Source organism: Perissodus microlepis, chromosome 14 (assembly GCF_051167445.1).
Source record: "Perissodus microlepis isolate ML-2025 ecotype Zambia chromosome 14, ASM5116744v1, whole genome shotgun sequence".
Taxonomy (NCBI): Eukaryota; Metazoa; Chordata; class Actinopteri; order Cichliformes; family Cichlidae; genus Perissodus; species Perissodus microlepis.
The window spans coordinates 22,498,398-22,705,751 of NC_140474.1; the positions used below are offsets into that span (position 1 = coordinate 22,498,398).

Sequence of the window (207,354 nt, forward strand, 5' to 3'; positions counted from 1 at the left end):
AAAATGTTTAACCCTCTGGGGTCCAGGGTATAATTGGCCATTTTTAACTACTTTTAATGTTTCCTCTACATTTCACCTTTAAAAACTATTTACTTTGCCTTGTTTGGCATCATTGTTTTCAGCACAACCTCACGTGTCTGAATTTACTGTTATATTTCCATTTTGACATACTGTATTAACACAATTGATCTAAAATCAGACAAAAACTAAAATTTGAGTAAAAAAAAAGTTATATTTTTTACTGTAACAACCACAAATATGTTTAATGAATCCTATTTCATAACTTTAAATGCAAATATAAATTGTCAATTTTAAAATCATATGCACAAGTTTTGCAAACAACAAAGTTATTTGCAGCCATTTACCTTTTACCCTTTTTAAAATAACCATTTCAAACTATTTACAGAACAATCAGCTGTTCTGCATTCAATAAGATGCTACACAAATTATTTGTGCCACTCCAAATATTTCTGTCCACTATAAAGGAGAACATCACAGCCTGATACCTGCAGGTCTGACAGCAGGTGTATCACTCCTGTTTTCTACCTGGAGACAGCAGTCGCCTCATTGTTCTGAAACACAACACAAAACTATCCACAACACTACACATTAACTACACAAGACAACACATTAACTACACACTCCAAACACGCTAAATGTCACAAATCTCAAAACTCTCTCTCTCTCTAAAATGTCATGTTGCCATATCACTTTTGATTGGTCAACATGGTACATTTTTCCACCAACACGAAAAGGCTGATTTTTTTTTTTTTGGTCATAAGCAGAGAGTGCTTCCTAGCGCTGGCCTTAGACCAGGGGTCGACAACCTTTCTGATGATGAGTGCCATCTAAAATTTCCTCAGAAGTCAATGTGCCATATGATTGCATTAGCAATAAATTTAATAACGCTCTATATTAACAGTTACACACTATATAGAACAACTTCATAGAATTATATTTGTTCGCAGATGTTGGCAGCTATCAGCGAATAGTTATCAGCTATTTTGAAACCAAAAGACACTTTTTATCCATAACAAGAACTCCATAACAGCAAATGAACAACAGAAAATGCAAATGCTATTTATGGTCTCCTCACAACAATGATAAGAAAAATAAACTGGGCCAATATGGCATGTTTGTTAATACAGGGATACACATGTTAATGTGATCTGTGGTCTCCCACTCAGACACACATGTCTCTGAGTGTCCAGCATTCAGACGGCTACCTGAGGACACTCTTCGTGGGAGAGAAAATCTGCTCACACAGATATGTAGAGCCAAATACTGTCAATAAGGCCTCTACAATGTTCTGAAGACAGTTAAACTTGTCAGGTAGTGATGTCCAGCTGGTGAAAATTCAAGCTCCATGAACACGCACAGCTGTGGATTCTAGCTGCGTTCTAGTTCTGCAAACTTTGACCCCCACAGAGTCGAGCTTTTCAGTTCAATCAGCTGCATGTCGATGTCCTCTGTGTCCAACCAGTTAATGCGAGACAAACCCAGCTGCTCATTAAAGCTTTTTGATTTGATTAGAAAAATAAACATAGGTCCAAAGTCCCGAAAACGCATTCTGTCTCGAGTCTTCGGATGTATCTGTGTATTTCCGCGGTGCTGATGCTGCGTTGAGCGGACAGCTCCTGAAGCATTTGAAGTGTTGGAATGTGGAAATTTCAATATCACTTGAAAAAACTGCCACCTAGCAATGTCCCTCTCACCAGTAGGTTAAGTTATTTTTAGCCAATAACAAGTTGAATCTGGTAGTTGGGGTTGTTAGCTAAGATACCGTCATTAAGATGCGGCACAACTATGCGAGCTAATTTGCGATATGCACCGCTGGCCCAGCCATTAATTTTTAACGCAACTTCTCAGATTAATTTACTGTGTGTCGTGCCCAGGGCTGGACTGGGACAAAAAATTGGCCCGGGCATTTTGACTAGAGACCGGCCCACCAGGTATTAAAGCCATAAAGCCTTTGAATGAAATTATGCTGTTGTGACAGTGATGCACACTGTCTTGTTGGCATATGTATGCATCTGGCCAATCCACCACCTTTCATTGTTTATACCGTTACTAAAAAAAAAAAAAAAAACCCATCGGCCCAAAAAAACGAAAAACCGCATCGGCCCATTGGGCAGTCCCGCTATGGTCGTGCCATCAGTTAACCCTTCACGTGCCAGCTGTGGTTACTGGGGTTACTGACCCCTGCCTTAGACAGTAAATGTGACGAAACTATTCAGGAAAAAATATATTGTATATATTGTTTATCATGACTCTGGTTTTACGTGGCCTATCAACACAATTAAAAGCTGGTATATATCACCTTGTTGATTTGTCATCTTCAAATGGTCATGTGATTGGCTTAACACGACTACTTTACTCTTCCTCAGCCAAACAGCAGCACTCATGCGATTGTTGCCCACCTGAGCTCCAGGTGTTGTGCCAAAAAGTGATTGCTGCCAGCGGGAGTGTGCACAGCTGCTTAAAGCTGTAGCGCCCAGATTACTTACAGCTACTTCCGTGCAACTGATATACAGTGCGGTAAGCTGAAGACAGATTCAACCGTCTGTTTGTTGAAAAATAGTAACGCGACCGCACCGCATTTTCTTGTTAGTAACGGTAACGGCGTTGTAACAATTGAAATAGTAATTAGTTAGATTACTCGTTACTGAAAAAGGCGTTACTGTCCATGACTGATAATGTTTTATTGTTTTTTTGTTTTTGTTTTTTCCCAAATGCATTGGTTATGTGCCTTTGCCACAGATAGTCAGTGCAATTTCTTCTTGTTTCCCTTACTTAGAATTATAAAATTGCTTATAGTCTGGGTTCACAGATTTTGAATTCTGCCAAAGAGTTGTCAGTTGCCCAAATCAGAAATATAACAACTCTGTAATTATAATTTCTCATCTTTGTAATAAAAGCATCTCATGCAGCAATTAAAGTGCAAGCATTGTTTCTTCACAACTACCATCCACCTCTGTAAAAGAAATCTATCTCAGGTTTTTGTTGTCAAAATTAGTCGAATTAGATTAATGTCTTTAATGTGTTTTTAAAGAAAGTTGCATGTGCTGTCCAAAGACTTCGGATTGAAAGCACCAAAATCTTAGTTTTTGCCCTTATACCCCTGCCATTGCCCAATGCCATAATACTTGATATGATTAACTTAGCTTGAGGTAAAAATTTAATTCATTTTTGCACAAAATGGCTGAAATGATGAACATTGGTGGTACTGACAACGTGAATGCAACTAAATGTAAAAACATGATGTTCTGGCAGTACGCAATCTTGAAAAAGAAAATTGGCTCCAAGGAAAAGCTTTTTGGGACAGCTTTTTTTAAAGGTACTGATTGGCAGAGATCCCCCTATTTCCATACAAATGTATTACGTTGTTAATATTATTTGACACATATATCCAACATATATCCAAATGTTTTCATGATGAAAACAAATCTCACTCACTTGTGGCCATTGATTAAAATTTAAGGCTACGAGTTAAATGAATCATGGAATTAAACAGAGATGTAGTGACACAATTAAATCCTTCACTATCTTTATGTTTATGCTTCATAGGCAACAGAGTGAGACAGCACGTGCTACTGGACTGGATAGTGAGCGTGACCCCCTCCTATGTGCAGCAGCCCCTGAACAGCGTGCGATGTTGTCTGGTTATCACAGATTGCCAGGATGGCCGGTGTTTTGAATTGTTTGGACTGCCATAAAGAACGCCTTCTTGACAGCAACTAAAACCATTTCTGATGAGGCTTCAGTGAACAGTTGTTGGGTTAACTGAAAGGTCAGATGCACCTTGTAGGTCCTGTGTCAGGTCTTTGCTGATTTTTTCCCTCTGTCTTAAGGACACGACTTTCAGATACTCATCAGTCACTTTTCTTTTATCCTCCGCTACATTATATATTATTTGAGATATGCCAAGTTCATAGCTAATATTCCTTTGGGAATCACCTTGTTGGTACAAAAATGCTATTTTATGTCAGTCAAACTGTCTAAACATCCTATTTTGCATATTCACGCAGCGAAACAGGAAAAAATGATGTGGTTTGTGACAGGCTGCTAACAAATTGCCTAAAAATCCAATTTAAAATAGGTTCTTTACTAAGTTGTCTGTTCTGTGTAAACAAAAACACTGGTTCATGCCTTGAGATAGGTGCCTTTTTTATGCTTGAATGATCATAGGTCAGTGTTAAGTGGCTGAACAGGCAACAAAAGAAAAAGTATTACTCTATAAATTGTCAGATACAAGGAGTACTGTGTGTTCCTAATTTGGGTAGGCTAAGTTATTCACTCGGGCTGAAAGTGTTTCTTGCCCGTGTGTGTTTTAAGTCTGAAGCAGCGAGAGCCTCACCTACGCCTTTGCCAAACAGCTGTTCTGACACGGACATGCACAGTATAGGGTATACAGGGAGTGCAGAATTATTAGGCAAGTTGTATTTTTGAGGAATAATTTTATTATTGAACAACAACCATGTTCTCAATGAACCCAAAAAACTCATTAATATCAAAGCTGAATGTTTTTGGAAGTAGTTTTTAGTTTGTTTTTAGTTTTAGCTATTTTAGGGGGATATCTGTGTGTGCAGGTGACTATTACTGTGCATAATTATTAGGCAACTTAACAAAAAACAAATATATACCCATTTCAATGATTTATTTTTACCAGTGAAACCAATATAACATCTCCACATTCACAAATATACATTTCTGACATTCAAAAACAAAACAAAAACAAATCAGCGACCAATATAGCCACCTTTCTTTGCAAGGACACTCAAAAGCCTGCCATCCACGGATTCTGTCAGTGTTTTGATCTGTTCACCATCAACATTGCGTGCAGCAGCAACCACAGCCTCCCAGACACTGTTCAGAGAGGTGTACTGTTTTCCCTCCTTGTAAATCTCACATTTGATGATGGACCACAGGTTCTCAATGGGGTTCAGATCAGGTGAACAAGGAGGCCATGTCATTAGTTTTTTTTCTTTTATACCCTTTCTTGCCAGCCACGCTGTGGAGTACTTGGACGCGTGTGATGGAGCATTGTCCTGCATGAAAATCATGTTTTTCTTGAAGGATGCAGACTTCTTCCTGTACCACTGCTTGAAGAAGGTGTCTTCCAGAAGCTGGCAGTAGGACTGGGAGTTGAGCTTGACTCCATCCTCAACCCGAAAAGGCCCCACAAGCTCATCTTTGATGATACCAGCCCAAACCAGTACTCCACCTCCACCTTGCTGGCGTCTGAGTCGGACTGGAGCTCTCTGCCCTTTACCAATCCAGCCACGGGCCCATCCATCTGGCCCATCAAGACTCACTCTCATTTCATCAGTCCATAAAACCTTAGAAAAACCAGTCTTGAGATATTTCTTGGCCCAGTCTTGACGTTTCAGCTTGTGTGTCTTGTTCAGTGGTGGTCGTCTTTCAGCCTTTCTTACCTTGGCCATGTCTCTGAGTATTGCACACCTTGTGCTTTTGGGCACTCCAGTGATGTTGCAGCTCTGAAATATGGCCAAACTGGTGGCAAGTGGCATCTTGGCAGCTGCACGCTTGACTTTTCTCAGTTCATGGGCAGTTATTTTGCGCCTTGGTTTTTCCACACGCTTCTTGCGACCCTGTTGACTATTTTGAATGAAACGCTTGATTGTTCAATGATCACGCTTCAGAAGCTTTGCAATTTTGAGACTGCTGCATCCCTCTGCAAGATATCTCACTATTTTTGACTTTTCTGAGCCTGTCAAGTCCTTCTTTTGACCCATTTTGCCAAAGGAAAGGACATTGCCTAATAATTATGCACACCTGATATAGGGTGTTGATGTCATTAGACCACACCCCTTCTCATTACAGAGATGCACATCACCTAATATGCTTAATTGGTAGTAGGCTTTCGAGCCTATACAGCTTGGAGTAGGACAACATGCATGAAGAGGATGATGTGGACAAAATACTCATTTGCCTAATAATTCTGCACTCCCTGTAGTAGGTGAGCCGTGCTCCATTAGCCGCCCCAGCATTGCCATGCCTGAGACAATTTCTGGTGCAATTCTTGCTTTGAATTCTGTGCAGCTCAGGAGACAAACAGCCTCTGAGAGTGTATATTTTATTCCACAATTGATTATTCATTTTCACAACTGAATGGCGTCCTTGTCATTTAAATTGCACACTATTTAGAGCTATGCCACTTTATAACAAACAGGGCATCAGAGGAATTGGGTTTTGACATGTATGTAAATGCTGTGGATTTAAAAAAATTAATCAGATAGAAAAAAATGTAAAAAGGACATTTCAAAGTGCTTAAATTGGAAAAGAAAAGTATCACTTTGGACCTTTTAGGCCCATTCAGGAATGCCATTATTAAGCTCTATTGTGTGTTTCTACTGGAAGAAAATGACGTTATTGTTGGGCCTCACACGGTTTCACCTTTTGTTGCTTTCAGAAGGCATTTGAAGTCGCTCCCTTCTCGCCCACCTGTAGAAAGAGATCAGCGGGAAATTTATTGGTGCTTAAAAACAGCAGTAGGCAGGTCAGTGTGCTCCCTTTGATGTGCAGATATTTCACCTGCTCATACTCTGGCTTTCTGTGAGTGTGTGTGTGTATTTGTGTGTTAGGACCCACTACAGGCTGTCACCAGAGGCTGTGCCTCAGACACTGTTGTCATGGTAACACCATTCTCCAATTCGATGACAAGCATGAAAGGCATGTTAAGAGACTGAACGTTTCTGTGAGGGCAGAGACACACTTATAGGTTTCGCCCCAATTGTGAGGCAAATAGATGTCTCTCTGTTTATCTGTCTCTTAGTCTGTGTGTGTTTTGTCAAATGCAGTGAGTTAATGTTTATTTCATATTTGTAAGATAACGTATCCCTGTTTCTTTGCTAGAGAAATCCCCACGAGGTTGTGACTGGGGCTTTCCACAAATTCAGACATCTGTAGTTCTGTGTAAATGACAGGGGTGTAGGTCATTTAGGAAAACGTATGCAGTCTTTTTTTTTTTTTTAACTGTTTGCATGATGTGTTTACAATGTGGCTCATCCAAGTTTCAACCTACTGGCAGCTGTGATCAGATCTGATTTCCCGCTAAGGAAAAGGTGAGTGAATAATGCATTCTTTCTGTATTTTCGTTGACCTTTTAAGTCAGCATGTGAATTCACATCCAGAAATTATTAAATTGTGGTCCACAGCCAACAAACATCAGGCTTGTAGCCCACAGCTGACTCAGAGGTTATTACCTTATCTTAAAATTTGGTATGCAGGGGATAAGTCCACTTTAGTATTTATCTAAAACATGAGAACACAAGCCTGATCTATTGTTATACACACACACACACACACACACACACACACACACACACACACACATGCCTCTAAAAGTCTGTTTTTTTCTTCTGTAATGGTACCTTTTTACGTAATTATGGATTATACAACCACTAAATCTTCTGTGTAAAAACACACCTATGCTCACCAGAAACACTGGCCTTCAGAGTACTCTCTCATGCAGATCCGGGCAGGTTGATTATACTGGAGGAGCCAGAAGAGAAGTGAAATTTTTCCTACTCATTTTATTTGCGTGTTTGTTAACTAAGGTGATGTAATTGTATGTGATTTGTGAAAATCATTCAAAAAATTCAATAGAGACATCAGGGGCAGACAAACTACTTACAGCTCTTGTAAGGAACAAGAGCAAAATAATCAGTCCATAAACAGATCACAGGATCCTCAGGTGCCAAGAGACTACAAAAAGGAATGAACAAAAAAGGTAAGTTAATAAACCCTTTGTCAATGGCAATGAGCCAGGAGGGAAGGAAAACTAAACACAAAACACAAGAGCCAAAGCACTACCAAAGTAAAACGGAAAATAAATAACAATCCCAATGAAACACGGACCCGAAAACTTAACAGAAGAGGAAACTAAGAGGGGGCTATTAAACTCCACAGTGTAAAAAGCAGCTAGATTGAAAATATAACAACAAGGCTCATAATACAAAATTAACACCTAATATTACACAAGAAATCAAAATCAGAAAACTGGGACCACGCTGGGATCAAGACACTACAATATGATATGGCATTGTGATATATTCAAATTAAGTTTAACATTTCACACAGGAGAAAAAAAATCTTGCTTTTTAATTTTTTTTTTTTTTTAATCCTGTCCTGTCTGGTAGATTTTACAATCAGAATCATGATCTGAATGAGCTGTTGTGTCAAACACATTTTGCTTTTCCGAGATAAACTCTTTATATGCTCCTCTTGTTCAGGTGTTTCTTGTATCTGTTTTATTTATTCTTTTCTATTTGTGTTATTTCAGTTATTACATTATATGTCGTATACAGTATGACAATGTCTAAGTCAGGACAGGCAGTGAAAAAAAGGGAAGGAGGAAGGAAATAGAGGGAAATATAATAAAAGGATAGAGTACAAATAGAAATGCACAATGTATCGCCAACTGCTGCACCTGTAAGAAAAAAACCAAACATACAGCACCTGGGACACAGAAATATGAAAATGCACGGGTACATAAATCAACAGTCTTCTTGCAGTGTGTGTGTGTGTGTGTGTGTGTGTGTGTGTGTGTGTGTGTGTGTGTGAGATAGAGAGAGAGAGTCTCTGTATATGTGTCTTTGTCCTAAAAAGTACTTGAAAATGAGGGTGGAAAGTCGCAATAACACAACCCAGGAGCCAGAAGCAGTTAGAGATGGATCCAGGAGAACCAGGGAATCCGCAGCCCCCCAAGAGTACCGAAGACCTGAGGCTACACATCTCGACAACATCTGCGCTTTCATCTCAACAGGAGAAGGAGGGAGGCCCCAGATGTGGTGCCCACGACCAAGGGGTGAGAGTCCCAGTGGACCAGAGGTGATGGGCAGCCAACCCTGTCAGAAGTCAGCCACTCCTGGTAAAAATCCCAGGAGTTTTAGAAATTATTTAAAACAAATGTATTTTTTTTCACAATAAAGCTTTTCCAGACATTTTTTTAAATAATAATGTAATATTATGAACTTAGTTAAAGCTTTACCTGCTTAGGTCTTTTCAAGTACCTTGCTGTTGCTGAATGATTCTCACACACAGACTTCACATTTAACTTTTCAGTTCTTGTAAAGTTCAATATGCTGCTGTCTTTGCTCTCGCCTAGCTCGTTAGCTGGTAACCATTACTGTTTGGACCAACTCTGCAGTGATGAGGGGGAGTCAGAGAGAGCAAGCATCGTAGTGCACCATGACAATAACCTTTATGTCCTTTCTCAGAGGGAAGTGAACATGGTGCACAACTTAACGCTGAAATTGGAATATCCAGATGCTTTATGGTTGATCACAGTAGGCTGCTAACATTGCTTCTCACACACCAGGGCTGCTCACATCCACAACACTGCTTATAACACACACAGGTTACACCTAAGTCTGTGTACTTTCGAAAACAAAAGCTCAGCTGGTGCAAGAATATCAGTTCGACCCAGGTTTTAACATCATTCATTAGTCAAATACAAATGCAGCAGATGTTGTAATGTAGATAAATAACAGTGCTCAAATTCAAAGAGTTCTTAACTTTAATTGATGGTTGCTGTTAAGCTATAATATAACACAGTAATTAATACACCTTTTCTTTACACTGTGAAATCTGTTGAGAGTCTATGTAGAAAAAAGAACTGCATGTGTGTGTGAATCACTTCATAACCAAAATATATTAGCGTACAAGGTCACCTGAATGAATCTTGACAACCTGTGAATAATATTCATGTTCATTAAAGCTGAGTCACTATATATTTGCATTTCAGAGTGCCTTTGAGTAGCTCATAAACCTGAACCGATTTTAATAAGGACAGATGAATAAAAACTGAAAGCAGAAAGAAGGAGATGATGATATATATATCTTTTTAAACTTCTTTTCCCCCATGCTTCACCAACTTCGTGTTCTTCTTTTCTTGATGCGAAAGTAAGGACAAGACTCACCCAGACAACAGAAAGTACAGGAGTTAGGAAGAGCATCTGCTCAGCTTAAATATATGAAAAAATCCCTCACTGTGATGTTTGAGAAGACTTCAGTAATGAAGCAAGGTGTTTCCCCCCTTCTGTTCTCCCCCTTTAGTGCACATATTAATTCACTCTGAAGGAGGCAGAAGAGCTGCTTTGAAAAAAAAAGGAAATCTAAAAGATCAACACCTTTAGCACACTATTTGAATTTGGTAATCGTTTTGGCGGAAAGGAAGTTAGGACACTGGAGTTTTTTGGTGTCTCTGGTGAGCAATATGACTCGCATGGGAATCCAAATGGGTATAAATATTCAAACCAGCTATGTTTGCATGTGCATTTCTAAAGCTGCTCTATAGAGAAGCTGAAAGAACGGCTCTCAGCCAACGACCCTGCATCAGTGTGGAAGGGCCTGCAGGTTTGAGATGGATAGACTCACACCCCTAACCCAACCCTCTCACCCCCCTATCCTCCCGCCTGGAACTCAGAATATACATTCAGGATGAGAGCCGACTGTTTCAGAAACAGTATTGGTGCCCCTCAAGGATGTGTCCTCTCACCACTATTACTCTCCCTCTACACCAATGACTGCACCTCCAAGAACTCGGCTGTTAAACTCCTGAAGTTTGCAGATCACACCACCGTCATTGGCCTCATTCAGGATGGTGGTGAGTCTGCATACCGGCAGTAAGTTGAGCGGCTGGTACTCTGGTGCAGTCAGCATAACCTGCAGCTGAACATGCTTAAGACTGCAGAGATGACAGTGGACTTCAGGAAACATCCCTCAACACTGCTCTCCCTCACCATATCACACAGCCCTGTGTCGACTGTGGAGATCTTCAAGTTCCTGAGTACCACCATCTCCCAGGACTTGAAGAGGGAGACCAACATCAGAATAGATCATGATGTATATATATATATATATATGTATATATATATATACATATATATGTATATATGTGTGTATATATATATATATATATATACATATATATATATATATACATATACACATAGCAGGGACCACTCCCTTGGTAACGATGAGCAATGAGGGATGAGGAAGTGTGATTAGTGCTGCGGTTTGGGGAAGGCCTTGAAGGGGACTGGCGACGGCTCTCGGGCCAGGCAGAACCCCCTGTACTACGAGAAATAAAGGGAGGAAAGGAAGAGAGGAGAGGACAGGAGAAGAGAAGATAGAAAAAAAAGGGGGGGGGCAGGGGGGGGCATGAAAATGAGAACAGCGGGTATTGGAGAAGGGGGGCTTTTATAGGCTGAGGCCAGAGGGGCATGAAGGAGGAGTGGTCCCGCTCCTGAAATTCAGATGATATCTCCACATATATATATATATATGTGTGTGTATACTGTGTCGTTTACATATTGTTGTGTTTTACATTGTTGTGCTTGAGAGACACCATCAACAACCAAATTCCTTGTATGTGTTTGCGCATATACTTGGCCAATAAATGTGATTCTGATTCCGATATGAAGTATCTATAACTTTAGAGAAATTTGAGGTTCAACTGGGTTTTAAAATGTCAGGGCACAGCCTGTTTATATCCCAATTATTCATGTTTGCTCATAAAGATGCATCTCACATCACTGCATTTCATAGGAAGCAGCTAAATCACAGGCCATGACTCAAGCACTTTATGTGTGTGTGTGTGCGCGCCTGCATACATGTCTGTACTCACAAGCACAGGGCCGACTGAGCCCCTGAATTCACATTCTGACAAGAGCCCTGCAGAAATCGACAGGAGTGGGAATCTGAGGCAGCCTTCTTTCTGTATCAGGGTTCATTTGAGGCACTAGAATTGCAGCGTTGATTAAAGTTGCATGCAAATCAAACCCAGTCTGCTGAAATAAGTGTTCTTTAGAGGCACACTGTTATGCCCTGTGTCAAACTCAACTAAAAGGAGGTCATTCTCAACCAATAATTACTTCACATGGCTCAGGGACCTCTGGATTGTGAAGACAGAACATAAAGGACCTTTGGTCTTCATGCCTTTATAACAAATGTACATTCTGATGAAATTGTAGCCTTGAAAATCATCCTGTTGTATTTCACGTGGTTTTTTGAGATCTTGTGAGACCTTGTGAGGGCATTTACATCCACAGTTGGGGTATTTTACAAAAGATACTTAATGTAAAATATTATACAGTGCATTAGAGCATGTACGTTTTATCAAAGTAAGAAATATAATAGGTGCGCTGTTCAGTAAGGAATTTTATTCTGGCTGACACCAGTGAGAGTTAATGTCTTCTGGGAAGAATAACAAACCTTGCCGGATTTAGATTTTGCAAAGGCATTAATGGAGATAGAAATTACACTCATGCTTTAAGGAATGAACTTGTAATTAGGTTTTAGTGGAGCAACTTTATTGATCTCTTCTGTTTCTCAGTAGCAAACAGTTGAAGGCTGTATTTGTACTCTACAGTCTGCAAACACTGAGACGGTACGTCTGTATAAGATCTCAAAGGTAAGTGGGTGTTTTTTTGTAATTATATACGTCATTTTCTGCTTCTCATAGTATTTGACATGTATTAGTAAATATCATTAAAAAATGAGTTTTAGTTTGTCTCAGTTTGACATGTAAGTAAGTAAGTAAGTAAAATTTTATTTATATAGCACATTTCTAGATAGAAATCACAAAGTGCTTTACAAGATATAACAGATTATAAAAAGAAAAAAAAACAAACAAGATACAAACAAAGCTAGCAAAAAGCAATTTTAAAAAGATGTGTTTTTAGCTGTTTTTTAAAAGTAATCAATGAATCAGCGGATCGTAAGTCCTGAGGAAGGGAATTCCACAGTCTGGCGGCCACAGTAGCAAAAGCTCTATCACCCCTAGTGTGGCATGATTACCGATGGCCGATGCAAGCTTTTCACTTTTTTGTGCCATTGACAAAGACAATAAATGAAATCAATTAACACAAATTAAAGGCTTAGATTTAATTTGTTTTGGCATTTCATGTTCATTCTGGTGGTGTGGCTTGAGGTTTTTAGATCAGAGAATATTGCTCAGAATCTATACCACCTGTTATTCTGTCATCATAATCCAGCCTATGTAGGCTACACTTAGATCCATCAGTCATGCTCTCAAGAGTTATCTCTGATAAGGAGGGTTTTTATGCTTACCTTGGCAAGAAGCACAGCTTTGAAAAAGATGACTATTTAGTCTCATGGTAATATATTTCCATTGCCAAACAGTAGTACTCCTTGTTGAACATGCACCATATTTTTATATTATCCCATCAAAAGGGGATCTTATAAGCAGAGTGGATCTGTGATGGATGACGCATTTAGCACTTCATCTATCAAACATGAGAAGCAGGTCTCCTCCTGGGCTTCATTCCCTGAAGACGGCATGTCTGTAGTGCATACAGGGCTCTTCTATCACCGGATCCACTTTCAGAGTGTTTTCACGAACAGTACAAAAGAAGGTTGCATTCATTATATTAAAAACATCACAATAAACTGAAGGCATAATAATAAAAGCACATATCAATGCTAATTATTTTTACCCTCTAAAGCTTTGTGTGAACCTCAGGCAACAAACTATGATATCCCTTTTAATGTGGGCTGCTGTACTGCTGTGTAACGGCACAGGATTACGGTTTTTTGCTGCCATACACAGATCTAAAGCTGGAACAGTGAATCATATATCAGTGTCTGACCTCAGTGAGCCTGGCCACAGACAGACATAGTGATATATAGTGCCTATCTGATGTTCCTCCCCCTTAGCTTTAAGAGTTTAAAGCGTTTAGTCGCGTTGTCTCTCATTTTCCCTACAAACACGTGCATATTTTGCTGCCTTCATAGGTCACCATCGCTGCTATTTCTTTAGCACTGAATCCTTAATATAGTTCTAGCAAATGTGGCATCTAATTAACTGTCACAACTTTCCCAGAGAGAAATGATGGATAATGTGGAAGGGTTGCATTAATAAAACTCAGCCAAGCAGTGTAAAGCATAGACTTGGGAACAGGGACGCCTGGGCTCTGGGGTACTATTGCATGCAGTCGGGCTTTGCAGATGGAGGCGTGTGTGTTTCAAGTTTAAATCAAGTCAGAAGCTGTGCGAAAGGGTACTCCCTCACTCCTGGGGAGCAGCAATCGGGGAAGAGTTTTTAACAGTGGTGTGCAGTCACTGTCATGCTGCAGAGTCATCTGTGATTTACAGTGTAATTGATGCATAATTTGCCAGCTGGTACATGTTTAATTTAATAAATTATATTTCCAACACAAGAAATGAGAGGGGAATCAAATATTTATTTATTATTTCTTTTTTTTTCCCCATCTCTCTATGTTGCCCTTGACTTTACAGGAGCTCCATGAGGTGGTTGGTTAACTCACAGGGATATTTGCAGGTCTCCGCTTTTGATATTGGAAAGCTCTGTAATGGGGCAAGATTGGACTCTGTTGTTGGCCTTGAGTCTTTCTCTGGTGTGTATTCATGCTTATCTCTGCCTGCGGCTATAGTTGAAGGTCAGAAAGATGGGCTGTAGGCAAAAGTTTAGAAAGTGCCAATTTGCATATGAATGAAGTAAGGAACAGAATATTTGGTAACATGAACTGTAAAAAGACTCGTGGTTGTCCTGTTCTCAGCAGGGTGGTTAGCACAGTTGCCTCACAGCAAGAAGGCTCTGGGATTGGATCTGCCATCAGGCTGCGGTCTTGATGTGTGGACTTTGGATGTAGTCTGCATGTTTTCTTGACTTCTCTCCAGGAACTATGGCTTCATCTCACAGTCCAAAGACATGCAGTTAGTAGGGTTTGGTTATTTAGTGATGCTGTTTGGTGAATGTGAGTGTGAATGGTTGACTGTCTCTCTGTGTTAGCACTGAGGCAGACTGGTGACCTGCCAAGGGTGTACCCTGCCTCTTGCCCTGTGGCAGCTGGGATAGGCTCCAGTATCCCTGCAACCCTGAAGTGGATAAGCAGAAGATAATGGATGGATATAAATACATATGCCCTTTTTGACTTTAATATTCCATCCTTTCCAGCCGCATTGGCTACATAGCTGTAGTTTGAATAGCAACTCTATTCTTACTAGAAGTCCAAGCAGTGCTATGATAACAGCTAAGCAATAAATCAGTTTCAGTTCAGGTGATTCATCTGGCTGTGGCACAAAACAACAGCATGGGTGTGTTATACCACTGTAAGGTTGACTGCAGAGCTATTTGTGAGCACCAGGCTCAGCTGCAAACACCCAAGTACAAAGTCACGTCACAATACAGTAGCAACACATTTCAGCACCTCGGCTGGAGACAACTTTTACTGGGAACAAAATCTTTGGCAACAAGCTAACAAGTTTTAAAAGGAGCGGTGAGAGGATGTGGCACTGGTTTCTTACATGGATGCTCGTGTGTGTCTGCGTGTGTGCGAGTGTCGCCTCTGAGGGGAAATGGATGCAGCTGCGCTTGATAAGAGTGCAATCCGTGCCCGTGGTGCTGTCACAGGCCCCACTTTCATTTAACATGCCCTTTCCTATGTGAATCAGTCTGTCTCATGTCACCAAGCTTGACACCCACATATCTTCTCGCCCTTTTTTCCCATTTCGTGGGTCTTGCTTCTCTTCACTCTCCGTCCCTCTCTGTGAGGTCCCCCCTCCCCCCGTCCACCATCCATGCCGCCACCAAGTCTGATTCACTGTCAGGTCCATCTGCCTTTTCCTCGTCAACTTCGCAGCATCCTTTCACTCAACAGTACATTGAGGATAGCAGTTACGGATTGTCTAAATTACTGTGAAAGCCAAGGAAAACTGGGAAGCTGGAAAGAAGATCCACACATCGACTCATCAAACCTGAGAAAAGCATTAAGTGAAATTATTTGCTGGTTTTCTTTTTAAAGCTGGTTTTCGGTGCAGCAGTGCTCTGTTGGTACTAATGCAACCATTCACATGTCAGCCTGTCAAATATTCTGTAAGGAGTGGGCACAAAGTATGACAAAGATGTAAAGTTAAATGTAGCATATTGTACAGTAACCCACTGAAAGGCGAGGCAGGTAGGACAAGTCACGATACAATGATTCACATTAAAGATCATGTCATTTGTCCTCGGGGGAAATCCATTTCCATGAAAGATCTGTAAATGTCTACTTCTTTTTCAATTTTGGAACCTCCTTTATATAATTCATCACTTGTAAAACATGCTTCAGAGTAATTGACAACTATGACATGCACATGCTTGCTCTATATCTTTGTCAGTTTGAATGAATTTCAGTTTCTTGCTATCCTTTTAGAGTGTAGACAGTTCCCCTTTTGATTCCTTCACAGGAAAGAAGAACACATGCAAACAGCTAGTGGAGTCATCACAGACTCTACGTTTCCATCTTTAGTTTATCGTCCATGTTTCTGTGCAAATGTCTGATTATATTTACTTTGTGTCTGCACCAGCTTACGCTGTTGTATGTGGGGATCCATTAATTGGTTTTCCTTCCTGCGCTGTACTTAGTCCCTAAGGACACCAAAGCGCTTTACACTACATTTAGTCATTCACCCATTCACACACTGGTGATGGCAAGCTACATTGTAGCCACAGCTGCCCAACGGGCGCCACCACCAGTAGGCAGACATGGGGTTAGTATCTTGCCCAAGGATATTTGGCATGCAGCTAGGAGGTAGCCTGGGATCGAACCACCGACCTTCTGATTAGTGGCTGACCTGCTCTGCCACCTGAGCTACAACCACCTGTGATGTGATGTTAGCAGCTGCAGATGTGTCCTGTCTTAATATTGTCAAAATATCAAATTAGTAATTCTCTACCTCAGGATCTTGGAGGTAGGCCCACATGATTGTTCTCCATGCCAATTTGCTGACATGATTTCTGGCTTTTGTGGCTATGCCACAGCATGTTGCCTTAATTACACAATAATAGGAAATTGTAGTAATCTCATAATAATGTACTACTTTTTTGGTTGTTTGTTTGTTATTTCAGTGCACTAAATTCAAGAATAGAATCAAATGACATTCACTTTTTGCTTCCATTTTCAGGCTGGGCTAAAACACAAGGATACAAGTTATACTAGCTCCACTTTTATGATTGAGCTTAAAACTTTCCTGGGGGCTTCCCCTGATGCACCAAGCTTTTTTTTTTTTATCATAACTTCAGTTTTTTTTTCTTAATATAGCACCAAATCACAATAACAGTCATCTCAAGGTGCACTCTTCTGTTTTCATTCTCCATGTTTATGTGACTGCAAATCCCTGACGTTATGATTATACACCGCCATTGCATTTAATTGTTAGTTAGTATTGACTTATCTCCTTTAGTGTTCCTTTTCTTCTGTCTTCCTCCCCTCATCCCCTACTACAAGCAGTAGAAGGCTGCCTTTCCCAGATGTGTCTGGTTCTGCTGAAAGTTTCTTCCTCTTAAAATGAAGTTTTCTCTTCCCACTGTTCCCAACTTATTGCTTAGAGGGTGTCATGAATTTGGGGGTTTCTTTCTAATACTGTAGGATCTTTAACTTACAACATGTAGTGGTTTTAGGTGAGTTATGGGTGCTATATAAATAAAACTGAACTGAATTGAAGTTCAGCAGTTTATCACAAAACAACAGGAGCGTTCAAGAACAGGGAATGAATGAAATCCAATCAGAGGAAAATGACAGATGTGGAGAGATCTACAGATCTAAAGCACAAAGAAAAAGAAGACAGATAATCCCAACGAAAGGGAAAACCTACCTTGTCTATGGAAGTGTTGACTTTTCTTCTTTCCTACTTACCAGCAGTATTTAACCATGGCTCTCCACTCCATTGATTGCCACTATGGTAGTAATACCCAGGGCACTCACTTTCTTTTGTGGATTTTCTGTTTGTTTAAGAAGAAACTCTCTTCAGTACTTACTTTCTGTGTCTCTCCTTCATCGCAGAAAACCTCTTAGAACGCTCGCCAGTTCACCCTCCGGAAAAACCTGCCTGACGCACTTTCACACTGGAAACACTGCTATGCAGAAGCCTCAAAGAAACTGGAAACAGGCTCTGTAGAAAAGGAAACCAAGGAACTAAGGAACTAAGAAAATTTAGTAAAGTATTACTAAATTCTAAGTTGTTGATTTCTAAGTTTATTCATTAAAATCTGTTAAACCTTTGCCCGTGTATCGTACTACTGAGAATTTAATTATTTTTTTAGAGAAAGAGTAATAACAATAATAATAATAATAACTGCATGGAAGAAGTCTCAAATGTCACATGATGTCTGGTCAGCTGTTGTTTCCCCCCCTCCCCCTTCCTTTGAGCCATATGTGTGGTATCACCAGAGCAGGGATAAAACCTCTGGATTTTACAGTATTAAACCTGTTTTATCTCAGCTTTGCTGGGAGATTATGCTTCACAGAAGAAACCCACCATCTGTCTGCTGGGCCAGAAAATAAAAGACATTTCGCTCCCTGTTTATGGATGAAAGGATATATTTTGCAGAACTACCACAGAGCTAAACCAAGCTATGCTTCACGGGTCAGAGAGTGCAATATCGGCGGAATAACAGTCGCCTTTATGTACTCGGGCAACATACTGTACTGAAGCCATACAACGCCCAGTTCGCTTTTGTGACATACACTGGGTTGGAGGGCAAAAGAGAATCTGAGGGTTTTGATTTGATTTTCCACACTTAACCCCATCTCATCATCATTCTTTGTTTTCTTCAGTCACTTGAAACGTCCTGCCATAGAGAAGGGCACAAGTGTAAGAAAAAAAGGAATTTTAACCTTTATACTCTGTCCTCTGACTAGTGCTGTTTTGCAAAAAAGTGACAAACACTGCTGAATAAAATCCATAGAACCTGCTCAACTTTCATTCTGCTGCGCTTGTAGAAATATAATCCCAACTTGCAACTTTGCAAAAAAAAAAAAAAAAAAAGATGGTGTAGCCAAAAAGGTAACTGATTAAATATTCATCCTGTTCCCTGTCTTGCACTACTCCAACAAAAACAATGCCAGTGAGCTGAAAAAGTATCCTTGATATGTCCTTCACAGCACTCAATACAACGCCTTGACCAAATCATTCTCATTTCACATTATGATGTTACCTTATTTTCACATTTCAGCAGAGTAATAGAAAGGTTTTCACTCAAGCTTTTTCCATTCATCACACAGCAGTAATTGAGCTAAACAAGAGGGCAGCATAGGTTCCATTCTCAGCGTATTCATTTGGAAGATGTCATTGTCTATGGATGCAAGGGTGAAGAGACGATCAAGCAGCAAATGAGTCAGATTTTTCTTTCTTTATTTTATGTCTTCAGTGTACTGTATGAATGAATTTCTTTCATCCTTGGCCATCATCTTCTGGGAACAATGAGAGCTGGGACGTCACGGACAGGTCGGAGTATGTGACCAGGATTATTGGTGTCATCTATCAGTCCGCAGTCTATAAATACAGCACTTTGTGATGTGTAGCTTTGCTAGAAGACAGGTTGCATGAAGAAATTCTTACCAAAGAGTAGTGCCGCTAAACATTTCAAAAGGCTAGTGAGACCATTTAACGTTTTTTCAAGACACAAAAAACGATTAAGTCTGCATAAAAAGTTTACATTTTCAAATTTGGGGCTGATTTTTGTTTTTGTTTGTTTTAACCTGACAAAATGTTCTCCTAACAGACCAGCTGGTCCACTAGAGGACAACATGTGAATCTATTACACGCTTTGTTGTGACACTGTGTTGAGAATTTCTGAGGGTTTCTTCATAAACTAGATTTCATTGTTAATTTTTTTTAATTAACACTGAAAATTCAATATTTTAATCTAAATTTTCAGTGTTAAAATGAAATAAGTAGGGTTACAGTCTAGCCAGTTACCACATAATTTCCCTAATCTTGAGAACAGGTTAGCACTTTTCTACAACTTACCTATATTTAACGACCATGCTTAATGTTATGCATTATTAAGAGTGTGGTGGCCCTTTTGAGTGGCACATGAGTGTCAACACAGGCTGCTATATCCAGTAGCTGCCTGCTTGGCATCTCCTCGGCTTACCAAGTTGCTAATATAGGCATTTTGACTGTGTTTATAGTGTTGACGCCTTTTGGGGTATTTTTCATGCAATGATGTTACAAAGTGCATAGGTGTCTATACAGTTAATTCTACCAAAAGAGACAAAACTATTTTACCTACACTGTACTTTTGACTTTCCTGTCCACCCACAGCGCCTTGTAGTCTATTAATGCAACTCACTTGCCAAGCATGAAACGATATCTTAGCATGCTTCACTCTTCTGTAATTATGTTCACTTGTGGCTACAAAAACCAAGATGGCGAGGGCCGATATACTTAACCTTAGGCTTCAAAGAGTAGTGCACAAACAAGTGAGTGATGTTGTGCTGGCTGTGTTCACATTTATATGGAAAAAGGGATAACTCAGAAATATTTGTAGCAACTTTAGTGTCAGAGAGGCAGAGTGGGAGTGTTCTTGTGTGTTTATGTTTGCCATCTGACTAACTCCGAACTCAGTAGTTCTCTTTGATATTCCTCTCCACTTCTTTTCCCTCCCATTTCTGTGTGTGCGTTTATTAAGTAGAAAGCTCAGGCTCACACATTTTTGTATCACCCAATTTCAAAGATTTTACACTAATGATTCAGCTTAGTGTGAATTTGGAGTGCATCTAATTGCATCTTGCTAACACAGAAAATACCAATAGGGCTCTTTTTTTTTGTAAAGCTTGTCATGATGTTTGTCTATCTCAGAGTGCTTTGCTCTAACTTAAAGTGCCTAGCAACAGCCATCTGGGATCCTCAGGGTGCTCCAAGAGGTGATTGACTTCATCTTCAAGAGCAGATGGCAACCCTTAAGGCAAGGTTGCCCTAACGTCATATCCCTAGTTTTCTCTTTATCAAATCAAGAGATGGTGGTCTGTCTGAGGGGTAAAATGTAAACAAACAGCAAGAATCAATCAAAAATAAAACAAAGAGAGGGGTTAAACACTGTACAGAGGCGCCAAAAAGAATGGTTGCATTTTATTGATTGTGTCACTGTCAGCTGCATGCTGGGATATGGTTCTGGCACATGATCTTTTTTTTGCAATCGGGATACAGAGTGCAGGAAGAGCTCAGTCTCCTCCTGCACAATATGATCTTTTTTATAAACTTCAAGTAATACTGAATAGCATAACTTAGGCTGGACTTTTTAATAAGTATCACTTTTATGACTTCATATTTATTATATAACAACATGTTCTGTTAAAGTAGACCAAAAGCCCTGAAGCTTGCTTCTACTGTTTTCTTTTACAGAATACAGATGAGCTGTACTCTAGCTCTATCACCACTATCAGGATGTCTTTTTGTGGGATGTGTGTAAATCTTACTTGCAAAGGAGGGGACTTATCTGGTGGGGTGCAGAAATTAAACATCTTGAACTCGGGCGTTTTTGAATGAGATGCTCAAAATTGAATCTTCGCCTGTTTCTTCCTGCTTTCAAATGCGAGCACTGAAGTCATGACGTGAGCCCCTCAGAAACATGCAAATTAGACTGCACAGGCTCATATAATCTGATAAACATCCTCTATTGAATACCAAGTGCCTAAACGCAATTTCTGCAGGAAATTATAGTGCTGATGAGCAGGCGATACGTCGTTATAAATGGCGCCATAAAAGCCCGTCAGGGATTTGCAGTCACAGTCTTATTGTCTTTGAAAAATGTGCTTATTGTGGCACGTCCCCCTGTTGTGGAATTACGCAAAAAACTATCTTACCCTCTAATTAGCCAAATATTCTGACCCAGATATGATCGACTGGATTTGGAAATAGAAGTCGATACGCTTGCAGGCAGCATGTCTCCGAGGGCTATCTTATCTGTGAGCACAGAATCCCAATAGAGGCGACCCACAATCAGCTCTCTCTCCTCCCCAGACGGATCATAACCAAACTGTGCTGTCTGCTGAAATCCAACCACCAAAGTCCTTGAAAGCATAGCAAGGACCAGCAAAAAGAATTAAAGCCTAAATTTAGCTTCGGCTGTCTGCGTCACTTGATGCAGTGGTAAGTTAAAGATGGGTTTATGGGTTTAGTAGAAAATGTCTATTTTTAAAACAAGGCAGTGAGTAAATTGTTTGATTTAAAATCAAGCATCAACATTTTGTACCTAGACCAACAGGCCCTCTACTTTTTTTAAATCTCTTTAACTTTGAAAGTGATAATGAGGATTTGTTCTTTGGAGTATCGATCTGGTCAGAGATGCGGATCACATTTTGAAGGAGTGGCTGTTTGGATAAGACTGCGGGGCTGATAAGTGTGACTGTCGGCTGACATTGGCTGAGAGGACGGTAGCTGAACTCATTAGACTAATGAATTTGGGGGAAGGGAGGGGAGTGAATGATGCGTTTGAAGGAGAGGAGAGGGCAGGAATAGACTGACCTTTTTGAAGACTGAAGAAAGTGAGATATGAGAGACTCAGGTTAGCTGTGTCAGCATTTTCTAGAAAGCTAGAGTGTGTAGCCCGAGGGCGGATGTGTTTCAAATTATCAGGCTGTAAGAACACTTTCCCAAACGAGATTATTTAATGAGCAACTCCGTGCATACATGAGCTACACGTCCATATTTTCTTTACAGCTTCACTATTCACAGGTTTTGACAGAACAGGACCAAATCTCACGAGTTCTATAAAACCATGTCATTATATTTCATGCCTTGGATGAAGGTTGTAATTTGCTCTTAGTTATAACCCTGAAGAAGGTCAGGAGAATAAAGAGATCATATAATATCCAGGATTCCCTGTAAGCTGCTTTCAGCTATGCCCTTATTCATAAGGGGTTGCCAAAGCAGGTAGTGCCAAATTTAATTTAGCAGGTTTTTACACCAGACACCTGTATTTGTGTCTCGCCACAGAATCAAACCAGGGATATTTTATTTGTTAGGCAAATGCATAAATGTGTAAATCACTAGACTATAAAAAACTGGATGAAGATGGTGAATAAAAAGAACATAGCGTGGCCTACAAACCACAGGACCTCTGAAACAATGTCCTTTGGATGGACATGTTTGGTGCCATGTTTGGGGAAAACCAAACAAAGCATATCAACACAAACACATCATACTAACTTTCTACTAACTAACTTTTTGTCGTGTTTTGCAACCACAGGACCTGGACATTTTGCCCTATTGACAGTGAACTCCTTTTTAAACCAAAGTATTCTAAAGTAAAATGTGAAGTCATCTTTGTAACAACTAAAGCAAACCCATAAACCCAAATTATGTCATGCAGAAGGCCAACAATGCCAAGCACACCAGCAAATCTCCAACAGAATGGATGAAAAAGAAAAGACTCAATGTCCCATACATCACTGTATGTAAGTACAGTATATGGTCTATTGCATGATGTCCACTAATGGAAGTACCAACTGAAACACAACTGAGACACAGTAAATACTACAGCCGGCAGGGAATTAGCTTACTGACAGAAAAACAGTAAACAAACAAATAAAACTAGAATGTTCAGAGTATTAAATAAGCAGGAATTTAAAAGTCCTCTGTGGGAAGACACATATTGTATAAAACCACACACTGCATAAAGGCACTGAGGGTTTGAACAAAGGTGAGGTAAAGGAGACCTGGGAGGATTAACTGACTGTCATGCCAGAGGCGTGCATGGGAAATATCTTCCACAGGGGGGAAATGACAATGAGTCTCCTAGTAAAAACGCACACTCTGCTGGGGAAAATGCAGCACAGGCCGAAGGAGAAATGAGGGTCAATGAAAACATCCCATGGGCTGATATGTTCTGGATCAGCAACAAAACTGCACTCCACCAATAATTTTATGTGAAAATGCTCAGCACTGAAGCGCTCCTCATTATTGTTATACTTTTAAGTTCTTCTTGGAGCAGGAATTTTTCCACCAGTAGTAACCACCCTCAAAGTATAACCATTCACACTCGTGCCTATATGCATTAGTTTTGTAATCATCGCTGCTTCCACTACTGCTAGTGTCAGAGCCTGGTTTTGTTGTTTTTTTCTTGTTAACTATTACATTCCCCTGAGTACACAAGACAATCCTCTGGTCTAAGCTGCAACTTGGAAAAATGTACATGAATGATTAATAAACTGCAGGTTAAAGGTAAAAGTTAAAGTAAACACAAGTCCTGTGCACAAAGCCAACAGCACAATACTCTCTTCAAAAATTCATAAAACAAGAGAGGGGAGTTTTATACAGAGGAAATTGCCTCTCGAGGCAAAATTTGCAACCTCTTTACAGACAGACAATGACACAGAAAATCATTTGTCTCCTCTGTAAAGCCAGTAATATCCCTCAAGCCTTTTGAAGTATAAATATCCTGCAGTCTGTGCGGTATTTTCTAAACAAACTATATTTATCCAGTGAAAGCCTTTACCCAGCAGTATCTCCTGGGTGCACAAGGCCCGCACAATATGATCTTCATGGGACATTTTACTTTATTGCAGCAGCTGCCTGAATACAAGCGAATGCCTTGCTTAGTAACGAGGTCAAATATATTCTATATGGTGGGAAGGCTACTTGTTATTTGTTGATCACAAATAAGGTAAGACTAACTTATCTAAGGGCAAATCCTTATTAAACAAATGTATTCAGTGCATGGGAGACAAAAAATACTGCAGTGTATGAGGAGTTGCAGTGACTATGTTTTACAAAGGAGTGAATGCGTTCCTGTGCTGCATCATTTCTAGAAGACCTGTCAGTAATAAATATTGCAGTGCGACAAAAAGTCCATGTATAAACAAATGGATTCCTCACTGACTGTCAAAGTTTTAAATTGCAAACTTGAAAAAGTGTAAAAAGTCAGATTTTTGCCAACATGAAAGCCAGTTCTCCATCCCATTTAAGTTTTATCCAATACCAGTACCAAACCGGTACTTTTGAAACGGTGCCGGTGCTCGAACCGGTGCTGAAAGAATGGAGAACACAAACTTTGTCCAAAAACCTCTCATGTTTAGCTGTTTTCCACTTTTTCTTTGGTCATTTTAGCTTTTTGCCAGGGTGAAGGGAGTATCTGCCATCAAACAAGAAGACATGTAACTACGACGGTGTTTGCTAGTTCACCTTACATGCATTAATGTAATAACGTGGTTAGCCTACTCAACGTAAATTACACACCAACAACATGAAGCTACTGACCCAGAGAAGAACGGCTGCTGCTGCCATCATCATCCGTCATCATTTCTGCTACACTGGCAGGGCTAGGGGCCAGGACTCTACTCTTCGGGTTCTTGGGGGATGTTGCTAACAGGCAACCCACCGCAGTAGATGTGCACAGTGTGAGGTCTTGCAGCAAGCTATCAAATACGGTGCATTTCTCAGCTTTTAAAAAAACGCTATGCGTCGTCAGGTGTTTCATCAGATTTGAGGTGTTACCTCCTTTGACAGTATCACAGTATCACCTTAAAGCACTTGTTGCAGGCTGCTGAGTTTGCATCTTTTCCTGTGAAGTACAGCCAGACTTTTGACCGCTTCGCCTTGGGCACTTTTAATCTGTAGCTCTGCTCTAAAAGAACGTACGTACCAGGGCCCGCCTACTACGCTTGCAAAGGTAAAATGATTGGCTGGAATCCAAAGTGTATGACATCTCAGGAAAAAAAAAGCACCAAAATAAAGCACCGCAATGTGCGCTGCTTTTCGGTCTGGTTACTAACGTTTATGTCAGTACCGGTACCCATCCCTACTTAGGAGATGTGAATATGTAATGGGTGCTGCTCGGCTAGATGATTGGAGTTTTGTTTTGCAGCTGTGCAGGTGCTTCAGGTGACTGGCAAAGCCTTTGACACTTTTCACCCGTACTTAGGACTTGATCAGTGGCGACCAAAGAAGCAGAAAAATCAATGGAGCAATAACACCCGCTTCACTCCAGGACCAAGTCAATATTAGCCTGAGATGGTTTTTCTTTCCACGGTTTATTGAAGCAATTCACCCCCTTACTGCTGAGGAAATGTGGTTTGTCCTCAAGCTCTATTTATCACAAGGTGTGCACTTAGCTCTCCTGTATGTCAGTTCCACAAAATCCCCACCGCCAGGACAGTTTTTTTTGTCCTTTTTAATCACAAATATGATGAGGTAATCCAGGAACAGGAGGACAATGATTATATATTTTTTATGGTTCATGGGCTGGTTTGACAGTTTGCATGAATCATACAGGGGGCACTATAGTGTTTTTGTTACACTCTGCTTCTTGTCACAGTCGCTTTTTTCTTGCCTCTCACACTGAAGTCTGGTGTATTATACTGTAGACAAAAAATGCTGCAAACATCCATGTAGTGTGAATAAATAAAGAGTTGGACACAGCTGCATGTTGATTTGTTTATCTGGACAGCAGAGCTTTTCGGTGCTGACTTGGCACCGCTGGGGTTTTGAATGCACATTCACACAAACTGTCTCGCACACATACCATAAGCCTATTTATACATCAAGCAAAATTATTTTTTGGGAGACGCTAAAACAGAAAATACTCGGTTATGACAAGACGTGTGTGATAAAAGCAACATTTTGGATGTAAACCCAGAAGCATTCCCTTGAACTGAATGCATTACAGGCCACAAATGCTGTTATGTACACTTTTCTCAGCTTTTGCTATTATCTTTACATCAGCGTAAAAATCTCTTTACAAAAAGACCAGCATTAAAAATCCTACGGAAAAGCACCCAAGTATTGTCAGCAAAAAAAGTGTTTGTAAAGAAAAAGCATTAAAGGAAAATGGCATGACATTTAAACTATTCAAAACAAATCTGCGGAAGAATTCTGTAATGCCATTGCTAATAAGGGTGTTTGTTACTTACCGTGTATCACACTTTTCATAATATAAATTAGCATAGCATTAGCAGCGCTTTAGACGGATGAGCCAGCAATGATGATTATGGTAGCACTCGACTTTGTCATTGTACTGGGTCATTTGACCCACTGTTTCTATGTTCTGGATGATACTGTTTATTTTCAATATTCTATGTTGACTTCTAGGTTCATTGCTGCATTTCTCTTTGTCTTAAGAGCATTTAGGTTGACCTGCTCCTAGTTCTGTTTGTTTTCCCCCTTCAGGTCAACATGTCTCTTCATCTGCAGTCATATTGTCAATCCCTCTTGTTTTAGTCCTGGCCTCTGTGTTTGTTACTTCCTGTTTTTTGGGGGGTTTTTGATAGTCTCCTGTCTCTGTGTATTATGTTCAGTTTTGATTCCCCTGTTCAGTGTTGGGTGATCCATTTAGCGGTGTGTGTGTTTCTTGGGACTATTTAGTTCCTGGCTTCAACTGAATCTGAGTTTTGTTCAGAATAAAGCTGCCTTTCGCTTTCACTCATGTTGTCCAAGTCCTGCGTTTGGGTCCTAACTTGCCTGCCACACAGTGAACAGATTATAACAGACTGAGTCACAAATAAGACACATTTTGTTGTACAACCATTCTTCTGTGTAGTAGAAGAATATCCTGGGGAGAGAAACGTCTTTAAAGCCTTACTTTGAGGTGAATTTATCAAAAATTTAAGGGAAAAAGCTAAAAATCCATCTTTTAAAGTAATCCCTGAAATTAAAATTATGGTCCTCTCCTAATTTGTTCAGATTACGGGTTGGCGTTAACCTGCAGAAGCTGCCCAGAGCTGTTCCAAATGTTGCAAGTGCAAAAGACCTGCTTTTAAAAGGTAGAAAAGCCAAATGGCTGCTCTCTGGGACTCTAACTAGAAGGAATTTCCTTAAAGTATCATGAGTAAAAGTACTGCTTTCTGCTGTATTGCAGATCAGAACAGCAAGTTTCAACTTAGTGCTCAGGCACAACACAAATGTGAGTTTTAAGATTCGTTATTATAAAGAAATAAAAAACTAAGTTTAGATTTATTTTTGAACTGGTCTCAATTATTTGTGGAATGCAAGAAATGTTTAATATTTCTTTGGACTTCAGTTAATCATGAAACTATGTAAGCAGCTAAGAGGTTAAATGTGCCTTTAGTTTACCTGATTAAACTTCTGAAATATTGCAAGGTCCTTCTTTTACCTACAAGGTTAAAATGGGCCAGAGCGATCGAGAAAGGCATTCCTGCACCTTCAGCTAATGTGTAATTCAAACAGATGGGCAATGTAATACTAAATACTATCTAGTCAGATGACTTTTTCTTCTCTGTTAAGTATGCACATGGCCCTGACAGCACACATCCATTCTTGCTTCTCATTGCTGTCCTGTGTTCATGCTGCCAAAGTCCATAAAGTTGAATTTGCATGCTTCAGCATCGAGCTAGCAACTGAAGAGGAGCAAGCATAAATGGAGAAACATTTTTTAAAAGTGGCAGGTAATTTGAAATAGCTTTATAAATATCATCAAATACACAAACTGTTTCTTTGTAATTGGGCACTGAATCTGTTTGCTAACTAAAGATGCATTTGCTACATTTTCCAGCGAGAAAAATAAAAGTTGATGAGTGATACTCCTAACTAAACTGTAAATGTCAATTTTCTTTTCATAGTAGCCTGAGCAGTACAGTAATCACACTGTAAAAAAAAAAATCCTAAAAAAACAGTAATATTCCAGCAGCTGGGGCGCCAAAATAATACCGTAAAGTAACAGAAAATAACTTTCTCATGAAAAAATGGTTATTTTCAGTAATGACAATACAGTTTGTTGCCCTAATTTTACATGGGATTTTGCCTTTTTCAAGTGCTTTTAAACATTAAATTAGGAACATTTTAATGTGATTAAACAATGAAATTACCTATAAACAAGGTCAATAAATGCGGCAATATGAATAATAATACTTAAATGTACAGAAATATGCAGTTAACAGTTGGTTTAAATGATAATAATAATAATGGATTGCATTTTTATAGCACTTTATGAGACCCTCAAAGCGCTTTACAGTTCCACTATTCATTCACTCTCACATTCACACATTGGTGGAGGCAAGCTACAGTTGTAGCCACAGCTGCCCTGACAGACAGACAGACGCGAGGCTGCCATATCGCGCCATCGGCCCCTCTGGCCATCACCAGTAGGCAGTAGGTGAAGTGTCTTGCCCAAGGACGCAACAGCTGAGACTGTCCGAGCCGGGGCTCGAACCGGCAACCTTCCGATTACAACTGTTGAGCCACAATCGCCCTAAATAACATTATTTGATGTAAAAAAAGTTTATAAGAATCATTTTATATATTTTTCCATAGTACTACATTTGAATATAACAGTTCAATCTGTCAAATAACGGACAAATATTTGTGAAATTATGATACATTTGTGAATGTGTTTTAACAATCTAAATATGCATATGTACAGACAAATACATTTAAAAACAAGAAAATTATGTTTTATTACATTTACAGTGATTTTATGTTATTTTACATTTGAAATGTAAAATCACAGTCTATTTATGTAAATTTAATGATATTCTAGAAAAACTGTACAAAACTGTAAAATACACAGTAAAATACTTTTATATTACAATTTTTTTTTACAGTGCAGTCAGTAATACAGTATATGATGTGCTACAGGAGGTATGCGAAAAAAGTGTATTTGAATTACATTAAAAGTGTTTTACAGGTCAGAGAGTGCTGGGTAAACTAGGTTAGACTGGTAAAAGTATAACATCAGCATAAAAAGTTTTATTTAAGGCCTTATTTGTGCTGGGAATTGTTTTGAACATAATTAAAAAGTGCTCATATGTGTTTCAGTATAGCTGTTAAGTAACAGGGCTTGTTTCTATAAGGACTTCATTAGGAGTCATTAATTTTAGCTGATGATATTATTTAATAACACTTGCCAAATTCCACCTTGATATTAGGTTTATACTGGAGAGGGATTGGAAAGTAGTCATAATGGCTCGCACAACATCTGCTTTTAAATCCACAAGAGCAATAAACCAGCAGCGGCACAGGTCAGCTGATCATGGTCGGTATGCAAAGAAAGCAAATCTACTCGTACAGCCAAAATCAAAAAAGGCCGGAGGCTACATTAATAGCCATACTGATTTATTCAAACTTGCAAACATAAATGGAAATGTGGTCTATAAGCTAGAAACAGAGTTTATCCAATTCTAACAAGTTTGAAAGTCAACATTTGATGACCAACATGGCTTTCAGATACTATTAATCTGCTGTAGATATCTTTTTTAGGCCTGCAACGTCCTCTTATGTCCTCCAGTTGCCCAGTTTAAGTTTTTAGGGATACACTACACATTGTGCTGACATATGCCAGGTAGGGATGGGTATCGTTTAGGTTTTAACCGATACCGGTGCCAAACCGGTACTTTTGAAATGGTGCCGGTGCTTAAACGGTGCTCAAACCGGTGCTTAAAGAATGGAAAACACAAAATTGGTCCAAAAACCTCTCATGTTCAGCTGTTTTTTTGTAAAAAGATAACAATGTTAGCCTTTTCTGCAGCTATGGGGCATATATGGTATCATTCTTGGCTGGAAGCAGTGCTTAAACAATGGAAAAAACACAAACTTTGTCCAAAAACCTCTCATGTTTAACTGTTTTCCACTTTTTCTTTGGTCATTTTAGCCTTTTTGGCCAGGGTGAAGGGAGTATCTGCCATCAAACAAGAAGACAGCCGCATGTAGCTATGATGATGTTTGCTAGTTCACCTTACTTGCATTAATGTAATAACGTGGTTAGCCCACTCAACGTAAATTACACACGAACAACATTAAGCTACTCACGCAGAGAAGAACGGCTGCTGCTGCTGCCATCATCATCATCCTCATCATTTCTGCTACACTGGCAGGGCTGGGGGCCAGGACTCTACTCTTCGGGTTCTTGGGGGATGTTGCTAACTCCGGGTCCGATAACAGGCACCACACCCGCAGTAGATGTGCACGGTGTGAGGTCTCGCAGCAAGCTATCAAATACGGCGCATTTTTCGGCTTTTAAAAGAAACGCTATGCATCGCCAGGTGTTTCATCGGATTTGAGGTGTTACCTCCTTTGACAGTATCACAGTATCAGCTTAAAGCACTTGTTGCAGGCTGCTGAGTTTGCATCTTTTGCTGTGAAGTACAGCCAGACTTTTGACCGCTTCGCCTTGGGCATTTTTAATCTGTAGCTCTGCTCTAAAAGAACGTACGTACCTGGACCCGCCTACTATCCTCGGAAACGTAAAATGATTGGCTAGAATCTAAAGTGTATCACATCTCAGGAAAATAAAAGCACCGAAATAAAGCACCGAAATGTGCGCTGCTTTTCAGTCTGGTTACTACCGTTTATGACAGAACCGGTGCCATGATGGCACCGGATACCAGTGCCCATCCCTAATGCCAGATTTTCTGGCTAATATCTCTTTGGAAATCACCTTTTGGTACAAAAATGCCATTTTATGCCCGTCAAACTGTTATCTTTGACACCTTTTGTAAGTTCGACTGAAGAAAAGTGAACAAATGATGCAAAGTAGTAAGCTGTCTGATACGTTGAAACAACACTGATCCATCCCGTGAGTTAAGCAAAGTTAAGGAAAGTGAAACATTGCACAGTAAAAGTCTTGAGTGAAACTCAAAATACAGTACAGTACTCAAAAGCCAGTAAGCATGCACTACTGTGATTTAATGAGCAGGTAAGGCACTTAAAAGAAGTCATATGATGAAATATGGCATCATGTAAAATGTTCCAGGCAGTGGGTAAACTGGGAAACCTTCTTCTGTTTCTCCCACAAACATATTTTGCACAGCATAACTGCTCGACCTATAAGCAGCTTGTAGTTCAATACTGTAATAATGAAAGAAAACGTAAGAAGCTTTGTGTTTGTGTTGGCCTCTCAGGGGATGCTGCTGCTTAAGGCAGTGTTAGTGCCCCACTGACATCAAACTGCTGTCTCTTTGAAAGAATAAATGTACAACTGGCTGATGGGTAAAATCTCAAATAAAACCAGCATTATCTAAAAGCAGAGAGAGTCGAGGATTGACCCACACTACACTTAGAGGTCATAGTGTAAAACTGGGCTCGTTATCACACAGTAACACATTTAAATTCGTGAAGCTCCCTCATGTACTTCTGAGTTGCCCTTGATCAAGACACAAAACACCCCTTTTGCTCCAGTCGAGCAGTCGGTTGCGCCGAGCAATCCCCAGACATGTTGTTCCCCTCAGTACTTGTAATCTTGTGAATATGAAGCAGGAAAGTGCAGGCAAAAGAGCACGTATGATCATGTGATTTGGATAAAGGCCGGTGTTATGAAATGCATTTTTCAAAAGCCTCTTTATATTTAATTCCTTTTCCAATATGCGTTAAATACAGACTAGACCCTGTCCACCAACAGACTACGTTATGTGAAACTTGGCCTGGTGTCAATAATGTACGTTATTTAATGCGCAGACAGAAGCATCATTTATTTAAGTGCTGAAACATGACCATGTATATAGAACAATTGATCCTCACGTCAATAAAGTGGATTGAGCTACCCATTTAACCTTGCCTTCAATTAACCTAGAATAAAAGGAGCTCGCTAGTGCACACTGATTCACATTTGCATCTTTATGTCTTAACAGCACAGTCTTGCACTGAGTTGTGAGAACGGTCTGAGTCCCCCTCTCTTGTGGTTGAATGTTGCAATGTTTCTAGGGAGTACTTCAGTGTGTGCTGTGATGTAATCTGTCATCCTAAAAGCCACAAGATAAAATAGTGTCTGTAACTCCATAGTCGGCTTCTGTTAAAGCTGAGAAAATAGCAGCGCACTACCAACGTCATTACGCAATATTACAAATAACAAAATCCCAAACTATTCCGGGACAGTGGGGGATTAAAGCGTCGAGATTTGGACGGGAAATCTCAGTTTTCTAATCAGACCACCGGTGCATGCAATTCCCCATCTGTCTGCAGTACGTTTCTGTTAGACGCGTTTATTAAGCATCTCCAGTGAGTCGAGCTTTGATCTCGAAATGCATGCGCTTGGCAAAGTTATTGTTTTCAAATTTTTATTAGTGTGTCCGTGTTCGGTTGATGGAAGAGAAAAGCCTTTGTTTGCTGGAAGCCAATGCTTTATTGATTATCTCACCGGTTTTAAGGTAGCTGAGAATTTCCCCTTTCCTGCATGTTCACGCTGTGCTTTCTTTGGGCCTCTGAGTGCACTTCAGTAACCTCATCCATAAATTTGAAACAAACTTGCCATGCAAGCAAATCATGGGCTGGGAGGCAAAACTGCAAACGCCATTCAAATACAGAGGGGCGGGGGATGTCATTTTTTATGCTGCTGTTGCTCTCAGCAGTAATGAAAAATAAACATTCAAATACTGTATGTACTCTACATACAGTAGTGCTTGCTCATCTTTTTGGATATTTTAAAATATTCAGTCACTGGAACAACTAAACCCAGATATCTTCATTTATTAACATCCGCAGAACAATTAAAAAAAGGAATACCCATGTACCCAAGTACAGATTGAATACTGAAGTGTAAAAATGCACAAAGTCACAAATGGAAAATTGCACATTTTAAAGAAAATATGAGTCAAAATTAGGATATAATTAGCTTCCCAGTACAGTCAGCCATCAGATGCACTGCCGCGGGGACACAGCTGTCGATGTGCTGTGTTGTTAATTATTTATTTGAGTGCATAGAGAGGATTCTCTCTTTGGGATCATTTCTCCATACCTGCAAATTCCCAGAGCTCTCAAAACCTATGCATGAAACAAAAAATGAACCCTTTTCTGGTGGCAAAGGGCTGCCTTGGATTCCATCTATTAGGGAGGGAGGCTGTAATGCAGTGAAAAATTGACACTAAAGAGACATTGCTTTCCCAAGTCAGAATGATCTGTGTTGGTTTTTTTTTTGACACTTTGATAGCAGGCCCAGGGTCACTGAATATATCAACAGATATATGCAGCAGGTACGTCGCCGAGTTCAGTTTTTGCCAGGCGTAGATGATCATATTTTTGCTGGACCCTAACATTTGCCGATGCATACTGATGAAACTGCTCCTTATTGCGTCCTTTATCACCACCCGAAATTGCACCTTTCAGCACCTGAACTCTAAAACACAAAGCGGTATTTTCGTAGAGAAATGAACGCCAACGGCGGCGTCCAAATAGAGGCGGGCAAACACAGTTGCAAGTAAACACCTATTTGTGCAGTGATGCATAATTCCAGGAAGTGCAGTGTGTGGAGCTGTCACGAGATGAATGTGTTTCCCTCCTTATTCATGAAGTGGTGTGAAAAAACACGGAGTGCACGGGGTTCATGTGTAATGGGAGTTAAAGCAGAAAACAAATGTATTGGAGGGAAAAAAAATGCCTGAAAAAAATTCACGTCATTTAAACAAAATCTCCAATTTCTTTTTGAATCAGTGTTGACTCACTACTGCGAATACTTGGTACAGCACCAGCAAGGAGAACCTGGTCGATCGTTGTTCTAAATCCTGTTCTACCTTGATTTTAACAGCAGTGAAATCAGTCGTGGTAACCCAACGGGAAATATTGTTTGTCGGTTCGAACACATGAGGTTACAGACACATGGTGAATGAGTCACATTGTCTGCTTTTATCGTGGATAATATTAGACCAGTGTGAGAAAAAAATCCTGCTAGGAAAAAAAAGAAGGCTTAAATAAGTTGTTAGTGAGTTTCTGTCACAGTTTTAATGGTTTATTGTGATTCTAGACATAAAACAAAATAATTTGCAAATCTCACTCTTGTATGTCCAAGGCTGGAAACGAGAACTTAACAGTATGGTATGTACCAGCTCTTTTGAATAAAATCCAATTTGTTTTTCTAGGTCGCATACCTTTGGCAACACAGAGTTGTCTGCATTGAATTGCTTGTGAGCTGTTAATCTAAGTTGAATCTAACATCTTAAAACTTATTGCAGATTTTAAATTGGCACTTTTTCAGAACCTTCTTTGAGATTGTAAAGTCAATCTGACGAGAAAAAAGAAACTGACATTACAACATTGGATCAATCTAATCACTATTTGCTTTTTATAATATCTGCAGCTACTTTGGCGTTACAATCAAAAGTACTTTAAATGGGAAATGCGCTATCAAGTATTAGAGCTGGAAATCACCCCACAATACAGCTATACTTGTGATACAATGTTATTGAGATTTGTAACATTTTTCGATTAATAACATATATTGCAATGATTCACTTATTTTTCTGCAACTGCAAATCACATCTTAAAATTTAAACTTTAAGACTGACATAACTTTAAAGATTACATTTGTTTTTTCATATCAACACTGCCACTAAAATCTGCCATAAACCAAAGTCAGTCTGCTGTCAGTCTGTGACTGACTATAGCAAAGTTGGCAAATAGATGTATGTTTCTGATAATACAGCAATTAACTGTGATAAACTGTCAAAATCACACATCTGTTACTGTTACCAAAGTTTACATTTAACAGAAATTCACATTTATCAATTACATTTTCATCCACCAACCTTCCTGTTCTACAATAATATAACCAGAATACATTCAGCAGGCAGACAGTTGAGTTGAGTCCTCTCAACAAAGACTCATTCAGTCTAAAGCCAACATGCTGGAAATATGTCTGCATTTTTAAATTAGGCAGCAGTTATTTACAAACCTTCAGCAATTTTTTTTCACAGTGACTGCAGTCAGTCCAAGTCACACTGCAACTGTTTGCAGAAAGGTCGCCTCTGCAATCATCTTGTGATCAGAATTTATGGTTCACAGAAATTGTGAAAAAATTCAGTAAAATCGCCACAGCCACAGTTTTTTGTAGATTTAAGGAGGTTGTCCTGTTTTTACTCGTGTGACTGAACCGTTAGCTTGCTATGAAATAGCAGGTAGCTTTATCAAGCTAAGTGTGTCCATTAAGTGAGGGTTTTAAACACGTTGGAGCAGATTTGATATAAGTATTTGAATTTATTTAATAAAATATCCATAACTGGTGTCCCTGTATTGATACTATGTTGCATTGATTTGTCTTCCCCTAGCCTAGTAAGCATCTGGGTTTTTGAAGAGACACAAGCTGTTATTTTTTTCTTTTCTTTCTGTGAAACTCTTTTTAACATTAGTGTTAACTTTGAAAATAGTTTTTTTTTGTTGTCTCATCTGTATGTAAAGTGAAATGATATTTTTCCTTTAAAAATTATCTCAGTGAGTCATGTAAGCTTTTGATTCCCGTGCAAATTTGACACTTTATCTCAAAAGTGACTGCAGTGAAGTAAAAAAAAATGTGGTTTTCACAAACGTGGGATAAAATAAGCAGAATTTGTCATCAGCCATCAAGTGCTGATATTTTTAGCTTTTCTGTTTCCCCACTGAATGGAATAAGAGCTAATATCTGTTTTCAGCAATATCAGACCCAGCACTGCAAATTTGTTTAAGAGAAGGATTTGCATTGTTCACAAACTTATTGTATTCCACAAAATGAAAATAATTTTTGTTCTGATAAATTAAACATATGCATATTAAACCAAAATCAACCTATTCTCAACTGTATGTTTTCTGTTACTGTAATTAATACCACCAAAAAAGTAGAACGCACAGGTCAGTCAAAGCCTGTCTGCATTTGTAGAGCTTACAAAACACAATCACTCATGGTGAACAGCTTGTTGGATGAAATAATGTTAATTGTAAAGGCGAGAAGAAGGTTGTTTATTGCGGCTAAACTGTGATATCCAGACTGGTGTAAGTACAGTGAGGGGTTAAGTGGTTCAGTGTGGGAGAAAGAAGACATGCAGCATTTTTATCCAGTCCACTGACTGTCAGAAGCTCAGCAGTGGTGGCAGTCTGTGATTTGTAGCTGTCTAAGGATTTGCCCTTGAATCAAAGGCGTCAGACATCTGTTTGTTGATGGCTCTGAGTCGTGTGTATGCCGAAGACCCCGTCCAACTGATGGCCTTATTCAGTGTAAATACGGTGCCTTCTTAGCCTACCTGCTGTTGCCAGCGACAGCTGTGCATCGGGCAGACTTGGCGTCCTGCCACTCTCCCCCTGAGCTTTTGAAAGCACTGTAAATGACATTTTTCCCATGAATGCAAGAATTAAAGAGTGATTCTGAAGTAGTTTTCTACATCTGTCTCCCTGTCTGCGTTTGTGGAGAAACTCATATTTATGTGAGAACATGAACTGCTATTTAAAACCTTACTGTTGTTTTAATATTTAAGTGACATACTACATTTTGGGAGTTTGTGATTCACCCACAAATGACCATGTATGCAGCCTGAGCTAATGCTGCCAGAGACAACCAAAAAGTGCACACCCGTCTGACATCATTTCATACATAATGATGAGGTAAACAGGATGACCACAAATGGCCATGGGTGAAGTGTGTTGCCCAAGGACACAACAACCGAGACTGTCCAAGCCGGGGATCGAACCGGCAACCTTCCGATTAAAAAAGGCAACCTCCCAACTCTTGAGCCACAATCACCCACAAATGGATGCCGCCTGTTTGTACATTGGGGATCCAATGAAGTCATTCCCAGGACCAAATGTAACTTTTAATTTTCCGTTTTTATTTGCCGCGACTGATAAACCTTTTCACAATTTAGCCGTTGGGGGAGCAATATACTTTTTTTATCGACTACAAAAATAATTTAGTCACGAGGTTTACTTTCATTTCCACAGCTGCTCTCTAATTTTGGTTCCAGGAAGGCCACTCATTTGTTATCGGAAAATGGGGCCAGCACACCTTCGCGATATATCAGTCTCCGGGACTACCGGTGGGGGTCACCTAGCAACCCCCTCCCCCTTCAAGTAACGATACAGCTCAAGGCCGTAGACACAGGGAAGCTATAAATGAGGCTGTTATGAGGCCGGCCACCTGCCCGTGGATCAGCTTAATGTTTTTTATAATCATCAGATACGTGCAGGTGCCATTCATCCACACCAGAGACAGTTTACTATAGAGATATCTGAGACACCTGTGACTCAGACATTTTACAAAACAATGACAGGCTGCCACAGTCTGTCTGTACTCCCTGTTTTATTGGTCATAAACATGCATATCTGTACCCTCTCTTGTATGCAGCTCGGAAAAAATAGCATAATTGTGTCTGACACAGCCCTGACACTACCCTTTTCCATTCTCACTCAGTCGTCTCTCTTCCCTGTACGCGTGTGCCTCTAGGCCATCCTGCAAGCCATAAAAAAACCACAATTGCGTGAAAGTGTTGTTCACCGTGGACTGAATTCCAAAAGCAGTCGACAACTAAACGTTTCCTAAAAAGAAACTCTTAGAGAGATGGCACTGCAATTCTTTGGACACTGCAGGGAGCAGTTACCTTTCTTGTACTGAAAAATGAGGCACTTCAGAGACATTTAATCCATATATTGGGAGGTTTTGCAGGATTTACTTTGCTTTGCACTTGTACGCAAGCAGCAGCAAAACGGCATAAATAGAAGATTGTTTCTAGCATTCGCTGCCACATTTTGCACAATATATGTGGGCTGTTGTTGTAGTGTTAACATGTATCATCTCTGACAAGTGGCTGTTTTTGTCCATGCAAATAGAAAAGCCTTTTCAAAGGATGCTGAGTAAGACACTATTTAGAATAATGTAGCAGCAGAGCAAAAAGGAGCACCTCCCTTAAAAAAAAAATATTGCTCAATCTTTATACATTTTTGTGTAGATGGAATAGGAGGTGATAGTAGGTCTGTTTAGGCTGCGCTACAGCACCTTTTAAAAAGATGTGTACTTTATTTCAGTGAGAAAGGCTAATGAATACTTTCATAACAAATGTGGTGTTCTGTAGTTTGCAATAAAAGAAGACTTACACTTACCATCCACCAAAGAAGGGCATTTGTGCAACAACTCCCAGACTGGTTTCACTTTGCCAAGCAAAGTAGAACGACATTGTCTGCATTCAAACATGCACTTCAAAGTCTGTCAGAACATTAGATATCAATGGAGCCCCAATGAGGCCAATGGGGCCTGCCCACCGGGCCTGGCTCCAGCACTGGCAACATATCGGGGCCTCTTCCATCTGTTGCCCTCGTGCCTGCGTGCTTGTGTGTGTTTGCGTGTGCGTAAGTGAGTGTGTGTGTGTGCGCGCACGCTAGCCTACTCAACTCCCATCTCTATCATCTGCTGAACTCCGGTCCCTCTCTGTCCTCTTATTAGACTTGAAAAGATACACCAGATGGCTTGTGGGAAAAAAAAAATCATAAATCGCCAACAAGGAAAGAGGCGCCACCCACAGCCATGGCAGAGCTCTCAAAGATTTAAGGCATACATGACATACTTTGAACACACAAATGTAGACACACGAGCCCACGCCAGTTCATGTTTGACATGCGGAAATGGCACGTGTTGGAGAAAAAAAAAGACAGAGCGCAGCAAATAAATCACAAGATCAAACCTTATTATTGATTTCTGATGTGTTCAGTCAACATACGCTGCCTTGACTTTGTGACTACGAGTTATGCCAGTGCGGGCACTGCCTGCACAGTCATATTCTGCTTGCAAACCGAGTGGTCGGGTTTATATATAGCCCTGCAGAAAAGCAGGTTTCAGAGGGTTCATGTATCAAACGCACTCAGGCTCACATTCACAATGATGCCTTCAGACATTCCAGTGCACCAGTGCAAAGTAAAACCGAAACTTAGTTCCCAAACCCTCTTGTTGCACAACACTAAGGAAGGACAAAAAAGCCTATATAAATATTAAAAGTGTTCATAAAACTATAAGAAGCTTATTATTGTTGCTGTTGCAGAAAACAAAGCTGGTTGCTTTTATTTACTTTTCTGTCTTGTGGTAACTTACTGCTGACTGCAGTCTTACCAGGAAGGCATGAAAGTAGTAGAAACTCTTTAATGTAACTCACAGGATGAAGGGAAACTCAGGCCACACTGCTGAACTATTTCTGTAAGTTGACCTTCAGCTGATATAAGATCAGAAGCTCTTTGGAGGTCAGCTGTGGTCTTTTGTTCTGGCATATCATAAAAAGTCCAGATAAACAATTTCACTGAAGGACAACACACCATAGGATAAGTGCCTTTGTATCCACTTTGAAAAGAGTATAAACATTCAAGTCTTCAGAGAATCCCGTGAAGAAGAAGAAGTGCTAGAGGTTTCATAATAACAATAATAGCAGCTCACTTCTACTTTGGTCTGAATCATCTTACAGGCAATACCCCTGATTCTGATTTGATCATATGTGATTCTAACCACTCTGTGGACCCTGTGCAACCTCCTTTTAATTTTTCTTTGCAGTACTGGAGTGCTCATCCTTGCCAATAAATTGCTCTGCCCAACGCCTGTATAACACTCTCGTGTTTTGTTTTATTTTTGCTTTGGGCAGCTCAAGTCATGAGAGTTGGAGCCGACCGACGGGCTAAAGCTCAAAATACTGCATGGCACTTTGCAGCAAAATGTGGCATAGAGTCGCAAGATCTTCTGCGGGGTTTTTTCTTCGGGTTATTCAGGCTTACAGATGAGCACAACATCGTGTTAGTGGCTGCTTGCATAGCAGTAATTCAGCGATTTGAATTCCATCTTGGCTGCTGCCTTGAGAGATGCAAAGTAGTCTGTGAGTTTTAATATAGTGAAAGGAATTAAAAGCACATGCGTAGAGATGTCTTTGTACGCATGTGTTATAATCAGAGAAAATTATGTCTTTCTTTCTCTCTCTGCTAATTTTTCCAGGTATGACATCCACCACTTGAACAAGGCCACCTCGCCTGTTCCAGCATCCCTTAGCAGAGCCAGCTCTGGTCCCAGCTCAGAGGAGGTGAACTGGCTCAAGTGGCGTTTCTGATCCTCGCACCAGACGCTGTCTCACCTCCATCACAGACAGGCTCTTTATTCAGTGACGCCTGAAATTAGATGGTGCACATTTAAGGCGAATGGAAATGTTGGTGGTGAAATTGGCACTGGGGTGTTTGTTGCCAGTCACTGAGGCTATGGCAGCGTGAAGAGAAGCACACTGTGGACTTTCTAATAATTCAGAACCAAATGGCTCTTTTGAGAGTACAAAATTTTCTTCATTCAACCCAGTTTCCCGCAATAAGTTTCTGCGTGTGTGCCGCCGTGCAGCCAGTCGTGCGTGAGGCAATCCTTTGTCTGTGAGTGAATTCACCATCGCCAAAACCAACATATGCTCTTGCATACAGCGATGCTCCTCGTGACCAAGCTGTTGTCTCATCAGAGATAAGGGATCTGTAAAGAAGAGTGGCACTGAGGAGTGGAGGTTGTGCGGTCTGCCTCTTACTCAGGGTAAGTAAAGTGGCAAACAAGACTCATCAGTGTACTTTTTCCCACTTTTTTTATTTTGCTCAGCATCTTTTTCCCTCCTGTTTCACTATTGCCCTTTTCCTCCTGCTTCTGAGCAGCTCCTCGTTTCCTTCTTTCCTCACCCCCCTCTCGTGCTCCTTTCATTGCTGCAGCCCACCCTGCTCCGAGCTTTAATGGTACATGCCATTAGAAAGCCCGTCTCTGGAAGGGAGGAGGGGGGAGGGTGGTCTCAGCCTCAGCTAAGAGGCTACTTTAGTCTCCCAACATAAGCACATTCACAGATGTCCCTGAATGGACAGAGTCTCCTCACCCATCACGACAGAGCAGCCCGCTCCTGTGTGAAGCGACGAGCCGTGGACAGAGAGGAACGCAGAGGGATAAAAAGCGAGGTAGTGAGAACGAGGGCGGGAGGGAGAGCAGGAGAAAGAAGAGGTGAAGAGCCACGGAGCAAAAAGAAATACATCGCTGTCACTCTGACGTCTCCCCCCCGTGCTCCCTGTTTTGGTGTGAATGCAAGAAGAGGAGAAGGGGGAAAAGGGGGAGGGAAATAAATCCCGGGAGCTTGAGTCGACTCTTTGCTTTATATTCCCATCTTTTTTTTCCTTTCTTTCTTTTTTTTTTTTCTATCTCCATCATCCAAGGCATGACGGCGAGTTTCAGCTGGCACTGCAGAATATAAGAAAGGGATGCTTTTTGAATGCTGCTTCTCTTCTGACAAGGGACAAGGAAGAGCGAAAGAGGGACAATAAACAGGATTTCTAGATTGATTGGGAGTCCCTATGCCGTATGCACTGGAATAGCAGGGTTGCTCTGAAGTCTTTCAATGAGGTAAAAAAAAATAATAAAAATAAGATTATCTTTCTGTTTTCTGTGCGCCCGATTGGCTGTCATGGTCAGATATACATCTGAGAGGCACTTGAAAGCATGCACGTAGAAGCTTGACAGAGATAAACCCATTTCCATGCCGATCAGGTCTGGAACAGCAGTAGGGAGATTGCCATCTTTGTCCCTGGGTCGCCGTGAACAGCAGCACGCTGGAAGTGAGAGGGAGAATCTATTCGTGTTGCATGCCGCAGAGAGGCAGTGTGAGCAGGCTTTCTCTCTCAGGAGAAGAGTCTCGGTCGCCCTGATGAAAGGAATTGCTGATAATCCTCATGATGAGCATCTGAGTGCTGAGAGAGCAGAAGGGCAAGGAGAGATTTTCTCTCAACCAGAAGTGCCGCCACACACGGTCTGACTGGAATTTAGAGTCAGCTGGCAAATGGAAACATAAATTTACTGTGTGTATATATATATCTATATATATATAGATAGATATATATAGATATACATGTTAAAAGGTCTAGTGAACAATATACATCCCCCATGAAGAGTATAAAAGAAGAGTTGGTAATGGAACAAGATGCTGTTTTCAAAAAAGCAAAGTCCAAGCACTTTCACTTGTTACCCTGGGGAGCTATACACTCCCTTCTAGACAGAAAATAACAACTTGTCCACACCACTGAACAAAAAAAGAGCATTGGCTTGAGAAAAGGGAAGCTTGAGTTAACTGGGCTGTATGTTCTTTTTTGTGACACCCAGCCAGGAAACTCCCAGCTCTCTGAGAAAAGATGTAACACTTGCTCTCTCGGCCAGCACAGGTGCTCGACAAACATGTGCATGCAGAGAATAACTGTACTGTATGTATGCTGTTATTATATATTGTGGGTTTGGGTGACGATTGTGATTATTAGATGTTTGTGTGTGTACATAATTTGAAAGGTGCAGAAAATAGTGCTCCATCATGGGGAAGAGGGAAAGAGAGTGCAAATTTGGAGTGTGTATTGGTAATATCAATATTGCAGGGTTCAGTGCTTACTTACATGTGTTTGCTGCAGGTTAGCTGGGAGTTCTTAGCCTACTAACAGAAGTGGAAAATCTTGCGCCATGTGGTTACAGGTCTGGGCTGTAGTCCTGAGTCCTTAGTCATGTGTCAAGACACATCAAGTTGTCTGTCCCTGGAAGTTCTGACTGGTACATTCACAGCATGCTGACACCCATCATGACATCATTCATATTGGGCAAATATGCTTTCTCTCAGGCTCATATTAAAAACAAAAAACAAAAAAGTGACAGATTCGAAGAAATAAACAGTCCAAAATAAGATGTCACACTTTGCTCCCTGTCTGATTTGGTGGAGTAATTTTTATAGTCTTTTATTCAGCTAAGTGGTGTATTTATGTGCATTTGTAACATTAAATGAGAAATGAACCCAAAGCTGTGGTCACTCAAAGGACAGTGTTTCTATTAGCCATGCTTAGACATACAGTTACAACACGCAAATACAGGCAAATGTCTAGCTGTGTTTCTCCACTTAATCTGTGTCACTGTCTGCATACATGACTGCAGCAACACCTGGTGCCTCTTTTTCCATTTTGTACAGTACGGTGGGCTAATGCTCACATACAGTGAACCTGTGCATATTTGCTCCCAGCTGTTTCTCACGCGGGTGTCGGGATGCTCGTGTAGCGCACATCTCCCTGACTGTGTATATATGAAGTCTCAGCTCAGTCTGGCAATGTCAGCAAATAGCATCCATATCTCATTTATGGAAGCGGACGGCTTGTCATTTCGGTCTGTGTTCAAGGTTGCCCCCTCTTTGGCCACACAATACACAAAGCGCTCAGAGGCCAGAAATAAACACAAACACAGCCACCTTCCACCTGCCACCATAGCTCATGGTTTACAGGACAGAGCAGAACAGAGTCAGATAGGTATTACAAATCTACTCCTCTGGATTTATTTCCTATTTTTTTATAAAAACCTTTTACCACAATTACATATAAATAAAAATTATTTTTGTTCTGCGACGCTATAAAGCCAAAATTTTAATATTTTCCCTGACTATCCGGTTTCCTTTATAGCAGTAATAGAAAGGCCTGAAAGCCTCTTTTTCTCACCGTCTTCCAGAAGGTTGTAAAACCTTCTATGTAGAGTGCTAATTGGTAATGTAAGCACTCAAATTTCTTTATTAGTAAACCTTTTCACTGGATAATAAACCTTGAAATGTTCAGAAATAAATGTCAGGAGCTCAGAAACAAAGGTTTTGAAATCCATATCACCACACTTAGCCATCTCCACACAATGGCCCTCATTTACTAACAGTGCATATGCACAAATCTGTGCGTAAATGGTGCGTACAAACATTTCCATGCAGACATTAGCAAATGATTACAGCAGCATATTGACTATGTGCACGTTAGCATATGCTACTTCCGGTGCAGAAACTCCTGTGGGGAGCTTTGTTTCCGGTGTCCTATTCGCGCCTGGTTTACGGTCCAAAACAAGTTAAGCAAATGAATGAATCAAGCGGCGATTTACATTTCTATAGATGTCTTGGGCATTTACCCAATATATCTGTAAATGATGTTCATTGACTTGTCGATATTTTTTCCCTGCGCCTCAGAGCAAAAGAGAAAAGGGATTCAAATGTTATATTTCTCAGCTGTCCCTCGTTTATCGCGGGTGTTATGTTCTAAAAATAACCAGCGATAGGTGAAATCAAGTAGCCAATTTTACTTTTTGACGGTGCAAAACGTTTCGTGGACATACAGTACTGCACTTCAGAGTCACACTGCTAGCGATCGATGCAGCGATTCTGTACTGTACAGGAGAGCCGTCACGGAGGAGATCGTCTGCAGCGATCAGGACGCAGGACACAATGTGACGTAAAAAAAAAAAGCATGCAAACTTGCACTAAAAAATCCGCGAAACAGCGAGGTGAAAGGTGAACCGCGTTATAGCGAGGGACCGAAGGTAAGTCACAACATACCCTTCGTAAATACTAATGTATAGAAACCTTTACCAGCAATCATTCATTTTGTGTGTGGCTTTTTTCACGGTTTGTTAACATGCTGTGTAGGTGTGTACTTGACTAGCTGATATCAACATAACGGGGAAACATCTGGTTTGACTATTCTCCACCTGTAGTTTGAATGCTGAACATTTGCCTGTTTAAATCATAAGACCAGTCATTATACAGAGATGTGCTTCTGAATGTGGACGATGTGTCTTCTGCATGCAGTAATGCAGTTCTGCTTGTGTTGAGTGATGTAAACAACTGATCGATCTAAACGCTTTAAACGTCAAAATTGATCATTAGATTTTTTTATGACACAACAGCGGTGAGTGTTCCCACCTTCTGCTCTTTGTAACTTAACGCAATCTTTCCGTTTTCGAGTTTTGGACATGATTTTGGAGTATATCTTCGCAGTAGTGATTGACCGCAAAGTAAAGCTACCGGAAATGCACAACCCCACATCCGGTCTCAAACCAGGAAGTTAGCATTGTCTCGTGCACATAGTCAATTATCACATTTTTAACAGCACTGCTTTAATGTAAAGCGGCAGCAGATTTTTTTAAACAGTGAGGACTTCAGAATAAAAGTCACTATAATTAACATATAATACACTATAGCGCCACTGCTATCCACAATCTTAAAGAGGTGCAGGTGTTGAATGTCCATGTGGAATACACATGTTCATCAGCGGCAGCTCAGCAGCATTTCACGCCTCATTGCGCGGCGTAATAATATGTACGAAACCTGACAAGACGGAGGGATTAGACTTTGAACAAATGTTTTGAGAGCTATTGAGACGAAACCGCGGAGGTTCAGAAACAGAGAGTACCACGTGGGTGGATGCCAAGCAAGTCTACCTACACTGAGAGCTTGCAGATAAAGGTTTTGGAGCTGGACAACTTTCATTTATGTTTGATGTCTGTTCGGAGTGTGTTGTAGGTTTCTCTTTGAAGGTAACTAAGCTCCTCTGAAGATTCAGTCATGGAGCTGCCCAGCCTTGGGCAACGGAGGGGTAAAGCAGTACGTGACGGTACATTGTCTTTATCACAAAGGACAGTGTATATGGCTTAACAAAGACTAAAGCAGCCAGTATGTGTTTGTACAGAGTAGTATACTGTTCCCCATAAATCTCAATGATCATGAAAATAAAATAGATGAAAAAAATCAGACTTTTTGCCAGAAGGCTTTGTCACCTCTGCTTGCAAATATCACACACTGTCGTGAGCAAATACAACACCAAAATGTGTGCCTGTATTTCACATTTACATTGAAAAATGAAACTGCCTCAAAGTACTAGTATTACACCAGAAAGCGATGTTTATTACTTATGAATGGTGAAGAAGAAACTGACTTTCTGCCTATTTTTATGAAAAACACCTGTTAATTCCTTTCATTCATTTTGTGCCCCCCTGCATCAACACCAATTATCCACTTTATTAAAACATTATTTTGCACCAGGAACAGAGAGTGTGTGGATTTTTTTAAAAAATCTATCTTTATCTTCCACCTCTGTCTGTAACTGTTCATGGTGCGAAGGCTGGGTAAGGATGAATGGAAGACAGATGAGATTTAGACTTGATTCGAGGTTCTTTGTTATATAAATATTTGTTTCTTAGCACTGTATGTAAAAGGTCATTCTGGGCAACAGTGTCAAAAGCTGAACTTTTAATTGTATGAAAACAAATGATGGCACGGTCTGAATATGGCCCAAGGCAGTAGGTGGGGAGGGCGGGCTAAAAAACATGCCCTTTGTAATGAACAGGCGTAGAAGCGAAGTAAAAGCAAAATGACAACTAAAAACAATCTGTTGGGCCTTGCAGCAGTGTTGTTGTACCTCAGCGGATTACACTCCATGGGGCACTTAAAATCTGTCTGGCTGCCCATTAAGACAGCCACTATCCTGGCTCATTAATGTCCTGCAGAGGAATTAGAATAAACGGTGCTCTACAGACTCACGTTGGCAGAGGCTCCCTGCCTTCTCTCCAGCAGCTTTTCTCCCTCCAGGGACAGCAGTTGTTTGCCCGCGGTACACCAGAGTAGCTTGGAGTGACCAGCAACACCAAATAATTAGATGCTCCACTCCTCCAAATGGCTGTAGCTGTTGAATTCATCCTGACTTGTTACAGCTATTTCAGGGACGATGCCAAATATAATCACTGTGTAGGATACCAACACTCACTTCAATGGGAAAATTGGGTTTGAAAAGCAAAGATTATAAGAAGAGGTTGGGATGCTATCTTGAAAGTAGCGAGCGATGACGCTCATAATCAAGTGCATTAAAGTCAAAGGAAAAGAGTGCCTGAAGGGGGACTAGATTAAGTTCTTCTTGTTTTTTGTTTTTTGAGCAAGTTTTAGCATTTTTTAACAAGTGTTTAAATGTCCTGAAAGGTTATTGCTTCATAGTTGGCGCTTTTTCTTACTTTTAAATTGCAGTTATGAACAAAAAAGGGGAAAAAATATATTGGATATCATAATTTGTTGGGTGGAAACCATTGCATCCTGTCAAATAGATCACTATTCCTCAGGCCAAGGGAGGAGAGCCTCAGCTTTGGTTGTTCTTTTTGTTGCTGCTGCCATGTTCTTGCGTTATAAATGCATCCCGCCACTAGATGCCTCGTTCACTAAATCAATGTCAAATGAAAATAAATCAGTTTTTTTTTTCTTCTTCTTCTTTTTCATTTTAAACCAACAAAAGAAATCAATGTGTCAGTTCAATAAACTACACAAGTATGTTTCTCTTCTTGCCTTATTGCTGCGGGGAAATGAATTAAAATTTTCAACAACAAAAAAAAGAAAGAAAGAAATGTGACATTTTACCAGCTTCAGCTAACGTGTTTATTTCGCATACGCTGAACAAGTTGGTCTGATCATTAATCAAATGAGCAACGGGGATTTGCTGCTTTGGCTTGTAATGCTGTTTACTGGTTTAATCAGTAATGCTGCACGATTCAAATAAGTTTACCCTTTTTCTTAATTATTTTGTTCTTGTATAATCTCATTATGTGTATTTGTGGCTAACCATAGTCCCTGGGGGAAGTTCTGCTGTTTTAGAAAAAAAAGAAGGGAGAGAAGGTATTAGAGACAGCTGGCAGTGTGGTATCAGTTGTGTTCACATTCATTGGGCATGCTGTAGATTAGGAGCAGAGATGCTACCGGAGGCATATCGTATGTGCAGTCGCATACTCTATGCACAGGCACACAAAGCCACACACAGTCTACAATATCTGCAAGCACAAACAATAAAGCTTTCCCTCCCCCTATTGTCGAATCCTATTCTGCTTAATAGTGACCAAGAATAGGGTGGAAAACACTTTTTTTTTTTATCCCTTTTCTTCTCTGTCTCAACCCATCTTAATATACTTTCATTGGGTGCATAAGCGAGGAGGGAGAGCCTCTTTCTGTCCTTCATGGCAAAATGAGCTTAACCTATAATCAGCGTGGTGGAGATGGCACAGCTCGAGTATCGCGGGGAGCGTTCGGCCCAGAGGTGGGAGCTTTTGCATGAAGCCAGCTGTGAGGCTATAGTATAGTTCCCTGCCTTAACAGTAGGTGTCTGAGATCAGGGGGGGCTGAGATGATCATTTCACATGATGACAGGGGTTTTCCCTTATCACGAACATGTCCACACAATGATAATGTGACCTGACAGTGCTGGTGATCACTGTGGGCGAGGTCTGTTGGTGCTGGTTAGAATGGAGTATTTCCGAGGGTCTACGCAGGCATCACACAAACACACACACACACATAACATGTAGTTTTGAATATTTTATGCGTGTGCCAACTAGGAGATCATTCCTGATGTTTTTTGTGTTTTTTTAGTAAGGAGTCTGTTCACAGCTATCAACACCAAATATAAATGTCTGACTGAGTCTTCTTTGGCTTTTTTTGTGCGTTTGTTTCTTTGTTGTTGTTGTTTTTTTCTTTATCCGCCTGATAAAAATCCAGCTCCTACTTGTGGTTGCAGCTGATTATACTTACAAATTAAGCAACAGTGATGGCGAGCACACAGCACAATAACATATTCCCAGGCACAAACGAGCTCTCTCAATTACCCTCTCGAGAAAATTCTAGAGGCTTTGACGTAAATCCCTCAGCTTTAACTACAATAAGCATCCGTCCACCTCTCCAGGGGGAGAGGATCACCTTTTGAACATGCTGAGAGATTATTGCAGCGAACACATGGACACATTTATGAACCTCAGCCAGCTGCAGCCAACAAATGCAATACAATGAAAAGAAGTGGTCTACCCATGAAAAAGAGATTGTGCTATTTCTCAGAAGCAGTATGAATAAAGAATGTGCTTCATATAATCAATATTGGTATTTATAGAACGACGTCTATTCAGCATAAAACTTCTAATTGACTACTAATTGACATAATGGATGGGTAATAATAGGAGTAAAGCTGACAGCTGAGACATGGCATAGACTAATTTGCTTTCTGCTTAACCCTGATTAACTGCTCACCTCAAAGCGGGCTTACACCAAAAAAGAAAAGGCATCTTTCTAAGCTGATTAGGATGTATTTTGACCTCTTACATGTTACATTGTTAAACACGCCTTGCAGGTAAACTGACATTTTGATGGAGGTTTTTCTCTGATTCTCTGAGTTTTCCACTGATCTTTACTTTGTAATGCAAAAAAAGTTTGTTTTCAACAAGTCAGCAACTTTGGTTATTCTTGTTTTTGTTGTAGGTGGATTCTATACTCAGTCTGTGTTCCCATCTGTGGCCAGATCTGTGATCTTTGAAGGTGTTCATCTTCATCCAGAATAACTCCTGATATCTCACCTTTGTTACCAGCTATACAGGAGCCAAGACTAGCATCTTGCACTTTTCCTCTTTCGTGGTGCATTGTGTAAATATTGAGATGCTATGCACTCAACAAAAAATAAATAAATTGCTTTGCTAAGCAGGTCCTTGATGTGTTTTGAGAAATCATTGTTAGAATTAACGATGGTGCCAGACGTGAGAATTCATCAGCAGGCTGCATCTCATTTGTGCTGAGCTCCATTCATAATGTTATTAACAAACTGGATGTTTGACAGACAGAGACTGTGTTTCTCTGTCATGTTATTGACTCACCTGAGACCAGTCGCAGCAGATGGTTGCCTGTCTCTGAGCCTGGTTCTACTGAAGGTTTCTTCCTGTTAAAAGGGTGTTTTTCCTTCCCACTGTTGCCAGGTACTTGCCCATATTTGGTCATCTGATTGCTGAGGCTTTCTTACCATCACTGTGGGCTCTTTACCTTACAATATAATGCACCTTCGAGTGACTATTGTTGCTATGTGACTATTTGGTGCTATGTAAATAAAAGTGAATTCAACTGACTTGACATGTTGCCAGTGAAATTAATTAGCTACACCACCTATTTTTACAGGCACTTTTTGGCCCCTGTCCCAACTTTTTTGAGACGGACCGCTGCCATCAAACTTAAAAATGGCCTTATCGTTTTCTTAACAAAATAAATTCTCTCAGCTTAAACATTTAAATTCAAAAATTCAAATTCAAATTTTATTTGTCACACACACAACCATACACAGTATGACATGAGGTGAAATGCTTGTAGCTGTGCAATGCTATGCCCGACCATTAAATGACAGTGGTTTTACAGTATTTACAATTTACAGGTTATACAAAATTTACAGATTTAACTTAGAAATTTACAGTAAAAAAATGTGCAAATAGCAGAAAGAGATCATAAATTATAGGAAGAGATTATAAATTATAGGAAGTATGTATTTAATATGTTTTATGAGTTTCATTGTAAGTGAAATATAGGCTTTATGAGATTTGCAAATGTCAAACTGTGTTTTTGGAATTGGGCTTGAAAATATAAACACTTAACATTCACTAAGTAAAAAATAAAATAAAATAAATCTTTGAGTCACACTGTTGTGATTGGCAAATACGTTCCTTAAACTACACCCCTGCAGATTCTGTTCACAGAAGGCGGCCATATTAACACCTGCCAAAGCAGAGCTACAGTTCCTGCCACAGTACAGCACGATCTGATATCCTCGTGTTGGTGTTGTTCCCAGATCATCATACTAAATGTTGTTCCAGGATCAACATTGCAAGTGACCAATCAGAATGTTGTGACGTCATACTTTTGCGACTTCGGGAAAAACCAGCGTAAAACAAAAAACTGTACTTAAGCTGCGTGAAACCGCCTCTGTCCGCCGATCAACGGACCCTGACCCTAACCCTAACCCTTTAATAAACGGTAAGCAGAATTGATATTGTCCTTGCAACATTGGAATTTCATAAATGCACGAATGGCTTGGCGCGCAAAAGAATAACGTCACAACAATGTGATTGGTCACTTGCAATGTTGAACCTGGAACAACATTTTCATGATGGTCTGGGAACAACACCAACACGAGGATATCAGATCATCCGTACATGGAGCTGGTCTCCAGGACCACATTTTGCAATGACACACACACAGACAGACTTACAAGGTGAGAACAATGCCAGCTTCACTACTGCAGTTCATAATAAACTGACTGACCCTTTGAGGGCGTGCATGAGATTCTGTCTCTCTGTCACAGTTCACAGTGTAAGCTGCAGTTGTGGACCTTTGCAGCCAGCTTAGTGTGAAATAAGAAGAAATGCCAGGCTATTAGTGCGTCGATTTTCTAAATGATTTTCTAAATGATTTTCTAGATCTGAGACCAATCGGATTTACTAATCTATCCCATGAAAACACTATTTAAAACCATGACATTCTTGTGTTTTTTGTATTTTTTACCTTTTATTTTTTTCATTTTATCCACCAGTGCTGGATGTGCTGAACTCATTTTCTGCCATGGCGCAATCATCCTCGTCACACAGTATGAAATAGGATTGGCACAGTGAGGCCTGTCTGGTTTTCCTATTCAGAGTTACTCGAGCTAATGTATGCAGCAGTTGTGACTGTTTTGACTTAGTGAGATGGATAAACACTCCTTTACAACAGGGAATTGCTCTAGATTAAATATTAATGAATGTTTCTTCCGTGTGTGAGAAATTTACATATGAAGACCAGCAATATCAAGCAAGATGGACCAAAAGTGATTAAATTTATCGTTTTTGATTTCACTGTTAAATTAGCTTTGTTATGATGGACCTTTAGAGGAACTAATTGAAAATATGCCCACTTTAAGACGTCCCGGTGACATGAGTGAGAGGAAGAAGGATTTCATGTTCCAAAAAAACACTTCCTTATGCATAACGAGGAGTGAGACATGACAGGCCTCAACTAGCCTGTTGTTATTGATCTTGTTGACGTGACTGCGTGGCATTTCATGTGCAGTGGGTGCCAATTACATCCCACTGGCAATCAATGCAAAGTGTCCCCCATTGCCGCTGATATACTATTAAAATGTGGGTTTGAACCACTTTAGTAAGTTTACTTTGCGTATGAAATATCGTCTCTGTTGTTGCTTTTGGCGTCTGAGGATGAGAGGCCCGCTTTGAGGTGACGTGCTTTTTGCGACTAATTGTTACAATCAAGTTAAAGTCCAAATTTGAAAAGGACGAGCTGACCCATTGGAGCGTCTTTTCGTTTATCACCTTCTCTGCTCTGGGCTTCAATTTTTGAGCTTAATAAGAGCAGGGAGCAGCAAGTCTGACCGGCGTTAATTTGCTAAGCTTCTCAGCTATAAGAGTTAATTACCGTGAACAAACTGTGAAATACAGATACAAAATAAAGAGCTTAAACTGTTCATGCTTGTAATCATTTCCATAATCATTTCATAAGTGTTAAGTCTCTCTGCCAAAGAAGACTGGCACATTATGAAACGCGTGGACTTTAACGACAGCAGGCTTTCAAGGTCTATATTTCAGAACATGGAGAACGTCGACAGATGCCCAGTCTAATTTCTCTGTACTTAATGCTAACTAAGTTGTAGTTTTTATTTGCAGTCCTGAGGGCTGCTGCGTGATGCCCCTTAGGCTACAGCTACGGAGCTTGTCCGTACCATCTGACTGCAGATATGATGGCCATGAATATTATCATTATCACTTAAAACATATCCAGAAATTACTAGAGCAGAAACTGAGCAATGACTTGTGCAGTCATGGTGCACAATTTGCACTTTATTTCAGCATTGGCATTCATGGCACTTCATAGCATGGCCTTGATGTTCATTTTACTGTAAGGTCAGCATTTAAAAGGCACAATCTGTAATATAACTATGGGAACCACTTATAACGCATTTTCATGCTGCTTTTGGATGATCACTAAAAGCAGCTGGGCTTTGAGACATTATAATCACAGACAATGTGAAAAAAAGTGGACTGAAAGGGTAGCTGGAAATAATGTCATATATGGATAGTTACAATTTTCAGTAGAAAATGAGGGTCTATTGAAAAATAAACATATCCTAATGCATCTTTGTCACTGACCTGACCTGAGAGTAATGCATTGTAGGGTGGAACACACTGTCATCTACTTCAAGTTTAGCCGTCTCCCTGTAAGGCAGGTGATTTCTGAATGACTTATCCAGTTGTGTTCTTAACAGATCAATAGAGCAGTGCACTGAGGGACCTATTATACTGTTTCCTCTTTAGATTCCAGCGCAGTTTGAGAGGATCTCAATGAGAATGAATCAGCATTGTAGTCCTTTTTGTTCCCGTGAGAGACTCTGAGAAATATCTTATTCATGTCTACCTCATCTTTGCAAAAGTACAGGGGGAATGGAGCAAAAGAATGCTAGACAAGCTTTCTGTAAATTGTTACTGTGTAGATAAAGTGGTAGTTGCATTAAATGCCATGTAGGTATCTCTGACAGCGTAATAATTGTTTGTGCTGCCTGATGACGCACCCGTGTGAATGTGCGGTGTGTCCAAAATGCTGCGTGCTGATCAAAGTGGCTGTGTGAACATTTTCAAACGTGGAACTTGATGCCCAGCCTCAGGCGGAGCCCAGCTGGAACCCGCCTCAGCTATGTGGTGTCCAGTAATCTCGCATCTGTTCTCCTGATACGATTTATGTATACAAATCTATATGGGAATGTCTGTTTCAACTATTCATATATGTTAAATTAGCAGTAAACTGTGGTATAATGTGCTCTCATTAAGCATAGCAAATTTAATTTTAGCTCAGTGTCTTTGTTATTGAATGAAAACAACACTAGGCAACATGAAAGCTCATCATTGCAGCAATACAAATGCACCCGCAGCGAGCACCTTATCAGTTAAAGTGAGTCTGTGTGTATGCATATCCTTTGTTTTTTACTTCCATAGACACAAATTCTGTAATTTGAATGAATGCCAATAGGCTGTGCGCGGCTACAAGCTGCTCAGTTTAGCATTATTGCTAGGCGCAACTGAACAGAACAATGTTCACACTGATGGAAGGAGTCGAGTTATAATACGCAGTGGGTTGGAGGCCCGAAACAAATGCCCTTGTGTGATTGATTATGCGCTACAAGCTAATGAGATAAACAGAGCCTGAATCGATTCAGCCGAGGTGGAATCATGCCAGAGGGGCATATGCAGCCATGTGCAATGACTCTATTGACACGCTCATATTCAAAGGATCGGTGAAAGAAACCAAGCTCCGGTTTCAGCTGAGAAGAGAGCTGTGTCCTCTTCCACTGCACGGAGCTGCTTTATACCCAGCACTTCAATAAGGGTTATTGTGGTCAATTCAAACACTCACGATGAGATCTGACAAGCTAGATACTTACTGCTAAACAACCACTGTTAAGAAAACCTTTTTTCAAAGACAGACAACAAAATGGCATTGTAACAGGCCACCTAGAATTAGCAAATGGCAGAGAATCTTCTACTTTAGATGGTGACAAAGCCAAACAGCAGTTTACAAGTGTGAACAACCATCAGCATGGGAACTATTTTCTGTAGCTGCTGCAGTTTTGGCTCATTGGCCAGTGACAGATATTCCAACTACTGTGGTTGACCAATTAAAGCTTTATGTTTCAACAAGGCAACTATGAGAGGATAAAAATGGCTGGGCTGGGCACCTGTGAGTGCCTTTCCAGGAGCTAAATGCTGAGCATGTTTAAGGCGGTGAATTAGAAACATTGAGTCCAGAGACAAACTACTCTTGCAGTTTACAAAATAACAATAATCCGCTCTGGTTCTTCATATAATTGTGGTCACACGTGAGATACTTGTAAGGTTCAAAAGAAGCTAAATACTTGTTTGTCCCACTCCCTGGGGCTTGACCTTACACACCAAAATCCAACATGAGTTGTATTTTTCCATGTTGCATCTTAATTTCTATCAGCACGGACAGCGTTTGAAACACAGATCGAGCATGGTGGATATTAAGCCTTTTCACGCTCTCCGATAAGCACGACTGCAGGGAAATACGACCAAACTCCTAGAAGGGCATTCACAGGGGGCGTGTTCACTTGACTGCTTTACGATTGTGTCACTCAAAGTCTTGTCTGCACACTAGAGGACACGAGGGGGAGATTCATCAGTCACCGAAAATAGGGAGTGGAAGATAAAGTACAGTAGAGTATGGCATTATTAACTTTTTTTTGCAGAGGACAAAGGGGACGGGTGTGCCAGTGTCTATGTGCTTCCAAAGGCTTAGAGGGAAAACACAAAATTTCATCAGTGTCCAAGTGCATAAAAATTAATTTGTTGTAGTGTCTGATGATAAGCCTTTAGGCAGGAAGGCAGCAGAGTGGCAGGGTTGTTACAATTCCTACACAGATGAACAGTTCAAAGAGAGAGGCTTTTTCATTTGCGTCCAGACTTTCCCCATGAGACTGACATGTCCTTTTGCCGCAAAAGATCATCTGTGTGTTTGTGTTTGGAGGTGCATTATCGTTAAAGGCTTAACATATATGTTTATGTGGCCTGTACAGTACACTTTAGAAAGGCAGGATCTCCTACATTAAACGAGGCTTAATCATTAAAAGTTAAATATGTGAAAGTGTTAAGTAGCTTAAGCATCATCACAAATGATCCTCGTTTTTTTTTTTTTTTTGCTCAGTCCTACATTTAAAACAGTGAACTCATATAGTAACTGTAAAGTATAATACTGTTTAAACCGTAATCCTGCAGCAAGCTCTTCATTCAATTTCAAAGAAGTGTTTTTATGTTAAGTCTAGAAGGCAAAGCTTAAATCTACGAGTTATGTAAGAAGCCCAAGCTTCAGCTAAAGGAATCACGTGTTCTTTGTACTTTAGAAAAATGATGTAGTACACATCTCCTTCAAAAGACGCTAAACTGGCTGATTCCACGGTTCAGTGGTTGTACGGTGCAGCAGCAACAGTGATGCTAATCACCACATGACTCATGGTGATTGGCAATGTTCGAGTGAGGCCTCGATGATGCTAAATTTGAGTATAGCAAAAATAAACAGGCTTCTGCACTACATTCAAAACTGGGAAATCAATATGGTTTCAGCCACGCCACACTGTAAATGAAAAGCATGCATGCCATGATAATGGATATGGATTCCTGCTTGTGTGGCTCATATTTCAGCACCAAAATCTTCATATTTAGCACTAAAGAAGATGGTTGATGGTTGTGCACAGGAGAGGAAGTGAATTTTTTTCTGGTGTGACCTCTTTTAGAATTACTGCCTAAAGAGCAGAGGAATAGTCACTTTGTGTGTCTGCAATATTCTTTTTGAGTAGACCTTTCCTTTAAACTATAACTGCTTAGCATATAGTACTGTGGGTGGGTTTAAAAGGCCACTGCCAGATCTGCCTGCCGCTGCTCTTATAATTAGTAGCGGTCAGAGGCCAGCACAGCAAACACCGAGTGGAGATGAACTTTTAGACGGCGGGTAAAATGCAGCAAGGTAGGCAAACATTACTGTATGCAGAAGAGACAGTGAGGAATCAAGGCAGAAAGAGCTACATTAGAATACGTATCCTGCTGAGAGAAGTTCCATCGCTGTCTTGGGATGTCTCTCATTGTTTGTAACTACTAAGACACCTTGTCTGCATCAGGCGTCCTGGTGTGTCTTTCTGTTTGTGAGCCTTTCATGATGGTGTGTTTGTGTGTCTCTCAGGGTCACAGCGTTGTATTCCGGATATATTTGCTTCGTGAACAAGTTGTGGGTTTTTCTGTGGCTCTCAAGGATGATGTTACCAAGGTGATTCTGTGGTTGTCACGGGAAATATTGTCCAGCCAAGATGAATCTGGTCATAAAGAAGATACAATTTTTATTTTTTTATATATTTCACTGGGAATTATCGGATCATCTAGGATCATGTTTTCATGGCTTTATCAACTCTTATGATTTCGATCAAAGCATATTGGCTCCTTGATGTTAATGGGACGTGGGTGACTATAAACATAAGCCATCCTCACTTATATTTAACTGGCTTTAATTTAGATATGTTTTCACATTCAGATTTTAATTTAAACATTTGGTTGAATACTTTCTTTATATTGTCTGCATATTCTCAGAGATTATCACTGAAAAACAGTGTCTGTGTTGATGGACATTAAAAGGGTTACATGGCAAGCCTAGTTAGCCTGTGATGTTAGCTTGCATAAGCAGACTACACAGCTGTGACTAGAGCCCGGCTGATAAAGGATTTTGGAGACAAAAATCCAATATTCCGATATTTCTCTGACACCATTAGCCATTTATTTTATTTGCTCTACTCCACTGCTCGGATTAGCTGATTGTTGTTTGCCGCACTCCGAACACGTGTTGCAGAGTGCCCTCTGATGGACAAACCATGCAACATCAACACTCCTAACATGTCTGAAGGGTGTTTCTCCCATTTCTTCTGCACTTTTTTATTTTCATTTATGGGCCTTTACAAAATGCAGATGATAGATTGAGAAATAACTAATATTAGCAGATAATGTCGGGCTGCTGACAATTGTGTTGGGCCCCATGACATGACTCAGACAGAGTTGTATGGATGATAACAGTCAAAATCACACTCAAATCAGTCAAGCAATAAAATTAACTCCATCCAGAGGCCTTTGTCACAATTCATTTTCTCTAAGATGTCCAAAAGCTGTAATATCACCCCTTGAATATTCTGCTTAATAGTTGCTGTAAAATTATAGCTTAGAAGCAGATATTCATATTCATTCACAGTCATTCTGATATGTATGAATTGTGGCTGAATATGCTGGTTTAACCTGGTCATCTCTTACTCTTACCTATTTATAATAATAATAATAATAATGCAAACATTGTCCTATACACTGTGCTGATAGGAATCAAACACATTCAGACACTGTTCTATAGTCAAATCTATGTTTAACAAAGACAAATCCACTATTTTACACATTTCATCCTTGTTTCTTTTTGGACCAAAAATTACAGCGGTGAAGTTCCACTTTCAAAATCTCATCAGCGCTCACTTCAGTGTAATTACATTTTTCCTCCATTTGTTAAGCTCTCTCAAACAAGAACAACACGCAAGAATGCTTTATCCCACTTTAGTTCATCGATTTCCGTTTTGAGTTAAACATCAGTGTGTTTTGTTTTGTTTTGTTTTGTGTTAGTTTAAAGAAAATCTATGCAGATGCAAAGTTTTAGTTTTCCTGCAGAGAATCTTATTAAAACAGGGGATCAGTGCTACTAAAGAATAAAAAAACAATTGAATAATAAAACTGCAAGCTTTATGTCAAAAGCAAATAGCTTAACAGATTAAATAAACAGGCAATGGCTTCATGGGGATCTAAAAAATATGGTTCGAAATAGACAGGCTTTGAGTGTGGTCTAAGGCAATGATTACTTCAGCATCCAGATCGATGAAAATTGTCCAGATCACCAAAGTCATTTCCTGAACCAAGCAAAGGGGATGACAATTTGTTTTTTAGACCACACACGAGCAGATTTTTGTTAGTTTGTTTCGTTACTTGTTTGTGCCTGTCTTTCATCCTGAGCTTGTGTAATGAGTGATTAGGGAGGCCAAAAGGGCTAAATGTAAGAGGGTTTAACCCAGTGAAAAAAAGAAGAAAGGGTATCCTGCAAAGCCGCGTTAAGCTTCAGTTATCTGATAAACGCAGTGTGCCCAAAGTAGCTTCAAAAACCAGCTCTTCACTCGATTAAGAACAATATAGTACTGTCCTGGCTCCATAAGGAAGGAACAACAATAACAAACCAATCTTAGGAATACCTTGTGATTGCTGAAGTTTTATCGATTGGGTGTTAACCACTCAATCGATAAAACTCGCTCACACTTTCCTCCATTGTTGGCGGGTAGAAATAATTAGGAGTGTTAGGATCCAAACAAAATACATTTTTTCAGCAACACTGTAGCCTTGGTAAACAGCCGCAAAGTGTCTAATAAATGCCACACGCCTAGAGTGTGTTCACGTCTTAAAATATCAGGGGTTGTTCATGTCCACACAGAGTTTTATTTTTATTTATTTTTTCGGAGTTTTGATTTTCAAGTAGAAATTCAACACACAAATGACTTGGTTTAAATAATTTCCATCCTGACATTATTCTCTCTCTCGTTTAAACATAATTGCACCATCATGAATCACTTATACCTACAAAGAGCGATCAAAATATAACTAATAATAAAACTGAAGTAGCTGGGAAATGTACACCTACATCTCAATCAAGGCAATAAAATTTAATAAGCCTTTGAAACCGCAAACTGTGGTTGAATCCAAACATATTGTACAAACATGGCAAGAGATTTCGTTAATCAAAATCCCCTGATGTCAAAAGGAAGAGGGGGTGAAGAAAAAAAAATAAAAAGACAAAGACTGAAGATTTTCCTCTGGCTCAGATTAGCACACACAACACGTAGGCCTACAGAGATACCAACACTGAGTTTTCTCACAACTGAATACTGACAGGAAATGTTAACTCAAACCTGTTTGCCCCAGGAAACATCTCAAGGTTAAGAGAAGCCATGCATGAGGTCTGTATTCTCTGAAAGAAGACCTGCGCCCTTAGACCACCTGAGCCATTTCTTTTTCTCTCCGAGGTACCAAAATACATCTCCATCCAGCTTTCCAATGTAACCAGTAGCCTCAATCTGTCTGCTTGGACCTCTCTTTTGCCTAAAGGCACTGAAGTTGATTAAAGAGACGGTGTCAGATATGAAGCACCTCTCGCAGACCGTTACCAGTTGGAGGCCAGAGTGCTCGCGCGGGTGTTTTTTCACTTGGAATCACCTTGACACAGCACCTCTGATATCACTGAGGTGCTGGTGAGACTGACTATGGTGAGACTGAACCATAGTATGGTGTTAGATGAAGCAGGCAATAAGCTGTGAGGATGAACGGACAAAAAGCAATAAACTCAAACTCTATTACTGTTAATTGAACTGGAAAGGAAGAGGGATATGTTAGAAAGACAGGCAACAGGGAGAGAAAGAGATAGATAGTACATGGGGGTAATATACAGAGAGAACCTCCAGTAATAGCAATCTTATCTCTAGGTGAACTTAAGGTATGCAAGAGGTTAATTCAGTGTCGCATCGGAGAGACGGGTCCATTACACAGTCTCATCTGAGATATAGAGGCATGATGGTATCGCTACCTATCTGGGAATAAAAGCCAATTTGTGTAGGGATTTAGAGCTAATTGTAGATGCATGAAATCCAAAACGACTTCTTGTGCGTTACCAGCTGAAAACAAATGTGCTTCAGAAGTTTCGGACTCACAAGCTGATGAAAATTAATCAATTTTTTCTCTTTGCTGTTTTATTAGGAGATTGTCATGCTTGCTGTCTATAGATTATGCATTAATCCAAATCCCATTTACAGTACAGGCATTAATTTCCCAAAGGTGTCAGACACAAGTAACATTTTGCTCAGCAGCTCTGAAAGAGGAAGAGGAGACGGGACCGTCATTTGCTCTTCTCTGTTCCTGTGAGCGCAGACGTCTGATGGGTTGGGAATTCTGCAACAGCTGGGGCCACAAACACACAGGATATATTCTGTTCAGTCAAAGCTACCTGCGGCATGCGAGACTAAAGGACTCTGCTCAGTTTTAAAAACCTGAGCATCTACAGGTTCTGTAAATACGTTATCTCAGAGCTCGTATTGCCTTTGTTGGTATTTTGAGCAACATTTCCTTGAGATCATTCCACTCAACATCTGATGTGTTTAGAGCTGCTCAAGGCTGAGCGAAGAAACAAAATAATTTCACATTCAAGTGGCATGTTCTGATAAGCACCTGACAGAATTTTAAAAACCCCCAAACTAAACTGTCCACCATGATTGTTTTGCTGTTTTGTGATTTACAAATCACATTCCATTATTCCTAAGCTGCGGGCTTCTTCTGGATTCCGCTATCCAACAACTGGAGACTGTCTCACTACGATGTCCAAGAGATGAGTCATCAGTGACATCAGCAAATGTATTACATTTAGGAATGAAAACGGGGTACTATGTATGAAAATGGCTACAACTGCTGTAAACAGTACTTCTGTTACATCCTGTGAATTAAAGCTAACAGTGTGCACTTCAGCCACATCCTGATTGTTTGACAAAAATCCACTGTGGTTGGGTGGAGAGGCAAAAATTACAAAAAGCATTTTAGCACTGCCCAAATGGAGACACAAGTGTATATGCTGCTGTTGTTGTTTTTTTCAGACATACAATCAAACTCTCTGCAAAATGTGCAAAAAGACACCAGCATGCATGTTGTTGAAGAAGAACCTGCATACCCTGCTGCAGTTGTATGTCATCATCAATAATATACACTGGCTCTATTCTTACCAGAACCCAACATAATTCTATGAAGACAGTCTGATCAGACTGGGAGTCAAATCCTTTGCTACATGAGTCTTCCAGACAAAAGTTGTCTGTCTTTAATGTTCCGCATCCAAAGAAGCTGGTGAATGGCAGCTTAAGGACAAATGCCCTTGCTCATTCATCAAAACCAGACAACCACTTCGTGCCCGGTGGCCCCAGTGACAGATGAAGACCAAAACATCTTCTGGGGGGCAATAGCTTTGGCTATTTTTTATATTTTTTTAAATCCATATGTGCTTCCCCTGGCTGCTCCCTACGCTACGGGATTATAGAAAGCCTCTCTACATTTTGTCTTGAGCAATGAACTGCATGACAAATTGCTCTTTGCACTTTAAGCTGAGTTCAGTAGGGTCCCAAATTGGCATTTAAAAGTGTGCAGCGAGAATGAGACAGATGTGGCTGAAGCGGGCTGTGAAGACGCGTGGAGACGTAAATCACATTTTGTATTTGGAGGCGCGGGGAGGCAGCCATCAGGGAGAAGTGATTATATTTGAAGGCCGGTATCAACTGGAGTCTTCGCTGCATATTGTTAGAAGTCGGCTGAAATGGGAGGAGAGTGCGCTGGTTGGAAAGGAGAAAAGAAATTAACTCACATAGAAATATGGGATTCCACGTTTCTTTCAAAGCTCTGAAAAAGCCTTTGAAGAATGACTGCCTTTCTAAACAACCTAATTCACCTAGGCGCAGATAGATCTGAATTTTTACACTATCACTCAAAAGTATATATATTTATGCCCACAGAAAACAGCAAACTATATTGATTTGAGAGCTGAACCTAAAACGGTCTATTCTTACAGCTTCACAGAGCACATAAAGACACTCTGGCAAAAAGGAGAGTTTACAGCTTTCTTTAATGCTGCATAAATGTGGGACTGTCCAGAAATTAGATAGCAGCAGCAGTTGTGGTGATACACTCTTTGTAACAACAGCACTCCCTTAGTGCTCCACTCTGCAGAGGGCTGTCTAGCACATCAACATGGGTGGTGAGACCATAAAGACTGAATTCTATAATGTACAGTTTAGACAGCTGCTGTCATTATTAGGTCTGACTAACCAGTCTTTGCACAACAAACACAACAATAACAAGTTTGCAAATAGCTAAAATCTCCAACATGGTTAGCTTTAAATTAACATTAGCATCAGTAATTAGCTTTACATTTTGAACATCAATACAACTTGTATTGATGTTGGGGAAAAGCCTTAAACATAATTCTACCTGAAGTTCAGAAGACGGTGATAGCCGGAGCTAAAAAAAAACAAAACAAAACAAAAAAAAAGACTTCAGATCTTATAGAAGTCTATAAAAAATGTCTTTCTGCCCTGACCCTTTTTTAAACAAGACCAATGGATGATGTCTGTAGCAGTCCCTCAGACCAAGGAAGAAATAGAGAGAGCCTCGACGGGTGCAGTAATTTTTACTTTGAGATTCATTCAGAATCTAACAGTGCTGAGGTGCGCCAATGCACCATGAAAACTAAACAGAAACACAAAATACATTTTCTTAGACGCTTATTACAAATATGAACTCAAATAAAGCAGAAAATACAACAAAATATCAATTAAGCAAACAAATACAACTTAAAACATGTACCTCGCTCCGCATTCCAAGGGCTGCAAATTGTTAATTTCGCTAGAGTCCGGTATCACGCTGCTTCACGCTTCATTGAGAGCTGCCTACTGGGACATGTGCGCCACAAAAACCGGTCTGAGCTGGAAGTGCAGCTTGCCGCTAACTAAACAACAGAGCCCTCTACTGGACACTACGCGTAGCTGTTCAGGCTTAGATCAATAAACAAAACTGGACCTTTACACTCCCACCAAATCATGTATAACAAACAACATTCTTTACATGATTTCCAGCTTTAACATATGGACATTACTACAAGAACGAACACAATTTCAAATACATCATCAATAAACTTTCGCAAAATACGCCTGATGTGACAGTATTGATTGAAACATCAATTAGTTATTTTCTAATAGAACTACAAGCTTTTGAACAGGTCGCTCAACTACGTGAGGTTTGTGTGCTGTTCCCTGCTTCTTTATTAAGCCTCGATCGCCAACTTGAAGCTTGACTCTGCGGACCAAACCGTCATCTTCTTCTGGTGCTTCAACCACTCGAGCCAGTTGCCACTGATTTCTGGGAAGCATGTCTTCTTTGATAATGACTATGTCATTGACTTTAAGATTTCGACGTGGTACGTGCCATTTCTGTCTCGTAGATATGTTCAGAAGGTACTCTATTTTCCATCTACTCCAAAACTGCTCAGTGAGATACTGGACTCTGCGCCAACGTTTCCTTGCATATAAGTCCTCTTTCACAAACTTTCCTGGTGGAGGCAGTGCAACCTTTGATTTCATCAATATTAGGTGATTTGGAGTTAGAGGTTCAGGAGATTTAGGGTCATTGATTCCATCGACGCTCAGTGGTCGGCCATTAACGATAAACATCGCCTCATAGAATAGAGTTCTTAGAGAGCTGTCATCCAGCCTGCCTTGGCATTGAGCAGTGGTGGCATTGAGCACATTGCGGATGGTTCGAATCTGTCGTTCCCACACACCTCCGGCATGGCTAGCAGATGGGGCATTGAAGACGAGCTCACACTGTTTATTGGCAAGGAATGCTTCTAAGGCATCTGTGTCACATTGTTTAAGAGACTCTCTTAGCTCATTTTTGGCTCCAATAAAGTTTGTACCCTGGTCACTGTACAACTTACAAACAGCTCCTCTTAAGCTGATGAAACATCTCAGAGCGTTGATGAAAGAGTCAGTAGAAAGATCCTCAAGCATCTCCATGTGGACTGCACGTGAGGAAAGACATGTAAAGAGGAGTCCGTATCTTTTATGCTCTTTGCGACCTTGTTTTGTGACAAATGGTCCGAAACAGTCCATTCCACAATACACGAAAGGATCTGAGATTTCAACTCGTTCCTTTGGAAGTTCAGACATGCGTTGTTCTTCTGGTGAACGTCTTAGTTTTCGACATTGAACACATTTGCTTATTAGTTTTGCAACTTCCTTGCTCCCACCAATCACCCAAAATCCGTTCGATCTGATTTCCATGAGAGTTTGGCTTCTACCTTGATGACAAATCTGTGCATGAAAATGAGCAATGATCAACTTTGTAATGTGATGGTCTTTCGGGAGGATGATGGGGTGCTTAAGTCCCTGACAGAGTGTTGACTTCTTCAGTCTTCCTCCAACACGGAGAAGTCCTTGATCTAGTACTGGATCTACTCTAAAGAGGGGACTTGAACTCGGAAGGTTATCTCCCACCTTCAACACTTCCATCTCTTGAGAAAAGGCCTGCTGCTGAAGGAGCTTTATTATTGTGTCAGCAGCTGTTTTCCGTTCATCTACTGTTACAAAGTTTCCATACTGGGCTTTGCTGGATCTCAATCTTTTTATCCTTGCAACCACTTTAAGGAGCATTGACCAACTTGAAAACCTTGACAAATGGCTGAGGATATTGTCTTGTTCACTTGTTTGAGTTGTGAGAGCTTTGACTGCTTTGACTTCTGGATCCCCTACTAACAACACAGCTGAGGGGCTGGGTGCATATGAAATGTCATGTTCCCACAGAAACTTTGGACCAGACAACCAACATGTTGACATGATTTCTGATGCACTGAGCCCTCTAGAGGCGTAATCTGCAGGATTCTGAGATGTGTCAATGTAGTGCCACTGTTTGGGATCTGTAGTTTGCCTAATTAACTGAACACGGTTGGCAACGAAGACGTGGAACCGTCGTGCCTCATTGTTAATATAGGCTAAGACTACTTGGGAGTCAGTCCAAAAGAACTCTTCATTAATGCACATCTGAAGCTCTGCTTTTAGCATGCTGCTCATTCTGGCTGATGTGACTGCGGCTGAGAGTTCTAATCGTGAGATACTTGTGACCTTGGTAGGTGCGACTCTTGCCTTAGCCATAACAAGACTACAGTGGACCTTCTCGTTGCTGAGGTACCTAATATAGGAGCATGCACCATATCCTAAATCACTAGCATCACAAAAGTGGTGCAGTTCCACCTTTACAATGTCTGTTAGTTCTGGTGGGTGGTAACATCTAGGCACTGCAACCGATTTTAGTCTTTCCAACCCATCTTTCCAGTCCTCCCACCGTGAACGTAAGTTGTCAGGAAGGAGGTCATCCCATTCAGTGCCTCTGCGACACAGTTCCTGTAGGATACCTTTGCCTCTTAAGGTGAAGGGAGCTACGAACCCTAGTGGGTCGTACAGGGATGAGATCACTATGAGATCACTGACAGTATGCTCCGGCGAGTAGGAGGTTGGTCCTTAGTGTTTATTTTGAAACTGAAAGTGTCATTTTTGATTGACCACTGGATGCCGAGCACATGGCCTTCAGCTGTTGTGTCAGGTTTGAGATCGAGCGGTTCTGTGGTGTCTGCTCTGTCTGAGGGTTCCAGCTGGGAAAGTGCATCACTTTGGTTTGAGTTGAACTTGTGCAGATGTAGACCGCCAAGTCTACAAAGTGCTTGTGTTTCGGTGATGAGTTCTTGTGCCTCTTTAACTGATGGGACACTAGTTAGACCATCGTCTACATAAAAGTTCTGTTCAACAAACTCTGAGGCCTTAGGATAGTCTGCTCTGTACTGTTGTGCTAAATATTTCAGGCCGAAATTAGCACATCCAGGGGATGAACTGGCACCGAATAGATGTACAGCCATTCTGTACTCTCTGGGTTCTTTGTCTAATTGTCCATCCTGCCACCACAGAAATCTCAGATAGTTGCGCATGTCTGGACAAACAGAGAACTGGTGGAACATTCTCTCAATATCACAGATTATGGCTACATTTTCCTTTCTGAAACGACAGAGTACCCCCACCAATGAGTTGATCATATCTGGACCTGTGAGAAGAGTGTCGTTTAATGAGACACCGAGAAATTTTGCTGAACAGTCAAAGACGACTCTTAGCTTGGCTGGTTTTTTCGGGTGATATACCCCATGGTGTGGGATGTACCATGCAGTCTTGTCTTCAGACAAAGGAGGGGCTAATTCTGCATCACCACTGCTGATAATGTCTCTCATAAAGGAACAGTAATGTTCATGATACTGTTTATCAGCCTTTAGCCTTTTCTTCAGGTGTTGCAGTCGGACTGTGGCTAGCTTCTTATTGTTGGGAAGCGCTGGTGGATCATTGCCCTTGAAGGGAAGCGGCATCTCATAGTGCCCATCTGGTCTTTGTTTTATTGTATCACTGAGGATTTGTATGAAGTGAACATCATCCTGTGATACATACTTATCCTCATAGTTTCTCTCATTAAAGTCAGTCTCTAGGACTTTGAGTACATCTGTGGCTGATGTTATGGGCATTTCTTTGACTGTGATCCTGTGCACGTAACTCTGGTTACCTTCTCTGTCTAGGTGAGGATTACCAGAACCAATAATACTCCATCCTAGTAGGGTTCTTTGTGCGAAAGGTTCGTTTATTTTGCCTGTGACGATCTCTAGGGGGGCTAGTGCTGATGGGCAGTCATAACCAATCAATAGACCTACTTCACAGTTCTGCAATGGCTGTAACTTGTTAGCTAAGCCTTCAAGGTGTGGCCACTGAAGTGCAGTTTCCTTGGTAGGGATATGAGACTTGTCAACTGGGATAAAGTCACGAGAGTAGACTTGTTCTATTCAGACACGAGTCTCAGAATCAAACCCACGCACCTGTAAGTTGTTGGCAAGTTTACTTGCAACGACTGTGTCGATGGAAGTCATGGTGCTAAGCTTTAACTGCACTGGTTGGGCGTCTACATTTAGTTCTGAGGCCAAATCCTCTAAAATAAAGGATGAGTCACTCTGGGTGTCAAGCAGGGCATATATAAGTATTTCTTTCTCAGGCTCAGATGCAACTGACACAAATACTGGTACTATGCTGGATGTGGAAGATGGTTTCCTTGTTAGTACATGAGTCATAACATTATGCACTTCCTTGTTTGCACCTTCATCTGGGGATTTAGAATCCTCAGTTTTCCTTTCTTTAGGTTCATTCACTCTTTCTGTGTGTAGACAGGTGGGGTGACGCCGACCACACTTACTACAGGAGTGACGTCCTCTGCATTCTTTGGTTACATGACCCCTTCTCAAACACCCAAAGCAGAGACGATTTTCTTGAATGAAAACTTTCTTGTCATCACTAGTTTTCACTGCAAAAGCAGGACACTTAGCTATGCCGTGCGATTCTTCTTTGCAAAACAAACATGGGGTTTAGGTCTAGAAGTAGATACTGGGATTGGTGGAGACTTTGGTTGGATGGTAGTACTGAGTGCCTTCGCTCTTTTAACGTGCCGCTCTTCTGATGCCCTTTCGTTTATTAGGAATGGTGAGGCAACAGGATTGCAAACTACTTTAGCTTCATTTTGTATGAACTTTGTAAAGCGAGCGAAGTTGGGGTAGTCTTGGCTTTTGTCTAGCTCCTCCACCACAATGCGGCTCCATCTCTGCACTATCCACTCAGGCAGTTTTCTTAGAAGCTTGTGATTTTCCTCACAATCATTAAGGATCTCTAGGCCTTTGACTTGAGGGATAGCCTCTGCACAGCTTTGGAGAAAATCTGCAAACTCCCTCGTGCTTTAGGATCATTGGCAGCTATTTTAGGCCATTTTGTGAGTTTAGCCCTAAAGGCTCTTTGGATAACAAATGGGCTGCCATACCTTTCCTCTACAACGCTCCAAATGCCTGCGTATGCCTGCTCACTGTTGCGGAAGAAATATCCCTCTACTGCCTTTCGTGCTTCACCTGCAAGATAGCTCTTTAGATACAACATTTTCTCACACACAGGTAAAGGGTTGTCACCAATTAGTGCCATAAAGGATACCTTCCAATCCATAAACTTTAGGGGGTCGCCACTAAAGATGGTGGGCTCAGGTACAGGAAGCCTGTTTAGGGTAAGAGAGCTGGCAAGGGCTTGAACTAAGCTAAGTTCTTCACGTTCTGGAGTAGTATTGTGAGGTCTAAATGTCGGTGCTCGTGGATTTAAAGAGAGCCGTGGTGCGCTGTTGGGGAGATTCGCGGAATTTTCTAAGTTGTAGCAGGACACTTGATCATGGCTTTCAATGTCATTTTGAGCGCTAAGGGCTCTTACTCGTGCAGCTGCTACTTTCACTTCACTGTCTGCCTTTAACTGTTGAAGTTTAGTCTTTTCCTCCTCCAACTGTGCCTTTGATTCCCCTTCCTTTATTTTCCACTCATTTTCCATTTGGCTGATCTTGGTTTCCTGTGCCAATATTTCTTGTGTGGCCTTTCCTTGTTCCACTTTGGCTGCAAGTTCAGCTTCTGCTTCCACCTCATGACTGCCAGTAGAATCTGCCTTTGAGCGTGCAACTGAACCCTCTGGGAACGACGTTTCAGTTTTTGTATCACCAAACACAGAACCATAGTCCCTTTTGTTTAACATCACTCGTACTCTTTCCTTTTCAAGGCGATCGTTACAGAGCTGATCGATATTTTCCTGTCGTTTAGCAACAACTTCACAAATGTCAGTTGTAAGCACTGCACAAGCATCCATTCGCTTAACAATGTCTGGCGTCATGGATTGGCTGCGGCGAATGGGTTCATAATGCTGTTGTACTACAGCGTGCTTGTCTCTTATGTCATGACTGGCATTGTTTAGCTCTTCAGGTGAGGAGAAAGTTTTCAGCTTTGTTCTGATTTCTTTAGCTGCCTTCTTCCAAGTGTCATAAGCTTTGTTAAATGCCTTCTCATTTTTCTTTGCCTCATATTCCTGCATTTCTTTACCTTTTTCAGTTAAATGCCTTTCACGATTGCTGGATCTTACTCCTTGTTGCTCTGAGTCGTCGGCTTCGTCAGCAGCGTTCAACATTTTGTTACTGTAATGTGTATGTTGCTCTATGCGATAACGTCTGTACTTAAACTTACGTGAGTGTTACTTTTGGAAATAATGCTCACATCAGACGTTTACATCACATAAATAAACAGATTAGCACCCACATATTAGACAAAATGTAACTGTAAATACTGTAAATGTAATTACTCAGTGCAATGCAGTATACCTTTAAGGCTGTAACCACAAAAATATTTAAGGCAAGTAACTCTGAATTAGTGTGCAGACATTTTAACTTTGTTATCAGCAAAGTCCTTAATGGGCATAATACCTGCACCTTTGTAAAGTGACCATCAGAGTTCAAAGTGGAGGTAGGCGACGAAGCAAAGATGATCTTGACTGGTGTAGAAATCTCTCACAGCTGACACACGGACCCACCTCGTGGCACGGGCTGCCCTCATCTGGCATGGGAGCTAGCAAGTAGCCTTCACTCAGCGATCGAGTTTTCACTGTAGCAGTCCCTCGGACCAAGGAAGAAATAGAGAGAGCCTCGACGGGTGCAGTAATTTTTACTTTGAGATTCATTCAGAATCTAACAGTGCTGAGGTGCGCCAATGCACCGTGAAAACTAAACAGAAACACAAAATACATTTTCTTAGACGCTTATTACAAATATGAACTCAAATAAAGCAGAAAATACAACAAAATATCAATTAAGCAAACAAATACAACTTAAAACATGTACCTCGCTCCGCATTCCAAGGGCTGCAAATTGTTAATTTCGCTAGAGTCCGCTGCTTCACGCTTCATTGAGAGCTGCCTACTGGGACATGTGCGCCACAAAAACCGGTCTGAGCTGGAAGTGCAGCTTGCCGCTAACTAAACAACAGAGCCCTCTACTGGACACTACGCGTAGCTGTTCAGGCTTGGATCAATAAACAAAACTGGACCTTTACAATGTCACAGTAGGTATGTCCATCTGTCACATCATCTGTCTGCACTGTCTTGCCAGGCACATTTATAAATAAAGCAGCTTGATTACCTAAGCCTATGAAGACATAGAATCAAGAGCTGACAGAGTTGAAATAGTAAAACCTAATAACAAGTAAATTTAAATTTTACATAATTTATCAACACTGTTAGTTAGCTAATTAGCTAACCAACCTGCACTTATGATACCCATTTCTAGGGAGACTTTGTCACTTGTTAGTCTGTATGGGCTCAAAATGTGGTCATAAATATTTTGTACTTGTAAAAAAGATTTGTATGTGTAAAAAGAATTTGTGTGTGCGTAAAAAAGATTTGTATGCGTAAAAAAGATTTGTATGCGTAAAAAAGATTTGTGTGTGTGTAAAAAAGATTTGTATGTGCAAAAAAGATTTGTGTGTGCGTAAAAAAGATTTGTGTGTGCATAAAAAAGATTTGTGTGTGTAAAAAAGATTTGTATGTGTAAAAAAGATTTGTGTGTGTAAAAAAGATTTGTATGCGTAAAAAAGATTTGTGTGTGTAAAAAAGATTTGTATGCGTAAAAAAGATTTGTGTGTGCGTAAAAAAGATTTGTGTGTGTGTAAAAAAGATTTGTATGTGTAAAAAAGATTTGTGTGTGCGTAAAAAAGATTTGTGTGTGCGTAAAAAAGATTTGTATGTGTAAAAAAGATTTGTATGTGTAAAAAAGATTTGTGTGTGCGTAAAAAAGATTTGTGTGTGGACTTAGCCCAAAAAAACCCCCTGCAAGTTACAAGTACGAATTTTGACCCTATTTTTCTTCCTTTCATCTGATTGGTCAATGTCATGTCAATCACAAATGTAACAATCCAATCAGAGAACAGATGGGTTTGGCTGTCGGAGGGGCGCTTTTTTTGAACTGCAGGTCTTTGAAGGGAATAAAAGTCCTTTTACATGCCAACCCAGCGTTTTCCTTCATCACTACGAAGGAAAACAGTCTGTGATCGTCTGAGTTTGGTGATTTTTGTGTCACAGGTCTACGTGTTTAATATAGGGACTTCCACAGCCTTTTCAACAGCGCTGCGGACCGCGGGGTGGGGGTGGGCAGTGTTTTGGAAATGACAGTCTTCATTACAAAGCTTTCTTCGTTATGAATTAGCATACATGTTTTTATTGAACATTTGAAGAACCAGCAAAAAAAATAGAAACTCTTGTAGAGGACATAAAGTCAGAGATAGAAAAGACAAGGAGCAGGTTCATCTAGTACAGGTAGAGCTGCTGCAAAAACCCACAGAGCCCAGCAGCCAGCACAACAAATTCTGGATCCTTTGCTTTTAGTTAGCAGTTAGCATTAGCAGCACATCCTGCGTCCGATGTGAAAGGACTTTTATGCTGCGCACTGTGACTCACAGCAATGGTCCCGGGTCAGCCCTGACTTTGTGTTAAACTAATCCTAAAGTAATAATGGTATTTCTAACCACTGATATAGCACAACTTTATCCTTTCAACAGCTGCTGAAAGCTAGGGGACCTAGCTGCTATCAGATATTTATATAGAGATCCTCCAGCTTCAAACTGTATTACCCTTCAAGGACCTGCAGTTCAAAAAAGCGCCCCTCCGACAGCCAAACCCATCTGTTCTCTGATTGGATTGTTACATTTGTGATTGACATGACATTGACCAATTAGATGAAAGGAAGAAAAATAGGGTCAAAATTTGTACTTGTAACTTGCAGGGGTTTTTTTGGGCTAAGTCCACACACAAATCTTTTTTACACATACAAATCTTTTTTACGCACACACAAATTCTTTTTACACATACAAATCATTTTTACGCACACACAAATTCTTTTTACACATACAAATCTTTTTTACGCACACACAAATCTTTTTTACACATACAAATCTTTTTTACGCACACACAAATCTTTTTTACACATACAAATCTTTTTTACAAGTACAAAATATTTATGACCACATTTTGAGCCCATACGTCTGCCCTATAGGATCATGTTGCAGCCGTGCAGTAGCATAGCTACACAAGCCAGGCTTGTAAAACAGTTACTTTAATACTAGTATTTTGCAGTTCTTTTCCCAGTTACCTGAAGGCTTACAGCGGGTGAATTGCTGAGACTCAGTCACACAATGAGTTAAGAGTCAAAAAAAAAGAGGCTAAAAACCTTCAGAGCGGCTGGCTTATAGTCTAATTCCCAGTTACTCTGGCACTATGGGTGACCCATTCACATTACTTGGTCATTTTATTCAGTGTCAGTATTAAAGCTTCTGATTGATGCGGGTTTAAATTCAAATATGAGGGCTAAAACTGCCTATTTTCTCTGGTTTCTCAAAGCCTGTGCTGATCAGCGTCCATTTAAATGTCAAGACAGCGGAGATGTGCATGAGCTATCTCTCCCGCTGACTCCTTCACACACAAGGACCAAGGCAATCATGGGCTTACACACACATGCACACACTTTGTATTAGCTTAATTATGAACTGACTTTGACTCTGACTTTCATTTTGCAGCTTAAACCGCCCAAGCCCCCAAATGCAAAGGAATCCATAAAACCCTTAAACTTCCCCGGATAATTCTTATCATCAGTGGCTCTGTGAAGTGTCTCGGTGTACTTTAGAGGATTTTTTTTTCGGCCTCTGCATTTGTTTTATGAAGGCTGAGTTGCAAACTGTGTTTGGTTTGATGTTTGCATATGTTATTGATTTTTTTTCTGAGTGCTCAGGGTGGTAAATAATCACAGTGGATATATTGCTGCGCACGCAAGTTTAGCTTTGTTTACAGAGACAGAGCTGTTTAATTGCACTTTGTGCTTAGTGCTCAAAGCAGCTTGATATGGAAATTTATTGGATTTTCGAAATTTGTTCAGTATAATTGAATTTATTACTTGGCTGTCTCTTGTTTAAAAGAGATTCTCAAGAAACTGCATTGCACTATGCAACGTATATATCTGCCTATTAGGTAAAACTTCTTAACTTTTAACTGATGTTAAAGCAGCAGTGATTATGACTCAGCCTGGAATCAGCTTAACGCTTTATAACATACAGCATTCATATTTTAAAGGGCTGTTTTGGAAACAAAACTATTCTACGACCACTTTTCACTTTGATTGAACTTAACTGAAAAATATAGCTAAAGAAATCTTTCTGATCCCACTGTTTCCTTTCTCTCAAAGCAAATTGTCATCTTGGTTTATTCGCCTTAACTTCCTGCAGACCTTCTCATTTTGACTGCTGTTGTCTTTGCAGTACCTCCTCTATGCTTTTGTTTTGTCTCTACATTTCACTCGCGCTCGGTCTGAAGACATTTTACAGACACAGGTTTAAAAATCAAAACTAACAATGTCTCCCTTACGGCTGCAGCAAGCAAATTGTGAAGCAGAAGGATGCTTCAGAAAAACAAATACATCGTGTTAGGAGATGGGCTTTCCTTACCTGCTCATATGGGTTTCTGTTATGTGGAGCAGGCACAAAAATGTCAAAAAAAATACACCAGTTTTCCCCTCTGAGGTCAGATAATAGATTAAGCTTGAGACCTCCACGCCCCCAACTTCAATGTCAGTCACTCCCACTGAGCCCAGCTTTTCGGTAGTAAGGAATTCTAAGTCTCTTACACACATTGCTGCAGTACATGCTACCAATCATTTCATGAAGCCACTTTTTTTTCTTCCTCTTCTTCCTTTTTGCCTTAAGCAAGCGTTACACATGGTTGAGCATCTACAGGGAGCTGCGGTGAACCTGCCGTCTCAGTATGACTGGTTGGTTTCCAAATAGAGATAATTCCCACAACCACTGAAGACATAACTGCATATATTTGCATGAATAAAGCAAACCTATAGATCTGTATGTACTATATGTGCACATATTGTGTGTAATATGCAGCAATCCTCTCACACACTGAAGGTAAGACGCTTAGCAGAAAGGTAATTGGATTCTGTGAGATTATCAGAACGGGCATCTCTCCCACCATTAATCCGCACAGTGAAATATGCAGATGAGAGTTTTTTATCTTTGCTAACATCTACAGTTTGTAAACAGATTCTTTACCTCTGAATTACATCAAACAAGCTCTTAACCCTTTAAGACCTACCATAGAACCAATCCCGCCAGAGCTTACTTTATATTTTTATATGCTGTAGTGCCATTTTTGGGAGCATTTCAAGTTGCTATACATCAATACAACTGTTATAGCCCATATTTTAATAATATGTATGCATTAAGTCCATAGTAACTACATTAATTGCAAAAAAGTGCAATAGACTACAAAAAAATTGAAAATCGTTTTTGGTTTTTTTTACATATATTTCTACTTGGAGAAATTTAAGAGGCTTATCCCTCAAAACTTTAAATACAAAAAAGTTGCAAAAAATAGTTTACAACAACAGGAAATTTATTTTGAGTGTCTTCATAGTTTTATTTTTGAGATACACCAATTTTTATATACTGCAGGAAAAACGAAAAACAATCCTATGATGCAAATTTGCAAAGAAAACAGCATGTGCATCAAAATAAACTATTTCCAGCAGTGCACTTCGAGTTCTAAGCATCCCAGCAACTATTCAGAAAAGCATAAAGTCAAACATGACTTATAAAAACACCAGTATATGCTCTTAAGGCCTACAAGTAAAAAACTACATTTTCCGCGAAAATGACGTCACTTCCGGTTTCGGGCAGGAAATGGTGGACATGCCATCGTTCGGGCTGACGTCTGTTTCAATGTGGGAAGTGTTACAAACAGCTGATCAGATCGGCAAAGCGTGTTTCTGGAATATTATGTTTTTGTTCCTGCAAGGGCTTTTTATGCAATTTTTGCAAAGCTTTATGTGGAAGGAAACCGTGACTTAGGACAAGCTGATGGCATAAGATGTAAGTACAACTCCTCCGGTTTCATATGCAAAAAAAATTATTGCGCTAGCTTATGCAGTTGCAGTGCTACCGGGATTTAAAAATAGTTACGCAAAAAAGAGCGTGCCCGCTCCGACTGGCTTCAAAGGGTTAAAAAAAGTCAGTCAGCAATTACACCACAATTCCTCCGATGTCTGCAACGTGATCTGCCGTGTCAGCATATCCAACTCTTTGTTAGGACACTTGCAATTAGAAGAAGAACTTCTTAATGGTGAGAAATCCCATATTGCAAGCGAGATGGTCTCAGTGTCTTCGAGTCAACCAAACTGACAGCGTGACAGCAATTAAGTGAAAAGAACAGAGAAACTAATACAGAGCCATTCTCCCATGTAGGGTCCCCAGGAACCTGGCAGAGGGAAGGTGTTTTCATGACCAAGTAATGGGCTGTCTGATAGGTTTGATCTGTCTGAGCTTGTCTCTAATGGCACACAGTCCAGCGCATGATGAGAGTGAATCAAATTAATTCACAGGAATCTGCAATTGCAATAGGTTATGGGGTTTTTTTATGACTTGTTCAAAGATTATAGAGAGTTGGTTTGTTTTGAAATAACACAATGCGACTGACTGATGTTTGCCACAGATGTCTTTGAAAGACTTTCCATAAACAGAGCCTGAGGGGAACATAAAATGTGCTGGACTCTGCATTTTAAAAAGTTTCGGGGGTGAAACAGGCACAGGAGCCTCTCGCAGTCCTGTCGAATCAGCTCTCGGATAAATGAACTACCGTGACTCCCAATCTATCACTATAGATTGGGCCACATCCTTTCTGCAGAGTATGATGTTTGCTCTGCTGCCCGGTCAATGGATTGAAAATGCATCCTTCGCCAAGTGGCCACATCGCCGTATCAAATCGAGATGAAATGTCACTGTAGCTCAGAGCAGTGTCAACTCACGACACCCTCTGGAGTCACCAGCGATGTCTTCGCGTTGTTGTGACTGAACGGGAAGCATTGTGTTATAGGAATGCAGAGGTCAAAATTCCCTGATCAAATGTGAAGTGCTGCCTGAGAGAGAGGAGTGTAGCAGACAGCGCTCTGTCAGTCCTGCTGACGGCAGACGGGGTGGATGCCTCGTCATTCCTGTGTTCTGATCTGACCTGTCAGTAGAGATTCGTGCAGTGAAAATCTTCTCTTGCCAGAAGTGCCTCCTCCCCCTTCTGACTCAAAGCTTGACCCAAATTAATAAGATGGATGGTTATAAATTGTTCTAAAACGCTTGAACCTGCCCATTAATGAGTTTGTGATGCTGCTCAGCTCCCACTGTTTGTCAGATGATGCAGTGAAGGAACTAAACGTTTTTATTATGGCGGGCAGTCTCTCTGGTTAATATTATGTAGCGGTACCGATCCAGCCAGTGTTCATGTTCTCCTTAATGCATGCCCTCTTACTTAAGCTCCCAGTTCAATGTGTACCGAAGCTCTTCAATTTCCCCAAGCCCTTGCAATTATGCAGACAAAAGAGTATGAGCCATGTGATTGTGTTCTACTGCAGAAGGTATATTACCTTTTTAAGGTGTCAATGAGAGTTCCTGAGGGAGAATATAATTGCAGCTTGGGCAGGATTCAATTGTTAGAGCATGTAAGAGGGATTTTCCTGGTGTTTGCCTGACTGCACCAGTGGCCACATTTGACTTCAGACTGTCAGTGCAGTTGTGGAGTGAAATATGTAGGTAACCCGATACATCGTCAGAGGTCAGCGCTGCTGCAGAAGAATTCACAGGCCGAAGCAGACTCACTCTGCCCTGCCTTTTCATCTGGGACCATTATTGGGAAGAAATTTTGACTCGCTGCACACGCAAATTAAAATGTGAGTGTGCTTTTGTTACACTCTGATTCTGAAATCCAGCAACGAAAAAAAAACAAACAAAAAAACAAACAAAAACTGCATAAAGGCATTCAGTGGCATCTTCACTGTCATTCTCACCAGTTAGAATAACAGATGTCACCTCCAGCAGATTACGTCAGCTCTTGCTATTTTACCTCTACTGTGTGGTAAGCCAATAATTAAATGATGAAAACTCTTGTCTGAGGGAATAAGCACTTTTCTGAGCCAGTTTTTTCTGTAGCTCCTTCTCCTGTCAGGGAAAAACAGATTGCATTGTGTAATTTTATGATGATTCATTCTTTGGATCAAGTTGGTTAGCATGCAAATGTTTTATCAAAAGTCAGATCACAGATATACAGATTAAAGCTGAACCAATCAGTCATTCATTTATGGGCTTCCATTTTCTACAGGTGATTTTGGCTTATTTTTGTCATCTCTCATTCTTCTCGAGCCAAATAAAAGCGCTACAAGTCACCAACACCACATGCACGGGTGAGAAGTCCAGTTCAGTGGCTCATATTAGCTGAGGTTAAGCCTAGCAAACTGCTAGTAGCTACAGCTTCCTGTGCTGCCAGCCAGCTGTCACTGTAATAGGCCCATTACACCCGCCGTCATCGCCCTCGCAAATTGCATTGAACACCAAAAGTGACGTCACATCCACCGCCGCAAGCCACGCGTTCACTATGCGGTTTCTGTCGTGCACCTCTCAATCAGTCAAGTGACACAGCTGAAAGCAACAGTGTATGAGCTTGCTGGGTTTCACTGCCATGATTTTATACAGAGGGAGATGTTGCAACAGTTTGAAAAGATGAAACTTTCTTGAAAAAAACAACTCCAATTTCTCTCCTTCCCATTTTGATTTCTTCTGCTCCTCTTATGGATGTTTTGCCTGAGTACTGACGCCTATTGTTCAAGACAATACTGCAGTGAGTACTGGTATAAATGGTGGCAGCATCACTGTTCAGCACAATAATTGTCCCATAAGTGCACATGTCCATCATGTATAACTCTAAGCCCTGATTATTAAGCTAAAGATCATCCCTGTATATTTGTCATATAGTAAACCTGTTCATTTCTGCTCAGTAGTCTAGCATATTAACATGTCACTTTATTGGAATTGACCCACTTTCAGAGCCAAACCAAAGCAGCTTTAAAATTGCAGGTTTATTTGCACTTTTTAGCCCCCGCAAGTTGCTGCCCACATATTAACTCAACATAAAATATGTATTACATGTACATAACCTACCTGTTATGTATCAAAAGATTTACTAAGGATAGTTGGTTTCATTTTCAGTTTGTAAGATAAGTGTGCGTAGGGTATTTGATTGGTTTTTATGAGAAGCATCACTGTGATGCAACATCTTAACATTTGGCTCAAACCACTGAGATACCACCAAAGCTGTTAGCATGTTCCAGAGCTTTTGTGGATATGGGGCAAGTTATCTGAAAATTAAATATACATTAACTTAAAAACTCTAACAATGCTCTCTGAAGCGCTGAAGAGAGCAGAGGTGTTTTTTCCTTCACAGTAGTCACATGGAGTATGATACTGTGAAGGAACAAACTAAAGGAAAGAGAGTGATGAATATTTCAGGCGTCAGGCTTTTTGGCTTTCTGAAGTGACTGCGACAGCTATGATAAGAGAGCTCATAAACATTCAGCACGGGAGGGTGACTAAACTTAAAGCCATGGAGCATGTCATCGCCTTCAAAGTTTTCCAATGACCATTTACAATCTCACCTTTTTGTCAGTGCAATGCACGCAAGCAAAGATGATAGGCAAGGCTGCGGGGACACGCAATACAGTTACACAAGAGGGAAACTGAATCACTCCTTGACTGTTTCTTGAACCCTCACAGAAGTTGGAAATGACCCAGAAGGTTGAGTGACAAATGTGCAGATGAAAGCCATCTAGAGAAAGATAGAGCCGGCTTCACTTTTGGGAGTGAATGTGCTATTTACTGTAACGGTACTGCACATGTGAGCACATGGCATATAATTCCCTCCAAGGGTAAAAGTCTAAAGGGATGAAGTACACAGCAGATTTGAGACTGGGGTCAAACAAAACATATTTATTTATTTACTGTCACTGAAATAGCTCTCATCAGTATTTGAAACATTATATTAAGGTCAGTGCTGCTTTCGAACAGAGGCTTTTATCTATTTATACCACAGAGGCCAAGTGAGATTGTGGCTGTTACACCTGGCAGCACCTTAAGCCTGCTGGTTATTCCTGCACAGCTTCACGGCTCTGCCTCTGGCTGGACACTCTTCACAGGGATCAGTGTATTCCAGAAATGGTGTGTGTGTGTGTGTGTGTGTGTGTGTGTGTGTGTGTGTGTGTGTGTGTGTGTGTGTGGCAGAGGGGAAGCAAGGTGTAATATTACCAGGGGATTGCCTATAAATCCTTAACCTTCTACTGCCCTCTGGCTCTGAAGTCCTCTGTGGGTGGTGGTGGGTTTGGGGTCAGTGGGAACATAGTGTCAAGAGAACATTTAGGCTGGAAATTTAAAAAAAACTTTGGTGATTTTGTTTTCTTTCTGTTTAATAAATTTTAATACATTTTCTAAAGGCAGGTTAAGTGTTTTGGGACCTCACTACCGAATTTATCTCATATCCTGGCAAAGGCCCTGACAAAGTTGTCATTGACTTCAGCACTGAAAGTTCAGTGTTGCCTGCTTTTGTTGCAGCCATATATCTGGGCAGATTTAACACCTCTGGCTCTAAGCCAGGAAATGGAGGAGTTATGAATGGATGCAGTTATAACATTAGTGGTCAGAGGGCTGCAGTGAGGCCTGATACTTTCCAAGAAACAGCTGCTACAGGAATTATATGTCATTTCTTGGGTATATATATTATTACTATTTACAAAACTAGATAGACTGTATATAAAAGATGGACAAAAATTGATATGAAGCCTAAATGTCAGCAATTTTCCCACCACAAACTGGCCAGATGTAGACAAAAGGACAGAGTTTTCACTAAAGTTGGAAAGCTTTGTTATACGGTATAGTTGCTCTATCTGTGTTCTGAGCTGACACTGGAACCTGATCCCTAGACATATAAAATACTTGAATTTTGAACATCAAAACCAGAGCACAGACGTCTTGGATGTGCCAGTGCGGTTAGCCAAACAGGAAGCAATGCAAATATGTCAGCTAATTCATAAAAAAGGCTCATGATTGAGAGGTCCAAATCACAGGAATTACCTGTGTCCGCACCAACCTGCCAGTCTCAAAGCAGCCATAACAAGACCCTACATTTGAAGCCCCTGTTCACATATGGAGTGATCAGTTGCTTTCTTCACTCCTATTAATAGTCACTTAAAGTGCTCACCTTGAAGCTGAGAACACTTGTGGATTGAAATTCCATTGACAGCTCTGCTCGTCTCCTCCTGTTTATGCCCTTCAAGCCTTAACAAAGACAAGCTATGAAAAAGAAACAAACAAAACAAAACAAAAACACCAGATATAGCAATTTTAATTGGGTAGAGACCAAAGCACCATCTGTAACGACCTCTAATCATGTTGTGGTTGTGAAATCAGCCTCAAGTGGTTAGTCAAGGAATTGCATGGCTGTGTTTCATTATACTCTGTTGTTTTACTTTTTAAAAATACTTTTTATGTTTTAGCTGTGAAGCATCTGTTGCATAGTCTATTGGAATCAAGCCTTTCAAATGCATGCATTTTGAAGGATAAATTTAAATATAGTAATAATAATTCTGATAAAAGAGGAATATATTAAATAGTTTTTTTTTTAAAGGAGGAAGATTGAGAGAATTCCTTCTTGTGGATGTGCATATTAGCTTTTGAACAAGAGACTCCTTTAAAGCTCAGTCGCTGTTCTTTTGGTGTTTCAGTAGGTGTACTGGCCAGCAGGTTCCACACAGAGTCACCAGTCTTCTCTTAACACAGCACGAAGCACAAAGTCTGACCGTGATAAGGGTAAGACAACAGCGCGAGGCAAATAAATAGTTCTTTTGATTTAACCTGTGCCAAGCTTTTCTAACGCGCCATCAGTCCCAGCTGCCTTGTGTTGCCATGGCAACTGATGGTCAGGCTGAGCTCAGCACAGTACAGTTTTGGTCTTGAGAAAACCATAAACAGGAGAACAAACAAAGACTGCTCTCCAAAGCTGTGATGAGAAGAAAAAATAAAAACACACACACACACAGGGTTATGTTGATACCAGCCTGTGTACTGTCACAAGCATGCAAATTATCTCACTTGAGTGAAGCCTCTGCTACATCCATCATTCACAACTCGTGCTATTTCATTGTGTCAGTGCACACAGCGTGCAATTAAACTGTATACCTCGCAGAATGCACGCAGGGTGTCGGGAGATTATTGCTGTAAAATCTGCAAATAAATCACCTCCAAGATAATTACATCACATCTTTGCTATTGGGCCTGTGGCATTTCCCTTTTCTTTTTTTCTTTAATGTGTGTATAATGAAAGGCTTACATTAAATTCAGCGTGCATCTACCCGGTTGATAATCGGCTAAATGGGTAATTATGATTTAACTGGATGATTGCGAGTTCTGAGGGCTCGGGGGCGACCTGCACACTTGACGATTGTTCTTGTAAAAGGACATCCTGTGCTCTGTGGCTCGGCCTTCATTGAGCTGTCAGGAGCTGTGGGGGACGCAGCTCTGTCAGCATGCCTTCCCACCTCTGCCATCCATTGGATCGATCACGCCGCTGCCACCTCCTAGAGAAACCCAACCACCGCAGCTCCTCCAATTACTGCTGATGGGCCACATCTTTCTATCAGACTGGGTGTCAGAGCCATACGGCGCCTTTCAGAGACAGGGACAGAAAGAGGAGGGAAAGGATAGAATAGCGAGCTTGAAGTGGAAAGAAGAGGAAGAGAGAGGAAGAAGGGACGTGGTGACAGGCGTGCACAGCTGGTGAAACTGTCCATGTTAGACTTTGCCAAGACGGATGTTAAACTTAGACCCGCGTGTGCATTATTAATATTGACTACGTACACGAGAATAAAGAAGCATTTACTCACTAACTGACACGTCTGAATTAATCATAGAGGCACACTCAAAAGGCACGATCAATTCTCTTTCATGATAAACCTGGCAGCTTCCTCTTAAATGACAGACATCGTCAAGAATTTTTTTTTTAAAGAGCCAACAGCTCAGTCATTATCTCAGGCATGACCTGACATGCCATCAAAAATTCATTAGAGGACCTAATGTTGTTTTTATTTAGCTTTTTTGTTTTTTCATCATTATTGATGTCTTTAGAATCCAGTATTTCTATCAAAAAATGTGTACTAGTGATGAACAAGGGTGATTGTTGGATTGGTTGGTAGAGTTTCTGCAGTGGAGTCCAGCAAAGGCCCCACCCTCTGTTGACGCAGAGATATAAAACAGTTTCCATAGTGAATCTTGCTGAAAATAAGCATCCACTTCTGCTTTCCCATAGCGTACTGATTGCCTTTTTAGCCTTGGGCAAGTAAATCTTTGTGGATACAATATATTGTTGGGGGTCTATATACTTTAAGTGTGCATGTATGTGTGTGTGCTACATGATGTGGTACTCACATGGCTCCCGGTGGGTCTTTCAGGTTGAGACTGAACTGGGAAGAATTGAACCTGCAGGGCTGTTGAAGCTTCTCTTTCAGACTCCGGGCTTAGAAAATGGTGCAGCAGTGAGTGTACATACAGAAACACGAATCCCAAACACAATCAAGGGAGGAATATCTGCAGGTGCACTTTTGTTTTTACGTTAATTGCTTCTTTGTCTGCAAGTCAGGCTTTGTTCGTGTAAGACAACTTCTGGGTTATGAATTATCGCTCCTTAATGATCGCGCGTGCAAAAAATAGCATGTGTGAAAGCAAGTGCACCCCTGCCTGTGTTCTGATGGGCTACATTAGTATGTTTGAAGTCAATCAATACCAACGCTAGCCTGTCTCTGATTCCTCTCCTTGCTCCGAGAATCCAATCCTACATTTTCAGGTTTTTGGCTCTTCATCCGTCACTGTCAGATGCACAGATTGACGTGGTCACAGCGGTCATTTCGCATTAGAGCCCTCTGCGCAGTGGTGAGATTGTCTGAAAAGTGTGTCTCCCTCAATGTGTGTGTGTGTGTGTGACAGAGAGACAGAGAGAGAGGGTGTGTTTTTAAGTGTTTGCTGTCTGGTCATGGAGCAGAACATGACAGAACAGTGTTAGAGGCAGCTGCTGGAGTATGGAGTTGGTGCTTGAATGAGTTTTCAAGTAATTTGGACATTTTAATACCACATCAAATGCATCACTCTGTTGTTTTAAGACTTGTAGTTGTAGTTAGATGCTGTACTTAAAAATGGCAGTAGTCCTTTATCACTGTTTCCCTTTTTATTTTTTAACTGTTCGAAGAGTCGATGCAGGACTGCTTCTAGCTGTGATGAGCACAAAGACATTATGCTGCCATGTAGATGTGGAGTTGTGGTTCAAGAAGTCATTGTCTTGGTCAGTGGAGGCCTGGTAAACAGTGCTGCCAGCCAATCACAGATGTAGCTCAACAATTCCGCATGTGGAAATGTAGAGATGTTGGAGGGTAAATAATAAAATGCAACAATCTCCGGCAAACATCTAAAGCACTCCAACGTCAGCATCAGTGCCATTATTTGTGATGTGTTTTACCTTGAACCCCTGATGACCTACAGCACAGCTTGAGATTCTTCCTTTGGTCACCCAACTGCATAACCTGAACATTATTGCTGTTTGTGTCTACTGGGTAACGAGGTCCCTTTGAATACTTTTTAAAAAATATTTTTCCTTTAGTTTTCCAGGTTCACTGGCCCTGACAGCTGTCTGTTCACATCACATTATTATTTTTTTTGGTGTGTGTGTTTTTTAATTTCCCATGCTATTTTAATCATATATCTCTAAAACATTTTTTTTAGAAGTCCGATATTGCTGTGGCTCTGGGAATATGACACTTCACAACCAACTCAATGAAAATAAAGTAGCATTGGTAGCACAATGATATATTGTTCCCTGTTGTGCAAGAGGAGCAGGTTTGCAGTCTTTCATCTCTGTCATGTCAAAGCACAATACAACATTGTGTGATGGAGACAGAGGGCGCGTGTTTGTGAGTGATGTTGTAGGTACCAGGAGAATACATATGAATTTACCTTAGGGTTCTTTTTGCTTTGCCGATAGATGGATAGTTTGAATGTGGAAAAAATAAAAATAGTATAGTCTACAATAAATAAACAACAAAGTCAGAGTAAAAGGTCCTCATACTGTGAGATAAAAAATATACACGTACAACAGCGATATAAAAAAACAGAATGAATAAAAAAAAATGAAGACTGAAATTGCATAAGAGAGTAGTGGAAATTGCATTAATAAATAATATAAACACTATAAATCTAAGAAAACGTGACAAGAAGGTATAATACAGAAATACTGAAGTAGTGTAATGTGCAGGTCATCCTCAATGTGGGGGATATTCATCTCTGACGTCTTTCAGGCTGTCTTTGTACTAGCTGATTCTTCCACCTCAATTACAGTAGCTTCATGGCTTCCTTTTTAGTTGTTCCCATTTTATGCTGCCGAGCGTGCTTCACATTCTTGTGCTCGGGATGAGTCCAACAGAAGGGGCATTTCCCGTGTTTTTGAGATAATTGCATGCTCCCCTTATAAACAGCCCCTGTTGAATTTAAATTAAGCCAATAACAAGCCTGCAGCATAGCATGCCCTCTGGATTGCACCCTGTCAATAGGCTGTTAACGTGTCCGACCCTTGTCTTATTTTGCCTCGTGTGGCATCAGCTGTTCCCCTTGTACATCCGCAGCGGCTGCCCACAGGCGTGTACAACCAACACAGTGGCAGATGAGGACGCCAGAGGAAGTCTCATCAATAATGGAGAGCGGTAGAGGACGAGGAGGGGAGGAGGCATGTAGAGGAATTGTGGTAGAGTGAGTGAGAAGTGCAGCTGGTGTGTTTCTTTCATTTCTTCCAAATGGACATTTTGAAATGATGCTCCCCAGAGGCCACGCATAAGAGGAAGGCAGCTATTAATAGCTGATGGGTTGAACAAGTTGTTAAAGTGCTTTTTTGTGATTCATTTTTTCCCCAGGGAGCAAAACAAAATAAAATAATAATTTTTCTTGGAGGCCATGCAGGTGCCTGACTTACAGCTTGACCAAAACACAGACTAGCAGATTGCGCTCCATGAGACACACCCCTTGAGTTAAAAAACTATTTCTTGTCTGTCAAGCAGCATGCAGCTTAAGCTGGGAACAGACACACACACACAATGATTATCTTCCCTGACAGCTGTCCAGATGCAAACAGAAAATCTGTCACACGGCCACCGAGAATGACCGCGTGGCTCTCGTAGTGTGGCAGCTCCTCCGCCCAGCAACCATCCTGCTCGTTCCCTTCCCTCAATGCCCCTCATTGTATTAGCAAGAGGAGGACCATTCTTACTCACATCTCTCGTGCTCTTGTTTCCCCAGGGGCCAGCCCAGAGGAAGTGGAACTGTTGCAGGAGTTCGGATGTCACCCCCGTGTCACGGCTTCCACTCAGCTTGACCAGCTACACCCACACACAAACATATCTCTGCTCCCCGAAGGACGCCAATTAACGGCAGGCCTGAGACAAAGAGCAAGGAAGAAGGGAATACGCTCTAGGAGGCGCCTGTACCTGCAGTGGAAGGGGACAGCACTGCTTGTGAGTATCGCATTGTTCTCGTGGTGCTCGGGTGAACACATTTTCGCACAACTGATCATGTGATGCTACCTATTTCATATGTTTTTCATAGCAAAACAGAAAGAAATTGAGTTCATAAACATAATGAACAATATGAGATAGATAAGATATTGACTTTCTTGTTAGGTGCAATGCAAATGTAGCTAGAAGTGTTTTTCCAATATATCACAATAGATTTTATCTGTGTGTATCTCTTAGAAACAGCTGGGCTAAACCTGGCAATCTTGCTTTGTTCTCTTTTTTTCCTGTTACTTACACAGCAGCTTTATTTATCTATTTTTCTACAGGAGAGCTAAATTTAACACTCAAAGGATGTGGTTAAATCTTTCTTACTCTCAGCCTCACTCTATCACGGCTGTCTTTCTTCTTTATGTCTTGTTTCCTGTCCAATAGAAGTTACATTTCCCAGAAAATCCAGCCGAGGAATTAGGTAGACGACAGGGGCAAAATGATCTGGCAGATCCACTTACCTGCTCTGTCTATGATCCCCCTGGCCTCTGATATTATTAGAGGTTGATATATATGTAGAGAACAGCAGCGGGAGAAGGCTGGGTAGGGGAGTAAGATGGGGAAGGCAAGGTGCGAGAGCTCAAAGACCCAGGGCTGCTGATGACAAAGCCGAGGCAATAATCTAAAGGTGTAAAAGCTGCAAATGATTAGACGGTGAGGGGAGAACAACAACTGGAAAAGATTTCAATGTTAAATCACTCGCAGACTCAGATTTCTCCTCCTTACAGCTCTCAAAGAAAATATAGATATAAATATAGATATGATGGCTCTAAGCTTTTTACTGTCATAAAACATGAACAAAATAAAACATGTTAGCACTAGGATATCACGGATGTGCATGTAATGCACACGCAGGTCAACCAAGTCCATTTCACACTTTGCCTCTCTAAAGCGTGAAATGGACACAAAGTTGTAGTACCAGCAGGGGGAGACAATATGTTTGAAGCCAAGAAATCGGTAGTGAACAAGGAAGGTATGAAGTACATTCCAGTCCCTCTATGGCACAGGTGTCGAACTCCAGGCCTCGACAGCCAGTGTCCTGGAGGTTTTAGATGTGTCCTTGATCCAACACAGCTGATTTAAATGGCTAAATGACCTCCTCAACATGTCTTGAAGTTCTCCAGAGGCCTGCTAATGAACTAATCATTTGATTCAGGTGTGTTGACCCAGGGTGAGATCTAAAACCTGCAGGACACCGGGCCTCAAGGCCTGGAGTTCAACACCCCTGCTCTATGGCTATGGCTAGGTGGCTAATATTTACATGTAAATGTGTTCAAAATGTCTCTTTAAACACTTTTTTGTAATTATTTTCAAGTTAGCTTGAAATAAAATATCGCAAGTTACTACATCGCCGTACTACTGCATATATGTAACCCACTGCTACCGCTTTGCAGTATAACTGGGTTGGATATATAGGTCTTAGATAAATTATGGACCATTAACTAAGATCAAAACACCAACTAATTAAACATGCCTGATATTTAGGGTTTAAGGGTTTAATTCATAAAGCGAAATCCGGTAGAAACAAAAATTCACTGAAAAAAGTGGTTTAATAGAAATTCATGCTTTTGTAAAAAGGTAGACTATAAATACAGCTCTTAGATGTCCTTTTACTACAAGCAGCTATTTTCTTAGTGTGCTACTAGGTTTTTGTTTGGACAGTCGAGGTTAACAGGCCTACCATTACTTTTGATTTGGCAAAGACACAAGTTTGACATATTTTTTGTTAATTTCGAGAGCACAAACCATCAAGGCTGTTCACGCTCTAGGTGTTATTTACTTTCACTGATGTAGTATTTGTTTTTTCTGTACAGTCATTTGGCTTCCTTTATCCTTTTTTAATGTACTTTAAGGTGTACCTTGGATGATGTAAGCCAAATTTTAATTGATTGCTAACATGACCCCACTCTACACCCCTACAAAGTTTTATCAGTATTCATTCAAAGCTATGGTGATTACAGTCACACAAAACATAACCTCCTTCGGGAAGGTGACAACAACAGATTAGTGCTGGATGGTCTTCCACAAACTTCTGCAGAGACATTCTTAGTTTAGATCACTGCTGACTTTCGTGAACTCTTCACTAGGGATGGGTATCGTTTAGGTTTTATCCGATACCGGTGCCAAACCGGTACTTTTGAAACGGTGCCGGTGCTTAAACGGTGCTCAAACCGGTGCTTAAAGAATAGAGAACACAAAATTGGTCCAAAAACCTCTCATGTTCAGCTGTTTTTTTTGTAAAAAGATAACAATGTTAGCCTTTTCTGCAGCTAGAGGGCATATATGGTATCACTTTTGGCTGGCAGCAGTGCTTAAACAATGGAAAAAACACAAACTTTGTCCAAAAACCTCTCATGTTTAGCTGTTTTCCACTTTTTCTTTGGTCATTTTAGCCTTTTTGGCCAGGGTGAAGGGAGTATCTGCCATCAAACAAGAAGACAGCCTCATGTAACTACGACGGTGTTTGCTAGTTCACCTTACATGCATTAATTCAATAACGTGGTTAGCCTACTCAACATAAATTACACACGAACAACATTAAGCTACTCACGCAGAGAAGAACGGCTGCTGCTGCCATCATCATCCATCATCATTTCTGCTACACTGGCAGGGCTAGGGGCCAGGACTCTCCTCTTCGTGTTTTTGGGGGATGTTGCTAACTCCGGGTCCGATAACAGGCACCACACCCGCAGTAGATGTGCTCGGTGTGAGGTCTCGCAGCAAGCTATCAAATACGGCGCATTTCTCAGCTTTAAAAAAAAACGCTATGCGTCGCCAGGTGTTTCATCAGATTTGAGGTGTTACCTCCTTTGACAGTATCACAGTATCAGCTTAAAGCACTTGTTGCAGGCTGCTGAGTTTGCATATTTTGCTGTGAAGTACAGCCAGACTTTGACCGCTTCTCCTTGGGCATTTTTAATCTGTAGCTCTGCTCTAAAAGAACGTACGTACCTGGCCCCGCCTACTATCCTCGGAAACGTAAAATGATTGGCTAGAATCTAAAGTGTATCACAGCTCAGGAAAAAAAGCACCGAAACAAAGCACCGAAATGTGCGCTGCTTTTCGGTCTGCTTACTACCGTTTATGTCAGAACCGGTGCCATCATGGCACCGGATACCGGTACCCATCCCTACTCTTCACTTTTCATAATCGGAAATTCTTCAACAATTATTGACTGTATTCTCATGAGGTTCCCCTCAGAAACCTTTATAAATAAATTCGTGAAACTTATTTGATTCATAAGCTGCGCGATACCTTGACTTGACCCTGCAGCTCACCATGATTAGGCATCTCCTGTTTGCATTTGTGGATGCTCCAAGGCCTGTCAGGACAAGATCTTGCTGCTCCTTTTTTGTGACTAAAGGGGAAAAATTTGTGCTCACCTTATCTGGAAGAGATTAGGCTAGTGAAAAAAATCATAAACTCGTCCTAATACGCTCCGTAAATGTGTGTAGTCCCCTCTGTTTTCATCTGCACCAATTTGCAGTGAATCACCCTGCATATCACAACTGGGTCTACTAAGTGGTAATACCACATGAGTGAAAACCTCTCAGGATTTCTCCAACACAATTTAACACATAAAAAGACTGCATTATATTACAAAATCATTGCATTTATTCAGCAACAGGGTTGTGTAAGCACACTGACTTCAGCATTTAGCCACAGAATCCACACAGGATCTCCTCTGCACACTGTCCACAACCATTAATTAGCGGATATCTGCGCAAGTACATGGAGATCATGGATGCAGATAAATGCCAAATGTGCCTGCTCTTGAGTATAAAGCCAAATGTGATATTCTTCTGTCTTAAATGTAAATGTTTTGGCAGAAAAGAAAATGACTGACTTCAGGGTAACAGACCAAAAAGCCAAACAACAAACAAGGAGCTGTGTCAAATGCACATACAGGTCCATGCATCAGCTGTAATGATGTAATTGCAGAGGTCTGTAAGTGCACTTACATATCTGCACGGTCTGTGCCGAGACTGATCATCAAAAAGCATTTAGCAGACTCTAAGAGCAAGGCCTTACAATATTCAACACAACAACCTTGCACTATGCACTACATGTTTAAACGACAGGAGTTAACTTTCTTGGACTTTTTAAAGAATACTGCCACTGTCGGTGTCCTTAAAGGCAAACTGCCTCCTCTAACATGTAAAAAAAAAAAAAAGGTGGCACAACACTATAACACTTCATGATCATAGCTTTATTTACAGTCTCTCCACCAAGCTTAGAGCAAATAGCTTATGTTGTGTAATAATTTAGATAGCACTCCAAACCCCTTTAATTAGCGCCGACTAATCAACATAGCAGCTTCTCATCATAGATTTATGGACAGCCATGATTGCTGCCAGGGTGAAATTAACTCTTTCCATCTGCAGGGAACTGCTGAAAGATGCTTGGCTCAAACACACTCCTCCTTCTCACACACAGACATGAGCTTAAGCAGGCAAACACGCACACATAAACATACACATGCATATATGCAGATGAGACTTGTCTCTTCCTTCTGGCTGTCTCTGTAGAGCTGTCACACATGCTGCGTTGCGTCTTGGAGCACCAGGAGGCCGGGGTTGACTTGAATTAAACTGAGAGGATGTCCTTTCCAGATCTGCAGACGGCCACACAGAAACACCCCAGTGCAACCCCCCCACCCCCAGCTCCTCATCCACCCACAAGAAAAAGACAGTCAGAAAAAGACAGAAGAAGAAAGAGCATAAGGGAGATAAATGAAAGAAAGGAGGGGAAAGAAGTGAGGCTAGAGACGGGGTGGAGAAGAGGAGAGAGTTAATAAATAAGAGGCAGGGAGAAATTGCCTGTGAGAGAAAGGGTTGGGAGATGAGGTGGAGTTGGAGGAGGACAGGAGAGTAAGAAGAAGGGAAGGAAGATGAAATTATGTGCATGTGTGTGTTCATGATAGAGTTTGGCAGAGAAAGAAGAGAGGAGTTGAGACAGTAAGCCTGGAGAAGCTCATGCCACCGGGGGGCATATTGAATATACAGAAGCTCCTTCTCCTTTGCCTGGTTAGTAATAAAAAAAATACACACACCAGTGGTTTATAAAAATAGCTACAACATAAAGCATGCTTTTCAGGCAATATGTCATCAAAGCAACAGCCAGCCAGTATATTTTCAGACATGGCAGTCTACTAGTATTTAAAGAAAGAAACATTAGTCAGGCAACTAAGAAGTTTCCATCTTTTTTCAAACGTGGGATTTTGATACTGTCCCTGTCACAACACTGCTGTGGTTTTCAGCTCAAGACAAGACATTTTATGACCGCACCATTAACTATTGTAACAGATTCACTGGGCAGATGATCCGAATGCTGGACATGGGCGGCAGAGATAAAATCCAAAATCGAAATCTGTAATCGACTATCTTGAGGTCACACAGGCGCTCAGGCAGAGTCTGAGTCTGAACAATGATCCATAAACAAATGCAAATCAGAAACAAAAGAAAACATGGAAAATATAGCTCTGAAAGCGACAGGAAAGCTTGGCTGTGAAGAATGACAAGACAATCTGGAGAGAGTGATTCATAACTACTGGCAGGTGGCGTTTAAAAAAAGCAGGGAAACAAAACCAAGATTAGAAGTAAAACTACTGAAACTCAAGTGAGTGATTTCAAATTAAATCAGGAAGTAACTAAACAGAAACCCAAAATAATGACAACAGTAAATAACTGCGATGCACATTTTGCTTTTATACGATGAATAAATGACTCAATCAGCGACTCAGTCAACTCTGAAAGTAAACATTAATTCATAAAGATGAACTCCAGTAGTCTGTGAAACACAAGCAGGGGTGAAATAGCATTACACAAAACTGAATTAAGTCTATAAAAAGATTATTTTACATTTTTCTTTTTTGTCTGTGTTTCATTTCTAAACAAGGTTGATGTTAGAAGCAGGGAAAATGGGCAAGCGTAAGGATTTGAGTGAGTTTGATGACAAGGGCCAAGTCGTGGTGGCTGGGTCAGAGCATTAGGATGCACTGTGGGAAGAAGGCAAGCCTAGAGGCAGTGTGATGCTTTGGACAACGTTCTGTTGGGAAAGCTTGGGTCCTGCCATCCAGTATTCTGTGATGCCTGAGGCCTCTTTCAGCAGGATAATGCACTCTGCCATAAAGCAAAAATTATTCAGGAATGGTTTGACGAGCACAACAATGAGTTTGAGGTGTTGATTTGGCCCCCAAATAACCCCAGATCTCAATCCAATCGAGCATTTCTGAGATGTGGTGGACAAACAATTCCAATCCATTGAGGCCCGACATCAAAACTTGCTAACATCTTGGTGCCAGATACCACAGCACACCTTCAGAAGTCTAGTGGAGTCTATGTCTCTATGGGTCAGGGCTGTTCTTGCAGCAAAAGGCGGAGCAACACAATGTTAGGCAGGTGGTCATAATGTTGTGCCTGATTGGTGTATGATGTAAGGCTGATGATGCTTTATGTTGCTGCTCCACTGGACTCCTGTGCTATACAATTACAGCTTAAGCACATAGCTGTTCATGTGTTTATGGAGCCTGTCAGACAGTGTAATAGTGGAGTATAGGGACTCGGGTAATGAACACTTCAGTCATCAATCACAGGTAACACCATGCGCAAAACACGTGCCTTAATGTGCCTCGGTCTTTAGTCTGAATGCTGAAGCTGTGATAATCTCCTGCATTGAGGTAGACAATGCAGCAGTGTCTGTGTATCCTGGCCCCAAGCTGCACAACATATTTACAATAGGCAATCTTTTTGTGTATCCCACCTCCAAACATTGTTATTAACAGTAAGTGCTTTTGCTATTCTGTTCTAGCATACTGCGTCTCTCCTGTGCCCTGGATGATGAACACATTAGAGACCGAATTTGTGTGTGTGTGTGTGTGTGTGTGTGTGTTGAGCAAGAAATTGGAACATAAATTATTAAGTGAGAATGCACCTTTAAAATATAGAAAAGAAAAAAAAGCACCCACTGTATTTTCTACTTGTGCCTGCAAAGTAGGCGATCCTTGAATTTCCTGCCTAAGATGATGCAGGATGAGCTTGTTACCCTTAATACAGCAAAGGCTTTGCTCATCATTGTTGCTCTAAATCTACTGTAAGCCTTTCGCAGCATTTCTTCTGCCCTTTGTGGCACAAGCTTTGTTCTGTAATGACACTAAGCAGAAATTCGGCGGTCTGCGTTTTCTCTCATTTCAATTTAGGGCATTAGCTGCTGAATCATTCTCAGATTGATGATGCAGTTCCAGCCATGACACACTATCATTGTACGTGATTACTTACACGCAAGGGAAATGGCACTTCAAAGATAATAACACATATTTGGTGGTTTTCGGAAGCCCTTAAATGCATCAATATTGACTTGGATTCCCCACCCTGTTCTGCAATTACATTTGTGCCCCTGGCATTTTTTTGTAGAGCTAATTCTTACAAACCAAGCAAGCATACAAATGACTGACCTAAAAAAATGTGTTGAAAAAGCATCTCCTATGAAAATGCTTTGTGAATGAGTTATTGTTTAGTCATTTCTACATGGTTTTCAGACCTTCTGAGAGACCTTCTGCACCACCTACTAACTGCTGGCTGGTTTTACGACACGCAAGCAGAAAATATGCGCAAAAATATTCAAATGTGATCTTTTCCGAAATGCTAAAAGGCCTGTGTGCAACAGTAGCTTGCAGCAGTTCTTAATGGGGATGCAAAATGTAACGCACATGTATACAGAGCAGATTCTTCAGACGTGTATGATATCGTGTTGTAAGGTTAAAAGGAGTGAAATGTTGTGCTATGATGCAACCGCTTGCAATTTCATTGTTGTGATGAGAAATGTCTCCTATTGTTACCCTCTTAAACACTGAATTATTCAGTGCACACCAACCTAGTTTTCTGCGTAAACCAGTCGAATAAGAGATAAGATAGCATTATTGTAACAAATACACAATTCGTGCTGACAGGATGCCAAATCGTGATTAAAAACACATGTTTTCTGCACAGAAAAACAGGTCTAAATGGATGCAGCAGATCAATGAAAATTCAGCATTTGGATAACTCCATTCCACCTTGATCAACATGACCCAAATAACAGCAGTCTCCTCGGCATGTTGGGATATATCCAGAAAGCCAGCTGAATGTAGCGCTGTATGGTACCTGCACACAGTGAGCTCCTGCAAGATTAGATAACTAGAACTGCTTCAAGACTCAGCGAGGTCTTGGGGAATTGTGAAAGTTGGTATTGAGCTGTGTGATGAAACCCACACACGTATAGACAACATGAGGCCATCTGCGGCAGGCACAAATACAAATGTATCGACTTGTGCACTTGGACAAACCTGGAGATCATGAAGGCTTTTAAAGAACTTAAATCACCCCCAAAGCCCATCAGACCACATCAGTGTGTGGTCTGTTATTAGGCAGTCAGTGGCCAGCCCAGCTACCACAACTTAATACAGCAACAGCCTCAGGTGGGAGGCAAAAAAGGAATACAGCAACATCGTCTCGCTCTGCAGCTTTACAGCCCAAAACAACCCTTCCAAAAGAGCCTTTTTGTTCAGTTTTCAAGCTTAACATATGGACACTGTGTGTGTTATTTTCAAATGGGCAGCCAATTGCATTCGGAAATAGATTTTTCGAAGTTAAAGTAAAACAGGGGCTGTCAGCAACCTGGTGGAAATCTGCAGACTAAACAACATTATTATTAGTTGTCTTGCCTTAACTGTTGCAGTCCTGACGGTTGAGTTAGCCAAGAGTACTGAACACTGCCACATTAAGAGGACACGGTGTCTTTCTGCTCCTGCACTGCCACATGTCAAGATTATAAGATGCCTTCTTGGGAGATTTGTACTTTATAGTATCACCAAGAAATCAAAAATTTTCTGTTGAAGTTGGAGCTGAGCCATACTGATGTTGTGGCCAGCTGTGTTTTTAGCATGGAAAGTCGTTATTTACCCAGAATTCGCAGAAAACCTGACCAAAACTAGCCCCCTTGTGCCATTTTGTGTCTGCAGTGGGATTGCCCCCCTTTTGGGATAAATGGCTGTCATTTTGAAAATATTCCTACACTATTTTTTTTCAGCTTTCAACAAATTCATATTTTAGAAGATGCAGATTGTGTGTGGATGCACAGGCAAGCAAACAAACAAATGGATATGATGATTAATAGCTGTACTCGGTTGCATTCAAGGCAGCGAGGTTGATAATGAACGGCGACATTTAAATGTTCTGAGCTCGCCAAGCATGACAAAACAAACACGCGGTAGTTCGTGGAGTGTTTAAGTTATAGACAAACTCACACACACACACACACACTCACACACACACACACACACACACACACACACACAGAACAAAAGCAATTTAAGAAAAGTGTGTGAAGCTGCCTTGTCATATACGAATATTTTTATTATTAGGCCTGTGCTGCATGTGTTTTAAATTTTAAGTTCTGCTTGGGCCAAGATCCGCATCGAAATCTATAAACATAGATTTGGGGAAAAGAGGCTAATCAATAGTGGGCCGATGGAAAAAACAATCCTCTCCAATGTTCAATCAGAAGTTATTTGATAATGCAACACCACTACAGGGAGAAAGGGTCATTTCTCCTCTTGCTGGCACATACACTGCTCATGACACAGCACGAGAGAGGCGAGGAGAGAACGCCAGCCACTCAGAATCACATTAACGCACCGCCCTTCAAATTCTCCAAAGAGAGTGTGATACTTTTTGTTCAAACACTGGTTTATTCCTAGAATGATTATCCCATTTTCTTCCCTGCAAGCAAATGAATGTTAAGACATTTTGCGACAAAGACTGATAACGTGTGAGGAGTGGCAATGAAACTATGCAGGAAAATAATGAGAGCGTACACAGTCAGAAAATGAAAGCGTCCTCCATAGTTCACTGAAATGGAAAATCTTTCAAAAGAACAGTGACAACTATGAAAAAGCACATAATTCATATAAACATTTGACATTATTGTATGATTACAGAGAGATGAATGATTGTGTTAAGCAGGCGAGCTTTCTACCTGCTTAATGGTTATGCTCAATCCACCCAAGCAGAAATCATTTTTTAAAGGTCAGAGGGCTTTAGAGGTCAGTCAGAATTTAGCAGATACATTCATCAAAGTCATGATAATATCTAATGTTCTTATGGTTCTTATTTTAAAACTGTGATAGTAATAATATTACTGGCCTTTAGCATTACACTTTATAATGTGGATTTATAGGTCTTTAACCTAGAATGATTTGGTGTGGAGAGAAAGAAATCCAGGCCCTGATTCGTTTAATCTGCAGTAAAATGCATGCTCACAGTGACTGAATAGAGCTTAGGTAACACCTGATTGTACTCCAGTCCCATCCATATCATCCCCTCCAACTTTGTTATTGTCCAGCCCTCTCATCCTGGAGGCTTTACAGCTGGATGGCCTAATTGGAACCATTTCCACATATAATATGGCAGCCCCACGGGGGCTCATTATGCAGTAGATACTGGTTAGACTGACCTCGGCTATTCTTCAGCCTCTGCCTCTTCGCAGTCCTGTGGTTTAGTCCGGTGATACAGTATGGTTTCCTTCATCCTACAGGCCATTGATTACCATTTGGAGGAAAAAATTCATGCTGGCTGTGTGATCATACAGTCTATGTGTGTGACTGCGTTAGCGTGTAAGTTTTTGTGTCGCTACGGGCACGATGCTGGGCACTGCAGAAATGACTCACCTCTCATGTGTCAAAACTCAAAAGAAATCAATGGCTGCTGCAAAGATATACACGCTACAGCTCCAGTTTGAGTAACTTCGTGTAAAAATTGGGAAATCTGCTTGATTTATAACAGCAACGTTTATAAATAGCAGTTTAAATGGGTAGTTTGCTGTTTTGAGAAATGTATGGCTAGAGGAGAAGACTGATTCTACTGTCACGTCTGTCTGCTAAATACAAGGCCACAGCAAGCAACCAATTAGCTTAGCACAGACATAGTAAACAAGTGGAAGCTGCTAGCTTACCTCTGTGTGAAGGTAGCAAAATCCATCTACCAACACTCTAATTGGCACTGTGTCTTTTTTAAACTGAGACTTTTAGACTGAAGTGAAAAGCAAAAAATTGGAGCCCTGTGGTGAATTGATTCTGGCCTCTTTGCTAAGATTAGAGTTTTAGGTGCTTTTTTCACTGTTTTTCCTCACCTAGCTTAAAGTGAATTGACATCTTTCCAGAAAGAAATCCCCTTTTTTCAACTTTGTTACTGTCAGTAGTAATACGCAAGGACAAAAGTGCTGGGCCACCCACACAGTACACCTTTAGAACATGCTCAGCCATGGAAACTCACCCCATGAAGCTGCAGCTGACAGAGGAGGTTTGGAGCGCTGCACAGTGTTAGCGACCTTCACACTCTACCTCTGCGCTTGGCGACCCCACCCAATAACATTATGTGGTCTGCCATTTTGTGGCTAAGTTGCTGTGGTTCCACTTTACAATAATACCACTTACTGATCATAGAATATCTTAAAGAGAAGAAATTTCATGAATTGACTGTTGCATCAGTGCCGTCCTTTTAGAGCACCACATTCAAATTAATTGAGTTCTTTAGAACAACCCATTCTTTCAATTCTATAGATATTTCAATAATGACTTGTACTTTTGTGGTAAATCTATGCCATAGGTACATCATAGCCAGCACTGTAAACGTTTACCTTCAGGTTTAAATACACATCACAGTCATGTAGCCCCCAACTGGCCATCAATATCTCGATTTCTTTTATGCATATCGGCCTACGTTTTGGACAGTTTTTCTCAGGATAAGTGCAAGAATAATAATCATCACGTCAATATTAGCAATAACAACTAAACCTGCAATATAAGGATTCACAGATCTCAACAAATTCCGAGATGGAGATTGCTGAAACTACTGAAACGGATATGAGGACAAAGATGTGGAAAAAGTTGAAGGTACAAATGTGTTTGCCTCTGAATAAGAGGATTTTTTTAAAAAGGGCGACAAAGGAGGAAAAAAATTGCGACCAGTGCTTTTGTCGGCCACTTGCATAGATTACATCGCAGAATCTATAAAGACTCTATGCAGCAGTCTTAATCATATGTAAATCAACCATTAGTTGTTGTAACCTGTAAAACCTCACAGATGAAGAAACAGTATACTTTATGTGATCCTGCTCACAAGAGCAGAAAACCAGTTCAGATTACTTAATTACAGACAAAAGTTTAAAAAGAAGCAATAGAGCATGTTTTCTTCAATGACTATGATGAATCCAAACTTCGCTTCAGGTCCCAAATTTAAAAAAACACTGCGGCATCACAAAAACTGTCTAAATTCTTTCATCTTTAATAAAGTGACCAGTGTGGCTGCTCTACCAGGTGTAACAATGAATTTTAACATTCAGCCATCTATGAGAAACATGATTTAGTTCATAGTTAGCAGACAGTTAGCTCACTAGTGACAGAGGGATTTCTGAAAAATTAAAACGTACAGCTCTGCTATCACTTCCGACATAAATGAGGACAGAAAACTCAACAGCAGCTGGGGCATGAACGCTAACTTTTTTTCTACTCAATAAAAGTTGACGCGAGGATTCCTGATGGTTACGGACAAATGCAATCGCATGGCAGGATGCTGTGAACGGACCAAACTTCGGTCAGGAGAACAACTGAGATAATCCATCCACAGCATTAAAACATGTTTTTAAAAAAGCCTTAATAAACGAAGAGTAGTTTGGACCCAGGGTTCATACGTCATCACTTAAGAACCGAATACTCTGGTTACTGCTTTGCCATTTATTTATTTCCTAAGATCCTGTACATCTTGCCTTACTACTACTAATATATAGAAAAATTTCATGCATATATCCTAGATTCTTTTATATTTAATACCTTTAGAATAATGCATTAATCCATATTGTACAGTCCTATGGCAAGTAAACGCACAGACATTTTGTTCTGATGCGCACTAACTCGTAGATCTTCTGAATGGCAATAAAAGCTGTAGACTCCACCTGGACAAGAATTTGATTATTGTCCTTCTGAGGACAATCACAAAGATCCTCCTGAAGTAAAAAGCCCATATTTTCTTTTATCAGAAAGAATTGGTTCTGTGTCAAATTGTTTTACCATGTGATAGATTTAAACATCTGGCAAGTAGAATTTAAGTGTGTGTTTTATTTTTTGTTTTTTTCAGTTACATGTTTATTGCACCACTTTACATAATGTCCTGCACTGAACAGGAGTCCTTGGCAGATACATGTCAACAAGGTGGTAGTAGGGATTTATAGCCGAGAAAAACTCTTGAGAAATACCTTGCTTACATTATAGCCTGGAACGTTTGTGTTTTAGGGTCAGAGCATGTCTGGTTTCTTCCCAGATGCTTGCAAAGAGCTTTCATTAAACTGAAAATTGCCTTTGGATTTGGTGATGGCGTTGTCAGTGGCGACATCTTGTCAGTCACCACCTTTCTGTTTATCGCTGCAAAGTCATTGCTCTGTTGAGTCAGTGACACCTCTATAATGTAGCATCAGCAGACACGCAGTCGGTGTGTCAACACTGTGATGACGGTGTCATCTTTCTGTGCCCGAAGTTCTCTTTTAAATGCTGCCGCATAGCTGAATCGAGGACGAGTGGAAGGATAAATAATACAAATAAGACATAACCGATAATTTAAGAGGCCAGCAGATCATGCAGGCTTGAGTTGAAATGTCAAAGGTGCCTTGCTTTTTCTTTTATTAAGATGAACACTACTAAGCTGGAAGCCTTACTTGACCTGTTACTTTTCTATGCATGCATTCAGTGTCATTGCTTATTTGACATTTTACTGCATATCTTTAAATGCCAATGCTTTTCTACTGGTATTCAAGAGACTTGTGTGAAAGGTGAGTACACATGCTACACTGTTTCTAATGCAGGTTTGAAAATAATCACGCTGAACTGTGTTAAAACTACAATATCATATTAGTCCATTTTTATATGCCATTTTAACTTTTTTTTTAAAGATCAGTACACCTGCAAGTACATCATCTAGGAGATCACTGCATTCATTAAATCCAGTGCATAAAGAAAATAACAATTGGATTGATTCATGTGCAGTAACTATGAGAAATAATGGTGATAATGATGTATGTACTCATTACCAGGGTTACTGAATGCATCTCCACTAATTAGGGGCGTTTCACTGGCAGGTTCAAAGCTAATGACAGCATGTCAAAGGGAATCACATGCACTGATTCTCTGATTAATTATGTACTCTGAAGAAAAAAAACAAGATGGACATAATATACTGTAATTGATATGTGGCAAGCCAATATAGTCGACATGGCTCTATATTCACATCACCGTGCAGCACATCTGCCTCATGCACCTCTGCACAGGACACCTTAGAAATCAAGACACCAAGCCTCCAAGCTAATGTCTGGTGGTCTATTTTTTTTATCCTGCTGTTGTTCTTACCCCTTAAATCTGAGTTTTTCTTCTTAGTGGCTCATCCAGAAAAACAAAAACTACTTCTCGCCAACAGGGATTCATTGTGATGTCAAACAAGCGGTTAGCGAGACTTTTTCACATGCAGTTCTTCACCTGTCTCTTAAATTCTCTTCACTCTATACACCAATTATCTTTGAGTCCAAACAACTTTCAGCTACAGTCCCTGCACTGGATCAAATTCCCTCAGGTTTAATTAACGATGATCAGCTTAATAATTTTATATATTTTCCCCCCACAGGCGCATATAATTGGGCGATTTTGACGCTGGGGAACCTTCCATCAGAGAAATCTATGGTCTAGCCCTCATTAAGGAACTCGGAGCTCAGCAGGCTTCTCGTGCTGAAGTCTTAGAGTAAGAAGGTGCTGCAGAGAGCTCAACACCTAAAACTCCCACTTAGGAAACCAGCTTTAATTAGCTAATGAATCTGGGAGCTCCTTCTGCCAACCTTCGACCTTATGCTGAGACACAGAAAGCCCGTTTACTATGTTAGACTTATCACATGCAATTAAAATCAATGTCTTGTGCCCTGTACAGCAAAACCACTTTTTAATTAGATAATTGCTCTGCTGTCTCTGTTATTGTTGGTAACTCATGAATCATTCCTGAAACTCCAAAGGGTGCAATGTATTGATTTACTGCCAACAAAATCCGGCTTCATGATTGATGTTGTCACGCTGACAGCACACAAAGGCCCAGTAACATTTTCCAACCAAGTTTACCAAATCTATAAGCATAAGAAATTATCTTTGGTAGCCAAGACTAGAATATTTCTTTTCTTGTACATTAAATCACAATAAATAATGTTAAGCTGTGATGACCCCATATATCATCGCTGTTCAAGTTTAAGTTCCCGGTTATTTATTTTAAGTACTTCAAAGTCACTTTTAAGGGGAATCCTTTTTGGCAAATGTGGGTTTTTTTTGTTACTAAAATGAAAATTGAATTAGATCCTCAATTGCAATAGTATCAACATCAGCACCACTGCAGACAGACAGGCACATGGCTCCATTTCTCTCTGTTGAAGTAGTTAACATTCATAACACTGAACAACACTTTTGGAGGAATTTAAAGAGGTCAGTAAAGCTCCCATTTTATAAATATTGAAGGATTAAACCGTTATCATAAATGTTAACCTGGCAAGCGCACACATTTACATTAGCCTTTTACCCATTAGCAATAATCTGTTAGCCACATTACCCACCTGTTATCATTAACATAGCAGCTAGCGGACTAAAGTTAGATAAAAGATGAGCAGAAAATCCAGAGTTTGGAGAAATAATAAAGAGCAAAAAAGAGTGATTAATCAGACAGTTTCAGGCCTGACCAGCAGAGCTGAAGAAGTGAAGAGCTACGGACTGAGGCAGAGCAGTGAACAGTGGACGAGAGAGAGGCTGCAGACAAATGTAGACAAGATGACAAACTTGAATTTTTCTACATTTAAGAAAATTTATTATTTATTGTATTACATTTATTGTTTAGTTGTAGCTACCTGTAAGATCAGCTTTAAAATGCAGGCAGTGACTAGTTGACTAGTGATTAATTGAAAAGCCTTCAATTAATCCAAAATGCTGCAGCAAGAGTCCTGACAGGGACTAGAAAGAGAGAGCATATTTCTCCTGTTTTGGCTTCCCTTCATTGGCTTCCTGTTAAATCCAGAATTGAATTCAAAATCCTGCTCCTCACATACATGTTAAATAATCAGGCCCCATCTTATCTTAATGACCTTGTAGTACCATATCACCCTATTAGAGCACTTCGCTCTCGCACTGCAGGCCTACTTGTTGTTCCTAGAGTATTTAAAAGTAGAATGGGAGGGAGAGCCTTCAGTTTTCAGGCCCCTCTTCTGTGGAACCAGCTTCCAGTTTGGATTCAGGAAACAGAAACTATCTCTACTTTTAAGGTTAGGCTTAAAACTTTCCTTTTTGCTAAAGCATATAGTTAGGGCTGGACCAGGTGACCCTGAATCCTCCCTTAGTTTTGCTGCAATAGACGTAGGGTGCTGGGGGATTCCCATGATGCATTGAGTTTTTTCTTTCCAGTCACCTTTCTCACTCACTATGTGTTAATAGACCTCTCTGCATTGAATCGTACCTGCTATTAATCTCTGTCTCTCTTCCACAGCATGTCTTTATCCTGTTTTCCTTCTCTAACCCCAACCGGTCGCAGCAGATGGCCCCGCCCCTCGCTGAGCCTGGTTCTACTGGAGGTTTCTTCCTGTTAAAAGGGAGTTCTTCCTTCCCACTGTCGCCAAAGTGCTTGCTCATAGGGGGCCGTGTGATTGTTGGGTTTTTCTCTGTATCTATTATTCTACGATCTACTGTACAATATAAAGCGGCTTCAGGCGACTGTTGTTGTGATTTGGCGCTATATAAATAAAATTGAAATGAATTGAATTGAATAGTTCAATCTTACACAGTCATTGCAAGTGTTGGTCAAGTTACTTGAAAATAGTAATTGGTTACTAATTACTGATTACTTCTCAAAGAAAGTAATCCCATTACTTTATTGTTTACTTATTTTCAAAAGTAATTAGTTACTTTCTCACTTAGTTACTTTTTAAAAACATGTCATTGTCATGAGACACTCTCACAAACAAAATCACAGTTTAGTAATGCAGTAATGCAGCATGCTTACGGGAAAGTAACAGTAATCTAATTACTTTTTGTAATAGTAATCCCTTACTTTATTCATTACATGAAAAAAGTAATTGGATTACAGTAACGCATTACTTGTAACGCATTACTTGTAACGCATTACTGCCCAACTCTGGTGAGTGCTGTTTTTTATACCTCCTTTATTTCAGCGTAACTAATACCACGCTTTATCCAAAGTTCATTTTTAACTTTTCCATAATGCTCTCCTTCTAGAATAATTTCATTATTCTTTGTTTATTAGTGAGTTTGTAAATGTATTTTGACAATCTGTAATAAAAAATCTGTAATAAAAAATTGTCTAAATAATTTGTAAAAAATGTATAATAAAACTATTACTTAATCTGAAATATTTAATTTGTTAACTGTAAGTTATAAATGAGGAAAATTAGATGAGTCAAAATTTACTGAAATGGTGCTGAAAACAGTATCAAGTATGTTCCCGGGTATTGGTATTAAATATGAAATTCTAGTATCGTGTCAACCCTAATACGAATACATCTCAGTAACTAGTTAGCTTAACACAAACTGCATCCCAAGATAACACAGTCAGCATCTTTACAGTGATTTGTGTGACTCTTCTTGAACCAGTTTTAAGATATTTCTTAAGAAATACGCTCTTAAGCAAGAAACTGTTGGGTCTGCACAGGAAGGAAAATTACTCTTCTTCTTGAACAGGCATAATAGGATGTGTTAATAGTGAGGTTCCTGCACCTTTTTGTTTTTAACACAGAGCTGATTGTTTTCATCGTTTGACATGCAGGAAAACAATATTCTCGTGGAACTTTATCGAGAAAACAAACAAACTGTTGGTTATTACACAGGATCTATGTGTTAGCAATTGGATTATATGAAATTGTAGACAATATGTGCTTTAATTCACAAACAACTACAATTGTTTTTTCCTGATTAATACTCAGGAACAGTCCCGTGTATTAAGTGAAACTATCAGGCAGAGCTATCATTACTCCTGTCGCTCCCTGTGTTCTCCCTAAGATGACTCCCTTTGACTTCATTCTGATCAGAGCCAAGCCATACTGGCCCAGAATGGCAGGCACAGGTCTCAGTGGCAGCCTCTGGAGTCCTGGCGGAGCTCCTTTAGTCTCTTCAGCCAGCTGTGAGAGGCTGCAGCGTGCTCTGAAGTCTAGCATTGGAAATGTGCCCTGAGCGAGCCACACTATAAATTAGTCAGGATAAGTTAAGGGCAGCATGCGTTAGGCTATCCCCCGTGGTTATCAGCAGAGAAGAACCTGCCTGAAGGTTGGCGCTCTTAAATCTTTTACCACTGCTGCTGAGGCAGCCCAATCCACACATGGACTGGAGCCATCAGTCAGGGCCAATGCTCGCAGCTAATGGGTTATTCAAGTTTTCCAGAATATAAAACAGCCATGCTTATCTAAATCAAGCATGAGAAACAGCACTTGCTGCTACAGTCTCTAGTTAATTTCTGTACAAGAAAAGCGTTTACAGTGACTGGCTAACTGGGGAGAAAATGTGGTTGAATTCAGGCTGATGGTGTATACCTCTTAATCAGCCTTTACAAATTTTGACGGGTGTGAATAGCATTGATGGGACAAGTAACTCAAAAGTAATGTGACAGTGACCTTTCATTGAACCCAAACCTTGAATAAGAATGGTAGCATTCAAGACAGACAAGACAGATCTAAAAAAAAAAAAAGCAGATAAAGTACTAGTCCTGGTTTATTTTAAGCTTGTTTTAATTCCAAAAGACAGACTTACAGTGTTAACCTTCTGAGAATAACTGCTAACTCTACTTGAAATGTAAATATATTACAGTAAGAGTGATTTTATACTTGGCCTGTTTCAGGTCTACGAAAGAACTCAAAATGAGCTGTGAGCATTTTTCCCCATATGCAAATACAGCTAAAATGAGAAGCTTCTGATATTTATTTTTTCTGTTCTTGGACAACAAATTTCTCAAAGTAAAGTTTAAAATCAATTAATTAGTTAATTAATTAAAAACAAAAGCTCAGACTCCATTTGAGTTCTTGCATTTTGCTCAACCTGTGCATTTTTGGGGGTTTTGACACTGCAATATAGCTTTCTGCCACATAGCACATACAATATGAAGACCATTCAAATGTGTCATGCTTGGATCAGACACCAGCTGACTACTGTAGCAGAGTCCATGCTCACTATCTGCGGTACAAGAAGCTTAAAACAACAGTCAATAGCAGAATAAAGTATTTGGCACGTTTTCACAATATATTTTGGCTATATCATGATACACGATATATATCACAATATATTTAAATAACCTCCAAAAACAAATGTTATTTTCAACCATACAGTGCTAAACTTGCACTGGTATAGTTATTCAATATTTTTATTCTACTTTGGATACAAGAAATCTGAATCAAAGGAAAAAACATTTTAGCCATCAGCTGCACACAGAGGTTTTTCACAAATGATAATATTGTGACAGTAAGCCTCTTTCTGTGATTAATACTAGACCTTTAACAAACAAAAGATAAAATAAAACAACTGAAATTTAAAAGGTGCTCTTCTGTGCTTATAAGATATAAAAATAGTAAATTAAAAACTGTGATGACCTCAAATTACAGAAACAAAAGTCCAGATAGTGACAAAAAAAACAAAACAAAAAAAAACACTGATTAAGACCAGTCACCAGTATCACAGCTGGTTTATGGGTGTAGGGAGGTAGTGGTAGGTGTAGTGTAGGGTGTTATCAGAGATGTGGCTCTTATCGTCTTTGTAGTTTGCTCTGGGCCTCTTATTTGACCTGTCAAAGTAGGTTTGGTCTGGCTTGCTGAGATAGCCACTGGTTGCGCAAGATGGACCCGTTGAATAATGGCATTTGTTCTGGTCATGATGTGACCTTTCGTGTTGATATGATATTTTTCTGCTTGCGTTTTTCCAATCAGTCATTTTTCTTTTAAGCTCTGGCCCACCCATATCCTTTATATCTTCTTCAAGACGCTTTCTTTTAAACTGTGATTTGATTGTAAATGTCTCAGCATTTTTCTAGTGATTGGGCCTGATGAATTGGGGGGAGGGGAAGTTCTGTTGGGCAGGTTGTCTGGTGTCAGAGGGGGGTTGGTGCAGAGACCCACACACTTCTGTCCCGCTATCTGATGTCGCTGTCTTCTTTGTAATAAAACATTTATGTGCTCATAGCAGGACTTATTTGCATAATCCTGATGCTCAGTGATCTGAAAAGTGAAGAAAGCAACAAAGGTCAACTAAAGAGACTTATTTGAGTGTGTCATGTTCTCCATAGAAACATGTTCTTTTTTTGCCAACTAAATGGTCAAAAAGTATACTTACATAGAAGAGGTCATCCAGAGAACTTTATTTCTCTTGTCTCCATGAACCAAACCTCAGACACTTGGAAATATTGCTCAAGTGTCTGAAAAGACGGGGAACTTGTTAGCACATTGGATAAATGGGCACAACAAAATTTATATTTTACAATACATTAAAATCAAGGGTTAGAAAATAAGTAAAATGCTAATAGGTTTAAAGATAGGATTAACCAGAGCAGTGGTGAAGTGGTGGGTGCAGGAATTTAACTCTCTGCAGAAAAGATGGGCAGTGTTTTGCCCACAGTCTAACTTTTTCTCCCGGGGTTGCCCTTGGGTCTCCATTATGTAACTCAGATGTACCCAGAGACCATACATCTATGACTTCTGCCCTAGAATAATCTCTGGAGACCTGATGGAGGGCAAAAAGAAATCATTGTTACATTTTTTGTTAATACTGACCATTTGGATAAGTATGAGTTATACTACAGTTGAGAAACGCTTACATAAAGCACAAACACTGAAGTGTGTGTGACTGTGAGGAAGAGATTAAATTTGATTCCAGCTACTTACTGGTAAGGACGGGTCTTTGGCAGCTGAGGTTTCACAGGCCGGGCCGAAGTCAATTACTTTAATTCAGTGTGGCACATGTTGATGTTTCAGGTCTGTGTGTATTGTTCCAGTGGAGTTGAGGTGACTAAGAGCTCTTGCGATCGGAAAGTTATCAAAGAATATGTCATGTTATGATAAAATTTTATCAGTGTCCATTTTCAAAACATTTAGGGAGTTAAACATACCTGCATGATGATGGGACGAATTGCCTTTAAACTAAGCGGTTTGAAATTTATTTATTTCTTCCACTTTTTTCAAGATATTCAAACTTGCACATTAAACTATACTTTGGGGTGGCTGTAGCTCAGGTGGTAGAGCAGATCATCTACTGATCGCAAGGTTGGTGGTTCGATTCCTGGCTTCCCCTAGTCTGCATGCCAAATATCCTTGGGCAAGATATTAACCCCAGATTGCTCTCCGATGCATCCATCGGAGTATGAATGTGTGTGAATGCTACTTAGAACAATGTGCTTGTGTGAATGGGTGAATGCACAAGCGGTGTAAAGTGCTTTGAGTGCTCAGAAGAGTAGAAAAGCGCTATATAAGAACCAGTCCATTTACCATACTGTGTTTGATGGACTTATAGGCATTAAGTCTTCTCAGGGCAGTGAGCTAGAAACATAGGTTACAGATGGTTTTTACATTAGTTTTACAGAAATAAACATTTTACAGGCATTTCATCACAGTCCTTACATCCACTGCACACATCTTTCTAACTGAAATTCTAGGGAGCAATATTTACCTCTTGGTTTTCTAACAGGTCTTTTGGGTTCTCATGTTTCATTATTTTAATGGCTACAGTCTTTTTGTCAGCTATTCTGACACATTTTGCAACTGTGCCATAAGACCCTTCTCCAAGGAGTTACAATTTGGTACTTGGATCTGGAGGTGAGCCAGCCTCCGGGAACTAACTTGTCCTGGACATATTTGTTGGAGGACTTGTCTGATGCCACCACAGGGATAAACACTAAATGTTAGAAGACAGAAGCAGATTTCAACTTGAAAAATTACAATGAAATACATTGATGGTAAATTCTAATAAGAACAGCAGAGGCTGTTAGAAGCCAAAATATTAGAAAAGTATTGTGTGTGTAAACATATATTATCTACCTAGATAGATAGATAGATAGATAGATAGATAGATAGATAGATAGATAGATTTACTTAAAAAGTAATATTACACCATTACAGCATCAGAATTAAGTGCTTACAGCTAACCAATTTTTGATAGCTGATTTACACATTAACTCTTACCGGACCGGTTTCCTCTGTTGTTTTTCACTGGTAGCCGTTAGCCACTGTAGCTTCTGATAATGGCGACGCATTGCCCATTTATTTTGGGCATGTCATTTTCAAGCAGGAAGCTCAGAAAGCCCTTTGGGTAGGAACAGGTTAAAGCTCTTATTTACCACATTTACAAGTTACAGCTTCTCTATTATCACATGAGTATAATTTAAGAGTTCAGATTGTTGCTATACACTATGTCCTGCATCTCCCTGTGCCCACACATGATTTTAATTAGGTTGAGAAAAACGGACAGGAAAGATTTGCACAAGCCTCAGCACACCTTGCTCTTTAAAGCACCAGATTGTTCTTGACTACTCCAACAGGGCATCCACTAATTGGTTTCCATTTAGTATATTTTACAGTTCCTCTCTTTGAGTCAGAATAGATGATTTGAGTCCATGGATTGAATTAGAGCTGATACAAAGTACACTAAGTGCTAGTTTATGATGTATTTTCTTAGTGCCATCTCTCTGCAAGAATTTAAGTCTAGAAAAATGTGAATAAGAGCCGTAAAGCAGCAGTGACAGTATTATTTAAACATGCAAATATAAATATATATTGGACAACAATGATATAAGACATAGATTTTTAATTCTCTTGTAGATTTGTTGCTGTGTTTGAGATCGTTGTCCTTTGAGCTGTTGGACAAATGGGCTCACGTTTCACTCTAGAATGCTTTGGTATACCGAGAAGTGCGTGGCTGACTCAATGATTGCAAGGTGCCAAGATCCTGTGCCTACAAAACAAGCTCAATGGTCATCCATAAACCACCGTGCCTCACAGCTGGCATAATGTAGTTCGATTTTGTTTTTTGTTTTTTACAGGCTTACGAAATCTTTCTTTTGCTCGGGATCATTAAAATCTTAAAATTCATTCCAAAAATACCTGAAAACCAAAAAAGATCATCATTTCAATCCCAAGAGGAAACAGAAACCCAATGTTACAGCTAGTGTCTAAAAAAGAACTGCCAAAAACCTTTGTAACTTTATAAGCTGTCAGTTTGCATAAAATATTATCAACAAATACAAACCTGGTGATGTTCTATACAAGATTATATAATAAAGGAAATATCAGAGAAAGACAGATCATCTCCTCCTGGCAAAATGTCCTTCAAAAGCAATTAAGCGTGTTTGAATCTATGCCCATGCATAAAAATTAATATTTAATGGCAGCTCAAAGCAACGCTGTTTTTTATGGCTATGACAGTAACATCAATATTGATCTACTGCAGCGGCATGTCTTCGAAGATTCCTCAGATTTTCCTGAAAACTCCTCTGAGCATTGCCAAATTGGTTAGAGGCCAATGAATTCATAAAGGAAAGCGAGCAGTTGGACATATTAGGGCACGCTGTCTCCAGAGAGCCTGACTTCCCCACTGCCTCAAGAGTAAATGAAAATGATGCTACAGCAAAGCAAGCAAACAGAGGAGGGTGTTATTATTGGTTTTCAAAAATGGCATATGATCAGGGGTTAAAGGAGAATGTAACAACCCAAAACAGAGTCCCGAGACACGCAGACCAGATGATCCTGTCTACACACACCCTTTACCCACCTCATGCCTGTGCTGTGTTCGTGGTTCAGATGTGAAGATGTTTTTGGCACTTCTGCACCCAAGTTAACACTACAGAAATTAAATGAGCATAATCTGAGCAATTTTTTAAAAGGTAATTTCAAATTCAGCGTTTCAAACAGCTCAGCAGACATGACACACAAACTCATCTCTGTTCTCCTTCTTAGAGGTCAACACAGAGTCTGAGATGGGGAATGATGTAAGAAAGAGAGAACGTGAGAGGAAGCTGAGAGATTGATTTTGAAGGTAAAGACTGCTCAGCAAGTGTGATTTGATAAACTAGAAATGTACATTAGGGCTGGGTATCGTCACTGATTTCTAGAATCGATTCGATTCCGATTCACAAGGTCCCAAATCAAATCGTGGATTGAATCGATTCGATTCGATTTGGGGAAATTTTGCCTCAGACAGTCAGAAATATTATAATTCAGATCATGCATCAGTACATTTCCATATTTTTATATCTATAAAAAGAAAGTTGACACTTGCGAGACTTTATCAAAGGTGTGAGCCTCACAGCAGATGCCTTTGTGTCAAAGTAACTGAGGATAAAACAGAAAAACATGAAGGTGATTTTCCTGGCCTGGGATTTTATAAAAATATTCTGCAGTAGATCAAAAATGAAAGAAAACCATTAATCAACATATGAACATTACCTGATGCTGCTGAAGTGAAGCAGAGCAAAGTTACAGAGGTTTTAGAGACAAAGCTGAGCGTTTTGCAATTTTGCATAATTTTAAAAAGTTTACATTTTTTCAGAAGCCTATTGAACAGCAGAAATTAGGTTTTCTTTTCGGAAGTAAGTAAAAGGAAAAAAACAGTGGCCGACAGTGCTGTAAACAACGGTAGACTTGTGCGTAACAAGCAAGCGAATGATGCAGAAAACAGAGATTTTTAGACGGGAAACTGTTCTTGAAGTATACTGAGAAAGAGAGAGAGCTGTGCATGAAGTGTGATTTTATCGTGGTCGAAGCAAAACAGCAAAAGTAAGAGGGAATTCATGACGATGTTTATGTGAAGCTCAGTTTGGATCTTCTTTTGCTGCTGGTTCGGTCAATAATGTTTGGAGAGAGATAAAACCCGCAGCTTCAGAATCAGCGCAAAAAGGGCGTAAACACAAAGCGCGGACCCGCCGACGGATCAGAATCAGCAAGCTGTCGGCTTTCAGCCCCGACCGTGTCCGTGCCGCTGGGTGATAAAGGCGACATCTCACTGATTCTGATCCGTCGGCGGGTCCGCGCTTTGTGTTTACGTCTTTGTGCACAATCCGTGTACCTGCTCTCATTTACTGTTTTAGCTGTTTGGTGGTTGTTGAAATTTAGTGAGTTTAACCTGAGATTCTGCCGTTTCGGGCAAAATAAATTTATATTAAAAAATCGATTCACGATTTTAATGAATCGATATCACGTTATCCAAGCTAGAACCGATTTTAATCGATAATCAAAACCCACCCCTAATGTACATGTCATGTTTGGGTTTTTTTAAATCAGGTATTTGGATCTGTACATAATGTTTTTTGAAAGCAAATTAAATGATAATAATTCAATTTGTATCCGGAGTTTATATTAGATACTTCAAAGTGGGTAGTTTGAAGTGTTGTGGTTCAATTTACGGTGATAAACTATGTTAGAAGGGTGCAGGGCAGAACTCTGGTATCGCTGCTAGATTAGGTCCTGGGTAGCATCAGAGACATAACAGGAGGACACGGCACTTGATTCTGCAAAAATAAACATAAGTTGCACAACAAAGATAAAAAATATACATTTTAGATAGTCACATACAACATGGCAACGATTGTGCCACTTTGAGCTTATCAGCCAGAGCTGAGGGGCTCCTAACCCTGAACTGTCAGGCTGTCCATCAGTATATGTCAGAGCCAAGAAGCGCTTTACATGTCATATGAAAACCAAGTTTTCACAGGGCTCTGTGCAGTCCTTGACATACTTGACATCCTCGTTTTAGAGAGAAGGGGCGTCATGTTTATGGCTTTAAAGCTTCAAAACTTTCTTTTTCACATGATGTTGAAATGTGATCAGTAAAATAATCAAATCCATTCCAAAACTGCCTGATAACCAAAACAAAGCAGTGTCCTTGTTTACAGAATGTCATAAAGTCTTTTACATAGGATTCACGATCTTTGTAGTCTTGCATTGACTACATAGATATACTGTATACAGTGTTATGCAGTACAGTCTGCACTTTATTGGTTCCTGTTTAGTTTTTTATGAAGCATTAAACAGCATTAAAACTTGTCACCTTGTAAGCTGTTAGTTTGCAAAAAAATATTAACATGTACTAACCTGGTGAAGCACCTTGAAGGCGACTGCTGTTGGGACTGAATTGAATTGACGTGCTATACAAGACTCCGTAAGAAACAAAGTATCAGAGATAGACAGATCACCTACTTCTGGCATAATGCCCTTCAAAAGCAATTAAGTCTGTTTGAATCAATGCCCACACATAAAAATTAATATTTAATTTAATAGCACCTCAAGGCAATGCTGTTTTTTGTGGCTATGACAGTAACATCAATATTGATCTACTACAGCGGCATGTCTTCGAGATTCCCTAGATATCCTTGAAAACTGTTCTGGGCTTTACCAAGTTGGTCAGAGACCAATGAATTCATAAAGGAAAGCGAGCAGTTGGACATACTAGGACACACTGTCTCCAGAGAGCCTCTTTTCCCCACCGCCTGGAGAGTACATCAACACGATGCTACAGCGAAGCAAGCAAACAGAGAAGGGTGTTATTATTGGTCTTCGAGAAATAGGATATGTTCAAGGCCAAGGGAGCTCAGAATTCAGAGGCAGACTGATTACAAACTTGGAAACATGCCCCTGCTTCATCTTTGAAGATGGGATTTTATAAATCTAAGACACAGAGCAAGGAGGGAGAAGTGTGAGCAAGTAGTGGCAAGATAGGTGATAGACTATCGGCATAAACATACAGAACATACATATGCAAATAAAAATAAGTAAGGAAGCTACATTATTCTGGAACTTCACTAAAGTAGCTTTGCATTATTCACAATTCAGGGTTATTGCCTTTTTTTGTTAAAGGTTCTCTACAATCACTCTATTTCTACTGACATCCCTTATCTGGCTTGTGGCTTTTTAAGAAACTTAAGAGTTCCTGTTCAGATTATCTACAATAAGTTTTAGGAGGCAGAGATCCCTGTCCGATGTGTTTGTCCCATACACCGCACTATTACGGGAACACTGGTTTCATTAACATTTGAACAACAACGCTGACTGGGAGCCATTAATCACTACAGGAGTCTCAGTCATGGTGGCCTATTAATACTCCATTCTTTGCAACACAAACACTGCAAACAACATTATGCACACGAGTCCAAGTCTAAACACCGTGCAGCCGAAATAATAATAATCAAAAAACACTGAATAAAATATGTGAGATTAAGATTAACAGCAAGTGTTTGTATTACAAAAATCAAGTATGCACAACCACACTCCTCAGTAAGTAACTCACTATAAGTGTTTACATTATTATAAATGAAGTTTAATTATTTTTAATTAATTAAATTATTTGTAATAATGTGAGATAAATTACCCATTAGTTTTAAAGTCAATGAGCATTAAACACATTTAAAATGGCAAAACATTTGAGGATGGGTTTGGGTTTTTTTGGACACACGTGAGTCCTTTACAGAATAATCTGCTGTTTCACCTCCTTGTTCCACCTTTTGGGGCTAATGTTGTTAGTTCAACAATCAGTACAGCAATTTTCACACATGGCATTGTTGCTGTAATTCTTTATTAATCAGTGGCAGGTGTTCCCTTCACAGCTGGTTAACTCGAGCTGATGTGAAAGGCTGTCAGGCTTCATTGTCTGCCATTGGCTGTTCCAGTCAGCGGCATGGAGCTGACTTTCTGTATTCTTGCTCCATCACATAGTTACACCGAAGCTAACCGGCCACCTGCATGCTTTTGGGCTACAGAGGCCTCATTATGGCCCCCATTTACGCAGTTACAGTATCTGTTGGGGTTGCCTGTTTGTTGCTGTTGTCTTGTCTGTTGTCCGGACATGAAAGACACTTTAAAATAGAATATGTGAGAGATGTAACACTTGTTTATACGTGCATTAGGGTTGTGTATTATCCAGATGAACAATATGATCACACAATTTTGACAAGAGGGTCGATATTTGTGCTCAGTCTAATTATAATAGTCTGACTTAAACTGGTGGATCAGTCAACATGATGGCATACATTAATGAATAGTTTAAGAGTAACAACTGTATGGGTGTATGATGCTTGTGCTGGTTGCACTGGCTGTGTGTTAATATGGTGTGCTAGTATCACATATCGCATAGATAACTCCTGATTAAAACAGTGGTACAGCAAAACATATCCAATGACATGCACTCAACAACCACTTCAACTCCTTTTTGATGCAAATACCTAATCAGCTAATTACATGGCAGCAATCCAATGCATTTAGCCATGTAGACATGGGCTGGTCTGAGTATTTCAGAAACTGCTGATCCGCTGGGATTTTTCCACACAACCAACCCTGGGGTTTACAGAGAATGGTCCAAAAACGAGAAATTGTCCAGTGAGTGGCAGAGGGAAAGTGTGCTGAGCAAAAAATGTCTTATTGATATCAGAGGTCAGAGGAGAATGGCTAGACTGCTTCAATCTTGATAGGAAGGGAGCAGTAATTCAAATAACCGCTTGTTACAACCAGAGTATCTCTGAATTCACAACAACCTTGAAGCAGATGGGCAGCACCAGTAGAAGACCACACTGGCGCCGCTCCTATCAGCTAAGAACAGGAAAACGAGGCTATAATTTATACAGGCTCACCAAATTTTGACAATAGGGAATTAGAAAAACATTTTCTCCTGTGACATCTAGATTGTAGGGTCAAAATTTGACATAAACACCATAAATGCATGGATCCAGTCTGCACCAACTAAGTGCAATGTTGTGGTGATGTAATGTTGTGGGGGATATTTACTCTGCACCCTTTAGGACCTTAAAACCAATTGAGTGTCATTTAAATGCCACAGCCTACTGCTGCTGCTGACCATGTCTATTCCTTTATGACCACAGTGTACTCATCTTCTGATGGCTGCTTTCAGCAGGATGAAATGTTATGTCAGAAAGTTCGTATAATCTCAAACTATTTTTTTAAAACATCACAAATGAGTTCAATTCAATTCAATTTTATTTATATAGTGCCAAATCACAACAATGATCGCCTCAAGGCGCTTTATATTGTACAGTAGATCATACAATAATAGATACAGAGAAAAACCCAACAATCATATGACCCCCTATGAACAAGCTCTTTGGCGAAAGTGGGAAGGAAAAACTCCCTTTTAACAGGAAGAAACCTCCAGCAGAACCAGGCTCAGGGAGGGGCGGCCATCTGCTGCGAGTTCACTGTACTCAAATGGCCTACACAATCAACAGATCTCAGTCCAATAGAGCACCCAATGGACCCAAAAGTGGGTCCAATTTGGTATCAGGAAGTCATAACTAATAAAGTGGCCCATGATTGTATGCTGCTAAAGTCCAACCAACAACCATAGCATCTGTGCTACACTGCAAGACTTTAAAATTGAAATATGTGCAATAAAACCCCGTCATCTGCAAGACTTTTCTCTTGGCGGTGTATTATAAGTGGACACAACCAACTTACCAACTGCTCATGTGGATCAAAAGCAAAGCAAAATCATCCAGAAAAACAAATTCACCACTTTCAGCCTTAAGGGGTTCTGTATTTAGCACTGCTCAAAATGTAACTTGATCATTTCAAGTTAAACATTTCTTGCCTGTGGCTCAAATCAGCTCAAATGTGTAAACAACTCTGCGGCAAAAAAGAAATCAAGGTTTTTAATGAATGCCATTATATCGCTAAACACCCATTTTCAGTACTGCATGTTCTATACACAATCGCATTATTAGTTTGAGCTCCCTTCAGCAGACAGCGTATGCCAGCGTATTTTTGTTTTTCCAAACCTCACTTTTCAAAATGTTAAACTCTGAGAAAACACAACGGCCCGCGGAATGGTCGGAGATTCTGGCAGGTTGTTTTAACTCGACTGTGTTTCAATCTGTTTATAGCTTCATTGCAGTGAGGAAGGCGAGTGTGTTGTACAGAAATCACAACGACAACACTGTCATTGGGAGCTTGTACGCATGACGGTACCTGGCAGCAACTCTAAAGCTTTACTGGTGAAGCTGTTTATTTTGTCACAACAGTACTTGCTCGTTGCTGTCAGGAAACACAAATACTGCACAATCTGCACCAACGCATGAAGAACATATAGTCCTCTTTCCACACGATGATGTCAGCCCCCTCACCCCGTCAGATACATTTCAGTTTGAGAAACTTCACAAAACAAGGCTACCTGAAAATAGGTTGTTTCTGAAATGTTGTGCACATCAAGCACACACTCTTCTTTTCTGCTTTACTGGGTCACAGGTAATTTGCCTTTTCACAGAACAGTGTGGCTTCGTAAAATGATTCCGGCACTCCCGCTGCTCATTCCCCAAAACCTACATATTTTGCAGCTTATATGATTTTCTATCACAAAGCACTAAAAATACAGTCTTCAGCCATCAAGTTGTGGTGCTGATGCAGCACGCAGGCATCGCTGGCTGTGTGAAGCACAAGCCTCCATGGAGGCAGCGTTCCCTCAGATGTATTTGAATAAGACATGCCAGTTTATTTTTGTAACATTCCCCACCCCAGACTGTTGGCAGGCAATGGAGTTGTGACTAAACCATCTTCCAGTTTCCATATCAGGCGAAAATAAATAAAATACAGAGTCTGTGTCACTGCAATTTAGTTCGAAATGAATCGAGTAAATCACATACCAATATACAGAGCATTAAGCAGAACGCTGCATTGTGAAGCACAGCAGTGGTGTACCACCGGGGGATGGATTCGTGGACGATGCACATCCAAACTAGAGTTCGCTGTATTATACTGGCACACTTTCCCTCTGCAGCAATTTCAGCCCCGGCTCTTGGATGTTAAATTATGAATACATGTCACGAAGCAGAGTGCTCACTGAGGGTGTCTTTGGTAAAGCATTTCTGTAAGGCTTTTGACTCTTAGACTCTGTCCAAACTGCTTTAAACCTGGGTGACTGTCACTGAGTGTCACTGGTGTCAGTGGAAGAAGTATGGTGAAACCACAAAGAGGGAAGAAAATGTGGCATTGCTGTAGCATATTAAACAAAGTGATCTCGTCTTCCAGGTGTGCACTTGCTGTTTCCTGACTCTGTGAGTGGACAAGACAGAGGAAGAGGAACAGGAAAAGGAAATGGTCGGCTGATGTGTCATGGAGGATGTCAATGCTAGGTAGCCCGTCTAGTCTCCAGTGTGGCTTTCCCAGCCGCGCAATGATCCAGTTCTAACTGTGGGTGAGCTCACTTTTTTCATTTGTTACACACTGCTCAAAAAATTACAGGAGCACTTTTTAAATCTGAGTATAGCATCAAGCCAATTAAACGTCTGGGATACTGATCTAGTCAGATCTAGTCAAGTAGCAGAGAGGGTTGTTAATCGGTTTCAGCTTTTTTGGTGTTAATGACATTAACCCTGAAAACTATACATTTCACACCTGAGCCTCAACTCTCGCGGCCCAGTACCAAACGACTCAGGCCAATGACATTTTTTCCCTCCTTATCTTTTTGAACTGTTTTTTTACTAGTTTTGCATCTAGCTAACGTCAGTGTCCCTACTGCTAGCATGAGGCGATATCTGGACCCTAAAGAGGTTACACAGATAGTCCAACTCCTCCAAGACGGCACATCAATGTGTACCATCGCAAGAGGGTTTGCTGTCTCTTCTAGTAAGATCTCAAGAGAATGGAGGAGATTCCAGGAGACAGGCAGCTACTGGATAGTTACTGGATAGGGCTGTAGAAGGTCCATAAGCCATCAGTAAGACCAGTATCTGCTCCTGAGGGTTTGACATCCTCTAGTGGACCCTGTGCTCACTGCCCAGCACTGTGATTGACATTTGCCACGGAATACCAGAACCAGTTTGGTGGTGGTTCGGTGATCAGTCTGCGGAGGGACGCACAGACCTCCATAGCTTGGCTAAAGCACCCTGTGTGCCATTAGGTATCGGGATAAAACCCTTGGACCTATCGTCAAACCCTGCAGTGGTTCAGTGGTTCCTCCTGGGCACAACTAGTGGAAATAGTATGCAGGCAGCCCCTGGAGGATTAAGGAATTGATACCATTGACTGCCCCCCACAGTCGCCTGACCAGTACCAATAGAAGACCTCTGGGGCATTATGTTTCAGTCTTTTCCAATGCTCACAATCTGTGAGCATTGGAACCTCAGACTGTTCAGGAGCTCAGTCATGCCCTGGTCCAGATCTGGGACAAGATTCGTCATGATACCATCTGTGGTCTCAAATAAGGGCATGGCATTTGCAATGACATTTTGGCTAAATGGACTAGCCTGCTACAATATTTGTTTCTTTTTGATTCCCAGGGTGTCCTTGAATTCAGCCCACTGCAGGTTGAAAATGTTCATTTACATCAAGTCCTGTGAAATACTTTTGTTCCTAACACATTACCCAGACCATAACAGCATAGGTACCAGCACTGATGTATTTTTTTCCATTGATATCTGATGTGTTTTAAAAGTGTTCCTTTAAATTTTTTTTGAGCAGTGTAGTTGTATTAGCCATCAGACTCCTGGCAACAATATTTTTAAAGGCCTACCCAAATTTTTTGATCCTGGTCAATTTTCTAAAATAAGCACTATTTCTGAACCTGTAAAAAGAGATCATTAATGTTTTCTGTGGCTCTGGAGGAGCTTTGTTAAGTTGGAGAAAATCAGGCTGATGATGTTATACAGTACAATTAGGGACTGTGTTACAAAAGATGTGCTGTAAAAAAAAAAAGGAGGAAAAAAAAGAAATGATGGATAATTTCCAGGCAAAAATTGGCTCTAAGAAAAGATATTAAAGTCTGGGTCTAACGTTCGATCAGAGCCTCACACTTGAATTGAAGGTGAGCTGTGATGAATGTTGCTGTTGTCAACTTGTAACACTGCTCTACAATCACAGTTTTTGTGTAGTTCCAAAAATAGACGGGCCTTTGTTCCATGGAATGATTTGATAGCCATCATTGTAAATCCGACATAGACAGAGACACTAAAATTTTGGAGGGCATCTAAGCAAGGCCAAGAAATCCATTCGACTTAAACGTAAACAGTAGCAATAATGTTTGACTATTAGATGTCTTATACTGAGAAAGGATTTACATGATGAGTTTAATCACAAGCTTTTTCCTCTAGAGCAGAGATGTCAAACTCATTTTACATGGAGGGCTACTTACAGCCCATTTTGATTTTTTGTGGGCCAGACCAGTGAAACTCCCTTTTCTGTCAGTGTAGATAAATTTAACTACACATTTAATCAATGAGATTTTCATTTAAGAAAAAACTAGTGCAATCTTAACAATACGTCTCATTTCTTCTACATGATAAAGAAATGCTGTTGTAATGAACGTCAGAAATCTGTCTGCACAACTCTGTGGGCTTAAATTATACGAATTAAAGATGCAAAATTACAGAAATCTGTCATTTAATTACATTGGTGTTGTATGAGTGGCTATGGGGAAGGAACTGATGTGATACCAAGTAACCACAGGGCCAGTATTGCCAATGCTAACACTGATGCTTATAACATATAAAGGCAGCTGTAGGAGAGAGCAGTGTGTCATGATTTATGAGATGAGTCATCAATTTGCAATTAAATTTGTTTTAATGACCACTAAATTCCTGTGAGTTTACTTTTCACAATAACGAGTTAACTCATTAAAATGCAGCTTTCAGCTTTTCGTGTATTTTGAAACAGTTTTTTTTTTTTTTTCAGATCTGTAAATGTGGTTGACTGTTAAGGACTTTGGATCAGTTACTTTTGTTTAAATGTTCTATAGGATATAAATAAAACCGTAGTAACAGTCAACTTTAAAAGGCTCAGACATTTTTATAGACGATAGAAACATGTATCTAGTATCTAGATCCTAGTACCTAGTATCTATCTGATGCCAATACCAGTGTTGGTATCAATGTCATCGCTATTGAGCTTGATCCGCCTCCCTCTTCTTACTGTTCTTTCAGTATTTCTTAGTAATTTTCCTTTCTACTTAAAAAGAAATAAGTACATACAGATTATATCAGTAAGGAAGCTGATTAAATATTGACCGATAACTTATGGCAAAGGGATGGGATTAAATAAGTGTGTACTTCTTCTCACTCCTTTTCAATATGTAACTGAATCAGAACAGGTGAAGCAATATTGAAATGTATTTGGCTTTATTTTTATAGCATTTTTTCTTCTTTTCTTTGTTAAATGGACTTTGTATATTGTTTACATGATTGAAATAAATTAACAAACAAACATACAGACAGCTTTGCAGCGCACAATTCTTTACCTGGCTAAAGAGCATGAGTAGAGTCTGTGTCAAAAGCGTTTATACCTAAGGCTTGGCCATTAATAGTGTATTTATTTACAAAGCAAATGAACATAATTGGCATATACAATTACATTAAGCCACAATATTCTGCCACCGTCCCCAGCAGTGGGAGTAGGATCGCTCTGGGAAATGCGATGACTTGTTCTCTGTTGTGTAAAGCTAAAATGAATGCGCTGAACACCTGTGCCCACATTATGGCTGTTTTAGTCTTTGTTTAATTGAGCAGATCACTTAATATCTGCATTTCCCACTTAGGGCTCAGCATAATACCACAAGCATTTTAAGTATAAGAGACAGACCCTGGGAGAGATGGGCAGGACTGCTGACCTTAAATTCAATGGAAATGGTCAATGAAGAACAGTAATAATAGAGGTATGAAATATAATGATGGAATGCAAAACAGAAAGACTAAATAAAACTTTACATTTATGAAACATGACTTTATTTTTGTGGAGAAAATATTGATTCAATTAAGCGTTCATTCAGCACTTCTACACAAAATTCCTGTAAGACTTCGGACAAGCTGCTGAACAAAAATATAGCTGGAGGGAAGGAAATTGGTGTCATTCATGAATCACGATTGTTGTGCTTAAAATATTAATTGGGAAAATTATGTTTAAATGGTAGACGGTACTAACTACACAATGGTTTAATTGATCGTGTACTTACATTTGAGTTTGATTGGCTATACCCTGTGATGAAGAGCAACTATCCAATCAGACGTTAGGAACCGTAACTAGGCACTTGTTTCATTGCACTGAAACCACAACCTTTAGCTTTATGGCCCAAATTTGGTAGATGCCAGAAGTTATTTATTAATTTGTATTTAGTTTTATTTTTCTTTATTCTTTCTTTCTTTCTTTCTTTCTTTCTTTCTTTCTTTCTGTTTTAGAAGTTATTTAGATAAACAAAAGCATACATTTTCATCTAACGTGGCTAATTTGGTTTCTAATCATCATCAACTATGAGTAAATCATACACAGAAACACATACACATGCATAGATATGTACTAGTTAATATAAATGACATACTAATAAAAAAACGTCCACTGGTATGACTACTCACCAAAACTAGAGCAAGGGCTTCTTTGTCTGGTAAACTTAACCACACAGAAAGTCAGATAATTGCATTCAAATTGCTTCAAAACACACCAACAGTACAAACCAGGTTGAAGCGCCCAATTTAGGGACTCAATTTATCCTTAGACAAATGATTACATGCTACAGACTCCTGTGCAACCATCCATATGTCAGTCATTAGTCAACCCCCTAATAATGTAAGCTTTAACTTCCTAAGACCTGAACTCTTCCATGGCATGCATTTTTAATTTCCCTTTGATATTTGGGCTGATTGGGGCCTGATGAATGTTAAAACAACGAATTACCAGATTATTTTTTTTTTTACCTAATTTTTGTTTCTAAGAAAAATAAGAGCCACATATGAGGATATTCATTTAAAATTTGGATAGAACAGTAGCAGTATAATGTCCTCGTAAGTGGATATCAGGCCCTTGTAGAGCAAAACGGAGTATTTTGGTCTAAATAACCCAAAATGTGATGTCCACATAAGTGGACGCCAGGTCCTAGGAGGTTAAGTCTTGATAAAATTTGAAAGACTTTTTCCCCCTAATATTAATATTGTATTTTAAATGGAGAAGGGAAAAACAGCCCAACTAGCAACAATGTCCACTGGAACCCTGATACAGCGTTAAAGCTTGTATAATGATAAAATATACGTAGGTGTAAATATAAAAATTTAAGACAGAAGAAATGACAAAACCAAACACAGCATACTAATTAACACCATTCAAAAACAGCAGTACAGGATCTCTCAAATAGGTTGGCAAATGTGTTGCATCTGAGTCTCTCCAGATGCAACACATCTGCCATTTCTCCCATCCAAAGCTCAAATATAGTCTCATTTTCACTGCTGTAGCGTGAACATTTTTGCAGTAACAGTTTGTTCCTACTTTTTTGATTTCAGACTTTTAACTTGAGCCTGAAGTTCAAAGTAATTAATAGAGGAACTTCAGAATAATAGCCACTGTTTCAGTTAATGTCTGATTCCTTCCATGCTACCATTGAAACTTTCAAAGAGATACAAGTCTGAACCAATGTTCTGGACTCAGAGGGAAAGGCACATTTGCAAAACAGTCATCCCACAGTCTGGTTACATCGCTTCCTGCCATTTGGCCTGTGAATACTTTCAGCACTGGGCATGAAGTCACCACCGTGTCTGCAGTGATAGCGCTGATGAGCTCACTGGGTTAGCAGGGGGCACAAGCTGTCAATGCATTGCCTCCTCCAATGGATTTGACATTCCCTTTGTTGGTTACTGCTTAAAATCAGGCCCTATTTTTTTCTTTTAAATTCTATGTAGGTAATACAGTAATCATGTTCTCTTTCACTTGAAAACTGTGAGACCGTTATGCATTTGTGGCAAAATAGAATTCAAGATTTTTTTTTAAGATATTTTATATGTAATTTAAACTGTTTCCTCTCTGTTTTATATTTGTAGCACTTTGGTCAACATTGTTGGATGTAAAGTGCGTTATAAATAAAGATGCTATGCTAAGATTGAACAACAGTAAGTAAGCTATTACTCAGTTTTAGTCACTGAAGGTTTTGTTTTGCAGAGAGCCAGTCAGGTCCATAAAGACAAAGTCCTTGAGTGTCTTAAATGCTATTTAAAAGCCAGTCAACAATAATAAAGGTCCTGCAAGTGTGATTTCCTTTTCTTCAAATAACTGAGATTAATCAAAAACAAATATGTTAGCTTGCTCTGGTGACGGTTATAAGTCTAAGTTGGCTGGCTGACTTTTAATATCTGTTTGGGTTTTTTCTTTTCATGGTTCCCTCCAGGTAATGCCGAGCCAAATAACCAATCCTGGAGATGCCGAAGAGAAGAGATATTCTTGCCATCGTGTTGATCGTGTTACCCTGGACTCTGCTCATCACCGTTTGGCACCAAAACGCTATTGCTCCACTCCTCGCCATCCGAAAGGGTACGCAGCACGCTGCACTCCACTGACGATCTCGAACTTGAAGTGGGCCCTCGAACTTAACACCGTACTTCAAGTTTAGACAACAGGCTGTTCACACAGAGACACTTGAAAGCCATGACCATCAGCTTCATCGGAACTGAAAAGCACTTGTCCGGTCACTGTAAACCTCATCAGTCAGGGATGATTTTGCAGTGACGGATGAGTTGCATACCCACTCCATTTGGGAGTTATATTTATTCCATATACTCAGTCTGTCAGAATAAAACTGCTAAGCTGCAATTTTTCGTTTTTTGTTAGTAATAACTTGAACAGAGTTGCATATTATAAAACTAAATCCTTCTGCAGCTTATCCATTCACATAGCTTAGAACATCAATCCATATCTTCTCGGTGTAACACACAGTATCCAGTATAGAGTTTGTGTCAATCAAGCATTTGAGCCAAACCTTTGTCTGTTATAATTGGCTCAGTGTCATTGCAAATTAATTTCAGACACTGTTGGCAATTAAAAAGCATAAATGTGTCCTATTGATTAACTTCACCAGTGTCTGGTGCCTTCTCTGCAAACCAGAAAACCAACAGTTTCAAATGTCAAGATTCCTGCAGAATAAACACACCCAAATTAAAGCAACAGCAAATCAATAGAGCAATCTGCTCTGTTCCTGTAATCTCAGAAATGCACAAAGAGGGGTTAACAAGGAAAACAGGCTTATTCAAATGAGCTATGGGAGTCTGTACTGAACTTACACATGATTTGACTCAGCGTGTTTCTGCAGGTTCTTCAAACCCTCTGAATAGAGTCTGATTAGCTCCTTAATGACTAAGGTAAATTAAAAAATAAAAAGTTCCCACCCAAAAAAATTGTACATAGTTAAGTAATTTTAATTTCTCATGGAATACACTAAAGATATAATAACTTTTTTTAAATGACAATCTAACCAAGCTCTGTCCACAGGCTTCCTTTTGTGTTCCTTTAAAAGAGAAAAGCTAGAGATTTATTGGCAGCATGCTCACTGGCAGCCTCTGTTGAACATCTGGCCATCAGAAGATTGTGTTAATCTTTGTGCTGCAGAAAAAAATCCCCTTTTATGCCGGAGGTGCGACTAGAGCTCAAGAAGAAAAGTGAAAGATTGCCATGAGCTGTGGCACAATAGGAAGAAATGAGCAACCTTAATGACTCTGTAATCACATTCTGTCCATCATGACCAAACTATTCAGGCCAAAATATCACAGCCTTCACAGAGGGAGTCTACTCAAAATGCGTCAGCTGACTGATTCGCTGCGTTTTGTGCATTTCTAAAGAAGGTCAGAATTTTGAAAATGAGCCTCACCTTCCCACACATAAAATGGAAAATGATGTACTGCATTGACACAAGCTATAGACTTAGCACACAAACCTCAGTTTCTGCACTGATACGCGATGTAACACCTTAAGCACCATTCCAATTTTAGGTTGTGTTAGCTAAAACATGCCCTAAAACCCACACAGGGTGTCTTATGAAAGCGTTTCCATGAGAAACCTTCACTTTGCTATTCTGTCTGTCTGACATACAGTATGCGTATGTGCAGCTCATGGATGCAAAGAAGATGCCGACAAAGTTACAACAAAAGCAACAGATTTTCAGTAGAGAAGACCTTGCAGATTTCTTGATGGCTTGATACAAGAGTTTGCACCTATGGCCTTTAACGAGAAATGGCAGAATCCAACATTATGTCATTGCTGTTTGACTCAAAAGCTTACAAACCTCACTGTAATAGCACACATGTGGATGTGGATGTTTAGGCCTCTCTGAAGTCAAATACATTTGAACTGTGAACACTGGGTCTAGAGCAGGGATATCAAACTCAATTGATGGGCCACATACAACCCACTGTGATCTAAAGTGGGCCAGACCAGTCTTAGTGTAAAAAAGTTTAACTACCACTTAAACCCTGAGATATTTTAATATAAGTAGAAGAAGAGCAATTTCAACAATACAGGGGGTGAGAGAGTCTGTGGTGGAAAAGGCATGTCTACCGCATTTACATACATGCCTTTTTTTCTTCCTTTAAAAAGAAAAGCCCAAAGGCAACACCGGGGGAATAGCAGGGCTCATCCCTCCCTCGTCTTGCACTGTCTCTCTGTCCATCAGCTGTGTTATCCTCTCACGGTGCCTGCTTTCGCTTTTTGCAGCCTGTCACCATCTAGTAAAAGAGATCTTTATCATTCCAGAGAGGCTTGCAGTCCGCCACCACCGGCTCTCAGGTACACTTTACCCCCATTGGGTTTAAGTCACCTGAGGCAAATATAGAAAAAGCAGCTCAAGGTTACACTAATGCCTTACATGTCTTCTTATCCCCACATCTACAGATGATGGCGTCGAGGGCAAGAGGGAGGCAGGTGGCCAGGCGCAGGACTCCAAGGAATACTGTGCCTCAGATAAGGACATTGTGGAGGTGGTGAGGACAGAGTATGTGTACACTCGGCCTCCGCCCTGGTCGGATGTGCTGCCCACAATCCACATCATCACCCCCACATATAGCCGGCCCGTCCAGAAAGCTGAGCTGACACGGCTAGCAAACACCTTCCTCCATGTCCCCAACCTGCACTGGATCTTGGTGGAGGATTCCCAAAGGAGAACGCCTCTTGTCACACGACTCCTCCGAGAAACAGGACTAAACTACACCCATCTCAATGTAGAGACACCCAGGAACTATAAGCTGCGAGGTGACACTCGGGATCCCAGAATTCCAAGAGGGACTATGCAGCGGAATCTGGCCTTGCGGTGGTTGAGGGAGACGTTCAACGCCAACAACAGCCAGCCGGGAATCGTCTACTTTGCTGATGATGATAACACATACAGCCTGGAGCTGTTTGAGGAGGTCAGTGGCTGAATTGTAATAAACATAACAAAGTTGAGGACACATTCATGTTGTTTGTGGGCAGGAATCAGAAAGCGTACAGCCCACACCCCCAGTATGAACACGAAGAGAACTTATAGTTTGAAAGCTAAGCAGAAACGCCAATCCAGCTTTAACTGTGTCCAAACTGCTGGTTGTCTCTGTGTACTCTGGCTTCCACCCACAGTCCAAACACATATACAGTGGAACCCCGACTTACGAAATTAATTCATTCCCGAGGATCTTTCGTAAGTCGAAATTTTTCGCAAGTCGAAGCACCCATCGCGCCTTTTGAGTGAACAATAGGCTATAGGCTAATGGCTAACTGCAACAACAATACGTCGTTTAAGTGGAACAGCGAAACGCAAGTAGAAAAGCCAAGGGGGTTGTCAGATGATTCGGAAGGCATTGTGGGCATTGTAGGCATTCTGGGCTCAGCCAATCAGAGCCAGCGGATTTCATATACCGGGCATTTTGTCGTAACACGGGCAGAAATATTGCCGCTAAGTGCCTTCGTAACTTGAATTTTTCGTTAAATGGGGTATTCGTAAGTCGGGGTTCCACTGTAGTTAGTTCATGAATCTGAACTGTCCAAGAGTGTGAATGATTGCCTGTCTCTCTGTTTTTACTCCAAGACAGATTGGTGACCTGTCCAGGGTGTATCCCTGCCTCTCTCCATGAGATAGGCTTCATGATAACTCCATGAAGCTAACTGAGTAATTGTTCTTAAAAATATCAGTGCAAGTACATTTGCAGATGTAGGTTTTTGTTCAAACATACACTATGCATGTACTCAGATCAAAATGTGATATCATTTTAAAAGCGTCCCTAATATTCATGTTTGGTGGGGCAGTCGCAGCACTTTCACCAACTTGGCAAATATGCTGCCAGCTCTTATCTAGTTATAAAAAAATCTGTTACTCTCAAGCTCCATTAATCTTTCAGATGCTCCACTTAAGTTTCTGAAACACTAACCACGTGCAGAGTTGATGATGGGTATTTCTGGGGGAATAAGAAAGGCCTTAAAGCTCAGAAGCCATTCAGCTATCAGAGGAATGACTGGAATTCTTAACAATGTATTAAAATAATTTTATGCACTGCATTAAAAATAACGGATTGCACCTTTAAATAGTTATGTGAGCAATATATTGTGTCTGTGCTTTTTGGCATACAATGTGTATTCTTTAGAGAAAAAGGACACTGGACATTTTTAAGTTCTATATAAAATAATTCTTGATATACTGCATGGAGTGCCATATATTATCTATCTGTGTTGTATATACTCACCGTTAGAGGAGAGGTGGTGAGGCGTGGGTGGATTTGAACCATAAATTCTTAGTTGAAGTACTTTAAACTCCTAACAAGCACAGTTGGTATCTGAAGCCAGTTGGGAGAAGTTTGGGCATGTAATTAGTACATCTCAGGCCATCCATCTTGACATCAGTTGAATTACCTGAGTGGACACGGTCTAGGTCCTCTGAGTATGTGCCTCAAGTCTTGTTAGTAGTGCCGACAGGGGCCGTAGTAAATGGAGCGCTGGTATTGACGGGGGCCTGTCATTACCTTTCCCTGGGAATCAGCCAAAGCGCTTGGTCTCGCTCAAAGGCTCTCCATCACCTCCAACGGGCCTATTTATGGTCCAGAGTAATGGCCCCAAGGGGCACGGAGAGAGTCATGGAGAGGGAAAGGCAACACAGAAAAGAATGAACAAAAAAAAGAGGTGACAGTAAGATAGACAGGGCATGGAGAGTTGGCTATTACTGCAGTAAAGATGGCAAATGTTATTAAACAGGGACTCAACAGGTAGACACATGGGTGACCCCTTCACCATGAAAAAATCGAAAAAGCAGTGAATCATTTGCATTTACTAATTGGCAGCACAATACTGCAATACACAAGTTGTACTTTGAAATATCATGAAAACCCAAGTTCTCCTGTCTTTTGCAAACTAATATTGTTAATGTCACTGAGATTTAGACTAACCAGACACTTTATTAGGTACACATTGCTGGTACTGGGTTACACCTCATTTTGCCCTAATTGTTCATGGCATAGATTCAATACTGGAAGCTTCCTCAGAGATTTTGTCATTTTCAACTGCACATCCACTTTTTGATGATCCATGCTTGCACCGGTCAATGTTTTTCCAATCTTCTAATCTTCTATTGTTCAACTGTAGTCAGACCATATGACCTGTGACACTCGGTGTGGTCTTTTGCTGCTAATAACTGTTTGCTTGAAGGTTTTGATGTGTTGTGCATTCAGAAATGCTTTTCTGCACACCTGGATTGCGTGACATCTGGTATATGTGGTATGGTATGTAAGTGGATATTTGAGTTAATGTTGTCTTCCTATCAGCTTGAAACACTCTGGCTATTTTTCTCTGACCTTTGGCATCAACAAGACATTTTCAACACTGGTGTATTTTCTATTCTATGGACCATTTGCACTTTTGGAAAAGTTTGGAAAAATCCCAGCAGAACAACAGTTTGTAAAATACCCCAACCAACCTGTGTGTCACCAACAACTATGCCACGTTAATAGTCACTTAAATCACCTTTCTTCCCCATTCTGATGCTCAGTTTGGTCTACATGCCTACATGTACTGAGTTTCTACTGTGTAATTGGATGATTAGACCTTTTAGTCTACATTTAAATGCGGTGTTTCAAATATTAGTCAAACATACAAAAACAAGACACTAACCCAAAAAGCAGCTAGCATCCAAAAAGACTACATCACAAAAGACTACATCACAGATGACTGCCAAAAACGCTTGCATGCAGTTCTTTTAAAGCAGCAGGGAAAATCAATATCAACAAGCAGCAGCAGTTCACCTCAGCAAGCTCAGACTGACACAGACACGGTACACTTCAGACACAATGCTCTGTGGCAGCAGGGTAAAGTCATTGTCATCAGCTGCTATAGAGGACACTGCCATTACTGCCACCGACACATAGCCAGTATCTGAATTCAATCTCAGTCTTTCATTCCAGCAGCAGTTACTTTGGCAGACTTTGGTGCATACAGACTGTTATTAAGAGCCTAGTTTTTAGGTCAAGGCTTAATGAAAACTTTATCAAAAATTCATGTACCACAGTAAAGACCTACATACAGTATATTATTGAGGCCTCATGAGATGTGCTTTATTCCCAAGCTCCAAAAAAAGAGAAACCTATTTACTGTTTATCATGCTATTGTTAAGACTTCTCCAATTTAGCTGTCAGGCAGGCTGTTGGCCACTTAAATCCAAGAGAAAGGAGCAAACCAGCAGTTTAACAGAGCTGGATGATATTGACAAAAATATAGGATCCAGACACATCAGTCTTATCATTATATTTGACTACTGGGGATTTGAAAAATGCATTTATTCTCACAACAAACAACCCAAATAATAAAGACATACTGAAAAAATCTCTACGTTAGCATTTGAAGATCAGATAGAATGGTTGCTTATGCAAGCCAATGTGTCGCTTTGATTTTCTTTATTGTTGGTTGTGTAATTTGAATCCTATAATGAGGATAGATTTTCTAATGAAATGAACAGGATTCCAAAACCCAACCATGTACTATGTAGATTTAAGTATGCACATTTCTATTGTTTGGATCAAAGAAAGAAACAAAAAACAAAAGAACTTAATCCACAGACACTACCAGCTGCAGCAGTGGATGACCCTTCTGTTTCTGTTATCTTCTCTGCACCCTTAAGGATTGATTAATGCATCTGGATGCTTGCCTTCTTTTCTCTTCTAGAGTTTGGGGCTCTTGTTTTTTTTGGTTTTTTTTTCCCTGCTGTCAACAATTCTGCACTCAAACACGAAGCTTAAATGCACACATTGGCATCCAGTCACAAACTAAAACATCACTGAAGAGAAAAAAGAAAAGAAAAGCTGTATAGATACATCATATTCACCAGAATGAGGCGGGGTGGGGGTGAGTTGGGGGTGGGGGGGGTGGAGGGGGACTTGGTTGCATTTTCATTTGCTTGGCTGCCGGCTAAAGAGGGATTTGTGCTACTTTACTCCAGCTGATATTCCCAACAGAAGCAGCAGGCGTTCTCATTTTCACATGGTCTGTGTAGATGGGGAAAGTGACAAACCTCTTCACGCTGCCTGTAAAGAGCCTGATTCATTGCTTGTTTCCTATTGTTTTGAGTTATACTGTTAGGAAAGGGACGCAGGCAGGTATTTTTTGGGCAAGATGATGGATAACTTTACTTGTGGCCGGACTGTAAAAGTGTGAAAAAACAAGCAAAAGTTGAGACTATCTTCAGGACAAAACAGCAGCTTTTAAGACTCAAACTCAGATGTTTATTAAGGAACAGCCTATTCTCACTCCTAAATCTTCACCCTGACCAGCTGATTAAATATAAAACGTGATAATGGTGCGCAGTAGGCGGTAGGCACGGTGGTGGTGGCATCGATCACAGGACTACCATCATGGAAACAGTGGATTACATCCTTCCTGTAGTGTTGCGGTAGTTCAAGATAATACTGTTGTTCACAGCATTAACCATGTAATCGAAAGAACACTCTTTGCAGCTGCAACAAGCTTCCTCAACTGCATCTGAAGCACTACATATAGCATCTACAATAGTGACATCAGCTCGCTACATTTAACAACAGTTTCATGGTGCTGTAGTGAGGCTGAGAAGAGTCAGGCTGGGATGTGTTAAGAATAAGTCCTGTCTCAGTCACTTATGGATGCTTATGGATGCTTGTGGATGCTGGGGGGGTGGGGGGTGGTCCTCAGCCTCTTAAGCGTAGCAAAGAATGCAACTCTCTGATACACAACAAGCTACAAAAATATACAGCCCCTCCCTATAAATTATCACTATCATATACGTACATGCATGTAAGCTTTTAATTTACAGAGCTAATTAAGATAGTACAGACAGCCCAAGCTTATCTGGGTGAGTCGAACAGTCGTTTCCCCCGAAGCTCAAATCCAATCATTCCCATAAGCCCCCGGGCTGCTTCATGCTGTTCAACCACTTCTCTCTGATCACCCAAGCTCTTCGCGCAGCAGCCCATCAGATCACACACCAACCTAACGCAGCAACTCATGCGCACTGCGATATTTGCATGTGATTTGCACAAAATCGCAATCTACAAATACACATTTAGACAAGTAAGCTTGGGTGGATATTTCAGCTCAATTGTGTTAATATAGTGCAATGTCGCAACAGCAGTCATTTCAGCGCCTGAGACATAAAGATCGTACAGCATTATAGAGGAAAGCCCACTGTTCCCGTGTGAGCAAGCGCTTGCTTGGGAGTGGAGAAGAGGGGGTCTTTATAACAAGAACAAACTTCAAGCAGAACCAGAGTCAGAGAGAGCAGCCATCTGCCAAACCCAAATTGGAAGCTTGTTCCTCAGGAGACGAGCCTGAGAGCTGAAGGCTCTACTTCCCATTCCACTTTTGACAACTATAGGAGCCACAAGCACGTCTGCACCCTGTATAAGAGTGAAGTGCTCTGTCGGGGTAATAATGCACTATATAAAGTCATTAAGATATGATGGGCTTGGTCCTTATGTAGAGACATATTTCATGTTCAGTTCTGACGGGGAGCATATGGTTATGGATATTGCCTCCATGTGTTCTCCTATCATCTATGCACGGAGGCGCTCTCTCTTACAGACACACACACACCTTTACTTTAAATTTGGCCTTCCTATGGAGAGGCACCGGCATCATTATTTCTGCTGCATTGAGTTTGATTAAATGACTTTGCTGTTTCTAAACCTTCCTCTTCCCTCATTATAAAAACGTACCTTTTATGGCTGCAGCAGCTCTTTCTAGAATAGCGAAGACTCGCTGAGCAGCAGACAAAGAAGAGGGCGGCAAAATCGTTTGATGCTGGAAGATTAAAGGATGGGGGGGTTAAAGAAAAAAAGAAGAAGAAGAAGAAAATGGTGGCTCTGCGCCTTAAAGAATTTCCTCAGCCATCCAGCTACCAGGGCCACTTGCTCTAATGGCTCTGCTACTTCAAGCCCTCTTGGCACTGCCCCACGCTTACTCGCTTTAGATGCCTAATTATCTCATTGTAGGGCAGCTGTTGAACAGTGTGTGTGATCTGCCTTCATCTGACAGCATGTCAGCTTCACAGGCCACAATAGCTCGGTCAATATTCTTTCAGAATGAATAGCAGCAGCAGCTCTAAAAAGCTTCTGTCCGTGCTCTGCTGTAAAGCCAGCGGCTGATGCTCAAATACTGTTTCGCTGTCATGTATGGTTTTTCAGTTGACTAATTTGCTGTCTTCCCTTGTCTGTTTCTTCCCCCCTCTCTCCTCTTGCTAGATGAGATCGACTCGGAAGGTTTCTGTGTGGCCTGTGGCCTTTGTGGGTGGCTTGAGGTACGAATCCCCCAAGGTCAATGCAGCCGGTAAGGTCTACGGCTGGAAGACGGTGTTTGACCCCCATCGGCCCTTTGCCATCGACATGGCTGGCTTTGCCATCAACCTGAGGCTCATCCTCTTCAAGCCACAGGCGTATTTTAAGCTTCGCGGGGTGAAGGGAGGTTACCAGGAGAGCAGCTTGCTCCGGGAGCTTGTCACACTCAACGACCTGGAGCCGAAAGCAGCCAATTGCACTAAGGTAATTTCCTTGTTTTTTGGGGTTAGTTTTTCACATGTTTACTGATGTTAAGCAGCTTGCCTTGAGCGGTTTGTATTTCAGGGATTTGCTTCACTGTTTGCTTCAAACAGTGAAGGCTCTCTGTCTTGTAGAATTAAAATCCTACAAGAGAGAGAGCCTTAAACACCACTCTGCTTTTTTTTTTTCCATGTAAAGGGTCACAAGCTTTACAGGCTCGGAACCACATGATTTGAAATGTTGTGGAATAATGGTGTAACATAAAAAGCGAAATGGAAAAAACTCATGTAAAGGACCACAAACCTGTTATGATGTAAATGTACTTATCACAACTTACCAGAACATTATAAAATAACGACACTAACGCTAAGCTGGCTTCATACTCTGTTTCTGAGTCTAATGGGGACAGCATAGTACAAAATATATTTGGTATCCAGTTTTCAAGACTATAAAGTATCATGTGGCAGGGCGTGGTCTGTAGCGCCGCTGCTGGGAGGCTAACACACCAGAGCTGCCTCAGCTCATCACGCCTCCCCTGCATTTAAGTCTGTACTGGGTCTTGAGTTGTTGTTATGTGTGCGTGTGCGGCTGGAGCTGAAAAGCTGGAGCCAAGGAATGTTACTGAGAACAGTAACCGAGAATAAAAGTGTAACAAAGTGAACCATGTGGTCAGGTCTGCCGTGCATCGTTTGCATACCAATCATGCAGTATTGTGCTTCCAAGGAGCTTTACATAGTGGGGGTTTTCTTCTTTTTTTATAGCTATTGGTCAAGTGGTCATCACCAATAGTTCCCCAGGACTTCTGAACACTTTTAAAAGTTTTTCTTTTTTGTTTTGTTTTTTGTTCATTTTCAATCCTAATGATTTTCTTCAAGATTCAAGATTCTTTATTTGTCACATGCATAGTTATACGAGTACAACAGTGAAATGTAGCCTGACACACTCCTCAACTGTGCAAAAAGAGAGAACATATACAGGAGGACATTATGTGCAGTAAGTAGCATTATATGCAGCAAGTAAGTGAATTATGTACATTAAGTGAGTTAAGTAAATAGGACAGTCTGGAAATTTTAAATTGAAAATCTGAAAAATGTACGTTGTGCGGGTGGGTGTTAAAGTGTCTAGTGCTGTAGTGAGGCTGAGAAGAGTCAGGCTGGGATGTGTTAAGAATAAGTCCTGTCTCAGTCACTTATGGATGCTTATGGATGCTTGTGGATGCTGGTGGGGTGGGGGGTGGTCCTCAGTTGTCAAAGGTGGTAAAGGCGCTGCCTAGCCTTGTTTTGGACTGGACCAGGTTTATGGCATTTGTGTGTCCGCTTGACTTCTATAGATTCAATACATTTTTTTATATATTGCTAACTCACAAAAATGGTTACTGCAAGGCACTTTAAATTGTAAGGTAAAGATGCTACATTATTATGGAGAAAATCCCAACAATCAGACAACCCCTATGAGAAAGCCATTGGTGACAGCAGGGAGGAAAAACTCCCTTTTAGCAGCGTCCAGGAGAACCAGGCTGAGGGGAGAAGGGAGGAAGCAATGAGAGAAGACACACTGTGGAAGAGAGACAAATTTTAATAATATTTAATGATTAAATGCAAAGCGGTGTATAAACACAGACTGAAAAGAGGTGAGTGAAGAAACACTCATCAGTGCATCACAGGAATCCCCGCTCCATAGAACCATTATGCCTGTGCATAACCCGCCTTGACAAGTTTATATGTTTTTAAGTGCTGAATCATCCCACTACATGAATTTCACCAATCATTTAGACTGAGAAGAAAGAGCGGAAAGAAATCCACAATATGTTTTCTCGCAGCGTTAAAATCAAGCCCCCTGCTGAGCACCACGGTCGGCAACAAAGAGAATTATTATTAGTTTTCACAAGTTATGTAATAGTCATTTTTTCCCTCTCTTTTTGCTGCTTAACACTATTGGAGCCAAACTGTTGTGATTATGCAGAAAAAATAAAAGCATTAGCAATGAGAGTGTGACTTTCTATAAATAATCGAGATCGTCAGAGAAGCTGTTCGTAACAACAAAACACAGAAAGTCTCCTTCATAAGAGAGGTCTTATTAATTATTAAAGAAAAAGTTTGACATTTTAGTGCACATGCTTACTTATCAGAATCAGAATCAGAATACTTTATTGATCCCTGGGGGAAATACATTTTTTTTGTTACAGTGCTCCATTATAAACCAACATAAACCAACATTAAGACAAGACAGACAATACGCTAACTAAGAATAGTACAATATATATATATATATATACATACATACATAAGTCACTCATTAATAAATAGCTGGAAAAGAAACGTGTAGTTGTAGCAGTAACCAGTGTGTTAAGTGGATGCGTTGTACAGGGAGATGGCCACAGGCAGGAAAGATTTCCTGTGTCGTTCAGTGGTGCTTTTCGGTAATCTCAGTCTCTCACTGAACGAGCTCCTGTGACTGACCAGCATGTCATGGAGTGGGTGGGAGGTGTTATCCAACATTGTCTTTATCTTGGACAGCATCCGCCTCTCCGACACCACCTTGAGGGAGTCCAGCTCCATCCCCACAACATTACTGGCCTTACGGATTAGTTTATTAAGTCTGTTGGCATCTGCGACCCTCAGCCTGCTCCCCCAGCATTCAACAGCATAGAGGATCGCACTGGCCACAACAGACTCAGAAAATCTTGAGCATTTTCTGGCAGATGTTGAAGGACCTCAGTCGCCTCAAAAAATAGAGACGACTCTGGCCCTTCCTGTAAAGTGCTGTGGTGTTTTTAGCCCAGTCCAGTTTATTGTCAATGTGTACTCCAAGGTATTTATAGTCCTCCACAATGTCAACACTGACCCCCTGGATTGAAACAGGGGTCAAGTGTTTCCTGGTCTTCCTGAAGTCCACGATCAGTTCCTTATATATGACATTTTAGAGCTGCTGTTTCTTTCCTTCCAGCCTTTGAGCTAAAGATAAGCCAACTGGCTCCTGGCTTTTGGATTTAGAATAAACAAACTTAATTGACTGAGCCCTCACCCCCAATCCCTCTCTCTGGGGAAAATAAAAAAAATCCTAGTCCTCTTTGAGAGTCAGAAGGTGATGTATTTCATGAAAAAACTTGATGGTTTTCTAATGGTCAGAGTGTCTATAAGTTTAAGGCTGTTGCAAAAAAGTTGGAAATCATTGATTATATTTCCCAGGCTGCCCTCGTGCTCTCTTGCACATCCACACACACACTTGAGTCAGTAGCTTGAGGCTAACAGCAGCAGCAACAACACAATTTTTTCTCAGTACCCGTTCCACCATTCCTGCTTATGGCCAGTGGTCTGGGTCACTTCACTCTCTCAGGGCAATGGGGAGTCAGCCAGAGGGCTTGAGCTAGCCAATATCCACACCACAACCACCCCCACAAACAAATAGACGCACACACACAAATACAGATACATGTAGAGAGAGCGAAAGAAGAGAAAGGAAGGGCCAGTTTTCTCCCCTGTTTTTCTCTGCCATTCAGAGGGCCAAATGAAAAGAGGGAATTCAGAGGAGGGCCGAGAGAACGGAATTGGAGTCGATGGAGAAGCGAGGACGTTGGGGTGTCACGCTGATTACAGATGAGTGCAGGGACAGACTGAAGGGCGGGAGCGAAAGGGTTAGGGGGAGACAAAAAAAGATGGAAATTCGTGCTCAGGCATCTCTCTTCCTCATAATCTACCACTTCAGATGCAGGTTTGATAATTAACCCCCCCTGCGCACACATACAGACACACACACACACACCTGAGCAAAGTGGGAGTGGACTCCTGGCGTATTGCACACGAGCCCAATGCATAATTCATGACCAACGCTGCGGCAAGATGAAAGGAGGAAGGGTTCCAGCACAGTGGAGAGGAGAGGAGAGGAGGGGGGAGAACATGAGCTTGACACTTACAGTTTCTTCTCTCTCCCTGTTTTTCTTTTGCCGTCCTTTTCCTGGATGTTTGTATGCTCTCTGTGGGCCAAAACCAAGCCAGTGTAAAGGCTCGATAGCAACAATAGTACACCCGGAGGAAGTGTGCAGAGAGCTGCACCACAAAAGGCAAGGAGCTTACACAAACTGTGGTGTGAAAACATTTTTTAAAACTAGGCTGTCATTCGGTGGTAGCCATTAACCCCATGGCAAGGAGAGAACTCTTTTACACAAGCTAAACTCAGAGGGCTTCATCATATTTTTAAGATAAAGCACTCCTGTGATCTCCTGTTACTCCCTTCTAATGCAGGGTTCACACTCAAGTAGCTCTTTGCACATAGGTGGGGGGGCTGGAGCTATAAGGGAAATTGAATGTTTTTGAAGAAGATGAGGCGGAGTGGGAGCTGACCGGGGAGCAGACTGAATGGGTGCATTAAGGGAGCGGCATGTCACTAATGTTCCTGCTTGTTTATCTCCATGCTGTTTTTTTTCTCACCAGATACTCGTTTGGCACACGAGAACAGAGAAACCCGTCCTTGTAAACGAGGGAAAAAAGGGATTCACGGACCCCAATGTGGAGATCTGACTGCGTTCCCGCCACAGTAAGTCTGCGCTTACTGAGCCAAGAGTTGTTACTGAGCGCAACCTTTTGTTCACTGGCAAGCTTCATTTACAAATAAGGTGAATTTAGGAGGTTAGCATCACCTGATCTCGCCTGGTTAGCCTGTAAAAGGAGCATTTATCATTAATGTTTCCTGATACGCCATTCAGTCATTTTCAGTGCCCCTCTATTAAAGTCCAATTAGCTGCTGTCCATTATTAAATGTCGCCAAGGAAATAAACAGGTTTACTGAGATTAAATTAAACCTTGGTGATCTTTTTTCAACCCGTCTTAATCCTTTCCATTGCAGGTGGCTGGCCTCTGAGCTGAGAAGGGAGAAAACGGCTAAGCTTCTCGATAAGTGCTCACATCTTAATCACGAGGAAAATGAAAAAAAGGAGGTGGGGGGCATTTAAAGAGGGACTTAATCCTCTTGACTCAATCTGACATTTTTTGTTTAAAAATATGGACCAAAACAGTACATAATGTATTGTATTAAAGCACAGATTATAGCAAAAAGGCAGCAGATATTTGTCAGGTCTGCCACCGATGTGCAGAGGAGACAACAGCAAAGGAGGCCTCGCAGGGTTGGTGGGGTGGCAGGGGGGTCGGTGGTGAACAATGGCCCGCTGAGGACAGCCTAACAAAAGAGACAGCACAATACGAAGAAGAAAAAAAAGCATACAGACAGCGGATTCAGCCGAACAAGTGTTTTAAGAAATATCCACCTCAAATTTAAAAGAACAAAAAAAGAGGAAATAAAAGACAAATGGGGCTGGATCTGCACATCGTATCCCCCCCTGAGAAATTCCTCATGGATTTAAGGACACGGCCCGCATCATCCGCCTGGATAAAAAAAAACACACAAGAAAAAAACACCACTCCGAGGACAAAGACGTCTGATGTGGATTTTTCCTTTTTGAGCGAACGCAAACATAGACAGGGAAGGAAACTTCTTCATTTTGGTTTGCTTTAAGTTCATTTAACTGGTTTAGGCGTTTCACATGCACTTGACTTGCTAGTTCAATACTATTGACTCTTGCCTACATTTACTCTGTCCATTTTATAGTCATCCATCATAACTCGTACACTTGAAGAGAGACTGCTGTTGCACACGTACCCCTCTGTGCTTCGAAGCTGTACTGTACAAGTAAGCATCAGAAACCTAACACTCTCCCTAGCACTTAAAAACACACAAATGTTCCTCTGTGACGACATGTATAAATACTAATTGAATATGAGAAGAGTCAGAGGAGGGGTTTGACAGATGCATTGTAATTACTGTATTTCTATGTAAAGAAGAAGAAGAAGAAAGAGTCCCTTTCCCTGGTAAATTCCTTAGAACGACACACAACAAGGCACAGGTTCACTCTGGGTTCAACACATGGAAAGAGTAATAGCACATCAGCATCATTAACGTGGCAGATTTACAACCGCTGCCCTGACACCCCCTCCAAATCTACCCTTGACTTCATCTGCTGTAACTTTGTGAGTTTTTTGCAATGCAGAAAAACTCAATGATTTAATATTTCCCCTTATCTGTGCACAAGCACACGCACATCTGCCCCGGTCGTCATAAGTCTGCTGTGTATAGTCCCCCCCAAAAAAGAAGAAGGATGATGCGGCATCAGAGCCTACACAGTTGGTTTTCACAAAGCCTGTCACTTCCTGTTAGCGCTAAAGAACTCCCACCCCCACCCGAAAACATAGAGAATTATTATTATTATTTATGGTCTCCACATATGAAATCAAATATTAAACCCGAGCCTAAAGTAACAGTGGGCTACAAGAAGAAAAGCACAATGAAATCAGTGGTATTTTTGCTAAAGATCTGGCAGTAAGGTGATGTTTTCTTTGTGTGTTAGCATCCATGGATGTCAAGAAAGGGAGTCTCTGCTCCTCTGAACATTAGACATCAGTAGGTACGACGCTGCGCTGCTGAAAGTTATTCTGCATCTCGTATAATAGAGTCTCTCCTCTGCTTGATAAATCATCCATCTTAGACACAGTGGTGGCTCTCTTATCTGACGCTGGCCAGCAGAAGTAGCTGGAGATAATTCAAGAAAGAACTGAGCCTCTGTGCTGTTGCTAGATTATCTATGTCCTCCCCCCACCTCCTAAAAAGAAAAGAAAAAAACAAAACAAAACACCCAAACCATCCTCCATAACCCAGCACACACAGCCAACTCAAAATACCCTACTGCCCCCATGAATACGTACAAGCCGCAGAACCCGTGTTATTGCAGATTTCACTTTGGATGCGATAAGATACACACGCAGACAAAGGCTGTTTGGTATCTCTAAAATAACACAGGCCGTTTCCACTGACTGCATGATATTACACCGCAGCCACGGAGAGATCGCTATCCTCCCATTATTTATTCAAAATCAAATTTAATATATTTATTTATATATTTATTTCAAGCTTGGATGTGCAATTCAGTCATGCCAGAGTTTTGCCCTTTAATCTGTATTTTCCAGTAAACAGCATGCACACATACACTACACTGTACACAGGGACGATTACACAGATCAATAACAGGTCGAAGGTGCCAGGAGGACCGTAGCACTGCTGCTGGCTGAGCTCTACTTGAGATGTGTTAAAAGTCAATGACAGAATCCATCTGAAAAGTTTGCTTTTTACGAGTGAAACAAAAAGTTCCTAATGCTGCGTTTGTGCAGGCAAACAAATGCGATGTGGTGTACAGACGAGGCAGTGGTGAGTTCAGAACAATGATGCTGCGATGTCAGGACAGTTTAAATCAGGGGTGTCAAATATAAGGCCCAGGGACCAGAATTGACCTGCAAAGACTCCAGTCAGGAAAATGTGAATGACTGTATAGATTTTCATAGGTTTTGTGGCTTTTCCTGTTAATGAAGACCCCCCCAAATTTGTAGTATGCTAAAGTTAAGTAATAAATAAACAATTCATTGACAGAAATTTCCCATTTTTTCAGTATCTACTATATAAATTTGTCATCTAATAAAATATGTTTTGAATTAAAACTTTATATTTTATAATTACAGGCCAGTCTGGGCAATGAATTGTCAGAACTTTTCCAGTAATTATTAATATTTAGCATGTCATTTCACTGCTCCAGCCCATTTAAGATCAAAGTAGCTTCTTTGTGGCCCACGATGTAAAATGAATTTGACATCCCTGGTTTAAAAAGGCTTCAACGTCAGAGTGATGCTGTTTCAACTTTGCCCTTCATCTGATCCCAGCTGATGACGCATCAAGCAGTATGTGATACAGCATTAGTCTGTTATAAAGTAACCTTCCTGCAATGTGCAGCAACATCAGCACTGAAAGTCATTTAAAGAACATAACCCCTCTGAGGGCGTTTAAAAGGCACAATACACTTTACACACACGCATGCACACACAGACACAAAGTCCTCCCTTTTCATCATCTCCACCGTCATCTTTCAGCCTCATGCGATTCACATTTTATGCATGTGACTCTTAAGGTTGTTTATTTGCCACAGCAATTTTGTCTCAGAGAAAGATGTTAGTTGAATCCAGATAAATAAATCACTGAGAACAACCTCACCTGGCTCTGTGTATTGTGTCCAGTGGATATCTCTGTACTGTCTGTTGTACTGCATGTAATTTCCCCCTCAGAGTGAAGACGTTTAGGGCTCAAAGTCTGGATAAATAGCCCAAAGTTTTGCTTTCATGCTATTGTTGTTGTAACCAGTGCATTTTTTGTGCTACTATATAAAATGGTTTTTACCAAACTTTATGTCTACATACATCTTGCTTGTGTTTTCAGCTGTTTGTAAATCCATTGATTAGATCAAGTGTTAGACTTAATGCATCAGGTTACCTAGTTCAAATGAAGATTGAGACATTTTTCATAGTGCACGTTTGAGGTATATGTTTTCATTTCCCCCCAAAAAATTATTAATTTAACACAATTTAGTGGGCTCATACTAAACTTTGAGGACAGAGACTAAGTATCGATCCAATACCAATATCAGCACTACCAATACCATCAATATTTTGATCGATCCACCCACCTCTAATCGATCTAGAATGCATTGCTTTCCTGCAGTATGTCTTCAAAGAAAATCCCTGATGATGACCAGACACATGACAGGTTTTCATAAAAAGGAAAAGAGATTTTCAGAGACACTTTGTGTGCATGACCTATCCACAGAAGCACACAACATACCATCAGAAGGTATATTTGAAAAGCAAACAGAGTCAATAAATAAATAAATAAAACAATTCAAAGGTTTCCTCGGCCTTGGTTAGTGGCAGAGAGGTCAAACAACTCTTTATTCACACATTGTTTTTATACAGTCTGGATGCAAGCAATAAATTAAGCCTTTCAGAGGAAGAACATTTATTATAATCAAGTTCACTCTCCTTCTGTTTCTTGATCTCCAATTACGTTTCAGGGTTTAAGGTTAACGCTGTTAAGAAAATAAATTAAAAACAAAGCTGCAAACACACAGTAATGAGAAACTGCTGTGAGGAAGTTGGTTACACAGCTGCATTGCTGATGTCGTGCTCACTGACGTGTCCGTCTTGAGTGTTTTTGAGTTGCAGCAAGCCGTCAGTGCAGCTTACAGCGGTCGTGTCCTCCCACGCTATCCTCCCATCCTCCTCCCTCTTCCTCTCTTAATCCACCCTTCCCTCTTGTTCTCCTCACTGGACATCAATAGTCATGCCGTAGTCTGGGCTGCTGGCGAACTGGATCTTACCATCTGTTTCCTGCTCTTCAAACACTATGACCTATGACAAGTCAAAAACATTGTATACCGGCTTATTTGAGGTCATGAAAGTACAGTAAGTGTGGGTGTTTAAGAACTAATGTCAACATATGCACACTAAGAGAGGAGAAAATAGGGAGAAACAGCAGAAATAAAGTTGCAGAGTTGAACAAAACGGATGACTGAAAACTGTAGCGTATGACCGCCAATATGTTTTGTCATATTAGTGGAGCTCATATAAAATAGCATGTGCATATTATATTATATTATATTATATTATAAATAGTGGAGAAAAATCTAAAAAATGTTGTAGAGAAGGGAAAAAATCTGCATAGAACTAAATAAATACACAGATAGTTTTGTACGCACACATTCACTGGCCACTATGTTATGGACGACTTGCTAGTATCAGGTTGGACCCCCTTTGCCTTCAAAACGGCCTGAATTATTCATGGCACAGATTCAACATAGTGATGAAAACATTCCTGATTGATGTTGGTCCATGCTGACATGATAGGATGATGTGCTGCAGATTTGTCAGCTAAATCTTCATGATGTCAATGAACACATCCCAAAGATGCTCTACTGGACTAGGATCTGGTTACTGTGGAGCCCAGTTGAGAACAATAAACTCATTGTCACATTAAAGAAACCAGTCTGAGATTACCTGAGTTTTTTGAGATGGTGTGTTATCCTGTTGGAAGCAGGCACCAAAGGATGGGTACACTGTGGTAATAATAGGATGGCAACAATACTCAGGTAGGGCTGTGGCATTTAAACAATGCTCACTGTAAAAATATCCCCCACACCATGACGCCACCACCACCAGCAAGTTGATACCACCACTGATACAAGACAGTGAGTCTTAAAGTTCTGACACTGCCATGAATGCTATGGCAGAAACCAGGACTTGGCAGACCAGAAAACATTTTTCTAATCTTCTTCTATTGTTCAAGTTTGTTGCATCTGTACAAACTGTAGCCCTAGTTTCTTGCTCTCAGCTAACAAGAGTGGGAGCCAGTGTGGTCATTTGGTGCTTTAACCTATCAGCTTCAATAAATGATGAACTGTCCTTTCAGAGATGCTCTTCTGCACGCCTCGATTGTTATGAGTGGTTATTCGAGTTTAGCGATTCTCCTCTGATGTCCTGTGATGTCCTGCATCAGCAAAGAAAACCACTGCTCACTGTATAATTGATCTTCTTTTCAGACCATTTGCTGTAAACCCTACAGATGTTTGTGTGGGAAGATCACAGTATCAGCAGTTTCTGATAAAAATTCAGATCAGCCCGTCTGGCACCAACAACCATGAAGTCACTTAAATCACCTTTTTCCCTCATTCTGACTCAGTTTGAACTGCACCAGTTCGTCCTCACTATGTCTCTTGACTCTAGCTAAAGTGTGTAAAACAGACTTTAAACAGATTTTCTAAACGGTAAGCACATGTGTTTCTGGAGAAGACGCAGTACCTGGTTGTCACCCCTGTGAAGCCAGGGTCCTGGGACATAGAGAGTTTGCTGAGGACCAGTGGACCAGTAACGTCCCAGATTCTTGCCATTGATGAACACAACACCTTTGCTCCAACCCTGTGAACACAACCAGTTACCGTTTACAGTGCGTAACGATATTAAAATATTAAAAAAAAAAAAACATGTTCCCGACTACCAACAGTAGGTGGACTTACTCATGCCTTACTGAACATCCTTTTCTCCTAAAAACCTCTTTAGAAATTGTCCAATCTCACTAGCAGAGCGAAAGAATAATATCATTGTGTAAATTTGCCCACTGAATTATAAACGAGTCAGCATTCAATCAAGCCATTTATCTGAGCATGTTTTACAGATGTGTATTAACTATGAAATAAAGACTAATTCATTAAATCAACATTCATGACAGTAATTAGAAAACCAAAAGTCAAAGTCGATTATCACTCCCCAAAATGAAATTGAGTGAAAAGCTGATCTCCTAACAGATGTCTGCTCTAAACTGAATTTCTAGCTTGATGTCAGAATTCGTAATAGATTAGAGGAGAGATCCCCCTGATAACGTGGTGACGACAGCTTTAGATTGTTTATGTGAGACTTCTGTGTTTCTGTCATCTAGAAGAATCAAAACTCGAAATTCATGCAAAATAAACATCTCAAGAAAAAATACTTTTAAATTTGAATTTGTGTCAAAAAAACAAACACCACTCAAATCTGTGTAGTTAGTGAGGATATCATTTCTAATGATGTTTTCCCTTTTTTACAATGGTGAAATCAACTGAATCACTCACAGGGAGTTTGATGAAGGTGTCTTGAGGTGAGCCGTTCACATAGAGTCTGCTGTGGAAAAACCCTGGGAAGGAGGGCTGATGGCGCATGGACATCCAGTGACCTGCACTCTCCAGTCTGTGAAGAATGAATAAAAAGTACAAATGTGAGTTATGTGATATAAATCTGACTAAAAAAAAAAAAAATCACTTTTAGCAGGCCTGTTTGTCCGCCAGCAGCATATCACGTCCTTCATACAACATTTATTTTGCTAGCAGTGGAATATGCAGATGTATTTACACACTTCAGTTTTTTAACAAGTAAGTGAATTCAAAAGGTTACAGTGATATAAGACCAAAATTCCTTCTCCGGGTAGGAATCTGCAGCTTTCATTGGTACAGTGCTTCAGGACTTGACATTTTCAGCGCAGTGCTGAGGTAAGAAATTTTATTTTGAAGCTATACAGCGAGAAATACACTATATTTGCAATTAAAATGTTACTAGGAAAAAATAAAGACCTCTAACAGGCTGACAGAGTAACCCTGGTGTTCATTAGCAATGTGAAAAACTAAATAAATAAATTGCAGTGTGGGGTACAAATGTGGAGTACAAATATGGCAATATGAGAGGGGATTCTAATAATGCAATCATGAGGGAAAAGCATTTGGTCCATACAGAGTGCCACCTCCTGCAAAATGGCCTTTTAATGTTTGACTGTAGTGTTGTGCTTCCATGTATAGAAACCACCAGACCCGATGACCATAATGGCATTGATGGCACATTCAAGGTGCCCATCGTGTAGGTAGGTCATAGCATCAAAAAACTGTAAGCTGAACTCTCTGAAAATAACACAGATCAGTTTCCACTGCAGAGCTGTGTTCAGTTCTTGCATTTGTGTGGACTGCCCTTGAAGGTAAAAGCCTCAAAGAACGTTTCCAGAAAAACAGCAAACATACTGCAGTATTCAATGCCTGCTCTGTTTATCCATGCTAGTCCATTTCTACCCTCAGTGCCTCTTTGTCTTTGCAGTAATTTTGATGTTTTGGAGCTCTTGTAAGACCTAGGATGAAAAGGAAGGACACTCAGGACACAGGTATGAACGGGATAAATTATCACCCAGCTCAGTTTATTCTTTAACAGAACATATTTATGCTCATTCAGCAGGTCTGCTAATTTATCCAGATAAAGCTTATGCTTATGGAAGAAGCCTGGAGAACTATTCTTGAAGAGTACTTAAAGAATCTATAGAAAAACTTGTCTAAGAGAGTTCAGCCTGTGTCAAAGAATAAAGGTAGTCATACCAAATATTGACTTTTAAGCTTGTTACAACTGTACAAACTTCTAACAAAATATAAAGAAATCAGGGTTGGTGCAAGACTTTTACATAGTACTGTATGTTTTTAATGACATTTTGTTGTGTGTTCAACACTTATCTATGACATGGTTGTCCTTGGGCATGGAATTGGCATTTTATATATTGACTTGCCCTTAGAGCCACTAAGTGCTACTAACTCATTGGACCACCACATATTGGGTTAAAGTATAAAAAAGTACAGTTGATGTTTAAAGAGAGAGCAGAGTGAGGTGGGAACATTTTTGTGACTGACCCTCTTGGTTATGCATTTCTGGCAGTTCTTTTCTCGGTGTGCAAAATATAGGGAGGGAAATATTGAAATCAAGTGTGCAAATATATTTACTAACATTTCCTAAACACAATTTACTGCAAAGCGTGGCGATACTTAACTCCAAAAAAAGAATGTCTTATTCTTTGGTCCTGAAATGGTGCCAATTATTGCTGCACTCAGGAGCCACCTCAGAGGTGTAAGGGTCCGTGCTAGAAGAGAGAGACGCTTCTCCACTCGTGCCAATTTATTTGGAACATCGGACAAAGATGTGATTAAAAACATATCATTTACAAAGTTTGCTCAATGAACTCAGAGATGACCTGGAACCTCCAACCTGAAGGAGTCACAAGATACCAGTGACAACCAAACTTCCAGTTTTTGCCAGCAGATTCTTTTAAACATATTGCGAGTGCTATCTCACAAACTGCAACTGGTTCCAACAGGAAAGTACGGCAGAACGGCGAGAACAGAGGGATGACAATGTTGACTTTGAACCCTACAATTTAACCGTAGAATTTTGAACTTATCATTTCAGGACCATGGAAAGTGCAAGTAGTTTTCACAGTGCTCAGTGTGCCATTAAGTCTGCAAACCTGTTGTTTTTACTAAACAAATCCATCTCTTAAACCCATCCCTTCAGTTATTGGCAGATTTAACATGTCTTATTGAAATCAAGTGACTGTGTTTAGAAAACAGCACAACTTTTGTACATCACTTGTAAAACTAACCCCGCCTGTCAGCGTTATTTGGGGATTATGCTCACACTTTATTTTTGCCCCATTTAGTAAATCTGGCCCTTAATGCTTTTAACTGAAGATGTTTTTGATGGTTTTTTTGTTTTGCATTCTGGCATCATCTTCCCAATATCAGGATGGTGATAAGCAGGATTATTACTAAATGGATTGGATAAGAAAAGGCAAGTTTAAAGACGGGGAAACACAAACGTTGGTGGGGAAACTGAATAATAACTGACACATACAAACCTGTTTACAAAGGCAGGCTTCATATCCAGACTGTGAATATTGAAGTCTCGGAGGGTGTGCTCGTTTAGCAGAATATCGCCAACAAGACCTGAAAGGTGAGTCAAAGCTGCTTCAGTTTCTTTATGGATCTTAAAACAATGTTAATGAGTTTCTCTATGGGTCTCAAATAAAAGGAAAAGATTTCAAGGCAAGACTCGTCTGATTGGAATGTCTGCAAAGCCATCTGTTTGTTAAACTGCTTGCACCTTTGCGCTGTTCATCCAGGGTTTTTCCATAATTCACTCTTCCACAGTTCTCCACCAGTAAGCCCAGAGTTCTTTTTCCCTTCAGTGGGAAAATACATAAAACATTAAGGGGCATTAATAGAAGAACAGCAGCATTAGCACACAAAAAAATCCATTCAGTTGTTTTGATTTTAGCAACTCATCAAGGCTGATGTGTGTCTACTGTTTTCTGTAAGGCTCAAGGTGACTTTCTCATTTGTTAGGATAAACAGTTGTTTGAAAATTTGCTGTTGGCTTAATACTGGGACCCAGCTGCCAAAAAAACACCCGGCAGCATCCCCTGAAGCTTTCAGATGCTGCATTCTGTTAAATATTTACAACTTTATTCTTTTCAAACAGCCAACTGTGTCAAATTTTCACAGAGAAGGACAGACAGACTCAAAAGTTACCTTCCCATCAGGTACAGCAAGTTCTTGCACCGTATAGTCCAAAACACCTACAAAATGTTTATCCACAAAAACCTGGGAAAAAGAAGGAAAGTTGAACATAGATGTATTTGTCTTTCACTGCATTCAATCTTTCCTGAGAACTGCCCACTAATACCAGACCAAATGGTCGCAGCCTTGACTTGTAATCCACAAGTACGCTGATCATGGGTGTGATTTCTAACAAGGAAATCGCAGCTTTCTAGGTCCAAACGTTGTCACAAAGACTGTGGATGGACTGTGTGTGTGTCTGTCTTCCTGTCCTTACCAGAGCTCTGTCTCTGACATTGTTCTGCGACTTGAGAGCTCCGCCACTGGTGATTGTGGTCTCATAGAGCGTGTAGCCATATGACTGACCATTGTTATTGTTCACGGGGAGATTCTCCATGTTCACCGGCCTCTCTGACTTGAAAGGCTACAAGATATGCATAAGACAGGTATTTTAACACACAGCATAAATACATATATATAGTTTGTGTGTGAAATTCTGATTTTTAAAAATATGAATGAATAAAATACAACATAACCTCTCTCAATACAGATTTGATAAGTCTTCCAGTTGCAATATGACCTGATGTTAGTGTTTACCATTACAGTTTTTTACAGCCGCTAGGACACATTTCTCAATACTTAGGTCACTTTTGCAAAACTCTTCACACAATTCTCCTAACTGACCTCCAGCTTGGCAAAGCAGTTCATTTCACATTCAAAATGCACTACAACTACCAAAACACTTTATTCAGGTCTCAAATAAACTCATTCTTCCAGAACACTAGCAAAGGTCGACAGCCGACAAACACACTTTGTCACCCACAAAACAATGACCTAAAAAAACACTAACAACATGTAGCATTACACAGTGTTTTCTTGTGTAAAACAAGGACACATCTCTGTTTATAGTTTCAATATATGTTACTGGAATGAATCAGACATCATGCAGAATTCGTTAATATTTGTTTATGTAGTTTTATTTTTTTGCACTAAGTAATCCCAAAATACAAGAATTTGTATACACACCATCCACTGATACACATACAATAGTAATGCTAATCTACTCGGTCTTCTCCATTTGGCCACAGGTTCTCATCCACATCACATCTTATGTCATCTAGGGCAATACACCTAGGAAAGAATCTTCTGGCATGCCTGATCCATCCCTGGCAATCTTCTGCTGATATCTCCAGGCATCCAGCATTCATTGCATCCAGGAGGGACATTTGATCATGTGGATGATGGTCGTAAACCTTCCACCGCCATGAGGAAAAGAATTCCTCTATGGGGTTGAGGAATGGAGAGTAAGGTGGGAGGAAAAGAGACTCCATTCTGGGATGGGCTGCAAACCACTCGGTGACTGCACGGGAGTGATGAAATGCCACATTGTCCCATACAATTATAAATGTTGGCTGATTCCTTCTCTCTGCATCCCTTTCCTCACCTAGCACAACCCTTCCATAGAGATCATGCAGGAACGCAAGGAGCCGTTCAGTGTTGTATGGCCCAATTAGTGGTCTGTGTAACAGCAGTCCATCAGTGGATATTGCTGCGCACATTGTGATGTTGGCACCCCTCTGGCCTGGGACATTCACTGTGGCTCTCTTCCCAATCACATTCCTCCCTCGTCGCCGTGCTTTGGCCAAGTTGAAACCTGCCTCGTCCACAAAGATGAAAATGTGGTGCGTTTGCCTGCCTTCAATCTCCATGACTCTCTAACATAAATCTACAAGGCAACATAAGCTGTTACAGTAGTAAATTTGTAAAAATTGTCTTTGTGTGTGTTTGGTTTTGTTCAAAAACAGATCTGTATTTTATTGTGATCTTACCTGGACATACTGGTTCCTGAGTTGCTTGACATGTTCAGAGTTCCTCTCAAAAGGCACAGTGTACAACTGTTTCATCCTGACCTGATGTTCTTTCAGGACTCGAGAAATTGTTGTTATGCTTACACTGTAAATATTTGCGAAAGTAACGTTGTCTGCCAAGACTCTGTGTCTAATTTCAGTGAGTTTAATCCCATTGTTTCTGATGACCATATCAACAATGACAGTTTCCTGCACATCAGTGAACATCCGTCCTCTCCCTCCTGTGTGAGGTAACCGTTGAGTCCTAAGCAGAAATGCAACAACAATTAAAAAAAGCTTATTTACTTCTGAAATGTGCAAATGCCCTTGCAGAATACAAGTTACCTGTTGGTTTGTCGGAAAACTCTAACAATAGATGCCACTGTAGAGCGTTGCAGATTTGGCTGCACTCTCTGACCAGCCTCTCTCATTGAGTGACCATGATTTACTACATGATCAATTACAGTAGCTCTGATCTCATCTGAGACTACAGCTCTTGATCTTCCTCTTATTCTTCTTCCACCACGCATACGTATTCCTCGCCCCCTCCCAGCCACTCTTCTTCCTCTTTCAGCCACTTCTCCATTTCTGGCTGGGTCCATGTTTACATCACAAAACAAACCTATTCAGCAGTTGTCTCCTTTTGTAATGAAATTGAAGGAGTAACACCAGTGTAGATGTTCATCTACAATGAGAATCAGCTGTGGCTGGTTAAACTGCATTTTTAGATTTAAAATATGTTTCACTAAAATATTGCTGTTGAATTTTGCTGTCTTATTCAGTTTTGCATTATGTTATTGTTTTGACCATAAGTTTAACAGTTTTGAAAACAGCATGTAAGTACATGCAAAATGTCCTGTACGTACAAAAATTTTTGGCAGTTGTTGTGTCTGAGTGAGAAAATAATTCATGAAATTTGAGAGATGTAGTCATTGAATGCATTTTGTGCCAAAACAATGATAACTGATCCTCAGTTTAGCCCACATAGACTTCTGTTGTGCTCACTGTGTGAGGAGTTTTGCAAAAGTGACCTAAGTATTGAGAAATGTGTCCTAGCGTCTGTAAAAAACTGTAACATTGGCGCTTTCCTATCTGCTGCTCTTTTATTCGGCAACAATCTCCTACCCTTGGGAGGCGCATTATCTACCTTTCACGAGACAATAACCACTCCCTGCTATGACACGATTAACCACATACCTCCAAATGCACAGATACAATATCAAGCTCAGACAACCCACTCAGCAGCTCTGGAGCGGCTGGAGAGAAAACATGCTTTTTAAACAAGGGTGTGCGGCTGGACAGGGGCAAAGTAATTGCAGTCTCACAGGAAAGCAAATTATTGCGATGGGGAGTGAATAATTAATGTTGTAAGCAACTGCCAGACCTGCTACATCTGCTCTGAATATAAATGCCATTGAAGAACAAGGCGTAAATGGCTAAATTAGACTGGTAGACATGAAAATAAGCAGAAATGACAACACCACCCTAAAAGGTTGGTTGGTGTTTAACCTTAATTGTTTTCTTCTTCCTCCTCTTTAGCAAAGGGACATTTGTTTTTTTGTGTGTGTGTCGCATTCGGGCTTTTATTTCCACAACAATCTCTACAGTCATAAAGCTGCACACGGCTGATTTCTGCTGCTCCCCGAGCAGGCCGCCGGTGTTAGGAGAAAATGTCTTGCTCCGAGCGCTGTTGTTCATTTTCTCGTTCAGACTTCTCACAATAGCAATTCACCAGTGTGTAGAATCATTTAAAATTAGCCGGGACACGTGCCTTGTGTGATAATGCTTTGTTTTTGGATCATTTAAAAAATAAGACACAAAAAAAATGCTCAACTAAAGATGCATATAAACAAACCCCAAAGAGCACAGATGATTAATTGACAGTGTTGCTGCAAACTACAGCTAGAGTTCCTTATCATTTATCTTTTTATTATTATCATTATTATTACTATTATCATTAGGAGTTAGAAAAGCTAGAAAAGTGGCTACAAAAGTTAACAAAGGTAACAACCAAAGGCTAACAGTAAATTGTCTGTGAGCTTGGTTGAATTTCTTATGCATTCTCTCTGTAAACAACCTTGCAGCTTTGCTACACCGTGCAGATGAGCGTTGCTTCATGAGACGCTGTTATTGTTTATTAATGCGTTCCCCATATTTTGGCACTCGCACTGCGGCTGTAGCTTACCTTGTCAGTGAAGCGCAGACTGTCCCACAGAGAGATGTGCTGCTGGATGACAGCGGGCTGGTATGCTCTCCGCTCATGAACAGGGGGCAGTTCAGGGAGAGGCTGAGCTGTGAAAACAAGGTGGGAAAAATAAGCATAGCCTGCAGTTTGGCTCTCTGTCCTTATCCTCTATTCACCACAAGGAGCTTTATTCTTTAGGGAGCTTTTGTAATTATAAAAGGAGTTTGCCTGCCTGTCAGAATTATCTGGACATGTTCTATACAGACGGGCGACGAATGAAATTCAAGTCTCTCTTAAGAAATTAACAAATATGTGGATCCTCTCACTGTAGTGGTCAAGGGTTCAGCTTCTTCCTTTAGTTTGTCAGCTATTAAGAACAATTTTGAATACTGCTGCAAATAAAAAGAAGATCTGTTACATCTGGCATGTGAATGATACACTGAAATAGAGAAAAAGTTGCTGGACATCCTCCTAGATTATTAAACCACGACCTCGTACAAGACTTTCATTCTCCAGCCTTTAGATGCTGTCCCTGAAAAACTGTTTGAGCCTCCTTGGATGAGCCACAAAAAGTCCTCAGCAGCATCCAGTTTGCATTCCAGTTTACAGTCTCTTTACAACGATTAGCAGTGGTTGCCCATGCCCTCTAACAGCTTTTAAAGGTGTTAAAGCACACAGAGACACCAGGAGTCCCTCTGGAAGAAGTTTCACATGGCCAAGTGGTAACAGCTGGAATAGCCAACACCTTTCCTCTAAATATCTCTCTCACTGCCTCAGTGGTGGATCAAATCTAACATAAGATGACTAAGAACACATACAGACACTAACTACAGACTTAAGGCCTGCCTTAAATTCAATAATTTAAGTGATTTAATGTACCGTTCTGTAAGTGTGTTCTGTTGTTTATAGCAGCGAAATAATACGAAATGCCCAAAGAATATAAAATCAAAGGCTTGTTTTAAGAGCCATGAACCTTGACAGAGTTCGGGCAGTTAAAGGTAAATCTAAAAAAAAAAACACTCCAGGAAAAAGACACAGCTCTGACACAACGTACATAATGACAACCAAACAATAAAAACATATCAAGTTGATCTAATTAAGGAATTAGGTCATGTGTTCGCAGCTGCCGAGAAGAACACAGAGCAGTTTCAGACTCTCATATCCGGGCCATTGCTCATGCTCAGCAGACTACAAACCATAAGGATGAATCACGCACAGGCAGCCTTTCAAACTATCTTCAATCACCACGGTGTTGAGCAAATTATTAGCTTGTTGTGCTGGATTCAATCCCAGATTGCCGAAAGCTAGCCATAGCCACAGAACACTTGAGACTCCTGCACCCGACCGCAAAACCCTTGTTTTACAAAGAGGGAAAACTGCCTAACCAATAAACGTGACAGAAGGCCGAGGATGTAACTTTGAAGATGAGCAGTAATTGAGGGTCATTGACTTGGACACATTTCTGCCACACATGCACAAACCCTCAGACACACACACAAAAACATATCTGTAATCCATGCTTGTAATCATATGCAAAGTGATCCTGCTTTAGCCAACAGAGAACAGGTTCTACAAGGAGAATTTACTAAAGAGGGCGATGGAAGAAAAAGGAGGGGAAGAAGGAGCGATAGAAGATCTGGGAGCCCGTCTCGCCAGCAACGCACAACACTCACTGTGGTAGTGGCTGAATAAATTCCTCAGAAGATGGTACTTGTTGGTGTAATCCCCAGCCTCGGATAATGGAGCATCGTAATCTGAAAGATAATGCGCTATCAGAACATAGGCTCGGGAGGCAGAGAGAGAGGCAGAGATGCCTCTTACTGTGGCAGATGCTTTCACTGTGCGCCCCTATCAAACATCTCGAGGCAGCAGCGGGCCGAGACATACTGCACTTTATCTTGACAGAAAATGGAGGCTTTGTGAGGCAAAAAAGGTAAAAAGGCATTGGGAGAAATAAACACAAGTATGAGGGGCTGCTGAAGGTCAGAGGTGGCCTTGCCTACTGTGGAGCTTGTTTATTTTTAGAATTCTCCTCCTTTCTGAAGAACAAGGTCATTACAATGTTAAGTACCCTAGAGGAGGATATAAAACCCACTGTACCATCTTTAATTTACATTCCCGTGCATTTATTAGGTAATGAATTCATCTGTGTGCTCTGCATATTTATAAGTTTCAGGTCAGACGCTGCTGAGTAGAGAAGGCACCATCTACAGACGTCTCAAATATCCTTATCATATTTTTTTATCTACCAAACAACCTCCCATTTGTTTCAATGTAACAAGCCGACAGAATGAGACTATGTTTCAAATGAGTTATTATCTACATGACGCATGCAAATTTTAGCCTATTGTTGTGCAAAATCTGTGGGCTTTGATAAGTGTCACTAATTACGAATATGTGCCTGTGTTGAATCCTTGCAGCAGGGGCAAGTTAAAGCCTGACCAGTCAGCCATGTATAACTTCATTTTCCTTCCAGCTCTAGCAGAGAGGTTTGTTTATTCAAATGTCAGGAAATACTGGCCAGTGTGCTTTAGAAGCTCATGAAAGACAAACTGATTCGTTCCACATACCGTAGCTTGTTACCATGGGTTTAGGTGCCGGTAGTCCAACAGCAAAGGCCCCACTCATGAAGCCAAAATTTGTCCCCCCGTGGAACATGTAAAGGTTGATGGACATGTCCAGCTTAAGGATTTCGGTCACCACAGGTATCATTTCTGTCGAGAAAACCAAAATAAGGTTTTATTTAGCTGAAAGTCTCCCATATGACCAATGAGTGAATCAGGGAATAACAAACAGGACTTGAAGTCACAAAAGGGGGAAAACAAATCCACACAGACTCGAATTTAATGAGCTAGAGCGGCTGTTTTAATACCCCTATTGCCCTCAGTGTCACTTTAACTGAAACATAAACCACAAATCCTATTACAGGAAACTATAATTTATTACGGGGCAATGCTCACACCCAAAAAATGGCCTATTTTCTTGCACAAATAAGCTTAATATATTTTGTAATGAATGTGGCTAAGAAGGTAATTAAGAATTTAAATTGAATTTTAGTAGTGTAAATGGACTGAGTTTAATGATTCTAATCAAGAGGCGTTAGCCTTTTTGAATAACAATCGGGCTAGGCGAGCAGTAGAGCTGGACTCGGCTGGTTTCATGGTGGCAGAACTCACTGTGACCAACTGCTGGGTGTGCTGCAGTCTGCAGAGCACTGAACTGTCAAGGACATGAATCCCCCTTTGAATATTTCAGTGTTCATTTCATTGCTGTGACAGTTTCTGCGTGGTGAGGGTTTTTCTTTCTCCCCATTTTCCTTTTCAGAGCATTTTTTTTTGTTAAGATGCGGATGGCTGCTAGGAATGACAAGAGTAAAAAGGAGGCTTGAGGCACTGCAATCTTTTCAAGAAATAAGATGCTTCCAAGAGCACTCAGGATGATGATGCCAGAGTGTCCACCCCACAGACTGCCATTAATCTCAACAATTGTGAAATAGGTACTATCATTTACGTCATGACTGTGCATTAGACTATAAATAACACACACACAACAGCATATGGAACATGTTATACTGCTGATATGTGGGGTACAATGTAGAGTTAAAGAGAGAATTCTTAGATTAAAAGACATGAAGATTTGCTGTTTTATACAACCCTGTTAAACATACATACACATATATACATATACACACATATATACATGTATACACATATATATTTGTGTACATTTGTGTATATATATATATATATCAGCAAATAGCTAATATATCAGTCAGGCCTGGGTAAAATATAAATAATAATACAATGTAATGATTTTTTAACCAATTTAAACCATTATTTAATTTAAAACAGTACAAAGATAAGATATGAAATGATGAAAATAAGAAACTGCATTGCTTTATGAAACTGTACTGCACAAACTTGTTTATCCCAAAATGCATAGGAAAACTCCATTAGTATTTACTTTTTCTGCCACTATATACTTTTGCTCCATTGCAATTTAATCTATTTCTATTTTTTTAATTCAAGTGCAACAATAAACCATTGTAATATGTACAAGTTACATTTAAATTAAATAAGTGAATTGCCATTTCTATACTTTTCCTGTGTTTGCTATAATTTCACATAAAAGTGTCCGAGATTGCAAATATAAAAAAGATTCCACAGGAACTTTGTCATTTTTGGCAAGGTCTCATTTGAAAAGAGATTTTAATCGCAAAGATAAAGATAAAATCAAAATTAAATAAATAAGTAAATGTCCTTCGCTCTTAAGCAGGCAGATATTGCATGAAACATGCATCACGTTATTTCTCATACAAAATACAAACCAGTACAGCAACACTATGGGAAACCCATGATGATGTCTTCCCACCAACAGAAATATAGTGCACAACACTTGATCTGTATCAGTGTTTTTGTATCCGTTTATCTTTTGTGAGGCTGCAGGAAATACAGATGGGAACTCCTCCACCTCAGTTCAATAAAAATCAGTGAAGCATATCTTTGAACAATTCTGCAATTAAGAGCATGGTACACAGCCTCTGGTCTGTGATACTTGGCTTACAATCAACCAAGCATTAAAGCTATATAAATCTCTAACAAAGCCATCAAACAAGTAAGAAATGACCATATGCTAAGCTGTATACCCCAGCTGCACTGTGTGGGCTCAGCGCCTTCTTTGAAGAAACATGGCGTTAGACACTGTCTTACACTCAGCCTGAAGAAAGGCTCACACAGCTCCCATGGCAGTGAGTTTGTCCTTACACAGTCTTTCCTCTGGCATAGACACTGTTTTATGCTCAGCTAAAAGGTTTGTCTTAAACCTCTCTTACCCTACGGCACTGTGACTCTGTCTTACTCTCAAGACAGCCTGTTTTACTTTCAGTGATTTTGTAGTAGCTTGCAGCACCAAACCTGTCTTGCTCTTGCCTCAAATTATCCACCACTATTGACCGTCTGTAAAAAAAAAAAAAAAAAAAAAAAAAAAAGTTTCACCCACAACAAAGAATCCATCTGCAGTAACCCTAACTTACGCTCATTCGAACCCCGTACGCTCATCATGGATCCTGAATCTCTCTTAAAGAAAACATGTTTTTTACATTTGTAAAAATAAAGCACGTCTTACCTTCAGCAGTGTAAACATGATGGAGCCCGCCCCAGAGATCAAACCAGCCAGACCAGTACTCCATCACCATTTTAGGCTTCTGAGGCTAGTAAAGAAAACATGTTTTAGTGTAACTACTCAACAAGTAAAGCAACTGATAGTTTGAACCTTTCAAATCCCTTTAATAGAAAACCGTTTCAGTTTGTTTTACCAGGATTGTCTAATTCTTGCAGAGAGCAATGCTAACTAGTGTGGTGATGAGTCTGATTATATCAGAAAACTTCAAAATCTATCAACATGAATTTAATTAATTTTGTGGCAAGAAAGACTTACTTGTATTTGTTCCAGATACTTGATTTCATCTGGGTCCAGTTTTTGAAAATTGATGGTTTCCAGAGCTGCAAACAAAAAAAAAGACACATATTATGTTAAATAAGGCACAATGTTAAACCACTCTTCAGAGAGGTATTAGTCATTCAACCATGAATTGGTAGTATCTGAATGAAACTAAATTATCCTTTAGTTGGTAAAGACAGGAAAGGCAGGAAATTGTTCTGATAAAAGACTCTGTGAACATACAATACTGCGCAAAAGTCTTGAGCTTAGCACTTAGCACTAATTGGAATCACTCAAGCATAAAAAAGGCACCTAACTCAAGGGAGATGTGTATACATGTAACAGAATACTTAGCAAAGAGAACATTTTAAATTGTATCTTTAGGCAATTTGTTACCAGCAGCCTGTTGTAGAAACACATAATTTGTTCCAATTTATTTAGCTGAATCTATGAAAACTGCTAAAGATAACAGTCTGAAAGGCATAAAACAGTATTTCTGTTCTTTGGGAATCACACTGTTAGAGCAAACAGCCAAGAATTTGTCATATCTCAGCAAACAGTTTTGAGGAAACTGGACAAATGAATTATCTGCAGCTGTAGATAATCTTAAATCGAGTGTAGCTCCAGCGGTAGAGCACGTCATCCATTAATTAGAAGGTTAGTGGTTCGATCCCTGGCTGCTCCAGTTTGCATGCCAAAGTATTCCTGGATAGAAAGTTAGACAGAAAGCACTTGGGTGTAGCGGGGGAAATAAGCATTTGTATGAATAGGTAAAAGAGGCGCGTTGCATAAAGTTCCCTGAGTGCTTGAGTAGAGTAGAAAACTGCTATAGAAGAACCTGTCCATTTAGCAGATTAACAGTATCTTTTAGAAAGTCGTCTCACTTCAAAGCTCATAAGCTGCGAGATGCAGCTGACCTCTCAGGGGATCAATCTACTGTTCACCAAAACGTGATCAGAAATGGTCTCAGTGAAAGGGTGACTGTCAAGAAACCATTTGCAAGGAAGAGAAACAGGGAGAAAAGGCTGAGCTCTGCCATATTACACGACAACAATTACCCTATCAGTCATGGACAAACCTCCCAAAAGCCGCAAGCTCAACATTATTGAAGCAGTGTGAGATCATCTTGACAGAGAACAGAACAAAAGGCAGCCAACATTCAAAGAAGAGCTTTGAATGTCCTTCAAGAAATCTGGAGAATTATTCCTGAAGACTACTTCAAAAAAGCTTGTCTACGGGAGTCTATGAGTGTCTGTGTTGAAAAAAGAAGGTGGCCACAAACTGAAACTCTGTGTTAGCCTTTATTTTGTATTTCCACTAATGCTTGCACATAGTTTAATAAACTGTTTTTCCCATTTTCCTAACAAAATAGAAAGAAATGAGAGGTAGCTTGAGACTTTTGCACAGTACTTTTTGAAAAATTATTAGAAATACATTTAAATATTTTAAGTGATGGTGGATGCTGCTTTCTAATTATATGAATACTACACATCGGAATATATCAGTAATACCAAGTATCAATCAAAATGCTTTAGCACTGCAGTAAAAACTAACAGTACATAATGGTTACTAATTAATGTGAATTCAAAACCATTTCTGGTATAACACTAAGATTTGGTTCTGCATTGTAGTTGTGCAACACTGGCCTGCACTTATTTCAGACGTTTTTGTCATTGTGCATAAAAATGAGACACGCCAGCCAACATATTGTAGAATGTGTGTGTGATTGATTGGCCATTTGTGCATACAGCAGCTTGTTTGTCTGCCAGCCAATGACAATACCTCCTTTCACTCCTCCAAGCTTCAGCCCGTCCTTGTTGTCTGAGGTCAGCAGCAGCTCTGTGATACCCCTTGACAATAGCGCCTGTAAAGATCGGAGGGTGGGGGTATTATAGAGGAAACTAAACAAAACCGAAATTTTATATATATATATATATATATATATATATATATATATATATAGTAAGTGCAAACCTATTTATTGATAGTTCTTTATTAACTACCTCCTTACCTCCTTGATAAAGGGCATGTAATTTTCATCTGTAGCATAGGAGCCATATTCATTCTCCACTTGAACTGCTATAATCGGGCCACCCTTGGAGTACTGTGCAGCAATTAGCCATATATTAGGACATACAGTATGACTTGACACAAGTTCTTTCTCATTCCTATCCTCAGCATAGTTAAAATGGAAAAAAAAATATTGAGATATGAAAGCTTTAGTGTTCAGTGATGCACGGAGCTGATAAAAAAATAAGGCTGTGAACACAAGATAAGCAACTCAAGTGTGTCTGGTAACCACTGTAAGCCTTGCTAAAACTGTTTACCACGTTCTTAATGGCAGCCGGGCCCTGCACGGCATTTCAGGGCGTTGTAATGAAAATATTGATGTAGCGATTGAGGTTATAAAAGTGTTATTATCTTACAATTGTTGTATCACATTGGAGCCATGATTGCTTTTTAAACTGTGTGCTTACTGAATTTAAAAGAAAATCTATTAAATTTGTATGTGACATCTGTTTGTTATTTCTCTTACACCATAGTACTTTGGTGTAAGTCATTTTTCTCAGCCCCCCTCGCAACTGGAACATTAATAAGCATGTTTCACTTACAAAGGTCAGGACCTCTACATTTTCAGTAAACTCATAGAAAACTACCTGATGTGGGACGACTTTCTTTATGACCTCATCAAAAAAGGAGTTGGCTGCATCGGTGAATCCAGAGTAGGTTGTTCTCAGTTTCATCTGGGGATCCCTTAGCAGCCAGCTGAAAAGAAATCACAGCACAAAGTGTTGTGATGCGATTTCACTTTACGATTTTAAAGACAGCTGCACCAAGCTGACCTAAGAATGGCTACCGTCAAGCAGACGAAGTCATGCTTTAGTGCATTTCTCTTTCCCTCTCGCTCAGATTTGACAATTATCAAATAATTACCTCAACCTCACATTCCCAAAAGGAAAATACTGCTCTAAAAATACTACCTGATTCCTGCCAGCAATTATCTGATTATCTGTCTGAATCTATCGTGATTACAGAAGTAAATCAATTCATCTTTCAGGGAGATGTGCCTGTCAGATTTAATTATGGCTGTCTCCAATATATCTCTAAAAGTCTGCTGGTAGTCCTCAGTGACTTTCATTCGAGTAACAGCAGTGGCAAACTTACGTGGCGTACTGCATATTGCTGTTTATTCTTAATAAGCCTGACTCTATGTGAGGCCCTGTTGTATTGCAGGTGCAAACCTGTAAGGTGGGTCTTACAAACAAACAAAAAAAAATAAAAATAAAAAAAACTCCTTGCACACTTAAAGAAACTCACATGACTTAATAATGAGGCAGTTCTTATATTTACTAAACAAATTTTGCCCTCTGCAAAGGGACCACTTGATAATAGAAGTTATAAAGTACTGTGCAAGAGTTTGTTTTCTTTATATTTTGTTGGCTGCAGCATTTAATTTAAACATCTACAAACATAACAGGAAAGTCTTCAGGAGTAGTTCTTCATGCTTCTTGCAGGACATCCAAAACTCTTATTTAGATGTTCTAGATGTTGTTCTGTTCTCTGTTAAGATATTGAGGTCTGGGCAACAGGGAAGGCCAATCCATGACTGACAGCGACTATGTGTTTGTTCATCAAGTTATGCTTTTACTGGATCAACAGTGTGTTTGAGATCATTTTCGTGCTAACAAATGAAGCTGTAGGCAACCAGATACTGTCCAGATGGTGTTACACAGTGGATGAAAATCTGACAGTACTTTTCTCCGTGCATAATTTCATTCATTTGTGTCAAGATCTCCAACACTACTACAGGAAGAATGCAGTTTTACACCATGACAGAGCCTCCACTGTGTTTTGCAGATGACTGCTGACACTCACTGTTGTACCTCTCTCCCAGCCTCCTTCATACATATTGATAACATTTTAACCAAAAATGTCATACTTGCATTCATCAATCCATCAGACCTGTTTGCCGACTGATTTTCAGTCCAGTTCTTGAGTAATTTGGCTAGCCTCGGTTTTTTCTCTACATTTCCCTTCCTAAAGAATGGCTTCCTGTCAGCAACTGTTCCACTGAGACCATTTCTAATGAGGCTAATAGTTCTTTGAAATCACCTGTAAAACAACTCACAATGAAATACTATTCCATGCCTGTGAAAGTGCCTAAAAATACAATTTAAAATTGGTTCTTTGGTAAATTCTTTGTTATGAGTAAACACAACACTAGTCCATCAATTGAGCTTTGGGCATTTTTACACTTGAATCATTGAATTGAATCATTTAAACAAGCAGAAAAACTAAACAAAAAATATTCCTCTGAAAATGGTCAGGTACAAGAACTGCAGTGAAAATTAGTGAATGTCAATCTAAAATAAATTCTCAAAGCTCTTCTAAAAGTCTGGAGAACTATTGTTTAAGATCATTTTAAATAGGAAGTTTTAAGAGGAAGTCTGCTTCCTTGGAGGCAAAATATAAAGAAATGATTTTGCACAGCACTGTAATCAAGTTAAACTGCTTAGCAATCTACTAGCTGTTTTACACAACAGATTCCAGAGTAACTAATGCTTTAAGGCACTTACAAATTATGTATAAATATACAGTAACACTTGATTGCATATCTAAAATCTTTACCTGGGTAGTCCCCCTAAGTCCCACTCAGCACAGATGTAAGGCCCTGGTCGCAGAATCACCCAGAGGCCCAAGCTGGCTGCAAGACGTAGGTAGGCTCTAGGGAAGGGATGTAAAATGAGCTGTCAGTGGGAGCCATTTATTATGAATAAAAGTCAATAAAGTATTTAAATGAATAATATATTTTCTCACTGTAAAATATTTTTCTTAACCTTCATCGTGTACTTTGAAAACAAAAAACAGATTTAACAGGTCAATGACATTATAATTAATAACTCAATCACTGACAGACAAAGTTCACTAATTGTTTTAAAACATTTCTTATAACCTCAAATCACTCAAGGCTGGCAAACTCAAGTCTTTAGCAATATAACAGTGCCACCTGCTGGCGATCTTCTGAATTCCCTGAAAGCCTTCCCTTGCCTTCAGTCCTTACTCTAAATCTAGCTGATCCTCAAACTTGAAGACCCCCCGCTCTGGCTCGTGCAGGTTCCAAGGAACATATCTGAAAAAAGAAATTAAACTTTTTTTAAATGCATACGTGTGCATTATTATGTGCATTATTTCAGCCGCAAACTCCTTACAGAAGTATGGGCAATGAATTTTCCACCTATGTGTTCAGACAGTCTTGAGTTGTAGTAGCTTACGTAGTCAGAGTATTAAGGCCACAGGCCTTCATCTTCAGCAGCCGGTCCTCCCAGTAAGCTCTTGGGACACGGAAGTAATGAATGGAGCCTCCCAAGATGAGGAAAGGTTTTCTCTCCAGAGTGAACTGAGAAGAGTTGGCTCTCAGGCCCTCCACACGGTTCATTCTTCTTGTTTCAGGGTGGTTCCTAAGAGGCAAAACTTTGAAACTGTGAAAGAACTCGCTGAACAAGAAAAGGAAAACTGCTAGTATTTAAAACCTGTTGCAAGTTCGCAGAAATCTCCCTTACTGAAGCGCAGAGGTAATAGGTAGCTTGTATATCTTATCGTGGTGAGCATAAAAGGAAAGCCACACCTTTAGGGGTCAATGGTTAGTGTAAGCACTATATTGAAATACTGAGATTTTGTCTTTTGTCAGCTTTCAATAAAATGCTTATGGCTGATTATCTTGAGTTTGATTTTGAGTTCTGATCACTACCAGATTCACGAACCAGATCTCTCATGTTTTACTGCGTCACCCTAGTTTTTACACTATTTAAAACCTATATTAATTTAAAAATAGTACTATGTTTGGGTGGGGGGAGGGGAGGGTTGCATCAGTGTTACATCATCATAATTTATTTTAGTAAGTTAGTAAATGTCTGCAAACATTTAGTTTTTGCTTTAGTTTTGAAGGTCTTGGTTACTATATAACTTCAGCTGCTTCAGAGCTAATTTGTTATACTTTTAAATTCATTATATTGTTAATGTGTTTACTGAATATTTCACTGCAGAATCATGCTGCTGTAATACGGCCAAAATGTCATATACAAAATTATACAAAATTCCTCCATCTGAACAAAAGCAAAACAGAAATGATTTTACTTGGGCAACCCAAACGCGTTAGACGGGTAAGACAGCACCACTGGTCTCTTAGCCTCTTCCTGTCATCTGGTTGCAATGAACCTTGGTGTGATTCCTGACTGTGCATTAACATTTGATAAACTGATTAGCTGTTTTGTCAAGACATGCTTCGTTCAATCAGGTGAAGGCCTACCTCGCGCCACCTGACTTTGATTGTGTAATTTACCAGTTTATTACTTCTTGTCTCGATTATTGTAACTCTTTATATGTTGGCTCTAATCTTATTTCGTCATCTTCAAGTTGTTCAAAAATGCAATCAAAATGTAATGTGATGACATTACACCTGTACTGGTGTCCTTTACACTGGCGTGCAGTCGCTTTCAGGATCCAGTTTAAAATTTACTTGTTTTTAAGAGTCTCAGTGGTTTGATGCCTTTACTTAACATAACTTTTAAAACCCTACCAGAGCACTGAGGTCTAGATCCATCTGCTCTAGGACATTTCTAGATCCCGGCTTAAAAGCAGAGGCTATAGAAATAAACTTTGACTTGACAAAATGTGGCATTGTCCTCGTGGAGGCTTTCCCAAAAAAATATGTTGATTTGAATGGCAGATTATCACTTGGTTACCGGTGCCTTTGCAAGTGTGCAGGTTACCTATGGTTTGTGTAAGATTGTGAAAGCTGGTTTTTAAACTGGTTTCAAACAAGTTGGACAGTACCTCTTCTTTTTTTTTTATTGCAGAGGAAAGTGTCTATGTTATCTAAAAAGAATTCAAACAGTCAGCACATCTTTTCACCTCAGTCCATCTGAATTGAGCTCTGGCCCAGAGGACATCTTAAGGTTTCTGGAGGTTTTTTTGTTCATGTTTATCTTCCATTTGCACATGCAATGATAAACAGTGTTTCTCTGTTTCTGAGTTAAGTTTTTTATGCAGTGTTGCCTGAATGCCCAGAGATCACTTCCATTCAGCACTGGTTATCTGCATTTCCTCTTACATGTAGCTATTTCTCCTTATTGTGTTTAATCTTTTAGTGATGCTCAGATGATGAAATCCCCGCATGCTCGTATTGGAAATCTAGACGGACAAATGCTATTCTTCAGCTGTTAAACTATTTTCTCTCATAACCTTTCAGAGAGTGGTGAACTTAGCCTCTCTGTGATGTTCTTATCTTCACTTTTCATACCTACTATTTCTACTGGCCTGTTGCAAGGTTATCTAAGCAGCAGTTACATGCCTAATTTACATTTTACATAGCATCCCAACCTTACTGAAAAAAGCTGAATATATTTCAGCTGAATAACATCACACAAGTTTGACCTTATCCGATTGGCAGAAGAGGTCTTCTGCTGAAAAACGAAGATCTTTTTTTTTTTTTCACATACTACAGTCTAAGAATAATAATTTTAATGTAAATCTCCAGCGTTTTGTTTTGTTTTTTTAATTCTCCAGGACTAGGCTTGAGTATAAAATGTGTGTGGGAAAAGTGGGCCAGTGAAAGACAAGTAGCTGTTACGTAGACACGTAGAGTCTAACAGGTGAGCCAGATACGCGTTCACAGGTGCCCTGGTCAGTCGCTGTGTAGCTGAGCTGAATCTGCAGCTCACAATACGGACCAGTACCTCCAAGCACGAGGATGGATTCGTGGAGCTTAACAATCACAAACTGTAAACATTTCACGTATCAGTGGGCGAGATGTCTTAACGCACATAACTCTTAGCAAAAGTTAGTGGCCGGTAAAAACAGCGCTGTATCAGTGTTTGCCTTACCTTGTAAAGCGATACATAATTATTCCCGCGGCAGCGACGCAAAGTAGAAGAAAATATCGTTGCTTCAAGGATAGACGAAGACCAATCACTGAGCTTTCCATTGGTATCAACAATACATTAATGACAGCACGCTGAACCTTATTGTGTTAACGCCTTTTAAAAGCCATATTTCCACAGTTTAGTCTTCCGCGTCTCCTTCCAGCATGGAGCCTGACGAGTCTATCAACTAAGGATATTGCTAGCTTAACGCAGTTTCGTGAAACCTGTGAAGAATTGAATGATACCGCCAGCATTCGTACTTCCGGAATTAATTCTTAAAAAATAATGAATTCGCTATGGGTATTTTTTCTGATCGTGCTACAAAATAAAGCTTCTTATTCCCATGAGAAGCGAGCGTCCGAGTCCGAAAAGTCCAATGAAACGCAACTACTTCGGTAGATACTTAGGGACCGCCAAAAAGTTCACCTGCTCATTGAAAACGGAGAGCACTCTAAATTCTTTTAAATAATTTATTGAATGACAGATTTTTTTTAAATGGGATCTACAGACAGATCCTTGTCTTTTTAGTGGCTGACTTTGTCTTGCGTGTTATTTAAATGAATAAATAAATAAAAATCCATGTTATTGGCAGGAAAGCAATCAATCCAGAATGCTATTTAATGAGGTGTAATAAATATGTGTAAACCTGATAAAACAGGCAAATAAGGGGGAAAGGGAATGTTCCCGAATTTTTACATTTTTTTATTTATTGCTTTGTTTGGTGAAGATACATTTGAAGCTATAGAAATTACAACAGCAGCTAACTTTATTGATGTACCCCATGTACGAGATAATTTTCTGAATAAACACAATGCTATAAATTACTTTACATTAGAATAAGAAAACAAAACATAATTTTGCTTTTTAGGATATACATACCAGCAGTAAGCACAGCTGTTAGCGTTACAGTTTTTCAGGTGCCACTTTCAGGGCTGCTAAAGATCCAAGAGTCTTTCCAGCTGGTGTCTTGCAATGGCCTGGGTGCTCAGGGTCGAACAGCCACCTGTCACCCTTTGGTCTCTTTCACAGTTTGAAAGGCCTGACTCCACCTTGTGTGCACTGGGATGTGGCCTCACCATAGCTGCCCTTGCAGAAGCACACAAAACCACTTCTCCTGTCCATATGGTTAGAGAGGTACTTCCACTCTTTAAGAATGTGTGATGGTGCTGGCGGGTGTCATCAAATGCCTAGAAAATACTTCAGAATATGTCAATCAGCCATTAAACTCCTACTCCTAGGTACCTGTTTGTGCGCTTATAAAAAGGTAAATAATTGTGAACAGCCCCTAACCTCATAATGCAAATTTTCATTCACAGGGAACTTCTTTTTTTTTTTCTTGTTACAAGCACCGTGGGTGAACCAGAAGTCTCAACAAAGGTACTCCACCTGCCTTCGCTGGTCATACTTTAAGTTATGTTTGTAACCGCAATTACACTGAACAGTTGAACTGATTGAACAATTACTTGTTCAATAAAGTTGAACCTTTAGCATTTCCTATCAAGTACACATTGTTAATGTGACGTTGTTCCGTTTGCCCTCTAAACCGAGAAAAACAAAACATGTAAAAACTGAGCAAAGAAATATGAAGAGACCAACATTACTGTGTACAGTGTGATTTCTGTTTTCTGTAAGGCAGTGCTTCACTGACAAAGACTAAGGGGTAGAGAGAGTGAGAGTGAGAGAGAGAGAACTATTATATTTTTGTTCTAAAACAACAATAGTTTCCCTTATCCACAGTGTTTGAGGCCTCCCAGCACCATCCACCCCTTCCACGAATGCGCTCTGGTAAGCTCAGCTTCAAGCCACAGCACTGACAGTGTTTTTGATGTAGCTGGCAGTTTCAACTTTCATGTTAAGTCTTGGTAAGGTTTTCCATTTACTCTTCCTAAAATGTATTCGTTATCTGTGCTGTCTGCAGGTACTACAATGTTTTAAATGCATCATTTGTTACTGTAATGTCATGCTAAAATGTTTCAAATGCTTAGACACAGCTTAAAAACACCATAATCCAGCTTTAAAAAACGGAACTTTTTCTGTTAGATTATATTTTAGTGATTTTTTCCCCTCAGACATCACCTTGATGTGAGAAGAATGAGTCGTTTAGAGGGTCTGAAGGCCAACTCGTCTCAGTTTACTCTAGAAGGAGAGCCTTTCCGCATCCTGGGAGGCTCTGTCCATTACTTCCGTGTCCCCAGAGCCTACTGGGAGGACAGGCTGCTGAAGATGAAGGCCTGTGGTCTCAATACACTCACAACGTACGTTCCCAGTGCACATTCTGTACGCCTTAAATCACAAGTATCTGTTCTTTTGGTGAAGTAAGCCAAATAGAAACCAGTTTAGGGTCTGTGTGGAAGGCCTGTTGAACATTTCTCCTCCTTATACACTGTACTATTGCTGATGATACAAAGAATATATTCTTTGCTGCTTTATTTTTCAGATATGTGCCATGGAACCTCCATGAGCCTGAGAGGGGAACATTTAATTTTCAGGATCAGCTGGACCTTAAGTAAGTTTCCCACCTAAATGTGTTACGTTTGTAGGACTACTTTTTTTTTTAAGACATACAAAGTATTTATTTCTGAAAAGAGCATGAAGCATCTGTGCCTGTCTCAGGGCCTATGTCAGTTTAGCAGCACAGCTGGGTCTCTGGGTTATACTGCGTCCTGGACCTTACATCTGCGCTGAATGGGACTTGGGCGGGTTGCCAAGGTAGTATCATCTTCCCATCAATTTGAAGCTGTTCCATAAATACGCAGTATACCACAACATGTCTTCTCTCTTGTTCCTCTTTTTTTTTCTCTAGCTGGTTGCTACAAGATGAAGAGATGCAGTTGAGGACAACTTATCCTGGATTCGTAAATGCTGTCAACTTGTACTTTGACAAGCTCATCTCAGTTATCAAGCCTCTGATGGTAAGTCCAGGTGGCTGTTTTCTCACTACATTTTAAGCCAAAAGAATAACTAGAGTTTTCTCTGTTTTGTTTTGTTTTTTAGTTTGAAGGAGGCGGCCCGATCATTGCAGTCCAGGTTGAGAACGAATACGGCTCATTTGCAAAAGATGACAAATATATGCCATTTATAAAGAATGTGAGTGTATTATTGCCAATTTTAATCATTAAAATGGTTTGTGACATTGCAGTATGATGGATTCCTGCACCCTTCATTGTCTTTTTTGCTGTAGTGTCTCCAGTCCAGAGGGATCAAAGAGCTTCTGATGACTTCAGACAACTGGGAAGGCTTAAGATGTGGAGGGGTGGAAGGAGGTAATAACACTGATAAACCTTGAGCTAAAGAAAGATACAAACAATCGCTGTCTGTGTCCTTTGTTTGCTTTTTACTTTATGGTTTTGTCCTTGTTATTGGATCGTGTTTGAGAATGTGACATCTTGCTTATTTCAGCTCTAAAAACAATAAACCTTCAGAGACTCTCATTTGGAGCCATCCAACATTTGGCTGACATACAGGTAAGTGATAGTCAACGATGATCTGCGATTGTCATGACAGGCTGACATTTCCATCTGAAAGACATTTAAGTCAACTGAGAAATACTTTGGGGATTTTTATTATGAATTGATGGTAATGTTTTATTCAGCCTGTGACAGTAAGGAGCAAGATAGAGCCTACTTAATACACGTGTTCTGTTGTGTAGCCCCAGAAACCTCTCATGGTAATGGAGTACTGGTCTGGATGGTTTGATGTCTGGGGAGAACATCATCACGTGTTCCACGCCGAGGGTTTGCAAATGTTTTTTTAAGTCACACAATTTTTCCAAGCATATGTTCATTTTATGACAAGATTCAAAGTGACAAGTGTTTATTTATTTGAAATGTTTAGGCACATTGTAAATATGCACTTTAAAACTCCATATATTGCTGCTTGTTGGTCTTTGTGTGTTATGTCGTCACACACTGCTACAGCGGAAAATCTGTGCTGCCCTTTATGACAGACATGCTGGCTGTGGTGTCCGAGATCTTGGATCGAGGCGTTTCCATTAATCTGTACATGTTTCATGGCGGAACCAGCTTTGGCTTCATGAACGGCGCAATGGACTTTGGCGCCTACAAATCTCAGGTCACCAGTTACGGTAGGGTGGGATTAACCTTAGACCCCAGAGCCCAGAGATCAAAGCACAAAGAAGTGTTTTACATGTTTGAGGGATATCTTTTCCAGCAATGATACATTACACCAGTCCTTGCAGCCATTCACTGGCTACCTGTTAGTTTTAGAATTGAGTTTAAAATTTTTATTGCTGATTTTTAAAGCCCTACATGACCTGGTCCCTTAATTTATATTGTATTTATTTTTCACTTTTCCTATTTTTTGCCCCTGGTATTCTTTAATATTACTGCATGTTATTCTCGCTTTGTTTTGAAAAGTGCTGCATAAATGCAAGCACTCTTACAAGAAAACTTTTACTTCTTGATTGTAAATAAAAACTACTTCAAACAGAGCAAAATAACTTTGGGAGAAATTTATCTGAAGTGAACTTTTTTGTTTTAATTTGACCCCTGTTAAATCTGTTAACGTGGAAGGGGCAGGTTTTATGTACTATAATACAGCTTGTTAGCTGTGGTTTAAATCAATGCAGAAAACACAGACAACATAACGGCTCTCCAAAAATAAAACCAAAATTTTGCTCGTTTAAATGTTTAATATCTTTTAATTTTAAAAAGTCAGTGGTTTCAATGGTTTCTTGGCAGATTATGATGCCCCCCTATCTGAAGCTGGGGACTGCACTCCAAAATATCACCACCTGAGGAATTTATTCAGCCAGTACCACTGTAAGTTCTTCTTAAGGATCCATACTCATTTTAATTTATGAAAAACAATGTAAATCTACTAAAATGTCTAACTCAGGCATGACTGAATGATTTTGCGAACTCGCAGCTGAGCCTCTTCCTGGAGTGCCCTCTTCTCCGGAGAGGAAAGCTTACAGCCCTGCTTTTATCCAGCAACACCTGTCACTGTGGGACGTCTTGCAATTCAGCGACAAGGTGAGCTGCAGATGGCAAGCGCCCATCTGGTAGAGTTGATAGTATAACTGACAAAACTAGATCAGAGCAGATAAATATGGGGTCCCTGGTGGAAAGAGAGCAAACATGGCACAACGAGTATCAAACAGACATGACGCTGCTGTTATCAGCATGTGTGTCTTTGTGCAGCAATCTGGCAACTTGCTGCTTATATGCTTAAGACAGATGTCTCACAACTTGCAGTTAGGTTTGACCTTACTTCTCCTTTAGCTATGTTTCTTCCTCTTTCTGAATGTGATTCAGGTAGTCTTTCATGAGCACTTGTGAAAGCTTACATTAAGAAACTGTAATTTTCAAGCTACAACACTACTCCTGTTTTTCCCCATGTGTTGTGATGCAGCAAGAGATCTGATCAAATTGCATTATGCTTCAAATTCTTAAATTTTTCTTAATGTTTTACTATTTACTTGATTTTACCTCCCATTTCTCCAGCCGCACAGGTCAGACAGGCCAGTGAACATGGAGAATCTCACTGTAAACAATAACAATGGTCAGTCATATGGTTATACACTGTATGAAACCACTATCACTGGTGGAGGCGCCCTAAACTCCAGGAACAACATTAGAGACAGAGCAGTGGTAAGAGCATACCAGTGATAAAGTAACCACAGATCCAAAATACAGCATAATTATACACTGCCTGTGTGACTTTTCAATCTTTTCCAGGTTTTTGTGAACAGGGAGTGTGTTGGTTGTTTGGACTATAAGACTCATGAGGTTGCACTCCCTGATGGAAAGGTGCTGATCATTTTTTCTGTATCTACTCTGAACTTTACAAAGTGATACTTAAATTAAGGATTAGGGTTAATATGCTTAATCATCCCATTTTACCCCCAAATTTGTCTTTGGAGTGAAGTTATTTTGCAGACGGTTTTGGTCACTCATACACAACAGTACAAAACACAATAGTGCCATTAGTTAATTGTGCCGTAAACTCTCTTTGCGCACTATGATTTACTCCCACAGTCCATAGACATGTGTGTTAGGACTTGGAATATTCATAGACTCAAAGAAAATTGTACATAGTCACCTTTTATTTATACTCAATATTTAAAGCACTAATTTTTTGTATATCAAAGGGGGAGAGGACATTAAGCTTCCTTGTGGAGAACTGTGGAAGAGTGAATTATGGGAAAGCTCTGGATGAACAGCGCAAAGGTATTCCACATGTTGCTGTGTGTTTTTTACATAGCTATATCAAAGTGACTGCTTCAGTCTTTTGACAAAATGTCATTCAGAAAGTTTTACAATTTAAATTCAGCAAATTTTCATACTGATAATAATACTTCTGCTGTCAGATTGCATAGCTGCATGGTCTTTCAGGCCAGGGCACATATTTTTTAAGCTTAAGTCCTAAAAGATGTTCTATGCTTACTGCTTTATTTTTTTGCCTTTTTTTTTGTATGAAGAAAAAGTAAATAAAATCCAGAGTAAGTATCTGGTTAGACATCCACATTTTTTTTTTAGGCCTGAGTGCAATAACGTCTGTTTTATCTGAATTTAGAAACAAGAAATTAGAGGTTGTTAAGATATTCCTGCAGTTTAACTAACTGGTGTGTGTCAGCGGACTTCATTGATAGATAGAGCTGGGTATCATCTGCACAGCAATGAAAATGCATGCTATGTAGATGAATGATACTGCCTAAGGGAAGCAGTGCTAGTAAAATAAAAGTATTCATTTCCTAATGAGGTTGGAAGGACACATGTTTTTTTTTCCTGCATGCACTATTAAACCTATCAGTTGCAATCAAGACTATAGTTATTTTTTACGTGTGTGTGTGTGTGTGTATATATATATATATATATATATATATATATATATATATATATATATATATATATATATATATAAAGTCATTTAAAGTAACGTAAAAAGGACATAACTGTAAGGAATATTCAGTTTATAATTCAAATTACAGGTATTGTGGGAGACATTGTGTTGAACAACACCCCACTGAGAGGATTTTCCGTCTCCTGCTTTGATATGAAGCCCAGCTTTATAAAAAGGTCTGTTATCTGGATTAAAACGTCTTTCTTGCCAAAATCGTACAGTGTTTATAATGGCAGGTTTCCAAGTGTACCTTTTCATTGTTTATGTTAAAGGGAAGATTCAATCAAAAATTGCTCGAGTCTCCTTGTATAGATTCAATGTGCACTTTGATAACAGTATGTGTTTTGTGGCTCTTGTTTTAGATTAACAAATTCAGGCCAATGGAAAACTGACTTCAAGTCCCATTGTGTCCCCGGGTTTTTCCAGGCCAGGCTCTGTGTCGATGGCCCTCCCAAAGACACCTTTGTCAGCCTTCGTGTGAGTATAACAGTTTGTGTGTAAAACATTAACTAACCAGCAAGCAAGCTAGAGGTTTTTTTCTTTTAAAAAAACAATACATGCTGTGTAGCCAGTTTCTGTTTATTCATAATGATAGTGTATTTATCCACAGAGTTGGGGTAAAGGCGTTATATTTGTCAATGGGCAGAACCTTGGACGTCATTGGTTTATTGGTCCCCAGCATTTCCTTTATCTCCCAGCACCTTGGCTTAGAAGTGGAGAGAATGAGGTACCTGTGTAATATCAAAAGATGGAACATGAATTATAAGTGTAACTTGTAACTAAAGAACCTTAGTTGATTTATGTTTATTTTTCTGCTCTCTTTCAGATTATTGTCTTTGAGGAACAACGGGTGCATGATAAACTACTGTTTGCTGAAAATCCTGATTATGGAAAGGTTATCGATGTGTACAAACTTCCTTTCTGCACACTGCTGTGAATATGCTGTAAAACAACAAACTAACTTTAACACATACACACAGACAAAGACAACCATGCTCTTTCATTAAAAGACTGATAGATTCATTATATTAATACTGTCTAGCCTATAAAATCTATTGTAAATATTTTCATTCAGATTATAAAATCTTGCATTGCTAGTTGTTTTGTTTCCTTTACTATGCAATCTGCTGATTTCACTCGACTTATTATTTAACATGCATCTTGCTCTCACTACAAATAATGCAATTTGAACCCATTTTACACATCTTGAACCTTTGACTGTGTAAAGTCCCTGATTTGACCAGAGCAGGAGTGTCAAACTCATTTCATGTTGTGGCTCATGCAGCACACTTGGATCTTAAATGGGCTGGATCAGTGAAAATCCCCTTTCTGTCGTTGTATAGAAGTTTAACTACACATTTAAAATCCAAGAGAAGTGCAATTTCAACAGTATGTCTCAGCTTTTCGACATGATACATTATAGCCGATGAAAGAAATCTGTCAACACAAATAATTAAATGGCTAAAATTATACTTTTTTGTCTTTTCACTGTGAACCCGTTGTAAAAATTGAATTCTATAGCAGAGAGTTAAAAAAAAGAAAAACAAGATTTTTTTCTGTCATTTGTTTATTTATCTGTTACTGCAATGGGAAGGTCTATCTATGCCCCCGGGTCTCACGTTTGACACACCTGAACTAGAGACCGTCCTTGGCTTGAACAGCGCCCTCACGTTCACTAAAGACGGAAATAAATCTGTACCTTGACAATAAAGGTACAATGTTTGCCATACATGTGAGCATACGATTAAATACACAGCAACTAATGAAGACACAAGTGTAACTTTTATTGCGTTCATGGCTACAGAAAAATAATAACAACTGGAAAAGAAAATCCCCGTGTATACCCCATAAATAAATGCTGTGAGCTTTAGCAGCAGTCATATATTTTGAAAATTACTAAACGGAAGTACCCTATATCCTTTACAGGCGGCTTTACCGTCAACTGTCACATTTCTTTCTGTGTCGGCGCAGGGGTAAAGTAAGGGTACCTGGTCGTTTGAAGTTGTAGACGACCAAATGTCCTTCAGAGCCTCGGAGTAACTTTAAATTTTATAACTTCTGAGTGAATGTAGTTGCACGTGTACGCCTTTGAAATGGGTGTATAGCGGTTGTAGAAGAAGCTCCATAGTTTATTAGCCTAGCTTGAACCGGTGAGCTGCTGAACCGGTAGCTCCGTAGATTTTGATATAATAAGTTTAGCTTATTTACCGTAGTGTCTTTTCAGAAATTGGGATTTGCTTCCGCATTCTAGCATGGAGCCTTTTGGAGTCGTCGGCATTGTTCTCGGATCCTTTACAAGCCTGGTGCTGGGTGGGCTACTGTTTGCAGCCTACAAACTTGGCATACTCTACCAATTGTTCCACAAGGTAGGTATTTTAAAAAAAGTCAACACCCTAATCTGTGTGCTTTTCTGTGCTATCCTTCGTTATGCACTCTGTTTTCAGTCATTGCATAATCTGTGGCCACTTAAAAAAAAAAAGTCTTCTACAGGCAGTCAGTGTTGAAGCGTAAGCTGGACTCTATTCACGTAAACTTTGACCAGCCTTGTGGTTTTCCAGCACAAAGGTTATCAGATCCCCGCGGCTCCACATCAACACTGCAGCCCTGAACAATATGCGGTTGTTGCATAATAGGAAACGACAGTGGGATGAAAAGGAGTGTGACAGGTGGCCCTACAGAGCACAGTCAGCTCTTTATATTAGACAGCGGTTTTATTTTAGTTTGCACGATTGTTTATGTGGTTAAAACAGCCACGATCTTGTCTGCAGTAACCTAATTCTGTTCCTCTTTACTTATTCCAGACTGACACAAAGAGCTCCAAGCACGGTGGCGACATTGTGGCAGAGGTCCTCCACGCCCATGGGGTCAAGTACATTTTCACTCTTGTCGGTGGGCATATTTCACCTATCCTGGTGGCTTGCGAGAAGATGGGGATCCGGATCGTGGACACTAGGCACGAGGCCACTGCAGTCTTCGCTGCTGATGCTGTGGCAAGACTTTCAGGTGCAGGTTTAGATTGCGTGAAAATGCATCTCCAGTGATACGACTCATTCTTATGTGCGCACACATTGTGTTCGCACAGCTTATTCTAAACAAAACATGTGGGTTTGTCTTAACAGCAGGCGTTCCACCCCCTGCAGACATTATGATTTATCAAGCAAAGGTGCATCTAACAGCATTCTTAGAGGCTAAAAGGAGTTAACACTTCCTTGAAACAATGGCTTGGTTTAGATGTTATTAATGTGGCATGAATAATAATTTAAAAACCTGCTAAAAACCTGACCTGATCACTTGATTTTGATTTGATCATGAACAAAGTGTCTTTCAACATTATGGGTCTTACTGTCCTAGTTTGCATTAGCTGGACAGTATCAGATCCCCATGGCTATCAGAAGATGTTTTTTTTTTCACAATTTTGGTCTCTGTTCAGATGTTGTTACACCCCTATTACCCCCAGTTGAGAAATTCACATTATTACTGCACCAAAACGAATAGAGGGATTCAAATAAATTAATGCAGAAGTAAAACATAACTTATAGCAACAATACTACACAGCAATGGAACAAAAATTTACACTATACAAGGTAGAGATAAATGTAGGTGCACCTTTGTAATAGCTCTGACTTGTTAATAGCTGTTATGCTTGTTTCTGCTTCAGGTACGGTTGGTGTAGCCGCTGTGACGGCTGGCCCAGGCCTCACTAACACAGTGACAGCAGTGAAGAATGCTCAGATGGCTGAATCTCCTTTGCTGCTCATTGGAGGAGCTGCTGGCACGCTACTCCAGGTGGAGTGGATCCAGATATTATTAATGCCACCACAATGTTAATGTTAATGTGCATGCAGAGTAAAACGACAGGCAAAAAAAAGCAGTCTTCAGTGTTTATCAGTTGTGTTTGCGGAACAGGGCAGAGGAGCACTGCAAGATATCGACCAGATGTCTCTCTTCAAGCCTTTGTGTAAGTTCTGCACCTCCATCAGGACTGTCAGAGAAATTGTGCCTACGGTCAAGAAGGCGTTGGCCATTGCTCAGTCGGGAACGCCTGGTCCTGTTTTCATAGAGTTCCCCATTGACACGCTCTACCCCTTCCACCTGGTGTCTAAGGAGTTTGTTGTTAAGAACCCTCCCAAAGGCCTGATGGGAAAAATTGTCTCATGGTATGTTGTTTTTGCACTGCATGCTACTGTTTGGGTTATTTATAATGTTTGCATCTTTTATAATATCATAATTTGGGAATTTCTTTCCTCATTATTCTTCCCTAATCCGAAGTGTGTTCATATGTTCTGAATTATTTGATTTTTGTGGTCTGCTTTCTTCAAAGGTACCTTCATAACCACCTCATGAATCTCTTTGCTGGAGCCTGGGAGCCCAGGGATATGTCTCCACTTCCCGTTCACATCCCTCAAGCCACAGACAATCAGGTAAGTCTTGTAGTAAATGTTCGTCAGTACGTAAATGCTCTGGCCATTGGAGATTGACAGCATTTTTAAACATTTTTTTTTTGATGCATACCAGATCCAAAAGTGCCTAGAGCTGGTGAGTCGAGCCAAGAAACCTGTTATTGTGCTGGGTAGCCAAGCAACACTACCCCCAACACCAGTGGATAACATCAGGTAAAAGATGAGTCACGTGTCCTTTTATTTTTCTGCCACTCTTTGTTGTTTTGTGTTGATACTGGAAGTGTTTGTTAAAACGTGTTAAACTATTCCTGTGGTGAGCCTTATTTATTTCATTTATTTGTTTATTTTAAACAGGAAGGCTTTGGAGGATCTGGGCATCCCCTGCTTTCTCGGGGGTATGTGTCGTGGCTTGCTGGGTAAAGACAGCCCCATCCACATCCGACAAAACAGACGAGATGCTCTGAAGGAAGCCGATGTGGTAGTCCTGGCAGGTCAGGCAAACATTGTTTCCTTTTTATTCCATAATGATAAAAAGAGAAATAACATTTCGAGACCAACCTATTTAATATTAATATTATACTCTAAAGAAAATTGTGCAGGATAACTGCGTTTCAAAATATGTCGGAGTAAATATTTAACAAAGTTCCACAATGGATCAGTGTTATTGATTGCATTTTTAATTTTTCAGTAATTCTTTTGCATCTTTTTTCTCCTTCTGGATTTAATTTATTCTGGAAGTATGTGTTGCGATACAGAGAGAGGTTAAACTGTGTTTTTTACATAGTGTGTATAGCTGCAGGCTCACCATGATCCCTGGAGAAATATTGACTTTTGTGAGCCGTGTTTACAGGCACTGTGTGTGACTTCCGGCTGAGCTACGGCAGAACTCTCAGCAGACGCAGCAAGATCATCGCTGTCAACAGAGACAAGACACAGCTGCTAAAAAACTCAGACATGTTCTGGAAACCAACTATAGCAATTCAGGGTATGTTTGCCCCCTGATTTCATGCTAGCTTTAAAGGGAGGAAAGATTCAAAAATCTTTAGATAATCATAAAATATTGTACCTGTGGTGCATATAAATATAAGCATACTCCTGATTTGTTTTCTTTAGAGTTGGACCTAAGAATAAATACATTAATTCAACAACTGCAAAAAAAACCCCAAAACTGTATGTTGTATTTTCAGGTGATGCTGGATCATTTTTAGTGCGACTTTCCGAAGGGCTGAAAGGCCATCGCTGTCCAGAGGAATGGCCTCAGAGCCTCAAAGCAGGGGATGCGACCAAAGAAGCTGCAAACAGGTAAGCAGTGGGGTTGTGTTAAAGTATGCATTGCAAAATCTTCTATCTGTAACCATCACAAAAGCTAACACGTTGCTTTTTAAAATTTATTTATTTTTTATTTCAGGGCTAAAGCTGAGGAGAAGACTGAATACCACTTAAATCCCTTGCAAGCCCTCCATTGTGTAGATGAGCTGATGGCTGAGGACAGCGTCATTGTTGCAGATGGAGGAGATTTTGTAGGAAGTGCCGCTTACATAATGAAACCAAGAGGACCTCTGTGTTGGCTCGATCCAGGTAGGATGCTGCTGACAAAGCAAATAGTTTAATTAAAACGATGAAATATTTTGGTTGTTTAAACCAAGAGCTTTATAAGTAAAATAAAAATCCATAGTGCACAAGTTTTGGCTGGATGATAATTATATTCTGAGTTAGTTGCAGTCATGATGTTTTAATCTTGCTCTTCATTCCTTTCCTATAGGAGCCTTTGGGACTCTGGGAGTTGGAGGTGGTTTTGCTTTGGGGGCAAAGCTGTGCCGGCCTGAATCTGAGGTATGTCTGGGGAGCTTTGCCTGATCATCTGATGATCAGTTTAAAAAATCATTGACGTTTTAAAAACAAAAGCTATGTTGTGTTTGTTTCAGGTCTGGATAGTCTATGGTGATGGCTCCTTAGGATACAGTATTGCAGAGTTTGACACATTCACTAGACACAAGGTAAAATCACACACAATCCTATTTAGATTACATGTATGTAATCTATGGAAGCAAGGTAGCTAACAGTAGTCAGTTAGGAACAGTGCACATGTGGTCTAGAGAAAGATCTAATTATCAAAACCAAATGAAAATAATGCAAGTGTTAAATACTGGTGTGTAAGGCCTTAAACATCACAGACTCAGTTCTTGTGTCATACAATGGAAAGATGCACTACATAATATGTTTTCATGCTTGCTGTATGACCGCTATGGACCACTGACACGACAGCTTATTTAAGCATTCATTTTTTTTTGTGTGTGCATATTTTTCTGCTGATGTCTTTTGATAATGCATGCTCTGCTTTTCACACCTCAGACACCAGTGATAGCTCTGGTGGGAAATGATGCGTGCTGGAGTCAGATATCCAGAGAGCAGGTTCCTATGCTCGGCAGCAACGTGGCATGCGGCCTTGCATATACAGGTAGATTTATAATGTTCATGTTCGTGCTGTGATTGGTTGTAGAATACAGTCAGTGATGTCTGGGCATATGTTAAAAGGTAAATTCTCTTCTTTTTGCAGACTATCACATCGTGGCAGATGGCTACGGTGGTAAGGGCTACCTTATAGGCTCTGAAAATGAAGAAAAGTTAAATGACATCATCAGACAAGCTCAGAGGGATGCCCGGGAGGGCAAGGCTGCACTTATCAATGTTCTGATAGGGAAGACCAATTTTAGAGATGGCTCTATTTCGATATAGAATATCTGTGTAATACAGTAACCATGCATTCTTTATCCTTTAACTCTGGCTACCCTGATGGACTCTTACTATCTAGGTTTGTGCAGGATTCTTTTAGTGTGACCTGGATCCAATCTCTGCTAGTGCACTTAAAGCCATAATTCACTCTGATAAATCACCTTTTAGTGTGCCGAGCTCTCTTGGATCACTTATTATTTCCTCCATCAGACTAGCAATGAATTCATAGCAAATCCACTAAATATCAGTTATGACTGTTATCCTCCCGATTGTGATACAGATCATGACTTTGTTTTAAAATGAGTTATTTAGCATTAAGTTTTACTTAAAACATAGCTCCATACCTGCCAGCCTAGACAACGATACAGTCTGTGCTTAAAGTTTTCAGAGAATAGCTGCTGCATTTTTTAAAGGGGGGTCAAAGGGAATGTTAAGGGATTACTCCTGTTTGGAAATTTTGTGGTTCAGTTTTTGACGGTTAAACAGCCGATTACAACTTTTGCAAATAAACAGTGAATGAAATCACTCGTGTGAGAGAGAGCATTAGCTACCAGTATGCCTTTTTCTCCTGCTATGAACACATAGCCTTTTTATGTGGACACGAGGGATCTTAGAACTGTATGTAGTTCATAATTTATAATTTAGGAAATCACTTTGTAGAATGGGGAAAACATTTTGTTTTTGAATGTTGATAAATGACTAACGGTATGCCTTTATAATGTTTGATTGTATCTTCAAAATGCATTGCCATGAAGAGACTGAAAACGTGTCTGCTGATTCGATTATGTCTAAAACAATATTTGATACTAACTTGTTTGCAGTGATATGGGCTAAGCCTGTACACAGTTTGGATTGCACTATTATCGTAAGATATTTACTCACCAGGTGAACACATGTCAGTTATTACACTCCTGTATGTACTGTTGTCTTGTTTGGCACATTGTGTGTTGAAATTTTAATCATAAAATGTTAATTTGGGTTGATTCTGAAATAAATTTTTAAGAAAGGAAGTAATGTGAGTTTTTTATTTATTTATTTATTTATTTATTTATTTTTAGCAACACTGCCACTGCATCTATGCAAAGTCACAACTTAACACTTGCATCACCTTGTGTATTTCTTGGGTTAATTAAAGTTAGTGTTGCATATATAAAACTGATTTAGATGTTTTAGGTGGTATGTTTACAGAAGTTTGTAATGACAGCAAGCATTCATTATCTCTGCATCACCCATCAACAAAGCCTTTACTCAACGCATAAACATCTCTGTACTTTTTGTATTTTCGCAACATCAACACAAACCAGTTTAAAAACGCTAAAGATTCGAATCGTGCTTATCGTAACAGGTGACTTTTGCCCCAAATACTTCTCTAGGTGCAGTTAGTATTTCAACCGGGAGATGGCAGTGCAGTAGTGGTATTGTTAAAGTCTGTGCTGACGTGTTGTTTCGCATACGTTATAAAACAATGTAGATGTAGAATTTAGCGTCAGTTTTGAAGACCACCGCAGTCTTTATAACTGAGAATTTCATAAAAATTAATAAAGAAATGTAATTTTTAAAAAATTAATAAAAAAGTAAAGTTGCACCTGACAGCGTCATTATTTATTTTGGTGATGTTTAATCACAAGACTTTGAACACAAACTGATTCATCTCGGGACATTACACATCTATTTCCACGCATATATGACGTCAGTAGAAAGACGAATTCACATGCTTTATTGGCCCTAAAAGGTAAAATCTGCACAAATAAATAAATCAATAGAAATTATTTCTTAGTATTAACTCCTATATTCGAGATTCTCTGTACCATCTGTATAGAGACGTCTTGCCTAGCTGGACGTAACACGGGAAGAAAAGCTCAGAAAATCTGCTGCTTTCAAATGCTCTTTGTAAATCTCCCCTTTGTGGGTTTGAATTTTAAAGCAGGTCCATTTGTTGGTTTTGTTCCTTAAATAAAACTGTTGTTACTATACCTGGGCTGCTGTGGAGGTCAGAAATCTATTTGTACATTACCGTGTCGATATCAAAGCATAGTATATTTAAAAAATGAAATTGCCCTAATCTTTGGTTTGAAACAAAGTAGAGCCTCACCTATCTTGCATTTTTAAAAAAGAAAAAACTCAACACCTCTGTAGACTGGGTGCTTTTTTCCGACACGTTTAGCCGATAGCTACAACGATGCGTGAGTTGATCTGTGTGCCTCGCATCAATAAAGACTGCGGAGCCATTCGCTCAGCACATGAAGGCATCATATGACCCGGTGCACTTCTCAGCAGGCGGCGACTTCAACGGTACCGCTGAAGTTAAGAGAGTGACAATGTGTAGAAAAGCGGTGTGAGCCGGTAACGTTTGTGCTGTTTGCGCTGCTCCGAAGAAACTAAGTGGCATAGGTTTTATCTAGAAGGACTGGTTTATATCGGATAGCGGATTTAAATGCTATACAATCATCATGACAAGTAAACAGGAGGCTAAATCAGGATTTTAAAAACACCTAGAAGGTAACTCGGCTCAGAACATCAGGGAAGTTAACGTTTTAACTGTAGCTAACTGACGTCGCCAGTTCGTTACATTTTTAGGTTGTTTAGTAAAAGACACTGTCTATACTGTAACTTTACCGGGTTGGCTTAAACACCACTGAAAACCTAAAAGCTTCGAATTCAGATCAGTTTCCGAGCTATTTCACTTTACAAAGGACTGACTTTCGCCTGGTTCGCATTAAGAGGATTTCCACTTTAACCGAAGTAAACAGTGGGCATTACCATACCGGTACCAAGGTGAGTAAGCTATCAATACTGAACAATGTACCGTAGCATTAGCTGTTAAATGACGCCGTAACACGTAATCGATTGTATGTAATGTCACCGAAGTTGTGTCTCCAGAAATTAATGTTGCCATGACGAACTGCCATAGGTTAATTAGTAATTACTACTAATTACTCATGGTTTGATATTGAACCGGTGGAGCTTTGAATTAAAGCTGGAGTTATAAAAAGAGAGCAAGTTACATGTTGTTGTTATCTAGTTAATGACTAGCATATGTCATACTCCTACTTTCCAGGTACAGTAGCTTTACTGAAGGTTTGAGGTAAGGTGTGCTTGCAGGAGGAAATGAATAAGTAATTTACTGTTTGCAGAGCAGAACAGGGACATGCGGAACAAGAACAAAGGCAGGCTACATTGATTGACATACCTCCCCCCATTTTTGACAGGTATTTTCTACTGTTCTGGTAGGATTCAGTGTAATTAGATTCTTCAGAAAGCTTCACACACCACTCCCATTTAGGGTCCAGACTTGTTTTGTTGTGTTTTGCTTGGTTAACTAGTCACTCCCTAAACATACTGCACAGAGGCTCTTAATTGATCATGTTTTCATTACAGGAGCTGAATGGCCTCTGTTGTAGCAGTGAAAACTGAGAAGCGGCCTGCAGTGGATTCTCAGGATGCAGACTCCAATGCTAAAAAGCCCAGGTAAGCTCAGATGCTGCTTTAGAGCCAGCTGCACACTATGACTATAACTAATTCATCAACAGGGCTGATTAAAATCTTTTCTTTTTTTTTTTTGAGTTCCTAATTTTTGCGGGCCCTACATAAAAGGTATGGTTTAGTGTCCGACTGCATGTTAGTGGGCTTGAAAATAGTTTGTTTAACCTTCATGCTGTCGGAAGGATTTGGGAAGTACCATCTTGGGAACCATCGTCACTCAATCTCTGCCTACCCCAAAGGAAACTGCTGCCCAGTCTGAAGACTAAGCGAGCCCCCGAGCTTGTCCTGGTGATTGGTACGGGGGTAAGCTCTGCAGTGGCCCCTCAGGTCCCTGCTCTCCGCTCCTGGAAGGGCCTCATCCAGGCCTTGCTCGATGCAGCCAATGACTTTGACCTACTGGAGGAAGAGGAAAATCGGCGGTTCCAGAAGCACATGCAGGAAGACAAGAATTTGGTGCATGTGGCCCATGACCTCATTCAGAAACTTTCCCCGGTAAGCCTGCTTGAGCCTTTCCTCTTCGGCTTTCTTTCCTACACCTCCCTGTTGCATGCACACTAACACATGTTAGACAGACTGGCAGCTTAGTGTGCTTTCCCCAGCTGGAGACATTTTGTTTCAGCTTCTGTGGCTTGACATAAGAGATCTTAAGAGGTTAAAACCTCTATATCTATAACATAAGGTTTAATGTGGATTGTTTTTTTTTTTAAAAAACACAAAAGTCAATACAGGCAAACATTTATTCAGTCATTTTGAAATTATTTGCATATGTAATAGAACAAGCTATGTTCACTGCCTCCAGGTGCTTTATGTTGTGAGTTAAAGACCCTACAATCACAGGGACATGATCTTCTTTATGCATAACAATGTGTTGATCTCTTTTATTGGAACAGTTTCAACTTTCAAAATGTTTAGTTAAGTAGTGCCAGTTTGGAAGTGCATCCATGTTTTTTTTATTTTGACTTTTGATTTGTTCCCGTTTTTAATGTTAGTAATAACTTCTGTGTCAGAATGCAGAAATGAAAGCAGAAGTTTGACTTGATATATGAAACTTCTAGATTAATACTAGAGGGGTATATGCCACGTTAGAATAAAGGAAATCTCACAGGTGACGGGAAGGTAGAGAGTAAAGGATACAAATGTATCTGCAACAAGCTAATATGCTGTTTAAAAGGGGGAAAAAAACCACAGCTTACAATCATTTCTAAATACAAACATTATATATGTTATATACAAAAAGAGAGTAGAATAAAGATAAAAGCATATAAATAAGATTCAGAAATGCTGCTGCCCTTTTCTTGGCCCAAGCTCATTTATGATGGACCAGTATCTCCAGTATAACATGGGTATCTTGCACATCTGTCACACTCCACATACCATTTATGTTTTGGAGCAAACCACACCTTCTTCATTGAAAGTCTTTCTTAGTTTAACAGCTCAATGTCAAACCACATTCTGCACATAATGCAACTGCTTCTTAGTAAGAGTCTGAATGTTAAACTGAACTTCCAGCAGCCCAGACCGGTCGCCCTTGTAAAAAATATTTTGCTAGCAAGGCTACAAATTAAAAAAATGCGACAAGATATTCCCTGACCTGTTGAGTGGGAAGTATTTTCCTTTCAAAATTGCTTTGAGTAGAAAAGAATCAGTCCATTTACCCTTTACAGTGATGACTGATGAAAGCATAATATTTTGAGATATGTAAAACATCAAAGGTAAATATCATAGGTTAATAACACCTGAAATGTTATGATGAGCCAAGCTGTCAGGAATTTCCTTTACCTGACCACCTAATCATAACAGTAACCTTACGAGCTTTCACAGGCTCAGTGACACACTGCACAGAAGAGGTGTGGTACTGCCAGAATGCAGTGATGTCCTGACAAAAATGACACAGTCTAAGTGCATGTTCTATATGTGTTTATCTCTGAAAAAGGTGTGGCAGTTAAGATAAAGGAGAGGAGGCTGAAGATAAAGGTGAATTCATCTGTTTGAGGAGGACTGAGACTCAGCTGGAGCTCAGGATTTATCCAAAGTAGAGTCACATTATTCTAAATTATTCAACCGTATAAACCTGACATTTGTGTGTAACCGCCAGCGTGTACTATGTGTAGAAGAACACAAAACATTTACAGTCAGATCCTGAGCCCTCTTGTGTGTTTTTGAAGACGGTTACTGTGCCACGTGTCTAAATGCAGCGCATTGCTATCATTTTTTCCCACAGGCTGTGTGAGGCTGCAGGTCAGAAAACAATGTTTAGTTTAGTTTTTTTTTTTTTAACCAAACCACGGCTCGCTGGACTCATTAGTTTCGTAGATTGATAGATTTACATGTGACTCAGTTCTCTTACTATTGAACCGGTCTGCTCTGGAGCTGGGCTGGCAGATGGAAGACTTAATACCGTTTGCCTCCTGTGTTAGTCATGTTTCATCGCACCTTTGACATTGATAAAACACGCTTTGTTTCAGCCCTCAGCCTGTTGTAACAAAGGGAACAAACAGCGCTTTTATGGCTTTATCCATCGTGTTTATTTCAATCCACAGTTGTGCAGACACCAGCCCACTCCCGTTGGCCACAGACACAGCCGGGTCTAACATGCTGAGGAAAAAAAACAAGCATAGAATAATGTGAACCAGCAGTCCCCCACTCCCACCCCCACAGCCCAGATTTCACATTCAAGCAGAGTTAAAGTCCAGTGCAAGCACACAGTAATGTATAGTCTGTATGAGTGTTAAATGCCTATAGGCATTTAATTCACAAAAACCCATGTGCAAATATTTCTCTTGGTGAAGAGAAGCACACATGCTAGCACTAGAGCTAGGTAGATGTACATTGTAGTTTTACTCTGCTCTAACAGAGCAACTACTGTACAGTGCTTTAGACAGAACTCAGCAGCTGTGTAATAGTGTCAGAGACCTCCAATAACATAAGACAGAGACAGTTTAACCCACTTTCATGGATTTGTGTATTCGTAGGGTGGCTGCGGTCTGTAATGGGGGTAATCCAAAGTTAAAACCTAAAGAGACTGTCTAGGCCTGAAATCCTTGGCAGTGAAGAGGCTAATTACAAGTGTGCTGACCAAAGGTTTGGCTCAATTCAGGGAAGACGTGTAATTTTGATAATCGTTTAGACCATAATCTGAGATGTTTAATCTTCAATTTGTATTGCAATGACTACTTAAGACAAATCATAGTATTTTGTTAAATAGTTTTTTTTCCACTGAACTCTCTCTTACTGTGTGAATGTTTTTGTTTGTAAAGCTGCTAAGTGCATTATAAAAAATTAGGATTAGAATTACAAGACAGAGTTGGTCTCGAGTGCTTTAGTTGGTTATTATGTAAGTCCTGACCAGAGACAGGCCAAGGACACGGCGGTCAGGATGGGTGCTGTAGACGCTGGATGTGGATAATGAGTTTCTTCCTGTGGAAAGGACTCCTGCTGTTTAGCCCATTAGAGCTGTAATCTGTGAGAGTCCGCGGAGTATTTCCTTGTCCTAGGATCACAGTGGTCAGTGCATTTCTGAATTGTCCTTTAGCTATTCTTAGCAGCCCAGTTCCCCCACCTCCACCTTTTTCTTTTTTTTTTTTTTAAACTAAAAGCTTCACCAGGTGAGGATGAGGTTTAAGTCACAGCCTGTAATCTCTAAATAGACTTAAGCGAAGTCTATTAGTTACTAGAAGAAGTAAGTGAATGTACCTTAGACAGTTTTTTCCAGCTATCTCATTCTTCGGCGCCACCTAAGTTTCACTTAAATTATCGTGAAGGGCTGTGCCAAGGAGAGGCATTTTAACGACAAGTTTAAATCCTTTGTTATGCCTGAATCACATGGCTGCATTAGTAAGGTGCGCTCAAGTTTGGTCTAAAATGCTCATTTAGCAGTTGCAACTAGACACAGGTCTCCAAACCCACTACATCTTGAAGTAAAAGCCCCAACTGGGCAAAAAACTATCCACTAATAACAACGTGCTTTTCCTTTTCTTTCTTTTTAAACAGAGAACAGGTAATGTAAGGTCCACGTTCTTCAAGGACTGCCTGTACGAAGTGTTTGATGATTTGGAGTGTAAGATGGAGCACGCAGGGAAACACTTACTGCGGTCAGTGCTGCAGTTAATGGAGAGCGGCGCACTCGTTCTCACTACCAACTTCGACAACCTGCTGGAAATTTATGCAGCCCATCAGGGCACCAAGCTGGAGTCTTTAGACCTGACAGATGAGAAGAAGGTAAATATTACTTGAAATGAGATTGATCTTTCTTGCTGCAATAGATGCCGTCAGCTGTTTGGGTTTTTTTTGTCTTTTTTTTTTTTTTTTTCAAATGAGGGCAAAGGTCCCCAACATCATGTGATACCACGAGCACTTTGGAAGGTTTGTAGGTATGACTCCCTAAAATTCAGACAAAATAAATGACAAATTGAAATCTTGCTTAAACTTTGCCCCGAGCACTGTCTTGTGCTCTGGTTACATTTATGACACTGGCTTCCACTGAAGTTCCCCGTTGGCCGGTTTAGGAGAAAAAATAAAAGAGGCTTTTGACCTGAAAGAGCCCTTTCTGTCAGGCAGGTGGAGGGAAGTTTAACTTCCATTTTTAATCATTGAACAATATTTGATTTTGGGCTTTAAAGTGGGCTTAAGAGGAAGCACATGTTTTTCTAGTACAAAACGTTTCTTTTAAGTACCAAATAAGTTTTCTGCAAATTCTCAGCTGCCCATCATTTATGTCCCAGCACATTTAAACTTAGCTGAGTGGTTTCTTAAAGAGAACACAAGTTTGCCAGAGTGAGCAGAGATTTCTGAGAGACCCGTTACTTTGCCTCTCAGTCCTGGTATTTATGTCTCATCTCCATCAGGGCGAATATCCTCTCACTGCTGCTCAGTGATTGCGCTCCATTCCCAGCCAGAACAGGATTTTGTGCAATGGACTGTTAAGTGTGCACTCGTGTGTGCTTGTGTGTCTAGGTGCTGGAGTGGGCTCAGGAGAAACGGAGGTTAAGTGTTCTGCATATCCACGGTGTTTACACCAACCCCAGTGGTATCGTACTGCACCCTGCTGGCTATCAGAATGTACTGAGGAACACTGAGGTTATGGTAGGCACTAACGTTCACTGCTTTCTGCCCCCTTCTTGGCTTAAGATGTACACATTTATAAAGGATATAACACTCAGGTAGAGTCTTGGAAATGATTTACAATTTTCCTCTGGACGTGCACTAGTTTATTTGAAAGGTTCTCCTGTGAATGAAATAATACAGCTTTATCACTGGGTGTTTTTTGCAGCGTGAGATTCAGAAGTTGTACGAGACCAAATCCTTTGTCTTTCTGGGCTGCGGCCGCACAGTAGACGACACAACCTTCCAGGCTCTGTTCTTGGAGGCGGTTAAACACAAGTCGGACCTCGAGCACTTCATGCTCGTGCGGCGAGAGGATGTGGGAGAGTTCAAGAAGCTGCGCGACAACATGCTTGACAAGGGCATCAAGGTCATCTCCTATGGAGACGAGTACGCTGACCTGCCTGAGTACTTTGAGAGGCTGGCCAATGAGATCTGCAACCGTGACGTGTCCACCAATGGCTGGGGTAAGCAGAATGAATTGGAACACATTAGCCTGCCTTTGAATGATCTGCGTTAAAGGGGCCATCACATTTACAAAAAATTATTTATTATTAAATTATTTATTATTTTAGCACTGGGGCTCTATAAAAGAGCTTTCAGTTTTTCACAAGATGAGAAATAAGGACAGGAAAGAGGACATGGGAAGGGTTGAGTTAGGTCATGGATGTTCTTTCTTTGTCAGTATCTATCAAAAATCTATCATAAATGTGGGCTCTTTGTGAAGCACTTTGTGATCTTTTTATCTAGAAAGGTGCTATACAAATAAAATTTTACTTGCTTACTCTTTGCACGTTGTCTCTTTTCAATGTGTATCCGCAGGATCCCCGTCACAGAACGGAGAGGAACAGCAGATCGGTATTAACACACAGAAAAGCCTCCTTCAAGGTTAAGACTGAACTCGTCTCTTTGGCTCGGAGCTGCGGCCTCTCGCTAAAGACATTTTCAGACTAAACGTCCTGTTCAGAACTGTTTTCTGACTGTATGCTGGTAGAAAATCCAAGTCTGTCTTGATTTTTAGTTACAAAAAAAAAAAAAACTACAGGTATTTTTTTCCACAAACTGGTGTGGCAGTATTAACAATTGTCAGTGGCATCATTTCAGTAGATGTTCTTTGACCTTTTTAAGCTTTTCAGACAATTCCTTCCACTTCTTTTCAACCCCATACTCTTGACAGATGCATTTTCCTCCACAGCTTTACTCACAGATCAAGTCTGATTTTGTTGAATACATTTAGGAATCTATGGGGAACCTTAATTACATCATTATTTTTCAGATTCCCTTCTCATTCCATTTTTAACTAAAAGGGAAAAAAGTTTGCCTGGCATCCCCTACTATACTGGATTTAAATGTTGCTGGAACATCCACTTTGTGGGAAGCATCCGGGTAACTGAATGGGATGTTCCCTTTTCAGTTCGACAGAAACACTACATGTGAATCCACAGTAGTTAAACATGCTGTTATGCTGAATTTTCAACATACAGTAAATACGCATTGAGCTTAACGCACAACCCCTGCTCTCGATTTTAAGTCTTGTGTGAATGGATTGAATCAGTCATGCTCATCCCACAACCTGGAAAACTTGATTTGCACACTGCTTGGTGGGGAAAGGGACGAGTTACTGTAACGACTGTCGTAAAAACGTACATTCAGATGTTTTCATATCAGAGCGGTTCCCGGCAGTAGCACCCTCTTTGCCACTCTTGTGCTGAAAATAAAGGAAAAAAAAAATAGTTCTTTAAAAGCCCCTTTTTGTACTTTTAATACTTGCATGTGTTTTCTGATGTAGTATTTATAATAATAAGCACCATTTTCAAAATAAAGCTTTTGGTATTCCATCTGTCCTTTCGTACATGCATCTCTAACACAAAGTACAACAAGCGCCACTTTAGAGGCTGTCATAGCATATAGCAGCTTTATTTAGAAACGTTTACATTCTCATAAATTATCTCAAATTTTCTTTATAGTTCTCATATTGCACTACCACATTTTAAAGGGGGGCCGAAATGTTTAAAACTTCAATTTTCTCTTACAAATGATGAATGAATCAGACGGGGAAATAAGTCAAAGGGCCACAGAACTTTAATTGACCACTTAGAAGTGTAGTCTGACATCTATGGACACCTGTAAGAACAAGAAAAACCTAAACTTACAAATGGATTTCTGCTTTTCATCCACTATAAACTGGGGAATCAAAGTCTTCATGTTGTAATGGCAATTAATTAACTGTGTGTTATATAGGTGAGGAGCTCTGGGAGATGACTTTTAGATCATAACTGTTAATTTGCTCAGGAAATCTTGATGCACTGCCCTGTCGACCTTGATTTTTCTATGCCGTGATTTTCTTGTTGAACACAAAAAAACATCTAACCTGATAAGTGCTGGTATTCACACCCACCCTATTGTAAATCATAAACTGTCTTCCCCACTAGACTAGTGGGGCTGCTTCTTCTGACCTGCAAAGCCATGAAATTAGTGGGTAAGTATCCACACTGTTGAAGTGTTAACTGAGAAGACAGGAGACAGACAGGCACTGTGGTCACTAAACTTTCCTCAGGCACAGGCAGCTGCTGAAATGTCACATCCAGCAAACACGCACTACCCGACCTCATTTAGATGAAAGAAATCTGACTGACAAATGCCAGGTAGGGAGCTTTTTTCTTTTCCAAGCTTTTACTGTGTAAACCAGTAAAGCGATAGCACAGCCTAGGTCCAGTCAGCAAATATATCATTTGAATGAGACTTCACCGTTTCGGAACACAAGCTGATCTGAGGTACTTTCTAAATTTGGCCCAAATGTTTAAAAATAATACAAAGGGAGGCTCCTCTGGCTTTGATGCAACACGTTCTGTCTTTTCAAATGCACACTTGTCCTTTTACTGGAAGAATAACATCCTGTGTGAGACATTTAGTTCATTCATTTGATTCCAAAAGCAGAGGGCGCAGGGCAGCAGCATGGAAACGTGGGCTATAGCGGGGCTGGAACATCTTGTGGCAGTGTGGCAAAGGCTTCTCTGCAATGATGAATAAACCAGAAGAACATGCGGCCAACTTAAGCCTTCATCAGGGCGCTGACCACGGCACGGGCGTTGAGGCTGCGCAGGTCATTGTAGGTCTGCCCCGTGCCCACAAACACAATAGGCTGGCCTGTGATGTAAGTCATGGAGATGGCAGCACCAACCTGTATAGAAGGAAGGATGACGAATGAGAAATAATGCAAATTATTCACAAGGCAGAAAGCAGCTGCAAACTAATTACCAAACTGCATTCAAATATTCTCTAAATCACAGAAATGAGATGGCCCCGATGGTAAAGTGATCACAATAAAATACCTTGTCATCAATAGTGTCAAACTTGGTGAGAACAATTCCATCAATGAGGCGAGGCTTGTCAGACATGGAGTGGTCTGCCAGAGCCTGATTAAACTTCACCTATGGACATGAAGCAAAAGCAGAGTTGTTCAGGTACAAACTGCTGAGGAAAGAGTTCACATGTAAATCTCCAACCTAATGCTGTCTAGAGGCAGGGGTGTAACAAAACAGCAGCTTAATGCAATAGCACTGCCCTCTGCTGGACAATTGAATACATAGAATTTTTTTTAACCTAACCAAGTTCTTTTTTAGTAACGTTAGACACTGACTGAAAGCTCTAGCAGCAGATCACATGACTCATACAGATATGAACTAAATGTTGTTTTACTTCAAATTGAAAATTAACTAATTATTACCTCTTATATGTACAAAAAAAATATTTCAACTTTCTGAGTGATCTTACCAGCTGATCAACTGCCTCGTTGCCCACCAGAGCCTCCCCAACAAACAGCACTAGGTCAGGCATGTTGACTGCTATAAGCTTGGCCAGCGCTGTCATTAGGGGGGCGTTGTCCTGCATACGTCCAGCAGTGTCCACCAGCACCACATCAAAGGCCTGGTTGCGGGCTACAGGGATCAAAAGTGGAAAGGTGAACAAGTGATGCTGAAATGGGTGCAATGCTAATATTAAAAGTGCCACATCCCTTCTTTACAGCTAAGGTACAACACACTGTGCTGTGTGGCATCAACCAGCAACCCCTTACTAATGCCACAGTAGATTTTTTTTTTTTACCATAGGCAATGGCCTCCATAGCAATTCCAGCAGCATCCTTCCCATAACCCTTCTCATAAAGCTGGACTACAGGTTGTCCACCGTGCTTCTCGGGGGGATGCAGAGAGTTCAGGCGGCGCTGGTGAGTGCGGAGTTGCTCCACGGCACCAGCACGAAATGTGTCACAGGCTGCGATCAGCACAGTGAAACCATTCTCTATCAGCCAGAAGGAGATCTAGACCAAGGCAAAGGAAAGTTTACCTTTACAAGGACACGGTAAATTACTCAAATTACCAACAAGCAGAAATATTTCAATGTCAATTCACCTTTGCCAGGTTGGTGGACTTTCCCACTCCATTGACACCACAAAATGTGATGACAAAAGGTCTTCGCTGGCTCTGTGCTTCCATGACATCTCTCAGAATATCCACTCTTCGCTTGGGTTGCAGGATCTGCACCAGTGAGTCTTGCAGGGCCTGCTTTACTGTTGAGGCCACAGCTGCACACACACACAAACACAAGGCGTTACCCACATGTGCTAGTCTGCACAACATCATTTACAGATGTAGTGTATTTAATATAATTACACCATAAAGTAACATAGTACCACAATTCATAATTACAATGAATAAAAGAAATGAATAAGTTGGAATTGCCCGTTAAGGCCAAGTATGTGAATCAAGTCAAGGGGGTCATACTGTTACAGCATTCATATCATCAGAGTTATTTTTTTAAAATAACTCTGATGATTGAGAGGCTTTGACATACACTTCATGTTTAAAATGGATTACTGTAATTTTATTACTTTTCCCAGCATGCGGACAGGTGCACTCAGAGGAAGAAGGAATATAAACATGATCCTTAAACCATACTATAAATTACAAATCAATACTTTATGTATATAATGTGTACTTACTGGTGAATGTGCCCATGACTTTGCCCTCCAGTTTTTTGGCTACAGAGTCACACAGCTGGGAGGCAATGTCGGCTGCTACATTCTTTGCTGTGTGATCAGAAAGGAGGACAATGAATACCAGACAACAAATACCAGGCTATCATGCCTTCTGCAGCTGACTTCATACCGATCAGGTGGTCCTTCATCTTCTCCAACACTGGTTCCATATCCTCCCGGGTTAAACTCTTGGAGCCCACCAGGCCCTTCAGCATCCCAAACAGACCTCCACCCTTTTTGGAACTGAAAACGAAAGAAAGAAATGCACAAATTATAGTTTAGACAACATTAAAAATGTTATTCCAGATACTCTAAAACTAATATTTCATACCTTGGCTTGCTTGTTTCTCTGATGACCACTTCCTCATCCTCTTCCTCCATCTCCTCTTCGTCGCTGGACTCGTATTCCACAGACAGCAAGTCTCCCTTCATGGAGGCCGGCTGCGTTTCCTGAAAAACAAACGAGGAACTAAGTATGTGGCATCTCGTCACTTATTTTAATCACATTAATCTAACTGCAGATCTCTTAGGGATCTAGGTGGTTAGATTAAAGACCACTAAATACCGGATCAAATTGTGCTTCCAGGTTCTGTTCGGCACCATTTGGAGAACCATTTCCATTCTTGTCGCTGTAGTCCAGATCCCTGGTGCTGCTGCCTCCCATGTTCCAAACACGATTTTGTTTCCCCTTTGGCTTCTGAGGCTTTGGCGACTTACTGTGAGAACGAGATCAGAATAAAAAAAAAAAATGAGTGTCTCAACATGGAGGAGGAAAGAAAATAATCAATTATCATCATCAAACCATGGCTCTAACACAACACAGCAGACAGTCACACACACAAGTAACACTTAATATAAGTTTTGGGGAAAAGAAAAATTAATGAATTTTAAATAATAAGAAAAAAAATTAAAAATAATAAACTTGGGATTCAGGACAGATTGATAATGACATCAAGATGTGCCTTTAAAACACACATCGCTCTTGGCCTGCTCTCTCTTTTAAATGGAAGTATCAGCTGCTTTACCTGGGTTTTTCAGAAGCTCCTGGCCTGTGCTTACGGAAGAATTCCTCTCTGTTCTTTTGCAAGATCTCCTCGGCAGTCAGGCTCTGGTTACCATTCTCCACCATCTTCTGGCCAGAGGCTGAGGCCTTGTCTTGATCCCCTTTGGCAGGCTGAGCTGCAGGAGCTGGAAAGGATTAGAGTCAACTGAGTTTGAAATCATGTTACCCTTACCCATTTAGAGTTTGCTTTTTATAACCGAAAGAGAGCACTTACCCTCCTTTTTGGCATTTTTATTCTTCTTGCCACCCTGTTCCTTGCCTTTGTCCCCACCCTTTGTCTCAATCATTGACTTCACAGTTTTTTGAGATTTCCCAGATTGCTCAAAGGTCCGCATCCCGGCAGGGCCTCGAGCTTTACTGCTCTCCTCCGCCACACTTTTGATAAACAATTAATATATGTCAACATAGGTAATAACAAAAAGAAACTGTCAGGGATGCATCTTTCACTTTTTCTAAGTTAATAAAACAAACATACAACAAAACTATTAAATCTCACAGCTTTTTGATCATATTTCTTATGTGGCATGTAAAACAAATATTTAAAAACATATTTTGGCCATTATCAAGACAGACTTGATTTTGATTGCTGCTAAAATAAAATTTGAATTGGCTTTATGTTCCCGAACATAAAGCAAAGGAGTTCAAGTATTTATGAGGGATGGAAAGATAGAGTGCAAGTTGGGCCGATAGTTTGGTGCAGCCTCAGCAGTAACGCGGGCAAGTACGCAAAGGTCCAAGTGGACCCTCATGTTAACCATCTGATGACGAAAACTGTGTCAGCGGGACCCAAGCGAACTCTAGCAGACTTGTGGAAAGTATAATCCCTGCCTATAGGGTGAAAAAGAGTGACAAGCTGTGACATCTGCAGGGGTCTCAGAGTAGAGCTGCTGCTGCTCCTGCATGTTAAAAGCTGCTGAGATGATTCAGGCATCTGGTTAGGATGTCTCCTGGGCGCCTCCCTTTGGTGGTTTTCTGGGCATGGGAGGAGACTCTAAGGTAGACTCAGAACCCGCTGGAGAGATTTATATCTTGTGCAATCGCCCAAGAACTGAAAAGTGTGGCTGGGAAGAATCACATCTGGAATGCCCTGCTTACCCTGCTGCCACCACAATCTGAATTTGGATTACCGGAAGACAATGAATGAATTGGCTTTATATTACTAATAACAGTATTTGCACATAAAACCAATACACAATTTTCATGCCTACCTACAGACATTGGCCTGTGTGTTGTTTGGTGCCTAAGTCTTTATTATGGAAATTATTTTGTTTCTTTACCTGAGAAGCACTTTAAAGTCATTCTCAAACTCAAAGCTGTTGTTGAGCAGCTTTAAAGCTCCCTTCTGCTCCAGCTCATTCTTATAGCGATCCCTAAAGCGAAGCTGGACGTCATTTATAAACTTGTCCACATATGTCAGCGTCAGGATCTTTTGAAAACCCACCTAGAGATGCACAGGTGAAACGAGAAAAAGGCAATGATCATAAACACATATAAAACACAAACACCTATCCCCGCCTGATTTTTTTTTAATTCATTCAATGCTTATATGAACGACTTACCACAAAAATCAACTCAAACTCGTTGTCGAGCTTGTATTTTAGACTCAAGCCCCCATGACTAAACGAACTGTTCCCACTTCGCTCCTGAAAAAAAAAAGACATCAACAGCATGTAAACGGGAGCTTTTGCTTCTGCAGCTATCGTTGTGTGTGTTTTCAACCACCTAAATTATGTCACTATAGCACAGGAAATATTAAACTTATATATGAATGAGTGGTATGTGGGGGGGGCACACAGCCCAGAAGAAGCTTATTTAGTTGCTCGCTACGCCATAAGCTAATGCTAGCATTAGCTACTCGCTAGTGCTAGCATTAGCTGGCCCCTTGTTACAGAGGGCTGGATAAAAAGACAACAGCCACAAGCAGCTAGCCGTGAGGCTCACCTGAAGGATCACCGAGCGGATCAAAGCGTTGACCGGCCCCGTGAAGGATTCAGTGACACCGGCTCCCTGAAAACACCACAACACTATCCCCCCTTTGCTGAAGATGGTGAAGAAGTCTAGCATCTTCTAAGCACGTACCTGGATTAAATAAAAACACAGACAGATATGTGGATAAAAGCGAAAGAGAGCCCTGGGTTTATAAAATACAGTGTCGTTTTAACGGCTCCTGCCTGCCATTCAGAACACGAACTCTTACCGGATAATACTTAAACTGATAATAAATGCCCCAGGAGTGAAACCCACTACCAGTGAAAAAACTGTTTTAGACACGTCAGAGGCACGATCAGGAAGTGATGTTGACTTCCGACATGTTTTTTTTTTTTTTTTTGTTGAAGTTTGTGCTTGCGCAGTTGTCATTTCAATGAACCGGTAGTGTTTTCCTGTCTATTTTACCAGTACCAATGCCAATATTTTTACCAGTTACCTGTAAAAATAATTTGTATTGGGCCTGTCTCTTTAGGTCAACTTCTGTTGTTTAAATGTGTTATAGGCTATAAAAATAACTAAATAAATACATTAATGAATAAATTAATACATGATTTATTCATTAATGTGATTTTATCATCATCATCATAATAATAATAATAATAATAATAATAATAAAAAGGGCACGTTGAGATATATGTTTTCATTCCCAAAATATAATTTATCTAAAGCAATTAAGTGGGTTATATACTAAACTTAGAGGTTACAAACAACATAACACTAGCGTCAATCCCATACCAACGACAGCACTGGTATAATACCAGCGATCCACCCATCTCTTATGTATCTGGGGGGGTGTTCTCTGGAGCAAAGTGGAATGAAAGCCAGTAGAAGCAAGACAGAGTACATGTCCGAATGAGAATGAGGCGAGTGTAACTGTGAAGCTGTAGGAATAGAGGTACTGAAGGCAGATGAGTTCTAATACCTGGGGTCAACCATCTAAAACAACAGACAGTGCATAAGAGAGGTAAAGAAAAGTGCAGGAAATGTGGAATGGGTGGAGACAAGTGTCAGTGGAGATTTGTGGCAAGAGGATATCAGCAAGCGAGGAAAGTAAAGGTTTGTAAATTGGAAGTGAGACCTGCTATGATGTATGGTTTGGAGATGGGGGCACTGACAAAAAGTTGATGTTAAGACTTTCATTGGGCGTGACCAGCACGGACAGGATTAGAAATGAGTTCATCAGAGGGACAGCTCAGGCTGGAAGCTTTGGAGACAATGTGAAAAAAAGCTAGGCTGAGGTAGTTTGGACATATACAGAGATAGTGGAGGTAAGAGCTGAAATGGAGGCAGATGAACCAACCTGCCATTTATTAAAAATGTAATAAAAACAAGCATATATATATATATATATATATATATATATATATATATATATATATATATATATATATATAAATAAATTCCCTGCTCACCCCCTTCAAGCTCGGGTCCTCTATCAGAGGCCTGGGAGCTTGACGGTCCTGCGCAGCATCTTAGCTGTTCCTACGACTGCGCTCTTCTGGACAGAGATCTCTGTATAATTGGTCTATTGTGGAAAGTATAATCCCTGCCTATAGCGTGAAAAAGAGTGACAAGCTGTGACATCTGCAGGTCTCTCTCTCTCTCTCTCTCTCTCTCTCTCTCTCTCTCTCTATATATATATATATATATATATATATATATATATATGAACAACTGATGGTACAGACAGTCTAAAGTACAGCACCATTTTTTCATATTCTTCTTGCATACGACAAAAAGAGAAACAAAAAAAGTAAATATGAAACCACCAAGAGGAAACAGCTGGGTTAAATTAACCAGCAAAAATTCCCTTACAGTTCCCTGAGTACTCAGTATAAGCTACTACCTAAAGAGAAATTTCAGGTAAATAATTGTGTTATTTGATAGTAATAATATAGGCCGAAGACAGGGCAATTAAAATCTAAGATAATCTAAGTCCAATTAAAGAAAAAGTCCTCAAATTAAGGTCCAGAAGTATTATTGTTTTATAATATTTTCGGTTATTACAAAGTAACACATAATTCAATATAATATATATTGAGGTAGCCTAATAGTTGTATCAGTGTCTGTATGTAGTCAAACAACAGGCTCTCAAATAAAAGAAAAAACATTCAGTTAAATAATACTTTGAACTATGCTTATTATTTCACCATGAACTCGAGAATTCTCTAATAATAGAATAATAATAAAATTGAACAATGTTCTTTTACATTCAAAATTAAAATAAATGAGCTTTTGTCATAAAAAAAATGTTTCATTTAAAAAGGGAAAGAGAAGTTTCTTTATCTTCTTTATCCTCAGTCACATCAAGAATTATTAAGAACAGCTTTTACCGACCGCTTTTCTCTCTCTGTTGCTTTTACTTTTGTCTTTGGACTTCTGCATTTCACCTCCTCTCAGACTTCTCTGTTTGCACACACGCGTGTTCGCAGGGTTGCACTGAAGAAACTAAATGATTGGCTGAGTAGCTTCATGTGTGATGAGTTACAATGCACGTTATTGGTCTGTATGTTTCCTATGTGCATACAGTACAGTTTGTAGTACTACATATTGTACTGTAAATATACAAGAAAACTGTTTCTCTACAGGTTCTAGGGCCTAGGAAATTATATGCTGTTGATGGCGATAGAAATTAAACCTTCACCTATAAATTCCCAGTTTAACACAGTGTAGTAAAAATACTAAATAGACAAGATAGTGCTGGCTCATCCTTTTTATCTGTCTTTCTTCTCCTTATTCTTTATCTCTTCTGTCTATCAGTGTGGGTGTTTGTGAGATACCGACACTTGTGATTCAGTCCATCACACTACTTTTTTTTTTTTTTGGCCTTACCTGTTTTCGCTGTTTCCAGATTCCTGGATCTCCTGATGTGGATTACTAATAAAGAGAGTTTTATCTGTGGAGAGAAATTTTCTGGATTTGGAAAAATTGTGAGTAATACAAAATTTTTGCTGATTTTCACATTAGGTGTGAACTTGACCAGATTTAAACAAAAATTAAATCAGGTGGAACTGTTATTGGTATCTACCATCAAAGAAAAAAAAATGAAAATAATGCCTTAAAAACTGTGAATGCTAGACTGCTAACAGACAGACAGAACTGATTACAAACTCCATTCCCAGGGGAGATTAACCAAACCAAAGCAACTATTTTACTGACTGAAACTCTGAAACATGTATACATGTGTAATGATGAGTTACTTTGCTTTTTAAAATCTTTAAAATCTTTTTTCTTTTTAGTTTTTACTGGCTCGCTATTACCACATTTTTTCAGTTACTTTAAATGATTAGAGAATTCACGTTCTGGGACTTGAGACAACCCCAAAATGCCAATATCCTTAAAGTGTAACAAAAGGTGGCATAGCAGAAGGGAAAAAAGCATGAAAGCTCATGCCTCTGAGGGGCAAAAAAGTACATGGTATCATTTTGCAGTGGTTGCTATGCGGGCAGATGCACGAAACCCGCCCACCTCTGGTGCACTCATATGGACCCTGCTACTCAAATTTTAATAGACCAATTATACTGAAAATTTCCCACACTTCAAAAATGCTGAAATGTGGGAAAAGCCCAAATGAGGGTTCCCCCCCCACCACAGTTAACATAGTACATGACTTTTTTTTTCATAAATAACGTGTGTGTGTTGGGGGGGGGGGGGGGGGGGGTTGAGGCTTACTGTCACCCCAAACTTCCTCTTGTTTAAATATATAACAGTGGTTTTATTAACTTCCTTCATGGTGAAGCTGGAAATGCAAACCATAGTAACACATGGATTACAGAAATAGATTTGTGGACATGGTTAGGCCTATTAACATTTCCCACCTTGTCTTCATGCTTCCCACTTCATTTTGTTCTTTATGAGATCAGTTTTTTCTATCATATTGTTTAAAAAAAAGCAAAATATTTTTTTTTTGACAAATGTCAGTTTACAGCGATGAATAAGGTGATCAGTGAAGTCTGACGGTTTTTGCATTTGAAATTTGACCGCACACGCTGAGACATCCCTTCCAGCAGTCTCTAACTTCCTCATTTTATGGTGATATCAGTGGCTTTCTCTTTGCTGCTATTGTGTGAGTTAGCTTTTCGGCTACAGCCTCGGGTTGCGATGTTTTTAAAGAGTGGAGAAATTGGATTTTTAGAAGCTCCCACCGATGGAATTCAATACTATCTATTTATCTATCACTATCTATATCTATTTGTCAGAAGTACTTTGGATATGATTTGAACAACCATGATGACATCAGCAACATGCACGGTAAGTAAAAAGTTCTGGTCACTTCTTTCAGTGTAAATCTGATCAGAATCCTTTTGAGGATTTGTTTGTGCACGTGTGACAAAAATATCTACTGTTATTCACACGATTTTCCATAAGTTGTGTGGAATGTCAGGAAATCTTTATACTTAAAAAGAAAAACAAATTGACCTTAAAATCTTTTTGTTTCCTTTAGGTTGGTTCCAGAAACTCTTGAAATCGAGAGGATCTTTATCAAAGCAACACAATAAAGAAGCCACAAAAGGTTCAGTGTCTTCTGTTAGCGGTGTATTAACATCATCCTCATCTACATTACCATCGTGCTCTTCGTCGTCGCTGTCATCATCACCCGGGGGAACCCCCTCGAAACCACGGCAGCTGCCTACTGTTCTCAGTTCTGAGTTGAGATGGAAAAGAAAGTATGACGTATTTGTTTGTCACAGCAGCGCCCAAAGTGACATTGAAGAGGCCACACGCCTGGTCTCCTTCCTCGAGGATTCGCCCCGCAGCCTCAGGTGCTTTCTGTGGCAGAGGGACGCATGTCCAGGAGGTGCAGTTTTCACCGAGTTTTGTCAGGCAGTGGAGAACAGTCACTTACGAGCTCTGCTTATCACTCCTAATTTTGTTCAGGATGATTGGTGTAATTATATGATGCACCAGGTACTGACAGAGGGACCCATGTCCAATAGGATGATTCCTCTGCTTCACAGCCTGTCCCACTCTCAGTATCCTAAGGAGCTGAAGTTCTACTACTACATTGACCTGAGCAGGAACCCCATCCAAGCCTATACGCTTGTCAACAGGACGGTACTCCAGTGTAAGTAATGAGAAGAGAGTGATATGAACACGAGCTGAGATCAGTCATGCCATGTTTAAAACAATATTTGTTTAAATCAGCTGGGAATCACAGACTGATTTAACACATCACAAATCAAAGTGATGTGCTGTGATAAACTCCTCATCCTGATTCTCATACTTAAATGTTTCAGATCATCAAACAAATTTTAATATTAGACAAAGATAATCCAAGTAAATATAAAATACAATTCTTAAGTGATTCTGTCATTTATCCAAGGTATACAGCGATGACCTTTTCTAGGTTATTATTTAGAAAAAAATGTTCTCCTCATAAATATATATTGATTAGTGTTTGACTACAGCTTCTAAAAGATTGATGCGTTTTCATAAACTTCAAATGAATTCATTAAAAATGCACGGAAGCGTGCTCCAGTTTGTGGAAGCCTTCATGTTTGTTTTCCCCAACACTTTACTTGTAAATCTTCTTTTATATCCAACTAGCAAAAAAAGAGAAAAGAAATAAAAGGGTCATCTGCATGAATTGGTTCTCTGGGTGAGATAATATCTTTAAAAACATTCCTTTGTTCTTTCTTCAGACCTGGAGGACCTGGTTAAAAAAGAGGTGACTCATAATTTCCAGATGAGTGGCTCTAGCAGTGGATTAGATGGAGCAGACAGCTCGAAAGAAGACAAGCTGATGTCCCAGCACAGCCCTGCTGGGACTGCTATTCCACTGGAAGTGATGCAAAAGAGCCATAAACACTTTAGTGACATTTCCTGTGATCATCAGCAGCAGCAATTAAAGAATATGACGCAGGAAGTTAGAAACTTAGCTACTGACTGACCTCCGTTTTAGTGTTCCTTTTATCACAGCGTGCTGTTATTGCTTTTTTTAACACTGGATACGTGGCAGAACAATAAAAATGATCAGCATGGGAATTCAATTTTCCTGTCACAGCTTGTGAACTATAGTGTGAGTGGGTAAGATATTTAAATGTAAACATTAAAGGAGTTTGTGTTTGTAGTCTCAGCTTTGTAATGAGAGGAGGTTGTCTTTTCCACTAGGTGGTGTATTCTACTGCAAATTCCGACAATAGAGAGTACCAGTGAGGAAACATGAATGGGTCATATCATGAGGTCTGTGTGTATGTGTGTGGGTTGTGTATGAGAAAGGGAAATACCCACCCATTACAAACTGCTGACAGTGGTATGACATTTGAACTGGGCTTCGAGTGATAACACAGGGAATGTAATTCCTTTTTAGGAAAAAAAACACACTTCTTTCTTCATTTTAAATTAAATATTTCTTTAGACTTATCATCTTTGCTGTTAGTATTTCTGCCAACCTGCCAACCATTGTTTCTTCTTTGGAATTGCAGTGCATGGGTGTATTTGAACGTGTGTTGTCCAGACTGTATCTTCCTGACACTTGGACAGTGTCAGACAGCACTAGGTCCGGTCCAACTATAACTAATGAATAAATAGTTGAAACAAAGTCCGATCAAGTTGAAAATTTGTTGTGAACCCCTATCGTCCTTCCAAGGGACCTTTCACTTCTCCTTGGCAGACTTCACTATTCATTAAGCATAGTAACAAACAACAGGTTTTAGATAGCTGACATTATGTTTAGTCCACTCATTGTCGAATATGAAGTATTCACAGTATCAAGTGGAGGACAATGTTTGTGATGTTTTTTTCTTCCAAAAAGCAGACAGGGTTTATATTCCCTTTACAAGGAATCGTTTGCACTGAAGATGTACTACTGTGTTCTGTTTTTTCTTCAACACTATATCATCCTCACTCTTCTCCAACCTCCTAAACAACAGCAGACATTTAGCGCTGCAAACAGAGATCCCTTATAATCGGCTCTTTCGTGCCAAGCCAACGTTGCAACATAAAAATTGAGACTAATCTCTAAAAGGAACAGATGTTCTATGAAGCCTTTGTTGTTACCAAATCCTTGAGCATGCGCATGTTATGTGAATGGCTGTTAACGTCAGACAAAGCACGTGTCACATTTCACATACGTAATGTAAAAAGCAAGCTAAACTAACGAACTGTGGCCCTATAAATGGTCTGATCACGATCGCTAATGAATGCCAGCAAATTGCATGTCAGCTGAATTCTGTTTTCTCATGCTGTGCTCTGCTGTGCCGTGTTAGCTAACGTTAAGGCACAGCATTGTTGGACTTGGACATGAATTCTCAATCAATGTGAGAATTTAATCAAGCTGTTTATCAGAGAGGAAGCATATTTTAGCGCACTCTAACCTAACATTAGGTGCCATAATGTTAGCTTATAACCAGCTGTTGCTGTTTAGCTGCTTCATTGTCAGGATTCCAGATGTCTAATCTTCTGACACTAAGTAATTGTGACAATATTCTGAATACATAAGCATTTTAATGTATCCTTTTGTGTGTAAGAGCCCTGACTTTGGTTCAGGTAATAGCGCTTGAAGTGAGTAGTATATTTATGAGTACAGTATTCTTTTTTTTTTTTTTGTTTATTAAGTAAACTAAAATAATGACTGACTGTGCCTTTAAAAACGGTTTAAAAGAAAAATGTCCTGTAGCTCAGGAGGCAGAGCAGATCATCTACTAATCGGTTGGTGGTTTGATCCCTGCCTGCTCCTGTCTACATGCCAAATATCCTTGGGCAAGATAATAAACCCAAGTAGCTCTGTGATGCATCCATCGGGGTATGAATGTGTGTGAATGTTAGATAGCAAGCAGTTCTGCATAGAAATAGTGCTTGCATAACTGGCTGTGAATAGGTGAATTAAGCATGTTGTATATAAAGCGCCTTGCTTCAGGACAGTATAAATGTTCTATATATCAATCAGTGTTAGACTAAAATCTGCCAAAATATAAAAGGTTTCCTTTGTTTATAAAGACAAAACATGATTTGATTAGATTGACATGTGACACTGCAGGGCAGTGGTTTATATTGTTGCCTCACAGACATGTGTACCCTGTGTTCTAATCCACTAGACCTATTTTAGGCTCACTAAAATTTGACAGCTTAAAATAGGATCATATTTGCCTGTGTGTTCTTATTGGGAGTGTGCATGGTTTCACTGTGCCTTTGTGAGTTTATAGGTGCGATTGTGAGTGGAAACAGTTATCTGTGTTAGCCCCACACAGGATGTACCCCACCTTTTTCATGATTAGAGCTGGGATAGATTCAACATGTCATATCCCTCACCTCGAATTGACCTTGAATTGGGTAAGTGGAAGGAAATGTTTTTGGTTTTCGATGAATAATACTGATAAATGACTAAAATGCTCATCCACTTGTCTAAAGACTAAAACTGAAAACAGTGACTGTGGTTTGGTGTGGAAAAGCCCCCGAACATGCAAGTTGAGTGTCATCATCCCACAAATTTCAACACCAAGAAAGATGAAAGGAGAGCACAGAGTTTAGGTCTCTTAATAGCAAGCTGTGTGTTTTAGATCACTATCATTGGGAGAGCGTTGAGCTTTAAGTCCCCTTGGTGGTCTGTACAGTGTGCGGTGGCACTGACCTGGATCTTTCTGCCTGTGATGAGTGAGTTCAGCTGGCTGTGCTACAGCGATGAAGCAGCTGGGTTACAGATAAACATTTTCGTGGTTTCAGTGTGACTGGTGAGCATACTGAGCCATAAGAAATGAAAATCACTTACAGTACAGTAGCTTTATAGACAAAATAAAAGATGGAAGTCTTTCCTTCCTTACCATTGTTGCCAAGATGCCTGCTCAAAGGGGGAAAGGGGACATATGATTTTTGAAGTTTACTGTGGAGTCTTTACCTTAAAATATAAAGCACCATGAGGCAACTGTTGTGATTTGATGCTACATAAAAAATGTTATTGAATTGAATTAAAGCCACATATACATAAAATAAACACCGTTATTCATTAACTTGTTTTTTTTTTTAATTGTTTTAATTGTTTTACCAGCAGCATTGTGTCTGTGAAGGTTCTCAGTCATCCAGGTCATCGTAGTCAAAGGAGCTTGCAAAGAAAAGCGTCTGGACTTCTTTAAGTTACTTGAAGACGTTTCACCTCTCATCCGAGAAGCTTCTTCAGTTCTAAGGTCAAATGGTGGAGAGTCCCAGATATAAACCTAGTGGGAGTATCCCCCCACAGAGGGACAAAAGGACCCCCTGATGATCCTCTAATCGCCTGAGCCAAGGTGTGAAACTGGGTGTGGGTCCCAATCAGCCAGTTTCGGGTGTGTTCATTGTGAAACCTGGCCCCACCTTATCATGCGAATTCCTGAGGTCAGATGGCCCAGGATGTGAGTGGCCGTTAAGGCGTCTGGGAAGGGATCTCAAAACTGGATTATAGATGGCAGAGAGTTGGTGTCGTAAAACCCCGCCTCTGTTCAAAGATGGTCGCTCACAGTGGACATAGATGGCTTCTTTCACTCCTCTTTCAAACCATCTGTCCTCTCTGTCCAAAATGTGAACATTGGCATCCTCGAAAGAGTGTCCTTTATCCTTAAGATGCAGATGGACTGCTGAGTCTTGTCCTGTGGAGGTGGCTCTTCTGTGTTGTGCCATGCGCTTGTGAAGTGGCTGTTTGGTCTCTCCAATGTAGAGGTCTGGGCATTTCTCGCTGCACTGTACAGCATACACCACATTGTTAAGTCTGTGTTTTGGCGTTTTGTCTTTCGGGTGAACCAGTTTTTGTCTGAGCGTGTTGCTGGGTCTGAAATGCACCGGGATGTCATGCTTGGAGAAAACTCTCCTAAGTTTTTCTGATACACCGGCTACATAGGGGATGACAATGTTGTTGCGTCTGTCCTTCTTATCCTCCCTCGCTGGTGTCTGGTCTTCTTTTCTGTGCCTCTTTGCTGACTTTAAGAACGCCCATTTAGGATAGCCGCACGTTTTGAGTGCTTCCTTTACATGTGTGTGTTCCTTCTTTTTTCCTTCAGGCTTAGAGGGAACATGTTCTGCCCGGTGGTGTAGGGTCCTAATTACTCCAAGTTTGTGTTCCAACGGGTGATGGGAGTGAAAGAGGAGGTACTGGTCCGTGTGTGTGGGCTTCCGGTAAACTTCGATGTTGTACCAGCAGCATTACGTTTATAACATGAACACCTAGTTTTATTGCACTTTGGCCCATTTCTGTGTTTATGATTTTACTATACCCTCTCCCCAGTGTGAAACAAGGAAGACATGATTAATGACGAGCTAAACTTGATGATGGAACTGGACAAATAAACTCGTAAAGGAGCGAAGCTTTCGTTTAAAGAACCCAATGAATGTTCGTTGCCAAGAGATATAGAAGATGTTCAGACTGTGGTTTCTCAAATCTACATAATTAAACATCTGTGTTCTAAAATCAAACAAACAAGGAATTGTGAGTTTTCTAAGAAAAAACTAGTATAAACCAACCAGTAACCATCGTGGGGCGACCGTGGTTTGTGGGGCGACCATGGTTCAGGGGGTTGGGAAGCTCATCTTGTAACTGGAAGGTTACTGGTTTGATCCTCTGCTCTGTCTGTCTTGGTCTTTGTGTCCTTGGGCAAGACACTTCACCTACTGATGGCGTGATATGGCAGCCTCGCTTCTGTCAGTCTGCCCCAGGGCAGCTGTGGCTACGACTATAGCTTGCCTCCACCAGTGTGTAATGTGAGAGTGAATGAATAGCGGAATTGTAAAGCGCTATATAAATGCAATCCATTATTATTAACCCAACAGAAGCGCTGATCTTTTCTTTTTTATGTTTTAGTCTGTTACTTATGGCAGACTACACCATGCTGTTACTTACAAATAAAAAATATGTCTCTCTAAATGTTGGTACCTGTACAAAAAATGTAAAGACAAGTTCATCAGGTACCCTTCAACAGTAACTCCATCAATTTCACCCCACAGGCGGGATCAACCTGTATAGAATATATGAAGCTATTTCAGCTTCTTTTGGTGAGAGTGAGAATCAAATGTCCTACTACTTGAACAAAACAATTTCAAAAGATAGTGGCTGTCATTGTATTATGTAATATTTCCCCAGTATTTGCTTGGTATCTCTTTTAAGGAAACAACAAATATCTGGCATCAGATCTTTGACTCATCTGAGTTATGTCTAGCTGATATAAGATTATTTGTGTTACTAATTAACTAATTTCCAGATGTTGTTGTGAGAACAAGAAGGGCAGAGGAAGGGACATTGCAACATAAGAAACATTATTTGTCTTGCCACAGAGTGACCTACCTTGGAGACTCTGTATCTGGGTGTGTCTTTTGTCAGTACTAAACAACTTCCTAGGAATACATGGTACAGGGGATAGGTTATTTCAAATCCATGATCACATCATAAATGACTGGAAAATCATTCTCCATGAATGATTACCACTACGAACTCTAGCTTCTGCCAGTACAGTTTCACATGAAATTGTATTTCATATCACAAAGTAGTTAACAATGTCTCATAAAAAGTGTGTTTAGAACTGTGTGCAGTGTGCGTCAGCATAGAGGGTTGGAAATATTGAATTGAATCATTGGGCATTCATGAATCCGTGGTATTTGGATGTGTCTGAAACTGCCTGGATTAATGTTCATTATTAATGAACTGCAAAGGCAGCCAAGACTCAAAACTTTCCACTGACACGCTCCTGATTGTGTTAAAAAAAGAAATGCTTCTGTGCCACGACGCTCACTGAAAGCAGTAATGTAGGGTTAAGGACAAAGCTTGACACAAACTGGTGTTTCTTGCTGTGATAGTAAAGACGGGAAAAGTGAACTGAAATTTGAGATTGGTCAGAATACACTATTATGTAGCGTGACTGAGAGCAACATGCTAATTATCCAAAACCAAGAGTTAATGTTTGACAGATCAAAGTAAAACTCATTATGATTTGATGACACATCTATAGAATAAGATAAGATAAGATAAGATAAGATAAGATAAGATA

The 207,354-nt window shown here is 40.2% G+C and overlaps 8 protein-coding genes across 14 annotated transcripts; 5 read left to right on the forward strand and 3 right to left on the reverse strand.

Annotated features, from left to right (window-relative positions):
- Nucleotides 1-41,210: 41,210 nt before the first annotated feature.
- On the forward strand, nucleotides 41,211-140,619 carry b3gat1a (beta-1,3-glucuronyltransferase 1 (glucuronosyltransferase P) a). Of its 4 annotated transcripts, none has more exons than XM_084951031.1 (9): nucleotides 41,212-41,830; nucleotides 85,455-85,669; nucleotides 116,822-116,987; nucleotides 122,928-123,070; nucleotides 125,243-125,314; nucleotides 125,420-125,931; nucleotides 132,247-132,543; nucleotides 136,971-137,073; nucleotides 137,383-140,619. In XM_084951031.1, exons 4-8 carry the CDS (start codon nucleotides 122,959-122,961, stop codon nucleotides 137,055-137,057), a joined length of 1,080 nt encoding a protein of 359 aa, XP_084807157.1. In that variant the 5' UTR covers nucleotides 41,212-41,830; nucleotides 85,455-85,669; nucleotides 116,822-116,987; nucleotides 122,928-122,958; the 3' UTR covers nucleotides 137,058-137,073; nucleotides 137,383-140,619. The 4 variants fall into 4 exon arrangements, with proteins under 4 accessions (XP_084807158.1, XP_084807157.1, XP_084807159.1 ...); XM_084951033.1 differs by having other exon boundaries at nucleotides 125,282-125,314; XM_084951032.1 differs by lacking the exon at nucleotides 116,822-116,987 and having other exon boundaries at nucleotides 41,211-41,830.
- A 686-nt stretch (nucleotides 140,620-141,305) lies between these two features.
- On the reverse strand, nucleotides 141,306-165,145 carry LOC146373946 (beta-galactosidase-1-like protein 2). The gene is made up of 19 exons (XM_084951029.1): nucleotides 164,707-165,145; nucleotides 162,097-162,282; nucleotides 161,886-161,954; nucleotides 161,453-161,548; nucleotides 159,481-159,589; nucleotides 158,835-158,927; nucleotides 158,606-158,687; nucleotides 156,821-156,885; nucleotides 156,509-156,593; nucleotides 153,955-154,098; nucleotides 153,058-153,138; nucleotides 151,385-151,491; nucleotides 147,630-147,776; nucleotides 147,326-147,397; nucleotides 146,898-146,976; nucleotides 146,653-146,740; nucleotides 144,068-144,182; nucleotides 143,262-143,378; nucleotides 141,306-141,815 (listed from the first exon to the last, which is right to left on the reverse strand). Exons 1-19 carry the CDS (start codon nucleotides 164,805-164,807, stop codon nucleotides 141,729-141,731), a joined length of 1,923 nt encoding a protein of 640 aa, XP_084807155.1. The 5' UTR covers nucleotides 164,808-165,145; the 3' UTR covers nucleotides 141,306-141,728.
- LOC146373947 (uncharacterized) lies at nucleotides 147,756-151,378 on the reverse strand. Its single transcript, XM_084951030.1, has 3 exons — nucleotides 149,545-151,378; nucleotides 149,182-149,464; nucleotides 147,756-149,067 (listed from the first exon to the last, which is right to left on the reverse strand). The coding sequence occupies exons 1-3, from the start codon at nucleotides 149,799-149,801 to the stop codon at nucleotides 148,408-148,410; spliced, it is 1,200 nt and encodes a 399-aa protein (XP_084807156.1). The 5' UTR covers nucleotides 149,802-151,378; the 3' UTR covers nucleotides 147,756-148,407.
- A 962-nt stretch (nucleotides 165,146-166,107) lies between the features above and the next one.
- Nucleotides 166,108-173,079, forward strand: LOC146373948 (beta-galactosidase-1-like protein 2). 3 transcript variants are annotated; one of them, XM_084951177.1, is made up of 20 exons: nucleotides 166,108-166,122; nucleotides 166,483-166,530; nucleotides 166,815-167,000; nucleotides 167,183-167,251; nucleotides 167,359-167,454; nucleotides 167,549-167,657; nucleotides 167,740-167,832; nucleotides 167,927-168,008; nucleotides 168,145-168,209; nucleotides 168,395-168,479; nucleotides 168,692-168,829; nucleotides 169,446-169,526; nucleotides 169,633-169,739; nucleotides 170,211-170,357; nucleotides 170,445-170,516; nucleotides 170,858-170,936; nucleotides 171,698-171,785; nucleotides 171,972-172,086; nucleotides 172,220-172,336; nucleotides 172,436-173,079. In XM_084951177.1, exons 3-20 carry the CDS (start codon nucleotides 166,837-166,839, stop codon nucleotides 172,544-172,546), a joined length of 1,818 nt encoding a protein of 605 aa, XP_084807303.1. In that variant the 5' UTR covers nucleotides 166,108-166,122; nucleotides 166,483-166,530; nucleotides 166,815-166,836; the 3' UTR covers nucleotides 172,547-173,079. The 3 variants fall into 3 exon arrangements, with proteins under 3 accessions (XP_084807303.1, XP_084807302.1, XP_084807304.1); XM_084951176.1 differs by lacking the exon at nucleotides 166,108-166,122 and having other exon boundaries at nucleotides 166,483-166,607; XM_084951178.1 differs by lacking the exons at nucleotides 166,108-166,122; nucleotides 167,359-167,454 and having other exon boundaries at nucleotides 166,483-166,607.
- A 435-nt stretch (nucleotides 173,080-173,514) lies between these two features.
- On the forward strand, nucleotides 173,515-179,752 carry hacl2 (2-hydroxyacyl-CoA lyase 2). Its single transcript, XM_084951175.1, has 14 exons — nucleotides 173,515-173,975; nucleotides 174,411-174,612; nucleotides 175,268-175,395; nucleotides 175,516-175,766; nucleotides 175,931-176,030; nucleotides 176,125-176,222; nucleotides 176,364-176,500; nucleotides 176,860-176,994; nucleotides 177,197-177,311; nucleotides 177,418-177,587; nucleotides 177,772-177,842; nucleotides 177,935-178,006; nucleotides 178,362-178,467; nucleotides 178,567-179,752. The coding sequence occupies exons 1-14, from the start codon at nucleotides 173,862-173,864 to the stop codon at nucleotides 178,743-178,745; spliced, it is 1,878 nt and encodes a 625-aa protein (XP_084807301.1). The 5' UTR covers nucleotides 173,515-173,861; the 3' UTR covers nucleotides 178,746-179,752.
- A 1,239-nt stretch (nucleotides 179,753-180,991) lies between these two features.
- siral1 (SIR2 antiphage like 1) lies at nucleotides 180,992-189,058 on the forward strand. 2 transcript variants are annotated; one of them, XM_084950791.1, is made up of 8 exons: nucleotides 180,992-181,517; nucleotides 181,877-181,951; nucleotides 182,121-182,210; nucleotides 182,465-182,717; nucleotides 186,216-186,443; nucleotides 187,179-187,307; nucleotides 187,495-187,792; nucleotides 188,148-189,058. In XM_084950791.1, the coding sequence occupies exons 3-8, from the start codon at nucleotides 182,128-182,130 to the stop codon at nucleotides 188,216-188,218; spliced, it is 1,062 nt and encodes a 353-aa protein (XP_084806917.1). In that variant the 5' UTR covers nucleotides 180,992-181,517; nucleotides 181,877-181,951; nucleotides 182,121-182,127; the 3' UTR covers nucleotides 188,219-189,058. The 2 variants fall into 2 exon arrangements, with proteins under 2 accessions (XP_084806917.1, XP_084806920.1); XM_084950794.1 differs by lacking the exon at nucleotides 181,877-181,951.
- A 154-nt stretch (nucleotides 189,059-189,212) lies between these two features.
- Nucleotides 189,213-195,726, reverse strand: srpra (SRP receptor subunit alpha). The gene is made up of 15 exons (XM_084950790.1): nucleotides 195,621-195,726; nucleotides 195,365-195,502; nucleotides 194,983-195,066; nucleotides 194,701-194,864; nucleotides 193,638-193,798; nucleotides 193,386-193,548; nucleotides 192,926-193,076; nucleotides 192,692-192,810; nucleotides 192,491-192,603; nucleotides 192,325-192,411; nucleotides 191,735-191,907; nucleotides 191,430-191,643; nucleotides 191,100-191,263; nucleotides 190,658-190,756; nucleotides 189,213-190,506 (listed from the first exon to the last, which is right to left on the reverse strand). Exons 2-15 carry the CDS (start codon nucleotides 195,485-195,487, stop codon nucleotides 190,378-190,380), a joined length of 1,944 nt encoding a protein of 647 aa, XP_084806916.1. The 5' UTR covers nucleotides 195,488-195,502; nucleotides 195,621-195,726; the 3' UTR covers nucleotides 189,213-190,377.
- A 3,861-nt stretch (nucleotides 195,727-199,587) lies between these two features.
- On the forward strand, nucleotides 199,588-201,912 carry tirap (toll-interleukin 1 receptor (TIR) domain containing adaptor protein). The gene is made up of 3 exons (XM_084951233.1): nucleotides 199,588-199,663; nucleotides 199,857-200,477; nucleotides 201,055-201,912. Exons 1-3 carry the CDS (start codon nucleotides 199,657-199,659, stop codon nucleotides 201,300-201,302), a joined length of 876 nt encoding a protein of 291 aa, XP_084807359.1. The 5' UTR covers nucleotides 199,588-199,656; the 3' UTR covers nucleotides 201,303-201,912.
- The last annotated feature ends 5,442 nt before the right edge of the window (nucleotides 201,913-207,354 follow it).

Bases quoted from the DNA above. Each gene is read 5' to 3' on its own strand.
- tirap (XM_084951233.1), top strand. The intron at 200,478-201,054 runs GTAAGTAATGAG...TTCTTTCTTCAG, and splicing joins CAACAGGACGGTACTCCAGT to ACCTGGAGGACCTGGTTAAA.
- hacl2 (XM_084951175.1), top strand. From the start codon at position 173,862: ATGGAGCCTTTTGGAGTCGTCGGCATTGTTCTCGGATCCTTTACAAGC. The intron at 175,396-175,515 runs GTGGAGTGGATC...TTTGCGGAACAG, and splicing joins CTGCTGGCACGCTACTCCAG to GGCAGAGGAGCACTGCAAGA. The intron at 177,843-177,934 runs GTATGTCTGGGG...TGTTTGTTTCAG, and splicing joins TGTGCCGGCCTGAATCTGAG to GTCTGGATAGTCTATGGTGA.
- LOC146373948 (XM_084951177.1), top strand. From the start codon at position 166,837: ATGAGTCGTTTAGAGGGTCTGAAGGCCAACTCGTCTCAGTTTACTCTA. The intron at 167,252-167,358 runs GTAAGTTTCCCA...TGCCTGTCTCAG, and splicing joins CAGGATCAGCTGGACCTTAA to GGCCTATGTCAGTTTAGCAG. The intron at 167,833-167,926 runs GTGAGTGTATTA...TTTTTGCTGTAG, and splicing joins ATATGCCATTTATAAAGAAT to TGTCTCCAGTCCAGAGGGAT.
- siral1 (XM_084950791.1), top strand. From the start codon at position 182,128: ATGGCCTCTGTTGTAGCAGTGAAAACTGAGAAGCGGCCTGCAGTGGAT. The intron at 182,718-186,215 runs GTAAGCCTGCTT...CTTTTTAAACAG, and splicing joins TCATTCAGAAACTTTCCCCG to AGAACAGGTAATGTAAGGTC. The intron at 187,793-188,147 runs GTAAGCAGAATG...GTGTATCCGCAG, and splicing joins CGTGTCCACCAATGGCTGGG to GATCCCCGTCACAGAACGGA.
- LOC146373946 (XM_084951029.1), bottom strand. From the start codon at position 164,807: ATGGAAAGCTCAGTGATTGGTCTTCGTCTATCCTTGAAGCAACGATAT. The intron at 161,549-161,885 runs GTAAGGACTGAA...TCCCTTCCCTAG, and splicing joins GAGGATCAGCTAGATTTAGA to AGCCTACCTACGTCTTGCAG. The intron at 144,183-146,652 runs GTTTGTATGTGT...CATTCTTCACAG, and splicing joins AAGCCTGCCTTTGTAAACAG to ACTGGAGAGTGCAGGTCACT.
- srpra (XM_084950790.1), bottom strand. From the start codon at position 195,487: ATGCTAGACTTCTTCACCATCTTCAGCAAAGGGGGGATAGTGTTGTGG. The intron at 192,811-192,925 runs GTATTTAGTGGT...TTTGTTTTTCAG, and splicing joins TGGAAGCACAATTTGATCCG to GAAACGCAGCCGGCCTCCAT. The intron at 191,644-191,734 runs GTGAATTGACAT...GCCTTGGTCTAG, and splicing joins AGTCCACCAACCTGGCAAAG to ATCTCCTTCTGGCTGATAGA.
- b3gat1a (XM_084951032.1), top strand. From the start codon at position 122,959: ATGCCGAAGAGAAGAGATATTCTTGCCATCGTGTTGATCGTGTTACCC. The intron at 123,071-125,242 runs GTACGCAGCACG...CGCTTTTTGCAG, and splicing joins ACTCCTCGCCATCCGAAAGG to CCTGTCACCATCTAGTAAAA. The intron at 132,544-136,970 runs GTAATTTCCTTG...TTTTCTCACCAG, and splicing joins AAGCAGCCAATTGCACTAAG to ATACTCGTTTGGCACACGAG.
- LOC146373947 (XM_084951030.1), bottom strand. From the start codon at position 149,801: ATGGACCCAGCCAGAAATGGAGAAGTGGCTGAAAGAGGAAGAAGAGTG. The intron at 149,465-149,544 runs GTAACTTGTATT...ATTTCTGCTTAG, and splicing joins GTTTTCCGACAAACCAACAG to GACTCAACGGTTACCTCACA. The intron at 149,068-149,181 runs GTAAGATCACAA...GATTTATGTTAG, and splicing joins TCAGGAACCAGTATGTCCAG to AGAGTCATGGAGATTGAAGG.